The sequence below is a fragment of the Grus americana genome, chromosome 3 (assembly GCF_028858705.1).
Source record: "Grus americana isolate bGruAme1 chromosome 3, bGruAme1.mat, whole genome shotgun sequence".
NCBI lineage: Eukaryota > Metazoa > Chordata > Aves > Gruiformes > Gruidae > Grus > Grus americana.
This window is the reverse complement of record NC_072854.1, coordinates 116713472-117001829: the sequence shown is the minus strand read 5'-3', so window position 1 is coordinate 117001829 and position 288358 is coordinate 116713472. Positions and strand designations below refer to the sequence as shown.

Here is a 288358-nt window from a genome sequence, read left to right as displayed (position 1 = left end):
TGACCTTTGTAGTCTGTCTGACACCACCTAAATGCAGAAGCTTTCAGCCTTTTTTCAAGTCCTGCTTTTTCTTTGTAGCCCCATGTCTGAATAAATCAAATATTAAAAAACCAAGCTAACCACGGCCTGCTTATTTTCTCAAATAAATGCATCCAGATAAAGCTGACATCAGGGCATTTGTCTTCTATCAGGAAGGGATACAGAAGTACAGACACGAGTGTTTTGGCATGGCATAGCCACTTTCTCGCATGTTGTCACGTTAATTGGCTGTAGCCCAATTTCAGTAGCCTCCACTGCTTGCTCCGTACAAGGGTGGCAATACTGTGCCAGCAGCTAATGTCTTCTGGAGCAATATCTTTTTTTTTTTTTTTTAAAGAAAAAAGGGGTCTCATTTGGGAAGTTGAAGTATAGTTGTAGCCCTGAGATTGATTTCTGTTCCTCACCCCCAACTGCCCTGCAAAGGTGACTTTGAGGCAGATTCTTAAGTTCGGTGAATGCATCTATCTCCAGTTAACAATACCTTGGCTTTCAAGCCCTTATATTTTCCAGATACTGTGAAATATGTTTGCTTGTTGAAAAATTTCTGTGTGTTGTGGTTTTGAGCACTCTGTAATAGGCAAAACAACAACTCTCTGTTTTCCTAGAACTACTCAGCTGCATCCTTTTGACATTATTTATTGAAGGCAGATACATTAACAGTTAACACTGGGTTTAACTTTTCCTCCCCGCCCCCCCCCCCCAAATGTTGATTCCAGCTCTTCTGATTTTGATGAAAACTGGCTTTGCTGGCAGCCTGTGGCTGGCACAACTACAAAGCTGATTTTTGGGAACCTTAGAGGTTTATTTAGATTCCTTAAATGTTTTGGCTTGATGGTATCGTGGGTATTTTGAAACTTTTGAAGCCTTTTCAATTTCTAAAAGCACCGGGCAGGCAGACATAGAAACGCACAGAGACTAGGAAGAGAGTTCCATCTTTGCTTTGTTCTTCAGGCTTGTAAGTATCCCCAAGTGGGCAAATCAGACCAAGCACAAAAAGAAATAATAATAGCAACTGGTAGATGGGGACTGCATTCTTCCCCTCCCTTGGGAGGGGATGGAGAAAGAAAGATGGTGCTTTGTGTGCCTCCCTTAGTGCAGCTTGCATTGGTGGTAGTGCAGCTATGAAATCTGGAGCCTGTGCATAAATGCTGATTCTTGTGCTCCGACAGTCATGTTATGAGCACGAAAGCTGGCTCCTGAGGCTCAGCTTGCCTTTCACCCTCAGGTAGCTCAGTGCTTTTCCTCTGTCCCTGTGCTATGTGCTGTTTGGATTCATACACACAACAGTTCTGTCTGCTGCTGCTTTACCATTGATTATTTTTTTGTCTGTTTGTTTGGCTCTTCTGGTGATGTGTGTGGGGAAATGTATATGAAGGAATGCTGGGGACTGGAGTGAAAGAAGGGCATGTGGAGGTAGCACCCTTTGGCAAAATGTTTTCAGTGTGCTACACCTGCATGTTTGGTACTGGAAAATCACATGCAGCTGCTGCTTGAGCCAAGGAGAGGTAACAGTTTTGCGTAACAGGGACGTTTTTATACCTGATGTTATAAAAGTGACCTTCTGTGGAATGACTGAGCAGAATTAGCCACGATACTTCTGATCCATTTTAAGAATCTGATTTCTTGTTAATGCAGTGGGTTATATTAAATACCTAAGCTCCTGCAAGAGAAGTCAGGTAGAAGCAATGATGCTGTCTTGGGCTACGCAACCTGAGATAGAGCAGGCAAAACCCAGCCTGTCCTCACGTGCTCTCGTTCCTGCCCTCAGCCATTCCCCACATATCAAATGTGATATGCTCTCCTTGGGCTAAACCAGAGGTCTCACAAAAGCCACTCCTCCACATGACTGTGTGGAAAGGGACTAAATAAATGCAGTTAGCCTCCAAAACACAAGCATTCACCCAGCCAGTTGTAGAGCTGAAGTGTGTACTCCAACAGCAGTTGATGCACGTCCTCCTTCCTATGGCATCTTGCTTCTCCCTTCTTCTCTCTATCCTTCTACCATCTCTGGACTTCATAGCATTTCAGCAAAACTGTAGAAAGCTCTGCTGCTGTTGAAGCTCAAACAGTTAATTAACTGTCTTGCAGCCTTGAGGCCTGTTTGCCTTTCCTGGTGCATCAAAGCATGTAGGAGAAAAAGCTGTGTGCAAGAAAAGTGACAGAATACAGCTTTCTTCTTTTTCCCCTGGAAGGATGGTGGACAGTGTTTCATGCACAGCCATGAGACTTGCTCCATTCCTTATGAAAGTGTTTTGCGGTGTGCAAGGAAGATGAAACCTCCATACAACTTAAATTTAAATTAATTGAAATTAGAGTGGTCTAATGATCAGAGAGTATTCTTTTATTTTTTTTAACTCCTCTGCAGAATTCTGGAGGAAGAATGAATATGATTAACTAATTCTATAGAAAAGACCTTCTTTTCAATAAAATCCCGTTGGACTTTCCCACATGGGAGCTAACAGACATGAAAATAATCCCTATGCACAGTAGACTGCCTTGTCTACTTGAATTTCTAAGCACAAGTGTGTACTCCTGCTCTTGAAACACAGACATTGTGGTTCTCTGATGGGCACTGCAGGCTGAATCTAAGCAGCATCTATGTTTATCATGCTAGGTAATACTGTGAAATAGTGACTCTACATACCTCTCTCAACTTAGCAAGCTAAATATACAAAAGCAGCTGGGGGAAAGATAGGAGGATGTAACCACAGGCTGTTGGGATGCTGCAGGGCAGCTCAGCTGTGCCAAACCCAGGAACAGACTCTTGGCCTCGTGGTTGGATGGGAAAGTGGCATCTTGGGGAGATGCTGCATAGGCAGAGCAGGACACTATCTCTCACTTTTTACTGTAGCTAAATCCTGTTGCTACCTTGTCAATGGCTTTGCTGCTGCTCAGACAAGGCTGCCCTAAGGCACTCGCTCTTAGCTTTTGTGCATTGAGGTACATGGCTGTGCAGAAGTGACTCCCACTCCGACCTGCTGGTCTCAGCACAGGCGAGGCTGCCCCTGCTCTGCTGAAAGTAGTCTTTCTTGTTGTTTGAGGTATTGTGAGTGTTGGAAATGCTGCTTTTGGGAGGTATTTTGGTAGCAGAGCTGAATGGATGTAGCAAACTCCCCAGCAGAACAGGAAACTCTCAATAAGCAACAACTGGGCGTCTCTGAGCTGGTATGTGTAACACTGGCAAATAATTTATTTTAAGGCATGCTGAAAGGTTGTTAAAATCAGAATTTATTTTTTTCCCCTGCAAAAGAGTGATTAGAAACAGAATACGTTATTATCACAGTTCATAGTAGTTAGACCTGTCTTCTGTAGTTAAACCAGAACTGTATGGGGACAGGACAGGCCTGAGAATAGAAACAGTGGCTGTTGCATTAAAAACCAAAATGCTTCCCATTTTTGTCCTGCCCCCAAAACCCCAGGTCTTTTCAGATTTTAGCAAGGACCCTGTGTCAATTAGCTCCAGTGACCACTGGATGTAGCTATTGCTTCACACAAGTACGGCCAAGTAGACACCTTTCTGGCTCTTTTTTGAGATGACTTGACAGAGGTCACTTTTTACATGTAGTTTCGGCCACTGGTCTTGTCTTGTCTCTTCTTTCCTTTTTCCTTTCTACATATATTTTTCATCTCCCTCCTCCCAGTGCTCCTTAGAATATAAGCATGTTAGGTTGCCATTCCTTTTCTTCATGGATGTTCTCCTGCTTATCAGCAAGGAAGAGGATATGGGACTATAGTGAATACTCTAACAGTGCAATAGTTACCTGCTTGTAACTGCACTCACCTCTTGAGAGTTTGGGCCATCTTCATTCTTACTCCATCTATAAAGTTCTGGTGTAGTCGTTCATGAAATGCAGGCAGTGGCTGAAAGATCTGGAAATGAAAATATACTCGACCCTTTTTGTGTGACAAAAACATCAAGCCAGGTTAGAGATTAAACGGCTAAAAAAAGGCTGTATATTCAAAAGCTCTCTCTGTTCTCCAGGGTTGAACACGAGTACTATATTTCAGAGTTAAGGTGGGAGAATGTATGTATTCTGTGGAGAGGCAAGAAATCTAGGAGCACTGCAAATAGATGATTGTAAAGGAGAAAATCACCCACCACCCCACCCCCCTCAAGCAGACCATGTTTAAATAAAAGGTGAAAGCTAATGATACCTAAAGGGCACAATATGAAATTTTCTGTCTGTATTTAAAAATACAAAACTCAGGTATTTCTGAGCCAGCTAAAATTACCAAATGATTCTCTTGGCATTGTTGTCCAGAAAACCATGAGTCAAGTATCAAATGTAGGAGACTGGAAGTGTTCAGAGCTGTATACTTACCTGTACTACCAGTTTGCAAATACTTCAAAGCTTTCCACTTTTATTTGGCAGGAAGCAAGTGTGATTAAAAAATAATAAAAAACCACCACCAAAACCCTCTTGCTCAGCAAATAGGAACACTGACTCACTGTTACAGTGGATACATCTGATGTGTTTAGTTGCATGGGGTCACATCATCTTAATAGTAGTCTAAGGAACTTGTGCTGATTTGTGGGTTTGGTCAGAGTTGCTAGAATCTTTCTTTCCACACACTGATAAGTGCTACCAGGTAGGTTTGGGCTCTCCAGGTTTTATCATTTGTTCTTATGCCCTTTGTTACAGCTATGCTTGAATTTACAGGTAGTGACAAATACTCCTCTCTTTGTGAAGGAAACCTTCCAAGGGCAGCATCATTTTTCTTACTGTCTTAGTGCAGACTTGCTGGGGCCTGAAATCTGGAACTGGGGAGGGGTATCACCACCCAGAGCTGCTCACATCTAAGCAGCCCAGCGTGGTTCACAACCTGCTTGCCTCCCGCCTGCTGCAGGATCAAGGCTCATCTGGACTTCCAGGTCAGGATTTGTAGAATAAATTTCTCGCTTCTGTTCTGCTAAATTTTTCTACCTGTAAAGAATTTACAAGGCTGCCTGTGTAGACACTTAAGGTTTATTTTTTTAATTCTACCTAGCTTACTGGTATTAGTACAGCAAGACATATCATTGAACCCTAGCAAATGGGGCTGGAAAGGACAATAAGTTACTTAGCCTTGTCTCTTTCCCCAAGGCAGGATCAACTAGATCTAACCCTCCTTGACAGATATGCAGCAAACCTGTTCTTAAAAACCTCCCCTTACAGAAATTCAACACCCTTCCTCAGGCAATCTTTGCCAAAGCAGAACTCTTCTTAGTGCTAGAAAGCCTCTCCTAAGGACAAGCCCCGATCTCCCTTGCTGTAATTTAACCCCTTGATTTCTTGCCTTATCCTCAGAGGACATAGAAAAGAGTTCACTTCCTTCTTTGCAGTAGGCTTTGGCATATTTCAGGGCAGTCGTTGCCTCTCCCCACAGTCCCCTGTGGACTATGCATTCCAAGTCTTTGTGTCCTCCCCGCCCTGGTCCACTCCCCCCCAGCCCAAGACCACGTTTTCTGGATCTCTGATTGCTCTCTTGCTCTCGCTGCCCTCCTGTGGGCTCTCTCAGGCCGCTATATTGTGGAACAGCTTTTTTTTTTTTTTTTTTTTTTTTTTTTTTTTTTTGGTGCTGGAATGCCCATAGTTGTCTCTCAGCCAAGGCACACTCGACTTTCAGCAACTAAACCATAATTTTGGTTTAGAAGGCTTTAGGGAGACAATGCATAAATAGTGTCTTGCTACCACTGTATACTCACTGAAAGGGGAAAATGTTGGAGAGTTGCCTGGCTGGGTTTTAGACAAACAGGATTGCTTGGGTGTTTGCTTCCACAGCAGACAATAGAGAATAAAGCTCTGCAATAGGAGAAGAGGGGAACTATGAGTAGTGTATCATGCCCACATGCGAACTTAGGCCCTCTGGTGCTAAACATACAAGAGGCATCTCCAAACAGTGCAGTGTTTGAGCCAGAGCACAAGTATGAAATTCCTGGCATCCTGGCAGCCAAGCTTGTCCATTCAGATCACTTGCATTAGCAAAAGCAAACACCAAAAATGTTCAGGAAACAAGGCTAAAAACTCAAACACAGTGGCTCTCTAAGCTGCTGCTTTCTAATACAGCTTTATTTTTATACGACTATTACCTTGCTATGAGAAGGATCTTGCTTTCCCCCCACCGCCTTCCCTCCCCTTTACTGTGGTGCATTTTAAATCAAGCTGTCCTCTGTAGCTCTGCGGCAAATCTGCACATTTCTGGTTTTGCTCTTTCAGAGGATAATTTCTCCTGTTTAATGAGATCTGAGAATGAAGTCAGGCATGAGTTGGAGAAAGGTCACAGCATGTGCTCAGAGGTATATTAACTACTGTTGGAGCTGGCATCCGTCGACTTCCATGAGGACAAAATTAAGCAGCAAACAGTAAATACTTCCACTAGCACTTTATTACAAGCAGGACCATTTACAATGAATAAGAATTTGAGAAGCTTCAAGGATGAAATGGGGATGCTCACAAATAAAAAGAAAAATCTTACTACTTAGACTTTGAATGTGATTCCAGTCAAGGTTAATAGAGAAACAGTTAATGAGGGGTACAGAATCCAAAGGCTGCATTGATGCCATATTGTGTCTTACACAGGTAATTAATGCTACTGACTACTGCTAAATGGCTCTACCTGAGCACATTTTCTCTAGCAGGAACTTTAAATCCCCCACACTGTATACAGGAGCACTCTCCTGATGCTTTATGACTCCCACTAATGCTGAACAGGCTAAATCAGAACCAATTTCTTCCACTCGTTTCCAGGATGGTGATTTGCATCCATCACCACCACAATACATCCATCATTCAGGGCCCAGTGGCGCAATGGCAAGTTTGGCATCGGCTTCGCAGGGGGGCCGGATCAGCCCTGGAATGCATGTAGCGAGAGAAGAATGACATTTTGCTGCTTAAGCAGCATCTCCACAGCAGGAAGTGCTGTGGAAAAAAGACAGCTCCCTCTCGGCGAGGCTCTTCTCTATTGTCATCTTCCTCTCATAATTTTTTTTAATTTATTTTTTGGGAAAGTAACTTTTCTATGAGGTCCAGGCAAATATTGCCGCTCAGTGGCCAGCACAGTGAAAAATAAAAAGCAGCTGAAGGTAGAGGTGGCTCATGAGCCATCCTGTGCCCAGGGAGAGAATAAGGATGCAAACCCCACACGTTCAGCTAAAACCAGCTCCCTCATTCACATCTGCTTCTGGAAGCTGGACTGTGCTGACTGCCCAGCGTGGGAAAAGGAAGAAGAAAATAAGATTATTTTGAAGGGAGGTGGGGGACTGCATAGGGCTTACTATCTGGTTCTGTTGTTTAAAAATATTTAGTTTTCTCTTCCTCGCACAGAGGCTTTAAAGTAGGGCATTTGTATACACTGCTCTTTCCACCCAGTGCTCATCGTATTGACAGGAATTGCTTCAGCTGAACAGTTTCATCAATGTGCTTGAGCCTGTTTGTAGGTGGCATCCGGAGGGCAGATTCCACTCTTATCCAAGACCTAGGCCTATTCCATTACTGTCTTTAAAACATCTCCCAGGTGCAGTTAGGCATTGCTTTTCTTCCCAATCTTCCCCCCTCCTTTCTCCTTCTGTTGTTCTGAATAAAACTGAAAAGTCCAAGCCAAATCCTCAATTTCTTTTGGGTGAGGAGCAACAGCTTGACAGCATTAGCCTCCAGGTTCCACCTGCCCTCAATGTAAAAGGGGTATGAAAACTCACAGGAGGAACAGTCGCTCCAGTGCCACATAACAGCACTGACGGCTGCAAAATTGCACCTATTGATCGTGGTGTAAGAGAGAGCGTTTCATCAGCCTTTAATTGGGCCGATTCCTAAATAAAATGGGGTCAGAGCGGGTTGTGCTGCTGAGTCTAAACAGCCTCACCAAGTAGAGGTAAATGTCTCGTAAACAGGTCACAATTTATATCCTTTTTGAATTCCTCGGGATCTGGGATTTACAGCCTTCCTGGAAATCTTGTGCTCTGGCTTAGAGGACCAGAAAAATAATGCAAGGTTTGCGTGCAATTCCAGCACATGTGTGCCTTCCCCTGCCTTTAAGTGGTATTTCACTTGTTTTGACTTACGATCATGCACTTCAAAGAGTGCCTGTGCGTCCCTACAAAACCACACCAAGCCAGTAGCTTTCCATGTGCCATCCTAGCAAGCTTGACCCCAGACAAGCTCCCCGCTGGATTCTTCTGTTACGGCATCTTCCTCGGCACAATCTCTGCTCACTGCAAAGCAGCAGCACAACTGGAGTCAAACCAACCTGCTCAAGCTGAAGATTTGTCCTCCACTGTGATATGGGGAAAAACCCACTTTCTTTGAGCGTCCTGTTCTTGTCCAGCCTTCTAGCACTTGTGAAGATTGGAGTTCAGTTAGTAAACTCCTCTCATTGCATTCAGGAGAGGCTCATAGAGTGACTGAATGAATCCAAATTATGCTGATGATGGACTTTTTCTCTTCCTGCCCTTCTCTCATTTTTAAATGCTGAACTTTGAAAATCGTAGATTGAGTTTGTATTACTTAAGATACATCATTGTTTTCAGGGAGCATACTTAGATTTTGCAAGAAACTAAGTGGTTTTTTGACTTGGAGAAATAGGTGTGAATTAGAGGTTCACTTAATTCCCTTCCTAATGTGTGTTGGGTTTTTTGTTTGTTGTGGGTTTTTTTTAACATATCCTTTACTCATCTACTAGTTGTGTAGTACTGGTGGGAAAAGCAGCAAATAAGGTGATGATAATAAGCAGAATAAATTCAGGTATGTTGGAAATTTCACATGAAATATGGTTATGCTATGCTCTTGCCCAGCTTCTGACCATATAAGTTTATAAATAGAGGAGACCTGTGTGTTTCCTGCTGTAGCTTAGCCTTCCCTTGTGTTTTTTCCTGCCAGATTTTAATGCCTTTTTTTTTTTTTAAGATGCAACCTGTTTTCAATATTATTTAGAAGCTTTTTCAGCTGTATGAACTAAAGTCCTTGGAGGATTTAATCAATGGAGCGGAGGATTTGGCCCCCTCTATTTTAAATGCTGACAACAACAATCCTATTCTGGCTAAACTAGCATAAGGTTAAGGTTAATGCAAAGCTAAATAAATAAATAAAAAGCAACACCCCCTCGACTTGTCTAGTAAGTGTAGGAGAGTGGCTGGTTTGTGAGCAGGAATGCTTATGAACCTGTTTGTAGGCTGGCTAACGTGAAAACCTTTCTAATCCTGGTGATTTTAACTTGCTTACATTCCTTTGAAGGTCTCCTTCCTTGGTGGGTATAGAGGCTCTATTGCCATAATGCATTTTTATACTGCATTCCCCAGGAGTTAGCACTTGCCATGGAGACCTGCACTTTGTCTTTTAAGCAGATAAAAAGAGAGGTCAGTCAGATGTAATTCCCCAACTCCTCGTATAAACAATTTAACCGCTGCAGCAACATACTTGCTTGGAATTACTCCCTCAGATTCAATTCCCTTTTCCTGCTCCACTTGTAAAAATGGTTAGTGTCCTCTATAAACTGCTGCTCAGCCAGGTCCAAGGCTTGCTGTGGAGTTGTAGAATAAATGTTAATCTAATACAGGTTACTGGGTCAAATGCAATCACAGGCTTGTGGGAAAAGCTTAATACTGTTCTGCTTCTTCTAACACAGTAAACCTGGATATTATATGATAGGTTAAATACCACTGAACCATGGCAAGAATTTTCTTGAAAGTAGGATTTAGTACAAAGGAAACTACACTGGAAGACTGACCTAGGATTGACTTTGCTCTCTGAGAGCATTCTAAGAAGTTGAAGTATGCTGTGAAAATTATCTCCCCGAAAACATTAGGTACAAATATCCCTAGGTCAGGGGATGGCCAGCTACAGCAAGGATGATTCGGCTAATAAAAGGCTGCGTGTGTTTTTATACTGCCGCCTTCTCCCTGTAGGAAAGAGCATTTTGCTTTTTTTTTTTTTCCCCTTGCAGTGACTGTGAAGCCAGCATGATGTGGCTAGCTCCAGCTTCTGATATCTGAGATTATGTAAATACACACTTAAAAATATATATCTTTATCACTCATACATGAGTGCTGACAGTTGCTTATTTCCTACAGGCTGGCTTGTGTTATCCCTTGCTGTCATGTACCTCTCTGTCCTGCAGCGATGTCAGTTTGGCACAATATTTCACTGTCTTTAGTGCAGGTTTTGTTTGTGCTCAGTACTGCTGCGGTCAGAGACTGAGTGAAGTCATTAAGTGGAGGATTGAGGACCCGATCCTGCACACAGACCTGGCTCAGCATGTGCTAATCTCTCCCAGCTGACAGCCCAGGACAGTCTCTTTCCACAGTGTACGTTATCTGCTCCTCCTCATTTATGGCCCTGGTGTTTGATTACAGAATGGGCACAAAGATGAGGGGTGTTGAGGTCTTTATTTTATGTTTGTTCCTTTAACCAGTTGTAATGATAAATTGTGTTAGCAAGAGGACTCTGGATGATACACGAGGAGAGAGGACACTTCAGCATGCCAGGGCTGTGAGAGCAGTTGAGCGCAGACATTGCTTGGATCAGCCTCAACTGTTAACAGAAATGAAGCAGTTACACTGGGATGAAACATGGTATATGAACTTACAACTTTGCTAGTCAGTAAAGAAATAAAATAAAAACCCCATTGCATCATAGCACTGAAGTGTCAGAACACTGCTCCAGCAATGACGGTTATATTTACAGAGCAGCATTAAACCTCATTTTACATGTGGGTGGTGAGAGCCAGGGTCAAAACAGCCTGTGGCAGAGACAGGAATACAGCCAAGTTTTTTTGAGGTTTTTTGTTTGGTTTTAGTTTTGTTGTGATGGATATGCTGAAGACAAACTTCCTGCACAAGACTTTATATTGAGTGCCATGTACAGCAAGCAGTGCATACCTTGGCATGTCTCAGACTTTGCTTTTTAAATTTTAATTCAGAAATGTGACTTAAATCACTTCAGTCTCTGCATGTAAGGTGCATACAAGGTGTGAAAGGAGTCTCTGAAAACAGGTGGACTGTGGGGTCAAGAACTTATCTCCGTTTCAGAAAGAAATACAGGTCAACCCTAGTCACACACAGGGAGTTCCTAATTGGGGTGTATTGGCCACGTATGACAACCAGCTGGATGTTCCCAGTTCTGCTCCAGTCCGATTTTCCAGGGCCAGTACAGCTTGGGCTGCTGAAATGTCGTGGGTCAACTTTCACTGCCATCATCTGAGCAGGGGCTGAAAGATGGTCCCCACATGTTGGGGATGGGCAGGACTGTGCTCTGAGACCAGGAAAAGAGGGAGGGACTGCTCATATGGTTGATCTGCAGGGAAAAGGAGGGAAAGATCTTGAAGAGGCTGAGGTTCAGGAGACCTTTGGAGCATTTCAAGCAGAGGGTCTGAGCTTTCATCAAATGATACCAGAGCTTTTACACAATGTGCCTTTATAATGACCGCAGATTTTAGCTTGTCTGGGGAAGTGTAAGAGTCTGCTGATCACACCTGTGCTGAACAAGAGAAAATGCTTTGTCTGTGCTATTTGCTTTGTGTTAGCCATGAGACCCTGTTAACCTCTGGTCCCCAAGCTCCCTCCTTCATTTCATCTTCCGTAACCTCTTCTGCCAACATTTTGTTACATCAGACAATCTCCTTCTGAATAGCCAGGCCCTCTGCTTTCCCTCTCCTCTCCCAGGGTTAGCTTTTTTCTTTTTTCTCCCTGTTCCATTCTTCATTGAAGCATATACTTTTCCCTCCTGTGTATTCTTCATCTGACCATATTTGTCTTCTGCCTATTTCTCATGTCCCTTGTGCAGGTGTCAACACCTTTCTCGTTACTCTGAGTCTCCCCTGTCCTGACAGATCTGATGCATCTAGCAGATGTCCCTCCTTGGTGCTCCCAGGGACTGCCCAGGACATACCTACCTCCATGCAGCTGAAAAGCTGGGAGGAGGAGAATATTTTAAGTTGCTGGTCAGTCATCCCTTCTTCCCCCCTCTCCGTTAGAGCCAACTTTATAACCTGATTTTATTCATTGGCCAGTCAATGAAGAAATATCAGCTGGTTCACCAGGTTCAAAGAGGAAGTCCTGATTCTGCTGAAAGCTAAACTGTTGCTGAATTTCTCCTCTGTTCCCTCACTTCTGTCATACGGTGTGGTGCTGCTCTGCGCTTTTTTAAAAAAAAACAAACCATAGGCTTATGACCTGTTCCTCTTTGGAAGAAGAGAGGGAAAAATGTCTCAATAGTTACCAGATACTCACTCTGTAGGGCTTCTGGTTTGCATTTTAAAAAAATCCTATTTCCTTCCCCAACCTTCTTTTCCCAACTAGCTGCTCAATCGCCCAAATCTTGGTGCACTGAAAAGTATTGTAGTTTAAACTGGAAATTCTGACTGGTGTATAAATGAAAAGTAAGCATCTGGTTGGTTTTTTCTACCTCCTCCCCCCACCCCCACCCCCACCCCCCCAAAAAAAAAAAAATTGGGGTGTATGGTGGTTCTGATCAACATTTTATAGCTGGTGGATCGGTTCCATCCATTGAGATTTCTTCGTGTTTCACCACAGGAGATGCTCTTGGCACAGCAAGTGTCTTGGTGAAGGTTCATAGGGTCTCACCAGTAGCCAAGTGTGGTGTATGTGGCTAGTCAGGTCCTGAAACTGATACATGAAAGGCAGAAAGAAAGCTGCCCAAAGTGAGGACACTGATACAAATTTTCTAGATGCTTGCAGGGGTGTTTCTTTTTCCTTTAAGGAATAATTAAAAAAAAATTGTGACATTTTAGAAGGCCATTTGCTAAGCTCTGCATGTTCTGTGTATTTTAGTGTGTGAACAAATTAGATTATGAAAGGTAATGTATTAGTGATTTGACAGTAATGTGGAATCTTGGAAGCATTAATCGCTAATGCGTGTTTCATAATTTCAGCTAAATGATCTCAGTTGAAATGCAAGAGAGGCAATTGAAAAATTCCTTGAGATTGCAGTGAAACCTTGTACTGTAATGCAGATTACTTTGATTTACTGCAAAATACTGCAAGGCAGTAGGAAATGTTCACAGCAGCTGTGTTTAATAGTTACAATAGAGATGTGTGATGAAATGGTAAATTCATATATGTATTTGTCCTGTAAAATATAAGCCTCATTCTTCATCTTCATGTTACATATTTTAAAAAAACCCCAAAATTCTAGGTTACGACATACTACTCTTATTTGTATTACAAAAATATTTGTAACTGAGATCTGGGTCCCAGGAATCAAGTAGCTGTTCAGATATGTACAAAGAGACAGTGCTTGCCCTGAAGAGGAAAACTGGAGGACCTTAACCTCACCCATGGGGCTGGCCTCCACCCAGCTAGCCACAAGCCTATTTGTTAGTCCCATTGCCTCAGATAATCAGCAGTCCTGTAGTAATGAAAAGAAGGGTGACACCTGCATTTGACAGGATGGAAACCTTCCAAGTTCAAAACTGATGTCCTGAACACAACCTGTATATCAGTTGGCAGATAGCTCACAGTCTGCGGGAGAAATACCCCAAAATAAGTAGGTTGCTGCTTTTTGTTCTGGCTGCAGTTGGGTGGAACTGCAGGCTGATGTATTCAGCAGAGTAGCATGCTGACCTCTGTGTGGCAAGAACATGGATAACAGTAACGAGTAAGAAATACCTCTGCTCCTGGGTGATTTCTTCCAGTAGATGAGAGAAGGGGTGGTGGGGTGTTCAGGTTACGGCTCTCCGAGTAGGAGCAATGGATTCATTTTTATCAAGGGTGTTATTTGCTTTCATATTTTTATGTGAACACTAACCTGCTGAAAGGCAGGATGTCAGCTATATTTTGCAAAGTTGTGCTCTGTCTCAGTATCATAACAATATGCCTGCAATGGCAGGTTGTGCAAATCTGCATGTCTTTTCTTTCTTGCGGGACGTCACCAGCAATGAGTTGACTATGGTGGCATTTAAATGGGCGTAATTCGTTTCCAGAGCTAACAGGCCAGCCAAATGAATTCATGCCTCTCCTGCAACTCCCAGCAGACTCCACACCTCTCCTGTGTGTCCACCCTGGCAGTCAGGTTAGTTATAGGTGTTCTTAATCTACAAGTTTGTCTTTGCATTCATGGGGCCAAAAAAACTTTATTTTATTTGAAGCGGAAGCTAAGATTTTTAGGTCTCTCAGCTACTGTTTAGAAAGACACCTGCTTACTGAGCCATCACTAGGTTGTGGTGTTCACCTTTGACGTGAAACATTATCAGCTTTGAGCTGATGAATCCTGCATTGTGCATGGATTAAGTATCTCTTAAAGCCTGTTCTGTTGGTAACAGACTCCACTGTTAGTTAAGAATTGATGCTTCCACAGTGCAGCATTTCTTCAAGTAATCTTCTTTCTGCTGAGTAATCGTGGTGACCTCAAGGAGACTTTATTCCTGCCTCTTCTGCATAATGTCTATGTATGAAGTAAGGTTTATTTAGGAGAGTAAAGGTGAGAGGATTGGGCTCCGTTCCAATGGCAGCAATATTGGCTGTGAAGTGTTAAGATGATACCTGACTCCTCTTTCATCAGAAACCGTAGAGTACAGCTGTTTAAGTAGCGGAGAAGCATAAAAAAGGAATTTCCCCATTGAAATTACTCAGTGTGAGGAAAAACAAGGCTAGCCCTCTTAAAACCAGAATTCTCTTCAAATCAAGAAAATATTGCGCATCATGTTAAAACTACCGTGCTTACCGTGTGACGCTTCTACGTTGTTGTGAACCCTCTGGAGGGTCTGTATTTCCCAAGTCAATTACAAAAGCCCAATAAATAAATGGACAGCTACTATTTATAAAGAAATTTTAGCAGAAGCAATATGGACTCTAATTTCACTACAAGGCTGGAAAACTGATGAGTTTCTTTGTGTAAAACCTTTAAAAGGACTCAGTGGGCTCTTTACATCTGCCCAAAAAGAGCTTTTCGAGCCTGCCCGTGAAATTATGATTGTCCCAGCAACTTCCATAAATGTCTCTCTGTATCACTAACTCTTTTGACTAGTGCTGCTGAATCTTCAAGAAATGGCAGAATCTCTCATTTTGCTTTTTAAAGTGGATGGTGCTTAAAAGAAAAAGGATGTCTCTGCATTTGAGCTAAAATACAGAGACTTCTCTGAGTCTATGTGGGTGCAAAGAGAGTGCAGAGATTTGTCTTCCAGTGCAATGTTTTCAACACAAAAATGTGTGTATAAATGAAAAATGAATGTGACTATTATGTAGCCTAATGAGGGTGAGGACAGGGGGAGTAATGATAACAAAACCATCATATAGTTTTATTCAGATCTTAGATTTAATAATGGAAGGTGTTAGAAAGAAGAGACCATTTTCACCAGTACCTTAATAATCAGCAACTTCCCTGCATCTCAGAATGTGGTATGGATGTGGCATTGAGCCCTTCTCATAGAAGTCTTGGCCTTTGGCTGGAGGTATCAGGTCAGGACATGAAAGCCTATCTGAAAAGATCTTGGGAGCTGTGGAAAGAGCTTCAGAACAAATTAAAATATATCTTATTTAAATATGGACAGATTATGGCTAAGATTTCAAATGCCACTTGAGACTCAATTAAACCCAAAGTAAAGACCTCAAGTTTCTAACCTCTTATTTTGTCCTTTTATTTAAGGAGATACTCCGTAGCCTGTACCCTGCACTCCCTACTGCTAACCTCTGAGCTGCCTCCAAGAGCTTTCTTAAACTGGTTGGAGCAAGCCACTAGCTGACAAATTTTCTTCGGATGATTGGAAACCTCATAAGTGTTGTTCTGCCAGAAGGGTTTTCACATGTAACCCAATGCATCTGCCACCTGTCTGCCTCCACTAGTGGTGCGCAGATAGTGGCAGCCCCCTGTGAGAGAAACCCAATACACTAGCTGCTCCCAAGTGCCTAGGTACAGCAGCCAACATCTGGATTTTTATATCCAGACTGTGGGTAGAGGGGCAACCATTAAAGTTGTACTGTTCTTCATTTTTCTTGTATTCTGAAAAGTCTGGTATTTGATGCATTGTGCTAGCTTGCACAAATCAGTCGTGCAGTACCTGAAGTGTGCTCAGAAATGCAGAGGATCCTCAGCTGGAGTAAGCCCACATAGGCGGTCAGCTTCATCAGAATTGCGCTGAATTGCAACAGGAATTTTGCACGATGTTTTCAGAATGCCATGTCGGGGGGACAAGTCAAAGAGCACAAACAGTGAAGTGCCAAAGGATGAAGCACAAGGTTAGATTATCTTTACAGTTAAGAGATTTTTTTTTTTTAAGTCAAACCTGTAAAAGGTGTGGTGGGGGTAGGGAGGGTGGAGAGGCTATACGCTGTGGTGCTGTCCTGAGTTTTTTGGGTTCTGCCCATTATTTTTTCACATACCCTTTCATGAGATGACAGAAATGTTTCTATTTGTTCCCTGGAAAAGTAATTCAGCAGCTTTGTTTGTTGTGTTGTAATGTGTCAGGCAGAATGCAAGATCTAAACTATTTCAAGGGAGAGTTTAGGAGTTTACACACACCTATACATGGGAAAACTTTTAAGTCTTTTTGCTTTTGTTTGCCAAACTAAAAGTCATTGATTTAGGAGAAAACAGCATGGCAAGGTCCACTAGTTGGATGTGTAAAATGGATAAATTTAGGCTAAAGAAAAGATGCATATTTTTAGTAGCGAAGCTAAATCATCAGTGGGAGAATTTCCCAAGAGATGTGATGGATTGAATATTTAAATGAAGACTTTCTGAATGAAAGAAGTCCCTGAGGTGGATTCTTTGGTCTAGATTAGAGGGAAGGTCAAATGATTATCTACATGATAAACAGTCCTGCCTGGCCTTAAAATCCATGTATTTATTAAAAATAAACAAACACCAAACAGATTTACTGGTATTGGAGAATGTGGTAACACTTTTCACTGGTACTTTAGCAGAGAGAAAGCAAGCCAGCATCAGGGTACATATATTCTTTCTTGGTATGGGAAGGGAGCACGGCTGTCTGTGCCGCTCACACAGCAGGATTCTGTGTGCCCATATGTGCAAAGACCTGGCCAAAGGTAGACCCTTTTCTAGAATTCTACATAATAAATAAAAACCACTCAGAAATAATATTTTTTAGGGGATCAGTTTTTGAGGTGGAATGATCTGGGTTATTTTTACCAATGGCTTATTGGTGATGTAGATTATTAAAATTAAATAATGATAAAATAAGTTATATATAAAAATATGTTAATATATAATATACATATTTGTATATATAATAGATCTATAAAATAAAATCTTGTGCTAATTTTGGCCACTTTAAACTGTAGGTCGTTTAACGAGGGCTCCTTAAATGAGATTGGTGGTGTGATATGTGATGAAATTCAGATAGTTTTATAATATCTCAAGCTGAATAACCAGTAAACAAACACCTGAAATTACTAGCTGCACTTAAAATGTGGGCACCACCTTTAAGCAGAATCATAGCATCAAGCAGACGCTGTTATGTCATCCTCATGGGGATAGCATCCCAAGAATCCAGTCCGTGGTCTGTTTGATGTAGGGAGAATACAGTGCCCGCCAAGGCTGCTGAAAACCCTTAAATAGCACTGGGATCGGAAACATATTTCCAGACAAAACTTGTTCTGCCTCCCAGTAAGCAGTAATTTTCCACCACCAGATCTGTGTTAGAGCAAGCTGTATGAGATCCAGGTGTAGACAAATTCAAAGTTAAATGGCCATCTCACTATGGCTTGGTTTTAAATGAAGTAAAGAATAATGCATTAGTTCATCCAAATAATGTACCCTATAAATTGAAAACACTGCTGAGAGAATCTTTTAGGGCAAGTTTTTTAACTCTCTAGCACTTAATTCCATGAAAGTGTTGGGTAGCTGCAAACCATTCAGTTTTTGATGGTTTCAAAGTGGACACTAATTTTGGTTGCACAATGTGTTGCATTAAGATTTCTGTGCTCTATTCAGTCTTACCTTCATACAGTTTCAGTGAAGGCTGCTGCATTTAAAATAATGCACAAGGACAGGAATGAGAGCATTCCTGGATGACAATATAATGTGATACGATGATACTTTTTTTTATAATAAATTCTTTTTCCTTGGAGAGGAAAGGAATGGCGAAGGTGTTTGCCTCCTTTCTTGTATTCTGAAAATACCATTAAGCTGTGAGAGAATACATTATGTCTTCTATTTTAATTTGGGGGAATATATAAATATTTAGTATGCATTAATTATCTTTCTTGCCTGAGAACTGACTATTTGAAGACCTGATCCAAAATCAATTGTTGTAAATGGAAAGCCTCCTCTAACTATAAATACAGCTGGACTGCCGTTTGACTGTATTCAGAAAGATTTTCTAGTCAGTGGAGTGAATCCAGGGGTTGGCTCACAGTCATGGTCAGCATGGTAATTTTCTTCTTTTTTGTTCGTACTGTGTCAGTTTTGAGGATCTCCCTTCTTTTAAAAGGAAGTTTAAGAATTTAGTTTATTTATGGACCAAATGTCAGACTTGAATCAAATTCTTCTCTCAGATCCTCACTTCTCATAAGTCTATATCAGAAATAGTAACAAAACCACCTGAAGCATCCATTCATATACCTAGAAATAGTTTATGGGGACACTGAAAGACACTGATGTTATCTTTTTAATATTGTGAGGAATAATCCTATTAAAGAAGAAACAAGGAAAACTGTTATGCCCACAAGGCAGAATTATCCAAAGTTGATTGGAGCAGCTCGGGTTACTCTACAAAGCCCGGGCTGTGTGCTGGCCTATCTTTCCATCTGGGCTTGGTGAATGAGCAATCATTTGTGGATTCTGCTCATCTCTCTTTGCGAACTTTGTTCAGTGGAATTAGATACAACTTTGACAAATTAGAAGTGCCCCTTAGCCCCACTGTCCCAGCCACAGCACAGTCTTCCAATTGTGCCTGGTTTTCTGAAGTTTGGCCACGTCAGAGCTGTCAATGGCAAGCCTTCCACAAGGCTACGCTTTTTAATAAGGGAATCTGTCAGCACTGGCTTCGCCAGGTCTTGCAGCCTCCTCTTAATCCACAGTGCAAACTGCCCTTCCCTTTGCCTTCCCTCTGTTGCGACGTATTTGGACTCTGAAATAAATATCCCCTTTGTTTACAATGCGCATGCAACAAAATTAACCTTTGGGATTAATTGCAACACAGAATGGGCTATGTTTCATCTTTCCTTATGGCACCGGTTTGGGATTAAATAAAACTCAGCCACCTGCCTAACCAATGTCTGTTGCTTTTGTCACTGCATCCCTGGTTTAGCTCATAGTTTCTTAAAAGGTGATGCTGGTTACTGAGATCTTTTATTTTTCAGAAAAGTTAATGGAGATTTCAAGTAGTGGCCTTCAGGACCAGTACATCTGCAGATGTCTTGGGGTGGAGGGCAATGTGTCTCCCAGCTCTATGTAAAATCCGTAACCAGAACGTAACCAAGAGGTTTGTGGTTCAGCTCAGGAAATGCTGAAATGGGAATCAGTCTGGCCAAGGGTTTTCTAATCTGTACCTTGCCTTGTTTATTTCTTCTCCCCGCCCCCCGCCTTTTTTTGTAAAGAGTATTTGATAAACCTGTTATACTAGTGGGACTGGAAATTAGCATGTTGTCACAGTACTGAAAACCACAAGTTCTTTGCTTTGCCCTGCCATTTCTTGTGGTCCCCCCATCCTGATGTGGAGGAGCTTCTGGCCCTGCCTAGAGGGGTTGGGAAGTTCATTTATAGTCCTTGTCTGAATGCGTTTGCTAAGGTGGCTTGTTGCAACCAGGTGAAGTAATGAAACTCTAGCATCTGCTTACTGGCCCTGTAGAGACTGACCTGAGACAGGTCCTGCACTTCTGTATGGGCAGCTGGACCCCCTGCTTGGTTATCATAACAAATTTTTATGCGTTGCCTTTGGCTTATGTTATTTCCACAAACTGTCATCTGTGTTCAGGTCTGCTGTCCCTTGGTCACTCACTAGAGGTCAAAAGAAGAACTTGTTGCTCTCGTCAGAAGAGTCATCATTGGCTCCCCTCACTGCTACCGAGAATAAATCTTCCCCATATAACCAACTGTCATCTTAGTTTAGCTTCAATGGAAAATTAAGATTATCTGCATTCTGTATATATCTGTGCATGTGCCCCCCTTAATTTATAGAACAGTTAAATGTTGTTCATTCTTAAACCCATGTGAAAGAAGAGTTTCTAAGTTCAAAGGTAACTCAGTTCCCCCAGTGTTGGGGAAAATAAGAAGCTGGATAAGGAAGAAAGTCACTATCTGAGCCTTTATTGAAAGCATGGTTTCAGTGTGAGTTCACGTGTTATTTAACACCAGAGAATCCACACAGGAAGGAATCTCATAATGTTCCTGCTGCCAGAAAACCTTCAGACTTTTGTGCTTAGATGCAGAAGTCAATCAACCATGAGAACCAAATAAGAAAGAAACTGGACTTCATTAGTTCCAATCCTCACGGTACTATTTCTTTCATTTATGGTTGTTCTGGAAGCAGAGATGGCTTCCCAGTGATGCATGTGCTCCACGCCTTCATCACTTCGGGGTTAGCGCTCAGTGCTTGGGGCCGCTCTTGCAAAGGACTTCAGCAAGTACAGCCTGTATCAACCTTTCTCTTGAAGGTCACCTACTATTAGCCCATAAATCTTGAGCTTTGTGCTCTGTTCTGGCTACCTGTTTATTTCAGGATATAATTCAAGGTGTTGGTTATGATCTTATTAAGCCCTCAAAGGCCTGGGACAAGGTTAGCTGAGAAAATTGCTTCTCCCTCCCACCCCTACTTCATGTTCTATCATGGGAGTTATGATCTGTTGGGTTCCTGTGATTATTCTCCCTGCAGTCAACAACACAGCTCTGTCAGTGAAGCAGAGTGCATGCCTCTGAAACATGCGTCTCTAGCGGCCTGAAATAGTCCAGGTTTAGTGAATGCAATACGAGGCAAACAACTTCAGTTAACATTTTGAAATTTCCTTGGCTTTTTTTCTGCAGAAGGATCTGGGGGCTCTGTTTTCTGATGGCGTACATCGTCAACTTGTATTCGCTGCTTTTTGCCTTGTTGCTGTGGAGTGCCCTGCTGTTGCAGTGTATGTTTTTGCAAAAGCATAATGGATAAAAGCTCATGCAAGTGTTAATACTTGTTGTTTTGCAATGAAACATGGCAGATGAGATCATGCCCTATGACTGCGCATGCTGTAGCTTGGGAAACCTGGAGCAGTAAAGTCTGAGAACTGAGCTCCAGAGACAGCTGGGGCGATACTGGAAAGGTCAGTGGAGAGTGCCAGAGGATTGACGAGCTCCTCAGTGAGGTGGGAGAGGCTGACAAAGGCATGACAGGAAATTAAAGCAGTGAGGCAGTGAGAGGAGGTACGAAGTGGGTGCTGAGACTCCCTTGGAAGTTCTCTTGAGGACCTTGTTAAGAGAAAGTTCACTGCAAGTCTTCGTGGGGGGAATTATTATTTTATTTTTTTTTTAATTTTGGATGGTGCAAACATTTCTTCTATGTTAAACCTTCAAGGTCCTTTGTGCCACCTCTTGTACACTTCAAAAAAAGTGCATAAAGTACCAGTACAAAGTGAACTAAAAGATGCAATACTTGTTAGATCTTGCTTTTTGAGTTTTTTACGCATCTTTACCTCCTCCCAGCTGATCTTACTGCATCAGGAGAGCCGCCTTCTGCGGCCATTGCACCGTTAAGCTCTTTGTACCACACCTGTTCGATTTGCTTGTGTTGGGCTGCTATCAGAAAGGAAATTAATAACAATATTTTACACTTAAGAAAACGTTATATCCTTCCCAGTCCCTTTGTGCACAATCTGATCTTCAAAGTCTCACTGAAATATGTGTTCTAGATATATATTTCACATCATTGGGTGGTCTTGACTTACATGCCGCAAGTTTTGTAATACCTAGAGCTAGCAGTCAGAGTCAGCAGTATCTTTTCAGTGCGGGGCCAGCCAGAGAATGACAGTGTTTGCAACAACTTTTGAGATTTTAAAGTATTTGTTTTTCTTCATCATTAGAACAGAGGCAAGGGCTCCTGAGCATTTCACGGGAGGGGAATTTCGTGAACGAAGTAAGGTTTATGATTGCTTTCCTTCCCAGTGACAGAGCGGTCTAACCCAGGCCTCAGAGATCTTCCTTTTGAAAACCCCACTGAAATAGATATCTCTGTGAAATGTTCCCATTTTGACCAAACCAGCATATTTTGATCAAAAAAATATTTTGCTGAGAATTGTTCCAGGCAGCTCCCCTCTGAATGACTTTGATCACCCTAGTTAACTGTTTTAATTCAAGTCAGTTTTCCATGGCAGCAAGCTGTCTGTGGCGCAGATTTTGCTCCTGCTGGCAGCACAGCCTTTTCCTTCAGAGCGACGTCAAGAGCTGTCCCCATTTACCAGGGCAAGAATTTACTGTTCTGTTATTCCATCAAATTATATAAATGAAATAGTGCTGATAATTCTAGCTCATCAATAACAATATGTTTACTCATTATTTATGCCAGACTGAAGGTATATAATCAAACTATTTGAAGGACCTTGAAGTGATGTTAGCATTTTAATACAGACAAGTAGAAAAATTCATGGAAGGCTGAATCTCTATTTGTAATTTTACTGAGGTCACTGCAGAGCTTGTGACCATGTGTGATATTAGCTACACTTAAGTTCAGCTAAAACCATCATCTGAGATGTTGGCAATCAAACCTGCAAGCACTTGCAAAGAGGCTATTAACAACTCAAAAATGATCCAATGCTGAAGCAAAAACTGCGGCATTACTCCTGCTTTTCTAAATACTCCATGCTGAAGGAGCTTTGACCTGCTTTTGATGTAGAGGAGATCAGTTTCAAATAACCATGAGCATTGAAGTCACACCACATTAGAAGTTCTGTGTGATATTTTAATGAGAAACCGGTGTGAAACTTTGCTATGTTGACCAAGGATTGCTTGGAGAGTTGAGGCTTGTTCTGATGAGAAATGCAAAGTAGAAACTCAAAGACTGCAAATTCACGTGGATGGAGGAGGGCGTTCACACCAAGTTCAAATCAAGTTTCACGTGACTGTCATGTTGAGTCTGGAGTTTGGCTCTGCCACAGGCTTTCTGGCTCTGGGGTTTTTCAAATCCAGAACTTTAATGTCCCTTAATAATGAAACTGTCCCTTCAGTGCAGTGAGCTGAAACGTTGGGAGAAGGCTTGACTTGGAAACAACCTGCCAAGCAAATTTGTTCCAGCACTAGGTTAATGCACCACATAAGCTGATTTTGGGGGCTTACGCAGAAACTCTGCAATCAGCGGGCTTTGTGCTCAGTGCTAGTTGCGCATCGACTGGGTAATGTATTTGAAGAGGCCAACCCCAGCCATGTTCCCCTCTGAAATAAATGAGAATTATGTCACTGACAACATTTAAAAAAAAAATAAAAAAACAAAAAAACAAAACGAAAGTTGGGTGGTTCTGTGTATCATCTTGTATTGGCCTAAGTTTATATGCAGATTTAGTGCAGCAATAAGGATCAGTATTGTTTTATACTGTAGATGTACTCTGTGGGGATTAAGCCTTCTCAATTTGCATGATATGAAGGGAAGGCGATGTTTCTTCAGTGCCTTTCATGATGAGACCTTCAGATCATACTGCCTAGGAGCTCCAGAGGGATCTCGGCTCAGGTGCTGTCCCTGCGAGTAAGACTGTACACAGTATTTTCCTGATAGTGATAACAGTTTAGATTATATTTAACCCAAATACTGGGGCTGAGGTGTTACTGTTGTTTTTGTTTGCATAGTTATTTTTAACCTGCTGAATTCTCTAGCCAGCTCTGTAACAGCTGTGTGGAAACAAGTTATCTCAGACAAGTGCTGCTGCAAGAGATCACTGCTTTAACCGAAAGAAATGCAATGTGCGCCTAACCAAATGGAATCTGTGGTTCCACGTTCAGAGATAACCACTGTTTCAGGTAGCCGAGGCATTCCCAAACTTGCTAGCTTGTCTCTGCTCCATGCTGCCCCTTGCTTCCAGCCAGTGCTTTGTGCTGAGTTGTCTGAGAAAACCAATACAAGCCTTTAAAAATATTATTTTGTAAACTTGAGAATTTCTCATGAATCTGCAGCATAAGGGACTTATTATACCTGCAATAGCTTGGAGGTGGGGAGAGAGAGCAGTCTGGCTGTAGTTGTTGTGTCCTTTATACAGCTGTTCATGTGCCCTTCCTGGGATAAAAATCTCAACCTACAGTTGCTTTTCCTCTTATTTCCTTCCATCTTGTGCTTTTGCAATTCAGATAAACTACTGAAAACTATTCTTCTCTCCCCGAAACAAAAAGCAGTCCAGCAATAAGCAACATGCAGGGATGTGTAAAACTGAGAGCTTTGGCCCCACACAAGGAAGGAAATGAGCATTTCCTCCTGGAAGCAACATCTGTCTCGTGGTCAAGTCTCTGTGCTGCGACTGGCTTGTGTGTTCAATCTTTGTCTTGTTCAGACGGGTTTCTCTGGGTGGCAAAATGCCTCCCTGACCTCAAGGATCAGGTGATGAGGCAAGAGCAGGAGCAGTGAGCACTGCCCTGCAGAAAGGACTGATGGTTAGGGTGGTGTTTTGGGGAGAAGTCAGGAAAATTCTCAGTGCTGATCTCTCTGCCTTTTGAACTTTCAATTATTTTTCAGCTAGTATCCTACTGCTCCCTGTGGGTTTTCTTGTAGCTAGTGTTCACGATATACTGGATATGCTGAGCTGGACACTGAGACTTGTGACAGTATACTACCGGAGGATGTGGTCTGTTCTCCCGCTTTACGATCTGTGCTTCTGAGGTCTCTGATTCCCCAGTTTAGATGTACTACAAACAAAACGTAATGCCTACTCAGTCTCATCGGTACAATTTTTCTGTGCTGCTGAGCTTCTATCCCATCTGTAAATACAAGTTTAGAAGCCGGAAGAACTATGGTACTTGGAAAAAACACTAATGTCAGAACAGTGGAGTTCTTGATTTGGTTGCTTATTACTGATTGCTTTTGAATATCTTTGTGTGTTGAATTTTAAAAAATGGCTCACCATATGGAGGATATGAATTGAACCGCCATATTGCCAAAAACTCTGGTGAACATATTGGGGAAAATAGAAGCATTTAGTTTTTGAAGATTCTTTTTTGTGGGGACAAGTTTCATCTGAATCTATTGCACTTAAAATTCTCCTTCTTCACCCTCTATAGTTTTGCAGCCTGATAACAAATATGGGAGATTGCATTCCTGGCCAGGCACCACTGTTCAGATGTGATCTGAGATGGCATATCTGCAGATACCTGCACTTCTGACTTCCCTACAGCTGCTCGTCAGGTCAGGATACACCATATGTCAAGGCAGAATCATCTGATCTCTGTGCTGGAGATTCTAAGTCAATCACGTAGCTTTTGCTATGACTTTTGACTGATGACAGAGCTGTCTTGGACAGAACGTACCGTTCCTGGTACCTGAGTTGGCATATTTAGAGTATGTTCTGATACCTCTATGTAGCACCATGCTGTGCCACAAAAAAGAACTTAAAATATTAGTTTTGCAACATCTGGCTGTACAGTTGCCACTCTAAGTTATTTCCCCAGATGCAAAAAGTGGCAGCAGTCCAAGAAAGATCCAGTTTACTTTAACAGGCTCGTGAAATCCCTCTGTACTCTGCCTTTCAACAGTCTTAGTGCATCTTTCAGCCATTTGTGAATTTTAGCTTCAAAACACCCCTGTAAAGTACAAGCTCTACTTGCTAAATGGAGAATCAGGACATGTGGCAGAACAACATGAAGCCCGCAGGTAGGTGCAGACATGTCTGAACTCTTTGTTTGTGGTCCTGGTTAGCTGGCAGCTGCCTGCACCTTGCCATGTAACCAAGCCCTAAGAACACAAAGAATACAATAACATAACTCAAATCCCAGTGCCAAGGCAGGGCTTCTCTGCCAGACCATACTGCCTGGAGATCTTATGGCAAACATACCTTCCTTAAAATTTCACTAAGAAGCCAATGCTGCTTTGCTAGTAATTAAAGTCCTGGAACTTCAGCAGCTTTCCTTGCCGTCACGCTTGTTTTCTCAAACCCCTGCAGAACGTGGATCGGGATTTCCCACCTTCCGAGCACTCCTGGACAGAGCATTCCTTCCCAAATGGGTTACAAGTCATCTCGGGTGTAGTAACTTATCCTTCTGAACCGCGTCGGTGACAGCAAGAACTAGCGATGACAGCCTGATTTAAAGTTGTCTGTAATATAATGAGCATAACCATAAGTAGAGGGGAATTAGCCAGTTACTGTTGCTTAGGGATTGCTTTGTGAGGTTACTCCAAATTAATTGTTTAGGAGCTGAATTAGCATCAGATGCCACCAAGGGACAAGTGGTTAATTGTAACGAGTTTTTGTATTATGCCACTCCCCAACAATAAGGCCGTTCTTGAGAGCAGGGCACTTCATACATCACAAGAAGGTGTCTGTTATAAATAGAGGTTGGAATAAACTCAGGGTCCGATAGTTTATTATTAGAGGTAGCCTAGAGAGAGAACTGAAGAAATTTCAGTATATTTAACAGATGCTTATCCATTGCTGCAATGGAAAGTGTTGTGAAAACTTCTAAAGGAGGGAGAGTATCCTCCCTCCACCCCCATCCTTTGAAGGCTCTGTGTATGTGTGTACATAAACCCAAAACATACAGACGTCCCAGTTGATGTGTTGTGTTGTGACAAGTCATCTCAGATTGTGTCAATCATATTGCCTTATGCTACATTAAGTGACATACTGTAATGTGATTGATACAACATGAAATGACACATCATTGTGCAAAATATCATCTGGAAAATTTAGGAAACTCCTGAGGAGCGGAAGCTGATCTTCGACTGTGGCCTTTCAAGTTTTAAGGCAGGAAAACTAAAGTAGTAAAAGAAATTCCCTAGAATCAGACCTGCTGCTGCCATTGAGAATAAGGTCAAGTGTGCTCTACTACCTGAATCTTTTCATGGGTAATTAGTGGGTCAGTTTTAAAAACTGCTCTCAATTCCTTTGGGACTGACAAGTATCTGTGGGTCTGAATTGAATTTCTCTGAACCACTTGGCACATCATTAATCATTAGTGTATCTGTACCATACAAACAGGGCTGCAAGCTAAATGCAAACAGTTTCAGTTCAGGAAAAAAAGCTCTTTCAAAACAAAACCGAAACAGACTGTGCTCCTTTTTTCCATCTGGATTCTGCTTTCCTCCCCCCCCCCTTTTTTTTTCTTTTCCTTTTTTATATATTGACTGAAATCTCAAATACTGAGCTGACTCTAGACCCATTCACAAAGTCTAGTAGGGTCTGGAGTGTCCTATTACGACACTTCTGAAACACAGAGGCATCAGTGGGGTCACTGCTAAGCACTGCAGAGCAGCTTCTGCTCGACAGCATGGTGCAGAGCTTCCTAATCTGTGGGTACCTGGCTTGGAGCTGGTGGATGAACCTGGGCTGAGAGCTTTGTCCTCCATACCTCCACAGCATAGCACCTTGCTCTTACCACCTGCAGGTGCCTCAGCAAACTAACCTTGATAGTATTGTGTTATACCGACTGCTGTAGCAGTTAATGAAGCAAATATTTCCTGGAATTTCCTGAAATGAGAGTATAAAGTGAACAGGAATTTTGAGATTAGGATGGCTTCACCAGTGAACTCTTGCTGGTGGGGTCTGGGATTTGCTTTTTTACTCCTGCTGGGAAAAATGATCTAGAGACAAAAGTTTAAACCTAACTTGGTGCTGCCAGTGGCTAATAAAAGGTAGAATAAACCCAAGCATTTTGAACATGAAGACCATAGTCTACCATAGATTTCAACAAAAATTCATTAGCTATCTATCTTTTTATCATACTAGAAAATACAATAAATACAAGTGGACAATAGTTAAGCACTTATAAAGTCAGTTATGTAAGGGAAGAAAGAAGCTGAAGGAAGGCCAAGGCCATTCCAGGAGGTGCTTTCATTTAGCATTACAGGTGTCCAGGGTTTAGCCAGGGTTGAGGGAAGTGCTGAAACCATCTCTCTGGGACACAGAACAGGGAAATCCCCCAGTTCTCAATGCAGCCATTCGAAGAAATTATTAAAATACTAGTATTTGTTTTGTTTGTAGTTTGTATTAAATGGTAGAAGCAATTTAAGTAAACAGGTTGAAATAAGTCTTGTTAATTCAAGTAACACAGGACATATCTGACTGGCCACGGCCAAATTCATTTTGTGACCATGCCATCCAGGCATGAAACAAGACATACAGACTACGGAGAAGCAAAGCATTTAAGCTCAGCACTGCTTTAAATGGTCATCTGTACAGCTCCAGCATGTCTCTAGCCAACTCTGAGCAAACTCTAAGTAAATTGGGTCCTTCTGTTCCATCATTATAGGCTTGTTGCAAAGAGGTATGGTCTTTGGACATAAGCCTGTGGCCGAAATTAAATGTTAATTGAACCCATTTGTATGCTTGCAGGTTCTGAATCAAGTCACCAACATCACTTTTATGCGTCATGTGACTGTGCTTGGTCCAGGTCAGATGCGCCTGGAGGGTGCAGGCTAGAGGTGTGGGTGTTGCAGAGCCATATAACTACCAGAATAGCAGTGTGAGGGTCTGCAAGATGCTAGATGTTTCTCTGGAGCTTATAGAAAGCTTTTTTAGCTTGTAGTCAACTTGGAAACATTCATCAGGACCATTCTGATGCATCCTGGTTCAAACGGGGTCAGAACTATGGCCTTTCCTAAGGTATATCGCTACTGCAAGGCAGGAGATGTTTACAAGGTTAGTGCATAGTGCAAGAGTAACAAAAATCAGATTTGCAAGCAGGTTTGTAAATGGAAGACTTTGGTTCCTTGCTGATGTTTGAGAACCCCAGGTACCATGTAGCTAGATATTCTTAAAAATATTTGCAAGTCCAAACAGTTTCACAGTCTTTAATTGGAACTTCATTACTAATTCAATACCGAACATTATAATTCCCCTGTTAAAAGCAAAAAGAAAAAAAAAAAGAATCAGTCATCCAGTGAAAGAGTGGGAAATATGCTGTATAAGCAGTCCTATGGCTGGAATTGTTACCAGCAATTAGGCAAAACAGAGCCTGGGAAGACTATGTGGATAATTTGTGAACTTAGAGACTTAAATATACAGCCAGCTTAGTTAAATAAATCCAATTTCACCAGAAATAATAAAAACAAATAAAATCCCAAAGCAGGCTAATTTTTTCCTTAGCCCACACTTAAAAAAAGAGGAAGGGGAGAATAAAAAGGTGCCACATCTGTTTGAATTTGGAAGTAAGTGCAGTCTTTCTTATTTTATCCAAATCTCTTCTGAATTAACGGTTGCTATTCTGTAAATGCTAATACCCTCATGGTCAAAGCATAGCACAGTGTTTGCATTGATGTGTCGTGTGGTAACGCTGAATGTAGAAATTCATTAGTCGTTCATAAGAAAAGGCAAATGAGTGAGAGATGATACAGGGCACCTTACAGAGTTTGAAGTGCAGAATGCTACAGCAAATTTCTCAGCTGCTCTACACTGGCAAACCCCAACAAGCTATATTTCAGAAATGTGGCCTTAGTTTCTTTTTTGTTTGGCTCATGCAAGGTGTCTGGTGCTTTGTAGTAGCTATTCTTATTTGCTCAGTAATCAGATGCCCACATGAACTAATTTAATAAATGGATATAGTCCTTTTGTGATTTTTTTTTTCCTTCTCTGCATGTCAGTATTCTTTTTCTGAATGGAGTTAAATTATTATTATAGCATATATTACTTTGGATCATTTTACTGCACAATCAATACACATATCTGTATAATAAATATTGACGTTACTTTAATGTTCTACAATGTTCAATATGTCAAGACTATTTCAGTCAGAAGCCACCCATTACTGCTTGTTTCTAACATTTCCTGTCCATTCAATGTGAAAAAATTTGCTGCTCAAGCTTGTCTTCTGCCTCGGTTTCTAAAGATAAATGGAGGTAAGCACAGTGCCCTCGGATTAATGCGCTGGGCAGGATGAATTGGACTCCTTTCCTCTAACTCTTCTGTGTGTCATTTGGACTCGTCTGTACTTTTTTCCTTCCAACCATTTTTTTTTCTCAACTATTAGAATTGGTAGGTAATTGGAACCATCTTTTGAAGCGTATTTCTACAGAGCACAGCGCAACAGGGCTCAGATTTCATTTCTAATTCACCTAATGATGCTAATACATGGGCTGCTGTGGGAACAGTGATCAATGCGTGTTAGAGGAAGCACCACCACACACAGGCACGTGAAAGATGAGAGGTGAGAACAGTGCAGTTTTGTTACTTCTCTCCTGTAATGTTTTTGGCAGTAGAGGAACTAGGGCAGAAATGTACTATAAAACAGTGGTTATACTACCAGCAGCACAAACTATCAATCGTGAGAAAAATATACCATCTTTTTCGGTAATCAGAGGCAAATTTTCTCTTGCATTATTCTGATGCAACTGTATGGATTTCAGTGGGCGCTGGTGGTGATATCTGGCTCAGCATGTTCAGTGAAACACATATGGCTAATCATTCAAGTCTGAAAACACTGGATTGCAATTCTGTCTGTGTTGTGAAAGGCATGGCAAGAGTACTTGATGACTGCATTCAGGTTGAAAAAAATTGTCAGTTTTGGTGTTTCCATCTGGGAGAATGTTGCCTTATTTGCCATCAAGTCGTCATAATATCTGTCTGGCATATGTACCGTGTTAACACACGTACATGTATCTGCATATGTATAACAAAATATCTATATTCTACCTTCTCTATTGTACAGTATGGCAGCGTGGCAGTAACAAGTATGAAAAATCATAATGTGTTTATGTACAAACACACATATATTTATGTCCATGAAAGGAAAAAGCCATTCAGATTGCCTGATTTTCTAGGTTGCTGGTTCCTGCCTCCCTCCGCAGCCTGCAAATTGAAGTAATGATCGTGATGATGTAAGGGAGGTGTCTATACTACAGGACTAAACACAGCCCAGAGTCACTGAGTTGAAACTGGAGTTGAAAGATAAGCATATTTAAAATTGCTAGGACATGACTGGCACCTTGGAAGTAGTGTTCCCAGGTGGCTGCTGGAGGAGATGCTGCAGTAATGCATTGGCGCTGGAAGCCAAAGGCAGATTTCTTGCTGAGCTGAGGATTTTGGGGCTTGCAATCCTACTGGCACGGCTACTCAAGTCTTTCCTATACTGTACCAATACTTAAGGTACAACATATCCCAGACAGTTGTTGTTCCACCATTGCTTATAGTTGCTGGGTTTTCATTGCTCATAGCTTTGAATTGTCGTAATTTTTGTGTAGACCATATTTAACTGTGAAGCTAATGTCTGTATCCGATTGAACGCTACTTTGTACGATTATCATTCATTTTCCACATACTTCTCATGCGCAAAATACCGATAAACTACTAATTATTTGTTACTATTGATGAAAAAGATTGTTAATAAGTTTTTTAGGGGGAAAAAAAGGAGGAGTTAGTAATGTCTGTAATAAGGCACTTGGCACTGGAGACAAGAAACCAAATATTATGTCATTTTTTTCAGAGCTGAAATCTCTCATTTCATTGTATCCTCTTTATGATAACTTTAATTGAAAAATTGTACTGGGGAGAGGAGCTACCCAAAACAGTTCCAGTTAGATCTGATGAGTTCAAATGAATATGCATTTGCATCTCCGTGTCCCATATAAAACCCACGCTCTGTCCTTTTAATAAGGCTTGGATGGAAGACTACAAAGGTTGCTGGAGATTCCTGAGTTAACCAGGAAATGCCTCTTAAAGCACCTTGTTGATCTCATCCCTTGATCTGACATTCAGCTCACAGCATCTGTCTCTGGCCTCCACTCTTGTGCTTAGTTAACTTTATTTGGCATTTTGACTGCCCCCAGCTTTTGTGATATCTAGTTCAAAGGGTTTGAAACGTTATTACAGCATTTATTGCTAGGCCGGCATTACCTTTAGCCCAAGTGACAAGCTGATAGGGACCGTATCAAAGACAATGTCAGGAAGTGCATTTGTTCAGTGTGCCACAGAGAAGCCCCAGGTCCCTTTTTTCTCCATTTTAATTTTATGATACTCCACTCCAAGGATGATCGGGTTATTCTCTGCTCCCAGAGAGACATTTTGAACTCAGTCCTCTTGAGTTGCAGCATTACCTGTTTTTTTTGCTAGGCAATGCTGATCCACTACTTCCTTTTTACCAAACTTTGCTAACATTGGTGCTTAGAATCTGGGAAGGTATTTCTGTTTTTCCAAGGCAAATGAAATTCCATGGACTATTTCTTCCTTCCTAAAAGCAAAGGCCGGCAAAGTTAATGTCACTTCTCAGCACCAGAAAAAGTGCTGACCCAGCTAGGGGCACTGGGATTCAAAGCTGGGTCCTCAAGAGCAGATGGTTTAACAGGCTAGCCCATTAATCAACTCTGCTTCCCTAAGCAGTATGTTGTACTTTTTTTTTTTTTTCCCCTCTCCCTTTTTTTTGGCGATCAAGTGCTTGGTTAAGAGAAATGTAACTTTTTTTTTTTTTCTCCAAGAGGTGGCATCCAACATGCACATGCCATTGTATTTCTGTTATTTACGCTTACTGAGCTAAAATGCAACAGATGTTTATAAGCGATTACAACTAAATTCTTCGGTAAATATGCTGAATGAATCCCATACATCTTCAAATGTTTTGAATGCTTCTCAGTGTGAAAAGAGAATTTGTTTCAGGTGGACAGAATAATCCAGTCCTGGGATTTACTGGTAGTTACCAGAGGTAAAAAAAAGAGTCAGCTAACAAAATCTTTAGCACAGTCAGACAGGTAGAGGAGTCCCAGAGCCTCTTAATACACATAACCTAAAATGAATTTCTTTCATTTCTGGTTAAGCCCCTGAATACTTGTATAAATGCTTGAAAAGGAATGAAAAGATATTGAAGGAACAGAACATTTCTATTGCTCCCTGTGAAGGATCTTTAACTGAATGGGAATGCATTCCTGCCAGGCCGCCTGTAGAAGTAAGCTTGTGTGTGATAATTCCTTTACATTCACAGCCAATAGCTCGTGGACCCAAGGGATGAAATGATATTTTGATCTGACTTTGTTCTCTCTAACCCCTCCGCATACTAACACTGTGTTTGAATGCCTAGGAGCATGCTGTTCTAGGCCAAAGGAGGGTAGTGTGTGGAAACTTGTGCAAGGAGTCCCATGCGAAAGTGTTAAATGGTACTTTTATTATTGTTGTTGTTGTGTTTATGTTTTGTTTTTTGGTGTGGGTTTGTTTTGGGTTTGGTTTTTTTTTTTTTACATAAGGGTGTAGAGTTTGGGAAAGGCAGTGAATCAATGCTGGGATTTTTGGAGATGTTGACTCCATCAGCTTCTCAGCTTGTGCTGTCTGTCCAGCCCGCCCCAGTTTCTTGCAGCAGGCATACCTTTCCAGGAATGAGAAAATTCTCAAGGATGTCCACATTTTGCCCCCTCTGCATAGACAATATCACATGGAGAACGAAGTGAAGGCATTGCAGTTAGTGCTATATGCTTTACATTTAACTGCTCAGAAAGAGCTACTGAAGATTACCCAGCAAGTATTAGCATGTTTTTCAAGTCACTGGTAGTGTAGACTGGATTGATCTCGGTGGTTGCACAATCACCCTGTGCCATGTTTATACTTTTAATGCACCCCCAGTGAAGCTTTTTTTCATGCAGGATAGCATGCATTGTAGTGACATGCGTATCACTGCTCACGTACTCCATCAAGATGCAAGTCCCCTGTGTGTCAGATGACGCAAATAAACATTGTTGGCATCTCCCCATGCTCCAAAGAGCTGCGAAGTCAGCAGGAGAAGGAGCTGTGCTATGGCGGGGTTATATTTATCCCCCAATGTTAGGAACGAATAAAACCACCTCTGCGATGGAGGTTGAGAAGTAGCTTTTTGCTAAAGGGCCACGCTGACTACCTCAGGAGTCGTTTGTCTTCACTGAGCATGTGCAGATCCTCAGCTCCTGACTGATGTGCCTGAAGTTAGATAGTAACTCTTCTCAGTGTAAATTGCATACAAAGACCTTGTTAGAGCCAGGTACTGCACCCAGGTCTCCCAAGCCCTAGTGCATTAATATCTGGCTGCTTTTTTATAACTAACCTTAGACTGAAGTGAGTTGTCATCTGAATAAATAGCTGGAGTTCATTTTACAGAGTAACCCTGTGCTACTGGATCTAACTGCTGTACAATATGTTCAGTCTGTTAGACTAAAAATGCCCAAGGCTTCATATATTGCTGTTCATGACTGACTGACTACTTGGGTCACTTGAATATTCAAAGTAGATGAAAAGTAACTCTGAAGTTGTACGCAGTTTCCTCATCACTGCAAGGCTGAGCTAAGGTACTCTAGGCTTCAGGCAGTAAGTTATCTCAGGCCATATCATAAGCCAGATTCACCTGGAAGAGCACAGGCAGTGCAAACCTAACTGACTTCAATGAAGATGTAGCCCCTGTATCAGATGGTGGTTTGACCCAGAAGGTGTTTGGGGTTGTTTTGATCTCTCGTTTCATTTTGTTTCCATTTTTTCCAGTCTCTCTCCATGGTTTTACAGAGGAGAGATGAACTGTAAAAAGCTACTAAACCTGAGGCCTTCCCAGGCACTCAGCAAAAAAAAAAAAAGAGATTAAGCAGATGGGGATTTTGGAAAGGTGGTGTGGTTAGGATGGTGGAGAAGAAGTAGGAGAAAGTGTCTGGAATCTTAATGCTACTTTGCTGCTGCTGGAGTTCTATCCCCTCATTCATTGCTTAAGTGTTCCTTGACTTAACGTTTTATCTAAACATATGAATAAAATTAAGATATTTTTGTATGAGGGGCTTGGGATGGAGATTTGTTCCTTAGCATGTGAAGCACTCATGGTACACTGGGTAGTTTAGACTTGGAAGTTCAGCTTGCAGAAGAAACGCAAGCCTCTTGAGAGGAAGTACATGAAGTAAATTGTGACCCTACTGAAGAGGTGGTCTGTGCAATGAGTTGATTTGCATGGGACACCTCTTAGATCCTTGTAGGAAATGTCCTTTGTTGCTATGAAAATAAGTCCAAAGCTACGTAAAATAATCATCTCAACTAACCAGCTGACCACTAAGCATGGCTGGCACGTGTAAGCTCTTCCTTGGAGACTCCTTAGTAAGGGTTCTCATGTGAATGCCAAAACAGTAATCCAGCTGACTCCAGGTGAGAATCTTAACCGTACATCAGGGAAAAAAAAAAAAAAAAAGAGGTTCAAGAAGATTATTCTCCTAAAGCATTTTTTTAAAACAGTGTTTAGTCTTGAAAGGCAAAGGGGGCTTCTCCATTGACTCTGATGATAGCAGACTCTCGCTCTCAGTCTTCAGGTGGCTTGAAGCCTTTGCCAAGAATGTCCTGAAATGCCATTCCCACTTCATTATGGAGTGTGCTTTGCGGCACTGTGATGCCATGGTGGAGAATGCTTCCTCTCACAGTCCCCTGGAAGCCAAGATTGTGAAGAAACTAGGCAGAAATCTCAATTTGGGTCAAATGACCTGTGTAATTTTAATATTTACAATAGATTGTAGAAAACCATATACTAATGACTTTATATTTCCTTGACTCTGAGACGGCCAAAGAGTATTTGTATTTGAAATATGGCATGAAATATTCCCAATCGCTCTCCTAAATAAACATGAGAGTGTTTGCATTACCTTTTCACCTGTAGCAGATTAAAGTGCTCCTTAGCTATTGGCCGTGAGTGAAACCAAGATCAATCTCTATAATTCTACAAGCCATCGTATAAATATGTTCTGACTGTGTTTTTATACATTAATCACTGAAGATTGAGGCACATGCCATATTGTGCATATTTCTTGCAAAAATAGAACTGTCTGCAGTTCTCATTGCAAAATTATGGAATGGACTGAATCATAAAAAAAACATACAGGAAAATCTGCTATTTCAGGACAGCTGTTCAGTATTTTTGGACAGCTGACACTTCTTTTTACAAAAATAAAGCATGGTTATTTTGTGTGTGTGTGTGTGTCTAGAAATAGTGAGCCAAATTCATTAAGGGGATAATTTCAATTCGCAAAATAGATCATTTCCTTTCTTCCCAAATCTTGCTGAGCAAACAACATTCCTTATTGCTACTCCCCAGACTTTTTTTTTTTTTTGAGTTTCCACATCCAGGCCCAGCAATAACATCCCATTTTCAGACATAAATGGCAAGGAAGAAGAAAACAGCTTGCTACAGTTGTAACACCATGTGCTGTGACTCTCTGTGCTCTCTCAATCCATCACTTCAGACATCACCACAGTGGGTGGATGGTGACCAGTGTACTGAAGGAAACCTTGCTGGTAATACAAGCAAGTTGTGTGCTGTCATACAATGTGTGGAGAAGATCAGTAGTGGAGACCATGAGTATAAATCATTGTGTTCAGGTTAGAATCTAGCCTCTAAAGAGAGGATTTTTTAAAAAGAAATTAATCTGTAAGAATGCATGCTCATTAGAATAATTTATTGAAGGAGTTAATTTTTTGCTTAGATAACAGTCTTGAGGGACTTGTGTGTTTAGATCCACTTTGACAGTTTGTGTCACTGTTTTGATGAAGATACTGGGCATGTTGACTTACCTCTTTTCCTCACATCCTCTGTCATGTTTAGAGTTTCATCAGTTCCAACAAAGCAAGGGCTCCCCCTTACTCTGTGCGAAAGAGAGGAGGGATGGAAAATCATATTTCTGAAGATAGGTATGCTTAGAAAGGGATTTTAGCAGTCTGAGAAGGAACATCAGTTAGGAGGATCAAAACATGTGCTTGCAGAGATCTTGTCACCTTGGATCTATAAGAAAGTGGTATCAGCTTTCTGCCATGTAATAGTATCTAATGCCATGGGGGAATAAACTCTTAACTGAGATGCGAGGCCCTGTGGGGATGCAAGTCATGTTGTGGGAGCGAAGGCAAGGAAAGAGAAGGATGATATCTGAGAGGTAGGAGTGAAAGGCCTGAGAACAAAATCTCTGCCAGGAGAGCAATGAGGTATGGCAATATTCCTCCGCTGGCCAGTAGCTTGTTCTCCTCTCCCTCTTTCTGTCCCTGTCACATGCCACCTGATCGTTACTTTCACTGGCAGCCAGTTATGCTACATTGCACTCCTGTACTGTCAACAGTATCTGGGATATTAAGATTACCACAGAGCTTTTATGAACTAAATCTTGGAAACTGCAGTACATCTCTGTTACTGGAATGTGCCTCACACAGCTTCTAACAAAATGCTTTCAGAATCAGATAATTAAGCAATATGGAAATGCACGTTTAAAGAGAAAAGTATATGCAAGCTGGTTTGCTCGGTACCCGGTTCTGCAAGATAGTAAAGGTGTCTCAGTACCCCCTGCTCCTTTCTGGTCATGGGAAGTTGAGGGTACTCAGCACCTTTAAGCATCTGGCTTTAGCAGTCTGAATAGCACATTCCATGATTTCTTCACATAGTCATTCATAACATTACTGTGGGACTTAGACAGGGACATTTGTACAGAAGTTCTTGACGGTGATTTTTTGGGTTTTTTTGGGTTTGGGTTTGTTCCCCCCCCCCCCCCCCCCCTTAGAAAAGCACATTGAAGGTTCACAGTCCAGTTCCTTGCTTGCAGGCTGCCTCAATGCCAAAAGAGCTTCTCAAAGTAGTTGAAAGGTGACTCCTACAAAGGGCCTCTGATTAATGGTTTTGACATTCAATTTTATCACGAAAAAACGGGAAAACTTGGAAAACTGAGCCCTCTTTTGGTCAGTGCTCTTTTGCATCCCATCAAAGGCCTCCTTGTTCTTTGAAGGTTTGGGGTACAAAGCAGGAATACGGATAAGGGCTGAGGGAGAGATCTTGCTATTACTGTTGCTGAAGAGCTAGAGGCCAGAAGGTTTGAGTGATACTACCATAATAGAATAGAAGGTCTGTGACAAAGCCATTGTATTGACTTGTAATTTCATGAATTCCAGACCAATAATAGTCCTTTTGCATGATACAGTTTCCTCTGTTGGTTAAGGAATGGCAAATGTTGTGGACTACTAGAATCTAAGCACTGCAAGAAAATGGGTGGAAACAACTTAAGCACAATAGAAGAAAGCTGTGTCTGGTGTGATAAGGTTTGAGGAACAGAGGAGATAAAATTGCGGAGGACTCTGACTCTGTAAATCCTACATGAAATGGGGGTGAGGAGGAGAATGATAGAGGGATGACAATAACATAGAGCAGTCACAGTGCACTCTTCAGGGCCTGGAAGAAAAAAAAAAAATCCTTGCTGCAAAGCAGCCTTTCCTGGGTGCAGGAGCCTTTCTTCACCCACTTGTTCTACCATTTATTGCTGCCTCCAGAGCAAAGCCACAGTATGATGAAGTTGAATGTGGCTTTGCAGATGTCTTGGGACAACTTTCCTCGTTCATGAGACTGTATCAAGCTCAGATGCAAACTAGAGCTACAGGAGAAAAAAATTACATGAATAAAACTAAAGTCTGGTGAGAATAATGGGCTTGCCCAGAGGGGATTTTGTGGTGTTGGCATCGGTCCTGGCTGTACGATACAGTAGTTTCCTTGCCTTTGTACTAAGGTCCTATTTCTGTGTGGCTCAACAGATGTCATAGGCGTGTTGTAAATATGTTTGAAAGGTGTCCAAGCACATCTGCAGGAGGTGTTCAAGATAAGCTACAGTGATAAGCAATTCATCGACTACGTCTTAGAATGAATTTACCATCTATCACAGCACAGATGAATCATAGTCCAAAGCCCTTAGAAACTATTTAGATATGAATTCTTAATATTAACCATGAACAAAAAGTAGTCTCTGATTTGTCTTTTAAACCGTTGATTTTAAACTAACATTAGCTTCTTTTACAAACTGTAAACCCCAGTCACAGACAGCCGTTTGGTTTGGCCAAAGTACGTTGCTAGAGCATACCAAGATGCTTTGCCTTCAGGAGATTTTATTAGAGGATGATGTCTTTCTGTCCTCGGTTATGTTCAGCATCAATTTAATGTCTGCCATATTCCTATCAGAAGGGTGGGAGGAGTGGAAGGAGCCCGTTAATCCATCTAAACTAATAATGCCTTTTTGGCCTTAAAATCTAATGATCTAATTCAGTGCTTTGTCCTTGTGATCTGAGCACTTCAGCAAAGACATTTTTCTCTTGTAAAACCATTTTGCCCACCTGGATGTCCTTGGGAAAGGCTTTAAAGCCCAGGGCTGCCACGTCAGATGAGAGCTGTGTATTGCATCATTGGCCTGTCCCGGATGCTTTTTGTGTCCAACTCTGACTTGTCCTGAGCAAGACATCCATCATGTTGCAGAGGATTCCCGGCTTCAGCACGTCAGACAGTGCCAGTTATAATTATAGCCACTAAGGTCCACACCAAAGGGGTTAAAAGGAGATGCTGTAAACTTGGACAACCTTGCTACTGTTTCTGAGGGCTAGATTTATTCTCTGGACTACTTCAGTCTCCCTCCAGAGAGTTCATTGTGTAAGTCAGTATGACAGATTTATCCATGCTCACAGAGACGGTGGCTGTTTTCTCACTAGGCAGGTGGAAGGAGAAAGCAGCATAAAGACAGCTGCCAGCTGAGAGGTCACAGTTGAACTCATGCCATGGAACGGTCATAAATTATAAATCTTCCAAAGAGTTACAGCTTCTGCTCTTATTTCTGTCTTGTCCTAAATTTCTCAGCTGCACTTCTATTTATTTTAGGCATGTCATTATCGTCTGCAAAGGTCGCTGAGTGATTACCGGGCAGAGTTTCACCCAAAGAGTACAGACTGCAGCCACTGATCCCTGTGGTTTCACACGGTGTATCTGAATTCTCCCTGTTGTCCTCCCCACGCCCGCCATGTGTATACGTGGCGCATCCAATTGCGCTTGGTATCAACCTGTTTTACTTTCATGGCCTTAGTTCATGTGCTGATTGGGAGTGTTACCAAACTGTCCCCAGCAGACTAAAGCCAGTTACTCAGTGGTAACTGGGGGAAGTGCTGTAGATAATGGGACTAGATATGCTCATCGAAAGTCCATACCAACCCATGGAGCTGTTCAAAAGTCTGCCCTTGAAGTCACGGGGATTGGGCCCTGCACATATAATCCTGCATGATGAAAAATGCAGAGCTCTTAAATCTCATTGCTAACAGTGGAAGGAAGCATGTAGGGGCTGGATTTCAACCAGTGTAGATCAGTGTAGCTCCTTTGAGGAACTGGCACTCAGCACCTTGCCTGATCATGCTCTTCAATCAGCAATATTTTTTTTTCCTGGTAGCATCTGTGCATATCCTTCAGTATTTACCACCTTTGAATACTTGCGCACTAAGTTTAGAATAGCCATTCTAAACTTCTACGAATAGCAGCTGCCTCATTGCTGCTCCAAGTACCGTCTATTCTTAGTGTAGCCAAATTCCCCACAAATTCTTTTAAGGCCTGACTCTCTTTGCTTAAGTGCATGTCATTGACACCATCTCCCTCCAACATTAGTCCTTCTACTGCTCTGTTTGCTATTTCCACTTCTGTGATATACATGCTGTAGGCCCAGTTTAATTACTGCTTCTTCACTTGGAGCAGTAACACGTGTGCTCAGATGGATGCTGGTGAACAGTTCTACTGGCATCGATGGAATAGTCACATGCTTAAAGCCGAGCTGGTGCGTGTAGGGCCAAGTCCTTTAGGGTCTGTGGCTTTTATGGACTGAGGTCTTTGATTTTGCAATTTAATGTGGATTCCCTATGTCTTTGGTAAGGCTTCTGTTTTCTAGAACTGTTTAAAAACTTCAGTATAAAGGTAGAAACATATATTGGGAGTGGTACCAAGTACTGCAGCTGCAACAGGGGATTTGAGATACACTCTGGGGAAGCACGGTGGCTACACAGCTCCTTGGGAATATTCCCTCTCAGGCAGCCTTCCTGTCACAAGCTAACTTTGCAAAAAGCAGGTGGTGAAAAGGAAACTGGGCAAGCAAGCAGGAAGCAAAGACGACCGGCCTTTTTATTGCTAGTAAAATTTCCTTTACTGCCAAAAGGTCTTTGAAGCAAAAATACCAGCTTGTTGGGTGGCATCCACAACCTGAATTTAGCTTTAACCATATGGTAGCACAGTGTCAGATTTCTGCCGGCACATACGGCTTCCCGCCAAGTGCTTTGCAGGTTCTAAGTGTCTCTGCAATATTTCTTCCTCTCTCCTTAGATTTTTGGGATACATCATGTTCGTTTCTGCAGGTTTTTTTCAGTTTTCTGACATTCCACTTTCTTGATCACCAGCACTGGTATGATCTTGATTTCCTTAAGCATTTTTCTTTCTCCTCTGGGAAATTTATGTCTCTTTCTGGCATCTGTCCCCTCTCCTCTCTGCACACTCAGGCGAAGAATTCATTTCATTATTTTTTTTTCCCTTAAACAATGCCCTTACTACTTGTGTCAATAAATTACCCTTGCCATTTTTAAGAGGCCCTTCTGTCTCCTTCACTGCCCTCTCCTTCTGTATATACTTTAAAAATGTCTTATTTATCTTAACCCCTGCTGTGATCTTGCTCTGTTCAATTTGCCATCTTTGCCTTTCTTATCATATTTTACACCAACTTTGCCCTCTGATCTTTACACTCCATTGCTGGACCGCATATTTCATACAGAATTATGTTCTTTTCTTAATTATAATTAATCCCATTGATTCACTGTAAGCACCTTTTTCAGTACTACTGTACTTATTTGAGATTAACAGCGTATATTTATCTTTTTCTGTCTACCATTCTTCCTTTCTTTTATCTTATTTGGTAAAACAAAAGTTAAGGTCATCCATCTATTATTTTCTTAGAAGTTTGCAGGCTTAGTTTTTCTGCTTAGTCATTAATTGTAAATCTCATTACATTACAGATAATGTTACTTAGCAGCCTTTCCATTCAGACCTGAAGCTGCAAGTCATTTGAACAGTGCTTTAATGTGCAAACGAGGGTGTGTGATAATAGATTATCTTCTTCTGTGCCTCAGACACCGAGAAAGTCTTTTTAAGACTAGAAATGTCCCTTTTTTCTGTATATAGTACCTGGAAGAGTAGGACTCTGACCCCATAGAAAAGACTGAGGATACAACTGGAGTGCAAAGAGATATCAGGGATACTGTACTATAGTCTTATCCTCCATGTAAGACAGTCAATAGCTTTAAAATTGAGTGCGTATGGTAATTCACCCTTGTGAACTTATACTTTAAAAGGGCAGGGTTATCTGAGGGAGCAGAGACAGACAGGGAAAAAAGTCATCTGCCCAAGGTTGCTCAGATCTGGCACTATAATGTAAATCTGTGGAGTACCCGTTCAGTGACCCAGCCTTTCAACTGGAGCAGTAAAGGAGCAGCTTCTGCAGCCTGCTTTCCAATTGTCTCCTTGATTAAGCTTGCCATTTCTTCCTGTCTTGCTAAGCAAACATCAATGGCTATTTTGCACAAGTGTACCTAGATGGTTTGTGTTTGCACATGCCCCACATGTCATATTCCCCAAAGCCAATGTCACCTGCCTGCTGAACCTTTGTGGGAAGAGTATTGGGTTATCCCATGTGAAATCCTGGTGACACACCTCTGTAGGTGTCATTTGGATTTTGAGCATTGCCCCAGAAGGTCTTGCTGCAGGAGGTGAACCTGTTCACATCCTAGCTTCTACAACTTCAAATGGATCTTGTTCACAGACCAAGAAGATTACAGTAATAAAGCACTGTCTAAAGACCTAGATTTGATGATTATTTATCTTTTTGCCTTTCTTCACAGACTCATCATACCTTCTTCTCTCTGATTCACTTTTAAAACTGGGGTATATTTCTCTTCCTTAGAAGAGGACACAAGCTGCAAATGATTGAGAGGCTTAGATCCTGAGATAAGGCAAAATGGATTAAAATGCTTTTCCCAAGTTTTCTTAAATTTTACGAATCTTACGTGAAATACCATTGTGGTGTATAACAGATCCAGCGGTTAGCCCTGATGGCAGGGGAATCCATGGACATTTTATCAGGTTTTAAGTGTAATAGTCCTCTCACAAAGAGATTTATGTATGTTAAATCCCTTAATTTACAGTCAGAAAAGAAACAGCATCCAGAACGAGTACACATGGTTTTGCCCTTTACATTTGAAGAAAACATGACAGCAGATTCTCTAGTCTAATTTTAACTAGACACTTGGTTTCAACATGGGTCTCCCCTGATGTCTTCCAGCCGTGAGTCCTCCTGTGATGTAATATCTGTTACGCTGCAGCCATGGAGTCTAGACCCAAGGCTAGACATAGAGCGATCGCTACACCAGGCCACAACCAGCTGCTGTTGCTGTCAAAAGCTATACCAGGCAGTTGAAAGCACTGTGGAACGGGAGAGGGTAAGAACAGTTTTTTCTCTGCAAATTTTTCTTCAAACTCTGCCTCATGTCTAAGTGAGACTTCTCATATGTGTCTGATCAGGTGTAAACAATTTCAAAGTGTGATTGGGTCATTTTTGCTTTCTACTGAAGTCTAGGCATGCGTCCTGATCTTGACAGGTGTGCTGCTGTCTTGTATATAAAAAGCTTTTTTTTTTTTTTTCCTCTTGAAAGTAATAATGAGGGAACCTTCCCACCCTTGTCCTGTGCATCTTGTCTTAGAATTTTTTTTAACATCCCTTCAATTTCCATATGGTTGGAGAGATGCCAAAACTGAATTCAGTCTCTCAGAAGTCTTTTTATCCTCTTTTTTTCACAGGCTTTGTGTTTCTCCCCAGCCCCTTCCCCACTTCTCCACATTAGGTAATTCTAGAACAAACCGCATGTTAGGCATCCCAAGGACTATTTTAAATAAATAAATAATTTTACCCAGAAGAGAGTTTTAGAAATACCAGACAGATAACAATCTACAAAGGCCTTGCTTTTCTTCCCCAAAATATAATTATTTACCTCCTCAGTTCACAATCAACAGGCTGATGTGGCTTTGCAGCTAAGCTGGAAGTGGCTGTAGTTGCTATTTTGTTGGAATAATATCAAATTTCCTTCTATGCTTTGCATAGCTGTCACCCGGTGATATGATAGGTCCATGATTTATTGACCTACTAAAAGCACTTTCACTGACTTGTCGTAATAAACTTTACTTAAAACATTAAAACATAAAACATCAACCAGCAGCTCAAACAGAGATACCATACAAATACTTTCTAATTTAGTTAAGCTCTGGTGCAAATCCTGAAAACGAAGACCCCAGCATAACAGTTTTCTAGGATTTGTCATGCTAGGATCTGTTGTGTTAAGTAACAGGAATTATAAATACAAATGCCTTGAAGTATGAAGCGCTGACAAGAAGCTTGGCTCAATCTCAAACCCTCATCATTTTGAAGGTCTTGCTGAGACCATGAAGCTGAACCCAGCTGTAGCAATCACGATAGATTTGAATTGCCAAAAGTTGTTACTAGGACTTTTGCTTGTACAAGTTGGTCTTGGAAAACCTGGCTATTAGGTCTGTCCCTGTGACCGTTTGGTTTATGATCTGTTTTTGTAAAGCCAGGCAGGTTCAGAGGCAGGCTATGGCTCTGATGTAGACCATGGCCCAAATCTTACATCAATGTGAGTAATACCTGCTTGGAGACAAGTACTTTCAGCTTCTTTTGGGGTAGCTGAATTAATTTGTGGTCTAGGCAGCTGGGTTCTTCAGTAAGTAATAGTTCATTTAATCTTAAGTAGGCATCTGTGATGGCAAGGAAGAATTCTGTCTCTAATTGAATGCACATATTAGTGTTTTTCCAGGACCCCCTGAGTTCAGATGGGAAGATCCATACCAAATTCAGTTCTTTTCAGGATCAGAGTCCCGCACAGCAGTAAGAGGGACGATGCACTGCATCACCCTGTGGTAGCAGTGGTGGTACGCTAGAGCCGCTCAGTGTGTTAGCTGGTTTCCCGTCTTGTGGCATGGGCTACCTAGATAGTGCATTGCTGCTCGGCTTTCTCATTGGCTTCCCTGGAACTCTACCCAAGCATCGCTTGCCAAGCTGAAGAACTTCCACATCCTTATTTAGCAGTTCTCTTTTGTTCCTAATTGATGAGCAGTATTCCTCATTTTGAAAGCCATTAAACTGTGCCAAAGTTGAAGATAGGTTCTCTCTAAGAATGACTTTCTTTATAAATCCTCAGTAATGTTTTGTTAAATATTAAATAATGGGATGGCAAGGTGTACTCCAACTTTGTTTCCTTCTCTCATTTTTATAATTGCTTTCTTTCATTTCTTTCTCAATAAATTAAGTTAGATTATGCTGTAACTGTCTCCAAGATGGAGTAAGTATGCAGCTTTATGCATGATCCAGAAGATGCCTAGGGATTACTGTTCTGTGTGTAGTGGTCCACAATTCAACATATGTCAGGTTTACAGACCCTTTCATGTTATCTGATCTATGGAATCCCATGGAGATTTCCTAGAGACACTTTAAAACTGGTGAGAAAACGCTACAAGGAAAGTATGCAGGTAACAAATCAGGGCTCCACAAATACTTTTGTCATTGTGTGACTGCTTGAGGCTGGTCATACACATGTAAAACACTGGTGATGAAAAAACTACAGATGGGTAGTTGCTAAGCTGGAAATATCAGGAAATAATAACTGCAGCTTTCTCTTCCAAGAAAAAGGGGTGTTAAGGCTGGATGTGTTCCATAAGAGGAAAAAGAAAAAATGCAGCAAAACTATGTGCTCTTTCTCTCCTACATGCAAATGCATAATGTAACAGCAATAATTGTTTGTATCTGCAATTCTTTTGTACTAGTTAAATGGAAAATAGATGATGTGCTGGAAATATGTTTGCAGTGTTGTTGTTTAGGGTAATATGAAACAAAGTAATTGTTTCTGGTTTAGTTTTGTAAGACCGTAGATCTCTTTCATCATTTACAGACAATGATGATCAACCACCTCTTGCAGAGGGATGCTACGGCTAAACCCAATTTGCAACCCTGCATGAAATTAATGACATCTCCGTTTTGGACAGATGTCCAAACAGATGCTGGGGAGAAGGTGATAGGGGTAAGTGTGTGCAAAGCCTGATGGCAGGGAATACTACCCAGGACCTGCTAAAAAGGGGTTTTCTCCTTCAATCAGACACGCACACGCATTGCCAACATATCCTTGGAGGGCGAGTTGTGTGTGCTGACTCAGGTACCCTGTTTAGCAGCTGAAGTTCTTGTATTGTTTCTGGAGGAAGAAAGGCTCCCCTGGAGAGAGATTAAGGGCTTAACACCCCACAGTTAGATAACCACGGTTAGGTGGTGCAGGGCTCTAACCTCACCGTCTGTGGCAACTACTCCTCCCTTCTTGCAGTCCAGTTTCAAACATTAATCACAAGATCATCAGATACTCTTCAACCTAAAACTAGCTTCTTAATTAGGGAGGGCCATCAAAAAGCCTCCGTTGCCTGCTCTCAGCTCTGTCTCTCTTCATTCAGTCTCTTTCACAGGGCTGAGGTCAGCAGCAGTGTTTTGATAAGAAAGGCATCAGGGCAGGGAGCCTAATTAACATAAATCTAAAATTCCCACTTGGGAATTCACTGTATTGATAGCCTCATCCTTCAGGCTTTCCAAGGGCAGGATGTGTGGTAACTTCTGTAGGGGTTTCTCCTGGGGAAGGGGACAAGATGGGAGGTTGAACATGTTAAAGATTCTTAATACCAAACAACTGGAAGTATTAATGGATTTTTGCAAACCCCACTTTTGGCCAACTGAAGAGAATTTTCAAATAAGCAAGTGACATGGTCAGGTTTTCCATCCAGGCTTTTTTGTGCCCTAAATTGATACAGAAAGGTAAGAGATATCTCACAAGTTACATTACCTGGGCAGTCGTAATCATACAGCTTGATTTAATGTCATACGTCGCATTTGTAATTCTATTACAGAGGGAAGATAAAAAAAGGAGGTCCAGCAACTTAGATTCAGAAAAGTGTTATTGGAAGATTTACATTTTGATATCAGGGGGTGAAAATGCATTTAAGTGTAGAGGGTCAGAAGAGCAGCCAGGCAAAAGCTTGTCCTTTCGACCGAAGATTTTATATGGTGCTGGCTCCCTTGCCAAAGTTTCAGGATCTTACACTTGCTCTGCTCCTCATTTAACTGTGTTTGGTGAAACTGTAATTGTCACATGCTGATAGAGAGGGGGATGTTGGTTCATTTCCTTCCTTGCCTGGTTTTCGTAGTAGGAGGATGCATTGATTTTATAAAATGTAATTGCATTGACTGCTCTTGTTATCAGGATTGATTGTATTGACTGGAGTTGCATGTTGTTATGTTTTCACACTCTTGCTTTGAAATATAGTTTTGCTTTTGTGATTTTTTTTTTCTCTCCATTTTGAGATTATTTACAATACACTTTGAGTTAAGGTTCTTCTGTATGTGATTTATCAACTGCTAGGATTGCTCTGAAATGCTGTCAAAAGTATTCATAGTATCTACGTGACAGTAACCACTAGAACCGATTGCTGTTGACCCCAGCCATGTCAACCATCATAACCTTCCCTCAGGTTAGGAGGTTGAAGCCAGGAAATACATTTCAGCTTCTTATTCCTGTGTGTCACGTCCTTATTGCAATCCATTTCAATTGTTCATTAGGGAATTGGGATAGTTGAGAATACCACAGTGAATAAATAATAGCAACTAGATGTCTAGATGTAGAGAATGGCACTAGGAACAAAATGCAAGGGCTGTGCCACTGAGCCCTTGAGGTGAAAGAAATTATGAAGATTTCACTTTAGATGTGGTGGTGATGCATAAGTTATTTGTGGAGGTGTGTATTTACTTGGATATGCATGAGAAGTGTGGGGGGTGGTTAAGGCTGACATTCTTCAAACTTGGGCACTTAGAATTAGGTATTTAACTCTATGTATAGGTATGTCAAAGGAAGTAGTCTGGTTTTAAGAGCTAATGAATACTGAAATTAATGAAGTCTGGGAGTACTCTGTATCTCTGAAAATTAGGCCACTTCTATTTAGCTGCTCAACCATTGTTTTGGGATGTGATTTTCAAAGACATTTTAGAGAATGTGAGAAAATGCTATAACCTCTTTTGAAAACCTTTGCTTGAAGTGTCTTTTTTTAGCTACTTAGGTGGAATTTGAAAAATCATACACGCTGTAGTAACTTTTCTCCTATTCAAATCAGTGGGAGAATTACCACTGATTTCTGTGGGAGCTGGATTAAGCTGATACCTGCATAAAAACTTGACTTCTAAATTTGGCTTAAATCTTAAAAGCCATATCCTCTCTTTCTTTGTGAACCCAGCTGACGCTGGATTTAAGCAACATTTACCCAGATTCCTGGCAATGAGCATATATAAAAGCCATTTATGCAGTTCACCAGCAAATAATGCTTAGCAACAATAATTGAGAGCTTTGCTTTTGTATAGTTTCTGGTTTTCCTTTCTTTACGTTACTCTTTCCCACTTTGTGTTCTGTAACATTTTGAATTCCTTCTCTAAGTTGATGTATTTGCAAAGACTTTGAGAAGAGATCTGAAATGCCTTGGAAGGAGCTGCTAATAGCCTCAAAGACCAGATTAGAGGACGTATACATACTGTCTGTGTTGTATTAGGTCTCAAGTAAAGTCTTGTTTAAAGTAAAATACCAACTGTCTTTTGAAATGCCATCATTCCCCAAAGTCCTGTTACAGAGCCCTAAATCCCGAATACAGTATCTCTACATCTACAGGCAAAGGACAAAGGGTCAAAGACATAGTTTCTCCTTATTTAAGATTCCTCTTTCATTTTATTACAGGACCCTGGGGTAGACTCTCTCTTCAAGTCCAGTCTTCACCAATCACATGCTAATAACTTCAGCTGAAAGAGGGCTCTACCCTAATGTCATTATACTCCCAAGCAATGATTGATTGTGTTATAGTATGTTTTTGAAACCTAATTACTGTCTCAGTTTGTATTTGAGCTCATTAATCTTCTAGCCTGTAAATAAGTAAAATTGACTAAATAACTGAATTTCTTTAATGATGGGTTCAAGTTATCTTTATACCTACTGTTTTGTGTTAACCTTTTTATTGCCAGAAATGATTTTTTTGTTGTTAGTGGTGTTTTCTTCAGTTCTCATAAGCTTGCACGGCTGGCAATGCACCTGTTTCAAACACTTGTGTCGCCGAACACATCACTGGTAGTGAACAGACAGACGCAGCCCGGCTTGCCATCTCCCGGTCCCTGTCAAGCCAGAGGGCTGCTTTTAGGGTCCTGTAAGAAGCAGTCCTCCCTACACCTGTAGTCTTGCAAAAATTAGCTGGGAAAGCTGATAAGAAGGTACAGAGCCAGCTCTTTGTTTCCCTTGGATAAAAGAGGAGAGGAGTTCTTCAGAAGACTGTGTTTCTTCTGTATCCTGTGTATTGGAAGCTGGGCCTTTGGACTGATCAGCAATCTCCAGCTCTTCTGGGCACCCTTGTGGTGCCAGATGCCCATAGCTGTGACTGGCAGAGGGACAGCAGCAACACCACAGTCCACTGTTGAAGCAGTAGTGCCTAGTCTTTAAGCCTAGGATCTTAGCCCAAAGCATCACCAAGTCCTCGTAGCAGTGTGCCCTTATACAGCCTGCAGTGGCTCCTCAGCATGCAGATTTCAGGTGAACACCTCTCTTGTGGTGTTCAAGCCTTTGGTAGGTTTGACCATAGTTACTTGAGAGGTCAGCGCGCTCTGCAGTCCTTTTTTCTTACAAGAGCCTCATCTGCTGGATCCTTGCCACTGCTGACAAATAAATGAAGGCTCTGGCAATAGCCAGACTAAGCTGGTGGAACAAATTTCCAGGAAAAACAAGCATGACCACTAGCTTCAGCACAAGCAGAAACATATGGCAACTTCATCTCCTTGCTTTGGTTCCCTCCAGTAAACTGATTTAATCTACAGATACATGCGTCTATTTAAATCCTCTTCCTGTGTGCCAGTCCGGAAGCGAGGAAACTGTGATTGATTATTTTCATTTATTGGGAAACACTCAGATAGCCTGAACGACAGGGACTTTATAAGTGCCCAGGTGGACAGGACATCTCAAATGCTGTCGCGCTTGCCAGATGCGTTAGCTGTGACTCCGGGCCCTGATGAGAGACTTCAATTTGATCTGTGTCTTGCCGGAGCACTTAAGCATATGCTTATCTCTAGATATATGAATAGTCCCTTGAGAATGCCCATGTGCTTAAAGTTCGGCATGCATTTAAGTGCTTTGCTGGAGCAGGCTCCTAAGTCTTTCTGGGGATAATTAAGTCATGCCGAAAGCTATTTTACTGCCACATTTTCTTTCTGGTTCACAGGATGAGAAAATCCATTCTCATCAAAATACCGAGTGGATCATTTTTAACCTGATTATTTGTTAAAGGATTCATGTCATTAAAGTGAACTTCTTTGCTCCTTCCTTCCATTCAATGGGTGCCTATATTTTTTTAATACGTCCTCTTCTATTGCTCAGCAATGAGCTATGCTGTAACTGAGCCAAACTCTACTTATATACCTGGCAGTGCTAATGAAAGGTGGCGACCTTTGTCCACTCCTCCAGTAATGAACCGCTCTACAGTAGGACCAGATGGCGCTTTCACTTCCAAGGGTGCAACATTACTGAGGTTATGCAGGTGCAAGTGTATTTCTGGAAAGGTTTGCTGTCTGAGGGAGTGACGTAGTGGGATTGGTAGCCAGAGGCAGAAAATAGCCTTTGGGGGACAAATGTAAAAGAAACATGCTCAGAAAATGGAAAACAGCATTTATGCAGTTGGCATTGTGGAGCACGGACTAGATGGTTACAGACATAATATTTCACTATGTGCTGTAGGTGGGAATTTGTATACCTTTATGGTTCGCGGGCAAATGAATTTGCTCATTTGCTGCTTAGAAAGGTGATACTAAAAAACCTCCCCGAGCCCGTATAGCCACTCATGTAATGCTTCAGGATTTTCTATGCAACCCCAGTTAAGTGTAGGAATAGGGAAAACTCCGGCTTCAGAATCTGAAAAGGAGCATCGATCCAGTCTTGGACTGAACAGCATGTTTTCCACGGACGTTGCCAGAGACATTGGAGTCGATGCCCAAAGAGTGAAGTGGGGTGAAAGGAGGAGGGGTGCAGCACGTCTCGCTGAGTCCTCGGGCGCTCCTGGGTTGGGGTGGTTCAGCCTCCAGCCTTCTGATAAAAACAAGTATGTTCCGCTTCATTTCCTGTTTGGGAAAATGGGGGTTGAATGCTAAAAGGCTAATTGCACATTGTTTTTAAAAATTAGTTTGATAATTCATCATATTGTAATTAAACTAATTAGAACACTATTCATTTCCAACCACCTTAATTAGGCCTCAACTTGGCAGGGAGCCCGTGAGACCAAAATGTTGCAATATGTTAAACAATCGAAAGACTTTGATAACAAATGACTGTATTCAGCTACATTTTAGTTAATAAGATTTATATATTAATCTAGTTATACTTTGTTCCCTCAGAATTTGGCAGAGCTTGCAGGTCTTCTGATCCCCCTACGAAATTCTTGAAGTCTGAGTTAAAATAACTGGAAAATTTTCCCAAACTAATGGAGACTGTCCTGATTTTTGCACTGTAGCAGGCATTCATAAGGCTGTAATGCCTTTTTTATTATTATTTTTATTTTTCTCTTTCTTCTAATTGAGTAAACAGCTTTTAAAACAAAATAGCCAGTTTGTGGAGCGAACGCAAGCCATGGCTGAAGGCCGCGGTGTTGGGAGGGTGTCAGGGTGTCTGGCTGTCTGTGGGTTTACTTTTGGGGGCGCTGTTGGATCAGGCTGCGGTTGTTCGCCCGCACAGCGCAGGAGACGCCGCTTGTACCGTTTTGGACCCGCAGCCCTTGTCACATCACTGTGACAAATGCTTGGCGAGGGCATGAGCTGGCACCCCGATCTCACACGAGAGGTGGAGGACTTCAGTGGCGTTTGGTTCATCAGTGGTGAATTTCCCTGCATGCTCTCTTTGACAGCATAATGAAGTGATAATTACCTAAATGAATAAATGTTGATGGCTGAGATAAATATCCACATTCCCCTAATCTATTTTCCTCTGAAATTGCTAAAGGAAATTTGGCTTTAATGGGGGGTATATGTCAATTTTTACAAATGATTGTAAATCTGTTTAGAGAGAACTTAGATGAGTCAGTCTCTGTTTCAGCACTAAAAGTTACTGATGTATGAAGGCAAAAGATGGACAAAAAAAATGAACAAGATACTGTAATAATTATGTTTCTCAGTGTCACTACCTTTTGCAACATCTGGTTTGTTTCTGTTCTTTCCACATCCTGCAGATGTTGCTGAACACATGAAAAACACTGACAGGAGAATATTTTAGCCAAGAAGCAATTTCAGTGAATAATATAAAAGGGTATCCTCTTAACTCTCCAGAAGTCGAGTAAGCAAAGACTTCTAGTTTCATTGCTAGTAAAGATCAGACCAATAAGCAAATGGACCAGGGGCCCTCTAAAAGTGTCAGGAGTAATCTGTTGTGGATGAAATAGAAAAGTATCTGGAAACAGTATGAAATAATAAATCCAAATTGAGTCTTATTCTGACACCCTTCCTGAGCCTTACTCCTTAAATAGCCCTACTGATATCAGAGGATTTCCTTCCTTGTCTTATGTCTGGTTCATATGGCAGAGAAAAGGAAGATTAGGGAAATGTGAAAAGCCTACATACATACCATTTTTATACTGCCTTTCAAGGTTGTGTAGCATACTGATGGATTAGGTTTTGAATTCTCTCTGTCCATCTACATCACCAGTGTACGTGCCAATCTGCTGGACAGTGATTTGTCCAGAAAACAGGGCACAGGACAGTGTGCATGATGGCTGCGCGATACATGGGCTCCTGTTGCCGTAGGGGTAGAAAGAGGAGCTGGTTCTGTGTTTTGCCTTTACCGCAGCAAAGCTGGTTGCTGAAGCTGCCTTTAGCTCTAAAATAGTCCTAAAATAGTCAGTTTGGCTGAGGCTGCTGCTTAGTTTTCCATCCTGATAACCTGCTGAGTCACCTGGTTTCTCTGTTGATGATTTTCCCATGGGTCCAGACACCTTTCTGAGCCTTGAGCCATCTCCTGGCAAAGGCTGGTTCACCAGCTTTGCAGGTGGAAGGCAGGGAAGTTGCAAACCGTCATCCAGGAACAACGTGGTTTTCTGCCGTGGCCTTGGTTAGAGCAGCTCCCAGGGTTCAAGAGACAGCAGTGCAGCTGCTACTCCTTCCCCTTGTCATTTCGATGGGGTCTGAGTGTGCTCCTGCAATGCATTTGTGCTGCACAAACGGGTGTGCACAAAAGCCTAGCTTTCCTCCCAGAAGTAACTCCTCATCTTCTATGATTGATGTCAGAATTGGGACAGAATTTCCTCCTCTTGCTACCTTCTCAAAAATAGATGGCAAAGGAGAAATCTTAAAATCAATGGTAAATTCCCACTGTTTTCTTGGTGGCTTGGCTTTCACCTCACGCATTACATTCTGAAATGAGAGAGACTTAGAGTGATCAAATGGGTGACTGAAGCAGACCTCGTCTGAACAAGTGCAGAAGCAAAGACCTTATCTGAAACAAACGAGAGGAGTTGGGAATCTGAAAAAGACTGAGGAAGGAAAAGGCTACTATGTGTAATAACTCTGTGTCAGGGGAAAACAGGACATTATAAAGGAGATACAAGAAAAGCTGTGCTGGGACTTATCAAGCGATAGGACAGGAGTGAGCAGGCTGCAGCCGTTGGTGTAGTACCTCCAACTGGATGTCGAATAGTTCAGAGGTGAATTTAAAAGCGCATATCTGGGAGATAGACTGAGTGCCCAAAACAGACACCATCTACCCTTGCTGCCATAGAAAAATCTTCTTCAAAGTCTTTTCCTTTTATGCAGATGAGTATAAATCACTGGTTGTTTTTCAGTGAAGAAACAGCGGTAGATGGGAAGGTGCATAAACAGGTGCATCGTTTCTCTCCTCCCCTCTTGAGCAGCTCATTTTAATATACACCAGTTATTGCTGTGCATAATAATGCACATCTGTCAAACGCTTTCCACAGTGCACAAAAATACACCTACAGAGCTACAAAGCAGGCTAGCTGCATAGTAGCTGTGCTGCTCCTGTATTGCCAGTGAAGATTCGCCAAGTTGAAAACTCTCCTGTTCACACTCTACTTCAGACCCATGTTTTCTAGTGAAATACGTTATTGCTCTGCATAGAACGTAAGGAGACGCCAGTGACCACCAGTGTCCCTGATGGAATTCCACAGAAATCTTCCCCCCCCCGGCCCCCCCTCCCTGAGTCCAGGGCCCTGGAGAGCCCCAGTTCCTGAGGTGATGGGCTCCTGCCAGGAAAGGAGGAGGTCCCCTGGGTCAAATTCTACCCCCAAATAGAGCCATTGCAATGCTAATAAAGGAAATGAGGTTGCCAGGGTGTGGTTGGAGACAGAATTTGGCCGTATTTGAAGAGTGTGGAGTGACTCCAGGATGAGATCAAGAGTTGGCCTCTCCTCCCAGCCTCCCCTTTAATATTAGTTCTTTATAAAGCAGTATACATTGCCTCACGCTTGCATTCCTGTAGCAGAGGCTAGGTCCAAAGCCCTCTAAAGAAGTTAAGAGTTTTCCTTTTGGAGGCTAGATCAGGTTACTAGAGAAGACACACTATCCAACTGCAATAAACTGATTCCTTAGATGTATTTTTGTTCAGACAAATCTCAGACTTAATGTTCATAGCTGAATTTGAAAACTCCCTTTTGCTTTTACTTTGTTCCATTGAGAAGTAAAGAGGAGATGCAAAAAAATACCCCCAGAAGAAAACCCAACACTCAGCTCTGAGAGCCTGTATTTGGTTGGTGATGCTTTGCGGAGGTCACAGGGATTAATGAAAAACACAATTAGAACAACATCAAGCTGAGGGCCCCAGTTTGGCACTGAAGGATCCATTTGGGTATATCATATTGCATTATGTGATGTAAGAATGTGGGCTAGTGCAATCAAAATGTAACTGCAATCCTTACCAAAAACACCTGTTTAACCTCAGCTAACCCGGGAAAGAGAACTTTAGACTTTTTTTTTTTCCCCCCACTTCTGTGTCGGAGGCGTACTGGTGAACGCGCAATAATGAAGCTTCTGTTTGTAGGTCCTGGACATGGAAGTATTCAGAGCTTGTGCCTGGTCTGTCCCAAAATCTATTTTATGTTCTTTGGGTATGTGCTTGCTTAACTTAGTTGTGTGCTTGGGAAGACCGCTGAAGTGAGGGAAATGGAGGCTGAAGATCAAAATATTTCATCCGGCTAGTGGCAGCACGAGCATCTCCTGGCCCAAGAAGAGGCCTGTGAGGTACCGAATGCCCTGACTTGTGGAGGCAGTGAGGCCTTTTGGCAGTTTTTGAGGAAAAACTGGTTTGAAAATGGAAAGTGAGTGACGAATAACGAGCAGAGCTCAGAACCCAGATCTGAGTCGAAATTGCCAATTTCATCACTTTGCACATGCAGCCCTTGCAAACCTTCCCGTGGTGATAAATGCTGAATGGATGTGAAGGCAGAGTGGCTCAGCAGCAAGGAAGAAATGTCCTGATGGTTCAAGTATCAATGTGAGACTGGAGAAAAGAGATTCTTGTCTTCCATTCTGCTGCAAGCTTTTTACTTTTTATGAAATTAGGCAAATGACTTAGGGTGTGATTAACTTCACCTAATTTTAGCTGTCTAGAGTTTAGTTTTTAGTTTAAGTCAGTCACTGAAATTCCCTGTTTCTTCAGTGATTCATCCTGCTTCTGCAGTTACTTGAGGATGGGATGATTTCCCTTCTGAAGGCATTTCTCTCCAACAAAGGAGCACATCTAAATACCTGAGATGGGATGCTCAGCTTTTAGTTAAATAAGACGAGGTGAGAGGACTCACATCTTTATGTACAGCACCCCAGCCACCACAGGCCCTTCAGAGATTTTTTTTTTCTTTTCTTTTTTTTTTTTCCCCCACCTCCATGTAGATTAAAGCTTTCCTTCACTTGCAGTGAGAGCTTGGTGTTGAATTGTTGCTTGTACCTTGAGCATCCTTACACTTTTGCCATGTTGTGGTGATAAATTTAGGGTGCTTACTGCCTTATATAAGATCAGGAGTCCTCAGGAGATTTCAGGTATCGGGCTCTTGACCTAAGAGCTCCAGTGCAGGATGCAGGTGGCTCAGTGAAGAGACATGGACCTGTAACTGAGGCTACATCCTGAGCTGGTGATAAATCAGTAGAGCTATTGCTTTGATTACAGCCCAAAGTGCCTACTGGATATATGGCATTTTTACACTTCCAAACAAAATCCTGAGTCAAGTGTCAAAGCTTTTGCAAGGTAAAAGCGTAGTTTTGGAAAAGTGGTGAGTGACGGAAAGCAAAAAAGGGATTTCCGAGACAATGTCAGGCAAGTGAGAGACTTGGCCTGTGTGTGTTAAAAATTTGGGGACGCTGTTCTGGCGAAAGGGCTCAGAGCCGAAAGGCCGCACACAAATCTCTTGTGCGGGGCATCAAACTCTGTTGCACCAAACCTCTTGGTTATGATGGGTGATCTACTGAGGCATCTTCTGCTTAAATACATCACAAGACCTTGTACAGGGTAGGATAGGAAATAAAAGGAGCATCAGCATAAACTGACCGAACAAAATACCAATAGTCCCACGCCACCACCGGACCATACTATAGGATACTTTATAGTATGTTCTGGCTTTGGTATAGCAGTGGTTACAGGGCCCATAATCACTTCATGGAGTCTATGCATTGCGTATCTGTACTGTGACTGGTTCAACCAGCACTATGTAAATCATTCATTCCCATAGGCATTAAATTGCCAATATTTTTTTAGGCAGCTTACCAATTTTTTTTTTTATCAAAGCAAGGTGAAACAACTTCCCATGCTCCGCTGATAGCTTGTTCAGGAATGGTTTATCTCAGACAGACAAGAGTGTATCGAGTTCTCAATGGGCTTGTCAAGGCAAATACTTGTCAATGGCCTAAATACTTTTGCGAATATTAGGGAATAATCTTGCAAGAGGGATAAGAGCACAAGTTCCAGCTGACCCCTCCTGCCCCTTTCCTCAGCCCACAAAACCTGGAGCGATTAGTTACGTTTTGAAACAGATGCCCCTATAATTAGGGAGGAAGAAACATGACTGACTGACTGGAAAAGACACCTTTGGGTAACATATCAGCGGACCCACAGATCCATTACAAAAGTGCAATCTGACAAAACAGCTTAAGGTCTCAACTCGCTGCTCCTCTTTCATGGTGGCAGTTTATATCAATGAAGATGCCTCATAGTCCTTCAGCCTAGAAAGGTTCAGACATGGGAGGGCCTGTGGAAAAATTTACAGCAGCCAAAAAGCCCGGTACTGAAATTTCTTTAATCTGATCAGACTTGTTCTTAACCCTGAGACATAAATATCCAGCATATTACACCTTTGATTTACTATTATGCATGTATCGGAGCAACAGTGGTCCTTTTGAATTATGCATTCTCTTAACAGAACATTAAACCTTATGGGGAGATGGAGTGGCCCAACACATAACTATTATCCTGACAGAGGGGAGGGTGAGATCAAGAGTAATGCTCCCAAGCTACAGAAACTCCGAGTTTTTGTTGGACTGCTTGAATGAGCATTATAAATAGCACTTTGTTCCTTCTCGTTAATACATAGTGTTTAGATTGCTCACAAGAAACCTGATAGATGGCTCATCAAGAGAAAGAGGAGGGATTATTATTTGACATAAAAGAGTAACAACATCCCTAAGTCCTGAAACTGCGAAAAGCACGCAGCAGAGCTGTGCCTGGGCTTTTGAGGACAAAGCATACCTTTTAATAACTTGATAATCCATTTGTTATTTGTTCTTCATATCAAGTCATGACCAAAAGTTACTACAGTACTACAGGAAATCAAGTTTGATTTTGTAATATAGTCAAACGAGTACTTTGGAGTGCCATGTCTAAGATCAATAAGGAAGCAGTAACTACATTTGCTGTCATATGATGATATTGATGTAAAAACATAATGGTCAAAATTATAAAATCAATTTCATAATTTAATCAGAAATGTTTATTGATACTATTAAAGCTGAATTCAATAGCTCCTGGTATGCAGTTAATTTCTTACCTGTCAGAAAGACATATTGAAATGTTCTTTCTTTTAAATGCTTGGAGTTAATTCAGGGGAAAAACCAGCAGCGACCTGTGGCTGGAATGGCCAGAGAATGGTTGTTAGATGGGGAGATGGGTGGAACTTTTATAGCAGTTTATAGCAAAATGTTTTATGCTTTGCAGAGCACTTGTGTTTTATGTGTGCATATGCATACGTGTATAATGTAACTTTGGCAATAACAGTGCTAGTAACTGCAGCATCACAGCATGAATCCTGACTCTGGTGAAGGCAGTGGAAATTTTGCCTTCAGATTCAGCAGAGACAAGACCGGCTGACGGATAAAGGCTCCAAGATTTTCCTCCTACTCCGTGACTGCAGGCGGGTAGGAGCAGAGATCTGAAGCGGTGGGTCCAGGCTGCGTTGTCTTCTTGTACTGCGTAGCCCTAGGATTGTGTAGCTACTCCTTTGCAGTAGGAACTAAGGACTGAAGTAAAGGTAGATTGAAGGGAAAAAAAGAAATGGTTGCTTTTGCCTTTGCTCCTCTGGCCCAATCTAGCCTACGTTCGGGCTAAATCCTACTATGTGGCGTGTGCTGCAAAGGCAGCGGAGCAGGCAGAGGTGGTCACTGAGCTGGTGTGCGGGCTGTCAGGATTCAAGACAGTGGCCTGTGCAGGTGGAAGAAAGGAGGAGGCAGAGGAGAGCTCTCTAGGTGGAGGTGATATCCACATTTGTTCTGGGCCGTTCTCTTTGTGATGCTCCTGTGAAGGAATCTCTGAGTACACAGGGTAAAGATATCACCAGGGCTGAGAAAGACACAACCTCGCTGTAGAAAGTAGGGGGTCACCAGCGAGGCAGTTCTTTGGGAATAAGAGGAGAAAGGGAGGTTTTGGTTTTCTTTTTTTTTTTTTTTTTAAAGTATAAATAAATAAAAATTTGAGATTGTTGTGTGATTGTAATTGACTGACCTGGAGAAGAGTTGATGGACCACAACTGCTTAAGAAGTGGAGAAAGGATAGTTAAGACTGCCTAATTCCCTATAGATGGTATGTGTAATAGAATACATCCATTAATCTCAGGGAGCAATACTGAATACATACTTCATTATGGAATAAAAACTGAGCTGACCCCTGGATGGGTTATGTTAATGTATTTTTTTTCATATGGTACTTCTGGTATTTAAATACTTCTTTTTATAGGAGGGAGGCTGGTGAGAAACATTCTCTGTTACCAGTGCATTTTTTCACTCTAAATAAATCAGTTTCTTTTTTACTCTGTGTAATAGGTAAACTATACTATCTATTTGGGTCATATTTCTCTATTTAGGTAGATGAGCTTATGCATGTGAGCAAGTATTTGAAATTGATTGTTATAAATTATTGATACAGTTTGGGGTTTTTTTGTTTGGGTTTTTTGTTTGTTTTTTTTTTTTTACACAGGTAGTGTAATAGATTAGTACTTCTTTGAGGGCAGTGCAAAACAATTTTATGTTAAGATTTTCTTACTTTGATGGAAAGATATATTTCTGTTCCTTGAAGTGAATGTGAGTGGTATGTATTTGTTGCATACAGGAACAGATCTAGGTATGCACAGCTTCCTGACTTTAAATCCTGTGTGAAGCTACTTTTAATAGGCCAGAAACCAGCTCATGCCATGTCTCTGGGCTGCCTAAAACCAAAATGCGACTGTTAACCACACTTTACTGTGGCTTTGAAAGCACCCTGCAAAGATGGAGACCAGATTCTATACCTGGCACCACTAAGTGTTGACAACCGAAACTATTTGTAGGAAGTGATTTTTTTTTTTTTTTAAATGGATAAAATGTAGCTCTGGCTACTCCAGCTTAACACTTCACTCTGCTACAAGCTTTCTGAAGTTCCTAACCTTCAAACTGTAACTTAAACTGCCTATTCTTCAGGTAGGAATCTTACCACAGATACTCTGCCCAGTGGTCGTGAAATAGAGGGGCTTACCACACATACAAGTCTTTCTTTTTTTTCCTTTTGCAAAGTAGCAGAGACCATTTGGGAAGCCAACAATTAAATTCTCTGCTGTCATCTTTTCTTTCATTATATTTATTGGTACGGAATCAAATAATTTTTTCTCCTTCCTACCCGAGACAATGATAGGAGCAAGCCTAAGAAACCTACCTGTTTCAAGGCTTGTGGAGTAAGGTGTTTTTAATATGACAGGCAAGAAGATAGATGAGGCATTTTTCAAAGTGGAAGCAAATTTAAGTCGCTAATTCACACAGAGAGCAAGAGTTCCTTTCTCAAACGTTTCCAGAAATTCCTCAATGTCCTTGAAATTTGACCCTAAAATCTGAGATCATGAAGAATTTTTTTCTCTCTAGAATTACATGACGATTTATATTCAACTTGGCAAGTGAGACCATTTCTTGAGAACATGGGTTTATTCTCCTTGGTTTGCACAGGCTCATTTTACTGGAATTCAGCCTTTTTAAATTGTGTGCCTGAGTCTGCTCTGTGGAAGTGCCTGTTCACTCCTCAGCTGATGGAGAACAAGAACTGCCAGAAGGTGCAAGTCACCTCTGACACGTATCATAGGGTGGGGTGAGCCATCCTTGGAAAATTCTCTTTTTCTGTTAGGAGTGTAGAGGGTAAGATTAGACCCCATTCAGACTTTCATATGGTTATAGGAGAATCAGGTGACTGTAGGTTTTTGGAGGTATGCAGATCCAAAGATGTTGTAAGCTGGCAATAAATGAGCTACAAAGTTTAGAAGGTTTTGATACCTATTAAAATGGGATTGTCTGCCTCAAAGTTTAAGGCTTTTATATGAGATTTAGCTGAGGGAGTGCAGCCAATTAGTTAAAGATTAGACTATAGACTAAATGGGGCTAAGGTCTTTTCCTCGCTCAGACGTTGTTTTTCTGAGTGCTAATTGCTCGTCTATATTTTAATTTTTCTTCAGCATAAATAATGATGATAATACATGAATCATAATGGTCTTCTGTAACTGAATTCAGGAAGGATTATTAACTGCTATGCTCTTTTGGGTTGGACTGCGTATGAGAAATGGGAATGACAAGATTTGTTTTCATAAGACAAGTAGCTGAGCCTTTGACATCTGATTTGGAATATTTGTCTGTATAATACATATCAGTAAAGCAATTTGTATCCAGTTTGTATCTGAGAAACTGGTATATTTGACTGATGTAACTGATTTAGAAGCCGACTTACCAGATTGTCCTATCAACAGTAGAAGGGAATGGGGCTGCTGTACTGTGCCAAGGCGGGGGAAGAATGGAGGCTTTTTCTTGGAAATGTTCTGCCATTTTGGAGAAGCATTTAGAGAAGCCACAGGAATGCCAGAATTAAGAGCCTGAATGCAGAATATAAGCTTAAGGAGATGGTGATGGATTGCTTAATTCTTTTATTAAGACTCCATACTGTGCCGTATTCAGTATAGGTTACCATCATTTCCAAAAGATGCAGGCATATCTGAGAAGGGACTGAATGAAAAGGGCTGTGAGATGAAACTAGGTCTGAAAAGAATATGAAGATTGACTAAAAATTTTAGTCTTCTAAAGGAATATTTTATGTGACTCCACTAAGCTATATAAAATCTTAAATCATATAGTCAAATCTACACTTCTATTGTGGTGTCATAAAGCCCATAATGAATATTTGGTTCTTTGTCTACCATGAAAATGCAGTGCTGATGCATTTTGCTGTGAAATGTGGTAGACTGAGGTCATGGAGATATTATCAGATCTTTCATCACCATGCATCCAAGCAAATAAAATGTGAAAATCAGTTTTCAAAGCCCAAACCTCTAAAATGTCACAATGGTTTCTGAGTTTTAAAGCTTGAAATTGCAGCTCTTACTAAATGCCTTGTGCTGCACTGTTAACATTTCTTAGATAGCAGCAAAAAGGCCACCTAGAACAATCAGGGTGATTTTGTTTGTGTTTGTTTTCATCTTCCATTAGTCTATGACAAAGTATGAAATTTGCCATTTTAACCATAAATGCCCCATTAGATCTGTCATCTCTTCCTGCAGTTTCTGTGGAATTCTGAGCAGTGCCCATGTAGATGATGGTTCTTGGCCTAAACCAGATGATGTATATGTACCAAAGGAAAGCACGTATGTGCCTAGAAAGCACAAGCATAGTAAGTCTGGACAGTGAGAAATTCAGTGATGTCAGAACATCATACTGAATATGCTGTATGACCAAACAAGACAAATGGGGAAAAACCCACCCAAACCCTAAGCAGTTAATACCACCTTTGTCAAAAAAAAAAAAAAAAAAAAAAAAAAAAAGAGTCGCTATCATGGGGGAAAGCCAGGATATGTAAATAGACAAAAGAATGTTCAGTGTCACAATATGACTTGGGAGTGGTGCTAAAGCTTAATCGGCCATATAGTTTGCAAACTTTCCCACAGCTAAATTCATGGCCAAGCCTAAAATAACTTGGGAGTTGAGCTGAGATAAATTTGTGGGTACTTATGTGGCTCGTCTTTCTCTTCCTAAAAGTAAAAAAAAAAAAAAAGGAATCAAGATGACGATTTGTCAGGAATATCCTGCAACTTTTTTGGAAGAGCTGAAAAAAATTGCAAGAATGTTTTGATAGGGTGTTCAGTTTCTGGACCTGTAACAAAAGAAGGTCTAGCAGAAGAAATGTTAATGGAAGATTAGTCTGGCAGCTTTGATCTCAGAAGAAAAAAGAGGAGATCTGATTCAAAATATTGGCTTCAATTTGGGGTTGACTTTTGAGTTTCTGAGGAGATTTTTCACATCTAATATATATTAAGCACTTAGGAATTCATTGTCTTTACCTAATGGTATAGGCTCTGTCTGTAGTTAGTGGGAGAGAAATGATCACTTGCATGGAGTGATTCATCTGTATTGTCCTTGACAGTTATTTTAGGATGGGCTGAATCATACCCTGAAGATACCTATCCCTCTCTGCTGGCTGTAGTCCACCTGGATGACTAGCCTAGACTTAAAGGCAGAAGTTTTTGATGACTAATGTGGATGCAGTGTGTCCTCCCTCAGCAACTCTCTGAAGTCCATCTCTGATCCAACACGTCTGCTTTTAATAATCCAAAGTAAAAAAACCCCAACACTCCCCTTCCTAAATGTTCATATTAATTAGGTGTGAAAAATTACTTTTTGGATCAGTTCGCTAGCACTTCAAGATTAACTACTCTAAATGACCTAAGGCACAGCAACCAAGATAGAGCAAGTGGGAAGAGAGAAATAGAAGTACCACTTTTTGAAGTATGAAAGAACAGGATGAAAATAGTTCCTTCTCTTTTGGTTTTAATATTTGCTTTTGTTCATCTCTTGAACTTGAAAAATCTCATCAAACAATCTGTCAGCACCTGTATGGTGAATGGAGAGCCCTTTAGCAGGAACAGTAAAAGGAAGCCTTCAGTAGTTGGTCCTGCTTGTAATTTTAAGCATATCATTCAGTCCACTTACACCCATAGGACTTCTGTTAAGGAATTCTGTTAGTCATTGAATGTGTGCATGTCTGTGAAAGGGCTTTTTCCTCCTTATATGAGTGTGAGTAACTCAGTGGAAAGCAGCCATATGCAGGCGGCCTAAATTCCAGCTGTGTCGCCTCTACCTGGTCAGTGCAGAGAGCAAGCTACCCTCGAAAAACAACTCAGGTCTACATACGGTACTAAGCAGGGAGCTGCCTAGAGGTAATTCATAGGAAATGCTAGGTAAAATAGTGAATTAAAAGAGATTTCCAGCGTTAAGGAACAGTTCTGCCCAGGAACAGGTTGAGAATAGTGTTTCAGTAATCAATCAGGGAAAAAAATAAAAGGTACTGGAGTTGCTAACCTGCACTCAGTACACTCCTGTATCCCACCGAAGGATGAGTGTAGTCCTGATACTTGATTCAAAGGAGTGATATCAGCATCATGGTGTGGAGAATCAAACAAACAGCCCATATGTCTGCCAGTACTTCAGTTGCTGAAAATCTGTTTTGCAAATGCTTTGTAAACCTGTGATGGTGTGGAGCAGTTTTGGTGAAGTACTTCCAGGACATCATGCAGTAAATAATTGTAGTTTACAAACTAATTCACTGAGTGGCGGGGGTGGGGGGGAATAAAGGATTGTGTACTGCTGCTTTCCATGGTGTTTCCTGTGCCTGAATACTATAAATCAGAACACATTTTAGCAAGATGGTCAAATGATTTTTTGCTTATCTTGAAGTTTGCCGAGGTTTTCGAATTGGTGAGGGAGCCCTTAAGATGACATTCTGTTCTCTTACTTGGCAATTTTACAGTATTTTGTTGCTTAAAGGGTATTACAGTCTTCTGGTAATGCCGAACTCTTCTTGCTGTGAACCTAAAAGGTACTGATTTCTTGGAAAAGAGTTAACAATTATCACAGAACCAATTCCCAGGAGTTGCAGGCAGAGCAAGCACTTTGATTCAACATGGAGTTCAGGATCTTGGGGGTGAAAGTCACCCAAATGACTAGATCATCTAATCCAGTCCTATGCCCAGACCAGGACTGATTTCAAGTTTCTGGATAGATGCTTGTTGAACTTGTTCTTACAAATCCCTAGTGCTGAAGACTTCATCATGTGCCGTTCTTCCCAGATGATCTAATTCAAGTGTGCACTCTTATGATGACAAACTTGTTGCTAATGTCCAACCTGAATCTCTCAGATGGTGGTTTATGCCCCTAACTTCTAGTTTATCAAATCTGGACATAAAAAACAGATGATGTTTTTGTTGAGGTCATCAAACCTTGATCGTCCTTGGCTCTCATGAAATAAAAACCTGTTCCTGTCTCCTTATTTGTCTGTGCAAATTTAGTGTTCTCCAGGCACAGAGTGGTATCAAGAGCTGATTCTGCTTTTTGCTGGTAGGAAAATGCTGTACCTTTCGAGAGGTCCAAAGAGAGATCTGGCAAGGATTTTTTTTTCTGGTAAAAGCCTGCCTGCCTATGGGTGAATCAGATTGAAGCATGAGGCTTCTGCTCGTGAAAATGCAATCTTTTATGAGAAAGAGAAAACTGCGATCTAGTATTCTGGTTTTATGCTCTTTTTTCAGTTCCTTTTGATTGGCAAGAAACGAGTACACACTTTAATTACATCTGGCCTTTTTACAACATGACTAAGCTGTCCAACAGATGTCTGCTTTGGGTCCGAACAGCATGAACATATGACAGGGATGCAAACAATAATCTTGGGGAGTTTCATCCCTCTTGTTTTTCACACAGATTTGGTCACACTGTATCGAATGCCTTTGCAAGTTCTTTATTCTTTTGGAAAGTAACATTGCTAACAAGTAGCTTCTGAATCTGGTCTCCTCTTATTTCCAAAGAATAAAGCCCTCTCTGGGAAGATGTCCTCAGCTCGCATCTAATTGCCACTCATAACCTGATGATGCACACAGGGATCGAAGCTTTATAGGCCACGCTCCAGCAGAAATCCTTAAGGAGGACTAGGAAATGGATACCATCAGGCCAGATTTGGAGGACTGAAAATAATTTACCCATAACTCTTGATTTAATCTATCTGTCTGTTCAAATTCATCTCTCATCTAATCAATCTGAACAAGAGGACTGAAATTCTGGAAATAGTGTGTTTATTAGTTTAAAAAAAAAAAGTTCTGGAAATATGTGTTTTAACAAGTTGTTGAGTTAGCAATTCTTTCTTACTCTACAGCCCGGCTCTGCCACACATACTGTAACTTTCATCTCCAGCCAGAAAACTTCAAAGTCCTTCTGAGGTCAAGGGCAGTGTGGCAACATGTATTAAATCAAGAGTTCCCAGATCAGTGTACGTTCTTGGATGTGGACATGGACTGCAATGTACGATGACATTGTAGAAACTAGACTAAGCTGGCCACTTGGAGAGATTAATGATTCGGGGCTGTACCAGCCTGCAGAGCTGAGAGGGTTGGTGGGGGGAGGTTGTGCTTTGTTTTAACTACTGCGATTTAAAGGGCAGAAGGCACATACGTGACTTCAGTATATTGTTCTGCAGCTTGCTTTATTAGATCTACTCATTGGTGAAATTCACGTTGTGCTGCTGCACAACCCAACTGGTAAGCAGGGTGAGAAAACAGTCCTTTTCCAAACATAGCTTTATCAGAAACATAATGAAAACCTGGTTTATAAGGTGAAACACTCACCCGTAATAATAGTAGGCTTGCAGCAATGCTCTGAATTGGTTGGGTTTGCTCCCGCTTCTAGTTTTTGTTCTGTTCTGTATAATCTCATTTTCCATTCATAACCAGCATGTTCTTTCTGTCCTGAGAATGAAATGCAAGCTAGTCCTTGTCTGATGTATTTCTGCTCAGAGCAGTGTAACACGGGGGCTTAGCTTTATTAGGCAGCAATAAAAGTTGTCACTTTTCCTCCAAGCAGGTCGGAAAGAAATGTAATGAAAAATTTACCTATTTTGCTACAGAAACAAAAACAAAGCCTTAGAGTAACAGGCAAGCATTTATACATTATCAGATGAACTAATATTCTGAAATTGTCATCTTTAACCTTGGAATTACCAAAATTCATGGTGATAAGAAAGAGATTTTGCAAAAACGGAGCTGCCTTTGAATTAACAAAATAATACGCACATAAAGCCTGCTTTCATCCTTTGAAAATACAAGCACTTAAATAAGGTTTTAAATAAGATTTTCATTACAGTAGACTCCCTCTAGGCTCGGTAGAGATAAACAAAAGAGAGGGGAACTTGGCTTTTGGGTGCATTGAATTGTTCCTTGGAATTGCCTGTCTGATTTAGGCACTTCAGTGAAGTGTGTACAGTTCAGCATGGTGTGTTCAGCTAAAAAAGCACACGAGCACATGTGCAGGGTCTGTGGAGTACCTGACTATCTGCTTTGCTGTGCAACTACACAATTTTTTGATAAAACTGCAGAAAGGATAGGGAAGAAAAATCTTCACAATGTTTATGTGAACTTTGCATGCATTATGTTCCCAGTCTTCCTACAAATATTATAAGGTGGTATAGCCACATACTCTGCATATTTAATACTTGCTTTGAAAAGCTCTCTTTAAATCCCACTTCCAAATTCACTTAGAAACCTTGATTCTCAGGGTAAGCTTAGTTAACTAAAGAGAGAATAATAAAATTAATTCACGGGACCAGTAACTCGGCTGCAGTTTCAAATATCCAATCTAATTGCCCCAAACTACCAGGTAACAAAGTTGGAATGTTGATTCCTCAGAAACCCTCCTTCCAAATGAATCACCTTAGTTGCTTCAGGCAGAACTTTGCTGTTCTTCAAGTTTTCCATCTACCTCTTGGCCTCTCCTAATTTGGTATGGGTGCCAATCCATCATAATTAGAGTGGGAATACGAAAACACAATTCAAGTGAACTTAAATAATATTTCTGAACTTCAGCTGAAGCATGCTTTAGATTTTCAGCCGAGATTCAGGTAGTTTTTATTTTTGCCAAACAAACTACCTCACTGCTGAATAAAATGGCTATCTTGCTTCATCAGCATTGCTCTGCGAAAAAAAGAAATTAATCAGATTTTCTGCCGTTCCATTAGCTATTTTTTTTGTTTCATTTAATATTTCGGCTGCCTCCAGAATGATTTTTTTAATACCAAAAGGGCTTAGTCAATTTTCAGGACTAACTACTTGCAAAATGTCAGTTTAATAAAGCAGGTTTATTGCTGGAACTTGGCACAAAAAGAAAAGCTGAAGCAATGTAAAAATATATTTTGATGAACTTTAAAAAAAAAAAAAAAAAGGAGGGGAAGCAGTCCTGGTTGTTTCTGAATGCCCTTGATTTCTGTAAAAACTGAGTCAATTGAGGCTACTCAGCACTTTTGGTGTTTGCGTTCTTTGCGTACAGAAATGAAGAGAAGCACTGGCATACCTGAAATGATAGAGCAAGCAGTCAGTCCTCATCCAGCCCATCAAAATACTTTTGTCTCCAGAGCGGTTTCTGATCAGAGTGCGCTAAAAGGCCAGGACCACCACTGTCAGCAGAGGCATTTTTGGCTGGCATCTTTACAGTATTATTCAGCTCCACTTTAAGCTTGGTTTAAATCTATCTGTTGATTAAAGTTTGGAAATTAAGTTTGACACAGAGTTTTCTCACGTGTTTTGTATTGGTAGATAGGGAGCAGGCAACAGTTGTTCAATCGGTTTATTCGCAGGGATGCAAAAATGCAGTTTCAAAAGAACTAAAACTATTTAAACAAAAAATGACTGAAAAAGCCAAAATCTTTCAAGTTTCTCACTCTGAAATAAAGTTTCAGGTTCAAATTAATCTCAATTAAGTATATTAAATAATAAAAAGGTAAAAATAGAATCAAAACAAGAAAATCTCCCTGAAAATAGGACATGGAGAGAAATGCTAATATTTTAATTAGCCCTTTCAACTGATTTTGCTTTTTCATTTTATCGAGAAATCTCCTTTCATTCTGGGTCAGCTCCAAAAGAGATTTCTTTTCATCCTTTTGTGGACTATCACATTCAGGTACCCATCTGGCCTGTATTGGCCACTGGTGCCCTGCTAGAGCCCCTGGCACAGCAGGAGCGTATCGATGCCGAGCCGAAGGACAAGGCAGCTCCTTCTCAGAGCTTTTTCCCTCTTTGCTTTTGCCCTCCTGAAGCCGGCCTGCTTAGGTAAGGTGAACACTTAACTCTCCCGAACCTCCAAGTCTTGGGCTTCTTTAAAACAGCTAAACGAAGGAAATGAGGATGGAGAATTGAGTTTTGTGTGCGTGTTGGTTTGGCGTGAAAAACTCTCTCACCTGCCATTCATCAGAAATAGTCACCAGCTGCTCCCAGGCTAACGTTACAGTGTCAATGGGAGGTCTTTAGCATGAGAGGGAGAAAAAGGTCTTTGCCAAGATGTTAAAAAATGGAGTACAGTGAAACTGGAAACTTCCCTTGATAGTGAGCACATTATCTAAGCATCTTATTACAAATTACTGAGAGCCCTTTTAGCAATTTTTTTTTTTATGTCTTAAGGGGATTTAACTAATTAGGCACAAAGTCTTATGCTTGGGATTTATTCAATCATATTTTTTCACTTAAGGTATGTCAAGTCGTCTGTTTTTTTCACGTTCTGGTGGTCATTTGTGGACGAGGCAGATTGAGCTGGGAGGAACCCAGCTGCAGTTACTAATAATGTTCAGCGGTGCTGACTCCCCACGCTTGCTGTGCACGAACTCCCGTTGGAGTCAGCTGCAGGCCTACATTCTTGCTAGCGTGCAGTTCTGGCCTTGCTGCTCAGATTGACGCTGTCACATAGCATTGGTATAGCTACAGGATTAGGTTTTGAGTATACAAGGATGGCAAGGTTGGGTCATCAATGTTGATGTTGCTCCCCTTGTTTGGAGGACAGACCTGCCTGATAGCCCCGACTTTGTAGTCCTGAAAAGCTCCAGCTTGGAGTTGAGAAGAAGCAACAACTCAAGGACCTTGATAGGCAACAGGGAGATGCCTTTACAAAACAGCCTGGAGTATCTCAGTTAAGAATCTTCCCTCTGCCTCGTGCTTGGGTACTCAAAGTGGGCAGTGTGGGCTTGGATCACTCTGCCTTTGTGGAACATGTCGCCTCTCTTACTAGTATTAAAACACGTGCATAGAAACAATGACTGACCCTGGGCTTCTGCACAGAGTCCACAAGTATCCTTAGACCATGTAGCGACCTGTGAAAGGTCACTAAGAATAGGAGGCCTGTTGTCTGTGGCTTTTAATTACAGATTTTAAATGTATAGAGTTCTGTGGATAGAACTTTTAATCTGACAGTTCCTGCTGTTTTCTTTGAGACCTCTGTGATCTCACAAGCATTTCCACAGCAATCAGTACTAAAGCCACCAAGATCTTTGTATTTAAAGTAGGATCACACAGCAGGAGAGCATAAAGGATATACTGGAGAGTACTGTGTGCCTTCAGCCTCTTGGACCTGTGGTGGGGTGGGAGAAGCAGCTTCTCATATCCAAAGTCACAAAAACTGATCTATCCTTGCTCATGTATCTGTATGTAAAAATCAACACTGTGTTCTGGGTTGCAGAAATATATTTGATACATGAAATTTTCTCACTAGAATTTGTTGCCGTCAGGTGTTACTTAGCTTATAAAGGCTTTTTGAGAAGCCTTTGTTCTTAGAGTCAAAAATATGGTGCTGTACTTCCATTTTCGGGTTAGGTAATTTAAACAACTTTAAAAAATATTAATGGTCAAATCCCCAAGTTTTTCTAGACTCACCTCTAGTGAGGTGAAATTTGCAATTGCTTTTTGGTGAGGCACGGAGTCCTCCATTACATAGTGATCTTTGAAACCGAAGGAAGACTTTGCTGCTTTCTGAGTGGTTAACTCAGAAATCCAACCACGTTCATGCAAACATTGTCTGGCATCCATGCAGCAAAACTTCATCCTCTCACCTGCCGAACTTAGCGGTGTTGGGGGCCACGCATCGGTTTTTAGAGAACTTCACTTTGTGTAAGGTACAGGGAGACATTGCTGGCACATTAATTTAACCCACAGGTCTGGTTAATTTATTTCAGAAAACCAAGCTGCAAAAGTCCTAAAATCTCACTACTTTTGACTTTTACTGAACATGTTGCATGATATCTCAAACAACGAGAATCATCTGGCACCAACTATGTTTGACTTACTGTCGTACTAAAAGGTATATAGGAAAAATCAATATCTGTTTTGTTTCACAGTAGAAGATCTCAGCATTTTGCAGCCTAACATATATTTTAGTGGTTTCATTGCACCACTAAAGGTCAAGTACCATATCTGTGCCTGTGATTTCCTGTACTGCTTTAAAACACATCCAGGGCCTCTAACTCTTTAAGGGCACAATCCTGTTATACTGAAACGAATGGAGGTATTTTTTGATGGCCAAAAATGAAATGTAAAAAATAATTTGTGCCGTATTTTTGGAGCTTTTCTCCAATTTTTTCTCCTTTTCACAAATAATATGTGGCAGTGATTCTATAAACTATGTGCTTAATTGTAAGCCCATACTATAGGTTACAGGGTCAGGGGCTTGGATAGCAAGGATGAGATCTGAATGGCAGCAGATTGTGTTTGCATTAGATATTTCTTGATGTTATTTATGATGTTACAATGCTTTTTATCTAAACATTACAGTGCTTTTCAAGGAATTTTAGAACTTGCATGTTTTTTTAGTTTTGTTTCCTGGCTCAATTTATATTCCATTGTACAAGCCGCACTGTATCTCTGGTTTGTAGTATTTACATTTTCCACCTCTTCTATTTGTCTGTTACCTGATACGTTGTATTTTCTTATTAGGAACTTATCTGGTGAAATATTTGACACCACAATATCCCATACAGCTAATTCCAGACAAATTTATAAAAATCAGATAAACCCCACACTTGTTCACTAACCACTTTTGCATTTTATTGGCATTTCTGGTTCTGCCTGCTTTCATTCTTTATTTTCTGTGATGAAGGTTTTATGCTCCCCGATTTATTTGGTGTAGAGTACCATTATCCATAGAAAAGGTACAATATAAATCAATCAATAATAATAATAAATAAAGCAAAGTTAACATTTCACTTTATGATTTTCTAAGCATCAAAACACAAAGTCTCTGTTGACTGTCAGACGTTAAATAAAGCACTACACAAACACACCATCACACACCTCTTGTTACTTGATGCAATTAAACTCCAGGCTTAAGGGTGGCCTCACAAGAGTTTATGACATGTCTTTTGTTGTCCTATCTTTTACTTTTAAACTGTATCTTGTAAATCAATTTCTATTATAATTCTCATAAAAGCATATTTTGTTCAATAAAGTTTATGCTATGGCGATATCGGATAACAGTAGTTGGTTCCCCTTAGCTTGTTTGAGCCGTGTAGGACATGCGTATCTCATAAATTGCTCTGCCTGTTTGATGATGCATCTACAGCTGCTTGCAGGAAACTATATTTTTGTTAAGTTGAGAAGCCTGTAATTCTTAAAGTGATCCCTGAACCTTATTTAATGCTGCAAAACACTACAGGAAAGGGGGTTGAACTTTAATGTCTGCAAGGGGGAAAGTAATAACTTTCCCCATCTCTTCTGTAAGTGACTTGGGCTATGTGATGAATGCAGAACCTTCACTCACAAGGTTTTCCTGATATTATACACTTGTAGCAAATAAGGTTAGAACCTTTAAAATATAGCATTTAGTAATGTACTGGAAATAGCTTCTTCTCGATTCCTTTAAAGGTCACTGCATTTGCTTTTCAGTCGTAATTTTAGTTCAGGCCTCTACAGAGTAGAACTGAGAACAAGCTTTGCAATGTTCTCTCAATTTCCCCAAGACTGAAAATAAAATGGCGTGGGACATTCGTATATAGTGAACAAGCATGTATTTCGTGTGTGTGTTTGTATGTATGCATACAGGAAAATCTGCGAGTTTGGGAGTAGGTTACTAGACCAAATAATCAGGTCTAGACACAAAACACAGAGAAATAATCAGTTTAATATCCAGTGTGTCCCCCGAATCTGTCTTAGCACGCCCTCACTCCCTTCCACCACCCAGAGCTCGCAGATCACAGCCTCCCCAGCCAAAGAACAGGCGTGTTACTGACCTTGTAATCACGTTTTGCTTAATAATATGGCTTTGCTATGAAAAAAAGATGTGCATTTCTGTAATGATTTGGTTAGGGCATTGAAAATGAGGAAAGACATTGAAGAGTAATGCGTGGCTGTAAGATATATTTTTCCTCTCACACCTAGGAAATAATCTATGGCTGGGAGAGCAGTTTGTTTTGTAGTTGGCCTAAATTTGCCAGTAATGTTAATGTTTATTAAGAGTTGAAGTTTACTCATTAAGGACAAGTGTGGAATATTTGGGTAAGGTATTACGTGTTAGAGTAAGGTTAGAAAATGGATGTTAGGATCATCTATGAAGTATGGGCTGGCGGAAGTAGCATTTCACCTGAAGTGACACAGATGAGAAGCGGTGAAGACAGGGTCGTGTGGGAAGGCTTTTGATTCTTTTTTTTTTTTCTTTTTTCTTTTTCTGGCTGTGGAAAAGTCGCATAGGCTCAGATCCAATGAATACCGAGGCTCCAGACTTCTAATTTCAGTGCAAAGGTTAGGAGCTGTAGTAGCTGTCTGGAAAGGGGCCGTGGTGCTAGAGGTCGTTGTTTCAATACCTAAGTTTAACAGATTCCTCCAAGCAGATGCCGTGACCCTGAGTTCACGTGCCTTTGCTCCCGGCATGGGGAATGGTTGGCAGCTGAGAAGAGGATGTAATTTTTTTTGCTAAAATAGGTCCTGAGCCACAATACTTTTTACACATGAACTTGTATTTTAAGGCTCACCCTAGGCTTATAAAACAAACGCTTTTTTTAAGGCACATAAATCAAGTTGGATGCCAGCTGGATTTTCCCAGGAGAATATTCATATTCAGTGACTGAAAGGATTTATTCTCTGTTTACATTTATGAGATTTGGCAACAGTTAATGGAAGTAGAAAAGTCAGCTATCTTCCTTTATAGCAGGTAACTATATCTCTTTGGCTGATCAAGATTTACAAACATCTTCCCAGTTGATTTATTCATGTTAACATTACTACTGGTCTATTTTGAAACTCAGAAGAATGATGCCAATTTTCATTTTTTGTAAATGAAGGGGGAGAATTGGTTTTGTCAGCTACCAGCTAATAACTTTCCAAATAGTGTGTTTGGGGGGGTTTTCACTGGACCGTTTGGAAGATGTTTGGCCTGTTTTGTATTAACTGAAGGACTCAGAGCTGCATTTTCTAAAGTGACTGCTGCGAATCCCTGATAGTTTAGGTGTCTAGCTAAGACATCTGGTTTTCAGCTCTCAGGTTCTCCGTATGTGGAAATCTAACCTCCTTTGGGTATCTCTGCTTGAGCTCCAGACTGAAATAGTCTGATCATTACTTATCCTTTCTACCAAAGCCTTTCTCTCCTCAGATGTTCTCTTTGCTCTGAGAGCATCTCCGCTTGAAAGCTGTGCTGGACCCCCTGCAACAGGGTGCTTAGTGTAGCTGAGGTCTTGGATGCAGTCCTTTAGCTAATGTGGGTGGTAATAGACTGGATCAGGTTGCATGTTTCAAACCCACTTGATCCTAGCAGTGTGGCAGATGACTGTCCACATGAGCTGATGAACAAACCGTACCTGAATGTCGCGGAGAGGAAATCTCGTTCCGAAACTAGTGGCAGCCCATAAAAGGCTTATTTTTCTTGTGCTTGTGGTGGTCCAGGAAGATGGTGGTTTCCAACTACTTTAGATCAATGTCAGATCCTCAAAGATCTTGTGGAATGACACGCACCCACCTTTATGTGAAAACACTGTACGTTTCACTGTCTGATAAGTTTTTATGGCCCAGCTGCAGAGTATTGAAGGAGGCCTTGTAGACCACAAGTGTTCCAGGACCACACTGTAAGAGATCACAGATTAGGGCTATTATGTTTTCCCGACTGGTTTACTCTTTTAAGCTCTGTCTTGGTTTACGTGCTCTGCATTCAAACCTAACTTCTGAATATACCTGATTAATTACCTCAGTGCATTTGCTGGGTGAGGCATTTCACAAATATGCTAAAGCTACAATTACTGCTTTAAAAAGGCCCTAAACTATTGATCCTGTCCTTCTGAAAAACACTCTGTGCCACAGCCGGAGCGCAAGCCACTTTGGAGATTGAAATACCATCATATATTCTCTCCTTTGCATCTATAAGGGCCTCGCAACCTGAAGACAAATTTCTTTGCCAGCTTCTCGACTGGAGGAGCTAACCCTGCTTGCCATCCCTCACTGTGCAGAGTGCTGTCGGCCTCCCAGCACAGAGGGGCCATAGAATATATTATTCCATTAACACTTGTCTGTGTTCTGTACTCTGCATATTAAAGCAACTGAGGAGATCAATTATCTTCAGCTGGGGATACTAAGCCTTATTATGTCTTTTTTTAATGTTTATCCAGAGCGCTATGAACTTTCATTCTCCAAAGGTAGCAATCAACAAAGATAAATTGAGTGGCAGAAAGCAGCTACTTAACTAACTGCTTTCTCTACTCGGCGCAGGGGGCTGAATTCGACAGAGGTGAGGCTCTAAAATGAAAGCTAAAGGAGGGGTTGGGAGGCAAAACCCAGCCAGTTGAGATCACAGAGAGAGAGATGTTAATGGCAAAGATCACACGCAGCAAAACCAAACAAAATGAAGCAGCTAAAGACAGTGATTATATAGATCTGAGCAGACTGTTGACTATGTGGAATTGCAATTATCTCCCGGGCTCCTGGGACCTTGCTCAGGGAATCATTACTACAAAACTAAGAAGATTGTTCTCAGGTGCAGAACATATTGATTTTGCTGTTCTCCAGCATCCTGCAAAGCAACTGACCATGTCATTTAAGCATTCGTTAACCAAACACATCAATAAACATAAAACTTTCAAAAAAGTAAAAATCACCTCATAAATAATTATAAAGGAGTGAATTATTACCTAGGAGCAAGTGTAATTGATGTCATTATAAATAAACCACAAAATATATCCTGTCCCAAGCTTAAAAATGTATGAAGGCATCCATCTCCCTTGTTAAAAAATGATAGTTTATCTTGCCAGGAGGACAGCTTTCATAGCTGCCTGATTGGAAGAGGTGTGTGCAGAGAAGAGATTACGTTGTAAATATTTTTTATTTGCTTTATTTTTCCTTGGGTTTTTTTTATTTATTTTATTTTTATGTGAATTCAAAGCTTATAAAGAGAGAAGGACAGATAACATTTGTTACAGCCAAGCTGCGGGGAGGGCAAGAAGAGTTTCTCTGTGCGGTTCACATCAGCCCTGACCTGCACTGCTCCAACTATTGTAATCCTTGACCTTCAAAGAGCAGCTGTCAGTAACAACAGGCTTTTTTCGCCCTAGTTTTTTTTTCTCTGACCCAAGGACTGCAGGGATAAGCAAATTCGTTTTGAATGTGTGATGTGAGGTAATCAGTAATGGCAAAGCACTCACATCCTCTGTTCTCCAATATTGCCTATTCACCCATAACTGCAATTAACACTAGCAAGATATTAATGCAGGAGGAAATGAGACCCTTGGCTCTCTGTTGACCAATGTCCCAACATACTTCTTAATCAGGGGTCCCTTCTTCTCCGAATAGTGAGACAGAGAGAAACCCACAGGGTAGGTCAAAGGGGTGAAGATGAAGGCTTTAGATTTGCACTGACTAGTAAGTGAAAGGGACAGATGAATCCGTTTGGTAATGGTGGTCTTTTACTGCATATTATTTCATACATGAAAGAAAACAGTTGAATACTTTCTTTGTGTGTACGCTGATTTAAATAAGCACAAATCTGGGGCTGCCCAACTCCCAGAGAAGTCAGTCAAAGACTGTCACTTGGATGTGAGATAGGGCTCACGTGCTCCTTTGAAGAAGAGCTTTTAATAAACTTGGAAACTTCCACAACTTGTCTTCTGAAGTGGATGGGAGAGTCTCTCCATCCCCCTTCCCCTGGATCCTGCATGGATCTGGTCAGCAGCATGCCCCCCGCCAGGGCCATTGGATTTGGGGATGCAGTATTTGAATTGCACATAAACTGGAGATGGGACTTCACACTGTGGGATTTTATGAAATGTGTAATTTATTTATCTATCAGAGTGGGCTGATGTTTCAGAAAACAGTGCTTTCTGGTTTAAAAGTCTCAGTGAAGAATCTGAAGGAAAACTGATTTTGTTTTAATTTTGTATACGTCCAGTGATATGTTTCTTTTCAGGTCAGATTAGTGCTAGCTTGTGGCTCTACTTGAACCCTCGCACTTCCTGAGATATTTTGGACTCAAAGGGGGCTGTTGGCTGTTTTGACTTCCCAGCACTTGTTCACATTTCTCTTCTCTTCTGCATCGCACCCCCCGGCTTCTGTGGGGGGCTCTTTTTGCAGCTGTATTTTCACAGAGAGGCTTGAGACTCCTGTTCACATAATAAAATCTGAGTTTTCTCTGAGAAGATATTCTGATTTTTTTCACCCTGGTTCAGGAGTAAAGCCAATGTCAAAACATCAGAATTTCTCATGGGGATTTCAGCTGTCTTTGCTTCCAAAGGCCTTCCATAAATTCAGAGTTCCATTTTGCTGTCAGTTTTGAGCAAGCTTAGGAGCACATGGGCACTGCCTTGGAGAGATGAGAGTATGAAAAAACAGAAGTGGAGGCAGGGTGAGGGACTGATACAGAAAGTCCCATGAAAATGTTCCCCTGGTAATTCTGTGGGACTTCTTATAGATCAGTCTGGGCAAAGGAGTGTACTTGGAGAGTCAAGGCAATGTTTGTCGTGCAGCTTATTAGTTTTATTTTCTTTTCCTACTCAGACTCTGTTTATTCATTTACTTTATTCATATAAGAACTTCTTCAAACATTTTTCAGAGCATCTGGATTGTTTTGGTTTTGACAAAATAAATTCAGAGATATTTGTGCAGAGATAGTTATTGGCAAAGGAAGAGTGGATATTGTGACCAAAGGAGGAATGAAGAAGGTGGAGGAATGTAGAAAGGGAATAGGGAAAGAGAAATAAATACAAAGTGGACAGAGAGCAAGACTAGGGGAAGTTAGTGAGCTGCTTATTAAAACGAGACTCTATGAAAAAAGGAAAATTACAGGTTGGCATCACCGAGTTTATTCTGCGTATGGACTTGTGCCTTGATTGCTTTCATGTCTGACACTGGCTTCCCAGCTAATGCTGACCACTCAGTCTAGTGACACTTCTGGAGGAGCTACTGAGTTAAAAAAAGTAAATAACAATAATAGCAATAATAATATTAATCTCCTTGGAGATATATCAGACCTGGTGGGTCATCTGCTTATCTTAGACACATATGTTTTTCTTTGCAAGGGCCTTTTCTGTCTGCATAGACTGTTCTGGGTGTGCAGATTACCAGATCAGCTTGCCTTATTTTTAGACAGCTAATTTTTAGTGTCTAAAGTCAAACCTACTCTAAAAGTCATATTCTTTTCATAGAGGTCACAGCCATGACAAGCTTTAAGTTTTCACTGCATGGCACCATATAGCTTAATTAATAGAGTTGGCTGATGCAAGGTCTCAAGGGTCTCACTCCTACTGGATTTGCATTATTGTAACAGTAATAATTTAGGTGTATTTGCAATCTACAAAAGAGGAGGAGGGGAATGGAGCACAGCTGTCAAAAAGTAAATTCAGTTCATTAAAAAAAAAGGGATCTGATCACTTGACTGATTTATCAGTTGACGTGAAAGAAGAGACAGTGCAAGATTGCAGCTAACTTAAAGCAGGAAAAAAGGTGAGTTCTGACATCAGCGCTACAGAGGAGAGAATAGACAACTGAATACTTTCATATTGCAAGCCTGAAGTTAAGCAGTAGATTATGCCATTGAAAAAATAGGGAGTTGACTTGGAACTGCAAAGCTTCAGTTTGGAATTTGAAGCTTTTTCCTTTGCTTTTCTAGACTGTCCAGCACTCCCTCCAGCTCCCACAACATTTCCTGGCACCGTCTCCATAACCCTGGTTGGAGGAGCTTATCTAAAGCTCTCCATTGGGGAATGGAAATAGAACATATAGTGCAAGTTCCTTGGCTCATCATTCACTCTGACAACAACCACAGCAACAACAAGAAGCTGGACTTATTTTTACTACTTGGCAGGGGAACAACTTTTGGAAGAAAACATTTCTGAAATTACATTTTCATTAAAATTTGAGAAAACATTCGATGGGGGAGCACAAGGAGGTATATTTAATGGTACATTAAGAGACCTATTTTCAGTTAAGCAGAGGCATACTTGGGAATAACATTTGCCCCTGGGCAAATCTACAATGCAACAAACTAAAACTAAACCTGCAATTGAATTCCATATCCACAAAAGTTGTTAGCAAGTCAGGCCAACAAAGAAGGGGGGGCCACCTTTGAAACATGAATCAGAATAAATCTCCATTTCAGCTATCACATCTCAGTAAATAAGTAATTGGTTTTTACCTTCTAGTCATGCAGAAATCTTTATATCAATTTGTATGTTTTATATAATAACGGGAGGTTCTGTATTAAGGAGTGATACTGTACTGACTTGCAAGTTAGATATTTTTGACGGACTAATTATCTGGATGATAAGAATAGTTCCCACACTTTGGAATAATAATAAGAAAAAGGAGCAAATTAACATTTATTAAGTGCGTTTGAAAAATAATTGTTATTCATCACTTCTTGCAGTTAGCACTGTATTAATTATCTCTGCCTAGTTCATTTGCTCAGTCGCACCTAATGAAGACAGCAGCTCCTGGAAACAAAAACTATGTCTATTGAGAAGATTAAAATTATCAGAGGGAGCCTGAAATTCATTCATTTAATTCTGCTGCCTGAACTTGTTCTAAAATGACTTTGTTAAGCTACAGGCTGAAATCCTTCTTTTACTCCAGATTTACAGGGCTTTAAGTGAGAGCAGACTCTGATATGTAGGTTTTTGAGATTTCTTTTATGTGGTAGACCATCTTGGTTCTGCATAACTCAAAAGTTGGCTGGTTCCCACATTCCTAACGATGACGTGCAGGAAGGAGTTCAGCGCGTTGGCTGTTGATTTGTCAATAGTTTAATTCTCCATGACAACCTCCCCAGAGGAGTGAGAAAAGTCAATAGCACAAAGTTCACATCACCTTGGATAGCTGATGGGAGGCAAAACACAATAAAGAAGATAGAGGCCATAAACTGTGATAGGCAATGATTAACCCATCAAACTGGAGAAATATAAAGAATCATTAAAATGACAAAATACGATGAGTCATTTGGTGCTGATCTAATTAAATAATATTCCAATGTAAATCAGTGAGTTATAATCTGAGAGCTGGGGGAAAAAGGCTTTTGGCCTATCTAGTGATTTCTGAAAAGTCCCTATAATTATATTCCTCTGCTTGACATCTTTGTCGTCTACCTGTAGCTCATTTCTGTGAATTTGGGTTTGGTCAGGACAAGCTTGATCCAAAGCCAGGCAGAGGCAGTGGAAAGGCTCTGACTAATCTTGGTATGCTTTTTGGCATAGCCAAAAATTGATTCGTGATCAAGTTGGCAGAATGGAGGTTTTTTCCCAGTTGGGGAGGAAGATTATTTTTTAGCCTGAGTGTGTGGCTAAGTCTCATTATCGTTTCAGAGTCAGCATGTTCTTTATTTCTAATGGCATTGGTGGCGGCTGTTGTAAGAATATGGATGTTCAGGTTTGGCTTTGGAAGAAGTTGAGATGAGAAGAGCGATATGGATTTCAGATCTATTTTACCCAGGCCCTGGGGCTCTGAAATGCCTTTCTTTAATAGGAAAATCAGATATGATTTGGTTTTTCCAGGACTTCCTTAGTAGTAATTTGGTTTCATAACATCAAAATGGACTGTGTTGATTCAGATTTAAGTTCCATTTTATTTGCATGCTCCAAGTCTGAGGATGAAAGTTCTTGGGCATTTTTAAATTCTTTTGTTGATTTTTAGTAAAAATTAATATTTGTGAGCTCACTTCTTTGGAAGAAGTAGAAAGGACAAGGACTTTTTTTCTGCTTTGTATTTGAACATTGTTATGCTTGCTGGTTTGTATCTTCCCACCACTGTTATTCCCTTACCTGTATTGACTCTAGTGCACGGGGCTGCCATATTTGCTCCCTGCAAGTTTAGCAGCTGATGAATGACAGTACAGAAGCAGATTCTTCTAGTTTTACTTCATGCAGAGAGCCGACGTTTCTGATATTCCTGGTTTCATTGTTCGTATCTAGGCTAGATATTAGGTAGCTGTGAAATGGGATCATAAAGACTGATGACCAGCTCTTAAGGATGTTTTTTAAAATGTCCTGTTTTAATACAGTTGGCCATATTGTTCACAGTGTGTGGTATAGTTTCACATGAGTTCATGTCACTATGTTGTTCTCACCAATTTATTATTCATCTGCCATGGCTAAAATATTTATAGGCTGTAAGGTCTGTTTCTTCCCAAGCACCTGTAGTGCTTATGCACAACAGTAACTTGGGCATCTGTCACAGCAGGCATATTTGGTGGTTTTGGCTGCTGTTCCACCATCAGTGACCCAAAAGTCTCCCTAAGTGACCTAATTATGAAATGATGCTGACCAATAGCACATTTACATCACTCCGTTAACACCATTATTTTTAGCGTAACTCTTTCACTTACTGTCCTTCTGATCAATTAACCATGCCAGCGTCTGCTGTAATGAATATCAGGTCCCCATCAAATAAACCTCTCTTATCCATTAGTAATTATTGGCCATGGCCTTCATCAAAAAGAGTGAGCTGAAAGTAGATGTTCAGATGGTATTATTTGACTAATGTACAACTTGAATCTGACCTCTTCTTCATTGTGCAGGATAGGCTGATAAGGAGTCTTTCAGAGACTTTGCTCCTTTCTAGTGAAACATAATCTCTTTCATTAAAGTCTGAGTTATTTAATCACATCCTTTTCAATGAAGCCAGCTTTCCTGCAGTCCAGGAAAAGTCTGCCATTGTCAGGGGCTGCTTCAATCCCTCCAAACCCTTATCTTTTCTTCTTGGTTCAGTTTCCATACAAAGTCCTTGTGGTTTTATTTTGGCTAGTTGCAAGCTAGTTTTTTATTCAGTAAAGCTTTCCCTCATTGCACCTTCCTTACATCTGTTGGCTATTGTCACTCTTCCTTCTGCCTTTCTGGCAATGCTGTTTCAGTCTTGATAAGGCAGGTGGGTGCTTGGTGGGCAGCTGAGGGAAATCACAAAAGTTCTGTTGTTCCACAGATGAACGTGGCTCTCTTCACAGGCATGAAGTCTCTTGCTGCACTTCCCTCTCAGTGTAATAATTTTTATTTTAGAGTTAGGACTGTAAGTAAGTGCTTGCTGGGAGATAAGGCTTTTGCTTTTACATTGTGTGTAATGGAACAAGTTTGCAATTAAAAAACTGAGAAGGTTCAAATAGCTGCAAGCGGACCCAAGCTTTACCTCCTATTACCTGTATTTTTAATGTCTAAATTGCTCCTTTTCTTCAAAGCCATCTGTTTTCACTGAAAGCATCTCACTTTCAGCTGCAAAGTTCTTGATTTCTCCACTCCATTTTTCTGGGGTTTTCCTGTAGATATGGCTGGCAGTATCACTTTTCAGTAATACTGGAAAACATCTGGAATGTTTTCAGGACTATGACTATTTTACAGTACCTCTTGTCTCTCCATCCCTGCTGCTATTTCCAGGTAGAGAAGATTTTTCTATATCCAGTTGTGCATTAGAAATAAAAACATCTTTCACTTGAGATAATGAAGTTAAATATGTTACAGTTCAGCGCTCTTATTTTTAAGTGCATCATCTGAGCATGAGTAAGTGTTTCTACAAACCTGACATGGCCGGTTAGCATTCAGACAAACATGGTCTTCTCAGTAAGCAGGTAATTCAAAAGCTGTATCTTCTAAAACACACTTCCCAAAGCATACAAGCTTGATCAGCTTAGAAATTAGCTGAACTTCTGGCAAGTTGATTTTGCTATTTGATATCGGGAGGCAGAACTTACTGTTCATGAGTTTATCTCCACTGACTGTTATTCCTGTAGAGAACCCTGCAGATCTCTCATGGTACTTTTTGCCCTATGGATTACACCCACAGAAAGACTTCAACATCTCTGTTGAGTCTCCCTTCCTTGAGAACATTGCTGCTAGTTGCTTATTTTGAGATCTTTCCCCTTTTGCTGGAAGCAAAACGGGATATGAAAAACTGGAGTGTGATCACGGGCTCAAGCTCGTGCAAGCGCTTAGGCTGTGGTTCAGCAAAGCTCTTAAAGATGGGCTGAACTTTAAAATTAACCACAAGTAGGACAGTTTCCCATGCATCAAATCAGACGTGTGTTTTCGGGGCTTTGCTAAATGAAGACCTAAAACCTTATGACTTTGCTTAGTGAGGGGTGAATGACTGTATGCGCAGCGTACCTCTGCCTCTGGTGCCAATCAATTTGTACTGGAAAAGAGCTCCACAAAAGAGGGCCTTATTGTGAGCCTGAAATTGATTCCCAACCTGAAAATTGCAATGACCAGCATCAAAACGTTCCATTTTTCTCCTTTTTCCCCACTGGCTGGTCAATGGTAAGACCAAAGGCTGGTTACAGACCTGAAATTGGTAAAAATTTGTAGCAGCCGTTTCGTGCAGCAGGGCTGCTTGTGCTGTTGTGGTATCTAATTCCAACCCAGACGATTTTCTTCTCAGTAATGGAGAGGAGTTGAGAAGCAGTGATTTAGGGCTAGTGGGAGGGACAGATGCAGCAGAGTAGCAGTTTTGGCTCTAACACTGTGCAGCCTGTTGTGTAAGATTAATGACTGTGGACTACTCTCTATTTTTCTCTCTCCACAACTGTGAGCAATCGCCTCCAAAATCAGCCTGCTGCTGGCTAGCCAGCAAATAGATAATAAGATCCCTGTGTGTTAAATATGCACAGCTGCATGTCTGACATTGCTGATCCATCTGCACTCCCAGATACCACGTGCCAGCTGCCTTGCTCGGGGTGAATGAGGAAGGGACCCATTAAAGAAAGAAAGTTCACAGCATAATCTCAGCAGTCGCCCCCTCACCGTTGCTGTGCTCTGTTGCTCCAGGTTCCTGGAGTCTCTCTCCCCTCCCCATCCTTCTTTTGGCCATGCAGGTTTGAGAGCACCGGACACATTTACCATTTAAAAAGTGAGCTGGGTTGCCAGGTGGGTTTCCCCTGAGCTCCTGCAGTGCTAATTTTCACCTCCCCAAGGTGGTGATTCGGAGGAGCTTGGCCAGTCAAGTGAGTCACTGTGTTTTCCTACATCCCTCTTTTATTGCCTGACACTTCCATTCAGTAAGAAAACTGAACTTCCATTTACTAAGAAAACTGACTTCTTTCTCTCTGTATCTCCCGCTCTCCATCCTCTGCCCTTGCGAGTAGCTTTGTTTCTGGCACTCTCTTCGGCAGCTGGGAAAGAAGAAAACCAGCGTATTCCTGACACTCTGTGCGCTGATGCCGTAGGGGTCTGATAGCAGCTCGATGAAGGAAGGCATCGGGTCTAGCCAAGAGTTTCAAAACCAGGAGCCTTCAGCATTGCTCTTGGGTCTGTGTTCAGGCACTGGAGTCTGGGCTATTCTTGCTCTATGCTTATTTGAACATCAGGCCTCCTTGATGTTGGTGCCAAGGTAGAGATAAGTTGTGCCTTCCTGTGGCTCCATGGTCTTCCTCTTCCTCCCCAGAGCTGGCTGCGAATCTTTGCCATCAAGGGAGGGAGAGAGCGAAAGGGGGAAGGAGAAGGCCAAAATCTGTATAGAAGTCACTGATTGCACTAAGGAGTGTTTTGCAGCACTTATGGGCCCGGCACCACGTAAATGCCGCTCTGCGGCTGCTGTTTCTGTGTGAACTACCTCACATCTGGCCACGCTGGATCACAAGAAGAGCATGTTCATGTCTCCATCCAGAAAACCACGTAGAAAACACCTTCCCAGCAAAGTGCCCTTCTGGATCCTTGTTGGAGGAGGGAGCAGGGCATGGAATAAACCAGACTGTTATCTGTCTACAGGGGCTCTTATTTGCCCTTATCTTTATCTTTTACTCACAGCCGAAGCTGTGTACCGTGCTTGTAAATGAGGAATGTCATCACTGGTCTACTGACAGATGTATAAGTCCTTTAAACCATGATTTTATTATGTAAACTTTCTTGCCACTGGCATCCTGTCAGTACTCCAGTGGGAGGGCTTTCTTCCCCAGGTGTAACTGTGCAAACATTATGGTTATGGCACAAAGTCCAACTTAGATTCTGTCACATAAATATACATCGAGTTAAATAAAACACAGCTTGCGTCCTGTTGGAAAAGCCCATTCATAAGCAGTTGTTTGAGATCCATAAGATAACCCAGTGTGTAAAGATAGCCAGTTCCTCTAAAGTGTTGTTCCTGGGAAAATATACAAATGAAGATCAGTAATTAAGCTAAAGCTAATAGGTGACCAATGCCCTTGGATTTTATATGCCTGGATTTCCAAGACTCACTCCCTCCCCCTTTTTTTTTTTTTCCCTTCTTTATTTTTGTGGTGAGAAACAGTTCTGTAAATGAAGGACTACCCAGAATCACGGAGGGAGCCCTTCCAAAACAGCGTGTTACAGACAGTCACTGTCTGGGAAAAAAGGAAATGGTAATACTTTGGAACATAATGACATTTTGTATATAAAATAATGGAATTGGCAAAAGTATCATACAAGTGCACATGCTTTGGTTTATTGCTAAGTGAATGTGGGAATGAATTCCCTCCTCCCGGTCACTCCTATGTTTTAAAGTGCAAAAGCATTAGCAATATCTAATCCTCAACCAGTACAGAACAGTTTAGCAGAATAAGCTAAAATAGATGTAAACAATTGCTGGGGAAATTAAGTTTCTCCCAGTCTTTTGGAGAATTGGGTTTGCTATGACTACATACAGGATACTGCCCAAAAATACAAAAAACAAACACAATACCTCATTTGTGCTTGAAATATTATGGAATCTGTGGTGAGCAAGACATTTGTGTTCCCCTGATAATAAAGACAGCCAAATAATATATCAAATATACTTGCAAGGATGTATCATCATTGTTAACATTTTTCTTCATGCTTTTCAATTTGTTTCGTTAGGTAAGTGTACCAAGCCTGTTCCTGATCTCAGCCAGATTTTAAATGGGCATGAGTATATCGGCTCCTGATTATCATCTCTGTAAGTGAGAATGGAGCCAAGGCAGTACCTAGAAGCGAGTTTGAGCCAAACTTTGGCATCCATGTGATTATTATTTTTTTTTTAAAGACCCTTTGGAAAAGCAGCACCCTCTTTCTAAGCAGAACAAGACCCTGGATGCAAACAGACTTAAACGTACTTACGGCTACATGTCTAAAAGAGACATGATGAAGCAATAGGTGTCTCAAATCCTTACACGTATTTAGGCATCAATATCCCAAGAAATTACATTTGACAATCGCGTACGTGTAAACTCATCTTATCTCACTTCTTGCAGTTACCAGGTGTGCCTAAATCCCAGGTAACTTTATAATGGGAATACAAAGGGGATCTCAACTAGAATAAATCACTGTCACAGAAAAAGCCGTGACTCTTCATTGATCGTAGAGGCAGTTTAAGATGATTTAGGCTTCTGAAGTGGGCGCCGTGGTTAACTGTCCAAAGTCAGGCAGACCTGTGACCTTTTCTGAGGCATTTTGAACCCCTGGTCTGTCTGGTTCCCACCATATCTTCACAGTGCCCAGCAACTCAATCAGATCTAAGAGCCCACCTTAGATAGGAATGTTTGGCCTCTGCTTGCACATGACAGCAGGAGACGCAGTTTAGAGTAAAAACCGTGATTATTATAATTTTATGTATCAAGTTTTGTCATCTATCTATATACACAAGGTACTGAAGAGTGTGTACATAAATTAGGTTGTTGAACGCAAAAGGGGCTAAGGAGATATCTAGCGGGTTATCTGACAGGCATAACTCAGGGCTGATTTATGCCTGCAGTCATTATAATGGAATGTACAGTTGTTTGGAGGCCAGAAAAGTTGGAGAGTTTCTTTTTGACTTCAGTCTAATTTAGGCTAAGCCCCCTGTAAGTAGTGTGTTTCTTCTGCATTCCTAATGGAAAAGGCTTGACCTTCCCTCTTCTTTACCAGAATTTCCATTAAGATAAGGATGAAGAGGATATAAGGTATCTCAGCCTTCAGTGCTAAGGAAAATGGAAGCACTGGAAACAGAAAAATACCTTTCAGAGTTATGAAACCATAAAACGTTTGCAAAAAGCCAGAGAACGTATGAAAGTAGTCTGGTCTGGGGGTTTTGTTAAAAAAATTGAGACTTGGCCAAGATTCATTCAAACATTTACAGGGTGAACAAGGCAACTTGCAAAAGCAAAAGTGCAATTATCCACCAGGAATTTTTGCTTGTCTGTGGTACTTGTTCTCCTAAGACTTTCAGATGTGTTCTGAAATCCAAATAGTAAATGTATCTACGTCCCTCACAAACCCAGAAGCCAGATCACAATCCAGATTTCACTACAGCTCTAAATATCTGCCCTTTTGGCAGATCTGCTCTTCTTTTCTCGGCCCATTACTAGCTGAAACCAAGGACCAGGCTGTGTTCTTGCTTCAGTCTATGTAGATCTCAAGTAATATCTTTTGACACAGTGAAATTATACTGGGATAAATGAAATTTGAATCTGGCTTTAGAAGCGGCGCGTTCTGGAAAGCCATGAGAAAGGTTAAATCGACATGTTGATGTGCCAATATACCACAGGAAAAACTGTTATTCTCAATATATTTCTATGCAGCCTGAAATTCTCATCAGAGTTTTTGTCCGGTTTTATTGGCTTGTGAAGGCAGATCATAAAAGTTTCAAATTAGTGGGACACCTCAGAGGTAGTTGGCTGCGTATTTGAAACATATTTTAAGAGGTGTGTCCCATCATTGGTAATGACAAAATCAGCTCTGTGTGTCTTGGTACATAAAGGAAAATACGCATCCCTTTGAAAACTGCTTCAGGCTTTTTTCACCTTTGTGTTTATGCATTTGTAAAAATCTTTCACACGTACCAAGATCATTCCTCCTGTATTTGAGGAACCTGGTCTAGTGGAGGGTGTCCCTGCCCATGGCAGGAGGGTTGGAACTAGATGAGCTTTAAGGTCCCTTCCAACTCAAATCATTCCATGATTCTATATGTATGCAGGATTAAAAAAAAAAAAAAGGGGGGGCAAAAAAGGCAGCCCCTAAAATGAGCAAGTTGGTGAAATAGTGTAAATCTTGCCTGCTGTCTGCTTTTGGGAGAAGCTCTACTTCCAAGTCTTCTCTAATGAATGATGACATTTTGCATTCAAGGAACAAATGTGACTTTTCCTGCTGGCCAGCACTCTCTTGCTTTCTCTTTCTTCTCTTTGGGTACACATAACAGAAGCTCGCTAAGGGGGAAAACAGTCTTAAATGAATTGCAAAGCCCTAGGTCTTTTTTTAGAAATGTTGTAACTGCATAATGTTGTGGTCATGAATTGAAAGGCAAAATAATGTACAGAGCTGAACAGCAGAGTCAGCTCCCTCTGTGCAAAGGGTCTTCTGCTCCATTTGCTGAGTCAGGGTAGAGAGCAGAAGTGGCGTCTTCCTGCCATTCCCTCCTTCCATCCTGCTTTCTGCCCGGGATCCGTGCAGACTTGAAACAGCGTCTTCACATACTGCTGGGAAATGCTTTTGTGTATTTGGTTTTAATGGGAGACAGAGGCCCTGGGACTCCACACCTTCTCTAAAATGCCAAAGTTCTCACTGCTTCTAAAGTGGGAATGCAAAAATAAAAAGTGACATATTTTAATTATGGAGTGGGAAGGAAGAAATAAAAAGCAATCCAACAAAGCCAAGATTTAGGGTGACATCACTTTCTATATAATTGCAATGCCAGCAGACACTCAATAAACATATCAGCATTGTTAAAATGATTTATGACCTGAATAGTTGAATATAAAATATTATCAATAGATATGTCATCATTGATCTTTCCTGGGGCTAGCAGCTGAAGGATGGAAGAGGGAGATGATTTTAACAAACAATCCTTGACAGGAATCCAAAGGAAACAATGTGCAGGGACAGACAGCTGACAAATTCAGTATGGGGCCATTAAAACATGTGATGAATTTGCTGGGAAAGTATATATTTGTGGAAGAGGTGAGCTCATATCTACCATAAATTTGTCAGCCGTGACACAGTGTTCTCAGGCCTGGCATGAATAATGCCTAGCTATTTACAGGCTTTGTCTGGCAAAAGCTCTATCAGTCACTCCAGGGTTATTTACAAAGAAAAGTGTCTATCAGTTACAAGGACATGACTTTGCCACTAAAAGATAACAAAAGAGGAAGTCAGCCAGTGGCCTCTCCGTGCAAGATGCGTCTTCTCCAGAGAAGCTCTGGGCTGGAATGAATCAGATGGACTGCAGTAGGACCTCCTGGCAGAGTGCCTGGCATAGGCTGCAACAGTACATTTATCCACACTGATTAGATTAGAATTATTAATAGGGGTCTATGGAGTGGAGCAAAGGGTCATTTAGAGTTTAATTCTGTTCTCAGATAACTTCATTTCAGCTGATGGGATTGTTATTGTAGGGGTTTTATATGTTTATAGGAAACAATATACTCAATAATGAAGTCATGCATCCTTCTGCAAGATTAGGAGAGCTATTGTGTAGCTGGAGTGAAGTCTTCACAATTGTGTTAATTAAGTAATAGTGATTTGACTTTGTCTCCTCATAAAATGCATTTAAGAAGTGACTAAAAGCTGCTGAGAAAGTGTTCCCTCAATAGAAATATATAGCAAAACAAGCAAGAAATGAAAGCAGCCTTGGATTGAGTAAACAGAATTGCTGATGCGATGCTTTTACTTAAGAAAGACAACGACTTGGCCTGGAGTTTCAGCTTCCTGCTATGTTAATATAAATGTGTATCAATTTAGTATTGAGTATACCGGGGTCTTTTTTCCTTGTTCTCAGTCCCGATAAAAGTGGAAGGCAAGATTATAGGCTGTGGTATTTACAGCGTGTTTACATTTGTCAGTTGTTTGTTTCAAGCTTCAGATGAAGTTTCTTCAAAGTGGGCACCCAAAGCTTGACATTGAAATCTGTATTTAAGATGATAGATTGAAATGGCCTGATACGGAAAGATAACAGGTAGGGCTGGTGGAAATTTGCAGGGCAGGATTTGCAAGTGTTCACAACCGGTGCCAATTAAGCTGCTTCTGAAGGAAATCCAGGAGTTGGTCTCATATCAAATGTTACGCACCAAAAATGTTGACCCATGTTCTTTTCTGAAATGGTGTTGTCCAGATTTCACACAGTGTGTCATGCTGTTCCAATAACACAGTTACGGTTTTGTCACTAGGTATGTTATCTTCAAGGGCTTAGAGTGCGGTGATAATTTTTTTTCTGAGAAGTTTAATTTTGCCTGTTTTTCAGTGGCGGGGAGCCAACTTCTTACATGGTGTAAATTGGACTCTTTCCATTCACTTCAGTGGAACCGTAGTAACATACACCATTTGAATTCACATTAAGCAGTAAGCATGGAATGTGAAAAAACAGCATATTAATGCTTCAGGATAGGATTTCAACTGCAAGTGAAGGAAGTGTCTCGTTCATGACCCCACGATGTGACCACAGAATAAATAATAAATCCTGACAACGGAAAACACTTCCTTATCCCTCTAAAGGTAGTATTCTCTGTTAAAATGAATGGTAATCCCATCTTAGTTTCTCAGGCAGTATGGTGCAGCTAGAAGTTCATCAAGCAGCTACTCAACAGGATGGTAATTAATGAGGATAAAGTAAGTTACAGCATTTCCAAAATGGCCACGAGCTTGTGCAGTAAAGGATTTGTAAAACACAGGTGTTTATCTGGTAGGCTTTGCAAGCGTGTGTGACAACCCCATTGGTGTGATAAACTGTAAGTGCTCCAAAGGAGCTATCATGGTCAATCGTGTCATTGATATGTTGGCTCCGAGTGATTTACTGTGCGTGGTATATATAATAACTCAAAGGAGTTGCTATGGCCTGTTGATCAAATCTAAACTGAAAGAACCCCAGGAAAGCCACCAGACCTATTGCTCTAAAGCCAATCTAGATACGGCAGGTTTGGTTACTGCCGTGGTTAAACCAGCTTTCTGTGACTTGAAGCAATATGGTTTCATATTTTTAAGTAGACGTGAAATGTATTTGGGGATCGCTTGAATACTTTTATCCATTTTCTCTTTAAGTTTATTGTGTCATTGAGAAAGCAAAAACAAATGTTAAAAGATATGTAATTCATAATCTGCCAACCGAGAAAAGGGGATAGAAAATGAAGCAGATACACCTGCCACCATGTTTCTCCTCCTCCTTTCCTTGGTCCACAGAAAAGTGTGCTGGTTCAGGAAAGAAAGATGCAGTTCCTAAAGACTAACCATACTTGAAGGAAATCTTGTTCTCCCTAGGTCTGGTGTTTGTTTTCACTGGGAGATGACTGCTCTGAGAGTTTGGGAACTTTTGTTGTGAGGATTTGTGCCATCCACTCGCTCTGGGAGTGAAAAGGCTGGAGATCTGGTTTGGCTCCGTCCCAAGTCTGCTGGGAGTGTTTTGACAACTCTGGTATCCATTTGAATTTTGGCCACTCTATCTATGTGTCCGAGGATTTATGCCTTTTCCTGGCTGTGTGTTCCATGACTTCAGGAATTTGCCGGCCAGCATGAAGATTATTTTAATGGGTTCCACTACAGGGGCCCTACCTCCTGCCCTGTTGATTCCCATTGACTCTAGCAGAAGTCAGAGGGAACAGTACTTTGAAGAGACAGCTTTAGCAAACAATTCAAAGTCCATAAAGACAAACAATAAATAATCTTCCTTCAATGCACTTTACCTCACATTTTCAGAAAGGTGTAATCCTGCATATTGTCTTGGTAGGAAAATCTTCCTGTGCTGGCCTGGAAACTTTGCATATGCCTCGTTTTTATTGGACTTACATCCAGCCAGCTGTTCCATTGAGTTTCTTATTTTCTTCCGAGGACCTCATTGGCTGTGTTTCATTAGATTTTATCTAGGCTTTTGTATTTATGAAGGTAATGGTAATACAGCGACAGACTTGAGAGCCTTGAGGTGGAATTTCAAGGCACTTCATCCCCTTTGGAAATGTCAGTGCCAGGCTGCAGGTCTCAAGGCACTTGTATGCAGCCCGGTGTCTTCATTCCTGCGTTACAGGTAGGAAACTAAACTGCACAAGGCAAAACGTTTTGCGGGGGAAGCGGGACAAAATCTCACCCACCCAGCCTAGTGCTGTATCCGTGGGTGCTGTGTGGGCTGTGGGGAGGCTTGCAAGCACCTGATAGGCACTTTGAGAGATATTGGCAGGGAAGAAGTGAATGTGGGCTGGCGAAGTTTGCTCTAACCCATGCCAGTCATTGCCATAGGGAGCTCATGGATGTGTTTATGCAGCTCAGCTGGCAGAAGAGGGAGACAAGCAGACAGCACTGGGTGGTGTGGGTGACAGGTCGGCACAGCCCCCCAACCCTGGGGAGGGAGGCATGGGCCTCGCTGTCCTGCTGGTAGCTCCCATGGCAGGCTTGCTTTTTGAAACCTGCTTGGTGTTGCGGTTTTTTGGGCGGGGTTTTGACTAAATATAATTTGACTATAAAAAAGCAAACCCTTAAAAGCTCCAAAGTGGTCAGAAGGATTCATTCCTCTGACAAGTAACTTTAAAAACGTGTGTTCAATTGAGTCCATGTGTCCGCTTTCAGACAATTTCTACTGGAAATGCCTTCACAAGTAGTGACATTGCTGTAAATAATCAGATTTCAAACACTACAACTCCTAGTCATTTTGAATATAGTCCTGGAGTTGGAATAACAAACAAAACTGGCTGCCCTAATACAGAAAAAGGAACTGTAAAGCCATCAGCAAAATCCAAACCAGGAAATGCTGCCAACTTAAGGCAAAGTAAACTGAGAGTAATAAATCAAACTGAAACACATATTTTATTGTGGACTGAACAATACAGGGCCTGACGTTTCCACAGGCAAGGCACAAATATCCTTTTACTATCAAAAACAAAAGCTTTTAAAGCTTCAAAAGGAGCTGCAGGCAAAGGAGCAAATAATAAATGACAGGCAGAGCTGGTCTGACAGGGCTTTGCAGGTTGTGTTATGGAGGTCTTAGAAGACTCACAGATGACAACCTGCCCTCCAAGCATCACCGCTGACCATGTCATCCCCAGCTGCTAACACTTGCAGCAATTTTGGACAGGTGAGCTAAAACAGCTTAACAAGTTACCTCCCTTCAGCTGAGCTGCTGTGAGCGTCTGTGTGCGCACTGGTAGCCCATCTCCATTGCGAGGCAAAATGTATCGGCTTCTATTTCATTTGCTGAAGATGCTAAAATCAACCTTCTGATAAAGATTTAAGCCAACGTTTTGAGCTTGAAATGGGGACTGCTGGCAGGGACAGCTCAGCTGAGAGGAGGTACCTGCGTGAGCTCTTCTGGCTTGGTTGTGGTTAATCGTGAGCTTGTGCCCAGGCTGTCGCTGTGAGCCCTAATTCTGCAGCCACTGTACAAGTAAGCATGTGACTGAACCCAGCAGATGATGCTGGATTTTGCTTTGTAGCTTAATTTTACTTTACAGTTCAGTGTGTCAATTCCTCTGAAACCTTATACATGGAACAAATATCCTTTGAATGCTGCAGAGCCTGAGTTTTCCCCAACTTTTCAGAAATGGGAAAAAAGATCCTAGCTGCTGTTTCTTCTCTGTGGAGGAAAAGCAGAGAGGGTATTACAGTGTGTTACGTTCACATCTGAGCAGCCCAGGCACTTTGTCATCCTTTTGAAACGTGCTTTAGAGAGCTTCCTGACAGTACTCAAGTCTTACCAGTTCCCTTTGCGCCCCAGTTTGCAAAGCAACCGTGTGCTTGAGCTGGGAAGGCGACTGCAGGCGGCAGAGGCCTGGGGCTGCCTTTCCTGTGCCTTGTCTCTGTAGGGCTCGTCCACAGACTGCTGTGGGTGACATTTGGCCCACACAGGAAGATAAGAATTAAGACTGAAAGGAACTTCCTAAGTCATCAAGTCCTGTCCCCTGCTGTTGAAGGCAACCACATCATATGATGTCTTTCAAACACTTATCTAGTTCCATCTTGAAACCATTTAGGTTTCTTGCCCTCACTACTCCTACTGAGAGGCTGTCTTTCTTCTCGTGGTTATAAACCTTCTTCTAATTTCCAGCCTAAATATGTCCAGGGCAGTTTAAGCTGTGTTTAATAGATACTGAGAAAATAAATTAGTCACCAACTTGCTTTTATTTATGTGCATCAAGCTTTGCTACACATGTATAAGGCTCCTCTGCTGTATTTTGCGCTCATGGGAAGATGTCTGGGTGAGGGGGAAGGGGGCCAGCCCTGCTGGGTGCCTGCTGTGTGCCCCGATTCGGGGAGGAGAGGGTGACCTGGGCACTCAAGGGGAAACGGGGGGCAAAAGGGAACGAGTGGAGAAGGAAAGTGAGGAATGGGAAAGGAGAAGACAGCTGAGCCGGGGCAAGGGTCAGGAACAAGGTGTTAGAGGCAATGAGGCCTGATAATGAGCAGCGGAGAAATTTTGAAACAGAATGTGGGGGAAAAGGCACTTTTAAGAAAAATAAATAATGGTGCAGCTAAAACATAAGCAAATAAAAAAATAATATTTAGGCGACAGGCAAGCAGGTGAGGAGTGTAAGGTAAAAGGGGAGGATATGCAAAGAGTTTAGAGCAGGGAAAAAAGAAACCAATTCAGAGATGAAAACCAAAACTGTGTCAAGTGTGGGAGTGTCCCACTTGTGGGGGCTGACTCCAGTTCTGCTGCACAAGCTGGCTGTAGCTAAGCTCTTCTCTCGGCTGCAGGTCCCAAGAAAGGGAAGTACAGGCTTAATCTTAAAGAAAAAAAAATAAATGTGGAGAGGCAAACTGTTTTCTGAGAGTATTTTAATATTATTTCGGTGGAGGGTGGGAATTTGAAGAGGGAATGAAGGGTATGAAGTTGTTAGTTTGTGTTTGCTCGTACTCCACAAAGCTCCTCACTCTGCTGGTCTGTAGGAAGTTGTCATCATTAATATAGCAAATACGAATGCTAAAAGAGAAGCCATCCCTTTTTGTCAAAACACACTTTAAATAGTGAAAGACAATTCCTAATGAAGTGGATAATTTTAAAAAAGGATGGGACTTTTCCCCCTCCCCAACGCTAGCACCCTATGCCACCATTATGTGTTAAAAGATGCATGGAGGAAGTGAGAAAAATGTGAGTCGATAGGCTTATGCATAGACAATAACATAGACCTTTGTACTGAGCTAGCTTTAAAAATCCCGCAAAGAGCAGCATTTACTCATAATTCATGCCAAACTTTATATTCCAAGTTAGTAGAAAGCTGTATCTGGTGGATGGGGGGGAGGTAGCTGTAAGATGACATGATTCTGCTTTGTAACGCTGTGTTAATAGCCATTACGGATCCTGTCGTGTTGCAATTACCTTACGCAGAACGAACGCTTGTACGAGGGCCTGCACGCTCCTGCAGCCTGCACTGCGTAGGGATAGAGGCAGCACGGGAGGTACAGACATCAGCCACAGCTGAGCCTCTAAACATTTAAATATGTGCTTTGCTTTGAGAAGTCGTGGGGACAAGACAGGTGCTTGTGCACAGCGTCTGCGCGGATGGCTTTGCAGAGTCAAGACCGCTGTGCGTATTCTGCGTGTGGTGCTGATGTGATGTTAAGTCATGGGAATGCAGCCAGTGACCAGAGCGAGGATGGCTCTGGCTTTGGACTTGCTGATATTTATTATAAACAATAAATGGAAAAGAAATTTCAGTCATCAGTGGGAGATCAAGTGGTGATAACATTGGCTCTCCTGTCAGTTCTCCTCCTTTCCTTAAAGCACAGTTTAGAAGCTTGTTTTTTCTTGCCTTATGCTGGAACTCAGCGAGAAGGGACCTCTTCTGATAGCAATTCCTGTATTTCAAAATCAAAACTTGAAATGCATTCCTCTCAAGCTAAAGAGAAGCAAAGCCTTTATGTCTTTCAGATAAGACTGGTGTTTGTGAGTCCAGTCCAGTCCCAATCTGCAAATTAGCCAGAATTCATTCAAGAGCATTAATCTGGCATTACTGTGGGTTTTTTAGAGGACTGTAAGTTGTTCCTTCTTTTTTTTTTTTTCCCTCCCCAGACACACACAGATAAAATCAATGTTTTCTGTCCTTATAGCAAGAGAGCTAGTTTCCATCAAGCCAATTAATGAATGGGAGGTGATGTTCAGTGTGTATACCAGAGGCTGCTGTCTGATCGGTGAGCTGGGGGCATTGCCTGCATCTTAGTACAAGTCATCAGGTGGCAAATTCACCAAGGAGTCTGCCAGCTGTTTAACTTCATTACAGTTTATCATTATGTCTGCCTCCTTTTTTTATTTCTACATTTAATCACCTAATATAATTTTTATCGGCTTGTCAGGGCGTGGGAGAGAGCTGTGGGGAATTCGTTTCTTTTCCTCATAGTACATGTCTATTTTGGTAAAATATTATGGCAAGTTTATGTCTGTCCTACTTTGAAAAATAAGATTCAAGTGAACTAATTAAGCCTGTGAGTACCAAAACATCTAATTAGTATTAACTCTTACCTGTTAAACCATGATAGGTGTCTTCACTGCAAGAGACATTTCTGTATTGTTTAAAATGCATAATGAACCAATAACTGGTAGCCAGGCAGTTGCTTAAAGATGGCACCTTCCCAGCTCAAAACAGTCACTTGCTTTTGATTGAGGCACGTTATTGTCGAGATGACAAGACCTATCACGTACTATCAGAGAGCTGATCATCACTTCCAAAGGTATCTTGATCTGCAGTTTGATGAGGCATCAAGCCAAACCGCTCTTCATGCCTTATAGCTTGGCCACCAAAACGGGAGATGACTTTCCTGTGTGCTATATGTGTATTCGGGATGTGGAAATGTGTTGTGATTTTGGTGGAGAGCTAACAGTTGGCTAACTCGTACAAGATTTTAAGAGAGCAATTAATAGCGAGGTTGGAAATTGCAATTCTAGCTATTTAACATTTGCCGTGTATGCCATGCCTGGTTTTAGATGCTGTACTTGCAGTGGAAGTACATTCTTGCACGGACATCAATCTAGAAATAGTCGTTGTTAAAAAAAAAAAATTTAAAAAAAATCCTGTAGGCTTCCAAGATATCCTTGCATCCAGATATACTGTAACATTATGAATTTAGACTGATGCCATACATGCAGTGTTGTTCATCTTTTGATTCAGAAAACGGCTAGTACGGCACATACCAAGGTGATAGTAAACAGTCATCACATCTTGTTCAAGAAACTACTTTGCAAGAGTGATCCAAGTTTCACTGGAGATTACCGTTTGTGAATAGACCATATAAATCACACTTTCCCCACCTCCTCTTCTGCCAGCTTTTCCGTCTAGTGGCTGCATTCAGAAAATTACCTCTATCCCAGAAGGTCAGGACAAGTGCTACCAGTGGTGAGATCCCCTTCTATGGCATCTCCAGTCCGAGTCCCCGGGGGACTGGAGCTCTGCTGATTGTGCTCCAAATTACTGCATTTCTCTAACAGGCTTTAGCGTCTCAAAAATTCGCTCCGTTCCTGACCTTCTCAGATCTCTCGGCTGGCAATTTTCCACAATGCCATCAAAATGGATGCTGTAACCTTTTAAAAAATGTTGTTAACTTAGGTTAAAATCACAGATGCATTTTAGGTTTGATTTCTCTTTTAGAAATTCCAAATTACGCCGCATATTGGAAAAGCCTGGTTTGGCTTGGAGCCATTCTGATAGATGTCATATTGCTAAACAAGATGGGCTTAGAAATATGCCTAGATGTTTCCTTTTTTATTTCAAACAAATACAAGCAGTAGATTAACATTTGGCTGACCCTGGCGGCAATTGCTAAATGTAATGTTTAGAGCAATCTAACACTCTGATACTCTGCGGTCCTCCACAGTGCAACGTTGTTTTCAAACATCTTTCCAAGTTGTACAAACCGTGGGCATTTCTACAGCAGGAGCCTTACCTACTGACCAGCAGATCGATGGCATCCAAACCACGTGGCCAGCCAACGTTACGGGGGTTTTTCTTGACCCAGTTGTGCGGGCCGTGGCAATATGTTCCTGTAGCTGGTTGTTTGCTTGCAAATAGTCGATCAAAAATCATACTTTTGTATCATTTGTAAAGTTTGTGTGATATACCGCCCAGAAAAGCTTTCAATGAACAGGGAAGCCCACACCAAAAAGTGTGTAAGCAGGCAATAGAGTCAAATCACGTGAGAGAAAATTAAATTTTCATGTCTCGTAAATGAAATATACATTAGGGACCCTCTCCAGCGACCTCCAAATTCTGTAATTTCTGGATCAGAGCTAAAGACCTAAATCATGTAGCCACGATGGCCTGTAGCGCGTATATGGCGGGTACTGCCTTGCTACGGGCCTGCGACGGTAAACAAATGGAACTAGTTTTGGAGAACTGCTATTGACAGTAAAATTCTAATTTTGCGCCAGCTCCCAGAACAGATGTACCTCAGAGTCCATAGACTGCAATACTTAACTGCAGCTACTCAGCTGTGACCTTCAGCCTCAGGCTCACTGCAATAAAATTTTCATGCAACCATATGGAAGAATATTTTAATAGAGATTTACTGTCAGTAACTGTCCCAAAGGAGCAAATAAGGAAGCTGTAACATATTGCGTACAGTAAATCAAGGGGACTTCAATGGAAAAACGAAACCTCCCTGAGGCAAGCATCTTTAAAATTACAGGCAACACTTTGTACAAATATGTGTACAAAGGACTAGATATGCACTCAGTTAAGCAACTCAAAATGGTTTTGATTTGAAGATATATTTATTAGAATTTATTTATTGTATTTTGTAAGCACTAATGGGAGAGGGGGTCATCTTGCTGGGCTCACCAGCAACTGCTGTGCAAGTTTGGCTTCATCAGACGTGATGCAAAACAGGCAAAAGTGGAGAGAGGGAAGGAGCGGGAGCGCCGAGTCGATGAGTTCACGTGGCAAATTGCATCCCCCAACAAACACAACTGCAACGGTGCTCTCTTAGCCTCTCTGATTGTATTGGAAGATTTTAGTTAAGAGCAATTAACCTTTGCAATTGTTGACCGCTTCCTGAAGCCTGGTGGAACCGGCAGGGAATGAAGGGGGAATTCCTGCCGGAGTGCTCAGTAGGAAGCAGGACACGCAAATGCCATAGCTTTGGAAGCATGTCAGAGCTGTTCCCTGTTGGTGGTCCTCTGGGGTCGCTTGTGTGGGTAAACTAAATCTGAGAAGCACAAATGGGCAGAGATCTGTCCATTTGGAGGTGTTTAGATACTTAAAAATTCACTCTTTAAGGCTTCGTTCTCTTAGCTTTTCCATTGACGGTCCTTTTGGGGGAATTTCTGCCGCTGGATAAAAGCAAACAGGAATCTGAATTTCCCCTCTACTCTCACACTGCACACACACTCATTTCGTTCCTCTAATGAAGCTAATAACATGACAAGGCAATAAATCAGGAACAAGTAGATTAAATGCTCATGGAGGTAAGACAGAGTTATCCTTTATAATATTCAGTACTAAGTGTCATGTAAAGAACAGCCTACCTGAAAACATACGGGTTTATATCAAACACATTGAATCATGAAGTATGTGATGAAAGAGAATCATAGCAAAGCTCAGGAAAAAAAAAAAAAGGTAGCCAAGTAGTGGGATACAAATCTGCCATTCTGAAAGAAAAGTGAAGTATTGCATACGAGGGACACCAGCAAGCCACGACGACGAGAGAATTGTCGAATATGATTAATGCAGCACAAGGTTTTCCCTGGGTAGGTGCAGCAGTGGGGGTTGCCATGAAAACCAGGTAACGCACACATACACGTGCAAATTCACATGGGCTTACGTTACAAGCGATCAAAAAGCATCCTTTATGTGGTTCCTTGGCTCCAACTCTGTGGTGAACTCTGGTTACGAGGAAACGATCACAGCTGTCAAAGGCGAAAGTAGTGCAGGGTCCCCAGCTTCTACTTGTCATTTCCTACAGCTCCTAGTTCCCTCTCTGTCACTTCTGGATGCACATGGATGGATGAGATCGCAACAGTGATCTGGAGCTAGAATTTAGGCAAAAATCTAGCTCCAAAACCTCATACCCCAAACTCTTCCTTTTCACACACATATTTTGGAGAGACAGGGGTGCAAATCTATTTGAATTGGCATTTCTTTGCTCTAAAGAAAAAAAACAAGACACGTTATTCCTCACTTGGGTAAATCTGTGAGGGCAGAGAGCTTAAGGAATGTCCTTTGCTCACAATGGTGGTGGGGACATGCAGCTCTTGATGCAGTAGTGGTCTCCAAGCATGCAGTGCTGGGAAGCATTGATGTCTGCTGCTTTGGGTGGGTGAGCAGGAGAGGGTAGCAGGGGCGTATCTCAATGTGAAATCATGAAGAAAGGAGTTCTAGACATGCAGTAAATCTGTGCAGTTTTGGTGGCTAGGCAAACATTATGAGAATGAGGAAAAGCAAAACAAACCAAGATGTTCTCCATTTTTGCAAGTAAACGAGCTGTGTAAAAGAAACTGCTTCATCCCCATGATTTCTTAAACAGAATGCTCTACAAGACTTTGCATTTTGACTAATAGCATGGTCCAAAGTGGCCACTGGAAAGTAAAAAGCACTTTAAAACAGACATTTAAGTCTGGACTCTGAAAACATTGCTCCTCCAAGCCTTGTGTGATGAACTTCATGATTTCAACAGCTATTTCAAAGGCAGGACAGGTTTTAACTTTAGAACATCTCAAGCCTGCTCTGGATAGCAATTAGAGATGTTAAAAAAGTCACCTTTACAAGAAATATTTTTGAATTATGGGTTTCAGCCATTTCTTTCTTGGTACTTTGCAAATTGTTCGTATCTGTGCTCTAAAATGGGATAGGAAGTCATGGGAAGGGGTTCTGTGAGCCCTCCTTTGCTCCTCGCACATGTTGTCTTATCTGAAGGAAGTCCTCACTTTTTCCGAGAGAGAGTACGGCCATTTCACTGAACCCTTGCTCTCTGTGCTGTGAAACACCCGCTCCCACAGCTACATGTGTGTTTGAGAAAGCAGGCAGAAAGCGGCTTTTAATGACTGAAAGTTATGTCTCCCCCAGACAAAGATCTCCCAGTATTTATTTGTTTTGTTTTGATTTTTGTGTGCGTGTTTGGTTGGTTTTTGGTGCTAGCCCTTGTCTCAGCTTCAGACTAACCTGAGGAATCTCTATAGGGTTTTTTTTTTTCCCCTTTTGCTTCTCTGTTCCTGTTTCCATCCTGAAATGCTCTATTCAAACAGTGCCCAAACGAGAGGATTATAGAAGTTTTGTTTTGCTGATCCACTGTTGACAGAGGCTTTTGAGGAGAGACAAATCACTGACAGTCTCTGAGCATCACAGAGATTGTCTCTCCTTAGCTCAGTACCATTTAATCACCTGCAGGCATCCCAATTACCATAAGCAGAATTACTATCCCAATTAAGCAGCAGTCCTTGCCACTTGGTGTCATTAGGCTTAATTTGGTTCCTTGGGAAGTGTCCTGATTAAGTTGATTACCTGATTAAGTGGGTGTACTCTATATGATGGGCCTGATGCATCAGTGCTTTATGCCAGTTCTGCTTGTTGATTAAAGTGCTATTATGGCAGCGTAGGAATAGAGCAACGCCAAGGTGAATCTGGCCTGTTGCTTTTGGCAATCACTGTCCAAGCTTGCAAAACACTTTGCATTTTTAGCAGGACGTCACCGGACACAAATCACCCCTGGGATTAATTCTTCAGTTTCAGAAGAAATGAAATTGGGGTGAAATTGGACAGTTGTTTTTCTTCTAAGAATAAAAAAGTGAAATCAGCTGTCATCAAGGGGAGTGGCTGATGTGGTGAAAATGGACTTGAGAAATGCAAGATAGGAACATCTAGAATTTAAAGAGGGCAGCGGAATGGGGGGAAATCTGGCAGCTCAGGTTGCTACTATTTTGCCCTGGTTTTCCACACTGGAAAATACTGGTGTGGCATATCAGCCCATTTCAGCCATGAGCTAGAAAACTGCTGAGAATACAGTCACAATTATGTTTTTAAACTCTTTTTATATCTGCCTGTGTTTCTTGGCTACCTCTGGTCTAACACGGAATGTCAGAATATTAGGAACCGTATTCATTCACTGGCTGACATCATCAAAAGCAGTTATATCATAAGAGAGGTTAATTAGGCACCATGAGAAAAAAAAGATTATTTCTGGTCCAGTCAGAAGTAAGAGGGAACAGAAGCAGATCTAGTAAAGAAAAGTCTGGGAAGACTTACTTTTTTATTCCTATTTTAGGAATAAAAAATTTGGGATACTTCTTAGGTGTTCCGTCTTTTGATATAATTGTGACAAATAACAATCCTTAAAATTCGTAGGTTGATCTTTGAGCATTAACTCCTTACCTAACTAATACCTGTAATAGCATTCATCTCTCCTACCTATGGGTTTGTTTGTTGGAGAAGTCTGTATAGGGATGTCGTGTCTAGACTTCTGGTATAGCCAAGGAAGCAATACAGAAACTTCTCGGGGTCAATCCAACCTGATACAGATGTCTGCTTTAGGATAAGGTGACCTATGAATATAAAGCTCGCTCAGAGGTTAATATCTATGTTGTAGGCACCCAGACTTGGGAAGGTGAGTCACACCCCTGCTCTTTGCTGAGGTTGTGCTACTGGGCTGCAGACGTGCCCACTTTCAGCAGAACCCATTGAGAAAAGAATCTGCCCATCTGGCGTGAGATGGAGGGGTAATACATCCGCTTACTTTTATCTCTTGTCCCTTTCATCCAGAACATATTGCTGCAACTGAAGTTAATACAGCTATTGGCAATGATATGAACATATTCGATTTTTTTCCTCCCATTAGGTTTTCTTGGAGGACAGGAAGCAATTTTGCCTTCTGTCATGCCATTTATCTAAGGATAAAGGAGGAGGGATGCAAACCTGCATTAAACTAGCTTTGCTAACAGAAATCAGTTGTCCAGCAATATCTGTTTGATCTGTCCAGCTGATGGAAGAGATACAGCACTAACTAAGCTGATGCTATATTTTCCAGGCTGCTAGCCAGCTTTTATCCATTTTATGGTGCAAAAGGGGGTCTGTGCAGTCAAAGGGCAGAAAGAGGAGGGCTTGCCCAAAGGGCTAATCAGAGCGGCAGCCTAGTTTAGGCGCTTTGAAAGCGTAAATATGATGGATGTGGTAGCAGTGGATGCTCTCCATTTAAAAGATTCTTAAAATAGCACACAGCTGTCGTAATACCTGTGTCTTTCCTTCTTACCCATCCCTCTCTAAAATCATTCATCCCTAAATAGTCTTCATGCGGAACTACTTAGATAACGGAGAGGTTTCTGAGTTCATTTATCTGACGATTTCCAGGGAGGCTCCTTGTAGCCAGCATAGTCTAGCTGACTTCTCAGGTTGATCTAATCTGTGCTTGGAAGTGGCAGGATCCCACCACAACAACCTTGTTCCTAGACGTTTTCTTTGGGATTTATGGTACCTTCTTCAAAGCAGATATTCTAGCTCAGACCACAGGAAGCAAAAATACTGGTTTGGACAGCAGTATCCAAAAATGCCTTTTGAGGAGGTACATGAACCTGCGAGATAGAGGTGTATCTCATTAACCGAATAACATTTGAATCTCCTTTTCTATCAGGAGGGTAAACAGTCTGAGCTGAGGAAATGATTTTGAACCTTGTTTGCAAGCACTCATGGGCCAGGTTGAAAACTAGGGAACCCCATTATGGCGTTGGGCTGATACACAACAGCTGGAGAATCTGGCCCTTTGTATGGACGTCCCCTATGCGTGTACATTCAGCCTTTGTGAGCTGAGCATGCGCAGTACGTTATTTCCTCTATCTTCACAATCTGGCAAGAAACTGGAGTGCCCTGGAAGGTTACAAATGTGACTATAACGTCTGTGTGGATACTTTCTCAGCTGCGTGCATCACAGCTACATGAGCCTGACTCCTCCTTGGCGTCACGTAAAGGAGGGGCAGGGCTTTCTATAAGTGTATGCACCTTTAAAATAAGAACATAACCACCCACCTCAGCGTAGGAATCCCCAGGCTAGCTATAATCTGGGCTAGTGGGCCGTGTTCTGTAGCCAGAGATGCATATGGGAGTGTTTCCTGCTTGCATATCCAGCTGCCTTTGGCTGCTCAGCCTGAATGAGCAGACTTTTGATTTTCAATGGCATCAGCATTCAGCGGAAGTCTGCAAGGAGGCTCAGCCTCCTGTGGGTTTTTGCCACACATGCCTCGGCTTGGCTTTTGCTAAGTATTAGGCATAAACCATTTATTTATTCTGCCTGTTTGTTTTATTGCTCCTGAAGGTATAATGCGTTTCCACAGACGTCAGCAATGATATTCCCATTTGCGTCAGTGTGGCATGGCAGGGACAGGCAAAAGTTGCCCCTGTAACTCTTCCGAGTGCGTCCGTTCCCTGAGCAGTGAGTGATCTGTTCCTTGTTCCCTGCACGTGCCACGCATTCAAGGTCTGTTGTTTAGTTTTGACTGGCCAAACAGGCTATGAAGCGTCACTTCTCTTTGGATAAACATAGCATTTAGGAGCAAGTGTCTAGTTTGAATATTCATTGCAAATGTACTTAAAATGCTTTCTAAGACAGTTCTTCAGTACTTCCTTAGGAATCACTCCCTCTGAAAACACCGTTGTCAGCAAACTTGTTCACTAGAACACTGTCAGGAAGAAAACTTGGAAAAGGTGAAAACATAATTGAGTCCAATTCCTTTAAAACTGGAATGAATGCATATTGCTGTAAAGTATTTGCAGTAACCTCCCAGATGTCTCAGACTTCAGATGAACTTGGCTCAGAAGTACTTTTTTTTTTTTTTAGATTTTGCTTTTTATTAAGTTTTTGAACAATATTTTACAACCAATAATAAAAAGGAATATTAAATCTCATACAATCTTTCATAGCCGATGAAGAAAAAAGTGTGCCATATCCTACTAATATATCATGCTCACCAGGAAAGTGTTGGTACCTTAGAACTGGGAATGGGCTTGAGCCCCCAAATCCAGTACTTCCCTGCATTTTGTGGGGTAAAAGTTTTAGGTTTGTAGATTTGTATTCCTACAGCTTTCAGTGAGACAACCAGAATCCTCTGTGCTTTGTCATGTATTTATAAGATGGAATAAATCATCAGGATATGTCTTAGGACACGTCTACCATTACAGATCTCAGAAGCCTCATGAGAGGAGCTCATCTCCCAGAGTTCTTGTCTTACTGAGGTCAAAATCTTGTAAGAACACAGCTATTCTAAAGAATTAAATGTGAACCTGATGTTAGCACTGATTTAATCTTGCTCATAAACTTCAAACTCGAGCCAAAATCTTTCTACATGCGGATAGGAGGAATGACAGCTTGATGGATCTGAAACTTTAAGCATTGTGTACAACTGGGATCGCTAAGCAGGATGAGAGATATGTAGAACCTTGGATAGTCCTGTAAGGATATATAAGCCCTTCACAGGCTTGTCAGATGAAGAGCAAATATGGATTTATGTGTTAGGATGAAGGAAACGGGAACCTTCCTACCAATGAAGGCTAGGAAACCTCTTACGTTTTCTCCAATGAATTGTGTGCCTGCGTAAGCCAAGGGGACTCAAAATTGATGTTCTGCATGCCAGGAGCCGTAGCCTTCAGAGAGCAAAAGAGATTCTGGGAGATCCCTGAAAAAGAACGAGACCTTTGGGCAATAAAGGGTGGGTTTAGGCATTTTTTTGTTTATTTGTTTTTACAGTTAAAGAAAATTGAACCAAAGCCCTAGCATGATTTCTCCTCATGGATTAGTCTGTGCTAATTATTGCTATTAATAGAACTGTGAGCACTCAAGGTCCCAAACATGCAAAGACTTGTACAGATATTTTGCATGCCTATTGAATCCAGAACTGACAAACAACTGCCTACAAAGTTAAAGGTACGTGTCTTTGCTGGATTTGGGCATGAGAAGGGGTTTGGAATGATGGTTGTTTTAAGAGCCCAAACAAAACAAGGGCTGGTGGAAAACGTAAAAGTAATTTTCTTCATTCAAATGTTATTCCTAATCAATTGCCATCATTGAGGCTCTCTAGCTAAGTCTTTTACAGGAGAAAGTAGTAAGGAATCACAAGTGAATGACAAAATCAATCAAAGGCCGGAAAGAAAAACAACAGCCTTGTTTATGATAAGTATCAGTTCTGTTTCCTCTGTGTTGGCTTCATCCAAAGCCCGCTGTAGTCAATAATATCTTTCTCTTGACTTCAGAGCACTTTGGGTGAAAGCCTGTTGCTGCACATGGTTGTTTTCAGCTGTGAGTCTCTGAGCATGGCTGTACTATACACCAGGCTGTAGTACAGCGGTCCTGGACCTCGTGCTGTGCACAGTGTCCTGCAATAATCCCAGCCCAGGTCCGTAACCAGTGTAGCTGCATGGTCACTGTGTGCTGCCGAAGCTGCACTGTTCTGCAGAAACATCTTCTCATGCTGTTCCCCTCAGTACCACTTCTGGTGGAAAGGGAAAATGTACAGTGAAAGGCATTTCGGGAAGCATCAACACCACCAGCCTCTTCATAAGCTACACCTTTGGGGAAGTTACCGTAAAGAAGCGAGCGCACCGGCATTACGGCGTGGTTTTGGCTAAACAGTCTAGCCAAGTGGGTCGGGAAGTGATTTGTTTTCTTTCTCCTCTTTTCAAAACCCCCCCATCAACACCCCACCATGCACAAGCGCACACAATTGGTCACGATGGTGTTTTGACCCTACTGTCGAAAAGGCAAGGAAAAACTTGGTTGCTTTTGGTAGATACTTGGTTTTCGGTTTCATGTGGAAACGCTGCAGTTTTAAATTACTGCAAAAAAGAGTCTCTTTAAAATGGACAGTGAGGTCAAAATGTGAATAAAAAGAGAAGCATTTCACAAAAGGAAATGTAAACCTTTTTGGGAAAAAAATTCAACTGCATTTCCTTGCTGTATTTTGCTGTCATTCTAACTATTGGAAGGGGAGGCAGGCAACTCTGCGCAGTGGTTCATCCGGCTGGTTATGTCCACGTGGAACAAATCTCTTTCAAGCCACTGGATGGGCTTGGAGAGAACACATGATTTTTAGGGAGCAAAAACTAGTGGGACAGACATTATGCCTATGCAGAGAATAAAACAGTTGTCAAGGCTTCTAAAGAATCAAAATTTTGGACTTTCCCCTAAACGTTCAGGTGAAATACGAAACTGGGAGGTTTAGGCTCTTACACTGTAGATAATAATCTTGTGTGTTTAATAACAAATAACTAGGCTGGGATTTCCAGTGAAATCCAGGTTTGCTAGGTGCCCAACCTTAATAAAAATTCCCTTTGAAATGTAGGGGGGAGGTGGGCGGTAGTGAGGGTCAAAGCAGCGCTGTATCTGTGGCCCTAATGACACCGCACTATGAAAGGTCGCTGTGATTGAAGTATTACGCAAAAGGAAAACAGCAGCAGCCAGTGCCTCTGATGGAAGGATGCATTATGAGGTTTGTCCTAAAGCTTCGTAGGGAACCCCCAAAGCATGAAGATGGTGTCTCATGCTTCATGCTATTTTGGGGTCTAATATTTGAGAGATTGGCTTTAAGCACAGAGGCCCCAGTTGCAGTCCTATCCTGTTTGTCATCTGCTGGGACCAGGTAGAAAGCAAATAAGGGGATTTTCGAAAGGGGTAGAGGACCTAACTCAGAGATTTTTTTAATTCTTTCTCTAGAATTCTCTCAGCACTTCCCAGAAAACTTTAAAAAATATTTTATGATAAATTCAAATGCTGCTCGGGCATGGTTAGCCTTTAAATACAGCCCTCACACCACGTTGTTATTTATGTAGGACTGGGCCATCCTGATTAAGAGAGTGATAGTATTAAGAATAAGAACAGTGACTTGTAAAGAATATTGAGGCTGCATCACAGAGCTGTTCTTCTGAAACATAAATTTTCATTAAAAAAATACAGTGCTTTCTTTGCAAGGATTCATAGAGCGCTTTAAAAGGCTAATGACGTTATTGGTAGGTGATACATTTTGCAAATGGAAGACAAGGAAGAGAAAATATAATTTCCTCTAAATTTAGCATAAATTCTATTACCTCTGTTATTGTCCCATAGGCCAATGGCACAGCTTTCCTAAAGCATCTGCTTCCTAGATTATATGGTACGGTTTGTTCTTTCAGAGCCCTGTATTGTTTCTATGGAGATCAGTGGAAACGCTTAGCTCTTCACGCCTATAGAGGGATCATGAGTTAAAAAATAAGAGAGGGATGCGAAAGTTAGGCATGTACATACATACTTAGGTACCAGTAACTTGAAATTCACTGCTGGATCAGCAACTGTGAAAATGTGCTCCGTGTTTAGAGTCAGGGAGGTGAGTGCCAGGATCCTCTGTTTAGAAAATCTTGACCAGGGTCTGCAAGTTATTTACTGATTAGTTGTATTTTATCTTGATTCCTGCATGCTATCTCCTTCTAGTTAAGAGAACTGTTGCAATTAATCACAGCAACATTTTTAGAAATCAATGGAGGATTTAGTGGTGCTGGGCCCTTACTGTAAAAAAGTTTTCCCGTGTTACTACACAGATACCATAAAAAGCAGGTCAGTAATAGGAAGCAGTGGTATTCTCACATTGCAGAGAGGAGGCAGAGGTACAAATAGGTTACGTGGCATTTCGTCCGGAGCCTCTGGCAGAACTGGAAAGTGAAGCCAGACCCTATTTTCTTGTTTGAATGTCTGTAACCCCAGAACAGGTCTTCTACCTTCGTCTCCCTCGCAGATTTTATTAGCACGCGACTGGACCTTGGTGTCCCAGTCACTCATGGTAATTATTCAGCAGTGTCTTGAAGGACTTGGGTGCTGGAAGTATTAGATCTATTCTACATAATTTATATAATTTACCCTTGAAAGTCAGAAGGGAAAAGGAACCCCTAAGTTTTGATTAGGCACTAAATTCATTATTTCACATTAGAATTGCCTTCACCAGAGGACCAAGGATACTTATTTGATTCAGTAACGAGAGCTCCAAAGGGTACTAATTTAGTAAGACTATTGACTGTTCATTACTCTGATGTTGCTCAAATAGCTGAGAGCATGTGTGATGTTTAATGTGATCTTAAACATTACTATCTACGGTAAATCAGAAACAGGGCACAAGTGCTATAGCTGCTGTTTAATGATGTATGAAAAAGCTGCCTGGTAAAGTGCACCATTAAGAAAAGCTAAAACCAGTGCTGAACAAAGACCTGATGAAATATTGATACCTTTGCAGCCAGTACGATTTCTTCTTACTTGGAAAGTGACTGAAGTCTGGTTTTCTGAAAAAAACCCACACTTAACTTGAGCAAAGCAATGCAACCAGATGGATGGGGCAAATTATCTATTGCAGGGAAAAAACAACCCAAGAGAACGAATACAGTTAGTCTTTAATGCATCAGTGTTTAGTTTATAATCAGGAAGACTTCCAGTTCTGCCATTATTCCCCTTCCATTGAAATACTGAACCTCCCCCACCCCATCCCCAACTCTTTACTCTTTCTTGGAGAAAGAATCCAATTAAAAAAAAAAAATTAGTAAGACAGTCCTTTCTGAAAGATTAAATAAAGGATGTAAACTTCATCCTACCTTTAAAAGTGTAAAAAGACTGATGTTCAGGGAAGCTCTCCCAGGTCAGATGCCATCACTGCCAGACCTCTCAGAGATTCTTGGGAAAAGCATCACTCCCTCTGCAGCGGGACCTACACGTGCTCAGCAGGGAGGATGCTTCTCTTCTCTGCACGTGTATATCTGAGAGAAAGGCTTTGTTCAGCACTGTCGTGAGCACTGTTACTTAACTCCAAACCAGTAATGTGCATCCACAATTGCCAGTATTTTGACATAAAGTGTTTGTGCTTGTGGACTTGACCCCAGAAACGGTGGCTTCATTTCTTTTAAGCTAGGGAAGCACCTCTTCAACACTTTGTGAACCAGGGCTCAAACATCTGTGCAAATTAGACTATTTTTATCGTACTTTCCACTTCTCTGTTTCATCCCCCTCCCCCCCATACACACACACACACACAAAGTTCATGCTTTTGTGTAACTGGGGCTGTGGTAGGTCAGCGTTGTTGCCCTCTTTAGCTGCTGCGAGGGTCTTGTGCACGGGGATATGAAGGAAGATTTTACAAATCAGGGTCCTATTGTAATTGTGGAAGCTGGCAAGGATCGCAGTAGCTGTGCTTAGTGGTTAGAGCATCTCTCTCACACCAACACCTGTAGTTTGTCTTGGGGAAGACTTGAAGTTTCTCTTGTCTGACTGCTGCATGTGGGCTTTGCAGGTCCCTGTGGCTCATTCAGCCCAGAAACAAAGAAATACAAAACCGAGTAGGCAGCCAGAAATGGTCAAAGTATGGAGTTTAAAAAAAAGACAAGACCAAAAGGAAGTGCTTTTTCACACAGCACATAATGAAATTGTGCTACTCATCGACACAGGATGCTGAGGAGACCTGAAGAATAAATTGATTCAAAATAAATAAAATAATAGAATTAGGCAACTTTATTAGAAGAGGTCCATTGGTGGTTATTAATGAAGTAGGTGGAACCTCCAGGTCAGGAAATCTTGGAGCCATTGATTTTAGGAAGCAGGACACTGTAACCAGGAAAGGATTGTGCTTCCCTGGCCCCATTTTTACCTTGGGTTTCTATTACTGAGGCATGCCAGAGGCAGCTACCAGGCAGAAGGGACCTCAGGCTGAAGCAGAGCAGCCCTTCTGCTGGAAATGCCCTGAAACGATGAGTGTGATTCAGTCTAGCTGCAACCCAGAGGTCTCTGTTCTGAGAGGGAGATTGCTGTCTGCACAGAGGACAAAACAAGAGGTCGTATTTCAGGATTTGGCATATGTCTGCAGAGAGCCTTTGCTCTCAGCAAAGTCTCAACGGTCACTCCAAACTTCTTATATTGGGGGAATAAAGACCGGGCACGCGGTCATTAACGTGCAGCGTGGGCTCCCTCCACTCTGTTGCTGCAAGAGGCCTTGTATAGATCTGCCTACTCCACCATGCACAATAAATGTACACAATACATACACTTGCACGTATATATGCTGACTCTGGGACATGAGCAAGAAGAAAGAAGAATCATGTGCTCAATCTGTGCTCTAGCAGCTTTTCAAGTTATTTGGGGCTGCGGCATAACTTTTTTACTAGTGGGTATTTTAAAACTAAGTAATAAAAGAGATTTTGGAGATAATTGATGTAGATCTGTGGTATGGTGCAAGAAAGTGCCCTGAAGAAAGACCCTGAGACAGACGGTTCATTCAGATTGTAATTAACTCACAAAGAGCAGGTGAGGGGAGGGACAAGCCTCCAGCCTTTTCACTCTTCTTAAACAAAGGCGACCTTTACAAATATGTGTGTATTAGAGCCTTTGGTCTGCAAATTTCTCTCTGCTCACACCATCATAAAAGATTCAGAGGGCTGTATCTTTTTGATTACTAATTTATGCTGTTTACAGACTGGGTCAGGGGAAAAGAAGAAAAGCTTTGAAAAACTATAGGAGCTGTGCTTTGCTATTAGGAGAAACCAGCATTTATCAGACAATGTTGTTCAGCCTGGTATGGGTTTTTGTTTAGCTGGAGCAGAAGGACCAGCCTGAAAGCAGGATGTTCTCTGTTGAGGTAGGTCCCCAGTTCAGCAAAGCAGGTTCTCGGGAAAGAAACAGGGGGCAGGAGCAGTAACGATGCCAGGTTTGGGGAATATGTGCTGAACAAGACCTGATGTGAGGATGAGTCTGTGGCCAGGGCTCATGGAGATGCTGCTTTCACTCCAAATTTGGGGAAGTCTTGTGTTCTTAGCTTCGGCCGCCTTCTTCCCCTGTCCTTCCTTGGACCAACCTGAGGTTGGCCTGGCGCAAAACTCACCCCTGTTCCCAAAATACACTAGAGCCGTGATGTCCCACTTGTATTTTGTAGATGTCAGGAAGTGTTTTGTCTACTTCAGGTGTGTGCCCACCAGCACCTGGGAGCAGGGGAGTGTTTCGCTCTTGCCCTGCTGTGAGGCTGCAGGTACAGTACCAGTGTTATCATCTGCTCTGCACTGCTCTAATCCCTGATTTTCATTTTTCAGTACCAAGCCCTGATTTTCATCAGTGGGAGTCAAGGTGGGCAAGGAATGTAGGTCCAAGCCCTGCATGAGACCCATCTGGGACCTCTGCAGCTTCATTTTTTTCCTTATTGCTCCTTTTCCTTTCTATTAGCCAAGTAGAAACCTGCCTTTCCTCCTCCACAGTAGTGCAGTCAGCACATTGAAGGTCTACACATTATAACCCCTTTACGTCTTTTTCCTGGGTTTCTTAAGCTCATTTGTTCATCTAAATATGTGAGCAAAGCTTTTCCTCCCTTGCCTTGAATGAATCCACACACCCTTAAATTAAAATAAAAAATGGCATTGGGGTGCTGTCACTACTTGAGAAAAGCCAGAGGAATCAAATTAAGGCCATCACCATCTCTAATTCACACATTTGTGGGAAGGAAAATTGAAAGTTCACCACCATGACTGAAAGATGGAGTCCCAGTTTATCATCTTCTCTTCTTAAAATATACATCTGAGTGATTTGATAACTCACAGGGATCCTTGGCTCTGAAACAAAGAAATGGGAGATGCTCTTTTGCTGGTGATGTAAAATAGAAGCCACAGCAAGCCACTCGAGGATGCACCCTCCATTAGGCACGTAAATAGTTGCACTGAGATCGCTTGCTTAAGGTTAAGCATGAATGCTGGCTAAACTGGGGCTCAGACAAAACATTACGGGGAGGTATTTCCATGAGAACATGAAATGCTGAATAAAATCAGGGTCAGACTTTAAAATATTGGTGCCCATGTGACAAACGTAATTTAGGCTGCAGAATAAAGGTTTCTGTTAGCATGTAAGCTGGCTCAGCTATTCTTTGTGTCTGTAGTTTTGTTCACTAGTACAGACACAGTCTGCAGATGCTTTACTTTTAAAATGTATCCCTGGATCTGTTCTCTTTAACCTGCAAAGAGTTTCATCTCATGGCTACTGGACTCAATCAGCTTCATCAACAACTCACTTTTTTTTTGAAAAATCAAAAGAGCTTAGAGAAACATTGTATTAAAAGGAAAGGCTGGCTTTGACATCTGTAGAAGGAGAGGGAGAATAGCTGTCGTAAGTAGATCTTTTATTTGCTTTTCTAAAAGTTGAACGGGACTCAGTGGTCAGGCCTGAAAATTTGCAGCGCGCCTCCAAAACGTGCGAACGCCCAGACACCTGCACGCACGCATGCACGCACAAAAATTCACCCATAATGCCAACGCATGCTTCTCTAGTTCAGAATAACCTCCTTCCCTGAAGGGCCACGTGTATAAAGTGCCAGTACATAACGGCTCATGTAACTGAATTTTAAACTCCTGAAAATAGCAGCTTAGATTGGAAGTGCTGACATAGGCTTAGTGACAGCAGTGCCAATTTAACAGTTGTATGCACTATGGAGTGTTCTTGCAACATTCCTCATTTGAAAGACAATCTGTGCGTGGTATAGACTAGTATGGTTAAAAAAAAAAAAAAAAGAAAGAGGGAGGGGGAAGAAAAACCCCAACTGTGGTCTTGGCTGACAAACTCTGTCAACCAATGCAATCTGTGCTCCTGATGTTTACTGCTTGAAGCTAAATAGGATATTTAGCCAAATTTCAATTTCTGCTACAAATAAAGCTCAATTTGTGTGTGTGTATGTGTGTGTATGTGTGTGAGAGAGAGATGATTGCTCATTTAAATGACAACTTTATATATGATAATTACAGTCATTAATGAAGACACACTTACTTTACCATAGATTATGAGGATAAAAGAAGATCGCCCAAGAATCACGTTCTGGTATAGACTAGCGTCAATAAGAAAATTAGTCCAAATACTATCCGGAAAATTGTTAAATAATGCCCTAAAGGTTAAAGGAACAATGGGTGTAAATGCAATGGAAGAAATTTAAAAAACACACTAGAGGTCACTGTTGCTACTTCAGCAAAAGCTTTTTCTGCTTCCTTTTAGTTTGAGACACTAAAGATCAAACATTTCAGCAGAAAAAAAAGTACTTCTGTTTCTATATATTTCAAAGCATGTACAGTTTGATATCCTGAAAAAATAAACAATATATTGATATGGAACGGATGGTCGTGCTACGATTGTGGAAATGGTGTGTACTGTACATATGAAGAACTTGGAGTCATAGGACAATACAGTTCTATTTCCTGCAGCATCTTTCATACAAATGGCATCCCCAAACACTTTATAGCTTGTAGCATTAAATAATATAGCTTTAAATTACAGAGATAAATAATCAGTGGGAGAGGAATTAAATGTTATGGGCAAGGGACAAAAGAAATGTTAGATATTTGAAAGCTCTGCGAAGGCATAAATTGCAAATCAGAGCCAAAGATAAATGAGGAAGCCAAACAGTTAAGTCTTATAATGCAGGAGAAAATACCTCAGTCTTCCGAAATTATTCATGAGCTGGGTATTAAAAGGGAAGCAATTGTTTTATATCATAAATACAGTCCTATGCCTAAATGTATTTATAAATATAAGTGTGTGTGTGTAATGTGTGTGTATGTGTGTATATATATATTTATATCTGAAGAAGAAATCCCTCTGAATGCCCAAGGGTATGGACACTCACTGTAAATGTAGGACTAGACGATGATAAGTTGTGTTTGTTACTACCTTCAGCAATTAAAAAGGGCTGGATTGAGAGGAACATTTTTACTCATTGATATGGAGAATTAAATCATACACATCATAGAATGGGACTATTATCACCATGGACTTCAAAAGCAGAAGGTGAAACATGCCTGCAGAATGCAGTTCTCTTCTCTGAGATCTTGGTTGCTTCTTGAATGCCATTAAATTTCATCAGACAACCAGTTTCTCTAACAGCTCAAGGAATTACACTACCAATGTAAATAATAATAATTAGTGCAAGTGGGGAATATTTTTGTTCTGTGTTTGGTCTTCAAGCTCTAATTATCACCTCATCTTTCAGAGCTGCCACTGAATTGGATATGGGTTTAGGGGGTTGCGCAGGGAGGGTTGCTGTATCTGATGAGTCCCTTACCTGCCAATGTCATTGGGATCAGAATTTCCAGCTCCACGGGAGGAGTGTAAGAGCTTGAGGTGCTTTTCTAGCTTTCCCTCAGGTAGTCTTTTCGAAACCCTGTGGATTTTACCTCCACAGATCTGTTGCCCCTGCAAGCAAGGAACTCAAGGATTATTATCTCATACCTGCAAATTCTATCATTTTTAGTGATAAGGCATATCTTTTGCAAGTTATCTGTCATCTTATTGTCCCTTTTGTCTGTATGCCTGGGATTTTCAGTTATCTGGCAGCCCACTCAGCTACGACACTGGCTGGCTACAGGATGTCTGGACAGTTGGCCACTGCCACAGGCACACAGATCAGCTCCGGATCTCCTGTCTGCTGGTGGCCTGGTTCTAGGGTCTTCAAATGTTGGCAGCTCAGGATTATCCCCAAAATGCAACACTGAATTATGGAACTGAGAAAGTATCAGCAAGAATTTATATACATGTATTCTGTTTGTATACAATATAAATTTATAGATTTAATACAAGTCAGGGCCATGTTAAAACCTCAGGCTGTTCCATCTTTTTTTTTTGTTCCCAGAGTTGTAATACTTTTTTTTTTTTTCTGCCGAGCCAGTTTCTCACAGCATTAGGCATGGCTCTATCTTTTCATGTGACTCCACCCAGACCTGCAGTGTGTTATATTTAGACATCTAAAGCATTCCCTGGTACCAAAGCAGCTTTATTATTACGAAGTGGAAGTTTCTCTGGGTGAGGATACATGAACAGCTGCTGAGGGACATTGGGCCAACACGGTCGGATTTCTGTGATGGTATTTGTGTATCTGTAATTTTCCCTTTGGCCATCTTTGGATTGAGAAATGCTCTTCATTCTAAACAAAGCAATGCTAATGAGTGAAGCTGGGGTAGAAAACTGGGTAAGTCACCCAAAACAGTATGTACGAGCTGGGACATTCAATCTTAGATGCCCAGTCCAAGGCATCTTAGAGAGTTCTCACTTTGAGAGTGCTGTCCAAGCATTTTGATTTACCTGTTTGTATTGGGTTTGCATTGGTCTTTGACCGTGTAACACGTGGTCTTCAGTCCTTTTATTTGGTCTTGAACAAACCTCTTCTCATCAAAGCCAGTAAAGAAGAGAGGATCACTAAGGATGACAAAACGTGTTGCAAGAGGAGTACTTCCTAGTTTAGGGTAAGAGCGAGTGATTCTGCGGAGTAAGAAAGGCTCAGTGGAAGGTCCTGCCCTTTCTCTCTAAGAGAAAACACAGGGCAAAGGATTAGATGTTTTGCCATGAGCTCTCATGCCTAGTTTATCTTCTCCAAGTTTAGCAGCAAAGCCCTGTCCCTCCTTCCTTTCAAGCCCCCTTCAAATTCCATTCCTACCATGCAGCCTTTTTGTAAATCGTAGAACCAGAGACAGAAAATCCTATATGCTCTTTCCCTTCTGTCATTCATCTTACATCTCTGTATATTGGCTGTAGACATTTGCTGTGCAGGCACCTTCTCCTCTTATATGTCAAAAACACAACCAAGATATTGTGGTTGCCAGTGAATTACACTGCATGGCCCAGCAGCTTGGCTTGGCAATCAGCTTGTGAGCGAGCTGGTGAATTCCCAGCACTGCCACCAAGCTGGGCAGGTAATTTCCTTTTTCTGTTTCCTCTCCCATCTTATTTTTGTACCATAAATTCTTTAGAACAGGGAATATCTGTTACTCTGTGAATATGCAGCACCTAGCATAATAGCTGCTAGACATTACTGCAATGCATATTATAAATAACTGGAAGATGATTTAGCATTTTTAAGGACTACAGTATTTATTTCCTTGCCAGCCTTTTTTTCCCCTGACTTTTTTTCCTTTTGTCTATTCAGTGATCGCTTTCTCTGAATAAGAGCAGAATCCTACTTTCTTTATGAAGCACACAATGAAAATGTGAAAACTCTAGGTACTACCTCAATATTATTGAGAAACAATAAAAACATGTCTTAGTATCTAGCAATCACTGCATGTGAGAGAGAGAGGCAGGAAATAAAAGAATCATGTTGCATGCCCGTACTGAACAAATATTAGCTCTTCAGGGTACTGTATTATCACAAAGCACTTAAGAAATCCAAATTATTATAACAGTCTGAACCAAACTCGCTCAGTTCCTTCCCTGTCACACAGGCTCAGCTGCTAACGTTATTTTAATCAAAGATTTGATCAACAATATTAGGCAGATAGTTAGCAGTGAAAATTAACACATACGCTTCTCGCTAGGGAGGAGATTATTATTTTTAAATCTGCATTTAGTTTCCCACTACCCAGAGTGATTTCTTTGGAGATAAGCACAGCAGCCAAAATGTAACGTGTGGTATCTCGGAGTCAGTAGAAATAGTCCCAGTACCAACAAACGTGCCTCAGAGTAGAGATTTGAGGTTTTTGAAAGAAAACAATTCGCGTCAGATTTAGTGTAAGGAGGCGAAGGAGCTTTCCCCTTCACAGCTCCAGGTCTTGCGTGAATGCTGCTGGATGAAGGCTATTTCTCTTACAGTTGGATTCACAGGGTAAATCATATTATTAACCTTTTAATTAAACCTAGGTAATGGAAAGTTAGAACAGTCACTTTAGGGATAAGAAACATTTGCTCCATTGGCCCTGTTTTCCTCTCACAGCAGGGTAACTCAAACAAATATTCCTGTTTCCCAAGAGCATCAGGGAGACCAGAAGTCCAGCCAGGCCCAGGGTCTGCTGCGCAGAAGCTAGCCCAGGTACCAGAGGCAGCCATTTTCCTTTCCCGCCTGTTATTCCACCTTTCCCAGCTGACTTGGGTTGACAGCGTAGCCAAAGTGTGAAGAGCGGCTTCCTGTCCCTCTTGGGAAGAGCTTCCACACCCTGTGCCACCGCCTTGGCCAGGCAAGCAGGCTCGGGGGCAGGATATGGGATTTCAGTTCCTCTGAATAGCCAAGGGAGAAGCCTTAAATCAGTGCGGTACATTCACGTCCAAGTAGGTAGCGTGGTCCAGAATCCACATAACAGAGCTGAAACATGATGGCACAAGACATTTAACTGATGTCAAATTCAAATCCCTATTAAAAAGAAGTGTTCTCTAGTCTGCACCAGGCCATCCATTCTGGTAATCTCATTCCATATTTCTTTTATTGTTGAAAGAAGACGTAGATTAATGACAGAATGAATCCCAGTAGAAGGAACGCGCTCCTTATAAGGCAGGCTTGGGGGAGAGATGGTGGAAATTGTAACATAGGACGACTTTGTTGCCAGAGAAAGTTGCATTTGTACCATTTATATTTGAAAATCCTTCACCCAGGTCAGCATAGTTCAGCCAAATTAACTCCATCTGGATAGATGGAGCTGAGGATTACCTGTCAGAAAAAGACCTAGAATGGCATATTTAACTTAGTGCCACGTTTTAAAAACCTCTCAGTGACTGTGGCGGATCCGTTCAGGCAAGGGGGGGTGGATGGGAGACGTACAGTGAGGACTTCTCGCACTGAAGCACACCAGCATGGAGATGAAAAGGTCTGAACACGCCTGTTTGTTCAGCCCTCTCTCCCAGCTAGTCCGCCCCGACTTGTTGCCTTTTAGAGAAATATGGTCGTGGTTCTTGATGGTCTTGAATTAATATACAATCTCGCTAGACAAGTGAATGTTCGCTATTTGCACCGCTGTCAACACATGATGTTTAGTGAGATTCCTGTGATGATTTCTGAAGCCTCAGGCTCTGGAGTCACATGAACATAGGCTCATCCCTAGTTTCTTGTTAAAAAAAAAAAACAACTCAAACCCCAACCATAAACAAAAACTTTGATCTTCATGAGTGTAGAAGAAAAGGATGAAAGTGCAGTGCCAATTTGCCTGTTAACAATGCATGGCAAATGAAAACAAACAATGTATTTATAACAGCCCCACAATCTTGAAAACTTGTCTCATGATGGAAAGAAGAGGCTGGTATGGTCATTTGAGGGGTTCCAAGCACCGTAAAGCCACATTGTGCTGTAGAGAGGCTTGTGGTATCTAAGTATCTACTGGTCCAGTCATCTGTGTGTGCATGTTTAAGCTCTGGTTAATGTGTAGGACCGTGGATGTCCACACAACCTGGCAGATCTCACAAAACAGGCATTCCCCCGCCACTCTTCGCAAAGCCTGCGCTTGTTCAAGGCCACCCAAAACATCAGCAGAGAAAGGAGGTAGCACTTCCCGCTTCCTGTTTCCCCACTGTTAGAACAGTTACCTGGGCAGTGAGAGACCTCCTCCCTCTACCTGGGGATCTCTGTGCTCCCATCTCCTTTCTGTCCTTTAACTGCTCTCACGGGCAGGTAACCACCTACTCTTAGGTACAAGTCTGCATTGTCAAAGCTGGTGGAGATGCAAGGTTTGGTTAAATATTCATTGGCCTGCAGAGAGAGTCAATATGACCATAATCCAGAGTGGAGGAAACACATGTACATCTTCAGATCTTGGGAGCAACCTCTAAAGTCTACTTTTTAAGTGAAGACTTCTTTAGCTGATGGACTCCTGCTGGCCATAAGAAACCAATGAGAGTGGCTGTGAATAGACCACATCCTCCTAAGGTACCTGCTAGCCCAACATCAAAGGCATTCCCAAGTTGATGTAAGTTTAAGGTTTCTAAAGGAAGAGGGGCTTAAATTGCAGGGTATATGTCCTCAGAGTGTGACATGGGGGTGGACAGGAAGGAGAAGGACCTGATCGTGTCCTTGTCTTTTTTTGTACAGGCTGTTTAATGTAGCTCTTTTTTTTAATGTATTTTTTCTGTTACTCTTTTTTTTTTTTTTGACCCCCAAATGGAGATGTTCTATTATGTTTTGGGTCAGAAGGAACCTTCTATTACCCCTGTAGGAAAATATTTTGGATTTTGATGGAGAAAGAGGAGGAAGGAACAATGTTCAGTGATCAATCCAAACAGATTTTATTTTTCCATTTCAGCCACTGAAGTGAAAAAAAAAAATAAATCAGTGATTAGTACAGCCCTAATCTGGAGACGTATATTTTAGGGATTGCATTATGCTGAATATGTGCATTACATACGCAAAGTAAAAATCCATGCTATTATTGTGCCTGTTCAGTAGCCACTTTTCAAATTGAAATATCTCAGCCATTTTAAATGACGTTTTTATTTTTGCAAAGACGCTAAAAGCAATTAGAGGGCAATATTGACTGTTCACTTGCCAAATTCCACTGTTCCAATGAAAGCTGCTTTTGAGTTACTGTACACAAGTGCAAAAAGCATCCCAAATCATTTTACATACATTACAAGCAAAACCAAAAAGAAATCACCATTTAAAAGAAAAGAAAAAGCCGTTTATAAAAGAAATGTTTGCTCCCAAGTTGAAACCATGTGTCAGCCTAGAGCAATCTGTTAAACTTGAGTTATGAACCCCTGGAAAAAAATAGTTGTTTGCAGTGCAGATGCTGAGACTCACAATTAAAGCAGAAGCATGGTGAGGGGAGGTCTCGTGCTGATGTTCTGCATAGGCAAAGTTCTCTAAATGCTTTTGGTGGGAGAGATGATGAATTTTGTGTCTCCTCTGTCAGTAACATTTGTTAGTTACCTGCTTTACCTGTCTCTTTCTTAATAAAAAAGTAAAAAATATGAAACTCTTGTATATGACCGTATACAAATGAGCAGGATGGATTGTCTGTAATTTTAAAACATCACGATCAACCCACCTTTCCAGAATTCAAGGCTACCTCTAGTTCACCTGAAGGGCTATTAATTTCTCCTCAGTGTGAATTTATGCAGCAGGGTCATTCTTAGAGAGTAGAGTAAGGGCATAGATAAGTCATCTCAAAACTTTTCTGAGGAGGTGAAACACAAGATGTTGTTCGTATCCAGAGAAAACTATCAGGATCCTATTGCGAGGATGCTTTCCACTTGAGTGGCTGGTAGGTTATCCAGGCTGACCTGGCAGGAGATTGCAGCAGACACTGTCGTCCCTTGGGAATTTGTTCTCCACCCACACTTTGTCTGTGCGGTGTAAAGGGCTGGTGCCTTTGGGATCAAATTCTCGGGGTATATGGCTGTGTTAAAATCAGTTGAGTTACGCTGTTGGGGTGAATCGTAGGCTTTATTCCGCTATCTGCCATTAATTTATCTGTGGGCTATGAGCCAACATCTGTCTTCTCTGCCTCAGGGCTTGATTCTCATTAATACTGAGGCCTCTTTACACCTTCTTGGCAGTGAAAAATGACCTTGCAGCAGAATTTTATTTACACCCATTTGGTGGCCCCTTTTTCACTTCTGACAAACTTTTCCACCTTTTCAACGTGTTGCCCTGAAGAACTCGTGAGTGTTTTGCTCTTGGACCTGTGTTTTCATTACTGCGTTGTCTGCCCTCATGTATGGAAAACAGAGATTTTATCTGCCAGAAATGAATGAGGTTTTATCATAATGGTCCAAGCAAATGTCATGATTCAGAGTGTAAGAGGATCAACAGCATGGATGAGTTGCACAATAAGTCTGTGTAAACAGAAGCCGGGACATGAGGAGGCGGAATGACTTCCTTTCCTTTCAAGAAAAATGTTATCCTAGAAACAAACTGGGGTTGAATTCTCTGAATTGGGGAAGATTCCCCTTATTTTACAAGGCTGAGTAGTGTAAATCCAAATTTCTCCGGTCTTCTCTGTCCTTTTTTCCCTCTTAGGGGAGCTGGGTTTAGTCCTGGGACATCCCAAACAGAGTTGATATATCCCTGATATTTTCCGATGTCTGTGAAAACAATTTTCTCCTTCATTTCAAAATAACAATTGAGTGCCACACCATGTGCCTTTGAGATATGAGACAGGGTAACTCTGTTAAGAATTCAACCACAGCCATGCAGAAAGGGAAAGGGGGTTATTTGAGTGGAGTGACACAAGGGCGATGGTTAGCGGGCTGCACTGAGCCATTGTTCATGGGAACATAGTCTTTATTTATAAATTATAAGTAAAGATCTGCTAACTGCCCAACTGAGGACACTTACTTGTCTGCGCACTTCAGTCCAAGTGCAATAAATACAGATCAAATGTTCACCATCCATATAATAACAAGGATCTGATCCAAAGCACATTTTTATTTCTACAGGGTTACCTTGGATCTGATTGTGTTATGTTGTGTATGGATGCATCGTTATTTAAAGGAAAATAAGGGACAGAGCTGAAAACAAATGTAATTGCCAGTTGGAACTGTTGAGGCAACTGGAGACACTGTCTGAAAAGTAGCACCTTAGCCAATATCTATTAATACATTTTTTTGCACAATTTACAGTGCCATTTATTTTACATGGTTTTACACTGTTTTCAGTTAGCTCTTAAAGTTTTGAAACAATTAAACCGGAAAATTTTTAAAAATCCTACCGTTGAGGATTCAAAGTAATACCCAAAGCTTCTACTGACTTCAGTGGAAATTATAGGTGCTCTTTGGCTCTGGGAACGCAGCATTTATATTTTGCTAGGTAATCATAAAGGCACGTATTGTGTAGAGCTTCGTGCCAGATTCCCCATTATGCTGCAGGAATGTACTGATTGCAAAATGAAGAGCTCAGAAACCAAGAAGTGACGCGGTGAGTGTGGCAGGCCTGACCTTTACACCTCTCCCTTCCACATACGTGTTTTGATTTGATCTTTTATTGCCTAACCGTATACTGCTTTTACACAGAATCCCCGCCTAATTGAGAGCACCAGATGGAGGATGTATAGCCAAAAAAGCAGTTTGTTTCACAGGCTTGTCGTTGAGTACAGCTTTAATTTATTACATATCATTCATCTCGGCGTAAAATAAGGTTTGGCTTTTTTTTTTTTTAAATAGACTTCCCCACGGTGCCCATTTTTGCAGGATCTGAGTGTATCAAAATCATTGAAGGTTTTACCTTCAGAAGTAGCCCTGGGAGTATGTTTGTCCCAAATTCACATGCGTGGATTTAGGCACTTAATTTTAAGCACAAAAATCTCCTCTGGCTAGCATATATTCAGTACAGGAAAGTTGATGCCGCTGGAGAGCAAGTCAAAGCAGGCAATAATTAAGGGTGTAAGTGGCGTCCTTGGCATGTGCTGGTGGAGGCATCTGTCTCTCCCCCGTTATCCTAGGCTTGTAAGGGACATTTGGGGACAAGAATACACCAGAGTCACAAAGAACCGAAATACGTAAGAGTCCGCTAAGACATTTTCTCAGGGAACTAGCTAGGCTAGTAGCAAATATTACTATCCCAAGCTGTTCTTCATCACTCATGTCCTGGAGATTATTGTACTCAGGAGCTCTAGCAGCAGCAGCGTGTGCTCCCTGCTCTGCCTCGGTGCCAAGCCAGCAGGTTAGCTCTAACTGCCTTCATTGCTGGTCTGCCTCAAAGCTTCGAACCACATTGAAGGCATTGTTGAATGGCACCCACAAATTGAGCTTTTTCTTGCTGGACATACCTGTCTATGTCTTTACAAGCCACACTGCGGCATCCCCAGGCTACACGTAACTACAAGGCAGAAGCAGAGATCCTCCCGATACTATTTAATGTATTGACTCTCGTTTCATCTTTTTCCTGCCTGAAAACTGACGAAACAGGATCATTCAAGAGTTAAAAACCAAAAACAGATCTGTAGACTTGTATCTTCTCCACTCCTGGGGCACAAGTAAGGTTTCTCTAGAGATTTTGTTTTATTATGGATGGGATGCGTCTCATGTCATTTTAGACAGCAGTGAAGTAGATGCCTATGTCTAAGCCAGTCGTTTGAATGTTTCATCTAGTCAGTGGTAGGAAACAGGCACTTGGAGCTCACGCCTGATTTGACCTGGTTTAGAAGCCTACCATAGCAGGAGATGATTCACGACCTGGGAGTACTTATTTCTGCCCACTTGCTATAGAGAGCGCCCCGATGACTAGCTCAGAGCTGGATGCTTGCACTTGAACATCTAAAATTGGGGGGGACTCCTATTCTTTGTGACTTTGGGGTGCATCTGTCATATTTTGGGGCCCCTGCTCAACAGAGCACCAGAGCACATGCTTTAAAGTGCTGCTTCCAGGCTTTGCTGCGGGGAGGTGGTATTGATCTGAGTGCCAGGCTGATGTAGCTCCTTAGTGTGCTTTTTATGGGATATTTACAAAGAATAGCGAAAAATATTCCACTACCTCCAGCTGTGTGCTAGACAGCAGAAAATTCAGTGCAGATCCATTCGGCTGGATTAAAATTACAGAAGCAGGAATGAAAAAAGGGTGCCTAAAGTTAGCTTTTTAAAGGGCTGTTTAAACCCGTGCTTAAACCCGTGCACACAGGTCCTCTTTTCCAAAGCAGGGAGTAGCTGTTTCTGTTGCAGTTGCTGCATTTTTCATGTATCTTTGACAAGTTTTAAAAATCCTTTTTGCATCATTGAATTTACCCATATTACAGAAAGGTACTTTTTGTAACTTTAGGGGAATTTCCTGGAAAACCTCTGTACTGTCATCTGTTACCATCAGTGATGGCACACATAAGAGAAGGTACAGAGAGAAGAAGGGTGTTTTCTTTACAGAGAGCATCACAGGTTTTTTAAATGAGGTAGAAAGGAAGACTTTTCATGCTGTCTTTAGTTAAAGTGGACAATGTATTTGTTTTTTCTGGAACGAATCTTCCCACTTTTACCTAGAAAGGGGAAAAAGTCTTAGCTTTAGCTTCTGTATAAATATTTGCACAATGTTAATTCTAGAGTTTGTGTGTGATCATCCTTAATTGCTTTAAATAATCATAATAAAGAAAAGAACCACTGAATTTTTTACAAGAAAGACTGCATACAATTATGGACGGAGATTGAAGTAGTGGTTTAAGTGTACAAAGTTGGTTGAAATACGGAAGGAATGGATTTGGCTTAGCAAGTTTGAGATGAAACAGAGCTGTTTCTGGAAAGCCATTAACAAGTGTCTGTCTGGAAACTGGCTATCTCTGCACCTGCTAAAGAACCACATTAACACCAGTTTCCACTGCACGATCTTTTGGCTGTAAGAACAGAAGTAACAAATCTGGGTTTCAGAAGACCCTACTGACAGCAAAGTAGGGGAGGGTGAAGCTGCACAGACTTCAAGAAGGGAAAAAAAGGGGTAGAGCAGCTGTGAAAGGGCCCACTGCATGGTTTTGAAAGCTTGCTACAGGTTGCGGGCTGATGTGAAAATTAAGACAGTCTACCTGAAGCTTCAGGTTGCCCACCTGCCTCCAGACTTTGCTCCAGCACCTACGCGAAAGAGGTGCATTCCCAGAGAGGGCTCTGTGAGAAGGCCTGAAAACTTCACAAGCTGAACTAGAAAAGCAAAAGCAAGATCTAATAATGGTGGGAAAAATCCTGTTGCACATCGTGCACTTTTTCAGCAGCTGAGCTGTACAGAGCAGTTGCATTGACCCATTTAGTGTCCCCCTTACTCACTTGGATGAGATGTTACGCCTAGTTTTTACCCTGCTTATTTCTCCTTTCCTCCTTTCACGCCGTTATCGTTTTTTGCATGGAATAGGTGGTTATGAGTGTTTATGTTGTGATTGTTTACTTTTACTGAATAGTAGTTTAGTTCAGGAGTGGCCCTTCAGATTTCTTGGTAGTCTTTAAAGAGTCAAGAGCTGCTTAGGGTGACTATTACCATTTTCTGCTGCTCCTGTACTGACGTCCACTGACATCCCAAAGGAAAGGTGTCCAAGCTGAAGCCCTCGATTCTGAAGCTGATTCTGAATTTTAGAAGCGTCCCCCACCCTAACCATGAGCCAACTTGAAATCCTTTGTCTGAGCAGCTCCAGACTTTCTGGGGTTTGAAAACTAACTTCAGATCTGATATTTGGCCCAGCTTCTTAATGAAAATGGAAAATTGCATTTTGAGCCTCAGCCTTCCTGCAGAAGGGCCTGTGCCAAACCCGATGAGCTCGAGATAAAAACAAGGATTTGCAGGACACAGTGTCCCCTCTCAGGCAGAGGTCAGCGGGAGTTTTGAGTGAAGTGAGACTGGCCCCTCTAGCTGGAAACTTCTTTATTTGCCTCTGAGCTCCACGGCCACTGGGGTTTGAGACCTACGCAGGTGTGCGGTGGGGAGTGAGCCATTTGTTTTGCACAGAAGAGGATATTTGTGATGAGGGAAATCACGGATTTTATGTGCTCACATTTTTTGTTTCCTTCTTAAGCAAAAAGGGAACCTTTAGAATGCCAAAATCTTGTCTTAATATTTCACGGAAGTAAGTATTTTATAAACGCACGTTGCAAATGGCACTATAAATTCTCCACTATGGAAAATTGCTATCTGGTTTGAAACTAGGCAGGATAAATAGAACTATAAAAGGTTACCTGGAGTAAACAGATAGGGTTTCCAAAATGTACCACATGAGATAGATTGGAGCTCATAGTAATCTGTTTTCCATGCTTAACATACGCTCAGCATCAGCTGAACTCTGTAACTGAGCTGCCATCTGTATCAATCCCGTTCCTAGATGTCACGGCCCTGTTAATGAAATCTGGAAGTGAAATTGTAAATGGATTCAGTGAATGGTAGATGTCAGCCATTGCGTGATGGGCAATCATCAATCATCCACTGTCAGTTATTTCTGTCTCAGTGAGTAAGCCTTTATTTAAAGCATAAAGTAAGAATGTTGCCAGACCACAGGAACAAGCCCTGAGCTGTTTGCAGGTGCTGCTATTCACAGCTGCCAATTAAACCCCTGACATTTCCATAATGGCCAAGAGGCAAAGCATATGCACTTGATATAAACATTTTTGTAAAAATTAATCTCAGTTTATCAATACTTCACTTCTTTTTTTTTTCCAGGGCGACATACAACATCCTACTTGGCCTATTGTTTGTTTGCTGTAGAAAGAGAGAAATACGAGTTGGAAAGCAGCCAGGGCATTCATTTCCCCAGGATATACAGTAGATTCCAGTGGCTCGTTTCAACCCTTAATTGGGGAGGGAAAGCACAGTAGTGAGGAATCCCACCTTTGGAAAATGTTGTGTGTGCCCCTTGCCCCCCAGCCACGCACACGTGGTCAACTCCATCGCTTCACATCGCGCGCTGGCCCTTAGCTCGATAAAAATGTAGTGCTTGGTCTGGCAAATGCAATTCCTGAAGTTACCCAACCCATTGTGGTTCTTTGCTGCTGTACCAAAATTTTGCCTTATCTGGATTTTTATACAGATCTCTAGCCGCATTACTTCTGGCCGGTCCTTTTCATTACCTCTCCACTATCTGAAAAAAATCCAAAACACCAAAAACTAAAAATGCAAGCACTTTTTAATATACGCATTATTTTCTTTTGGGCAGGAGAAAAAAAAAAATTGTCAGCTCAACTTATTAAAGGCATTCATCAGTAGCGCTGCAAATTTATATATGTATTTCATAAAATTGCCAGTGACGAGCTAGGGTTTTGGGTTTTTTTCAGAGAAAATATTTTTGTGGAAAAAAATTTTATATATTTCTACAGAAAAATAAACTGCCTAGTATTGCCACCTGACATTTATAGTTTGGAGGACATAAAACTTTTCAGAGGTCCCTTTATTTTTTGCTCTCAGCTGTTTATAGTTCTTCAGGGGTACGCTGATCTATAAGTAAATACAGAAAAAGAAAGGGCTGCATTCACATTTTCGAGGAGATTTCATCACATATTGCTGCAAAGTCTAGACAAAGCAGAACACTGAGTGGGAAACTGGATAGCACTGGGGCATTTTAAAGTTGTCTTCTTCACTCTGCATGGTACCAAGGAAGATCACATAAGTCAGCCAGCACTTTGAAGTGTATTTTCATGTGTCGTACTATCTGGTTGTAAAATTATGGACTATTGGATGAAATTAATTTGTGAAACCTACAGAATTCTGTTAACATGATATATTTGGAGTTGGTGTTGGAGGTCTTGCTGGCATGTGTGCATTATATTGGATGTGATTTTTTGCCAGATAGCTGTGCCGGTATAAGTGCTAATTGTCAGATGCAGATATACTGGTGCAGCTTTTATTAGTATAGCTTATTTTGCTTCACTTAACTGAAATAAGCCATCCTGCCTTAAGCACTTCCCTGGCAGCGGAAGTGTATCTATGCTGAGCAGTTTCCTACCTATTAATGTATCTGGAAGTTTTAAAGTATAGATTGATCTTTGCTCAATTTTCCATATCTTTTGTCTGTGTAGGTGCCTCGTGAAGTTCCACTTCGCTTCAGATTTCAGGGATAGATGTTGCTTCAGATTCCCAGGACCATTTTGAATTCAGCTAATTCAGGTAATTTTCTAACATGTTTCTTAAGTTTTTAATGCATTTTTTTAATTATTCAAAACTATTCAGAGTGTTTGAGATCCATAAAAACGTAAAAAGAATGTTAAAACCTAAGTAATGCTGCTGATTCGGTCTCTTTAGAATTTGAAGGACCAAACTGGGTGAGTCACCCAAGGTATGTCAACTCACCCCATGTATATCACCTCTTTATTTTAAATAGAAAGTGTTACAAAGGGCTTGCTTTAGAAAGTTAAAAAGCAAAAATCTCACAAAATTCTCAACATCGGATGCTTCTTTGTAGGATATCTTTGTGGCCATAAAGTAATCTGTTGGGTTCCAGATGAGCCAGTATTCATTATCACCCAAGATGACCATCTAATTTGTGTACCTTCATGTAAGCAGAAATAACTGCTGAGTTCAGTGAGGTCATGCTGCAGTGCTAGCACCTCTGACTCGGCCCCTCTGCACTGAGCTAAAAGGCAAAGGTAAAAGGTAACTAACCCCCATTACGCTCAGTTCCTCTGCTCTTGTAGATGTTATGGCAATAATAACAATATTGCTCTGAGTATGTCCACATGACAATGTAGAAATGCCCAAGCTGGCTGTAAACAAACCATTGTGGATACTGGACGCAGTCAAGATGAGACAGCAGAGAACACTGAGAGGACTAATTTACCCTGCTTTTTGGCAGTGTTAGCTCCATATGGGCTAATTTATCCTGCCAGAAAGCAGACTCATTTATGGCTAGCTCATTTACAGCTAGACTGAGTACCTCTTCGCTATACTGGAATTTGCAATGTAGACGTACTTTCTATTAAGGTGACAAGTGTGTGATTGTATTAAGTAAAAATATGGAGGTTGGGATTTTGAAGGCACCTAAGGGCTTCTTTCAAAGGTGGTTTAAGAGGTTACCACCTCCAGCGATCTGCTTCGCAACTTTTGCTGAAGATAACTTTCCCCATGAATCAGCATGTGGGATCACATGCCCACCTAAGAGCCTCTTGAGTTTACAGCACAATATTCTGGCTTAAATCACTGAAGAGGATGTGCTTGCATTAAGACACTAAATGATGGACTGAATCAGAGCAGATGTATCTATTGGTATGGCAGAAGCAGGCAGACAGCTTGGGTGATAATGCTCCATATTGCTCATTTTACAGAGCCCAAAGAGAACTGGGTGCCAGGTCCCCTGGGAATGTCTTTCTGCCTTAGAGTGCGATAGGGGTTGGGTACTTTGTTCTCCTCATGTCCTTTAAAAAAAAAGCTGTCAGCAGTATTTGTCTCTTCAGGGTTGCGCAGATCCAAACGTCGCTATCTGGTCACCTACTGTCAAGTCTGATCCAGCTAAAGAAGCTAGAGCACAAATGTAGCTTTCTAGCAAGACACCAGGGAGATTTCTCAGGTGCTTAAGGCTAAACATCTTTTAAAATTAAGATTTGTTTGTTCAAGCTTTACCTCCATTTATGTCAGGGTAGTTAATACATGTTAACACTTTTGGTGCAAAGGGAGAGTTGCATGTAGAGAAGCATTTGGCATTCAAGAAAGCAAATGAGTACCGGTAGCCGTTCTTACTTCTACTGCCGCAGTCACGTACGATGAGCTCCAGGCTCTTCTCTTGCTCCCCTGCTTCTGGGGCTGCCCAGTTATGATCTAGTGTGCTGACCTTACTAGCCAAGTAATGACTTTCATGCTGCTGAATCCCATCAGGAACTTCATGTCTCTTGTGGTCGTCTTCATCCATGGCTAACTTGTATTATCATTGGCACTCTTAAAATTGTGATGTTATGTTTCAAATGTTTTTAAAGCTGAAACACACAAGCTCTTTTTATTTCTCTTCTGCCTAGTAGGATTATTCCAGCTCCACACATGCAAAACCTCATATTATGCAAGAAATTAATCATATCAGGGTAAAGTAGCTACTGAAAAATTGCCAAGCACCATAAACATTGGTCAAAATGTAGGCCAACCATTTGCACAGCAAGTAATTGAAGCTAGAGATTCATTGGAGCGACGCGTAACTTTTCATTATGAATTAGAAAGCTTTTCAAACATAAAATGATATCTGAGAAGGCTGCACTACCTAAAAGGTTTCAGTAAACACTGGAAAAAAAAGTGTTAAAATATGCTGGAGAGATCAATCATGCTTTATGGTTACTTGCTCCACGTAGTTTCACACACATTCTCTGATAAACAATGTCCCACACACTCTGCCCAGACCCATTATTTTCTTCAGCACCAAAGCGTCGAGGGCCAGATCCTCATTTGGTTTAAGTCAGCAGAGCTCTGCTGAGGTTGACTGCTTGCCATTGATTTATGCCAGCTGAAGATCTGGCCTGAAGAGTGACAAAAATGTAATTTTATGTTTTATTTATGGGTGTAAAACAATAGTCCTAAAGGGAGCAGATGTTCCGTGTCGAGGGAGGAGGTTTATGAAATGCAATTCCAGACACAAAAGCTAATCTCTGTGGTCAGGGAAGGCATGAGGCCTGTTTTACATGATGAACTTTAATTGAAATCTTGCTCTTTTGTGTTCATTTATTTCTTCTATTTGGGAGCCGACAAGCATCCTTTAAATTACTTAGCAGCTGCCAGACACCTTAAAAAGCAATAGATAGTTGTCTTAGACACTTGGAGAAGGTTGGACAATCTTCACTTGTCCTCCCAGTACCTGCTGAAATGGTATTAATTTGATATCACATAGTTTTAATTGTGGTCACTTCACTAAAGAAATTTCCATCTGTTTCAGATGGAGCTGTGAGGAGAAAGATCATTCAGTTTTATGGAGGGTTTTGCAATTGTAAAATGTCTGGGTTTTTCCAATTTGGAATGAAAACCAAAGCATTTTGAAATTCTCTGAAAAAGAGAAGGGAGCGTCTGCCTCTAAGTCTCAGGCCCCAGACCTCTTATTGTCCCCAGTGCTGAAACTATTCCCTTTGTGGACCATCTTCCCTCTGTAGATCCTAGAGCAGGAGTTCCTTGGCTGCTCTAAAGCAGTTGCCAAAAATGGAAGTTAGGGAGCTGAAAGAAATTGAGTGGTAACAGCCTGCTTGCAGGAACATCATGGATTTTGAAGCACCTCTCCTTCATGTTTTCTTTGAACAAGCTGACTCCCACGCCACCGCACCCACCCTTAAAAAGGAGAGAGCGTTCAGTGATGTGCCTCCACATTGGCTTCATATGGCACAGGCACATCCCATGGTGAGATCCGAGCTCTTCAGAGACACAAAGCAATTGTCAGCTGAGCTGTGCTGATTCACACCGGATGAATTTTGGACTGAAAAGTGTAAGGATGAGATTTTCTCCTTGACCCTTCTGTGTTCCTCCCCACACCCATGCGGTCAAGTACAGAGAGCTGGAGAACAAGCTGTGCTTATCAGAAGCCAACAGTGACATCTAAATTGCAGCTTCAAAAAAAGAGGACAAGTGGAGCAAAATTGGAAGTGAATATTCCCATATTCTATTAAAAGAGAGAAACAAAAACACAGATTGAGGAAAGCTGTGAATGAACAACAGAATGGAGCAGGAGGTAACTCTCATCTCAATTTGGTTGTAAATCCCAAATTTAAAGCATGATTTTGTTCTGAAGCGGGCTGAGCATAAGAAGTTTGAAGTTGTCGATGAACTAAAATTAGAAAAAGAAACCTAAGGCAAAACTGAAAATGGGATGCAAGTAACGCTGAATCATTTCATTCATGCTTCAGCATAATTTTGTGTTAATTCAGTTTAGAAATCTGGTGCATCTTCATTGTAACAGTTTTCAACACAACAGCGGCAACAACCACAACTTTCCATTCTAAAAACTTCAAAGCAGGAGCTTCCAAGGTTATAAAAATGCTTAATTTTTGTTCGCCTCCCTGAATAAGAAGTTAGCAGAACAAGTTTTTCAGAACAGCTTAATTTCGTTAGACATGGCATTTGTTCCCTCTCAAAGGCACTCTGAGCAACATTTCCAGTTGCACATTTCCAAGGGTGAGACTGACATCAGCTGATGGGAGATGTCTATGGGAGATGTCTTCACAGCCACACTGGTCATTCTAGACTCCCTTATAAGTCTCCTAGTAGAGAAACAGGCATCTCTAGGACACAGTCTGACCTCTGCTTTAAACCTCTGCTTTAGGATGACATACATTAGGCCCTGGAACTGCCTTTTTTTTTGTCTTTTTTTTTTTTTTCTCCCTATCAACTGAAAAGTAGTCTAGGGTGATTAACACCAAGGATCAAAAGAATCCCACCCAAATATTCTTGTCCGTGGGGATAGCTGCTGTATTATGCTGTGGTAAAGCAGTTCACATCTCTAGACACCATACGCAGGCAAGTGAGAGAAAGGTTTATGAAGTGGAGTGAAGTCACAGAAGAGTAATAAAATCCTCAAAAAATTGGAAGGGCTTAGTTAGAAGGAAGTCTGAAAGCACCTAAATATGTACAAAGGCAAAGTGCGGGAGGATTATCTTAGATGTTTCATTATCTGTGAATATGTGAAATTAATGTGAAAACACAAGTAGGGAGAATAAAAATTCAGACTTTCCAAGAGAACAAAGTAAACAGGATGGGTTGTGATAAAGGGGGGAATAATTTTCTTATCAGATCGTCGTTTAGTCTGGGGAGTAGTTTTCAGGAGAAGCAGTAGCCTCAGAGTTTGAGTCATTTCATACCAGAGCTTGGAAATGCACAATAGAGATCACTCCTGTCTAGGCAGGGAATGAAAAAAATAGGGTCTACTGATCTTATCCAGCCCTCACTTCATTCAGCAGGAATCTTTTCCACTGACTCAAGCAGGATTTGGATCAGACCCTTTTTTACCTCCTATGTTGATGGCTGTCTGAAAAGACTTAGGAAAAGAGACAAACTAGAGCCCAAGTATGACACCAAGAATGGCTTTTTTGGGCTGCTATAAGGAAAAATGCAAGTGTCAGAAAATCACGAAGCAGGCAGCTGGCAAATCGGAGGGACTGTTTTACAGCTGGGAGCCGAATCAAGCTCTAAAACGTCTTTACGGAATTAAATGACATTGAGCTTGGGTGTCACTAATTCCCTTAAAACCGTAAGGAAACACTTCTTGAACAGCAGCTCTAAGGGCAGCGTCATCGCTTGGCAAGTTTTGCTTTTGCCACAGCAGGGGGATAGCTCTGCATATCCAGCTTATTTTATTTATATGCCCAGTATTTGCGAGAAGTTTTGTTGTGGGTAACAATATGTAGCTACATTTTATATCTGATTCAAAAGAAAGCAATAATAATAGAAGTGGGGTAACATTTTTGTATATGCCTGAGCGATTCCCTTTGCCTGTTTTCATCCTACCTAACGGCAAACCTCACTTCATTCTACACTGCTCTAATTAATTTGACAGGACTGGAAACTTGCTCTTCCTGTTCACACTTATTATTCATCTCTTCAGAATGCCCTGTAGGGAGTACGAGGCACAATAAAGCAGTATTTACCAAATCCCTCAATGCTAAATACACCTTTTAAGCTGACTCTGCACAATGCCAGCAGTGAGATCTGACTAAAGGGCAGCCAAAGAAAAACAACATTTTCCAGAGCATCGTCTCTTTACACATGGCCAGTGAGTCTTAGGCAAAGAAACTATGTCTTTTTGCCCCCCTTCAAATTCTACAGTAGGCTCTGGGGATCCCAACTTATTCCTACTGTATCTGAAAGCTTTGCTGTAGCCAAAGCAAATGACAGAGTGATCATACTCAATAAGATATGATGTTAGTTCACAACAGCCACTGGGTAATTTCATACAGGCGTATCTTTTAACCTTTCATCACCCAAATTAGAAACATCATAACACAACATAAAACACATCTGAAAAATCCATTGGAGACAGGAACTCAGAAACATGCAAGTAGAAATAAGCGTTGTGAGAATTAGAAAGTGTTTTGAGAAAACACTGAAATTGAATGTTAGGTTTCCTTTTTTAAAATTCTCATTGCAGAAAGGGACCTTTTACAAACACACAAGGTGATTAAGGAATTTAAAAAGTGAAACACGCTTATTTGCACACACTAGGGAAGTAACTCAGACATTTCATATTTTAAAAATGAAGGATCAACGAAAGAGATTTTCAGCAGCAAGTAACCAGTTGGGTCCTCGACTCTAATCACCAGTTCCCTTTGCACCTTTATGCCTCTGTAAATCTCACCTTACATGAAGCTAAAGGTTAAGTTTTCAAAGTACCCGAGAAAATTTCTACGCAGCGTAGGGCAGCACTGTGCAAATATACCCACATCAGCCCTAAATGAACTAACTCAAATACCGAAAGGGATAGAATCACAGTAGTAGGACAGCTTTTCCAGCTTTTTGCTCTTAACCTCCAAATGTTGCTTTGTGTGGCATTCAGCCAGAGTTAGATGCCACAGTATGCGAGTCACTTTTGAAAATGGAGACTTAGAGCCAGTTTTCAAAGGCGTGTAAAGAAACGGAGAGGCATTCAGTGGGATTTTTCAAGGCACCTGTGAAAATGGGAACTAAGTAAGTGCGCTTTTGGAAATTCACTACTTTAAACTTGAAAAATCTGAGAATTAGATTCCTGACCTGCTTCTGAAAAATTGATGTTGAGTCATTTTTCCTAGATCTTGAACCTCCTTATTCATGTTGGAGAGTAGCAAATCCCAACATATTTCATGGACAAGCATGCACGCATACACACACAGGCTCCCTTAGTCTCTTTAGCCTTAGCTTTTCTCTGTTTATCCACTTGTTCACCTATGGAAAATTTAATCCTGCTTCCTGTCGCAGTCACAGAGATCTTGCGCTGATGTGACGTTATTCATCTCCATAGAGGTATTTGGGATTTGTGGTAGTGCACGTTTCTGGCCTTGATGCAAAGCCTAATGAAGACAAACAGGAGACTCCCGCCAGTTCAGCTTCGTTTTGGATCAGACCCTAATAGAGGAATCGGGCTCATTGAATTGTAGCTCAAGTCCTTTAGGCATAGCTCCTCTCTGAATTGCCATAGAGGAAAATCCCCTCTAAACTGACTGAATCTGGAATAAAACCTTGGATAATTGGGAGCAGAATGGGTCCATTGACTTCAAGGGGAACTACTGCATGAGAAAAGGTGTGCTGGCATTGGCCTTTGCTGTGTTACATAAGAAAGATGGTTCTTGAAACTAATTAATCCTTGAAAAGATCAGGTGACCCATCTCATTGTTAGCAATACATTTTTAATTATTCATTTTAGTCAAGCATCATTTGAACACAAGTCAATTTGCAATTTCATTAGAGTACAGAAAAGGCCTGGGGTCTATTCCTGGTAAAAAGGAAAAAATCTCTGGCAAAATTTCATAAAGGATGTTAATCCTCTAATTAATTTTATGTATCAAGCAAGAATTAATGTGTCCTGCTATTTAAGCAGAAGTCATCTTGCCAAGAAGTGCATTTTGTCATACCTTCCCCTCCAGGAAAACCTCTTTACAAGCTTTGTGGCAAAATACCCTGGCAACTAATGACTAGCTTTGAAGCAACATTCACAGACCATTTGCTTTGATGACATTTGGAGCTTTTTTCTCCCCCCTCTCACTCATTCCAAAGTCTATTGTAAGTGTAGTGCTCTCACTGCACTGCCTTTGAAAACTAATCAATAAAGTAAGATTTGTCAGGTTGCATCTGAGGAGTATCACATCTTTTAACTCCTTTCTTGGTTGAGTTGCTGTACACATTTTTAAACTAAACCTTATGAACAGATTTGAGTATGTTATACTTACCATATTCACAGGCACACAAGTGTGACGCCTTTCTTTTTCTCCCTTACATTAACTTCAAAAGCTCAAAACCTCTGCCAGTTAACCTTCCATAAAACTGTCATTATATGGTCATCATACATAATCAAATGATGGACTGCATGTCAAAAAGTCACAAATAGCGAATGTTTACCCCAGTTACATCCATGAGAATTACGGTATTGCAAAAATGGAAAAAAGCGACTTCACCCCACGCCAAAGAACTCCAAAGAAAACACATCCGTGTTGGTAAATGCTGAAACAAATTTTGTATAGCTCACTAGCATCAGTATAAATCCTAGAGCGACGCAATCCATACTCATAGCGATGGATGGAGATCAGAATATGGGCCACAGAGTTTCATCTTTATTGTAACTTTTGACTTTCCTTAATCAATGCTAAAATCTTTAGGTCTGATTTCTCATTTCAATGGCTTTGTGTAATGTGTCTCAACCGTACCTCATCTAATTTAATAAGATGCAAGCTAAGGAAGTACTTAAGTTACTTATCAAGGGTTTCAGATGACACATTATTATTGTACTCAAAAGTCAATATTTGCTAATCATGTTAGTACAGGAACTGATCCAGGGCTACAATTCTTGAATTGCAAAGGCATTTAAGATTAATTAAACCTATCTCCTCCTCACTTGACACATACACACATAGCACCCCCCCTCCACCCCTCTTCTGGAATGGACAAGTCGGTGTCTCCATAAGAAAAACCTGGCTAGTCCACAGCTTTTAAGATGAAAAACTATGCAGTTTCTCAGCTTTCTGCCTCCACCGTTGGTCTGGTCATTCAGAGCCTGACTTGAGGTACTGGGGTAGCTCATGTTCAGCATGTTGGGATCATGCCCATTGCCTTTGACACCAGTATGATATCAAACCAATCATCAGTTGTATTCTTCCTGTGATCTTTGCACAGGACTGCAGTGGAAATCAGGGGAGAGCTGGGTGCTGAGCAGAAGCAGAGCCAATCTGGGCAGTGGGGTGCAGGTTGAGAAAGCCCGATTGCTCCTTTCGTCTCAGTTGAGATTGCTCATCTAACAGGCTCACGCTTTAAAGGTACTAAGGTGTTGAGCAACCCTTATTCCACACAGTGGCAGAAGAGCAGTGAGTTTACACTGTATTATTCATTCTAATTTTTCTTGTATCATACATAATGGGAACAGTTAAAAAATGATCTATGTCTTTCTTTCTCTCTTTTAAAGCTGTTGATGCATTTGGCATGTATAACATGAAAAGATTTAGTGCATTTCCTAGGGCTAGGTACAATGTGAGCAGGTGATGTGCAAGCTTCCACATGCAGGGCTGCCAGTGCACTTTCAGGCTGGATTTGCAACCCTTCTGCTATGCCAGGCTCGGTCTCCTCTGAGCATACTGTCAGCTGCTCAGAGGCGATGTCTGCGTCTGTATGTGCGCATATGATAAGTGCTGTGGTGACTTCCTGATATGATCATCTATTTATTCAGAACCTGGCTTAGAATGAGGTACGGATTTGCCTTGAAGCTGGAATCTCTTAGGGGTTGAAATGCAATTTACCTGCTACCCAGCATTTATTATTGTAGTTTGTCTATTATTGTGGTTTTCCCTTACTCCTTTAAGCCATTATTATACTGGACTAAACAGTGTAGATTAAATGTTTATAGGAAAATAATAGAGCAGAATGGAGAACTGGAATCCGTCACATTAGGAGAGATTCTGATCTACATAAAACTCGGGCAAAACACATCAGCGAGGCTATATGCACTGGATTAGCGCAGAGTTACACTCATAAACGGGATAGTAGTATTGGAAAGCATGGGTCTGATTCACCGTAGAGTTACTTGTAAAGTATTGGTGTATTGCAGAGGCTTATAAAATGGGAGTGGTTCACTGTTATCAGGAGATTGAATTGATATTGTGTATTAAATCATACCGTGACTGCATGGGTTTTGATCTAGGCATGTAGAACATCAACATGCAATGTTTTTTAAAAAAGTAACTGTTTTGAGTACTGTGGTATCCAGTCTGCTTACATCTCAGATCAACCCAGTATTAAGTAAAATGCTCAGATGCATATTTTACGAAATCAAAATGACACGTTCTGTTTAATATTCCAATTACTGTTGAACTATTAATCTGAATGTGCTAATAGTGGCTCTCGCACAAGTCTAACATCTGAAAGCCTCTAAGCAGTAATCCACTATCCTCAGGTCATTTTTTTTGTATTCATTTAATTTAAAATATGAGATGATTTACCCTTTTTTTTTTTAATTAAACATTATTTTATGCATGTCTTTTAACATACTAATTGATTCATTTAGACCTGTCACACACAGGCTGAGTTACTAATCCCTTTTATTTATTTTTCTTTAAATCAGTAACGACGCCATTTTTGCGTGCTTTGGAAGTATTCAAAATCTCAGCTATTTCTGTGCATGTGTATCTATTTGCCTCAGTCGATTGTTAGGACAGGGAATGTCACACTTACCCTTACTGGTCTATGCAAACTCAATTTGATAATCTTAGCTCATCTCCCAGTGGAGCACATATCCGTGTCACAAATGTCACCTTTGAAACCGGCACTAATTGGCATTCATGTTGGAAGTCTCCGTGGAATGGCCATAGACACAAGGTGAAATTTTGGCTCTGTTGAAGGCAACAGGAGTTTTGTCATTGACTTTAATAGGGTCAGGACTTCTTCCAGAGACTGAACTGCCTCTCATACAGATGTTCATACTGGGCTGGGAGCTTCAAACCCTCTGTGTTTGCTCATGACTAATAAAATGTGTTTTTCTGCTAACCTTCGTCCTTCCCCTGCCAGGATCTAGTCCTCTTCTTAAAGGACAGAGTGAATAAGCCCAGGTAAGACCTCCAGCTTCCTCTCGTACTGTCCTCCCCAAACCCCAGCTCCCTCACTCCCTCTTTATACTTGATCATAATGTCTTACCAGGCCCAGTGCAACTTCTGTTATCTCTCGATTCTTCTTCCATTCTCATGTATTTTTAACCACTGTCTGTTTTATAGACCTTCTGCCTTCAAGCATGCTCTTGCTACTTTGTCTTGAAAAAACGAAATTCCTTTAATTCAATCTGCCTTTCTAACAACCTACTGATTTCCTCATGTCTCTTGTCTCCACATTCCGGAAGCTGCTGCTTGTTCCCACTTCTGAGTAGCTCCTCCGTCTCTGATTTTAATAGACAAGCTTCTCCTGTACTTGGCTCCGAGGACAACTTTGCCTTCTCTTTCTTGATCTGTCTCTCCCAACACTTGACTTCTGTAATTCTCTCTTTTTCTCATTCCCGATTTGCTTTGGAGATGCACCCTCACTGACACCCCCTTTATTTTTTTGTGCCTGCCTTTGCCACTTGGTCTCCCCATTGTCTCGCAGAGGTATCCATGTGAGAATCCTCAATGCACTTGCCCTTCTCTGCCAGTCACTTTCCTTTTCTCCCAATAATGCTCTTGTCTGGTCTTTCATAACCATCTGCTTCTGCACATCCAGCTGCCACTTCAGTATTGGCTTGACTTCTGAAGGTTAGTTATTTACCGCTTCTTCCTGATTTTCAGATCCTCATCTCTATCAGTTTTGTTACATGGACTGTCTCTTGGCTGTCTCCTAGACCATCTTTTCTCCCATCCTTCTGCCCCTTCTCCTGCCATTTTCTTCCCTGTCATGGTGGTGATCATGATTTTTCTTACAAACACAAGGTAAAAACGTTACGATCATTTCTATTCTTGATGGACAATGTCAGCAAGATCTCCTCGCTTCCTTCCATCTAAAATGCTGCTTGCCAGTGTCGCCTTGTCCCCACCAGCCAGCAGCTTCCTTGATTTTCTACTGCCTGCTACAAGAAATTCAATCCATTAAAAAACCCTGTGAAATCTATTGCTTGAAGTTCTGCTGCCATTTATCTTCCACTCCATTTAGCTGACTGCTTCTCCCATTCTTCTCTTTTACAGGTTTCCTCTGTCCCTTTTCCTCTCTTTGCACTTTCTGCAGTGCCGCTCCACGGACAAGGAAACATTTTTTTGTTGTCATCCATGAGCAATTTTTTCTTTTGCTTCCTGAAATTTTTCATTAAAACTCACCTCTAAACCTTCAACTGTGCCTTTTTCTCAGTCAAGCAAAGGCTTTAATGCAGTAGAAGACAAAAACTGTGACACTGGGCAGAGCCCCATTAATGCAGCCTCTTCTCTCATGCCCAGGGTGAAGTCAGTAAATGTCCACCATGTTACCTGGAGCCTGTGGAGATGGTAGAGAGCAGTGATTAGTACCTGTGTTTGTAATGCATAGAAGGTGCTCAGTCTGCTACAGTACACTGTTGTTAAGAATGTAGAATAATAACTATACTGAGAAATGAAATAATTGCATTTAGGGGAAAAAAATGAAGAAGCCTGGAGCAAAGCTGAAAGCAGGATTTGCGAGTTGTACAACTCCTTTTATCTTGCATTGAATCACACTGGCCACTGTTTTGAAAGATTTCCTTTAAAAGTTAGCTAGGGAGTTCTTGGAACACACAGTTTGTTGTGACTCAGAATGCATTGCTACATAGAACTTCAAGTTCTACTGGCTAAGGCTCTGTAAGGGTTAGAGTGAGGTTATCTCAGTGAGTTTTACAGAGCAGGGTGAATTTTTTACATAGGTTTTTTATTTTATTCTGCAAAGCTCCCCCAGCTAACCTAAAAGGAGTGCTGGAGGAGTGTGACAACTAGACTCCCTAGGACAGAAATAACAAAATACTTCTGTGTGTGGACCATTAAGTGAGATTATTAGAAATATTCCCTCTCATGTATAAGTATATAATGCCACACAGTGCTACAGAATGTCGCATTCTTTAGTATCATGATCTAAAGACTGTGCAGGCCTTGACTCAAGAATCCAGATGTGCTGCAGACAAGTGAGTCATTTTCTGGTTCATTTTATGAACTTCGGGTCAGACCAATATATCTTGTGTTCTGCGAATGACTCCCTTTTTGTGTCAGGACTGTGGTATCATTTGGACAAGGTCTAGAGCTGAAGGTTTTAAGTGGTGAGAGCTACAGAAAAATGAATGGAAGGATCCAGATCTAGATCTCCAGCCTGCTTTGAGATGTATCCACAAGCCACAACCTTTACGGTGACCACAACTCCCCCACTACAGGAAACGATATTAAATTAAATGCTTGGGGTCACTGCACGACCTCCCCATCTCACCTTTCTTGTCCTGTAACGCATGTATTGTGCTGATCCATCTTTCTTTCAGAGTGCGATAAGAAAGGTTTTCCTTTGGAAACCCTTCAGTTCTGAGCCAGCTTTGACCTTGGAGTCAGTTCAAGGCTCCACAGTCTAGAAAATCTGAAGGTGACCATCATCCCTCCACTGTGGCTCCGTGTCTTCTCCTTCCCACAGCTGTCTGTGTGCTGACAGCAGGCCCAGCTGGCTGTCACTTGGCAGCCAGGGCCTAGTCCTGCCCTCTCCATCACAAAATTGATTTGGATATGTTTATATGATTCTGTTTAAGTGCGAGTTAATTACTGCAAATTCCTGGCCTCTGAGTCCATCAGGGCTAATCAAGCCTCACGACCCCTTCAGCGCAGCAGTGGCTGGCCGTGCAGTGCTGTATTTATCTAAGAGCACTGAAAATCTGTGTGCCTTACCCAGGGCAATTCCAGCTGCAAGTAAATTTTTCCAGACACGTTTAGAATATACCTTAGAAAGGAACTTAAAAAGGCATCTCACTGCTACCCAGTGGACCATTGCAAATAACCCATCTTGACCAATAAAAGGTGAAGCACACCTATGGGGCCTGAGTGAGAAATCACAAGTTTCCCACTGAGCTCAAAAGAAAGTTTGTGCGTTCCTGCTGCGCAAGGACATTTTATGTATTGGAGGTCGACTTTCTGTGCATTCAGAGGAACAAATCCTCCGGTTGTGTAAAGGGTACCCAGCTCCACAGAGGAGCTGTGACAATTTACACCAGCTGAGGTGCTGCTCAGCGTTTTTGGTTATGGGCCTTATTTACTCATGGCTAGTTAGAGTTCCTGTGGAGCTGTTATGGCACTGTGTGGGTGTAAATCTTTCTTTAGATGCCTTTGGAGCAGTTAGGAGATAGCATGCCCGCCTATAAAGTAGAAACATCCTTGAGCATATGCCTGGTATAATCTTACAATAGAATGGTGCCATAGCGATCTGCAATATAGCTGATTTTACCCAAATGAAGATCTACAAATAACGTCCACTAAAAAATTGCCACACAAGATAATTAGGTAGTGAAAAAATTCCTTTGTGTTTTGGCATAGCCCATTTCATTCGTGTCTGCGTCTTTAAGCAGTTACGTCCTGGAATAAACCTAGCTCCTCATCTACCCAAGAGTGTTGTGCTGACTTACCTACTTTTTCTTCTACAAATTGTTTAGTCAGGGAACGGTGTCGGCCACTCTTTTATTGAAATAAGTTTGTTAAACAGTTGAACAGCAGCCTTATGTAGGCAAGGCCTAAGGTACTGTCACAGAGCAACAGTTCTTACTCATTGCAGTAAAATAAGGTCAGTGTAAATAAGAATTTAGTTGTATGGCTAGACTGTTAAACGCAGCTAGTTTCTGTGTATTCACAGAGGTAATTCACATCTCCCTGCGGTGGGATGCAGCTGTGCCGCAAAGCTTGTGTGGCATTTTCACGACAAGACCCTGAAATACAGACATTTCAGAACACCTCCCTCTCCCCACAACACCATGAGTTGTGCCAGCAAAAAATAGGGTAATGGTGAACAAGGAAACCGTTACTGGCCTTTGTAAACCTCCATGAGACCAGCATGCGCAAAGCCAGCAGTGAGTAGGAGAGAGGAAAAGCTTGGTCTCCTCAGTCCTCGTCTGTTGTCCACTCCTCAGGGGGGGCTGGTTCTGCAAAGCACAGCATGACATTTCAATGTATTTTCTGGATGCGGTATGTGAATTGCAAGGGATACAAAACTGTCCTACAGAAAGATGTATTTCTAGGTAACGCTATGGGGGAAAAGTAGGTCCCCATGAAAAAATATTTCCCTAGCAGTTTTTAGCTTTAAAGATATTAAATTACAGTACAACTTCCCAAGAGTGTTCTTGCAAGTCATTTATACCATAACACATAAAATTACAGTAAGCCTCCATTAGTACTGTGGCTACTTTTGTAATCAGTTTTGAAGAATGTGCTCCATCAGTGGAAATATTTTAAGTTCATATTGAGGAGCAATCTAAAAGTTATACTCTAAATTACACTTTAAACTAAGTCCCATGGTACATCCCTACAATATATATGGTATGCTGACTCTGTGTAATTAAATTCTTGTCTAAAGTTGTCATTAAGTTGCAGTAAATATTGAAGCTAGCTTAATTTTAAAATAGATTTACTTCTTGATTTTAGCTGATAAATATTCTTGTATAGAAAATTAATTAAAATATTCATACATATATATATATATATATAAAAGAAACGGGGCAGGACCGGTGGTTTTAGCTGTTAGGAGCAAGCAGACTGGCAGTGGCTTCTGTCAGCAGCGAGGTAGCTGACTGACAACAAGGTGAGGAAAAGCACAGGGTCCCACACAAGGCCTGTCAAAGAATGAAAGTCCCAGGCCCTCTCCAATCTTCTCTCATCTCTATGTCAGAAATAACATCAAAGTACTTACTAATTAGTGAACCGCAAGACTTCCTGTGAATAACAAAAGTTAGGCAGGTTTGGAAAGTGGAAGTAATTTTTTCTCGTATGTGCTTCCAGCCATCATGGCTACGCCACTACCTTTAAATGAAAAGGATGGGGAAATTTCACTGAGTAGACTTGGGGAGAGAATGATCAGCTCTTTAGAGAGTCTAAAAAATAATTATATTTTTCAGAAGCTTGATGAAACTGAGTGGCATGATGGAGGAGAATGTCTCAAAGAATCCCTGTATCTGCAGAAGAGCTCAGGTGTGCATTCATTCTTATTAGTCCCTAGAGTTATGGGACTCCCATGCTATGGGACTCAACCAAAAAAGCTTCAACTGGAACTTGCATCGTTTAGAAGCTCCATTAATTAGTCTGTAGGAAATCAGGCTTGATTACTTTCAGTGCTCACAAAACTACTCGTGTTTTTTCTGGAACACGGACAGGCAAATAGCTGAGATGACAAAGATATCCGACATGTCTTCCAAGAATCTCTCTCGCCCTTTCTTGAATGTTTGAGTCTCTCCATTTCCCAAATGTATGCTTGTTTGACATTTTTATAACTAACAGGTGTTTTATGTAGTTTCGTTGGTGCCTCAAACTTTCTCAAGAAAATGAAAAAGGTTCTGCCTTTATCTGGTCTACACTGATTGACGTTATCTTAAACCATCTTCAAATTTCTTTCCATTCACCTCCATAACTCTTTCTACAGGCTGTCCTCCAACTTTTCTTCGTATCTCTATGGTTATCTATTAGAAAACTGTCACTTGGGCAGACTCTTTTTAATGTGTTATATTGTCAAGACTTGACACTCTAATGCAGTGTACTCAAACTTTTCTGATCTCTAGAAATTTTTCATTGGTGATGTGGAGCCTTTCAGAAATTTCACATACCTAGATTGTTATATAGCATATATGAACTTGCTGTTCTCGCTCACCCTGCAGGCCTCCTTTAGAAGCAGTCCAACTATTCCCCTCCACATCCACAGATTACAGATTGTACAGCTTTAACACATCAAACTTGGGATCTGTAAATGTCAGGAGTGGATGACTTATGCCTTCTTAGAAAATATCTGAGTTAAAGATCTAACTAAAAGTAAATTTGAAATGTGGTAGATAGCTCCAATCTCCCATAAAGGAGCAGGAGTCTGGTTGTTGTGGAAGCCTTAATAGGACATGATTCCTAGTTTGATCTACAGAACATGCTTAATGACCACATCAGACATTGAGGGATTACAGTAACCAATGGATGGAGAGGAAAAAAGCCCTGAGGAGTTTCAAAACAGCCCATGTGAGATTTGGATGGCAGTCTTCTGTGAAGGGCCCAGGTCAGCCTTTATGACCTGGGGGAAAATCGTAGAGAAAGTGAATCTGGGAGATTTCACCCCCAGCCCATAAATGAGCATAGCTTTCTTTTCCTTTCTTACTGTTGGTTGGAAATCTGGCATTAGAAACAAACGGAAAATCTTCTGGGATCTTCTGATGTTTTATGTTGGAAATTGAGGTCTTTGCTGGTTTGATTGCCACTTCTGATGAGTGGCTTACATTGAAGTCACACAAGTTGGCATGCTGAAAGATGAGAAAGTGATATGGAAAACATAGTCATTCTATAAAATGCAGGTTCATTTGTTCATTGCTAACACCTATTCAAGTTCAATAACAAAATAGTTATTTAGGTTAATGTCTTCATTTACAGCGTTAGAGTTTACAAAAATATCTGGCCCTATTCAGGTACAGTGTAGCCTGTAAGAAGCAATCAGGAAGACAGGAATTCAAATTTGTGATATTTCTAAGCATATATTTCAGGTTTTTGCTGTAGAACATGAGAGCTAATTTAAAAAAAAACCCGACCTTTGCAAGTTATTGTTGGTGAAGGAAGTGTTAACATTTCATCTACTAAAATGTTTCCCAACTGTTATGCAAACCTTGGAGAACACATTTTTCTTTCTCTCATTATGTCCATTTTTTTTTGTCATTGAGGTTCAGCTTTCCAGAGGTCTCTAACACCCAAAGGTGCAGCCAGGTACCCAATGGGATATTAAAAACCAACTATTCATCAGGCTCTTTTTCATATCACTGTGAAACACCAATGTGACTCCCCATGAGTAATTTCCCCAGGTGCTTAAATAGCCTTAGACACTTGGCCCCACAGCCATGATTCTCCAAAACAAGCCCAACATATGCTCAGCTTTGGCCATGTAAGAAACCCCATCCTGCTCAGCAAAAAAATATAATTAAAAACACCCCAAACCTAAATTGCTATGCTTAGTTAGAATATATTTTATTTGGACATCTGCTGTTCATGGAGAGTGTGGCAGTGCATGTAAAGCTTCATTCCCATGTCTACGTGGATCCTAATTTTCCAGGGTTAAAACCTGAATTGAGTTTTTCCTTTAGCGAGGACAAGCTGCAAAGAGCAGACAACCTCATTAAAAAGGAAATCTATAAATCCTGTACTCCTCTCCTCACCTCTGTTAACTACATTGTTTGAGGTGAAAGCTGTTAACTGTGGCTTTTAAAAGGTACGTGTAAATGCAACCTTTTTCCCCAAAAAACTTTGAAAATAAACAATAACAATTTCTGATAAATGCAATGCTGTTTTACTAGATTTATGTGCTAAAGACAAGAACTACTTACAATAATGAAATGCATGGGCTTGATTCTTTATTCGCCTGAGTCACTCCATTACCTCCAGTGCTTTAAGGAAATTGCTGCAAGAGTAGAATCAGGCCCTGAATGGTTTGCCAGCTACCATACTGACATTACACCCCGACAACAGTCACAGAAATTTATATTTAGTTCCACAAGAACAGTAGGTTAGATATCCTTAAGTGTTTTATGAGGCAGGACTTTTCTGACTATTCTGACAAAAACACCAGTATGCGGAGTAACCGGAGCTTTGGACAAATATTGCAGTTATGATTTACAGCACAATTGCCAGAGTCTTCCTAGCTTCATCTTTGATGGCCACTTACTCAGGCTGTCATTTTTAGCTCACAGATTATATCTGCCTTGGCCTCTTCCACTAACACTGGATTCACTGGAGTGTGTTGCAGACAATACAGCTTTCAAACAATGAAGCATTTGTGCTCATTTTCTTCTATTTTATCTTTGGAATTCTACTATTTAGGTCGCTATCTGTTGCTTCCAGCCATTCTTTCCTGACAAATTGTAGCTCTTTTTAGGCTTAAAAAGATATAATCAATGAATTCATCTATGTTATTCCTCTGGGTATAAAGGTCTAGATGTAATAAGTGGTACACATAGTATAAGATTACATTGTCATTCCTGAACTGCAGCCCCAAGATTAATTGTGCCTTATAGGCCAAAATTTGAAGAGCTGCTGGATGCTGGTGCCTCTGAAAATCTCATACAACTAACACAATAAAACCCCAATATTACTAAATTTCTCAAATGCTTTAAACATGTTCCCTCACCAGCATGAACTGGAAGGATTTGAATATATGTATGTATAATCCACAACACACAATTTTAGATACAGATAAGGAGAATGATGATGAACGGATCCTTTGCCTGATCGTATCCGCCTTTCCTAAAAGAAAAAAAAAACAAAACACACCACAGGTTTTACTTGAAAAAGATAATCCATGGATTTTAGCGAGTAACATCACTCAGCATGAAATGTGTCGATATCTGTGGAATAAAAATTATACTCAGGTATGGGGACATACAGGAATTCCATTTACATTTAAACTTAAGCTCACTGATTGCTTTGCTCGTGTAAAAAATTACTATGCTGTGAATGAAACGAAGATGAGTGCTTAAGCAAACAGTCATAAATTAATTTATAATGAAACATGACAGTCATAATTTAATTTAGAATGTATTTAAGATTGTTGTTACTATTTGTATAGGTCTTTTTTGCCTAGAGGAAGATGTGGCTTCATAGTGAAATGTCAGCTATTGAAATACCAAACTTCTTATGCATACATGTGTATTAATTAATTAAAATGATGTAGATACTTTCCTAATGAAGATCTGTTGTCTACTGAAAGCAGTCAGACAAAAGGCTGCATGATTGAGGCACGTGCAGTATTAGTGGGTCACCAAGAACTTACCGGGAAGCATGAGGGATACCGAGCACAATCTGTAAAATCTGTGGGGTCGCGAGGCTGCCGCTCAACTTCCGTCCTCAGTGGTGAGGAGCAGGATCGTACCATGAGAGCAAGGAGTGGGGCTGCAGCTTTTGCGCTTCTCATCTGCTCTCCGAAGCCGTTGGCCGCCCACGTGCAGCAGAGCGGCTGTCTAGGCCCAATACCGCATCCCTGAAATATCTGCTAGGCAGATGGCTGCTTCTGTTGACGTAGAGCTAAGCACGTCTGCAGCGTAGTTCAGGCACCTAGCATCGGAATTGCCCTCTCTGCGTCACTGGCTGCCGTAAGAGTACCTGAAATGACTCTACGCCTAGCCTACGCCCCTCATGTTAGGAGGCACCAAGCCTTCTCTAGCTACACCCCTGCTGCGTTGCTGGCTTTAATATCCAGATGTTAGAGAATTAGGCACAAGATAAACTCCTCCTGCCTGCGGCTCTGTCGTCAGTATGCTGCCCTGTCTGTGGGGCTGGCTCCACGTCCAGCATCCTGCTGACGCCAGCATAGTGGGAAGAGGCGAAGGGCAAGACTGGCACTTAGAGCATAGGCACTAGCAAGAAACAAGCTCTGCGCTGTGTACTCTTTTATGATGCATATATATCTATATAGCTAGACAGTTTATTTTTCACTACATTTTTTCTAAATCTTTTAGATGTTTCTGACCAACCAATATGAATATATATATTTAAAGACCAAAATTCCAACCTTGTGGAATTTTATTTTTGATATTGTAGAGGTTGTTCTTTGTAATTATTTCTAAGCCTTCATAAGTCTTCTGCCTGCATTGACTCCACTAATGAAACTGTAGGGGGTTAAAGTATTTCCTCTAAGGTTTTCACTTTTATCAAATTTGCCTAATACAAATTGTATAGGAGTGGTTTAATTTTAACACAAGAAATTATTTCTGTAATAGCGTCAAGTCACAAAAAGAAGTAACTTGATTCAGTTTGTTAACTGAGAGATGGTACGGTAGGGCATTTGAGGGTAGTCAGGGTGTGATGAAAAAAGTCTTAGTAGTTTGTCTTGACATCAGTTAAGAAACTGTGATCCCAAGAACTTGTGATTTCTATTTGGAAAGTAATGTTTAAGAAAAACCAAATTACTGGCCTTGAAGTGTAATATCTATGCTAAAAGTAGGTATTTATGAAAAGTAAAATAAAAAATAAAGCCCCTCTGTTATGATTAGTTTAATAGGGGACAGCAATGGATGAATTTGCTGTAAACTGTCACAATTAATGTGTTTCACACTGATCAGCAAACAAATTCTTTAAATATGGTTAAGCAGCACATAGGGAGTACTCGGGTAAGTAAGCAAGTGACAGTAATTGGTCAAATAGTAGTTTGTGTCTTCCTCCAACTGGAAAGTTTGTGAAGGGTCCTTTCCACACCCCTCACAGCAACAGTTCCCCTTGGCATACATGGAGCTCTCTTTTACAGCTCTGGAGACGAGGTTGGTTAGACGCTCATGTTAACGGATGAGCCAATGCAGCCTTACACTGCTCTCAGGGGGAGACCAGCGGTGGCATTTTTAGGTGGGCAGCTCCAGGGCCTTCCTATCCTGGGTACTGAGAAAATCAGCATCACCTGGAAGGGCAGGAAGCTGGTTTTAAACTTTAAGTGTGCTCAAGAACACACAGCAGCCAGCATTCAGGATGTATTATTTTGTATGCTGAGCTTGGGTAGCCGTAATGTGCTAGCCAGTATTTTGTGTTCTGTATCTACTGATTAAAAGTTAGTTCTTTCACACCAGAGAATGAAACCATCCTTAAAAAATACTCTCCAGCACCCACAACAGTTCCTTCCTTTCGAGTCAGCTCATCTTCTCAAATCATAATTAACCATATTATCCTTGAACACAAAAATTATCCTGGTTCCTTTACAGAATCATTGCTAGAGAAGTATCCTGGGGAGGGAAGGGTTGATAAGCTGAACACTGTCCTAGCAAAAGCCTAATTTTTATCTTTCTCTATAAGATTTGACATTCTTGTCTATCAGTACCTTAAAAGCCAGTTTTATAACTCTCATATTCAATACTTATAGTAGAAGCCCTTTTTCATTGCCAATTTCTTGGCTAATAGTGCATCTGGCAAATTACCCCATAGTTAAGATTTTCCTAGAACACCACAAAGACAAGCGTATCCCTCAGATACACAGATCAAACTACATTCTCACAACAGCCCCTATCTGGGCTTTACATTTAATTTGTCATACGGACATGCAAATCTTCTGTCTTACAAACTGTGTGAACACTGCCAGCAGAGGCTTGACAACACAACAAAGAGTCTTGCTATTTCATGTTATATTATCTGTTAAGGATATTATGGTGATGGTGTTTTTTTGGTTAATTTTCAGTCAGATCAGTAAGAGGATCCAACTCATCATACATTGCACAACGGCTGAAGGACAGGGAGCTGCAGCCACAGACTGTAAGTAACACTTACTGGGCACCAGCACGGTCTTTGGTGGACATGGGGATTTGATTTCATAATCAACTAACTAGCACCAAGAATAGTGGTTAATACAAAAGCAAATTCTCTAGTTCGAAAATCAGGATAGTTAAGTATTTCAGGACTCCACTGCAGATGGCTGTGTGTAGAACCAGTTACTCCACCAAGGATTTCTAGTTTAAATGGATCAAAGGAAGCACTTTGTCACCACTACAGGTAGAAAATTCAGGCATGGAATAACTGGGTAAATTACCAAGGAAGAACATTCAAGTAAAGCCCATATGGAATTCCCATTTCTGTCCCAGTTTCTGTAGTACAGTATTTTCCAGAACAGACTAGAAAAATGTAAAAAAAGTTTAATGATGATTTACAAATATACAATACTTACATTTTTAGGAGTTACAAAAATGGCACATACTACAGAAACCAAAAGCCTCCTCTAACCTTTGGTACATCTCAAAGTTATTTATTTACAAAGAAAAATTACAGTCACTTTGCATAGTGTCACATGTTTACATATATGTATTTCTCAGTTGAAAAATATCTTGCAGCTTACCCACAGGCAGTTTTTGCAGTTTGAGCTCTGCACCCATCTATCACATCAAAAAATCTATCAATCAGGCCCTGTTAAGCTGACGTGACATTGCATTTTTATGTTTTAACAGCCTTTAGTTTGAAAAATATGTACAACCCGTAAGGCTAACCTGATTCATAGTTGTTGAGATTTCACCTGGCGTGTTTTATATTGCTCATAGTTTGGTAAAATGACATAGGCTACCTTTTTTAATTAGCTCAGTAATCATGTTTAGAAAAAGGTGGTCCCCTTTTGTTAGCTAGGGTGTTTCAAACTCTTCATGAAGGGAATTAAAAAAAAAAAAAAAGATAAAATGTCCTTTCCAGGATGTTTTTTCACCTTATGAAACTTTTGTATTAAATTCTTCCTTCACTATGTACAATTCTTACCTAAGGTAACGGAGACAAACTGAGCGTGCTTTCCAAATCCTGTTCATTTCCATTAGTTTTCCAATGTTAGATGTTTTCTAGATTATACTTTCTTTAAACCAAAACTTAAAAACCTTCTTCTACCTGAGAGCAAACATTACTATTTCTTAATCTATGTGTACTTGAGAGTTCTCTTATAGATTAAAATTCTTGCAATAGAAGAAGTATAGCCAAAACACATACAGTCTGGTTTTGACATCTTCTGCTTACATGTGTATACAAATGCTTTCATGCTCTGATGATTTTCAGGCTATACAATTTCAACACGTAACAGTACGTGAACTCAATACAATCTTCATTGTGCTGAAGGTAGTTTGGGACTACACATTTACAACTGGTAGGTTTTAATTAAGACAGAATACCACCAGAGTATTAGTTGTGGTTCAGGTCAGGATTTTTTTAAATGGAGAAATACAAAAAGCTTGCTGTCAGTAGCTGTGAACAGTTTAGAAAGTGTCTTCCAGCATTACAATATTGCCCTCCCAAAAACTTACTCCACAGACAAAATAAACTCCAAATTCAAGCATCTTTAGAGAATGCCTGCATTCTGGATTTTCTTCGTGCAAGAGCTTCTTGTTTTTTTCTTTCAATCTCTTCTTGAGAACATTTTCTGTTTTTTTGTTCCACCACAGACACTGTAAATAAAAAAACCATGTTATTAGGAGCTTTCAAGTTTGTTCAATATGTATTTTAACTTATCTGCTTTCAATGTTTGAAGATCTATGGCAAGAGCACACTATTTTGACATACTGGGCACCCAAGTTAAAAATGGCTCATCTATCCTGTCCCCAAGGCAGGAAGGGGGGAAAAGATGCATGACCTTTGTAGTGCTACTTTTTACTACCTCCCAATGAAAATACTGGGATGCAGACATTTGCTTCAAGGAAATTTTACTTTGCTGCCCTTCAAGTGAACCTTGTGACATCAGGAGTCAACATAGGAGATGGCGATGGGTTAAGAAAATTAAGGCTATCAGAGTGAAAAGGGCTCTACAATTTAGTGAGTTAGGCAGAGATATGGGCATGGAGATGGTATAGACACAGGGGTCAGATATAGTACAGGTGTCACACAAATAAAACCAGAAAGGTTGAAAAAAGGTCAAAAGCAGCAATAAAAATTGGCAAAGGAGACAAGAACATGATAGCTAAGCGTAATATTTTATATGTTGTGTTACAGAACTATAAATTCCCATACAATAAAATCCTGACCTCAGTGGAACCAACAGGAACATTCCCTGAACATGTCAAGAATTTTACCAGGTTTATACACTGATTTCCAATTAATGTGGTTTTAATAAGTAGTCTTTCAAACCGGATAAATAAAACAAAGGGTCTTTTTGCTTCTTAAAAAGACCAGGTGTCCATGAAAAATTACATATCAGTTTTTGAAAGGATCACTTAATGTCCATCTTTTTGTTACAGCAATGTCCTTTCACAAAAAAATTTAAGATGACAGTTGTTGTTTATCTATCTGTAAAGAAAATCTATGCTATTCTTTTTCATTCCTTTATTCTCTAGAAAATTCCACAGAATGACTAGTCATCTCTCCCCTCCCTTCCCTCTTAACATCCGAAATTGCTGCTTTCCACTTATCTGCTTCTTTGCTGGGGAAGAAACATAGGTAAAATACTGATTCTGTAAATAATGCTGCTGATAGCTTGCAGGATATTTTTTTCTGTTTATTTTTGTAACAGTGCTTCCTGAAAATTGTGTTTGGTACAGTATACTCTAAAGACATGTTTTATCAAAATTAACATTGATTAAAACTTCACCAAGCCATGAGATCAAGTGAAAACAAGACTGACTGGCACTTGACTGGTTCCACATTTCCCTAGGAAACACCACCAGTCCATGGAATATTTCAGACTGTTACCTGACAATGGAAAAGTGACTGACCTCCCCTCTAGATGAAAGGAAACGTCAGGGTTTAGAGTGACAACACAAGAATATTTCACTGGCAGTTTTAGCCACAGAGCAAACAACAATACAGGCCGAGTTTTCCGAAGCATCAAATGATCTGAGGTTCCAATTTCCAGGTGTACAATAATAAAAAGAAATTGGCATTCCATATCACCCGCTGCCTTCTTTCTCTGCTCCGCCATTAACTGGGGTTTTACAAATCATGGCTAAGTAATTTTTTTCAAAATGAACTGTAAATTAAAGCACAGATTCACACTACAACATTTACTACGTATCAAAATACTAGTATTTTTAAGTAACGATTTAAGAATATGGTATGCCGAGTGCTGCCATCAGCACCACTTGATCCTAGTGATACTGTGTAGAGAGAGAGAATGTGAAATATTCAGAGAAGTGCAATGAAAATGGGTAACAGAAGTCCTTAACTACAGGAATTCAAGAGATGTGTCAGGACAATTTTATTTTGGAGAAAATTACCTCTAATTCTCATTAGAACGTTTACTAACACCTAAACTGAATGGATGAATATTGAAGCCTATTGTAAGTTGCAATACAGTATAAATTTCTGACATTCTGATTACAGTATAAAACCAAACAAAAACAGTTCCAAGACGGATACAATACAGACAAATACCTGATGTAGACAGTGCAAAAGACTCTGAAAGGTGCCTCTTGAAAGGTGGTTTCTTATTGTCAAGCTTGCTGTGCAAATTCATGTTCACCTGATTCTTGCTTCCTTCCAAACCCTGCAGAGTAATTCCAATGCCAGAATGACTCCCTGGATTTTCAGACCCTACATGAAGAGCACCCTGAGAACTGTTAGTCTTTCGGAACTTAAACTTTGACGGCATAAGCGATGTTTTGTTACCAGAACTGTTATTTGGCACCTTTCCCATATTATACAAAAGATCTGGGCTGTCTAATGTTTTGCTACTAAAACTGTTCACTGCATTAACAGGACTTCCTTCAGAACCAGTCTCTGCTACCGGCACAGAATTTGACCTGTACCATTTTCCCAAAATCGTCTTTGTAGTATCTTCAGAAGCAGCTTGATGACAGTTTTTAGATAGTGTGTATTTACACTCCACAGAAGTACCCGAGATCACAGTTAGAGGACTTGAGATGTTTTTACAGTTCACTACGTGACCGTTTGTGACCAGCTCACGTGTCACGTTTGATGAATTCCTACAGGAATCGTTTAGTGAGAGTGTGTCCTGTTTTGCATTTGTTTTTTGTGCCAAGAGGCGATCAGGTAGTCCTTGTTTAGATGATGGGAAGCTGTTATCAGCATTTGATCTGAAATTAATACTGGCTCCTTGTATGGTTTTAGCTCTTTCATTTCCTTGTTTAACATCCTGGCTCTGAGTCTGCTTTTCTACATCATCACACACCTGATACAACAATTCATCATCCTCACAGTTTGCATCCCAAAGACTATCAGATTCACAAAACATATCTAGTATCTCATCAGAGAATTTTGGTTCATTCCAGTCGTCAAATGACAGAGGACATTTCTTTGGTATTTCTACTTGATTTAAGTGACCTGTATTAGCTTGGTTAACCACTTTTGTTAGATCCTTAGGTTTTGTATTGGTAGGAACACTGGATGATTGACAGAAAATACTGTGAGTGTTATTCCCAGGTTTTTCAGTCCGTTGTCTATGAAGATTAGATCTTGAAGGAAAAAGAGGAAGAGGATCGCTTTTAGGCTGAGTAGTTTCATTTCCATTCTTAACTTGAAATTGCTTTGAAACAGGAATATATTTCAAATCACTGGTTTGGGCACTTTTCCAAATAGACTTTATTTTATCTGGCTTAACATCACATTTGCCATGAAAGGCTGTGGTCTCTGTCTTTGAGTTTTCTGTCATCTTATATGACTTTTGTAAAGAAAGAGATTTTGCAACATTTTGTGTGTTTTTACTAGAATGTTTCAAAGGTGAAAATTGCAAACTATTAGGTTTGTGTACACTCCCCAACCAAGTTACTGAATTGCAACTACTTCTCTCCTTTGTTCTGCTAGCATCACTGAAACCATGCACAGATGGATTTGTAGGAATTGGTGGTGCTTCTTCAGTACTTATCAATTCAGGATTTTGGGTTATTTGCATCACAAAAGAGTCATCTGCCAAAAAATCTGTATCCCAGTCATCAAAATCATCATTAACTACTCCACCAAGCTTACTGGAGACCACCAATTGTGTCTTCAAAGGACAAGGATTTTTTTTGGTCAACATGTGAGTATCAGGTTTTGGAAAACTCTGGTTCACGCTTCCTAGTGCGCACGGAGTATCTTTTTGATATGCCTCTGAATTACCATGTTGCATGTCTTTGATTTGCTCAGTAAGATGTTCCTCTTCCAAGGTGCTTTTATTTTCACGGAAACTATTATTTAAAGAAATACCTGATAGTCCTTGGCTCAACTGTCCACTACACTTCTGGGTAGAGCTGTCAAAAAGAGCATGAAGGGCTATTTCAGCCTCAAGGTCTATAGACTTTTGACTGCTAGATTGACAGGGCTCTGCAGCAGGGATGCCAGTGCTCTGTCCAACTGGTTTCAGGGACAGAACAGTATCTGTTTCGGAAACTTCACCAAGGAGCGATTTCGGGTTCTTCATATTTACTTCATCATTAGAATTATTTAAAGACTCTGAGGCAATCTGGATGGAGTCATGACCAAGCTTCTCTTGTTCCTGAACAGCATCTAGCTCTACTAGATTTTTATCAAATTCCTTAGCCAATTTCATGAGTTCCTCTTCAGGATTTTTTATTTTAAGTTCTCTACATTAAAAAAAAATACAGAAGAGAAAGTCAGACCTACTGAGAAAGTTTAGCCAAGCTCAATAACACGACCACATGAGATGTTCATTCTCTAGTTTAACAACTGCAGAGAATATGACTGAATCCCACTGCCTTCAACGCGCAGTCAGCATGCAATCTTTTTGATAAATCCCAATAAACACCCCATTAAGAAGAGATAACATGCCCAAAGTTAAAAGCATTCTGTATGCTAATGTACAGTTACATGGCTCACTGTACATAAAGGAACACCACATACCCTCTTCCACGAAAGCCCAGCTGTTATGAGCAAGACGAAACTGTAACTTACCTTGTACAACTTAACTTTGTCCTAGCTCGCACTTTTACTACTCCAGGTGTACAGGGAATAGCATCTTTACCAATCCACGTCCCTAAAAGGGAGCCTTCGTTACAGGCTGCTTTTTCATCCTGAATGATTAGATTTATAATGTTTAGCAATTTGATTTCAGATAAAGATTGGACTAGACACACACCTTGCATTAGTTAAAAGTTGCTAAACCAATTAAACTGGATCAAATCTGCTGAAAGCCACAGATAGGATCTAAATGAATATAAGCTAAGCGAGATTACCACGACATTGTCTACTGATAGTTGTATCAATTATATTAGTTTAAAACAGGAACTTCAATTAAAATAACTGAATTTTACTTTGGCGCTCAACTCTAATACTTTCTTTAATTCAGGTTTACACGTAATCTGCAATATTCACATTACAAGCTGTGATCTAGTTTACTTTAGTGTACTGCTGAGGAGCTGGTTGAGATGCACTGTCTTCATCCAGTTAAAGCAGCATTAACAGATCAGAGAACTTGAAAGAATGTATGCATTTTGTATGCGTCCAGGAAAAAATTCTGACTTCTTCCATTACAACTCATTTACACAAGGAGCCTTCAAACAGAAGTAAGTGAAGTCGAGAAACTAAATGAACTTCTTTCAGAGCTTCAAAGTTTAGGCTTGGATTTAAATTCTGAAATCTAAGAGATACAATACTGCAGTGGTACAATGTGTAGAGGGCCAGAGCCAAATGTTGGATATGAGAAATTACTGCATGTAAGCCAGCAAAAGTAATTTGAACTTCGCTAAAAGGGTAGGGAGTTTTGGGAGGTTTTTTGGTTTTTTTCAGAAAAAAGAACACAAGCAACAGAAAGTTGCAAATCTAGTCTGATATTCTTTCCATTTATGACAGAGCTGTAATCATTTAAAAGGTAGAAAGTGGCATCCCTTATCAATGGCTTTCCAGTTCTCAAGTATAATTTTGTGCAGATATGCCAAACAGTGAATACATTTTACATGGCCCTGTCAAATAAGCAAGCATAATTTGCAAGGTAAATACTACAGAACTGTTTTAGGAATAATAGGTCCTCTTCTTGCACTTAATAAAAGACGAACAATAAGCCAACACTATATTATTCTCACTTTCCAGGCTGTGGACACAAGGTTTACAGCAAGAGAAAGAGAAACCAAGAGCATGGATCTTACGATAAAAAGGCAAATTATTTAGAATCAGGAAGCAATGTTACTATGTTTATATTATTGTGGGGTCTCTCTCTCTCATCTGAGTCCTGTTCTTTTACTTCAACAGTCATTCAAGATAATGCTTAAAAACAACTGCCAAGTAAGTCCAGTATGTGAAGAAACTCTTACCTTTTAGCAAATAAGTGGTTAAGGATAAATAAACACAACAGTATTCCTAAGACCGGAGGCAATAACTTGTATTGTGAAAGTAAAACTTTGTAAAATGGAGCTGCTGCAAGTCCACTTTCTTAATACATCTTTTTTTACAGCATCTGTGACTCATAAGAGCAACCAGTCAAAATGCTATGCTTAGGATTTTAATTCAATCCAGTTTTATGAACATTTTACTAGTTTTATGCACTCCTAATTCTTACCATGTTAACGAGACTACTGTAACTAACATTGAGCCTTCACTAAACTAAATATTCTAGCACTATTCTGTTTGATTACTGCATATATAGAGCGTGGAAAATAACAATTACCTGAGGAGCAATACGATTAACAATTTCTGAAATTTCTACTGCGCATCTACTGGTAGACTGTTTGGTTTTTCCATTGCCTATAAAAACAAACAAAGAACCTTCTTAAAAACTGCAAAACGGTTCCATTTATAAAGTGCAGTATATCTCAAATAATCCAAATATATGTGCTAAAATCAAAACTTGATTCACCACTGTATTGAAGAATTTATGCGTTTTTAAGAAAAATAAAACCAAACAACCTAACCATGATAACAGAAGGGGACTTTTTTCCAAGACATTTGATAATGTTTAGTACACTCCCCACTACACACCTCAAATAGGTGCCCTGAAATCTGGATTTCATTAGTATTACCTAGTCTGTATGCAATTGGTGAGTGAGGATCCCAAAAGATTTCTTGCTGTATCTCGGTGTCATTAACAGGAGAGCTGAAAGTAGGTAGTCGGGATTTCCTACTCAGTGATCTCTTTGGTGTTTTATGTAAGCATGACTCTGTGTAAACACAAAGATGATCCTTAATAAAAAATAACAAATAAAAGGACAAAATAACTTAGAACATACAACAGGACAGGGCGTAAAGAAGATGCTTTAGGAACTTTTAAGAATAAAAATCAAGTTCACACTTATCAGCTTACTTACAACAGGAATATTGTTCACAACTATACATTTAAGGCAGAATGCAACTCTAGCTTGTTCAGTTACATCACCACAGAGATAACAGAGCATTACATAATACTGACAGTTATATGCTCAGCATCTGATGGTAAGGATGAGAATTGTCAATCCTCCTGCTTGAGGGAATACTGACTTCGGCTTACATTAAGAGAAAAAAATATGTATACCTATATGGGAGAATATTTTTTATTGTGGCTTGCTCTGTGTCTTTCACTCAGACTCTGATTTAAGTCACAACTTTAATGGGCCCCCAAACTGTTCTGGGTCACAACCTACCTCGGTCTGTACTTCCCTCCACTGGGCCTTGTCAGCTAGGACTGTTAAAAGCAGGAATATAGCTATTCACAACCAGCTTGCAGCTGTCTCGCATCAGTAAGTGAACCAAACATGCTACGTGAAGCTCAACTAGTCACCCCCTGCCCTTTAGAAATGACGTTGCAGATGTGGAAGCCTACAGAAGCACTTTTAAAAGATGCAATCACTATGTGAGAAGCATCTTAGGACATGCTTTGCACTGAAGCACTTAGCACGGCCAGGCGTTATCCTCTCCTCCGCTGGATTAGCGTCCACAGCGAGTTCTAAGCATCCGCCGCGGGAAGATGCTCTTCATCACTCCTTGACAGGAGGAGCTCCTTCCCAACGCGCACGGACGGGGCAGAGCGGGGGAGGGCTGCGCCACACCGGCCCTCTCCTCAGGGGCAGGCCGCGTCTCCCCCGCGGCTCCAGGGGTGGCGGGCAGGGCAGGGCCGGACCGGACCGGACCCCCGCCAGCGCGGGGCCCCCAAGGGCCGCTCCCGCCGTACCTGCAGGGCCGCGCACCGCCGCCTCCCGCGACGGCGACGGCCGGGGCGCGCGCGGCGCCTCCCCAGCGGGCAGGCCGCGGCCTGCGCCACCTTCCGCGCCGTCGCCTGCCGCCGCCTCCTCCTCCTCCTCCGCGGGGAGCTCCACCGGCGGCCGCTGCCGCCGGGTGAGGAGCTGCTGCTGCTGCTGCTGCTGCTGCTGCTGCTCCTCGCCGCCGCCGCTCCGGCTCCTCAGGGCGGCAGGCCTGAGGCAGGGCCCTTTCCGCCGGCTACCGGGCATGGTGCGCGCTGCGGCACCGCCGCATCCACCCCGCCGCCGGCGCCGCCATTTTGCCGGGGAGCCCGCCGCGCCACCGCCGATTGGCCGCCGCCGCGCCGCCTCGAGCGGCCATTGGTCCTGCGCGGCGGGGGCGGGTCGGCGGACGCGGCAGGGAACTGCATCTGGCGGGGAGCTCGCGCCGCTCGGGCGGCGCGCCCCTGGCCCCGCCCCCTATGGCCGTGAGGTATCTTCTCTTTCTCGCCCACCCTCCCGTCCGCGACGGTGGTTTTCCCTCCGCGGGCTGTCCTCGTAGTTACGCTTTCAAAAACCTTTAGTCCGGTAGTTCAGTGAAAGAAAAGCGAAGTCCGCCGCTGCCAGAGGGGCTACATGTTCCGTCCGGCGGGCCCCGGCCATTGCCTGGCCTGAGGTGGCCTCGTGTCCTTGAGGCGCTTCGTGTTCCTCTGAGGCGGCCTCGTCTGTGAGGCGGGTTTGCGCTCTGGATTTGCCTGTGTCTCTTACCCCTCGCTGGCCGCCCCTGTCCTGCCAGCCCTGTGGTGGTCCAGGTCTCTGCTGAGGTCCTCGGGGCCCAGAGGAGGGGTGTGTGGTGAGTGTCGCTAAAGAGAAAATAAACCCAGATTAGGATGAACTGTTTCAGCTCAGCATGGGAGTTGAGGCTGGCAAAGAGAGACTTACAGAAGCCAAATTTGGTAGGTAAGAAATTAACATGAGGTTCCTGAGGGACTGTGATATTACATCATTATTTAAAACAATATAAATGCAAACACATGTATGTATTACATCATAAGGCGGATATTTCCTCCCTGAGCCACTAAATGTAAATGTATAAACATAATCTACCAAGCATATAGGGACAATGAGTGAACTACTTATATAGGTCAAGGAGTGAACTACTTGTATATTGGTTGCCTGCCTGGTTTTCATTTAATCGATTTGGAGTACTTTAGGATCACACTTCATTTGTAAGACGTGAGCAGTGGATTTCAGTGTAGGATCGGGAGGTTGAGAAGTTTTAAAGTCACAAAAGAGTGATTCCTTGAGCCGTGAAACCTTTTCTTTCCACCCAAGGCCTCAGGCAAACAATATGTTTTTTCACTTCTCCATTCTCATGAGTGTAATTAAAGCCAGTAGAAGACTTTTTAACAAGGAAAAAATTAAATACTATGTATTAAACAGAGAAACTTTGTTATATACATGGCTAAAATATCACAGTTAATCACAGAAAGTTGTGATATTTAAATAATCAATTTGTTTTATGTCATCCTATCAAATATAAATCAGAGACAAGACTGAAAAAATGGGTCAAGAACTTGGCTCCAAAATCTATCATAGACGTCTGAGCATAGCTACTATCTTGTAATCATACTAACATGGGCAGATCTTTGCATTAGTACAAAATGTGGTGAAGGTATGCATGACATTTTTGACCGCTGGTTTGCAGTATAGTAATTAAAAGCTGTAATGCATCATGCCGGTACAGAAATGGCTTACTTGGACTCTTTATGCCATAGGCACAATGTAGATTACTTGCTCATTGTTTCCAGTTAAAATGGATACTGAGAAGAAACTGTCTTTTTACAGTAGTGGTAGATACAACTTGAGGGATAACAAAACATTGACATTAACACACTTACTAGAAAGTGCTACTAAAATCTTGATGCCTCCTACAACTTCCTAGTGACCTCTTAGAAGCTGGATACTGTAAAGTGGTCTGTTTTCATACTCCTCTATGTTAACAAGCATGGTCTGAAATACTGTCATCAATTAAGTGACAAAATTAAGTGACATCTGTCATATTCACTGAATGCTATGGATTTTGCAATGCCTTCTTTGATTTCTTCCTTTCTCTGAGCTCATTGTTCACTAACCTCATTCATAAAATGTGAATATTTGCCACAGGTCTTTCACACACTAGTGAGGTTTTACTCATACAGTAAAATCTTTTAGGAGGGGAAAAAAGAAAAAAGCAAGCAAGCACATTTAACTTGTATCTAGTTCTGCATGAGAGATCTTGTTACATCAATTTAAGCGTATGCAAAGTTGCATTACCAAAAGTTGGCAAAATAATAATCTGCAGGTACAGAAAAGCTGAACAAGTTCATGATGGAAAAAGCCCAACACTTTTCTAAGGAATAAAAGTGTACGTATCTCATTGCAGCGTAAGAACTTAGCTCTGAGCCGATGCTGTTTATTAAGTTAAGAAATGTAGTGGTAGAAGTCTGTGATGTTGAAGGGTTTCTCTGTGGAGCTGTAGCCTCAAGGAGGAGGGAGTTTGCATTCCCTTGTCATGGTACGAGCAGCTGGATCAATGGCTAATTGTGGTGAGGCTGCGTTCCAGGGACTCGCAAAGAAACTCCTAGTGCTGCAGTTGTGAGTCCTACTTTCAAATCAAGAGGGATAAATAATGGAGGAGATTGAATGAATAATAAAGTTAGTTTAGTTTTTAATAGTACTACAAACTGCCCAGGAACTTTTCACTGCATTTTATGAGACAAGGTTCTAAAATGAAATTAAATAAGTGTGGAAGATCTGAGAAGTTTCCTAAGAATTTCCCGTTGGTGTAATGAGAGCATTGAAAATAAGAGAGAAAAAAGGCTCCTTTTTAAAGGAGCACAGAGCTTTAAAGTGAGCATTTTTATCTCAGGAAGAGTATGTATCATTAGTAAGGTTTTTCAAAATATGTAACATATTGCATCAGTGTAACTAACAAAGAGAAGTGGCTTTATGTTACAGTTCATCTTTCATTCTTGTTAGGGCTGGAAAAAAGGGAAAATCAATAATAGTGATTTCAATGAAAATACCAAGATTTGTGAGAGGATGGAAGTTATTATAAATAATTAAATTAATTTGACAAATACTGCCTTTTTCCAGAATGTTTTTAAATGCTCTGTGACATTTTCTAAGTGAGCCGTCTTGGTTTTTTTTTGTTCCCAAACTACATTTTCATTTCAAAATTGATTTCTTTTTAGGCACTGAAAAAGACGTCAACAAAACACACACGCACGCTTATAATTTGTCTCCAATGAAAACACGCATGTGTGCATTTTGATCACCTGAGACCAGGTGAAAAGACAATAGGTTCCTTGGATAATTTGTTTTAAAAAATAGTGTGGGTACAAACTCTACCACTCAGTACAATTATATGGTACTTTAAATATAAACATGTTTTCTCCTAGGGAAGGGAGAGTTAAATAAAGAGTATATGGAGCTGGGTAGCCACCTAAGGAAAGACAATAAACAGGTCACAGTCTCTCTGTTTCTGCAGTTAGGCTTCTGGCAAGACAGGTATCGAGAAAAGCCACAGGCTTTCTAAACCTGTGAGAACCTGTTTCTTTGGTTGTGTATAAAAGCAAAGCACAAAAGCAAATGTTAACAAAAGCAAAATATATCTAAGGTTATAGCACTACTGCTACACAGTCTACAGTTCTGCAGAAGTCCTCAGGAAATGTCAGCAGTCCTGGGAGACTCTCTGGCCATGCTTCTTGCATGGTGCAGGCTGCCCTCAGCCTTGTGTATTTCTGCAGAGGGTGGCTCAGCAATGCTCAGGGATGGGCAAAGGGGCACTGAGTGAGGTAACTTAATGTGCCTGCTATCTTCTAGCCAGCTTTGCCCATTCAGGGCCAGCTTCAATGTTTCTCTGCAGCACTGCTGCGTGCTGTGTAGGGCATACCCTGGTATGTCTGGCTTCACGTCTGTCAGAAGGAGATAATAGTCCTTACTGCAGCATGGGTTGCTCTGGGGATAGCCACAGAGCCATTGGATGCCCCATTGAGGGGAACTGTATAAACAGAAGAGTGAATTTAGATGCTTAATGCCAGATGCATTTATAAATACAACCCTGTGGACCCACACAAAAATAAACTAAGACACTGGTATAAAACTTAGCTATGAAAGTAGAATGTTCTAGCCACAGACTTCCACCTTCCCCCCCCCGCCCCCAAAATCCTACACATCCATATATTCTCTTAAGAAGCCTCGGAGTGTTTACTAAAACAGAACATTGCATAATAGCAGACAGTTCATACAAGTTAACTGCAAGAGATATGTGTTTTGTTGCCTTCTTTGGGACCTTAAGAAAAACTGAGAGGGTATCTGAAATGTTAACTTAATGGACAATAATTTTTTCCATCCATAGGGGAACACAGGCATCGTGTGTGTATTTTTGCTTTTATTAATAGCATTTTGATAGCACAGTTATAAAGCTTGTCCTTGGCTTGCCTTGAAATATCATACTGACTTCACTTATTACAGAATGTTACTTTAATTTTCCAAGGTGAAATGTTCACAGAGCAGAAACTGGTGAGGAAAATATGGCCAAAACAGTTACATATACCTTTATTTTTAAAGTGCTGTCCAGAAAGCTTTGCAGCAATTTTTGCTGATGCATAAATTGACCTAGACAGTAAATGATACATGACCTTAAAAATATCTGAAGTAGCCTTGCTTGAGAATTTTTAGTAGAGAGTTATTAAATGTCAGAGTAATTTACACAAGCATAGCCTAGTTTATGCCTTTGCATTCTCTTTCTCTCTTTCTCTCCATCATGCCAACTGAGAACCATAGAAGCTTTAAAATATTTTACATATATCTCTTCTTTTTTTCTTATCATAGGGGTTCATCTTATTTTATTTATCACACTCAGAAAAATCTCATCAAATGTGAGACTATAATGTAGCTCACAAAGGCCTGATCCAGCAGAGCACTTAAGTACCTGCATAACTTCATCGTGATGATATTTTCCATTGCTCATTAACTGGCATTTAAAGGAAAATTTCCATTGCTTGGTGTCTGGGCATTTTGAGGAAATTGTCAGCCAAAATGGGTGAGCCATTTAGCAGAATGAGGTCAGGCAATGAACAGGCTACAAGTCACGGAGGTCTGTAGGGAGCCTTAAGAGGTTTAGGCCCCTTGCAGAAAGCTGGAGATAGCCACTGGGAGGGCCTTCTATTAGGTATTTATTATAATGTAGGCTTAATTCCACAGCTGTTCTCCAACGCTCAGGGTGAACTGCATTGAGGAGATGAATCATGGCTGTGCAAGACTGCAGAGACCACTGTTTGTAGAACATCTGCCTTAAATCTTAGCTGGGCCAGTTAGCTTCAGCACACTGCTGCCTGGAGGCAGCTCAACAGCTTCTTCTTCTGGCACAGGTACGCAGGTAAATCCAGGCATCTCTCTGTTGTGCTGCCTCACACTGGGTAGGCTTGCACTGAGGAATGACCAGGAGGAGACTTGAGGCAGCCATCCCCCATCCACTCACTTATTTGCTGCATCTGGCCCTGCTCCCAAGGAACTTTCACAGCTTTTCACTATTTTTCACTCATGTCCATGCTTTCATTGTTTGCTGTACCAAGGAGGACATGCATCTTGGGTGATCCTCCCATCTGAGATGCACCCTCTGCTACCTTATTGTTTATACATGAAGAAAAGATATAAATAAGGGCAGGGTCAAAAACTGTTCATAGAAATTACAGCAGCAACGTTTTCTTCCCTTTACCCCCCCCTTCCCCTCCTACTTTTTGCCCCCTTTTCCCTTTTTTCCCTTTTCCTTTTTTTTAATCTGTTGATCCTGCTGTATTACAGCTCCAGGCAATCCAGGAGTGAGAAATAGGTTTTCCGTTCTTCTCTCTTAGTTTCTGGAATTTTTTTTTTATCCCTTATAAGAAAACAAGTTAGAGGGTTCTTTAAAGAACAGGAAAGACTAGGCTTCCGGCTTGTTTGGAAAGCCCAACAAATATTAATCTACTATATATCCTGTAGATGATTTCTTCCATCAGTGACAAAAACTGACCTGTATCTGAGACCTCAACTTGCTAAAACTCTCACATGCTACAGTGTAAATCTGAAGTATTTTGTCAGCTACCAAACACAAAGCAGCGGATGGCCAGAGAAGACAGCTTTTTGACTAAGCTTTCTGGAGAAGAAAATAGGTACTGCTTATTTATTTAAAGTAGGCTTAGCTTTTGATTGATACATCTGTTTAGCCTGCGGTCCTAAATCGCTTACCGAAGAATCAGTGATCAAACTAGTATGAAATTCTCCAAGTGCAGTCATTCTCCGTTTTTCTCCAACATACTCAGCGATTTCTGGATAGACTATTTTTATGTCAAGTATTCATCGTTTGCCCTTGAAAAAACAATTTCTGTTACCAAAGTGCTTTTTTTTTGAGGCTTTAGTTTTATAAATTCTATACATTATCCTTTGAGCCTGTATCCCATTAACTATAAGCCACAGTTTACATGGAAATGCATAACAATGGAGTCTCTCTGTTCCATGTGCGTGCGTGACTCTCATTATGCAGCATATACTGCTGCTGGTTTTAATGTTGGGTGATTGGAAGTTACTCTCTCCTAACAGCAGTTCTGTCATTTCTGCACAATGATTTGAAATCTCTGACCAGTACCAGGACCACTCCCTGTGTGACCTAACTGCCATTATTGGTTGTGTCAGTGACAAGACCAAGCTTGGAGTGGATACGGAGGTTTGGCCCCTAATTTTGGGAATGAAGCAAGAGAAAAAAATCTGTTTACAGTGCCTCATTTGTTTTCTGGTGGCACCATTTCTTTCCCTAGAACACTTGGTTCTGGCAGCTTCTTCAAGCAGGACTGAATTCTGGGCCCAGGGTCCCATCCAGCTTTATACACCATGGCCTGATGGTCCTAATTCACAGAGTGAGCAAACAAGTGCCCAGATAAGAATTAGACACCCTTTTGATTATTAATTTTTTCATTTATTTTCAGATGGCTTTTTCTTTTGTCGTATTGTTCACACATAATGCGTCTGACTCTTCCTATGTCACACTACATCTTCGCAGTAATTTTCTGCGCTGTTCTGTCCCTCTGGATTTTACAGCAGTGGATCAGAAAGGAAGTGCAAGCCCTAGCAGAAATAATAAATCCACTGCAGGTCTTGAAGGTACTAATTTCTGCAAAACAAAATACTGCCTCAATTCTGTTATGGGCTAGAAGGGGTGATCAAAGTGAAATACATTCATTGTGGAATTGGTTTGCAAAGCCTGCTTCTAAACCATTACACACTCTTTCTAGATTTCTTTTTTCCCCCCAAAAGTAAATAATGCACTCGTGTCCAGCCTGGCGTGTAGCCCTGAGTCTCATGCAGCTCTCAGGAAGTTCAAGGATTGCTCCCAAACCAGGTCTGTGTCACGAGATGGGCAGGGAAGCTGTGTTGGCCTGGCAAAGGGGTCACTGGATAATATGAACCTGGATAACACATAGAAGATCTGTGAGGGGCTGCAAAATACGATACTTGTGGGTTGTGCTGGGAACTATCCACAGAATTGCTGCACTGGAGCGCACGTGGTCGTCTCCCAGCTGCCAAATCACTTGGATGGAGCACTCCAAAGTCTGCAGCATATGTCCTGTGACTCCAGCCAGAAGGTCAGAGTGGTTGGTCATCGCTGGAGTAATCTGACATTTGAAAAAATATTTTAGGAACGGTCCTATAATTACAGATATTTCTAATCTATGCAATCTATCTAATTAGCTTCAACCATGCCCAATTCCTTGTCTGATTGCCTGAGCCTTTCCGCTTAACCAGTCAGGTTTATTCAATAAGGTGTCCTATAATGTTATTTCCTTCCTTGAGAGTGTATGTTATCATCCCTGACACAGACTTAAGAATCCCTCCACTTTTTTCTTACTTTAACATCCTCTGTCTCCACACTAAAGCCCTGTGCTTTAGTTAGGAATCACCTAGCTGAGGAGAAACTTAGGTGAGACTTTGGATCTCATTAGTTTTATTTTTAAGTTCCTAGAAGATTCTTAAGAGACACGGCAAGTATAGAGTAGACACAATATACATGGAATCCCCATAAATTTAATACAAGCTAGTTTAAATTGTGGATTCAAATAGTTAACAAGATTAGAAATAATAAGAGATGAATACAGTTGCACAGGCGGTTGACTCACTATTACTGTCATTTCCTTTTGGCTTTGGTCATGGGGATAACAAGGTAAGAAATAACTGTTTGTTTCCTTTTATTGATTGGTTTGATATTTGAAATAAAGATGATTTTTTTTGTCTGAACAAGTCTTTTGTAAGTTAATATTATGTTAATTAGAATGGATGTCTTCCTGAGCCTTATTTTCTCATTCATTTGATCTAATTAGCTGATTAATTTTTAATTGCCTACTGAGAGATCTTTACCATATTGTGATTTGTGTTTTACCTTTACATTTGGAAAACAATGGTACGCCTAAAATGACTCTAAAGTATTGTATTGAGGTATTTCTGTGAGGGATAATTGCAAATTATGATTTCTTCCTGCTTCCTAATTTTAGTGCAATCTTCTTTGAGTTAGTGCTCATTAATCAAAAAGGTTTGCGTAGTGTGGAGTAGTAAGAAGGTGTTTTAGTTAGGCAAGCTTCACAGTAGAGGGTCTATGACTTGGTGATCAAATGGAAATCAGATCTCTTGGCTGTGTATGAATACTGCAGAGAACGCTTCCCAACTTAGAACTTTTATTCTTTTTCTCCACAATAACGTTCTGAGATTCTCAGAATGAATGTATTAATAAGCTTAGAAATAGAAGTATAAAGTTCTAACAAGGCCAAGTGTTGATTAAAACTTATTTTCCAGTGGTGGAAAATAAATCACAGTTCTTGGCAAGTTAATTCAAGTTATTCCCTGAGTGTTTAAAATTTGCACCTTATTTTTAGACTGAATTAGTCTTGCTGTAACTTCCAGCCCGTGGATCTTGCTCTGCCTTTGCCTGCTAGATTGAAGAGCCCTCTATTATCAAATTTTTGTTCCCTATGGTAAGCACTTGTAGACTGTGATCAAATAATTCTTTAACTTTCTCTTTGATAAGTTAATTGATTGAGCGCCTTGAGTCTCTCACAGTAAGACATGTTTCCTAATACCATAATTGTTCCCCTGGCTTCCTCATAATCCATAGAATTTTTCATAGTCTTTCTTAAAACAATATCATGAACCCAGTGAAACTAGTAACCATTTCACTGATGCCAAATAAGATAACATAACCTCCCTACTCCTATTTGTTATTGTTTGTACATCTGGCAAGCATAGTAGCTTTGTGTTAATGCACTGCTCTAGAAATTCATAGTAATCTGGTTATTTGTTATGGCGTCTGTTCCCAAATCATTGCCTCCTCTTTAGGATCTCTTTTTCCCAGAGCAGGGTCCTCCCTCATTAAGTCTGTCTCGTTATACTTGTTCATTGATCCATGGCCTTCCTGTTGACTATACTGAAGTACATAATGTCCGGTTACACTCACCTAACCCAACTGTTGTCTTCATTATTTTCCATTTTCTAGTCATCTTGCAATATTGTGAAAATGGTATGTTTATAGCAAAAATGAAAGATAGTCTAGGAGGCAATAGCCAATTCCAGAACCAGTGTCTTGTTCCCCAGTCACATAATGATGGCTTAGATGTATCTACTACATAGTTTTTAAGTAGTTTAAGATGCCATTCTGATTCATCGCATCTAATTCTAGCCATTCAAAAATTAGCTTCTAATGGTGGGTAGTTTTCTAAGCTCTTAATAGACAATGGAGAGAGATGGAGACTTTCACAGAAAGATGTAGTGGACTTATCTGAAAAGTCATAAATCACTTTTCGATGGTACCTTTTTGTTTTCATTGACTATAATGCGAACATGGAGAAGTTAAGACAAGATGCCAAACTTTTAGACAGCTATAATTACTGTGGATGAATCCCATCTCTTACGATTTTTAGCTTTTCGGTCAAACTATGGTGTGGTACAAAGCCAGTTCTCTTACAGGCATCCATCAAGATGGTTGCCTTTAGCAATCCCATTTGTAATCACATCAGAAAATGATATCAAGTTAGCTTGACAAGATCTGTTTTCCAGAAACCCATGTGGATCAGCTTTAATTAGATTATCCCTTTTAGTTCTTTATCAAGTTAGTTATCATTTATATGCCTCTCTTGCTTTTCTATCAGATCTTTTTATCAAATTCCTACTTTTTGCACTTTAATATTGACACACATCCGATTTGTGAAAAATCTGAGGCTCTGATGTCTTAGATTTTTCTGTTTGTTTCCACCCCACCTATATCGGGTAGACTTTTCTCTGAGGTGCTCCTGCACTCCTTCATCAGTTAGTGGTAGGTCTCAGGATGACTTAGAGTCATCTCTTATAAGAAGATCTTCAGAAGTCTTTACCATGCAGCCTGCCCATATGGTTAAGTCCTGCAGTCTCCACGGTGGAAGGTGAGGTAGTAGGGGTTTTTTGTTTAGGTTTTTTTTTAGGACTTAAAGTGGAAAGTTTCATAAATATATTTGTGCATTTCTCTTTTCCAAACTGGAATGTTTTAAAATATTTTTTTAATCTCTGAGGCGAAGTTACCACATTTTTGGTTGTCTTCCTCATTCCTTTTTCTGTGTAAAAGAGACATCCAGAAGTAAACAGAGAGACCATAGTGTCCCATTGCCATCTGACTGCAGAGAGGCTTCCAGAGCTGAAGGGAAAGCTATGACCTTGTACTGCCTATGTAGTAAGAAATGAAAGACAACTTTTTTTTTTTTATGTAGTATTATTGCATGAGGAGAATGCTCTGAAATAAGGATTTCTGCCTCCAATTTACAAAGATGCTTGCAGAACAAAAGCGATAGGAGAAAATATACACAATGGTGTTTTCCTGAACAGGGAGACTCCCCAAAAGCTTGAAACTGTACCTGACAGACAAGAGATACTCTTGCAAGAGAGTTCATTCAAGTCCACGTTTAACTTGAAAACTACTGGTGGTATTTTAAGTATCAATATGCTAAGCTACCTGGTACCAAAGTGGTGAACTGTAAAGGCAAGTCATTGCCATCCTGTCCAGTTTGATCCTTCTGCTAGATTTGGAGTAGCACTCCGAAGGACAGAAGATCTCATATTTCATTCCAGCCACCCCTGTTCATCTGTTGGAGGGATGTGTTGCAGTTGTAGAAGTGGATCCTTTCACAAGATGCGTAAGGATTTCTTGTACCTAACTGATGGGGGACTGCAATGTTGCTAATTATAGGAATCTTTCATTTTCTGTATAGACGGATTAGAGAAATAATTCAATGACATGTCCTTCTTCCTGGGTAATCCAAGGACAGATTTTGCTGGGAAGGCAAGATGGTGTTACTTGACAATGATATTTTCCACTGACTAATTCTGAGTGTCCTAATAAATATCAGGGAAGCAATTAATATCTAGTGTGATCACCCACTGTTGGAGGTTAGTTTGCCTCAGTTGAAGATGTGTGGAATTTTCTTCTCTTTTCTTAGCCTTACGACTTCCTTCATGTTTTGCTATTATCTGCTATTTCTGCCTCTGCATCAGAAGTAAAGGTAACAGTTTTGCAGTGGCCAGATCAACAGATGGGCCAGTTGGACAGTTCATTAACGGACTGGGAATGTCAGGTTTTTGAAGTTCTTCCTTTGCTAGACTAGTGTCATATGGGATGTTTTGAGAGAATATTTTCCAAAATGCAGTTTTATAGTCAGAACTAATATCTTGTAACACAGCAAGTGCTTCACAGGCACACTAGATAGTTACCACTCCAGCATCATCTGCATCAGCTTAACAGAATATTTGCACTGAAGCAATTTCAGATCTTTGGGACAGATCACACTTAGGCTCATTATAGGAGTTACCTAACCAGCAATGAGTTGCATCTCAACGTGAAGGTATTCGTGTGATTACTTCTTGGGAGGTGTTCATCCAAGTGTAAATTACTCTGCCTCAGAACAGATTTTAGCTGGTGCCAACAGCTTGGATGACTGGCACATTGTCATTTTCACAACACACCTAAAAGGAAAGTGCCAAAAGAATCTAAGTGGCATTGGTGCAGTGAAAAATTTCTAGTAAAAATTTGTCTCAAGGTATATCGATAGAAATAGGTTGGCTTCAGTTAATAACTGGGATAAAACAGGATTAAAAAATACTATTTTCTTTCACACTGTTTTCGGGAGGGTGGGGTGGGGAGCAGATCTCCATTCATGTGAAAGCAGTGCGTGGTGATAATGCCATGGTAACACAGGTTTGAGTGGTTTACGGTCCTTCTAGTGCATACTCATCCTCTTTTCAGATGTCCCTGAACTACTCTTCCCCAGCTGTGCTGATGTCATGAAGCCAGCTTATTTTCTGGCCTTACCATTCTGTCAGAGGTTGCGTGGGGCAAAACTTCGGTGCTGTTGTGAATATTTTGCCCTGGTTTCCCCAAGAATACAAGGGATATGCTGTCACTCTGTGTGCCAGCTAGTCATTTATGTTCCTCTCTTTCTGTTGTCCAGTTACAACAACATTTGATGAAGGAAAGTCTTTCTGAGATTAAATTCCTACTAGTATTATGGAAAGTGGTGGTTAAGAAGAGCAGACAGGCCCAATTTATCACCTCCATTCCTCTGGAAAAGAGAATCGCCGCACTAGAGTGATGCTACATATGCTCCAGAGTTCACACATTACTCAACACATCTCACATGCACTTTATTAGGCAGAGTATAATCCAGCCATGGGATGCAAAATCAAAGCGAACCACACTTTGTAAGTTTACAGCTCAGGAAATGGAGAGAAGCTGCTTTCCTTCTGCTCACTAGAACAGAAATCCTTTTGAAAAAAAGGTTCGTTCCAACCTCTGTTTTGGAAGCGTGCTGCATGTGATTTCATCCTATTAGCTGTGATGGTCACCATTCCGACCTCTAAGTGATGACGTGATGTACTGGGGGAAAGGGTTGTTTCCAGTGTTATCAGGATAAATCTTCCTATGAACACTTGACCAAGAACACATATGTTTTGCAATTATGTCTGTTTAAAGAAACCAGCCATTTCCCCACAGTACTGTAGAATCTTTTTTTCTGGCAAGAGATGTGAAGAATTTGCAATTTCTAAATATTATAATAGGTTTTAATACAGAAATGGTTCATGTCCAGGTTTGTAAAACAGAAGGTGTGTAGCCCACAGTTTTGGTTGTTTCATTTATTTAGCATGGCATGACTAGGTCCGGGAACTAGCTTATATGAGGTCATTACCCTATTGATTAAATAGTGTGATGAAAAGGGCATGATAATACACTGCTGGGAGATTATTGCCAGACACTTTGCAAACAAAGCTGCTGAAAGGAGAGCAGTTGTGAGACCTTCAGTGTGGTGGGTAATTAGCAAGCAAGTAGGAATTAAAATAAAGGATACATGGTGTGATATAGTGATTATGTGCAGATAAGTAATGTTTTGAATACTCCCTTTTGGTAACTCTAATGAGAATACATCTTAGTACAGGAAATGTCTGCTGGGACTACACTATCCAGAATCCTTAAACAAGCTGTGCAGTATGTTGTCCCTGACAGTGAAGAGAAAGCATGGAAGCAGTGCTGCAGATCTGCCTCTTCAAACCTTTCTCTCTGGGTCTTTCTTTTCTTCCAAAAATCTCATACTGGTATAACTAGCCTTAGAGAAAAACTGTAAATCGGTGCTATTTCTTTCAGTGGAGCACCATTTCTTTAAAAAAAGCAAAACAATCTTTTTGGGGCCAACAAATGGATCTGAACAAACCACCTTTTGAGCAGGCAGCATCAGTTCCTACCACAAGAAAGAGAGATCTAAACCTGGCATGTACAAGCAGTAGCAAATGTTTCATTCTTGCATTCAGACCAGCCTCCCCTCCACCCTCCTGAGGAGCACAAATACTTACATGTTTCTGAAATGAATCGGGGCATCTGATTTATTCTCTGGCATACATTTCACCTCAGCAACCTTTTCAGGCCTGCAAAAACCAACAGATTAGAGGCCTTTCAGGCAACACCTCAGGGAAATTAAATAAAAAAATTCAGAATGTGGCACAGACCAACTGTTGAGAGATAGATGGGTAGACATTGAAAGACATGGTACCAGCCATGCATTGTTTCTTTGCCCCGTTTCAAGCTCCTTTCAGTCATGAGAACCATGACAAGATGCTGAAAATTTCATACATTTTATTGTTAGTATAATTCTTCAGGGCACTTATCCATGATGCTATAGACCAGAGAGGGAGAGCTCCTGTCTTAGTGTCTTCTTTCAGAAATCTCAAGCTGCATGTTGAATAGGCAAAGTTAAACAGCCACAACAGAGTAACAATGGGAAGGAAGAGGGCACCAGGGAAAGAAAAATAGGAGGGAAGGGAGAAGAGAGGAAAAGAGAAAAACAGTGCTGTTGTGAGGAAAAGCATCTACTCAAGGCAGAAGGGGGAAGCAGCTATGGTGAGGGCAAGGTAAATGGGGAATACTCTGTCTGGCTCTATTAACCTTAATTTTAGTTCCTCTTTTCCATTTTTCAGCTTAAGTAAGCAAGCATATAGCCATGTTTATATAATAGCTGGAGTAATGAAGATGGAATATACCAATTTGGGGCTAATTCTTGCCCTCAGGAGAACACAGGGACTGCAGCTGTGGCCAGCCCCTACCAAAAAGGAGTGGTGAGGAGAACAGCTCCTTGTATCCGACTTCCCATTACATCCTCACCAGGGACCACCATAGTCTAGCCCTTAAAATAAATAGATGAGGTTAATTTTTCCAGCAGTAGAGTTGGTTTAGCAGCTCTTAGCAGTGGTTCCATTGTGCTCCCACTCAAGCTAATGAAGTGGTTTCCTTGAGAACAGTTGGACCCACTGCAAACTTTTTGAAAAGCCCATTTATAGCCATTTTCAGTCACTGGGTTTTGAGTCTTGGGAGCATCTTTTGTTCTCTTCCTATTTGATATCTTCACCTTCCAGATCATAACAGGCAGAGTTTTCCTTAACCTTTACCACAATGCTGTTAAATACTTACGGCCATAACGTCCTTTGATTAGAGAGCGTGGGAGAAGCGTGCACCATGGCACATTTGACCACATCCTCTGAAACTGAAGTTGTGGCTGAGCTAATTATTTTCATGGCTGGAAGAGAACAGGCAATGCTGCCTAAAGAGTGGGAAGATATGTGTATGTGTGAGTGTGTGTTTGTGTGGTTGTACCATCTGGGAAGAGCAGAGTCAGATACACTTCCCCTTGGCATTTTTTACGTGCAAATCTTCGGTAAAGATGTAACCGGAGAAGTCTCGTTTCTCCGCCTGAAGTCCTGCATTTGCCTGAGGTTTGGCGTGCTGGGGACTGCACTTCACTGCAGAAACCCTGCCCTCTTGAATTCCTGTTCTGCCATTCCCCAGCTGACGCCCTTTGCTTCTGTGGGCAGGGGGGAAGTTGCCCTTCCTCCGCATTGCTTGTTTTTGTTATGCTAGCAGTATGAGGTACCCTTTATTTATAATCTGAACGTTAGGGATGTTGGGCCAATCTGGTGCTTCCAGCTGGCTGAACACTTCCTAGCGCTTTGGATGCCAGATACAACATAATTTATTGTGGAAAACAGTAGGGGTAATACACTTCTTGCTATCAAAGGTTAATGTAGAATATCAGCAGCTCTTCGGCAAGGATACACGTATTGTTGGATGGTCTGTGATTATGTGTCTCTTTTTAAAATAGAAAAACAAACTGCTTTCCTTTTTAATGCTGCTGTTCTCCCCCCCTTCTCTTTTCCCCTCCTTCATCTTGGTTATTTTAACTCCTTCATTGCATTATGCAGTTTTCACACATTTCCTCAGGGAGAAAAAAGCAATTGTACTTTGTTTCTTTGGCATGAAACTGAGCAAACTAAGGAGGATTTTTTTTTTGCTTTGTTTTAACTAAAACATTCATTTCTGTGCCAAGACAGACCAGAACTGCTGAGTTAGCCAAGGCTGTAAAATTGAACAGGTCCTTTTACCTCTAGAAAATATTAAAGCATCCTTCTGCCACTGAGCTGGCACCCGTTGCTGGATCAAGTGCTACTATTAACGGGAAATCGGGAAAGTACATTATCACTCCAGTGCTGTCATTACCAGAGGGTTTCACTGAACTATAGCGTTCAGGAAAGTGCGACTGCAAAGACCAGAGAAAAATGGCACACTTAGGGCAGAGGAAAGAAAGCTTCAGACAAAAAACCTGGAGATATATTAAGAGTTTGTGAAGGTACCCAGCATGGGAAGCAAATGGCTGCTTTGTTAAAAAGGGGTATGATAGGTAAAGCATCCCATTATTCTTCAAGTTTAGAAAGAAACTGGTGTAGACTTTTCTCATGGGCTTGTCTAATCAGTTCTAGAAGATCTGAAAACTGTCAAGACAAGATTGTGTCTGCCTGAAATCTAATGAGGTTCATTCTGCATCAAGGAAAACCCCAAAGAGAGGTTTTTATTGGGAACATTTTTTTCTTCCCAGTAGAGTAAGCTCCCACTCAGGGGCTCTTCTGTTAGAGGGATTTTTTAATCACCAGAAATGTAACAGTAAACTGCATTGATAGTTCAGTTAAATAATAAAGTGGACATGTATAGAATAATCAGTTAGTAAAGGCTGGGGTTATTTAAGATGTTAACTTACCACTTATCCTGGATGTTGCCAGGTCAGTAGGTGGGGAAGTTGCCTTCTTCCTGCAAACCCATGCTGAATTCACCAGCTCTTTTGGCATCAGAGCTGTAGGGAAGGCTTAGGTGAACATTTTGTTATAGTTCACAGTCTGGGCTGCATCTGACTTCCATTTTATGGGATAAAAAATGACAAATAAGACGTAAATTCAGTTCGTTTTGCTTCTCCTTTTCAAAGTTCTTCAGAGACTTGAAATAATCTTCCTGACACCCATGCAAGGTAAGCATAGCTATCGAGGTTTACAGATATGGAAACTGAGGCACAGAGGGGTTAAATAGTAACATTTGAAAATATGGGTGCCTAAAATGAGGCAACTCAAGCCCATAGTCCAAACAGCAGAAATCCTGAGCTCCTGATTTCACCAGAAAACAAGGAAGCTCAGTATATCCATGGGGCAGGCCCTGAATTGACATGCTGAAATCTGAGGGCTGCAGAGCAAGCGTGTCACATGTATGGTTCCCCAGCTTGTGGTCAGACCACTTGACTAGAGCACTCCTGAATGATTGCCAGGACCAGCATGTTCCTAGCCCTGTTTAGGATTTGGGAATCTCACGTTTTTACTAATTTTTGCACACAATGTACCTGCTCTTAGTCAGGTCCCTTAATTCTACACCTGCTGTTCTTGTGAAAGGTCTCCTTAAAGACATGATCAAGTTCGTAAGAGAAGCTCTATAGGAACATAAAATATATTTTTGTTTTTGTTTCCTGGACTAGGATTCCCTCCGAGAATTACTCATCAAGCCACATTTGCTTTGCTCAGCTCAGCACTATTCTAGTAGAAATATTTCTTGTTTATTTAGTCTTACACAGGGGTCTGACATTCCCTTGTTACCACAACAAAAAGTCGACTGAGAGCTTGGGGTGCCCAGGGAATTGAAGATTATGGCCCAGAAGTTAAAAAATGAGCACTGATCTCAACTGTGTATCTTTTGGGGCTTCAGTCAGGTCATCAGCCCATTTGATTTTTCAGCATGTCCTGAGCTCTGATGCTGTGTAGAGCTGTGGATATTCTGGGTGTCTGAAAGGTAGCAGCCCCTGCTATTCATAACAAACATCCCGAACCTGGGTCTGCCAAGGAGCAGATGTACCTTTGAAATGCTGGTTATTTTGGCCTAGCACTTATTAGTTTGACTAACACAATTTCTGTCAATTCATAGTATCAGTAAGTTAAACAATACTGAGCTACTATTTCACAATTCTTAGAAAATCATCTATTTCCCAGGTTACAGCAGAAAGGAATATTGCCCACCCCCATTCCCCAAGTTGTTTTCAAAGAGGTTTCAAAAATCATTCAGATAATCAGACTTTAGTGCCATGAAATTTTATCAAAGGGCACTCTTTCCCTGGACTCAGATATGAACTTACTTTGCCAATCAGATAAAACTTCCCAAGCTTTTTCCTAGCAGCATCAGTGGTTAACTTGATCTTATTGCACTGTAAAGGATTTTGTGCTACAAATCATTTTTCATAGAATCTCTTTGTTATGTTGGGTGAACTCTAGACAGATTATTTGTAAGAACATTTCCAGGAACATTAACAGCATTAACAGAGTGTAGTCTCCAATGAAATGAAAATGACTTAAAAAAGGTTTATTTTAGATTAATAAAAGAGAGAATATATAATGAAAAGGGCTGATAGGGAAGTGTTTAAGTGTATTAATAGGCAGAAGAAATACCTATTAAGCAGAATAATGTCTGTATACCAGCCCCTTGTCCATTTTAAATTGTATATATTATTTTAGCTGTTGGGACTCCTTCCTTCCACCTTGTGAAAGCTGACAATTTTTACTTACAGCCTGGAGCTAAATACTGCAGTGCCTCAAAATGGAAGATGAAACAGGCCAACAGGTTTTCTTTGTCTTTTGAAAAAAATGGAGTGTCATTTCTTCTCCCTCCCCCTCGTGTGTTCCTCCCCCCAATACACTCCTAGTAGTATTAGCAGCTTTTCCTCCAAAAAAGCACTAGATGGTGCCCCTTTTCTTTGAGTGTGACAGAGCTGGATTTCCCAAGAGAGGAGCTACTGCCCTGCCGTGAAGATCATCAGGCACAAAAACTTGTAGGGTCTCCTTGTCCCTTAATATAATTAAGAGCCCAAGATAAGTCTCTTTTACTTCTTTCAAGTCTTCAAACCTAACTAGATCCATCTTTAGGAGACCGTCTTGTTAAGGTTGGAGAATGAGTCATGACTTCAGTCATTCATGAGCAGTAAAATAATTTTTAAAAAAGTGATTTCAAACCAAAAAGGAGAAAAAGCAGGGTATGTATCTCCCTCCCTGTTTTCAGTAGCCTAACATGGCAGCATCAAAGAACATTTGCAGTATTCTTCGCTGAAAAGAAAACTCTTCAAGTCAAGGTTCTTTAGTTAGATGTTAGCTGGGCAATCTGATGGATATTAATTTGTTAATTTTATTGTGACTCTTGTTAATTTTTTAATTTTATTATGACCCTTGGGCTTTAACTGACCAAGCAGCCTTTTGTAAACAGAATTCATGTTACATATTTATCTTTTAAAATAAAATGTCAAACAGGGAATATGGCCTAGCCTTGTATTCTGCATGTTCTGTCAACTTACACTGTATCTTTATTAAAAAAAAAAATCTTATTAGTCATGGTTAGCAGATTGTTACCTAGCCTTTGAAACTGGAATGAATAATTGGTTAAAAGGATATTACCTATCTGCACCTATATTTCTTTTGACATTGGAATAACTGTTTACCTGGTACATGTCATTTTTGTATTTAGACAGTTGATATATTTTAGTCCCTTAACAGAAGAAACAGATAACATGACATGGAAACAAATTCAAAATCTACAACAAATAAAATGTCTGCTTGTTGGGAATGAAAGTTGAGGCAGATGTGAACCCCCTCGTTGTGAAACCCCTAAAATTTAACTGAAGAAACCCACTTCCTTTAATCTGTTTGTTTATGCATTTGAAATGGCATAAAAATAAACATTCTTTGAAGTGACCCAAGATAAATTAGTCCAGGTTTGTCATTTCTTACTATTTTTGTAAATGGTCCTTAGAAAATTAGGTCTGTTGGCATCTGGGAACAAAAATTCAACTGGGAAAAGAAGCTTTAATATGAAACAGAAAGAATTATTCCCATGCTCTGGCTGCCCTGTCATATGTCATGACATGTGGCAGGTTGACTGCTCATTAATTCTATTTATATCAGTATGATAATACACCCCACTGAGTACACATGTGTTAAAATATTCATAAATTATGTTTAGTGCAAGCAGATATACATTACATGCCAAAAGAAGACTATTATTTAAAGACAAAACTGGTAAACAGTCAAACGAGGAAAAGTCTTTTTAATGTTGGTCCAGTACATTGTGTATCATCAAACTCACATTTAATTGCCTTTACTTGCAGAGTCTGTCTCCAGCAATGCAATATCCAATGTACCTTTATAATTTTAACAACTTGCAAAAGAAGCAGCTTTTACTGAAAGTAATTGGAATTTCAGCAATTACTGTAAATGTCATATTATCTCAAAGCAATAACTATAACAATTTGAAATATTTAAAATGAAGGTTTACTTTGACCTTCACATATGTTAAGGTACTTTTTACACAGCTGAAAGCTCTACTTTAAATATTAAAAAAATTCAAATGCAAACTATTTTTGGAGGGAAATGCAGTCTAGCCCTCCAAATAGTTAATCTTAGTTAATAGTAAATTTAAAGCAAAAAATAGCCAAAAATAGTTAATCATACACTGCTCAGGATATTTTATGTTATGTATATATATTTCTTAAACTTTAAAAATACCTTTTAAAACAGAAAAATTAAACATAATTTCTGAAAGCGGTTAATTTTGTATAGAATGTGAAAGTAATCTCAGAATATTAAAATGGATACATCTGCGTCTTAAAATCTGTTTGTTCAGAATCAAAATTCTCTTCTACGTGCAATCAATTTTGAATTGCTCCTAGCGTTGTGTTAGAATTAAGAAAAATATTTAGACACGTACTTTTTGTCTAACAGGAAGTCACTATGAATGGTGTTGAATTCCTTAATTTAAAAATACCTTAAAAATGACGTTTTAAATTTAAAAATGCATTTCAAAACTTCAGAAATTATCACAAATTATCATGGACTAATGGCACAGGTGTTAAAATCACTGCAAGTTTCAAAATTATTAACAGAAGGTATGATATGGTACACATTTATTGGCAGTTATTGTGATAGCAGTTATCCTCCTGAGTAAGTACAAACAAAGCTGGTTTTGATATCCTGCTAGTGCTTCACGTTTGGAAAATGGTTTCAAAACTTTTAAAAACATCAAATGTAATGGGGGCAGTGAGAAGGGAGGAGGGGGTTGCTTCATGATGAAATTTTAAAGAGATATATGATGAGAGTTGGAGTTTGTGTACGTCGCAAAGGGCAAATAGTTACCCTGTTTCTACTCAGTTTTAAGGAATCTGAACAGGGGCAGGATGAAGTGACTGACTGTAAAGCATATATAACCTTTCTAATCACAAAACCATACTAATGCTTCTAGCAGCAGTGAAGCACGTTGACTTCTGATAAAGGACGAAGAGGGGGCACAGGAACGCGGTGTTGCAAAGCCGTCTCAGCACATTTTGTAGGAATGATGGCTTGCCCAGGTGTTTGTGGGCAAAAATGTTGCCCCCTGATTTCGGCTGTACTGGCAAATGTGCCAGCCGAGTTGACTGTTGCCCAGTCATACAAGTAGCTCAATTTTACCCATCAGTGAAATGGTTAGAAGGGGTTGGGAATTTTCTCTTTCTTTGATTGAAAAGGCTGGTTTGAGGAAGCTGAAACTTTTTTGCAGGCAGGTATCAATTTCAAAGAAACTTTCATCAGAAGAGATTTGTCAGCCGTCGGATGGAATTTCTGGTTGAGACCAGAAGGAGATGGCAAGGTTGGAGTATCAGGTAGCGCCACGGTCGGGGCACTCACCTGGAATGTGGAAAATCAAGGTTTGGGCCTAGGGACTTGAACGTGAGATTTACAAAGCGAGTGCCCTGAACACTAGGCTTTTGAGTTGTTTGCTTGCTGTGCATTTAACTGTTTATGCAAAGTGGAACCATGCTAGCAGGAGATCTTGAGACCTGATGTGTCAAACTAGCTTGGGACCCGATGGCTAAGGCACTCGTGTAAAATGGGAGAGAGCGGCAAAGCAGGCAGCAGAGTGCTTTACCTACCCAGCTTTTAAAGGCTGTCTGTCTCTTGCGTATAAAATTCAAAAAGTCTCAGTCCCAGGGAAGAATGGGAACACTTCTGAAATCTCATAAAAGCTTTGCAAAATGTGAAAACTGCTTCTCCCATCCCACTGCTATCCTCTTTGCCATAGAAACAAATTGCAAAAATCCACTGAATTCCTGGGAGCAAACTGTGACTCATGTAATACAATTTGTCAATTGCTAGAGAATTTACTGGATGCAAGGTTCATTGTAAGTATAAAAAATGCAGTCTCTTAATAAGACAGCTTTTAAAAATAAAACGCTTTCTGAATTTTAAGAAACTTTGTAATAATATAAACAAGGCTTTTAATCTTGGTAATGGTAGCAGCAAATTATATACACCATCTAATTTTATCAGACGATAACAGTTGTAGTTTTTATCTTCAAAAACAGGTTGTGAGTGCTAGAGGGGAATAACTCTTCATAGCAAAAGCTAAGTTAATTTTGTGTTGTCTTATGTTGCTGGCAAAGAAGCCTCTTTTTTTTTTAGTTCATCTGTTTTTTTCTGGGTTTTTTTTTCTAAAAAAAGGAGTCATTTCACACAGCATTTTATTTAAATACAAAAAAATAACGTTAAAAAGATCTCTCATTATAAGCTTTCCGAAAGTTTGCTATGCACTTTCATGTAAAACTTGGCCTCAGTACAGAACTGCTGTACAATCATTTTCATCTGAGATTTGAACATATTGGAAGAACTAGAGCAGTTCTTTCTTCTATCCTGTCATTTTTTTCCCTTGGAAATGATGAGCATATGGCAACCACCCTCACTGGATTCTCAAACAACAGGAGGGACCTTATTTCGATTCCTACATCCTGTCATCAGTGAATCCCATGATATTTTGTTCTTGCAAGGCTAAAGATGTGATTCGCATTTGCCATAAGGACAGAGCTTAATGTGATGCCATTTTACCACAGGAGCCCTCAATCAGTTAATTAAACATGATATAAATCACTGCATGTATTTGTAAAGTAAGATTAATATGGCAAAGTCAGAGTAATGAGGAATCCTCACCATTGTCTGAGTGTGAATCACTGATACGAAGATTACCCTTTTTGAAACTGGATATCTTTGACTGGGTTTTGTTGGCTTAATCCCTCAGACTGCTTTGTGCAACTTGAAACCTAGAGCTGTCATCTTTAGCCAAAATTTCAGCCATAACTTCCTCAGCTTTCACCCAATCATTTAAATCAGCATTCATAATACTCAGGAAGATCAAGCCTTTCAGCATACCACAAGGCTTCTTCATACCACCTGGGACATTGGCAACATGTTTAATAAATATTTCATTTCATTTCATCGTGTAGATTCTTCTTTTTTTTTTTTTTTTTTTTTTTTTTTCCGGGGGATTTACAGGGTACCCACAGCAGCACATTCCGTCACTGCGGTCACTTAGGTTTACAGCCTTAATGAAGGTTTGGGTTTGGTTTGGTGTTTTTTTTGGTTTTTTTTTTCTTTCTTGAAGTGCTATGGAGCCTTGTTAAACTAGAGCAATTACAGACACACCAGATAGGTGCTCTGGAAAGATCAAAGCCTCCCTAAAGACAGCTCTGTAGGATTCTGGAGCTCTCTTTGAAAAGTGCTCAGTTTACAAAGTAGAGATGTATAAAACCACTCATTAAACCCCCCATGTTCAAATAATGCTAAAGGCCTGACATTAGTTAACATGGAATCCACTTCAGCCACTCTCTTTTTCATCAAACTTTGAACTGCTCCAGCGGAAGTTTCCTGATATATCAGCATGCTGCGTCACTGCGTGCACCCTGTGACATGATGTCCTGCATGGGAAACTATCCTTTTGTCACAGAGCACAAGTCCTGTACTTCGCTGTTCTAAAACACCAGACATAGACTACACATGGAAAGCAATTTTTCAGTATTTCAGTTGGAAGAGGGATGTGTATAAGAGGAAAGAAAAAGGGAAGAAATGATGCTATGCTTGTTCTTGAACTGAATTCTGTGCTTATCAGGGTAGAGGCAGATCCAATGAAAGGAAAAGATGCTGCAGCACCTTCCTCCTCACACAGGACCCTATGCTGGAGACCTATGCAGTGGCTGAAGAGTCTCTCGGAAGCATTATGCCATCAAAGGAGCTAGCAAGAGGATAAGATACAGTCAGAAGTCTTAAACACTTTCCAGAATCCATAGACTTTACTCAGGAGATGCCTCTGTTGGCTTGAGCTAGATATTGATAGTTATGCTATGAATGAACTGCACAAGGGGTGCTGTTTTAAAGTGTTGGGGAGTGCTGCAGCTGGGGCTGGGATGCCTGGGGAGTAATTCAGTGTCAAAAGATTAAACTTGCATCTCCCAGCTCACAGGAGAATACCCTGCCATCATGCTGCCTTCTCCTTCATCAGAAAAAGGAGGAAAGGAAGAAAAGACAGCAATGCTTTCTGCTCCTTCCAGAGCAGTTGTGCTTCTGGACGTCAGAGAAAACAAGCAAAGAGTGCAGTACTGACTCCAAAGGCCAAAGGGGAAAGGGATGTACTGGAGGCCGGTCCTTTTCCTGCATGTTACCTGCAGACAGTTGTTCGAGCAGACTAAGCAGTGAGTGCCACATGCTCAACGGTAGTCTGATGTGCACCGATGGAGTTTGTGTACCTCCAGAAGTGGATTATTTGTGTGTAGGGGCCTTTCAAATTGCTATTCTCTGTTCTGGTGCCTCTGCTTACTCTTAGTTGATACAGCATTTAAGGGCTTGACTCTGTGATCCCTAACTCAGCAGCTTAAGAGCGTGCAGGGCCAAGCCCTAAGGTCTGGGGCTGTTAAAGGAGACCTCCCTGCCGATCTTTTTGTCTGTCCTGATGGCCTTCAGAAAACCAGTAGATCCTGTGCAGCTGGAAGCACTGTCATTGCTGTTGGAGTTTTGAAAGGTCTGTGTTTGCAAATGTGTGAATGATGAAAGTAAAAAGGGTAACAGGAGAATCCCTGTTGTATTCATAACTTTTCTAAGCTGCAGGTGCATAAACATAAACATTTGAGATGTGCTGATCTCCTTTCTGTGCTCTGCAGTAAGTTAAAACAGTAAAAATTGAAACTGACGTGAAAAGCTCTATTACAGAATTGAGACTGTTTCATCCGTGCTAGTGTTTTTCCCTCATTCATGTTCTTTTTAAGTTCACAAATTCAGATTTGCTTTTGATGCAGCAGTTAATAAACATCATTGTGATACTGATTTGTGGATAGCTATTTGAGTTTTAGCCTAAAACTATGCATAAAATACCTTACAATACCTTGAAAAATGGCCTGTTTAAAGAACTTCACTTTTCTATGATCACTGTCAATAAAATTTCATGATAAAGATTGTCATTATACCAAAATAGTATAGTACTGAAAGGCTATCAGATAAAAGGCATGTTTTCCTTTGAAGTCTTACAAGTATTCCTAAGTCTGTTATGATGCAGGATTTTTATCATAAATGGGTTGGTAGGAAAGAATGACTAAAAAGAAAATAAATATGATAAGCTAACCTTAGGAAGGAAGCTGTATAATGTCTAAGAAAAGTCTCTGGAGCTGGGTTATACCTGTAGGTAGATGTGCTAAACGTTTGCTATGACCATTTGTGAGTGTTGCCACTGTTCTCGGAGGCTACAGGATTTTACCAATTTTTCTCTCTCTGTCTCTCTCCCTGAACTCTAATCAGCAGGAAGTGGAAAGCAGTTGCCATTTCCATCCACTCAAATGTCCTACAGCAGGACTGAACCATCCTGTGTTTTTACAGTTTTCTGTTTAGAGTTGCTTCTTTTTCTACTCTGGGAATCCATCACTCATAAAACTCCAGTTACAGCTGCATTTACTTACTGTGTGGCTTGCTTTTACGGCTCTTCCAAACCTATATTACCTTTTACAAAACCTGCAACATATATCCCCGTGTTCATTCTTGTTCTTATTTTTGCCCTATGGGTCATATTGCTTACTTATCCAGTGCTGTCAGACCCTGAATAGCTTTTCTTTATTTATTCCTTTCTTACATTGTTGTGTTTTGTGTTATCTCTAACCTAAAATTCCTTGTCATTTACGATGAAGACTTGCAAAATGCAAACAGTTTACTTAGAGGATTAGAGTTGATGTGAAGGATTAATGCCGAGCTAAGGAATCTCCCTGCAAGATATTTGGATCAAATCCAGCCTGCACAAGTTACCACAAGTTGTAGTGAGCAGACAGAATGTACATTTTCATTCAAATCTTGAAATGGTTTTGGTTTAGTCAGGTTTATAAGTTTTGGGGGCTGAAGCACTACAGTCATTTGATTTCAGCATGTGTATTCAAGTGAATTTCACAATTGGTGCCTGAGCATTCAGGGAACAGCCGATCAGAAGTTAACGTATGAAGTAGGAATGTCTGTGTGCATGTCCAGCCAGGAAGGGGAAACAATGCCACAGGACTTTTGTCCTCACAATCGGCACAGCTCAGCACACAAATAGAAAATTCGTATCTGATCCATTTGTGGAATTGAACTACTTCATTCCCAACCTTTTTGAATATTCTTGAAAAGGTGGTAGTTGAGGCATCACATCCTGCTCATAGGTTCTCCATAGAAAACTTAACCAGAGTGAAAATCCTCAAAGGCACGTGTTAAGATTATTGCCTGTGTACCATCCTTTTATATCCAGCAGTGCTGGCTGGCAAGGTGAAAAATTCTGTGTGTAGCTGGGAATGGACTAGCTCAGAATGCCTGAGAAACCTTCTCTCTGGGAGTGGGAAGGCTGGATGATGTGGGAAGAGTGGGTGGGTTCCGTAAAGCCAATTTGCAGGTGAAAAAGTAGTCTCAAGTTCCTCATGTTAAACAGTCATTTCCACCAGACACTAGTATTAAATAGTACATTTAATACTGAGTAGCAAATGTTGGGGTGGTTTCAGATGGAATATTCCAAGGATTAAAGCTCAAGGATTAAACCTGCTTGCTGGGCTAGTTGCAGAGCAGCCTGTGGTGCTCATGTCTTTGTCTGTTGATCCAGATCTTTGATATAAAAGTAAAAAAAAAAAGGATGAGCTTGAAAGCAATCAAGATCTCTGTTCATATGCTTTACATTAAATGTGTTCTAATTTCCTGTCATGTTTTTTGTAGCTTTGTAATCCTCCTTATTGTAAGATTAAGGTAGGCTTATGGGGCTGTGCTACAGGGACATGTACCTGAATTTGCCCTGAAAAAAAGAGTTGGTGAATGCAGTCAAGACTGTTACATTACACTGGCTGGAGTGTGTTGAGGATCTGACCCAACTTTGGTATTTGGTGGTAATGCTCAAGTAGGCTTTAGTGGCTTTCGCTCTGCCTTGTAATTTCTTTGCAGTATAATAAAAAGCTCTTTAGAACATTGCTACATAGATTAATATAGAAAGTGCTTGTGATACTTTTATACACAGGGAGTTTAATACTTGGATGCAAGAGCAAATTGATTGCAGGCAATCCTGTGCTTGAGTACCCAGGAGTGAAAGGAATGATTACAATAACCTCTGGGATTTCTTCTCAGAAGTGGTTCCTGAAAACACCCACACCCATGAAGTATTGGGCACAACAGAGTATTGTTTCCTTCTGATGTGGAATCACAGAAACATATTTTACTTTGGGAGGTGGGAGGGACTGAGGGGGAGATGAAACTCAAGGGACATTAATGTTTAATGTTTTTAATTTTGTAAAATGAACAACAAAAAAGGATATGGTTTGTGAGTGCCTCTGAGATTGTTTAAACTCTGGCAGCTTGCTGTCAGATGAGATGCTAGAAGCCAGGAAGGAAGAAACTGAGGGGCAGACTGGGTAGACTGCTGCTATCTCACCTTTGGCACTCCGATCTGATGGAAGAGTGAAATAATAGTGAAACAAATTTGGCATGCATTGCCGTGGTCTCCATGAAATGACTTGCGCCACCTTGAATTGTATCAGATGGGACCTTGAATTGCAGCCAGGCAGGTATATTTCTCTTATTTGTGGAGGGCTGTAGCTGTTATAGAGCTCATTTTCCTGGCCAGCCCCTGGGATAAGGACTACATTAATTGTGCCTTTGCTTCACTTACCCTTTCCAGATTGCCCTCTTCTGCCCTGACAGAGAACATGTCCGTGGCTGAGGGCTTCCAGGCAGACAATTCAGCATCTCTCAGGGACGGGGAGTAATTCCCGGAGGACCTTAACACCTGCTCAGCTTACCAAGGGTGCATTAACCCCTGGTAAATGCTGAAGACAGTGATTCAAGTTTTACAGGTTAGAGCAGTGTCTGTATATACGCTGCACAGAGGTGCTCAGGAAACACCACTGCTTTTCTGTGGCAGAGTCTGAAACTTTGGGGTGGGAGAGAGTGGCAGATAATTTCAAGGAGAATTAGTTCATTTCAATAAAATATTTAAAGATAGGCCTCTAGTATTTTAAAATAGTAAATAGAAAATATCAATGTTGGTAGTTTAGAATGCCATAAAATAAAAGCAAAGCAAGAAAATAGAAATGAGTCTTACTGATTTTAACAGAATTAAACAATTTTGTCTTTTGAAAGTGTGGCATTGAAGCTTTTATTGTGAAGCTGAATTTTTGGCAGAAAAAAAATCTGCTGATATTTCTCACTCCTCTTTGAGGCTGACTGATTGCTTTAATTTGTAGGGTGTGTGTGCTTAAAGTGCTCAGGTTGGTAGTATCCATCTGGTGTATACAACTCTCAGTGGTCAGGGCATTATAATACTGTGCCTCACTGGAGATTTTCCTGGAAGGGGATATAGGAGTTGCTCCAGCACAGCTCTGACACCGGTGAGACTGTGGCAAAGGAACAGATGTTACTGTAGGTGAATAATAATCTGCTGTTACGGGGGGTGGGGGGGTGAGCATACTACAAATGAACAACACTGAGCTCATTTAGGTGTGTGCCGGTTTATACTGTGCCTTCATTTGTGCCATCTCTTCTAGGAGCTGCCTTTGTTCTTTCTGTTGTGGTGGAGCCCGGAACCAAGATCAGGGCTCCCTGCAAGTCATTAAAACATGCCAGAGAAGAAAGGAGCCTGTCTATTTATGGCTGTCTGTGGTATGGAGGGGACCAGGTTTCCCAATGAAGAGCTTTCTGTGGGGTGGGAGTCCATAGCTTGGTGAGCCCCTGACCCATTTACACCCAGAAACTCTGTGGGAATGTGAAAGATTTAAAATAGTACAGCTCAGACCATACTCACTTTTCCGTATCCCTCCCCTTTTGCTCTGGGCCCCATGTTTGGGTCCAGGAGTTGCTGGGACAGCCATTCCTGGGGGACAGTGGGGTGCAGCAAATATTTGTCATCCAGGACAGATTAATACAGGAATTCGTGTTATTCCTCTGGCAAGTGCCTGGGAACATACGGAGGATAAAGCAATGCTGGTATTTGTTTTACAGTGGGCTAAGGATGGAGAGACTCCAAAATGTTGCCTAGAATAATATGAGGAATATTCAGTGTAAAGAACTTACTTTATCTCTCTTTTCAAGGTTACTGACTACTGGTTTTTTTCTCCCATGAGTAAGTGGAAAAGCACCAGGTTCATTATCTGCAGTCTGCTGCCTAACCCAGGAAAAGCACTGTCCCCAGATGGGCCAAAACCAGCTTGCAGGAATGAAGACATTTCATTGGTTTTCTCATGAAAGATCTGCTACATCAGTATCTCCGGTCTCTGTATTTGACGACTGTTGAAGATGTTTTCATTTTATTTGGATGATTTAGGTACCCTATATTGACAGCTGCTCACTGCAGCATTACTGAAGAGCTACTGTGCGTTAGGACAGGCCTTAATCGATAGGTGTATGTTTTTCAAGCAATGGTGGAATAGCTTAGATCCATAGAAGTGGAGTTTTAAAAAATGCACCATGCTTAATTCTAACTAGTTTAATTTAGTAAAAAGCCTCTTCAGCAAATGAAATTTTATGGTACCGTTCCCGGTTGGTCTCACTTGCCATGCAGATTCTGAACGGCAGTGCAGGTCAGAAGTAGACCTGAACTTCTCAATATGAGGGTGGCTGGTATTCAGCTGCTTCAGTGACAGGCAACTTAGGAGGAAATGATAGAATAGATTAGAAATCCGGACCTGTTTTTTGGTTTGAAACTGTATGTCAAGTACCTTTCAAACTATATTTTAAAGTGAAGCAAAAGATGGGATCAAAAGGAACTCATTGTCAGCAACCATTAGATCTAAAATTAAACCTGCTGCTCTGTTCAGTTTACAGGCATGTACTAGCGTGTTAGACTGCTGCTCGGCACTGTACCAAGAAGCAGGCTGAATACCAAAATGCTGTAATACTGTTTCTACTTCTTAGGCCACTTTGCCACTGCAGTTCTTAACACCTTTACATTCCTAGTCCCATCAGCCATGTCACCATTCCTGTAGCATAAACTCCAGGTACTGAGCACTGCAAAACTTCCCATATGGGTTCAGCTGCCTCTTCTCAATAAGCAGTGACTGTTTAAAGACGATTCAGAGCATGACCAAAAATAGATAGAGGAAGAACTTTGAAAAGTCCAGCTTATTGCCAGCCTCTTTTCCTTTTGAACTGACAGCTCTGAAGGGAAGAAGAAACTGGTGTAGACAGTGAAAGCCTATAGCAGTGGCTCTGTTCAAAGTGTATTATGGATTGAAGAACTCAGGAGCTGAGTGACAGCAGAGCTCTCCAGGAGATAGGAAATCTTTCCCAGGCTGAAGAAGCTGGTTCCATCTCTCCTGCACTTGCCAGGAGACATTATGAAGCTTGTCAGTCCAGGTAGCTCCCATTTAGGTAAACACTTTTGTTTCCTTGCTTTGGGTGGGCCATTGCCTTTCCTGAGTGAAAATCCACCCATGAAATGCTTTCAGACCTATGGATCTTCCCCAAAGGACCCTGCTAGTGCTCCTAATTTGTCTGCCCTGGTTTCCCTTCCTGCAATAACCTATGCAGATCTCCGGAATGAATCTCATAAATACAGAGCTGGGTTAAGGCACAAATACTCTCTGTTGATTTAACAAGCCTCTTGTTGTTGTTTTAGACTAATCATGCTGTTTCGATGGGTTTACCTTGCAAGGGGCCCTATGCTGTGTTTCCATTGCAGCCAGCTAAGCTTGCTTTGCTTTCCACTGATGTTGTCCTATATTTAGTGTTTTGACTTTACGTGACCCTGACACTGTGTAGGGGGAGGAGGAAAAAATGTATTGCTGATGGCTAATCCTATGCATTGCTCAGAGACTGTGTCCACTCTAGCGACCTTTTTTCATGGTAATATTTTTTCTTAGCAATAAAAGGATTAATTCTAGAAATCAAGCTCTTTGATTATGATAAGCATAATAAATATCTTAGACAAATTGCTATCCTTTTAAGAATATTAGTAAACTAAGACCTTTGCTCTCCTTGGCTAGGCTTGAGTCTGCTGGTACACGCATTCATACCATCTGCACTGTGTGCTAATACAACTCCTTGTTGTCTGGTCCTGGGAATGCATTATATAGATTGCAGCTGGTTCAGAATGCAGCTGCCAGGGTCACGACTCACACTAAGATTAATCATTACGCCTGGGTTAGCTTCATTACTTCGACTACCCATTACATTTAGCAGAGATTATGAGATGTTGCTTTTAACTTACAAGGCTTGGACTAACACCTACTCACCTCAGCAACATGCTTTTATGGTATGTTTCTCTTGGTAAGTCTCCTAGAGCAGCAGAGAGTCTCTCTTAGATGCTGTGCTTTCAGCTTGAGGAGAAAACCTTCCAGCGTTATGTATATGAAGTGGTGTAGCGTGGGATTCTCACGGCTCTGGGTTCACTCCTCTGATGTGCGTACTGTCAATGCAGAACATCTTGCCAGAGAAAACAGTATGAGGAAGAGGAGGATGAAAACATCATCACCACCCCATTCATAATTAACCTTGCACTTTACCTAGTTCTCTGAATTTACTGCCAGGTATTTTGGGTGATAGCCATCCAAAGAAATGCAGTTTCCTCGGAAGGAAAGAGAGCTAGTGCAAGTGCTTCCACTGCACGTGAAACTTAAGATCATGAAACAATATGACATTTCCCAACAGAAGCCTACAACATAAATTCAGCTAACGGAAATGAACAGGAGCCTGACTCTACTACATTCCCCGAAGCTGAGCCTCTGAGGTCTTCTCAAGCATAAAGGGGAAAAAAGCCAAATGTGCAGAAGACGTTTGAAGGACAATTGACTAAACATGCCTGTGGTATTCCACATCAGAGCTATGAAGAGGAAACTTGAGGTTACCTTTTTTATGTACATATGGTTTAGGTTCCTGCCCCTGGGGTTATGGCAAAAACTATTGCTAAAGAAAACCTGATTGCTCATGTAGAAAGAAAGAAATTATTTAAATTATTTTACGTGCAATAATTCCTTTATAATGTTGTACAGGCTTCTACCTCACCAAACTGCTCAGTCCAGAATACAGTGAGTAAAAAATATCACTGTATCAGAGAGCCAGAGGGTCTGACAGCTACTGGGTGAAAAAACACCCTTGTTTAAGGGGAGAAACAAATTTTCAGAGGTTTCATTTGGCAGAGCATGGAGGGGTAGGGCTTGTTTCTCTGCTGAAAAAAAGTTCTGCTTTCTAATGTGCATCACAGCCAGAGGTTAGTTGCTTGCCAATTTTGGGGAGAAGGTCAAACTTCCTAAAAGTGCCTTGTATAGCAATGGGCTGGCTTTCTCTCACATCAAAATTAAGCACTTCGCTGAGGTGCTTCAGCCAGGAGTCTGCTTGCTCTTGGCAGCCTCTTTTGTCAGTAAGAGAGACCCTCCCTCCTGAGGGCAGCTGTGCAGCAGGGATGTTCAACCATGCTCTGCAGGTGTCCGTTCCTCATCACCAACTTTGAGGTTTAGAAAAGAAGCACCTCAGGTTGGCAGCTAAGGCTGAGCAAGATATCCAGCTTGCAATATAAATATAGTTTAGACCTATGAAAATCATGCACAGCAAAATCAGACCTGGGTTGAGTTCTCCTAATTAAGCACTTGAAAACTACCAGGTCTAATCTACTGGTCAGAAGGCAGTTGGTACAGAGAGCGTAGAACAAGTAGAAGAGCAGTAAGAGTGTGTAAGTGGACACATCATGCGCTCTGTGCAAAAAGAGGAAACTTGGGGAGCCCTGTTTGAGGGGTCCTCATGCTAAAGCCAAGAAAAGTCCTTTCAGCTGGCCAGGAGAGCTCTCAGGGCTCACCTGTAGGGCTACTTCATCCAAGGGTGGAGCTGCAGGAGCCAATCAGGCTAAGCTACAAAACCTGGGGAAGGACTACCAGGTGTCTGAGATCTTGTCTGGTCAGGGACTGATCTATATACCTTACCTCAAGGTCAACTCAAATCCTAAGTGCAGGAAAGGAAAGAGCACCTTTAGGAGGTGAGTGTGTAATGGAGTTCTTCTCCTTCATGATTTCTTAAATATTTGTTGGTAATCAAGGGATAGCCCTTGAGAGAAAAGGGTCAAAAATAGTGCTGCTAGCCTGCTTGTTGAAGATGGATGTTGTCTTCCCTGAGTTTTGCAACTCAAGGTGTGGTAGTTGGGGAGTAGACTCAGTGACTCAGGGGTCCTTTCTACATCCTGTATCCTATTACCTTAAATTAAGTTTTTGTGGGTTTTTTTTTTTTGAGGTCTCACAATGATTTTTGTTGTGCATGACTAGCACCCAGTCATACACTTTTGGATCAGACTTGTGTAGTAAGTGGCTCCAGTAAGAACTGCAGGGCTCTTTGATGTAACAACTTTAGAAATGCTAAAGATGCTTACATGCAATGTATCTGACTTATTTTTTGCAAATTCAGTACTCCATTTCAGTCCTTCTAATGTTTCCTGTGTTTTTGAGTGCCCAGTAATTCCCTGTTCTTGCTGTATTGACCACTGTATTTTATGCAGTGATGTAAAAAAATCTTTTGCATCCAGAGCAAAACTATGCTCCTCCTTCAAGAGCTGCACGTAAGGATACTGAAAACGTAGCTCCCATTACAGTCACATGTATATGGCTTTATTTCCCGCTGTCTCACTTCAGCTCTAACCTGCTGAAGCCTGGGTTTCTTTCCTCATGTTTAGTGGGAGATGCTTCAGCTGAACCTCTTCTTACTGAAGAAATGGTAGTGTGCAGGGCTCATACCAGTTTTAGAAGCCCATATATATGTATGTATAGGAGGCTTAAAGGTGGGATTATGTGCAGTTGTTAATCTCCACAAAAATATCCATTAAGTGTTGAGTCTAAGCACAGAGGTGAGGAGCAATGATCAGTAACTTAGCCTGGTGCCTAAGGGATGTGTGGCAGGAGGCCGGGCTGCAACTCCACCGTCTGTCAGCAGATTTCCATGGGATGAATGTTGCTCTGCTTCAGGTTCTTCTGAGATCTGCCTGTAAACCTGAAACTTAAAGTTGAGTGGTTTTGGGGTGAATTATAAGCCTCTGCACCTGAAAAATACGTTGGTGATAACCCAGGCTCCTTCTGTACATTTGAACCTCATTGTTGCCTTTTTATAGCTGAGGAAGATTCTTTTCTCTTTGACTGCATGCTAGTTTTGCAGATTATTTACTATCCTGCTATTGTGCAGTCATAAATTAATAAAGCAATGGCTTAGCATGCAGCCGAGAAGCTGTGCGCTTTGGCTTCTTTTAATGTGATCATTTTAGAGTTGGAAGAAAGGATGATGTTTCTTTAAATCCCTTAAGGTTCAGCTTTTCAGCTCTGTCCCCACCAGACCTCTTTGTAGGTCACTTATGTGCGATACCCTGGTTGCACCCATGATTTGGAGATGTCTGTATTCAAGTGACCTAAATTGCATTGAGGGAGGGAGGGGGGGGAGGGAAAGATTGGGGGATGGTGGGAACCAATCTGTCTGAAAACTCAGCAAAATCTAGTTCTGTTTCCTAGAGAAATTAATTCAGAATCAGTCTGGCTTAAGAAATTCCCACAATATAAGGAATAGATCAATTTAGGCAGGAAATACTGTTCATGTAGCAGTTAAGATTGTGGACAGAAGTAAAAATGCAATTAGGGGTATGGTTGCAAAATATGGAGGCGAAAGAGGCTTTGCAGTGAGATGTCTGGCACTGTATGATTCAGTAAATGAACTTAAATTGGCTGCATTGATATAAAGTTTATATGAGAGTGAGGGAATCTTCTGGAAGTGATGGTCCCATTAGCAAAGTGATATGCCTTTATTAACATTATGCAGCTGCAATAATCTTAATGGAGCAATCTAGTGTTCTTCCCAAAGGAAGATCTTATCTCATTTATTAATTGTCTTTCTAGTAGTTATGAGTTCATCTGATCTTGGATAAGTGTGCAGGCTGGAAAACTTTGACGCTGCAGATAGAGAGTGGGTTTAATATAGGATGTTGGTAGCTGTGTTCTCAACAAAGGTTTGTACTTACTGACTTGCGTCTTGCTATATATTTCCATCTGGCTTGGCTACTGGCTGTGTAAATACTCAGTTTGCATTGTAGCCTGAATTAGTCACCTGTTACTAGTGTGCAAAGCAAATGTTGTTTTCTTTCAGATGCTGACAAGTGGCATTTAAATGTACCGCTGTCCGGATACGTGAGAGAGATTAGGCTGCTGCGCACATCTCTGATGCTTCTTCTGGCTAGGAAGTGAGGTAATGATTAACAGAGAAAGCAAAGTGGGTACAGTTGTGGAAAGCTCCCTCTTTGAACTTTGGGAAGGTGCTAATACTGACTGCAGTAATCAGATGTTTTTCTCTGACCTGTACAATCTTGCTTTGCTTTTTTTTTAGAGCAGAAAAGAGTGTAGTGGGAATAGGACTTCTCATTTGCCTCATGACACCTGGTTAGAAAACAAACCAACGCCTGCCACCCCTGATTATATGGGAAACACAGGCTGTTCCATATGTTAGAGAGTAATTTTAAGTGAAGCTTGCTGGGGGAAAAAAAAACCCCAAACTAACAGCTCTGTTGGTGCGAGGTGGCATTTAGTAAAACTATAGCAGTTTGTTTCTAGTGTGGAGATATTCTGGTAGGGATAGGCTGTGTTGCCTGGGGAGTTTTTGAGGAGAGTCCTCCTATTCCTGTGCAAGTCATTTGGGGCCAAGACACCCTGGAGGTGTCAATGGAGGATGTTCACATCTTGTGCATTGATAGATGAGCAGTCTCTCCTTGGTGTGATTTCCCCCCCCCCCCCCCCCCCCCTTACCATAGTAAAGGGAGGTACCTTAGGGATGAAATGACTTGAGAGGCATAGAACTGCAGGCTCTGAATCCCTCCCTGTCAGTTAGGGAGGTATTTTGGCTTTGAATCTTGATTTCCTCCTCCCTGTCCCCCTAGCCTCTCCCCCCTCCAACACAGGATTTGAATACCCATAGCAGAGGGCAGAATACTACCCAACTAATTCTCGGGAGTATAGCTACTGCACAGCCTCCTGCTGGGGAGCTGAATGTATGGCTTATGCCCTAAAGCAAAGTGTATAATGCTTAGAGAACAGAGTGCAATTTTTTCTTTTTTCTTTGCTGCTGGAATAAATTATCATGTTGGAACACTGTGGTTTGGACTTATCCTTAGATGGGCATCACCAGTAATGTGCATTTAGTAAATAATATTATTAAGTTGAAAAGATGCCTCTTGCAAATTTTATGGGTTTGCAACAGATGGAAAATAACAGCATTTGAGGACTTCTAATATATTGTTTTTTACAAGATTAGAGCAAATGATGCTTGCCTCTCTGCATGCTTCAATGTGGTTTTTGTAGGTTGTACAAGGCTGCAATTTAGCCGTATGGGCTCGTTAAATTTTTTACTAGGGTGCAGCAGATATGGGCTGAAAAAATCCAAGAGAAAAATAAAATGTCTCTGTCCCTAATATTCATTTATGTCTTTGTCAGAAAAGAATGCTAGTCTTTGCATTTATTTATGTGCCTGACACAATACCCGTCGATCCATGTACAACGTTCAATGCAACTGTAAGATGTTCTCGACTTGTATTTATGACCTCCTGTGTCCAGTTGTTAACTTCCTCAAGAAATTTCTGCTGGGGCAAAATGTGATGCAAGATCCAAGGAGGACAGACCCAAACCTAGAGGAATTGTAGGTCATAAGTAAAAGCATCTTCTTTTCTCCATAGACTTAGACTGTAGTACTTGTGCTGCATAGCTAAAGAACAAGTGAAGCTAGGAAGTTAAACTTGAGGGACTTTTCCAGAGTGAAGGCTGGCTAGTGTTTACAGCTCTGTAATGCTGTTGATGCTGTGACAATGTTAATTTTGGAGGAAAGTATTTGTGGGCTCAGGACTTTTAGTTGGGCAAAAGAATAAAGAAAAAAATCAGTCTGCAAAATAATAGTTTATTTCTTTTCTTGGACATATACAGAATGTTAAAGTTTCTGTAAAATGTTTATGGTGTTCCTCTGTGCTGTGAGGGCAGATTATATAATCATCAGTGTATAAAGAAAACAATCTGAAACATTTTTAATTATTAGGAGAAATGATGAGAAAGAAGTTTGTGCTGTCGATCCCCATCCATTTAGTTACCACAAGTAGAATTTGGACAGAAGTTGGCTTAGGTCCAGGTTGCAGCAGAATTAAGCACCTATCCCTCCACAGATGGCTGCTTGTTAAAGAAGCAATGTTGTTGACTTTAATAGTTGATCAGAAGTTTGACACTGCATGCAAATATTCCCCTGCCCACCCTCCCCAAATTGGGCACCCATGACAGAACAGGTGATACAGCTTACTTCACTTGGCAGAAAAATTGCTTCAGCTTCCAAACTTTGTATTTTTGTTCTGGAAATTCATATTGGGTTTTTTCCTCCTAGTTTTATTTATTTTAATGAGCCTGTCTTTATCCAGATCTTAAGTATTTACAACAACAAATCAGAGCAACTCATGCAAAAAAGTGAAAAGGGAAAAAGTAGTAGTAGAAAATCTTAAACTATCACATTTCTGCAAAGTGGCCTTTTGTGGAACTTGCACTACCATTCTCAAAAAGTAGTTAAGTTGCTTAAGAGGTTTCAGATTGGCTAGCTGATCGATATCAAGTATTAGTAATGCTGTATTAGCAAAGACGCTACACTCAGGCCTTATTACCGTGATGTCCATTTATTGATACTAACACTTGATCGTATACAACAAATTATTTTGAAGCTATGTTTGATGAATGTTGTTCATATGTGTTATATGGCTTGATCTTGCAAACCTTTACTCGTGAGGGTAGTCAATTGTCTTCAAAGATTTGCAAGAATGGCCCATATGCAATACAACATCGATTATCCAAATGTCAGGGGAGACATTGAATAAGTTCATATAATTGACGTTTTGAATAATGAGGAAATTTTCCATGCAATTAATAGATGTCAGGGGACATGACCATCTTTCAGATGACAGGGAAGTTTTCAGAAAATTTAGATTTTGATAGCTGAGTTCCTAATGTATGTGTTACTGACAGACTGAAATTGCAGGACATCTGAAATGTGCCTATATATTCCTTAATAGCCCTTCCTGTGGAATCAGCTGGAGTTCTATTTACTGTGGTATTGGCATTGTGGGTCAAATTGTCACAAGCATTTAGTTTAACTCCGCTATTAAGAGTTAGATTCCAGGAATGCAGTGCTAAATCAATATTGGAATTGTCTGAAGTAAAATATTTAGAAATACATCAGTGTCAACTTTGGAATATGGTTTTAAGAAAAAAATAGTCCTATAAAAGCATGAAAGTAAATAAAGTTTAAGGGAGGAAACTGCTGGAGGTAATGAAAGAGGAAGAGAGAAATCCAGACTCTTTTGTACAAATGTGGAAATACCTGAGGGAGCATCAGTTTGTGTCAGAATGACTCTCTTTAAACTTGGAGTTGGTCAGTCAGAGATAATCCAAAGCCAAAATTCCTGTTTTCTGACTCCTGTTCATCTCTGCGCAGCCAACAGAAGGTGCTGCGGTGGGAGGCACTGATTTCCTTCCTCCCCAGATGGCTGCACATGAGCACCCAGGGATGCATATGGCTCTGCTGGCTCCCTGGGCAGAGAGCACTGATGGTGTCTCTGATTGCCTGTCCTCAGGTCCGCACCGCCACTGTGTAATCAGAGTTTATCTTTAACAGCTCTAATGAGAAATACAGTCTTGCTAGCTTCTCGAACGCTGATAAGCAGCAGAAGCAGAATTATTATGATCACAACTGATGGTATGCTGGGAGTGTTTGGGATTCTGTCCTGAATCAAAATACTAATGTTTGTAGGAAGCCGAAACTGATGCATCAATTTATTTCGGCACCGAGATGAGCAATCGCTTGTTTCCTAGGAAACATGGGGCTGCGCATATGCAGCTCCGAATGTGTGCCCTAATGTTTTCCTTCATGTTGATAGAGTAGAAAGTTTGTCCGATGAGATCCATTATGCTTAAAACAGAAGGGAAAATAAATTTGGAAAGTTGCACTATTTAAAAAGAAGATAGCAGCAATATTGCCAAAGTCATAAGGAAAAGGCAGAAATAATTCAAGAAAATAAAGGAAGTGTCCTTTCTGTCTATAATCTAGGAATATGGAGATTTTTATAGTTGCAGAGCCATCTGCTAAGTTTCATTTATTGTGCAACTTTACTACCTCACCATCATTTGCTCGTTAATCTGCCTTTTTTAGGTCTACTTCTGAAATTCTGAACCTCTGAGCATCTGTCAAATAGCTGCCACTGTTTTTGAAGCAGTAGTATGGTGTAGTGTAAAGGTTTTTATAGTAAGTCATTTTGTGTGGTGTCAATATTACTTGGCAAAAGCTTAGCCATTCATAAGATGCTCACCTCAAGCTTATCAGTAAATCACTTCCACTACACCCTAGCTCTTTGTGTTTCTTCCTAGAAGAGTAAATAAAACATAATTTGAGATGCAGTACGCATCACCACAAAATGTGGCTTGGACTGCATGGCAGCATTTGGTCCTCTTCTGTTGTGAGCAGTGCACTTGGGTGGCAATTGCCAAAAAAGGACTGAGGATTATTAGCACAGATCACTGACCCCAGCAGGAGTCTTACCATTGACTCAAGTGGCTGAGACTTGGACTAAGGTCAAGGACTTTGGATGTTGGATTTAGCTTTAATATGGTGTTTTCAGACTTGGCTATTCTGTTGTGATCTGCACACACGTTGCTGAGATGAACACGGTGGGGGGGGGTGGGGTGCATTAATATCTACCTCCTTGATGAATGTGTGGAATTCCTCAGATCCAGTACCACATCCTTCAGAGGTGGTGAAATGACTCCTTCATGTTCATTGTTAACAGCAACAAAAAAAGAAGTAATCTAGCTGAACTGCAGAGGCCTGGCAGCTGTGTCTGGGTGCATCTCAGACTAATCCATACCTTTCCCTTTTGTGCGTTATTCTAACAGCAGGCGATCTGATGTGTAACCTGAAAATGCGCTTTGAATTCAAATTCTTGCTTCCTGGCCCCATTGGAGGTGAGGCAATCCATGAATCCCTAGGAGCCGAATGAGCAGTGGCTGCTTCTGTGAGTAAGTGCTGCTGGAAATAGGTATTAGCAGGTATGAGAGACTCAAGTCCTCTCCTGCCAGATGGCTGCCAGGATGTCACTACTCTGTGTGAAGCTTATGGATGCCTTTGTCGTTCCTGCCCTGAGGTTCCTTGATGTGGGATTTTTTTAGGCATTGATTTCATTTTGCCTCCTTTAGGTAAATCTTTTCGCTGTGGATGATTCAGCTCAAGAATTGTTTTCTTTAAGGACTAATCATTCTGTCTTGAGCTACGCTCCTTAATTTAGAGGTTAATCTCTGCAGGCTGCTTCTGGAGGAGGCTGAAGCTTCAACTCTGAAACCTCCTGTGAAAGGACTAACCCTAGGCGTTTTGAATTGCACTGAGTCTTTCGCTCTTGATTATGTATGGTACTAAAGAGACTGTATTTCTAATTTAGACAGTTACAGATGAGGTACCACAAGATGGATGAGCTGATCTAATAGCCTGCTGATACTTCCTGGCCATGTGTTCCTGCTGTTTCTCTTGCTTCAGCTTGGGTGCTTGTGCTAAAATGGCAGGAAACTACCCCAGCAAAACAAATGGAGCCAAGTCAACCTGAGCCTTCCAGCTGTGATAAAGGTGGGGACCAGAAATGATGGTGGAAAGAGGGTTGCTCTGTAGGGTAGGAACACTTAGCTGTGATCTTGGTATCCTTCTTCTATCCTTTAACCGAGGGTCAAAATTGTCAAATCCTGTTACTGCGATGACTTTCCTCAGCCCTTTTAACAGCGGTGGCACTGAGATGTGGTACTGTGCTCCCGACACTGCAGAGGCCTCTAATGATGATGGCCGATTAGGGGCCAAAAGGATTAGCTAGCAATGCTACTGAGATAGGAACGAGGATGCATCCCTCTTGCAGGAATGCACTTGAGTTACTGAGGGAAATGGCCAAAAATGTTTAATGGCCCTTTTCTGGGAGGAGACTCTTGGCCTCTGAGATGTCTTTCAGTATGGGAGGTGCAATTAGATGTGCTGTTTGTCTGAGAGGAAGGGAGTCTCATCTATCAATAGATAACCTCTTACAATCATCTTGACAGTAGTTATTGTCAGTTAAAATCCAATAGTTCATCTTTAAAGTTAATAAAGCAAAGCCTCTCAGTAAACTGAACTCTGAGATGTACTTCTTGTCTAAAATTTAGAAAGAAAACCTCTGCAGCAGGAAGAATAGAGCTGCTGTTCTTACTGTCATCTCCCTCCATTAACAATAATTAATAGTAGAACAGGTGGAAAGTTAGCAAATTTTCCTGAGAAGAAAATAGCTTATGTTGGATAGAAACCTGCCTTTTTTTCACAGCAGTGCTTTGACTCAGTAACTTCCACATCTTGAACCTAAAGTGGCTGGCATGATGAGGGAGTTGAGACCTGAGCTATTGTCCAAGTGCCTGGAGTGAAGCCTCCAAGCAGTTGTGGAAGTTCTTTTTCTCGTAAGAAGTGCCTTAATCTTTTCTGTTTGCGATGGAAGAATTGGAGGAACAAACTGTGAGGGGAAATGCCTTTGAAACCGGACAGTGAGTAATGAAGTGATGGCCTCAGCCTTGAAGTCTGAAATAAAATTTTTATGTTGGGCCAGAAAGTGAAAGTCTGAAGTCTGCAATTAACATTTCAGACTCTATTTGAAGTTGGGGATTTTTAGAGGTTATCTTCTTGTGTGACCAAACTAGCTCGCTTGCATACGGCTCGGCAGGGAGTGAATCATGCTACGGATTTCTTCTGGGCTGTGCAGTTGAGTTTTGACAAATCCATCCAGTCTCATGCTGTGGAATGTGTGGACAAGGTTCAAGTTTGCATTGATGGAAATGGAAACCTCTTGCTATACTGAGTTCAATTTGTTTTCACATGTGGTGTGTTGTCTATCTGGTATGTCTGTTTTATTTATAGCTATATAAATATATTTTTAAAAAACAGCTAGTTGGTGATTTTCACATCAATATTGTGTTTTCAACAGAAAATGGCTTATTAGTCAGCAGAGGCTGCTGGCAAAGTTTTATCATTTGGATCTAAAAATATTTGCTTTTAATGAAACATTGGGAAATGAAGACTTGGAATTGTGTTTGGGTTTTTTTCCTCTGTAAAATCATGAAGAACTCAATGCATCTGTTAACAAATCAGGTTTTGTTAAAAACATTTTGAGTGAAAGTAGATCACAGCTGGCTCAGACATTATGTATGCATTATATATGTTATATTTTCTCTGCTGAGACCATGGAAAAGAACTTTGTGCATAGTAGGAAAAACTAGATTTGCAAAGGCTGGGGTTTGTTGTTGTGTCTTCATTTGGGGGTTTGGTGGTTGGGTTTTTGTTGTCTAGGGGTTAAAAAACCCCACCCTGGTAAATTTGCCAATATTTTCGTTAGATCTGGCAGCTCTTCTTTGAAACTCTGAATTCCAAACGGTGTTCCCTGTTTGCTTAGAGAAAGCAGGGGCCCCACTTCACAATGTTTGCTGTGAGGTTGATGCACTGACAGGCAGGCATTTGTCCACATTTTTTTATTATTAACTAGAATAAGCAGTTTAATAACTAGGATTAAACCATCAGATCATGACAGTAGCATTAGCTGCAGGAACCAAGTTGGAAAGAATTCCAAATGTGATTAGATGAATACCTGCCCTTTAGGGGAAATAGTTAAGTGGGCCTCCATTTTTATTGGTAAGGTAAATGTAAATGTTTCTTGGCCCATTCTAGGCAGGTGTGCTAGGCTTGCATTTTCACAAAGATGTTGCAAATCCCTAGTGACAAAGAATAGACTGTATTCTAGACTTGAGCCAAAACTGTCTCCCTCATGAAAATCAATGGTTTTGCCAGAACACACAAGATTCTGCTATTGCTTTGAATTATTTACATTTTTGTTAGAAATGCAAAGGTGTGTTTACAGTATACTAGTAGATGAATATTTCCTTTGGGGGGGAGGTAGAAAGGGGAGAGTGGGGAAAAGTAGTGATCAGAGACCTCTGCTGAAGGGGAGAATTCCCCTTCCCACTGAAACAAATAGCAGAACCTTACTGGTTTCAGTGGGATTAAAAATGATCATGAAGTTATGTTCCCTCATTCAATGTAAGTAAAGAGATGTATAAGTGTGTTTTTACATGATTGAGTTTCTACTGTGTTCACATGCAGTTATGTGCTTGGGGTATGAGACTATTAAAAATCAGAAAGCAGAGAAATTATTTTTGGATAACTTTATCTTCTCTCTAAATCTGTTTAGAGATCAAAATAGTGTAAAAACCTTCTTGTTAGACTATAGAAGTTCATTCTGTTAGGAGCTGGCAAATTCTGTCTTGCTGCTTCAGGACGAATGCTGAGAATGAATTTTTCTCCATTATTAACCACTTTGGGCCATCTTTGCAAGGCATCTAGGTGCCAAAATAACTGTGTAAATCTGGCCCTGGAGCACTACAGTACGCTTCCCCCAAACACCACATTGCAATGCTGTTCCAGTCTGTGTGATGGGAGATGTATAGCACAAAAAGACCTCACAAATCTAGCTGTAAACAGCTCTACTCTCTGCTTAGTCACTGTATAAGAAAAATGAAATGGACTTAGGGCACCAAGTTAATATTGGTGAAGAAATAAAATGTCAAGTTAGAGTATATGATTGTCTTAAAACCTTTTTTCCCTGATCAGTCTTGAGCAGTCAGGCTAATAGTGCAAATGTGCTTAAACATCATCTAAAGCAGAACACAAACATAAGGCTTTGAGGGAATAATTGTAAAGGTGACTCTTGTGTCCAGATAATTTCTGGAAAACTTGTTTAAACTTATCAAAACTGACAACTTGCACCTTTTCATTGTATTATATATTTGCTTGACCCCATTAATTGAAAGGTTATTTTGGTGTAACAGGGACCTGGAGGATCATGTAGAGGAGGACAAAGAAGGGTGAAAGTTGCAATAGTTTCAGTCTAACCTTGTTTCTGTGAATGCCTTTTTCTGCTTGCTTTTCTGGCAGCTTGCTGTGTGAAAGACAACCTTCATTTCCTTTTCCCTGTAGTGTAGAGGAGTGTTTCAGGTGACTGTAGGACCACTTGGTGAAACTCACAGGCTCAACAGTACAGTACTATATGAAGATGTGCTTCCCCAAGAGAATTGCGTAGTCCTGAAAGAGTCAAAGGAAGCAATCCTGCAAAATATTGGGCTTTGCAAGTTTCTCTCAATAGGTCTGGCCTGCACTAAAGCTTGTCTACATTTTTTTTTTTTTTGCAACTTCTGCATTTATCTGTGGCCTGGTCCAAAGCTTACTGAAGTCAGTCATTGTATGAACCTTGATGGACTTTAGATTAGTGCTCTTAGAAAATTTATTTTGGCTTCTGTTATTGAGAGATTTGCATGGCTGACATGAAATTAAACCAGGCCACAGAAAGCACTTTATTTCCATCACCTGCAAGGAAAGAATGTCAACATTTTTTTTGAACTCAACCCTCATTTCTGAAATCCTTCACTCTTACACAGCAGAGTGTCTGGCTGTTGTTCCTAACTAAGAGTAATGCTCCTCTGCTGTAACGCACAACATCATTTTAGTCAAGAGGGTGGAGGAGGAGGAGGAGGTTTGCTCACTGTTACTAAAAATGAGTGTGGGTCAGGAGAGGGCTGCTTCGGCAGACAATAGGCGTTCACTAAAATACAAAGAAAGCGGAGTGTGACAATAGTCAGCTTGACTGACATCCAAAACATCCGTGACCCTTTTGGCAGTGGGGCTTTCCCTGAGAAATCCCCTCTGTGGTTTTAGAAAAATGTACCCTTGCTGCCACAAGTTCTCTGAGAGCGTTTCAGCAAAGCGCTGGGTATTTCAGAGCTTGACTGGATTCGGGTAAAAACTGAGGGGTCACCACAGGTTGCAAGAAAGTATTTTTACAGGGGGAGAGGTTGGTGACTTAAGGTTGAAAGAACTGCTGCGGAGCAAACCAAAATCTCTCAAAGCTGAGTCTGACAGACTTCTGTTTTGACTTCATACAGTAGTTTCTGTTGCAAATGAAGGGCAGCTTCATTTGAAGGCCCAAACATGAAATGAGCTTTGGAAGAAGTGGTGCAAGCTACAAATAATTCATTTGTAGTTTGCTTTTTTTACCTACTTATTCTTCACTGAAGTATTTCAATTTTCTCCTGAGTGCCCCTAGGCCTTGCAGAAGACTAAGTGGCTCTGACAAAAAGTGAGATCATGACAGTAATGAGGTAATCCTTCTTTTCCTGTCTTTCTCTGTATTTCTATTGCTTCCAAAACAAATATTTAGGTTAAAAAAGCAAACAAAAAACCCCATCCCAGGCCCATAGGTGAAAGTCTTTCATATTTTTATTACTGCTTTAGTAACAGTTTTCCCCACACCTGTGGCTTTAATGAGGCTTGAAAAAAATGTAGGAAAACATCAATATGCTTCTCAGTCTGAATAAAAGCATTTTGTTTTTTCAGGTTGGTCTGGAGACTGTTGCAGTTGATGAGCCCTTCCAGTGGGCTTTGAATCAGGCCCCAAGCTTCTTAATTCTGGGGGTGCAGGGAAAGAGAGTGCAAATGCATGTGGGTGCTTCAGGGTTGACTTGTAGAGGAGCTTTTGCAAGAGCAAGTTGCATTAGACCTTTTCCACAGAGGATGTATTTTTGCTCCTCGCTTGCACATTGGTGGTAGGAACAGCTGTGAAGGAATCACAGCAGGGAAAACCCAAGTGCAGGAGTGTCTTTGACCTCTGCTGCTGCTTCGTAACCCCCCTCCCTTTGCCCCCTGAGACAAGCACGCTTCCTGGGGTGATGGATGGCTGAGAGCAAGAGGGCCTTTAGTGTGGCTGATATGATACTCTTATTTGGGAAGTCACTTGAAACCAGGAGGAATCAAACTGATGATGATTTTAAAAACCCTAAAACCTCCAAATGTGAAAATTTCAGATTTTTTAATTCATTGAAGTTATTTCACCTGTTCTTTTTATTTTTGACTGTACCTTGTTTGGACGCTTGGAAAAAATGGACAGTCTTTTTCTTCTTGTATATGTCCTGAATTTACATTATATAAGCAGCTGGTTACAATGACTAATAAAAATAAATCAGTCAACCTGTGGTAAATTAAAAACAAAAGTAAAAAGGCATTCCTTTTTTTAATGGCTTTGTCCTTAAAGCCTTAGGTATGACTTTTTTTCCCCCTCTAACTGAGATCGCTATGGATGCTTTTGTCTCAAAACAGAGACCCAAGTACCAAATTGTTGAACAGATTTCTCCTTTGAAAATGCCACTGTCACTTGAAAATGCCATGTGTACAATGCAGCTGCCTGACTTCTCAGGATTACAAAGAAACAAGACCACGTGAAGCCTGTAAACAAGCTTGTAACTCAATGTGTAAAATTTCAATGTTTATTTCAAATGTTTTGAGACTCTCCTTTACAGCAAAGTGGTGTGTTTGCTTGCAAAAACTCCCACCCTTCAAGCGATCATATTGAATTTTGTAGCTTTTGTCATCACTTCTGTTCACACACTCTTCCACAAGTCTGAATAATGCAGTATGTTTTTAGTGTCAAACTTGTTCCTGCTTTTTAGTCTTTAATCTACTTCCCCCCGCCACCACACAGTTATATTTTGGGGTTTTTTACCTCTTTTATGCCTTCCTAGCAAGTTTCTTTTTTTTTTTTTTAATACACCATTGCCTGCTCGGATGTGGGCTTCTGAGTTTCCCATTCTGAATTGCCACTGAGATGCATGCTTTTAACACATTCTTGTTATCATTAAAACAATCCTTCATGGCTAATTCAGCAAAGGGGAGGAAGTGACTGGCTGCTGTTGGTGTTGATGAATATGATGACTATATCAGTTTGTCATCTGGCATTACCATTGTCCTCTTCTTCAGCTGGTGTTCATTTGAGTTTATGATCTTACAGAAATATCAATATGTGATGCTTTTATTCAAGTTTGGCCAAAGGAGATCTTTCAATAGAATAATAAATCTTTGTTTCAGCTCTGTGTATATTGCAACACCAGTGTGTGATATTGTGATGAAAATTCTGTACTCTAAACAGATTTGGTTCAGATCAGTGGTTGCATAGCAAGTCTCCAAGGAATATTTATGAACAGATGACACCCTTACCAGACCAGATCGGCACAAGAGAAGGCCTTTTGCTCCTGGAGGTGCTGTTTTTATAGAGCGAGATGTAGATGCATTTAATGCGTGTATCCTCTAGTCTGGAGGAGTTAGGATTTCAGAGGATCTGAGCCTTGGTTGCTGCATTTCCCAAAAAACATAGCACAGTACCTGCATTCTCTTTTTAAACTGGAGTTGACATTCCAGCTTCAGCTGGAGTGGTGTTGAGAGGAGTGACTCTCAGCAGAGACAGCTGCTATGTTGCAAACCAGAGCTGGCTGCCCTTTTCAATAATCTTGGCAATTTAGCCCAGCGCTTTCAGAGAGAAAGTGCAAAGGATGGTTCTTAGTGTAGCACAAGAAATGATCAGCATGGATCTTGTTATCATTAATACATTTTTCTTTTCTCCCTCGCTCTCTTTTAGGTCTTCAGTGCCCTTGCTGGATGATGGAAGTTTGAAAACTATAATCTTCCTGGCTTTACTTCTTGAATTTTCCAATTGTTGCTGCTGGCAAGACAGACTAGGACCCTGCTCCAAGATGACCAGTGCTAACTCTGGAAAGGTATGTTTGCCATTTTTTGTATGTTCAGCATATCCTTGGCCTGGCAATGGCCATGCGGATGCAACGGAGAAGCAAAGAATAAGTGCTGCTGTGCAAGATGATGACATGCTGCAGGGGATCTTCATGGGCCTTATGGCAGGCATTTGAATGTATGTAAGTACATTGCTGGGTTCTGGGTGGCCAAAGGAGTTTAGGAGAGGTTCATGTGTGTGGCAGTTGAGAGTGTCATTATATACTTAGCTGCCAAGCTTGGTACCTGTTGGTGTATAAAACCAGGTCGTCTGCATAATCCATGAAGTCCTAAATTGTCCAGGATACAAGACCTCAAGGATGTAGAACACACAGCTTTTCAGTGTGTTTGGCTCAGCCACACCTACCTCTGGAGATTCTCTGGAAAGATACTCAGTCATCAGCGACTGTAACTGCTGTGCTTGTCTGTCCCCTTTCTGTTGCTGCCTACAAGTGAGAAAGGCTGTAGGATGCTCGCTGCTATTCACCTGGCTTTGCAGCACTGATGAAATCCAGAAAGGGCACTCTGAGCATGCTGCAGCTGGGTATTGCTTCATTTTCTTCTTGCAGGAGTTGAAAACCGACCTTTGCTTTCCTGAGAATTTCAGGGAGGGGACAAAATAAACAATGTTGGACTTGTGTGGGGCTTTCTTTTTAAGTCTGTGTAGGTGCAGCGAACATTAATTGCTCATAAAAGTGTTTTCCCTTGCAGTGGGGAAACAATTTTTTTTTAGTAATGGCTTTCTGCTTTCAAATGGAGAGTAAAAAAAGGACTTGGAGAAGGACAGAGATATAGCATCACTGAGAGATCTGTAATATGCAAGCAGGGCGCATCACTGGTAACTGTTTTTTCTCAGTTGAGAATGTGATGAGATAAGCCAAATACAATGGAGATTCTTTCTGGGCCATGCTTTTCTGGGGTGGAAGAGGAGAAAGGCTGATGGTTTGAGGCTAGTCCTTGTCCAGGTACAGCCCTGGGAGAAGTGGGATGATGAGGCTGAGACTGTAATATGTGTTTTCTGGCTACCTTCAAAGGGTCTCTGCTTGTGTCAGGGCCTGTCCAGTCTTGCGAAGGTGGAAAAAAAAGTTATTCAACCATTTCTTCATGAAACTAAGGAGAAGCAGCAGGCTGCTAGGCTGTGCAACATATCTCCAGAAGGAGGAAAGTAAAAAGTATATAGCTAAGGCATCGCAGAACCTACTTAGTTCCTACTTATATTTCACTGAGCAATGGCAGCTCTTCTCTGACCTTGTACATATCTATGATCTTCCAAGACAACTAAAACTTGAAGGGTGACACAAGATTGAGAGTTTACATGGTCAAAAGCTTTTCATGAGTATATTAGAATGTGAATTTATAAGCCTGTCAAGTATTTTGATGCCTAGCTATATAGACAATTTACTTTTGTGTGCTGCCAATTGTCTTTTGTTTTGTAAATGTGAGGAAACCTATGGCAAATATCCATGAGGTCAGAGCATACATATAGGCAGGTTTGCAGCTTACCTCATCTGGTGGTAACTCATACACTTTTATACTGAAATATGAAATAGATTCATTCCATCTAAAAAGTGTAGATAGAAATGAAAAACTTCTAATTCATCAGCTTTCAGCAAAGTTGAGTAATTACAGTGTAAACAGGTGAAATACCGAACATGACTTCACTTCTTGTTTATAATTCTAAAGAGTTTATGCACTTTCAAGAAAGATTTACATGAAGAACATAGATAAGTAAATAAATGGGGTGAGTATATGATTAATGTTTTTAAAATAGTAAATGCTTCCCATTTGTAACATTCTTGAAATAGGTTGGTTATGTAGGCCTTGTTTTTCTTCCTGTTTTATAAGGCTGTCTGTGTTTTGTTTATTTACTGTACAAATTTATGTTCAATGCCTCCTTTTCTGTTTAATCCACAGGAGAATTTTGGTCACTGGCAAGATCATTAAACTGTATTAATATATGTTTAATTAAATGTTTATAACAAAATATATATGATAGATGACTGTATGTGTAATTAAGATGAATGAACAAGGTGAATAATGACAAAGCAGGAGAATGAAATTACGTGTGTGAGGGAGATCAAACATAATGTTAAGAAAAGGACCTGCATAGGCACACAGTTTCACTCTTTTCAAGATACTGCGGGCTACAATTAATACTGCAATAGATCCATCCTATGAGGATGCATGTTTACTACTGCTTAATATTGTCTGCTTACTACTGTCCTCATGTGTTGCTGCTCATCTTGTACTATGTCCAGAGCAGTGGAAAAAATGTTATTTCTACCTGTCAGTGTTTCTGCAAGTTATAATCCTGACAGAGATGTAGCGGCTGTAAAGAGCTGGCAGCAGGGCAGCCGCAGTGATAGGGCCTGGGAGAAGTTGCTTTCTGAGAAATAAGGAGTCTGCAGAAGAGAAGTAGTTGTTCTCAGTTCACTTGCTAGTGACCACACCATAAAAATCTTCATGCTTTGCGCAAAGTGGTGGTTTCGGCAGTGTAACTAAATCCTGGTTCTGCAGAGGACAAAAGCCCCACCTTTGTATTAAGCAAGTGCTTCAGTGCTTTCCCACAGACAGGAATGTAGAATAGCCTGTCCAGTTTGAACAAGCAACAAGAGCTTGTCTTGTGGCCGCTTCAAGCAGGGCAGTGGAAATTGGTCAGCTCTGTGACCATATTGGAAGCGGGTAAATGTGGTGGCTGAAGAAAACTTTAAATGTACAGTAAGGAGATAAATCAAGTTTGGAGGAAGAGATCCTTTCTAGTGAAGTTCAGAAACACCAATACAGTGGTTACCATTTCAAGTTAGATGGGGCTTGCTCAGAATAGCTATATCTGGATAAAACTTTTAATGTGAAACTTTTGGGCGATCTAAAATATGTAAATCCAAGCTTGGTTACAGACTGGCTGACAGATCAATATTCCACTGTTCTCACTGCAAAATGAAGAGTCCTAAGACTTTGAGTACCAGTTTGATATCCTTGATGAAGTGCTTCTGACTTTGAAACTATATTTTGTTTCAAAATCTTCAATTAAAGAGAGTATGTTAGGAAGAAGCAGTTCAGTTTATTAGGAATCCTAGTTTTTATTAAACCCAAAATAACAACAGTGGCTTGATTGATCTTGACAAACAAGACTAGGAATTTCTTCAACTAGAAACTAAGTGCATGTTTGAAATGCGTGAATATTTACTTTACATACCTCATTAGGAGCATCCTGCACTAAGTGTAGGTCAAGACAGGCTTTTAGTCACTTAGTTCCACCGTACCATTCTTAATTTTAAAGTGCTAAAGAATAAAAAGTCATAATTGCTGCTGGCACTACAGTGGGATCTCTCTCCTGTTCCCTGCCTCTGCCAAGAGGGAAGTTCATGTTTGGGAAGTTCATGTTGTTATTACTATATGCCTCAGTGTCTCACTTGTAAAGGAAACAATGATATTGAAATATGTTGGAAGCAAGGGAGAGGGAAGCTCAGCATATAAGATAGCTATTGTAATTACACAATAGTCAGCTTTGGTACCAGTTCAAATACTGCATCTGAATGACTTAATATTGCAGAGATTGTTAGAGATTGTCATTCATATAGTGAAATTATGTGGGTTTGATTCTATGACTCAATTGCAACAAGTCTGCGTGGGGAAAAAGAAAGTGTCTTAAGACAGCGATGATTCAAAGCTCTGAATCCTTGTTGAGGTGAGACTCTTTCGATCTGGCATGAAAAGAGGCATCTACTCCAATCTTCCTGTGACTGCTCTTGCCCAAATCCTTCACCATTCAGATGCAAAACCTTAGCAGTAAACCCTCCTGGATCTAGGTGGTGGTATTTCATTCTCATACGTTCCCCCCACCCCGCAATCCCACAAAGTTCATGGTGTTCAGATTGAGTCTTGAATTCATCTTACTATGGAGAGGTGCAAGCCATAAAGCCCAGATTAAAGGGCTTGAAATGTCTTTTAGAGCTGTGCTGTGTTTGGCAATTTCTGTTCCTTTGGGGTCAACAGAATTTTTTTGGCAGTTAAGTTTTCACTCCCTGAGTTTTGCTCTGAGATTCAGGTTCAAATAAATCTGAAATGTGGAGCAGAATTCAGTCCAAGTGAGTGAGTTTCCCATGGTTTCTGTCTGAAACAATAAATCCTTCCTTGGAGAGAGAAGGGCAAACCCCCACCTTGGTTCATCCAGAAGATTTGCAGATGCTTTTATGAACCTGTGTTTAATATGGGGTTTGCAAGAAAACCCTTCCCTACTTCTTCAACTCCAGGATATAGCCCTGTCTGTGTCAGAATTAACATTTTTTCCACTCCTGTTTGCAGCAAAGGCAGGATTTCCCACCCTGAAGTTTTGCTTGTTTCTGTTTATTGCCACTACAGGCCAAATACTGAGGTAGTAAGTAGTGAAACACCTATTGATTTCAAAGCTGAACTTCAAAACCTCAGGATTTCATGCTATTCCCTTTAACTCTATTAAAATTGGAAGTGTATTAGCTATCAAATGTACTAATGACCCAGCAGATGACAAAATTCAGTTAAGGAAGTGTAGCGCACTGAAGGCATATACATTCTTGGATCTTTTGTCTGCATTTTTAACTAAGACTCTCTGGCTGCCTTGAAAAATTCACATGCCCACTTCCCCGGCACTCATGGTACCATCTGTACACACAGCACATAGACTACCTCCTGATTCTTTTTTTTTTTTTTTTTTTTTTTGAAAAAGAAAAAGTATTGCTCTGCTCTCCAACCTGCAGCCTGCTGTACCACATAAACTGGAGCAAAGAAGTCTGTCTAATCGATCCTTATTTAATAAACAGTGTTATCAATGCCTTTGAGACAGCTGTACAGTGTATGACACAGGGACATCAGGACATTTGCTGGCTTGCGTTAATTGGCATGGCAATGTTGTTTTTTTGGCCTGGCACACCAGATCGAAAATTGAATTTACAAAATCAAACTGTAGTTATCTACATTCCTTGATGTCCTCCCAGGTGAGCTACTGGGCTTCATGCTAATAACTTCTAAAGCAAGCAAACTTTAGCTAATTATGTGCTAGTTTATTCTCCCTTGCTAAATTTTGGCAGGTTGCTTCTGTAAATTATGAAAAATAAATGTGAAATATGCAGATGTCTTTTGTTTGAAGCAGATGTTTGGTCCGTCTTGCCAGAATCTAATCAGCTGTTTCCCTGGAGTTCCCCCACCTTCTCCCCCCTAATATTGTCCAAGAGCTTTATGAAAAAATGATGGGTTAAGGAAGTGTAGAACAATAGGACATTACTTTATTTTCCAGCTACCAGACTTCAAGGTAACTCAAGGTAGATTTTTTTTTTTTTTTTAGCCTGTTGTCTTCTCTGGCTAAAGCCACAGCAGATGCTGGCAGAGGGCCCATAAGGCACAACATTGTCTGAGGACAGGCAGAATGCAAATGCAGCCTTGCCTGTAGTGGGGGAGGTGGTGGCAAGTTGGGAGGGAGCCAGTGAAAGCTGGCTTTGAAGTCTTGATGGTACCGCATGGCCGAGACCCACAACTTGTGTGCTTGCCCCACGGGGAGCCTCACAGATGGGAGAGCTATGGATCTCCAGGAGTGTAGTGCAGCTGTGCTAAAGGCAAGGCAGGTGGCAGGATCTCTTTCCTTCACTGTTGCACCAAATCATCACCCTTTGTGCCCTGTTGCCTACAGCATGGCATGGAAGGAGGTTGAATTAGCCGGTGTTGCACCCTGTGCTGCCTGGCTGGGCTAGGTGGAGCCTAGCAGGGATGTTGCAGTACTCTGTTGCCATCTCATCCAGTGCTACCCTGCAGTACGGGGTCTGAATCTGCCCTTAGGGGTACTGTTTGCTGTAGCCTCCTGGTTATAAGAGCTTCTGAAAATGAAGCCCTCTCCAGAAGAGTCCATGTTGTACCTCATATTTTGCCTCTGTGTAGCATGACTTCTAATCCACAGCTGTGGTGACGTAGCAGCTGTGCCTCCCTTGCTGTGGCACTCAATACTCCCAAGAAGCATTTCTGTCTCAACAGTAGCAGTTACTACAGTTAGAAACCAACATAAAGTGCAGAAAAGGGTCTAGATGAAGATCCCTCAAACCTCAAGGACCATCCTCCCTGCCATTACAGTTCCAGAAGGCTCATTGGAAGTTCAGTAATAAAAATAGAAATTATTCTTTTAGTACAGTGCTCACCACCTGCTTTGCACTTTCCGTTCAAGGTTTTCACAGCACTTGATTGTGCGTGGATTTAAACTTCCAGCACTCCTACAGGGTAAGTGTCATTATCCCCACTTTACTTGCAGGGAAACAGACACAGAAATAGGCTAAGTAATTTTTCTCGAAAGGAGAAGAGATGAGTTTTGTGTTTTAAAAGTCTTTACTGGGGGTTGGCATCCTAGTTTTGTTAGCCCATGTCACAGCCTCCTACTGGAAGCATTTTTCCAGCTACTGTCAGGGCTCCTCTTGTGGGTCAGCAGAGAGGGAGGTATTCCTGCTACACAGTGTTGGGATTTGGCTCTGCGTGTTCTGAGCACTTCATTTTTGGGTGGATTTGCTGATGGCTTCCAGAACCTGTGCTCTTATATTAAGTGCTTGAAGCTGAATGGCAAACGGCTGATGGAATTGATAACAACTGAGCATCTCTAGGAACTAAGAGGTACAGAGCAGCGGGCAACTTCTGAGCCATAAGTACTTCAGTACTCTGGTACTACTTATTTTTTATCATGGCTGAAGCGCAAATCAAGAGCCTGTTGTGATAGGTGCATTGGAAGCAATTAAAATGAATAAGTCCTTGCCCGAGGGACACAGGTCTTGAGGTTGTGGCAAGATGCTCTTTACTTGTAAATAGATTGCTGGAGGGAAGGATAATTCAGCAGTGTAAGACTGCAAGGGAATTTTTTCTTTTACAGTAGAACCGAAGGGGGAGAAAGAACCACTGCCAATTTTTTTTAGCTGTTTTACAAGTAGGGTTTAAAGAATCCATTTTTGGTCCTTATGAAAGCATTTGTTTAATCTGACTGTATCATCAAGGAGTATTATTTTTTTTTTTTAAAATGAAGCCTTGTAAGGCAGTATGAATATATAGCCCTTTGATTATTCAAAAAATTGTACAAATCAAAATAAATTTGCCTGAGCAATTTAAAATAATTAACCTTTGACAAACCTCCCTCTCTGGTAATGGAATAGTAACTATATGAATAAAAGATAAGTCGTGACATTCAATGAATTACAATATTCATCCCATAAATTACAGGATAAGATAGCAATATAATCTACATTTTATAAGTATAAAATGTCCTGAACGGTAGCCCCCTGTACTCTTCAGGTTATTTTTTTCTATTTCTTCGAGGTAGGGAGTGCCATTTGTATGGAAAGCTTCCCAAGTGATGTTAAGTTTCCACAGTGTCCACAAAGGCTGTGACCCAGGCCTGCCTTCCCTGTTCCGAAAGGGAATCTTTGCCTTAACGGGTAAACCCAGGCTACAAAGGGATTCTCCTGAATGGTAACAATAAGTGCAAATTATGATCCTGGGAGTCTCCTGCTATATAACCAAGTACAATGCCAATAAACCAGGGGTGTAAACCACATGAGCATATGGACAAAATATGGTCTGAATGGCATGATTATGTTTCTCAGGCCATAATGAATTCATCCCAAGGTGCAACTGTACATCTGTTGTTATAGTGTTCATGATAGCAAACACTATGGTTAAGGTTGCAGTTTAACTCAAATTATAGCCACCTGTTTCCGTTCACTAACAACTTTCTTAAAAATGATTCCTTCTGGACTGATTCACATCACTCCTAAAATGGTTATTTACTTATATATTTATTTGGGGGAAAATCTGTATGATTTATAGAATAGGCAGACTGAAAGATTCCCCCCACCCCGGTGATTCTCACCAATGTATTTGCTTAAAAAAATGTATCAAACCCTCTGGCTTTTGGGGGGACTGATCCAAATCATATTTATTTATTGGTGAATACTGGATTGGGCTTTCTCTGACTCACTTTGTGGCTGCCAGCATGGTGTAATGCTGTGCAGAAGCACATCAGAACATTGCACGTTGGAGCCTTAGCTGCTTGAAAGTCAGAAGTCTTCTTAAGACTAGTTTTCTAATACCTGTTCTCATTGTGTACTCAATAAGTGTTGCTTATGTGACGTCCCATCTTTCTTTAGCTGTGATAAATTCAAACTACTGTCTTTACAGACCAGAGAGGAAGAGTAGGATGCTTGAATCTTGACAATTGATACCAAGAAAGATAAATTTCTTTCTGGAAAGGTTTGCTACCCCTCTGGGATGGATGAGGTACCAAAAAGACTATCAGCTATTATCAAAACTTTAAAAATGGTGAAAGAGGAAAATCTGGTTTCAAGACTTCAAACATCATGTTTTCTTTCAGTGACAGTCTTAAGCAATTTTAATGGAAAAATCAACTTTGCAAATGTAAATTCTGAGTTAAGGTATACATATGTTAAAGGAGAGTCTGCTACTGATCCTTAAACAGTGATGCATGTTAGTGATACGTAAAACATTTTGAAGTGCAAATGAATCTGAATGTGGTAGATTATCAATAAGCAATGCTTCTGGAGCCAACTTCATTTCTTAGCAAATGTCCATAGTTTATCTGTTATTGAACGCCCTCTGTTGTGCTTTCACCTGTGGGGCGTAAACATGGGACCTTGATTTCAGGTTTGGTTTTGAAATGGCAGCACAGAGAGTGTTGGGCTGTTTGGTATGCTGCTGTATTGGGTTTCATTGCAGCCCCCATCCTGACATTTGGCCAAGTGCAGGAGGGAGATTACATGGTAGTTCTTGAAAAGCTAACTCACTGTGTCGTGGTCAGGTCCCTCTGAGGGGCAAACGCTGCTCCCAGCATGGAGCCTGAAGAGCCAAGTTAGATTCCAGCTAAATCCTCAAGAGTCGGTAAGAAAAAAAAATCCTTGAGACTTCAGGGCATTATTGCTTTGTTTCTCTGGCTGTGTGTTGCATTCATTTCCGGAGTACCAGTAGGCAGAGTACAGCGGGGGATAACAGAAGAGTCACCGAAGAGAGTTCCTCTGTCCCCTTCACTTCTGCTACTTAAGTGGTCCCACTCACTGAGGACAGGGAAGCTCTCTAGTGCGTGCAGAGTGCCTCTTCCTTTAAGTAATAGCATTGTTTAGCTTTTATAGACAGATAATCCAAAATATAGCTTGCAAAGGATACTCAGTGCCCTTATCCTTTCTCAATAAGGGGGAAGCTGAGAAGAAAGGACTTCTCTGCAGCCTTGCAGCAAGGCAGTGGTAGGCTCCGGATTGGAATGAAGATCCCAACCCTGTCCTAGCCTCTGGGGCTCTGCTGCCTTCAAGGCTCTCCCTGCCTGCGAAGGTGAGAGCATTAATGGGCTGTAGCACTGCGACAGCTCTGCAAAACCTCTGCTGAGAGCACAAAACCCATTCCGTTTGGCAAAGTGACTGTGCTGTCATGTGTTCATTGTTACAAGCAGGAACAGCCGTTGTGTTAGGAATTGTTGGAAACCATAACAAAAGACTGTGTTTTGTGCGGTTTTAAAAAAAATTCTGTAAGTTGCTGCTTGAAATTAGGACTTGCACAGCCTTTTTGTTCATTTGCTATCCTGTCAGCATATTTTCTACCAAGCTCCTGTTCTCTTGGGTGGGACAGAGGAAGATGCTGGCAAGATGGGCAGATGGATGGCAAGCTGCCACTCAGCCTGAAGCTTGCAGTCCACATCTACCTAAACCCAGAGGGCTACACGTGGCATGATTTGGAGCCTAAAAGAGGAAGTGAACTTTCAGTGACTCATTTGTAATAACTCTTTTCCTTACCTTTGTTAAAAGGTGCCTTAGTTAAAGCTTGTGTTATCACAGTTATAAAGATGCATTGATATAATTATGTAGTAATTGCAGTAAATTATCAAGATGAAATCATTAAGGCAGCTTTTTGTGTTATTGCTGCTTAAGTTAGATGTCTTTTTTTTTTGATATATTTGGGAGAGAAGAAAAGAGGAATTCTCTTGCAGGTTCAGTATTACTAAAAATAAAGGAAAATTGTGCTCTGCTGCTGCTTACTGACACTGTCAAGAATAATGTGAGTGAAATGGAACCAAAGCAGAGAAAAGTGTTCTTCCCTGAGCTCTAACTGGGTAGCATTATAGCTCATTTTATCAGGCTCTCAATCGTGAAGTGGCGTTTTTTTCTTGAACTTGCAGGCAGAGGAAATGGCTTACTTCACAGAATAAGGGTATTTTTATGCTCGCTATTTAGCCATTTGCAGGAAAAATGTTATTTACATAGATGAATTTATGGGGGGGGGGGGAGATGAAATGGACCATTTTCTTTTCTTTCCTTATGGCAATCTTGTTTGGATATTCTTGTTTTCTATTAGTGATGTAAGAGGAAAGAAAGGGGAATATTGCTTTAGCCTGTCCCTCTTAATAGACTTTTTTTTCATAGGCACAGAGTTCAGATAGTCTGCTGGTGGCAATGATATATTTGATTTCCAAGATTTGATGTATAGCAAAATATTAACAATGATGCAACTTTTGTGTTACTTCATTCTTGTTTATTCTTTTATGCATATTTATCTATGTTTTCAAGGCAAAACTTAGTAGTGGCTCACTCAGGGGATTGGTAATTGGATATAGAGCCTTTCACCTCTAGGTCAGTGGTTCAGATTTGTTAAAGGTCAGTACTGCCTGGGAGTTGCTACCATGTGACAGCTGCTCGGTGGCCCTTTATGAAATGAGTTGGTGGTCCCAGCTCGTTTCCTTGAGAGCAGGTGTCTTCAGCACAGAGCAAACTTGAGGGCAGCAGTGTAAAACCCATTGTTGGTAGAAAAGAGGAATCGCACTTGGGTGTAATGCTCATAGTTGTATGAACTTAAAAAAAAAGAAAGCAAGAGAGCAAATATACATGTCTAGATCCTCAGCTGGCGTAGATTTGGCATAGATCCATTAAGTGTAGCTGCAGCAATTATCACCAGCTGAGGATCCCCAGACAAATGTAAATCTCCAAACAAAAAACGTTTCCAACATTAAAATACAGTTCACTGTGGATGTACTGTATTAGTAATCTAAAGGTTACTGATGTTACAGTAATATTTTAATTAACTGAAGACCAAAATTATAAATCCAAGTACCTTAGAATTAAAATCACATTTAAAACAAATCCAGGCTTGCTGAAATTTGGAATAACACTAATTCTTCCATCTAGTGATGCCTTGAGATAACCATACAATTATGGTTAATGCATTTTACTGTTTGTTGTCCCGAAGGAGATGAAATTGGATTTCAAAGATACATTAGTCTCCAACTTTTAATGACTCTCTGCTTTTAACGGCTTTGCCTGTGCTTCTGCCTAAACTTCCAGGGCAACAAAGCCAAGGAAGCAATTCTGAACCGTTGAGGTGTGGTGATGGTAGAAGTGAAGTCTTCCGCCGAGGGAGCTCCTAACACTAGGGGAGCATAAATGTCTTGTAACACTTACTTAGGAAAAACTTTTTACAGTTGAAGAGTAGTTTAGTTATCTCTGATATCACTGAAGTCTTCTTAAGAGGAGTCTCAGTCTTGTCTGACGCTATCCAAGAGGAAATCATTTGCTCTGGAAAAATAACTTCTGTTACGCTGAGATTTTGCTGCAGTATTTCAAATCTGAGCTGTTCTAGTACTAATTTCAACTGGGACGATAAAAAGGCACAGGGTGTCTAATTTTGCCATAAAAATGAGCTTGAAGTAAAATATTTATAAATTCTCAAAAGTCATTCTGTGGTCTGAAGAGCAAATGCTGTTTGGAGAGGGTGCATCACAGAAAGAAGTTGAACTTCTTTGAAATGCAGGCTTCAGCCTTAATTACAGAGCAGTGACTAGCACTTCCATTGCTTTAGGCTTAAAAATGATGGAGACAGACGAGTAGCCTCTTCTCAGTAATTGCTTTTCTTCATAATGTATAACTTATGCTTTCTTTCTTTAAACTCACTATTCCCATGTCTCATATAATTTAAGGAGCAGACTAGCTGACTGGATGTTGCTATTCCTTACCTCAAACCTGCCAGGTGAGGGGATGAAAAGGCAAGCAAGGAAAAGGTAGAGAGGGTTGGTATTACAGAATGGGTGGTGAAATGGCATTTTAGGTGATCAAGTAATTTTCTGTGGTCTCTTGGTTGGTTGTTGATTATTGACAAGGACTAGAAGACTTGCGTGGTATCTTAAAAAAAAAAAGTTGATTATCAAAGTGTTCTAATCCTAGCCTGAGTGTCAGATTCCTTCATGAATGTGTACCTTGTGTCATTCATAACTTAGTAAATTTGTATGTTACTTGTTTCTCTAAGTCTGACCTTATCTACTGTCTCAGAATAATTAGTGACATGATGATGCAAATACAGCATCCAAAGACATTTGCTTCAAGAGGATCAATTTCAGTATTTACAAATCTGAAGGAGGTGGGGTTCAGCTACTGCATCTGAACTGAATGGACTAAGGCTCTGGAAGAAGGAAGGGTAAGAATTCCAGCTGCCTCCTTTCTCTCTAGCTGAAACTTGGAGGTACGAGGGCATAGCTAAGTGTACCTTACTCATTCACCCAGAAAAAGACACCATTTGAATGCACTCTCTGAATAGAAGGCACAATGATAATAGCAACGTCACACAACAGAATGGCTACTGCCAAATCGCTTTAGCCTTTCTGCGTGATCATCAGGACCAGCAATCTGTTAACCAGCCCATTCCCTCGTTTTTGCTGCAGCAGCAGCATGCTTTAATATGAGATTACTATTGCACCTAACAAGAAACAAACAGTTCTTGAGAGGTGGTTTGAAGAAAAAAAAAATCAACAAAAGAAATCTCACAGTCCAGAAGAGCCAAATATTGGAAGGTGAAGGGAAGATTAAGAAGAAATTGCCTGTTACAGAACTTCATTAAAGTCATTTATTAGCTTTGTAATGCCTAACAGTCTGCTGGCTCCAGAATTTTTTCATACAGGGGGGTGGATAAGGGAACGTTTCACTTTCATTTGCATTCTTGATCCCTGCTGCTCTGTTTATAGCGTTGATGCTATTCATACAGTCGTTGCAATATTAATTTTTAATTTATGATGCTCATTAGGAGACACTTAAAACAGAACAATTATCATTTATCTTGATATATTATTTACTAAGACTTGCTGTCATGGTTAGGGACTTGTGATTAGTGGGAGGGGAACAGAAAACAGCTCCAAAAGGTGCTTGGCTGAAGGGACTGGGGCTTAGGAAGTGGCTGTCACCACCAAAGGCCTGAAGTTCTGATGTCTAAGCAAAAGACTTGCAGTACCTAATCAAAACTCGGGAGGAACCTTCGAAGATGAGCCTGGGACAGTGCTTAATGAACCTGCAGGATAATATTAATGAAACTCACTCGTATACCACCAGCTCATCAATTATTCATCCTGCTATCGTCCTGGTACTTTACTGTCTTCCCTTTTCGTCTCAACATGATTACCTTTTTTTATTCCCTCTACCCTCATTTTCCTTTTGTGGATTTGCTGACATGTACCCCTAGTAGCACTTTCTCCCTGGGAAATTGTGTTTCTCAAGGCAACCACACAGTATCCGCAGGAATAAGAAGGGTAAATTATGCTCTTTGAGGCATTTGAATAAATGTGCCGGGTTTATTAAGACTTAATAAACCAGATCACTGATACGACAGCCCCAGATAACCTGATTTGTTAAAGCCTACCATATTGGAAACTCAGGATCACCTATGCGTTTCTTAATTAATTTGTAGTGTTTAGTAAGTTATTGTGACACATTATCTATACAGAAGTCTATATGGCAAAACAGAACTTCAAACAGTAGTGACCTACTAGAACACATAGAAGTGCTCTTCCCTTCTTCCCTGCCCCCCCCCCCCCCCCCCCCCAAATTTTTCCTCATACAAAACTTCTCAGAATCCCTGCATTAGTCTCTGAGTTCCCGGGGCTGTTTATAATGTATGCTTGTGCAGGAGGGAAGGCAAATTGGATGTTTTGGAGCCTGATAATTGCGGCTCTGCATCTGAAAGCAATTGTTGTATTTTTAGCTCTGTTTGTTTTATTTAGTTATTTTTAGACTTCCTGAAAGGGGTATTATTTCTGTTTGACATCAAAGCAGGAACAACAAATTACTAATTTTGTAACGTATTCCCTGGATACCTGGCTTTCAATTTTTTGAACCATTGCACAGCAGCAGTGGAACTGCATGCACAAGGCATCAAGGACTGATACCATCCAACACCTTTGAGTTGCACGCACCATTCCCTGCTTCTGTTCTGTTGAAAACCTTGACGCTGCAACTGATCTCAAAGGCAACCACTGTATTGATAAGCTATATTTTCTAGGGGAAAGGTTTATGTTTAGAATGTATTTATACCAAAAGGGGAAACCAAAAAAATCCCTTGCCTGGTGGTATGGGAAAGCTGATACAATAGTCTATGATGACTTTTTCAAAGTAGTGTAATGAAGACAATGCACAATGCTATCGCTAGTATTTACGCCGTGTAGCACTTTTCATCTCCAAGCCAGTTTAAAAACCTTAACAGATTGATCTCCACAGCACCCCCTGTGAGCAAGGTATGTAGGCATCGTTGGCGTCTTTGTTATGTTGTATCAGAACTTCATTAGGACCTGGGATGCAAATGCAAAAGGCCTGGGAGGAAGTATTCAGCACACAAAGCAATTGCTTATGTTATTTTGCACCCTGTTGTAGATTTAGATCCTCTTGTAAAGGAAACACTGCATAATGATGATTCCCTCCCCCTCCCCAGCAAGACCAGCTCTGACTACTGCTGTAAATAATTGCTGGTGCTTGGAGTTAGTCATATGCTAAACCCCAGCAAATTTATCTGACAATATTTCTTCCTCATTAATTGACAAAATATTCCCAAAGAGTTCCCTAATTGTTATACTATGTGAACTCACTTAGGCAGGGTTTTGCAAACCATTAGCATGATTTGGGGGTGTAAATCCTATGCTCCGATGTGATATGAGCACTTGGAACTGTAGCCTGACCCACGTCTGCGTGAGGTGACGTGTCTACATGTCAAACTGCAACCCCACACAGGAACCTTCTTGTCTCCTGGAAACCTTATAGCTGTGTTAGTGTGGCAGGCTCCTGGGCTTACTGTGACGGAGCAGGGGGATGAGTAGACATGCCGTGCTACTCTCGTACAGTGATAAATGGAGGTTTCCTCGTGACCCTGTGTAAGCAGGCACCAGGAGTCAGACAGCCCTTCTGAAAATGAACGTTGGATTCAAATCCTCAAGGCACTCTAGACTTTTCTACCTATTCTAACTAGTTATACAGGGTTTCATTCATCACCTCTAAAGAATGTTTTTGGATTAGTCTTGCATCTTTCCAACCAAATCCTACCTTTGCTGCTCTGGTAATTTAATGTTGGAGTCACAATTTACTATAAACCTTCTTAGCAGGCAGGTAATCAACTTAACGGAGTTTATTGCACAAGCAGCTGTTCAGCAATCTAATATTATTATTTTTTTACCTGTTATTTGCAGCTGCAGACCAGGATAAATGCACATTAGTTCTAGTCTCCTCCTGACAAACAATTTCATCTCTCCTATGTTCTAATTTTTTATAACTTTCAAGATCCGGGTTCTGCAAACTCTGAAGCACAGAAATTGAACCCAATAACTTTGAATGAAGCATGCCTGCTTAGTTTCTCTGCTGTCTTAGAGATTATATGGCATGGTAGCGATTTTTTTTTTTTCTTTTTGTTTTAAAGGGTTCACCTACTTTTGTTCATGGTTAACAGAATTGCTAATGTTTCTAACATGATAGGAAGAATCACCCCAGGTGTTTATAGCATTTCAAACAAGGCACAGCAACAAGCTGAGATGAATAGGTGTGTTCCTTGTAAAGATGGTGTGCGTTGTATGCTCTTGCAGTAGCAATATCAGGGCTTTTAAACCACAATCCTATTTCCCTAAAGCTTTCTTCGTGATAATGTTCAGCTTTTTCAGCTTTCATTGAAGCTTGCAGGGGGGAAATTTGGTAGTCTGCATGTCACAGAGTAGCGTGGCACAGCTCTTTTAATGCTGGCCTTTTATAATCTTTGTAAGGTCATGTAACTTTTCTGATTTTTGCCTAGGGATAACTTTTCCCTTATTTTAACATATTTCCTTTTGTCTGGTTTGGCCAGTAATTGACTTTGTCCTTTTTTCATTTATTTCTCTGCCTCCTGGTTGTAGCATCTTCTCCCTGGAGTCTCAGGTTAGAAGTTTTCCCTTTTGTGAAACCATGACAGGTGCCTAATTGAATGATGAATGTCCCTTTATTACTCTGTAATTGAACTGCCAGCTTTTTGATTGGTTTGTAGAGATGCTCCACTCCTCATCAAGCACTGCGGGGGGCTCCGGGGCTGGCAGGCTGGGCCTACCCTCCATCTGTCTAATCGCATCTCTCCCCTACTTGGGTTTTGGGTGGGGAGGGGGCTCGGGGGGAGGAAAGTCATAATAAATTATGCTAATTCGGCATCCCTGTGACAATAAGAATATCGCACTGTTACGTGCATGGCGGCGGCAAATGCGAGAAGACGTTTTGTCGTCGTGGCTGCCTGGCCTGACAGGCCCTCGATGAAGATTAATGGCCCTCACCTGAGTGACAGAGCGGGGGATTGTGGGGCAGAGAGGGTCATTCATCATACTCTGACAGGTGTCATTCACTCCGACAGCCGCACCACTATCGCCTGGCTAGCGGTTCCATTTTTCTGCCAGTTAAGCAAGGAGTTTAATAACATCCCCAGAATTAAAACTCATTCTTTGTAGCAGGTCTGACAGCTGAAAATAAGAAAATCAATTCTTCACATGTTATAGCCCAGTTAACTGACTAGGGCTTTGACTTTAATTTAGTCTTTGGGCTGAATTTCAAGTAGGGCGCTTTTGTAAGACATCATCTATTAAAATTTACCAATAGCCCTAACTTCACTGTTATTATTGTGGCTGAATTAAAATGCAGCCTTTAATAGTGGATGTCATCTTCATTTGGTGCAAGCTCAAGTGCGTACGGCTCTGGTGGGGGATATTCCACTTCATCCTCATTAGTGATGTTTATAGCTTCTCTCTTCATTAATATTGATCCTTTAAACTACAGAGAAAAACAAGACAGACACTAATTTGAACCATTTTGTATCATTAAACTGTTTGGATTCTTGGTTTCAGCCATTCTGGTGAGCTGAATAAAATATTTCAGAAATAAAAGAAAAAGGAAGGGGCAGCACAAACTTCTGGCAGCCTCTTACTACTCCTGGTGGAAAGAGCCAGGTTAGCGTTACGGCCCTGTGCTGCTGAGGGTTACGTGCATCTGAATAGGGTTGGCTAATCCTGGGGAAGGCTTGGAAATAGCCCCTGAGAAAACAGCTCTAAAATAACGACCTTAATATGTGTTTAATATCTCAGCTAGTGAAGCCAGGATACAAATGTTTGTTGCCTGTTTAATTTAACGCATTAAAACTGTTGTAGCCCAGGGGCAGGCACGACTAGCTGGAAGCTCTTCCGTGGAAACACAAATGAAGAAGACAGATTGATGTCTGTTTGTCTAACTTAGGAGGTTTGTGAATCATCAATGCGATACCACTATGAAAAATGCAAGCAGCATCCAAAGAAGTGTGAGACCAAGTAGTTCCAGACCTGGAGGCATCATTGCTGTTGTATAAGGCTGGAATGAGGCCGTATCTGCAGTAATGTGTGCATTTCAGGTCAACGTAATCAAGAAAGATGAATTCAATCCGGAATAAGTGCCAAGAAAGGGCTACTAGGGTGATCAGGAGAATGCAGAGCTGTCTTACAAGGAGAGAACAAAGGACCCCAGCTTGTTTGGACTAGCAGAATGAGGGCTGAGAAGGACTGTGACTGCTCTCTACAAATACTTCAGGGGAGGTAAACACAGGGAGTTGAGGAGAACAGAGTCTTGATGTGATAGCCCAGGGCATTGCTTCCAGTCCTGTGTTCTTATAAAGCAACCATCATTTGTCTCCATGTAGATAATAAATCAAGAACTGTGAGAGAGGAATTGCATGCGTACCTCTCAATCTCACTGAAGCCGTTCAGATTGAGGGGAAGGAAAGGTTTGTTTAGGGATGGTGGGGGAGGACAGGAATTATCACACTTCAGGAAATTTATTTCTGTGTCTGTTGCAAGTGGAGAGGGAGTGTAGGACAGCTAGGTTCCTCCGCAGGCACCTCATTTAAGTGTCTGGAATTACATGGGAGAAGTTTGTACACCTCAGTTAAATGTGAATAAGGAGTTCAGCCCTAGTTTTGTTTTCTAGAGAGCACATTATAGTATACTTTAAGATCTTGTAAGTTTTTCTCTCTGCTCAATATGAAAGGTTAAATTTTATCCTGTGGAGACTACACTGCTTTGAAAGGAAAAAAGTGCCTCTCTGGGTTCAGCGTTAGTGATCTGCTTTACGTTAGCATTATGAATGAATTGCATTTAAACAGCGTAGAGGCAAACTGGGGACATTAAGTGTAGAAAAGCAATTTGACTATAGAAAACAATAGACAAGAACATTTCGCAAGTCTCTGTTTAGTCTTAGATAGCTGTGTATATGTGGTGTTTCTTTCCAGCACAAAGGAGAGGCAAGAAGGGAACACCGTCCTGGTTTGTGTTTGACTGTCAGGTCACAATGCCAGCGTTGTACCGCCTAAGAGGCTGCACAGGGTGTACGGGTGCTCGTTGCATACCAAACAGCCAGTGCTTGCTTAAAGGAGAAAAATGCTTCCAAACTTTATTTCTAAATTAGTTAATTGTTTCTTGAAATCATTAACAAATGAAATCCTTTCTTGTTCCCGCGGGTTATTGCAGTTGTTTGCATGTGAGGTATTAAATAATAAAATATCATTGGACAGCCTCTGTCTTTGCAAGAAAAATATTGTATGGATAATGCTGTATGTGCATATTGGGGGTGAAGAAATGTCGCTGACCAAGAATCAGATATAGTGGCATGTTGGAGACCTGTCTGATGCGTGAAAATGAAATAGCCCCTTGGGCTTTGTTTGGTTCCAGCTTCAAACTGGATTGGAAGAGAAGGGTCAGCAATGTAGTTGTACTGACATGATAAATTGGTCATAAGTTTGCCCTTTTTTTTTGGTTAATTGTGTGCATCCAAAGTTGTGTTTATTCTGAATATTTTTATGTGTAGCTGCATGCTGTATGAGTAAAGAGAAAATAGAGAAAAGGAATAAGTGTTTTCTAGTAGATTCTGTGATCATTCTAGTCTTCAGTATTGCTCATGGAAATGAGAACTATTTTAAAAGCATGTGAGTCACTGACTATTTGGAAAGCAAGTCTTTTCATTAAATGCAGGTTTATCATAACGCATCACTAAATAAAGCAATACTTATGAACCTAAAGAAAAATACTCTATATTAATTTTAATAAGAGAAACATGAATAAAACACTCCTGTTACCTTGCTAATGCAAATGCCTCAATGTTAAATTATTTTGATTTTTCCCTTCTCAATCTCACTGGGTGGGTCTGCACTCATGCAAAAAAATAGGAACTTAGCAGTCAGAAATACCTGCTTTTAGAAATAAATTAACACGTTTGTTGTTCTTTGGGGTTTTTTTTTTTTTCCTAAACTGCAACTATACATTTATCACCTATCTTTCTTCATCTTTATTTTAAGCCATCAACATTCTAATCCAATGACAAACAGTTGCTCTGGAATTTCCATACACTAATATGTTAGTGCAATTTATATGCCAATGACTTGTCAGGAAGATACTGCAGAATCTTTAAGAAGTTTCACCCCGAACTGAAAGTGACCATTTTGGTTTTGTGCTTTCCGAGGTAACTTTCCATAGAAGAAATTCTTAAAACGCAGATTGTGCTTGCCAGGCATAGTCAATCACAAGCAAGATATTTTTCTATTATCATCTGTATGTAATTAAGTCTATATACTGAGCAGTTACTCCAAGAATTGGAGCACTGGAAAGTTTTGGATATTTAATACAAGTGGCTGTTGAAGACAGGATGTGATGTTAAGAAGGGAGAGGTGGGAAAAGCAATACTGAAGGCCACTGAGTGAGTGGGTGACTACTATTAGTCCAACAGGTTTTGTCGAAATCTGACTGTTCTGCTTAATTTAACAGCAAAAAGTAACAACGTATAGAACTTGCTATGCAACATCATCAAATAGGACAGGATGCCTAATTCCGGTTTAGTAAGTGCTGACACTGGTGAATTGTGAGGCAGAGATTAAATTAGCACCCTGTTCTGTGTTCCCTCAGACAAGCTGGCCTAGTTATCTTAAGATGCAAGAATGTATTAACCAGTGCAAATAAAAATAGCAAAAGGAGTGCTAAAGTAGCTTCTACTTAGCTGACTGTGTTTCCTGTTCTAATTATTTTCACTAAGCCACTTCTTAAAGCACCACCGATAGTTCATTCTCTTGTTTTTTCTCCACCATGAAACCTGGTACCTGTACATCATGGGCTTTGTTCAGGGTAACAACATCCATATGGAAATCTTCAACAATGTTTTGGTTTTTGAGCAGATTCTTAGTATGTTACTTAAACCAAATGAAATGGGTTTCTAGAGCATGGCCAGGTGCCTGGCTTAGGATGGGGGTTTCACTGACTTGGTAGAGAGCCTTGATGACTACAGTAAATGAAAAGTCTTACGCATTTAAAGTGAATTTCATTTTTCTTCCCAGTCTTCCACGAGGCCACTAACTCTTACTACCCATATCTAGAGGGCACAATGAAAAATCTTGACTATTTTAGATTCTTTCACTATATCTCGTACTATATCCACTCACTACTATGCTATGCAAGAAGAATCCCCTGATCCTTCTAAAATCAACAAAGTCACCTAATGTAGCTGAATGGACTGATTTTTTAATTTATTTTACCATTAGATATTGACTGTCGTGTCGACTGTTTTGTGGTTATAAAAAGGCATTCAGTTTTTATGTAAGAGATGCTTTTGTCCAAGATAGCTTTGGATGCGTAGTCACTGATGAAAGTGTAAAGGAAAGTATTGCAAGTTTGATGTCAAGTGTAGATCTTACAGCAGTGAGAGCATGACTTAAAGAGGAGGTTATGCAGGCAATATGATTGTAGCAGGCTCAATTACAGTAGGAGTTAATTTGATAGGGATCATAGACCTACACTGTAGCCAATTAGTAGGATGGAACTGGAGTACACACAACAAAAGGGCTTGATAATAAGCAAAGTGCTTAGGAACAGAAGCCAAATGAAAATGAAATAAAAGGCTGTGATCCAAAAAATCTATGGTCTTGAGAACATGGGACAGCCTCCAAATGGATGATTATGGCATTTATCACAAGGTACATTGGGTCAAAATACCCATTAAGGTTGCTACAGAAATTTCATAAACAGGAAACTGCCTAAAGAAAAAGGTGATTTGGAAAAGGAGGAAAATGCTAATTTAATTTGGTATCAGTTCTCTTGTATCTACAAAGGTAACATACAAGCTTATATTCATTCTGCGTAACTTTCAGACCATAACTTCCCATTTGAGTTAGGTTCCTATCTGCGTTAGGTTTGGTGGCAGTGGTGTAGCAGAGAGGTGTTGCCAGAGACTGGCCCAACCTGGAGCCGTGGGGAAGCCACTGTACTTTGGAGGTGACACTTTCCCCTGGCAGACAAGGAGCTCAAGGTGGGTTTCAGCTGAAGTGCATCAGATTAAATCTTAAATTTGGGCACCTAGGCAATACAGCATAGTATGATGGGGATCTGTTCTGGCTATAAGAGAATAAATGGAGGAATGTGTACTTGACATCAAACACAGGCACTGCGTGGCGGTGTCGCCTTACAGGTAGATGCACCTTCAAGGTGTAATGGTGCAAAATAAGGTGTATCTTTTAAGGTATAATGCTATAGCACGACTTCAGCAAGCTGCCCAAAATGTTACCATAATCTTAAAAGAGTTATGATAATAATGAAGAGTTAAAATAAATAATGTAAACCAGATCGGTAATACGGGCAAGTCGGTTGATCCATGTGGAAACTGGCCTAACGGCACAGAGGCACAGTTAGATGATGCACCAGGGAGGCCTCTAGGAAAAAAAAGCTAATACTGTGCTAAAGAGTGACGCTCCAGAAGTCTTGCTGCAGAGGGAATGAAAATGACATTACAAGAGGAATTAGCAAGAGACAGACCCCACCATGTTGGGATTAATGATTCTGAGGGTGTCCAAGAGAGCTGGATCAAAGAAAGTGCCTTTGAGATCATGCTGAGGAACCCCATGTGCTGCACATTGGAACCATGCTAATAGATTCATTTTAAGGCCTGAAAAGACCATTATGATTATCGCTTTTGTAATATAAAGCAGAGAGCCTTATCTTTTAATTTTGCATTAAGCTGCTAATGTCTATTATGTAAGCATACCAGATGCTTACACTAAGAAGGTTTCTTTCTGAAAGATTTCAAATTGTGAAGAATCTACCACCTTTTCCTTGCTTAAAACGTTCCCTTTGTTAGTTATTAAATTTGTTTTTGTGGCTACCAACTATTTCATCAAGTTACACATATTTCCTGCTGATTTAGAGATTAATACACTGATATTTTTCTTTCATATTCAGAAGTGGATAACTCTTCCTCATGTGATATAATAATCAGACTTCTAACCACCTTCTGGGTAATTCAGACACCTTACAGAAGTGTGTCAGGTCAATGTAATTGCCTTTAACTAAACCAGTGATTTTATTAGTGATTCTTTGATAAAACCTGTCTTTTTTCACCCCATTGTAAACTAATGAAGTAATTAGTATTAATTAGCATTAATTATAATCTTCCTTATTTTTATACTTATCTCATCCAATATCAGCTTTTTCCTGACTTTTCATAAGGCTGATGTCAGGCTGTTCATCCTAGCATTATCTGAATCATCCTATCTGCGCTTTTTAAAATACTTTCCAGTCATTAGCTTTGTTCCAGACAGTGGAGGAGGCAAATCAAAGAGATGGATGGAAAATCTGTGGTAAGCATGCCACAGTTCTTAGAGCGTTTAAGGAGTTTAGCTAAAGAGCTCCTGTACAGTGGCTGGGAAAAAAGCCCATGGTTAATCTGGATGTCTCTCCTATTACACAGGTAAAGAGTGACCTATTCTTCACAGAGCAAGAGTGGGGAATCACTGAATCTGTCACGAGAAGCTGAAAATACACCCACTGTGTTGTATTGTGGCTGTGGATGTGCAGAGCCCTGTGGTTTCCCTTTAGTTTTGATGGGGGCTGTCTTTGGGCTTTGGAAGGTCTTTAAAACTGAAGAAGCCTAGCCTAGAGAGAAATTCTTGCAAGTTAAATCCATCTTCGGTGGGAGTTTGTTTGGTTTTGTTATTAAACAAGCACAATTTGCTAGAAAATTGTCCGGTTTGCTGTTGAAAGCCTCCTGGGTACTGAACTTGAGTTCATGCCCGCTGTGGGTAGGGATCTCCTGGTAAAGCTGCAGAGGTCAGTCCAGTTGAAAGGGAAACGTAAGTTTTTTAGTACATCCTCCTCTTCCTCCTTAAGATAAACAAAATCTGTACCTGGCAGGCACAGGGTCAGTTGATACTGTTTTATGGCCATACATCAAGTGCTTGATACAAATCAGTTCAGAAAAATTTGCCTGGTATTACTCAAGATAAAAACCCTTATAACCTGTGTTAGTGGCTGGGCACAATGTTCAGTATACACCCTCCTGTTAGATTTCCCAGAAAGAGAGTGGATGTTACAGTCCATTTATCTTTGTTTATTACAGGGAGGGGAAATGATTTACCAATTTTTTCAGATTAATTTTGAGAATCTGCTTAAAAGGAAATGGTAGCAATACCATTCTCCCCAGTTCTTGAGGGTCACAGCAGATGTCAGGTTATGTTGTTACTCTTCCCTGAACTTTGAAATGTAAGTTCATCTATTGAAGGATTTGACAGCTGAGAAATATTCAGAATCAGATATACAATATTTGTCTAGCAGGTTGCAGTTTTCCACAAGGAAAAAAAAATACTATGCTGTTTAAAATATTCCCCTGAGTTTATGGACATCAGTAACAATCTAGAAATGTACTCACTCAGTTTCTAATACTACAGGAACTGCTTCAAATACCATTGCCACTTTAATTCTTGAGGCATTAATGTTGCTAATGAACATAAAAAAAAAAAGTGTTCAGTTTGTCAAAAGAAACAAGTATGCTGTAGTGGCAGAAATGCAGAAAATGCTAGTAACTCTTCCTTATAGACTCTCCATGGCGAGCTACTGGATTCCAGGTCCATCCCACTTGCTTTAAGCACTCAGCTGAGTTATATGATAATTATCCCTCTCTCCCTGTTGACTAGGTTTGGGGTGTACATGAGTCATGGTGTCATCCTGTCTTTTCAGACTGGGAATGACGTGTAGAACAACTAGGTTCTTAATTTAGCTATCTCAGTTAAGTGTCTGAAGTTAATCGAGATGAATCTCTGGGCTTAAAACTTCCCGACTCGGTGTCTTTGTTGGCAAAATGAAAGTGGTTGGGAAGAATGCCCTGATTCAACAAAGATCAAATGAGATTTTTCATCAGGTTAATAGAAACACAGAATAATTTAGGTTGGAAAGGGACTCTGGATGTCATCTGATCGGCTCCCCTCTGCTCAAAGCATGGCCAGCTGGGATCAGGCTGCTCTGGGTCTTGTACAAGAAAGGTCTGAGTATCTCCAGGGCTGGAGATTGCACAGTAGATATGCTTTACCACCCTGCCCTGTGGCATAAGTGAAAGCATCAGCCTGTGGCTGTGCGTGTGCCTCAGCATTAGGTTGTTATATTGCTTTATCCTCAGCGTCTGCATGAAAGTCAATGAAAGCAATAGCTTACAGAGAAAGAATCAGATACAGCGTTTGAAAAATGTATCGGAGGCAAAGAGCTGCCTGTAAGTTCCAAGTATTTTTCAGTGAGAAGAGATCCATGATGAAATTTTAAAATGCATCCTTACAGGCAACAGCTGACGGTGGCTCCTAGTGCACAGTTTGGCCTTTAGTTACTATGGTCCTTGTACAAGTGAGGGGGGAAGCCAAAATCCCATTGAATCGGTGTGACTATGGTGGGTCATCCACAGAACTTGATAAATAGCATCGTGGTATGATTAAGAAATAAAAGCAAGTATTTTTCCTTAAAATTCCTCTACATTCAGATAATTTATATAAGAAAAAACAGCTGAGTTGATGTAATAGGTATACTTCTGGAGGTGAGAAATGTGGGACATAGTTAAAACTAATTAAATGGATCAAAATTGGCACAGAGACAGAGTGTAAAAATAAATGTAATCACGAGGGAAAGGTAATTCTAATTAAATTGTAAAAAAAAAAAAGTCAATTAAAAAACTTTGTATTTAAAAACAGAAAAAAAATCTATGTAAAAGGCCTTGGGGAGAGTCATTAAAAAGTAACTAGATAAACTGAGGAAGAACTTAAGCAGCAAAGGTGGGTATCTGCAGTCCCAGCTGAAGTCTTTGGGATCATGCTGCTATTCAATTGAGTGAAAATTTGTGCAACCACAACACAGTGGTTCCTTACACACACACACACATGCATTCCTCAGATGAGCTAGCATTTACTTTCACTGTACATGAATATTTTGGTATAGGAAACTAAACAATTAGTGATTTTTAACTTAGTGCTTTAAAGCACCAACACTAGACCCAAATAGTCCCCACTGGCTGCAGCAGATTACTAACAAAGCTGTCCAGATACATGTTGATAATAATAAATTGGGTAAAATTGTACAATGCATAGAGTTCAATTGCAATAAACGATGCTGCTTCCAAACTAAGGTACATCATCAGTAAATTTAATGCTATCTTAACCCATCAGGAGCGACAAACATAAAGCTGGTGAGAGACTGAAGAAATCAAGGGAGTTTATATGTAAGACTTAACAAAACCTGATCACCTGATGACACCAATATTCTGTTGTCTTATGACACTCTCTTCCTTGTCTTCTTTTACGTTTATGACACAATACACATTGTGCCTTATATTAACTGTTGTCTGGTGATGCTGCACTTCCATTACCTGTCGTGTCTGTCCCTTTTTTTTTATAATCATTCTTATGAGCTACTTGTTGTTGCATTTCTTTTTTATATTATAACACAGAATTTCTTGGCTCCCATCCTGGACTGGCTCCAAGATGTTTTAGGTAAAAGCTGATGTACTTTTAAATGTTCTGTGCAGTCCCGGTGTTAAAAAGTCAGCCTAATCCCTGGAAACATTAACTACCTGTTTAAGGCTTTAAATCAGCAGATCAACTGGCAGAAACTTTGAAAAAAATTATGTTTCTTTTTCTTCTTATTTTTAAAACCTGGCAGGCCTGGAGTTGTGGAGCACTGTTGCTAGAGGCTGGCCACAAGGGAAGCTACAAATGCTCTCCTGTTCTGGTTGTGCGTACAGCTGCTAGCATGTGGTAGCCCCTCTCTCAGGGGTAGAGGTGCTTCTGCCATCCCAACAAATAGTTATAAAATGGGGAAAAGAATACAACAGCCTGGGGCTCAGACAGTTTGCTTATCTAAAAGTGCCTCGCAGTTTGCAGAGCACCTCTTAAAAATAAGGCTGAGACACCCTGATTTCTTCAGCGGTTGGCATCACATCCATATTTAGAGCTCTTCCTTGTTCTCACTTTCTGCTTTGCTTTAGCTTGCTGTCAGAAGTCTCCTCTGCCTGATTTTCTTCCTTCACGCACTGCAGTGTCCATGTTTGCTACAGATGTGGGAAGCAGTGGTTAAACCCTTTCATCCCCCCACCCCCCTTTTTGGTCTATCTTCAAATAACGATGCCATTATCTTTCGGCAGCAGGATTGGATGCATTAGGTATCTCCATTCATTCAGTACATCAGTCAAACCAGCCAAAGAATATATTAGATAGGATCACAACTTTATCTGTCCAATACATAATATACCAACGTAGCACAAGAAGGGCTGCTCAAGTTGATTGAATTGGGTTTTCCTACAGTGCTGCTTTGTGTATAGTGGGAAATATACTGTATCAAACAATCTACAGGAACAGCAGCCACGGTGTGACTAATCACAGCAATACTAATACTGAATAATCTCAGGAAACTTGAACAGGAGGATCAATGTTCCACTTACTTCATATAAATGGCCTATATTATAAAAGCCGGCAGATGAAGGTTAGATACTGCTACGTTTAAAGCCCAGCATATATGATACGAGTGGGGTGTTTCAAACATAAACCTCGATCTTACAAGTGCTTGCAAGCGTCCTTAGATCTAAGTGACTAAAGCCGTGGATACAGGTGTCAGCCACCTTAAAATAAATAGATAAAAAGCTTCTGACTGTTTCACAGTGTTTCTTAAACAGCAATCTCTGCATAAATTTTTCCATTCTGAAGTTCTTGCATCTTTAAAACAGTATGTTAGTCACCTGGGCCAGCTGCAGAGGACAGTGTTGGAAGACTCCATGGTGATGGGAGATTGTCAACATGATCCTTCAGAGAGGAAAAAAAAAAAAATCATAGAAATGTTGCCCAGGGGAGCATGAAATGGGAGCTTGTGCTTGGAAAAACTTTCAGTTGGGAGAGCTCATTTGAGCTTCCTCTTATGGTATGGAATAAAGGATTTTCACAATTTCCTTTTCCAGGTCCTGCAAGGCCAGAACTGGTGGCTATGATGCACCTTAGCTCAGGCAGGAGGGAAGATGAGCTCCCAGGGATTCGCTTCCCTGAGGGAGGTGGTGTTTGGCACAGTGAGAAAAGAGGGCCAGGAGCAGTGACCTGAGGAACATTAGTTCAGCTCCCAGCCACGACTGCATTTTTGGTATGCTGTTCTCACTTGTGCTTCTGCTACAGTTTGAGAGGCTGGTGATAGGTCATTTGCTATTCAGGGATACCAGCTGTTTAAAAGGTTGGTTCTTTGGGGGTTTTTTGTTTGTTGTTTTTGTTTTTTCCTTTAAGTTCCAAATAAAGCTAACTCCCAAATACTGCTAATTTCTCCTCTGTTTTAATTCCGAGGCTGTTTCAGTCTTTGTGTACTGGTTTCTCCCAGCAGCTGTGTGAAGGTAGTACTGCAGTGGGGCCTGTCTTTTACTCTGCTTTTTCCTCCTTTCCATCATGCTAAAAATCACACAGATACAACTTTTTGATTTAGAACCTTGTTGTGTCAAAGAAAGAGGGAATTATTTATAATCAGAGGGGACTGGGTTTTCATCACTATAGATTGATGCATGTTTTAGAGCATTCACCTTTAAGGTATCCAGAATACAATCTGCTTGATCCTCTGTGGATTGTAAATTTCTAGAGTTGGGCTTCTTTGTTCTTCTTGTCTGCTGAGGAAAGCTTTATGATCGCTATTACATTATCTTGTCTGTGGTACTGTGGAATGGGGACCCTTCTTCCTATCAGGAAGCCTTGCCTTTACTTTCGTACCAATAAAGTGATTCTTAGACCAGGGTTCATCCCTAATAAGCGACTTGAGAATTGCACCTGAACTAAGAAATATTTTTCCCCTCTGTGTGCCCTAAGCTTCAGAATATCAAGGAGCCTACATGCTTTGAATCTAAGACAGAGCTTACAGTCTAACAGCTTTTTTATCACCTTCCATCAAGCAAAAAAGCCTCCAGGTGGATTAAGCTGTGTGTGTAAGAAGCTTACAAGGTAGCAGGTGTCAAGTCCCAGTAAAGGTCATTCCATTAGGGCTATTCTCTTCTCAGGCACAGCTTTCCTTGTGGACTTCTGTAAAACTGCCACTGAGACGTTGGTACACTGCTTTACAGAGCAGGGACGTTCAGCAAAACGCTGAAGCCTGCGCAGCATGTTTGCCCAGGGATTTTAGGCTGAAGTCTAGCTTTTAGAGTGTGGCCCAGATAAAATACACTGGCACAGCTAGAGACTGGTAGCAGGGTAGGAAAAATGCCTTCCCGTGTTTGCAGTACAGCCATGCAAAAAGGTCCGGATTACATGGACAGGGTGCCGACAGTATACCACAGAAGAAGTAAGTTATTAAAAGGAATTAAAAATCAAAATCCTTATTGCATTATGATTGAGAGCCTGGAATGAACTTGAAACACACTTGATGCATCTCAGTGTCTATTGTTACTAGATCAAAGGAGAAAGACTTGCTATAAAAATGAGTAAAAATCATGTGACAAGTAATTCTGCCAGACATTTCAAGGCTTGAGTAGACAGCGTTCAGTCAGCACTCTTGGATCGTATTTCTGATTGTATCTTCACAAAAACAAGGATCAGAAACAGAATTTCCTTTTTTTTTTCCCCAATGGAAATGATGTAACTTGAGGAGCTCTAGCCATACACACATGCCTTTCTTGCCCAGACTGTGCCGCGTAGCTTTGCCCCTAGCTCTAGGCTTCTGGGGGTGAGCAGGAGGTGAGGGGTGGAAGAGGCCAGCAAGGCATGATAATGCTTTCAACTTTTGATAAAGCTGCTGTAACTGACATCTTGGGGAGGAACAGTTTGGAAAGCTTAGTCAAACTTTTGCTATTTCAAAGCATGCCATATCAAATCTTGCATGCCTGCTGAAAAATTAAGGCGGAAGTGACTTGAAGCAGACAACCGTCCTTCAGAAAACGGAACTAGCCTTATAGAAACCAGACTATACTGCAGGGAAGCAATGGTGAGAAATTGGATCAGATGACCACAAACAACAACGAATTCAAAGTTTCAAAGTATCTGTGAAGGAGAAAGCCTGCCAGATAATTATGAAGGTTAAGGACATTGCAGAGAAGTCAAATGATTTTGCAGCTTCTGTCTTTGCTTCAAATATCTTGAGCAAATACCTACTTTTCAACCAGCAAAGATGAGCCATTCATTGATTGACATGTCAATAGAAGAAATGTTACAATCAGCTGATAAATCAAAGGGCAGAAAATCATCAGAAAATATATACCTAAGAGTTGTAAAGGATCTTAAAACAGAGTAACTGAACCGCTGGGGGAAAAGTGCAGTCTTTGCTAAAGTAATCTATTATACCAGAAGACAAAGAATAGTGCAGCTTTATCTATAATTTAAGTAGGCTTCAGTAGAGATTCAGGGAATTCATGATAGTAAGCATTGTTTTGGTACCTGAGAAATTAGTTGAACTAACATTAAAGAGCATGTTATAAAAAATACAGATGGTCACGATGTTAGCTCCAGTTGGCATAGTTTCTGCAGATTCAATATGGTTGGAAAAGATCCACTTGACAAGTTATTTGGATTTCAGAAAATCTTTGACCAGCAAGAAGCTTTACTGCAAGTTTTGTAATGGGCTTTTCTGAAAGTGAGAAGCTCAGTGGTGTGAGTGATAACAAGCTATTGAACATCAGCTGATCCAACAGCAATTGCCTGCGTACATGCCCTTAGCCTGCAGCAACGGTGAGGAACTTTGAATTACCTATATCCTCTTTCACAGAAATAGTGCAACTCTTCTTGTTTTTGTAGAACGGTGTACAAAAGGTGAGTTACACATTCTTGTTTACCGTTCCACAAAAACAGGAACCAAGAGTTATTTCAGAAAAGTAAAGGAGAGCAGATTGAAAGGGGTTAAAAGAGATACTTTGTAGGCAATGCATAGGTAACCTGGTGGAAACTGGTGGTATGAATCCACACAGGCTTCATTTCTAGGTCAAGTTTAGACATCTCTGTGTAGAATGAAGGCTTGCGCATTCACTTTATATGGAGATAAAAACAACTCTGAGGGCAAACAGACCTTCAGGCTTTGGAACATAAACCATGCTCTGAATAGTGGGATAAGGAAGAAACTTCCTGAGTAAGGTGGCTGGACGTTAGCTGATTGCTGGAGGATTTCCTTTGCTTAACCACTGATTGGCTATTGTAGGGGGATCCCTACTAGATGAGTCTGATCCAATATGACAGTTCCTGTGTTTTTTCCTCGTGTGATATAATGACTATTAGTTGAATCATACATAAGATCATGGCACCATGGTGGACTTCTGCTTGCGGTTACTGAACTTGGCATTTCAGCAGCTCCACAGGCTCCTATACTTGCTAAATTCTGAAGTCCCTGTTGATTTGATAGTGCAATTTTTCATGTTTCTTATAATTACGCTCTTCATGTTGATCCTACTTGGCAAACGATAGTGAGCTTGTGAGCTTTGAAGGCTGGCTTGAAAACTGTGAACTCTGAAGATCTTGTGCCTTTTTTTCGCTTTAAATATTTTATCTCTCAGCCTGGAATTATTCATTGGATTAATGTGTGAGCTGTTCCCTTTGGAAAGAGACTGGCTGTGAGGACTTTCCCTGTATTTCTTCTTGAAAGGAGACCATTTATGTTAGGAGCCACTGTTCTTGCAGCATGGCTGGCTTTGAGAGAGCGTTTTCTCTGGAGAGAGACTCTTTGGTCGGGAGCAGCTGCCGCTGGCAAGCCCGACTGGAAGAGATCTTGTACCCAGTGGTTTGGGGTGAGTGGAGACCCTGTTGCAGGGAAGTGCTGCTGCTGGAGCAGGGCCAGAGTGGAGCGAGCACGAGAGACTCTTAGCAAGAGCTTCTCTCGGCTCCCGCTGCGGGCTGACACAGAGCCTGCCCGTCTCCGGTGTCCTTAACCAAGGACTCCATGACCGGGGGCTGTGGGCTCCTGGGGCCAGTGACATCTCTCTGGGGACGGATCTAATTGCTGGGATTCGCAATAAAGGCTTTGTGTGGCTTTCTGTGTGTTGAGTGTTTGTTTACGTTGTCTAACGACGATTTGTATTGCACTTAGAGTATGTTTGATTTAGTTTAGCCACTGTTACCGTGTTTAATATTTTAGTGTGTATTTAATAAACACAATGAAACCTGTACAACTCTCCACCTCCATTAGGCATCCCCTGTCTTAGGGAACCACTTTAAGAGATCCCTGAGGTTTCTCCTGCAGTTTTGTCTGACCTTTAGTAAAAGATGCCCTCAGCCAGGCTACTGATTTTTGCCGCTCCCCTGAGTGGACTGCCTAAGACAGGTTTCAGTCTGTTTCACTAATAATAATTTGTTTTTCCTCTGTGTACGTGCTTGTTGGTGGGCATGGTCTGGCTGGTTTTCTCTTTTTTCGCTTCTGCTCTGGACTTGATTTTTACTGTTATATTCTGCTTTGGGTCACTCATCAGTAACAATATATTTAAATTATTTCCTTTTGCTGGTTCCTTTTAAGAGAGAGGATATATCTTATAATGCATAATATGGTGTTAGCTAATAGACATCTTCTTTAGCATTCTTGGTGCCATTGTTAATTATTTCACTTCGCCTCTCCATTTTTTCCCATTTTAGCTTTCAGTCAATGTTTTGTGTTATTGTGGGTGGTACACGACTGGGACTTAAAAATTATTTTACTTGTAGCACAATAAACTTATTTTGTGTTTGGTAAGTACAAAAGCAGTGTCTAGAAATTCAAACTTAGATTTTATTGTGCTAGCCACTGTATCTACGAATAGTAAAAGAAAATACCTTCCTGGTATGTCTTACAAGTTATCTGTGCAGAAAGATAACGTAATTAGATAGGAAAGGAAACCAAGGAACACATAGGTACCTATTCACAGCTGATTTCAAGCTTTCGTTTAGCAGTGCGGAAATGGAGAGACTGATGTACCTGTGTAGGGCCCTGGAGGGTGCGTCAGCTTAAGTAAGATGCTGAGCCCTGTGGCAGAGAGCTCTAGGCAGCAGCTGAAGTGAAATTCAGACTCCCAGTCACCTTCCTGAAGCACTGCTGAGATCCTGGGGTTGCAGCAGAGTATTTCAGGGTACTACATTAAAGATCTGGCTCTTAACCCTCAGGCTGTGCTCACTTTTTTTCCTGTAGGGTTGACCAGCATCCTCATTACATTTAATTTAGTTTTTAATTTACTCCTGGTATCTGTTCTAGCCAGTTGAGCCTTTGTTGGTTAGAAGGCATCAGTCTTGTTCTGTCAATGCAAACTAAATAGTATTCTTACTTTTGTTTTTTCTCCACACATTGGATATATTTGGAGGTGTTGGAAAAGGTGCAGCAGAAAACAAACTGCCAGCTATTTCACAATCTCTTTTGGTTGGGTTTAGTTAAAGGGATTATTCTAGAGGCAGGAAAAAATATATCATGGTGATGGCTTTAATTCTAAGTAATCTATGATGTGTATGGATATTTATTTCAGCTTCTCTACAGCCACATGTTGGAGCTTGCTGATTTGGAGGAACACCAGCACCCATGCTCTGGCTGAAGTAACCAGAAATTGGGGATTTTGGTAACTCCAGAAATACAAGCATTGATGTAGGAGACTGCAAATGCTCTTGAGCATCTAATGCTAGCTATGCTGCTTTTTTTTTTTTTGTTATTTTAAAAAAGAAAGGGAAAAAAATCCCCCAAACTTTGGCAACAGCTGCTGTGAGTCACGTTATAGCTGTGAATGTGTTTTGTGCCAGCAAAGAAGGAAGCCAGGAGAGAGTCTGAACAGTGAAACAGCCTTGCTGGTTCTGCACTGTCTGTAGAGGCTCTGCATAACCACTTACCTGGTCCCCCCAATGGCAGGAAAAAATGGGGCACAGGAAGGGGGAATTGGTCGTGATATGCATATATACATATGAACATGCAGGTATTTCCACATGAATGAAGCCTTGGTGCTTACTAGAGCTGCATGCACTGTCCCAGGCTAGATTAAAAATGAGTTTGCATGTATTTTCTGTCAGGATCATTTCATTTGGAAAAATAGGGCTTGAGCATAGGAACAATACACAAAATCCATTCCCTAAGCTTCACTCCCTCCCTTGTTTCTGCCACTGAAACCCAGTGAATCTCACCTGTAAATATATAATCAACAGCAGCTGTTGTTAACTCACTGGAGCTAGAGGTATAGAACCATTATAATCATTATTATTATTATTATTTGACTTCAGTGTGTCATCTTGTGGTATCCAAATAAAAGGGTGAGCTTGAAGTGCATCTTTGAAGATCTTGCTATTTGCTACATAAAATGTTAAAATTGACTTGAAGAGTTTTAATCTATTAAAGCAGAAACGGGCAAACAAATACCTGTTTAACAAACAACCACTGGCCAGACTTGAGAGTAAGGCTACTCTTGAGTGCATTCAAGGTTCAGGTTAGACCTTCTGCACATCTGTAATCCCAGTGCACAGCACACTGCATAAATTATTTCTGTTTAGCAAGAATAATATGTGTGAAGAGGCTGTGTCTCGGGTAGGAGGTAGGTGCATCAGTTTGCATCTTCCTCAGTGCCAGCTCAGGTATTGATTATTTGTATATCATTTGAATCCAAATTCTTATATATGTTTTCACACGCAAACACCCATATACCCATAAGGCGCTTGGCTCAAGATTTTCAAAAGCCAACCATGAGTTTGGAGCCTTACTGAAGCATCTTTTGAAAGACCTGATTTTTCAGGACACGCTGTATATCTGATGCCCCTCGTTCTAGACAGCTGAAGTTCATCTGCTCGATGCTATTGTTTTCTTTCAACAGGACGACTCTGAATCCCACAGAAAACTGTATTTTCCTTGTAGAAATGAGGACCCAGCTAAGTATTTTGTCATGGTTGGTGACACTGATAAGAAAAAACCCCGCAAAGCATAAGACGCTATCAGAAATTACGTCCTTTTTTTCCCCCTCTAACACATGTTAAATTAGCCAATAAGCCTTGAAGCTGTGCATACCTGATGATTAATTTATGTTATTTTGTGTTTAAAAAAAAAAAAAAGGTTCTATCATGCTAGATTTACAGCATTGCAGAGTTTCACAATGTTGCAATGCTGTCTTCAATTCAGCCGCTTCATATTGAAATTTCACACACAATAATTGGCTGACCTTCACAGCTATGGCAGAAACTAATTAAAGCTGTAAGGCTTTGCTAGCTATGCTTTTGTGTGAAATGTGAAGTTTGGTGATAATGAAATATGGGGTGCAGATGTTATTGTCTCAGATAGTCTGTGCCCTTGGTTCACACTAATGAAGAACAGCAATTATTAAACAAAAAGTATTTTCAACCATTAATTATTTGTGTTTTGATAGACTAAATGTCCCAGCAGCAGCTCCTTCTTCTTCTTCACTTCTTCAAAAAGTCATTTAATGTCATTTTACAAGCTAATGGGAGAGTGCCTAGGATGCTGCATGAGACTTTTACTGTGTTTGTAGGACTGGTTTTAGACTTGTTCTGTGGTGCATTGCACAAGATGCTGTCCCGCAGATAAAGAAGTGTTTTAGATGGGATGATGGTAAAGTTTGGGGATTTCACTCCTCTGGACGGAATCTGTGAATAACACAAGTGTTATTCTTCTTGTTACCTTCATAAAGCAGGCAGAGGGGGTACAGGCAGTGGGATTTTATGGGTGGATAGAACAGGGATATATGCTGTGGTCTGTCTTTTTTACCCCTTTAGGGAGATCCTCTGTGATCTGACTTACTTCAGCAGCCGTGAAAGTCCATTTTTAGTTATGGTCAATTGGTAAAGCTGTTCAGTTGTCCTCTCATTCCCAAGCATGACTGTTGAGAGAAGGTTGGGAGAAAAATCTTGGTTTTTTCCCACTCACATGAAATGCAGATTGTGCATATGTACCCATCTCTGTGTTATGCTTGTGTTTAGTACTGTAGTTCCGTGAATTTGAGTGTAATGGTTAAGGACTGCTGCGATTTGTGTCCTCTAGTCCCCTGTTTTCTTCCTCCGTGCCTCTTGTCAGTCTTTCGCTGTGTCATTCCCCTCATCCCATGTGAGTTTCATGAATACCCAGTCCTCCTTGTATCTGCTAAGGTGATCTGTTTAATGTCAACATGATGTGACCCTGTTCCACTCGAAGGTTACTATCTGCTCAGATTAGCTGGAGGGAGGACCTCACACTTCTCAGAGACACCCAGCTGCAGATGTGAGAAAATAAGGCACCTTCAGTTTACACGTGATTCACATTTGCAGTGGTGAGAGTTGTTGAGTTTGGGCTTGTTTTCTTTCTTAAGCAGGAGACTGCTTGGGATTTTCAAAAACAATTAAAAGGACTTCAGTGATGATTCCTATGGTATTTCTTAGAAACTGGACAACTCATGTGAAAATCCCAAACTGGTCATTGAGCAGCAGAGGTCTTCAATTAGTGTTTTGCAGGGAGAAATGATATAAATATTTTCTGGATTACCTTGATATTGTCGCTGTTCCTGTGTTCTTGGCATCCGAAACATCAACTCTTAAGTGTTGAAATATATGCAGTGATATTAAAAGATTAAACTGTTGTTAGGGAGATACCATTACATTTTTGTCCATGCTTGGAAATACATGAATATTTTTCTGCCTGGCAGCCATGATTGTACAGAAGGATATTTCTTTACAGAAACAATTATTTCAGAGGACTCTTTTGGATAAACATGCCATTGTGATTTTGTAGATGATTATATAAGAAGATTCTTGAATAGATACTGTTACCTGTACCTCAAAAAGAGAGAAAGAAAACTAAAACAGAATTAGAGACTTCTTAGCCCTCCTCACTTGACTGATTTCCAAGAGTTGCTCCGTTTGATATTTTCTGAGTAAGGCTCTCTGTAAGTCTTAGCACTTCAAATACCTAAATATCTTCAGATCTCTAACACACTTCCTCAACTGGGAATTTTGCATTCCCCAAACTAACCAAACAGCAACTTGCTCAGGATTGTCGCTAATGGTGTTGACTAGATTTCCCTGCCCCTGGAGTCCTCTTGGAGTTAGTGCCAGAGAGAGTCCAGAAATGGTGTCAGGTCAATTCAGATCCCGGTGGATGTGGCCAACGTGGCTCCCCAAGATAAATCCTGGTCATGAGTGTGGGTGTGGGCTGCCCTGTAAATCAAGCAGGGCTTTCAGCATCCAAGCATACAGGATGGGTCTGTGCATTGTCCAAAGGCTCCCTGCAGAGCAGCGCTGGGTGCAGAGGGTGCATGTCCCACCCACCCAGCTGTGGTGACAGCGGCCCCTGTGGCTGCCCTTCCAGCATCACTGTTGACTGCAGAGGGCTTCAGATATCTGTCTGGTGTCCTGTATATGCATTTAATATTTTATATAGACCTTGAAATACATACATGAAAAACAAAGGTAGTATCAGCAGCGAGTGGCCATAATTAAGAGTGCAAGACAGAGGAACAATATATATGTAGATATTTTAAAAAAAAATAATATATGTATATAAAAAACTGAAGTTTTCTGGGCTTTTTCACTCATGTCTGTTCCAGATTTACCATTATCTTTGGTGGTATCTTGGCTGTTTCAATTTGCTTTCTGAATATATAGCACATACATTGAAAAGTACAGTGCTAAAGATGGTGGGGGTGTGTGCACGTGCTTGTGTGTCTGTGCACACATCCATGCAAATTACACAAAAAGACAGTTTCCTATTAGCTTCACTTTACAGTTTCTGATGTTTACTGTGACAAATTTCTGTAAGAGGGGATTTTATATGCTTATTTATTTGTGAGGCCAACTGTATGACATTAATATATTGCATATTTTCGAGTGGCCTCCTTTTTGTGACTTTTTAAAGAGATCCTGACCTAGAAGGGTGAAATTAAATGAGTTATCTCTTGCAGTTAAAGTATATTTGAAATTACCAAAAGCTTTAGTTTTATCTGAACAGTATTAAAACTATAGCAGGAAGATGAAATTCAGTACTCCTGATGCAATCTGACAAACACATGGAACACAATTGCTTGTAGTAGCGGTGTTTACAAGGTGCAAAGATGTCAGTGTACGGAGTAGAGAGGCAAGGGCTTACAGCTCAGTGGAAAGAATATTCCCTGTGATGCAAATATGTTAGCAAGCAGTACTTTATTAAAACTAATGAAAGACCAGCAAAACATTAATCTTCTAATCCTGGTAAATAAATAACTGAGCTTTAAAAAAAACCCCAAAACCTAAACCCGAGAACTATAAAGAAGTTATTTCCAATTGTTTGGCAAGCATGGTACTTTACTGTGTTACTGGTGTCTTTCTGTCAGTATATATAAATTTATGTGTGCAAAGATACTATATGCATGCTTTGTCTTTCTCATGCACAAAGAGAAATAATAAGCAGCGTATAAGTAGTTGCTTCTGACGATGCAGATTTCAGCTCCTTTAAATAATTCCCTGGATTCCTTCTCCATTTGATGACGTGTTAGACCATATCACAGCTCTGGCAGAGCCTGAACATGGGGCCGAAATCTACTGATTGCCTCTGTTAGTCAAACTATTTTGAGCACTTGATCTCTAAGACTCACAGCTTCTCTTTCTTGGAGTGTTTCGACAATTCCAAAGTTAAGTAGTAGTATCTTCAGAAAGCTCTACTGTGAGGCTGAAGTTTAGTAATTGACACCAATAACATAACAACATTAAATCATCCACCTTTTTTTATAGTGGATAAGCCAGTCTGCTTGTAAATATGTTAAAGGATAGCGTGTAGGTGGCAGAAGAATTATGCTACAATTTTAACAGCTAATAAATCTTTATTTAAGCAAGGGACCGCTAAAATTTAATTAGGCATATAAAAGCGGAGATCATTCTAAGGGTAAAAATATGCCAATTCTCACAAGAAAAGACATCTGCTTCATGGAAAAAGTATAAGTTAAAGTGTACTCTTCTGTAACTATGTCAATAAAAAAGCTTTCATTAGGCGTTACAGGGGTGTAAGTTTAAAAAAGAAGAAAAAAGAGAAGAAGCAGAAAAGATTTTTTCAGGCTGTGCACACGAGTGTAAAAGAAGTGCTATCTAGTTAGTAATCTTGCCTGCTGCTTGCTAGAGTTATTGCCAACAAAACATCTCTGCTTCCTGAAGGACAGCCCTTTGGAAATACCATCTCACAACACGGTTACGTGTGCTCTGCAGCCAGGCCTCCGTACTTCGATGAGTTGAAGCCTTTTTTAGTGCCTCAGAGAGGGGTGCTGCTCATGTAAACCTTTGTGCACATCATGAAATAAATTGTGACTGGCATGAAAAGTCAAACTAAGTCATTTTGGAAGATGGAAATCACATTGGACAACACATTGCTCTTGGCGGGTTTGCTCATGTGCTGGCCAGTGTGCTAGTAGGTAGTAGGGAAAAAAGAGGAATTCCTGATTTTAACATGTGACATAAGTTGTTCCTCTGGTGAGCGCGATGTCACCATGGCTGTGAAAATAAAGCGCCTCTTTCTGGCTCAGCGTTACCAACATCTCTGAAGAAAAATCCTTGAGATCTTATACCTTCTTAATCATTTTGTGGAAAAAAATGCTAAAACTACATGGCCTATTAAAGGATCTCTTAAATTTACAAATCTGTATGAAGTTAAAACCAAAATCCCTCTGCACTTTGCATTTTTCACTGACTTCTGTCACTCTTGTGGAAGTTGCCTTGAGTTTTACTGCTGTCCAAACTAAAAACCAAGGCAGGGCAGGGTTCTGCTCCTCTCCTCAGGTGCTGACAGCGTGCGTAGCTACCTCTGCTTTCGGCACAGAAGCACTATCAGTTGGTCAGAGAACCACAGATGTAGATTATTATTCTATAGATTGTTCGTATGCTTTGCTGTAAGCGTTGAAGAGTCTGTGGAGAGACGATAGAGGCTGCTTCTGTATCACCTCAGACAAACGTCTCCTCACTTGGGTGTGCTGATTACCTGAAATGCTGTCACTGGGCAGAGCTTTGTACAGTGGAGCACAGAGCTAACCCCAGGGGCTTCGCTTGCTTTCATAACATAATTATTAAATAACAAACACTCTTTCATTTTTCCCAACTAGGGCACAGTCTTTATTTGACCTTTCCTACTCTTCCTGTTACACTAGCCCCTAAGCCTTTTTGAATCTTTTCATAGCCAACACGAGATGCTCCACAGAGTGCAGACACAGCTACGTGGTGTAACAAATTGGGTAAACTGCCGAATCTATACTGGAGATTTTGAAGAGCAGCTTATACAAGTATCTGTCAGAAATAACATGGTGCAGCTAGTTCTGCTTTAAGGGCAGGAGATATCATGTAAATGACCTTTTAATTAAGGTCACCTTGTTTTCTGCGTTTATTTGATTTATGCTAAAACCATCTGAGGACAAACTCTTATCTTAACAGAATATATTTTAAGCCTGTGTTTTGCCAAATGAGGGGTACTAGAATGACATAGTGCATGTTATCTAAAAGGCTGCCTTCTCAGCAAGGGCTATGTTTGTCTTGCTGCCCATTCATCTTTTTGTTTTCTCCGGGAACACGACACAACCCAGCAAAGCTGACTCTGTGGGGCAGACCCTTTTAAATGCCTCGGACTGTGTGCTCTAGGCAAGGGTAGTCACAGCTTGGCTAAGGAAGGTGTCTCTTATGTCTCAGCTTTCAACATTAATTTGCTCTGGCAAGAATGCCGTACGTACGCCGAGTTACGTTCATATAGAGAACTGAACTTGTGATAGGATCTAAACGGTTTTGATTTGACTTGAGCATACGTATTCTGGGATTTGCCTTCTCTGTGGCTAAAAGAAACAGTCATTTCATATATCCAACACTTCCAGTTTTCTGAGAAATGAAGGAATGTTATTAGTAACACTTGTGCATTCAGCATGCGGGTTTACACGTAAAATACCAATTCTTCTGTTCAGCTGTCATAATTGTCTTTGTTTTGTACAGTAGACAGAGCTTCAACAGCTAAGCTATTTTACTTAAAATTTTGACTGTTAAGGTACGGATGTAAATCAGTTGGCAGCAGCAGAACTTTTGTTTCTAATGAACTTATAATCTAATGTGAATAGACTCCTGTTACCAATGATACAAGGCCAAAGCAGATATCCTGAACCAAACATACTGGACAAAATAGGCCATCTTCTGCCTTCTGTTCCATCCACATGATCCCATAGTGGCCTGCTGGACAGATGGTTTGGTTATGACATGGTGAATTGCAAAGATTTTTGTTCCTCTAAAGTAATTGTTTGTACAAATCACAGGCTTTGTATGCGTAAAATTCCAGCCAGATGTTAGAACCAGAAATGAATCATGTCACCATGAGTCATTGATTTCGCTGGGAACTGTGGCGATACCTATCACAATTCGCAGTGCGACATATTATTGGGAATAGAGAAATAGCAGTGGCTTCTCTTGGAGCATATTCTTTGTGTTTAGAGATCTGTTCTGCTGTTGTTGCTAATTTACTGATATTCCGGCCTGCATGGTTCACAGTGTTTGAACTGAAGTATTTTGGATCTAAAATACTTGAGACTACTGCCTTGTCCAAAGTAGCCAGGTTTTGCGTTAGCTTCTCTCTCTTTCCTTGTATCCAGTGTATTCCACACATTTCTTATTCTTCCTCTGCTCATATCCATAGCAGAAATTACTCCTGTGTGCAGGAGTAATAATTCTCAATAGTGGGAATTTTCCTGTTTCTCCCAAACTGCCTAGTCCTTGCATTCTTCACTTATCACAAGGAGGGCAAGGAGAAAATGCATCTCAGGTTTTAACACAGACATACCCTACAAAGCAGTGATGAGATTTCATCGGAGAATCTAGGTAGCTATGCATGTGAGTGGGGTGGCTATGCAATTCCTGACAGATCGCAGAAGATTTTAGCACCTTCCAGAAAAAGATGTCTGCAAGAGAGCTAGGACAGAAGCTGAGGAGAAACTCTACTAGCAGACTAGCAGAGGGGTAACTGAGGTTAGAGATGACGTTAGTTAGAGTTTATGTAGCTCCGGAAAAGATCTGTGCAATTTGAGCCTGTAAGAAAATGGTAAGTTATCTGCATGTGGAGTCTTGGAAACCCAGGAGTGGGCCATTAAAAGGCATGACAGAAAGCTGGGAAGAGCTGACAGGGAAGAAGGCTGGAGTAGGAAAGGTGGCTTGTGAGAGAGCTGGAGGAGGAATGCAGAGGTGAAGATGAGCTGTCATGAAGAAGACCAGGGCATACAGTCAAACCTAAGGCTGGATGCAGTCCTAAGGACTGTATAAGATAAACTGTGAGAGCTGCAAGTGTTTCTTAGCTTTGAGCTCTGGATGTGCATCCCAGTCTACTCCTGGCTTTCTGCTGGGATGAGATCCAGGAAAAGCCCAGTGATGAAGTATGGTGGCATCCCTGGGCACACAGGATGTTTCCTCCAGGTCTGCCCACTTCAGAGCCAGGACTGCAGGATGCGATGGAGTGGGGATGTCCATCCCTTCCTTCCCTGGTCCCCATCTGGGGAGGAACAGTCATATTCTTCACCCATCCACACTAGACACCAGTGTTATTTACTTGCTGAATGATTCCCAGGTCCTGTTCATTTTCCAGCAGCGTACAGCCAGTGCTAAACAACGGAGCCAAAGTTTGGGTTGGAGCTGTGTGGAAACCTTGTCAGATAAAGGATAAATTCTGGCCATGTTTTTAAATAAGTGCCTCCTGCTTTCAGATAAATTGTGAGCAGATCCACAGCAGAGGCGAAGCCATTTTGAGAAAAGTAAAGGCCTTCCATCAATTGTGCAGTCAAAGGATCAGATCCCTCTATTCCTTGTCGGCCTGTAGCTTTGAAATGCTATTTTTTGCACTTCAGTCCTTTCAGGAGTGAAACTTTGAAAAGGTTATGCATCCTGAGAGCAAACCAGAATCTAAATATAGGAGAAAAAAAAAATAGATTAGTTGTCTAGATTTTGAGAACCACAGATTATAACCCGTCCCCTTTAGCTGATGGCCCCTGCTGACTAACAGACAGTCGCAGTATCCTCTCTTCCCCCTCCCTCCCCAAAGTCTGCCGCTGCCACTTCTCCTCTTGCAGAGGACAGCCAGCATAAAGGACAAAAGTTGAGAGATGTGACTCTAGTCCAGTAATACAATCCCTTTACAACTCTCTTTAATGAAAACTTCTTCCCTTTTCCTGCGCCAACACAAGGGAAATGTTTGTTTGCTACACATGCTGTATTTAGATAAAGGGACAAGGGGTGACAATGTCTTACCAGCATTTAAAAATCAAAGAGGTTAGAGACTAATTCAGCTTTTTATTAATCTGTCGGTAAATAGAATTTTACTATTTATGTGATGCTAATAAATATTTGAAGGGATATTTGACTTTTTTTTTTTACTCTTGTGCTACATAGCAGCAGTAACTGGCTGAGCAAGAGCCCTAAGCCGGCATATGCAGCCCCTGTTTATATAGTTCAAATGTCAATTTCTTTTCTGCCTTGTCTGCAAAAACAAACAGAATGAAAAAAATGTGTCAGTAACAACATTTTGCAACTTGGAAAAAAAAGATTTGAATTACTAGTAAACTTAACCCCATCGCACACTCCCTCCCACCCCAAAATCCAATTTAATTTTACATGTTCCTGGCTTTTGTTGCATACAGCTGTGTTATAGCTTAAAACAACTAATCTTTCCACTTATGTTTTTTTTAATATATTTTTGGTTTACAGGAACTATTAGTTGTTTGAACACATCTTGCAGCACATTTTCCTGTTTTAATTTATCCACCGAATACATAAATAAGGGTTTCATACCAGGAATTTCTTCTCTGAATTGTATTTGAGGAATGCTTTTTAAAGCAAACTCAAAGCTCCCCGCAATCTATATAGAATTAGAAGCGAAAATTGCTGCCTCAGAGTTTAATACTTACTAGGAAAACGTTTGGTTTTCTGGATGTTCATGTGTTGGGGGCTTGTTTGCTTCTTGAGTGTAGCTGTTGGCATCTCAGTATATCACTGTTTCTTCAAATTGTTTGTGCTGATTTAGAATTTGGGGAAAATCTATGAGAAATCCACATATAATATAAAAAATAGAGACTTGCGGTGCGATAACCAGCCATCCCTTTAATCTCAACTGACCAGGCTGTGTCATTTTTCAATACAACGCAGGAGTAAAGACTCGGGAGCCTGGTTTAATCGAGGAAGCTTATCGCAGTGATTAAGTCGCTGTGTTTGGGGTGCTTTGCCGTGGCTGCCTGATGGTACAGAAAGGTCTGAGACGTCGGAGCCCAGCAGGGGGTAGCCAAGCACTGGTAACCAAGAAGGCGTCCAACTTTGAAGTATCCTTCATTGTAAGGACGGCAATAGAGAGCATGCACTCTCTAAACAGATTTTGCTTCCTCAAGGCTTGGGTTATTTACCCTGTTGGAGAGAGATGGTGCTCTGTTTGCTAGGAGAAGCCACGGCGTGGGAATTCACTGGGCAGAATAATGTGCTTTTTGGGGGCTTTTTTTTTTTTTTTTTGGCTATAGGTTGAGATTTTAGATTGCTCAGGTGAACATTCCCCAGCTAAATGCTTGAAGGCAAACAGGAGGGGAAATTGTTGTTTTCTGATAAACTACTGTATTTTTGGAAGTATTCACATTTCTTGGCATGGAATACATCTCTTTTTTTTTTTCTTTTTTTTTTTTTTCCAAAGCTGCTTGCCAAACGTGTACATAATTTGCTATGCCTATGGAGTTGCATCGCTAAGTGAGGAAGCTATGCTTTCCAAACAGAGACTGGCAGCTGGCAAACATAAAATATCTCAATGGTGGCAAAGTCCCACAAAAAAATTAGACACCTGGTTTTGAAAAATCCAAGGCTTGGTCTTCATTTAATGTAAAGCAACTGATCGTGAGCCTATGCTCACTTGTCACTGCTGCGAACCTGGTCACACTGTTCTGCAGCTGAATCTGTCTGGGGATGGAAACCGAACGTGTGTATTCTGCTACCTTTCCTTGCCTGGAAAAATGCTGGAGAATATTTCTCCCTTTATCCCCCCTCCCCAACAAAATAATGGGACTTGGCTGCTGAGTTGACATACTGCAGATTGCAGGGATGTAGCTGCTTATATTTAAAAAAACGGCTGCCCTTCACTTGCATTTCACCCAGGCATGCCGGCTTAGATCAAGAGTCTGTCTTCCTAGGCAGTGTATCAACCAGGCTTTCTTCTCATAGACGGCATGGAGGCAGACAGTAGTCCTAGAAAGGATTATTAGTGTGAGACTTTATTTTTTTCACAGGGTTCACAGAGCTTGAATGGCTTCTTAACGTTCCTAAAGAGGTCTGAGAAGACACCAGTTTTTGATCTGTCTGGGTGCCACAACTGGTGGGCCTCTCCTTGTGCTGGCATTGCAGCAATGTCACAGAATGCGCCTCGTAATGAATTATTAGACGTCGTGGCTGCGCCACAGATCCTCGACGCTTGTCTCAGCCTCTGCTCTGCGTGGCTCGGATGGCCCAGCCTTTGTTTCTGGCCTCTGCTCCTTGTCTCCCTCCTTGCTGCTGGCAAAGAGCTGCCTGCGTTACTTGTGTGCTCCAGCCACAGGCAGAGCTACGTAGGCTCTGGAGATTGGGTCGGTTCAAGTTTTGACTTGACAGCTGGAGGTGGGGGAAGAGTTTCAGCCTTCAGAGGAGGTGGAGGAAGCAGCAGCAGAGCTGGCGGGAGCTGCAGGGTCTGCTGGGAGCGTGAGGCCCCCAGGGAGCGGACTCTGTCTCCTGCTGAGTCTCCGTTTGCTCGAGGGAGAATTAGTAGGCAAAGGCACCCCCACTCCCCAGACCTACTATGCCCTGAAATTTCATTGATTCCTTGTGCAAGAGTTTCACGCTATGTCCATGCTTGGTGGCATTACAGTATTATTTTTTTTTGGCCATTATTATTGAGGAAGATGAAAATGCTTATTGTTGTTCCTCTGCTAAAACCAAGACATTCCTGGCTGCACAGTTTAGGAAGTAGCATCCCTACCCTTTTATTTAGATGTATATGTGTATATATCTAATACAAGATCTCTATACATTACATAATTCATTTTCTTTGAAGAAGTCACTCTTGAAGGGAAGGAATGCTGCTTGATACCAGTTTAAGTGGTCGTTAATGGAAAAGCCCCTCAGTTTCCCGTAGCCCATGCTCACCTTGTTGCCACCTACACCAGGCTGCTCTTGCGTTGCTTTCCTTTGTTCTGTTTTCCTCAGTGCAATGAACCCTTACGTTATGAGTTTCTGCTGTAGTTTTAACCTCTAATATGCAACCATTACAGCTTATCTCGTCTCCTAAATTACTCTAAAATCCAATTATAAAATCCTCTTTCCCTCAATAGCACACAACTTGCCACATTACTGAAATGCTGGGTAGCTCTTTTGTTTTTCTAAATTAATAATAACTACCATTTTCCGTCTGCTCTTAGTATGGAAGTCTTTTATATCACTGTGCTGCTTTCCCATAATACATATTATGGTTCTTTTTATATGCTAGTTATGTTTGGAAAAAACGAGAAAGGTTTTGAAAAGATGTGCCAGTCAACTTTTGTGCGTCAAAATATGACAATGAAAATCCTCAGTGGAAACTTAGGGAGAAGATTCCTGATAGTGATGTACCCTGCCAGAGGAAAATGGCAACTCATCATTTGCTGGAACCTTTATTTTGGGCAGGAAGGGTTGTTGTTTCAAACCACTTTCTAATGATTTCAAAATAAGGGTCCTGAGGTAACACGTCAAAAGAAATGCAACAGGACAAATGCTAAGCTCTATATTCAAAAGTATTCAAAAATATTTGTCTCTTACCAGTATGGTTTCCAAATTTCTAGTAGGCTTTGTTCTTGCTTTTTTAAAATCAAATGATAAAAATAGACATGATTTACTTTGGAAGTTTATTACATACATATCCTGAGTTCCCAGGTTTTCCTTTTTCAAAATGCCACAGTCTCCATATTAACAGTCCAAACACTGATTGTGTCCTGACACTAAATCTTTTGCTCTTAGAATATTAACTATGTTGATAAAACCACTGGCCTGTTTTTAATAAACTGTCTAGTACTGTAAGCATTTTCTGAAACCCAGTGTGAAGATCTAGCGATAAAAGGGATGCAGTGGAAATAAAGATGCGCTATGCAAGCGTGCGACTGAAGTGAGATTTACCAGAAGGGCGTACTAATCAGTAAATAACATAATCACATGTTCACATACAAATGCAGACACATATGTTTATTTACACACACAATACGGTGCTATCGAATAATTAATCAAGTGCAATAAATTAACCAAGGAAGGAGTGCACACAAATGTAAGAAGGCATACCAAGGGAAGAGCTGTTTTTCCTTACATTGGCCGCCAAAATGATGATAATCAATCCTCCACCCTACGACAAATTAAAGAGAAGTATCTGATAATAGTATTCTGTCTTACAACCAAGTGCGACTGTGCTAAAGAGCACATTGGAGCTGTTGGGCTTTACTAGATCACACGTTGGAAAAAAGTCACCTGGAATTAAATGGATTTTTGCAAGTTTACAACAGAAGCTGTAAGACCCCAACCAGACATAATTGTGTGTGCTGTGGGATCCTAGTCCGTCATCCTCACGTGAACTTCTTTTTGCCTCTTTGTAGGAATTATATATGTAAGGATCAGAGTGTTGACTCTACTCTGGTGTTTCTCCCATCCTATTTAATTGGACCTTAGCACTAAAAAAAGGCCTCAAAGTCTGATTTCTAAAGGGGAATGCTTGGGTTGTCCACCAAGGACTCCTTTCCTAGGAGCTGAATGAAGCCCGTTAAAACGTTTTGGTGTTCAGCTTTCTGGGCTACTAAATTCTTGGTTGGCGTGCTACCGCTCTCATAGACTCATGCTTTGAGGTTATACTATTTGGGGTTTTTAAATTGTACTTGCTTCTTAAGTGATTGCTTCTTTGAGCTTGGGAAATATTTCACTTTATTTATCATGACCTAAAGTAAATTAACCTGTATCAGCACAGAGGTAGAAAACATTGAAAATATATTTATATTTTAAATTGAAGTTCAAGGTAACATTTAAATGAATAATTATTTACTATTTTGTTAAATGCTGACATATGTGACAGCAATCATACATTAGTACAAATGCTTTTCTGTTTTGAATGGCTCATTAGTTGCTTTGTAAGGCTGTACTGGTTTTTTAAGATTCAGATTCAAAATCTCTTCTGATTTCTGCTGTTTGGTTTTTGGCAGTGGGCCAGCTGCAGATATGCATAATATTTCACTGTTAGACCTTGCAAACAGAATATCCTGCTGTGCTAAAGAAAACATTGTGTTTCCTACCACATGAAAATAATCCATCACTTTTCAATCAGCACACATGCATACGCTGGCGTGCACGCACACACACACACACAACCCTCTACCTGTTTTTTCCATCAGACTCTAGAAAAAATTAATGGCTATGATGTGAAGGGTGGACTCTTTGTACATGATCCATTAAAGTACAAACTAATCAAAATATATCTAGCATCTGATTTGCAAAGCAATGTGGAGCCAGAGGCAAGCTGAGGAAATAGACCATCTGAAGACCTCTCTGACCTTGTTCAAGTAGCAGTATCTTTTTGTTTGTTTTAAATGTTACATGGAAAGTGAGAGCACAAGTATAAGACAACCTAGAGCATCCCTTTGCACAGCTCAGCACTGCTATGTAGAATGCATTATATGTAAAAAGGAAAAAAAGCATACATATTGTACAACCTGCAAAATACAGGTTGCCTTAACGTGTGCAGCTGATCAATAGTGAAGCCTTGGGAACAGACACATTGCACGGGAGGAAGCTCAGTCGTGGGGGAGCACAGAGAATCTGTGGGTGCCTGTGCACAGGCTGTGGGAAGAAAAAAGTGAGATCTTGTTTGGGGTTTGGTTTTTTTTTTTTTTAATGCTCTGCCAGATATTAGTGTGCATTTATGACTTTTCTCCTGTGCACTGGATGTCATTGAAATCTGGATGTTTTGTTTACCAAGGGCAGTGATATTTCAGTAATTTCCCATTCCAAGAACAGGGGGGAAAAAAGAAGAAAAAGAATACTTTAGTTATCATACCACACTCTACTGGGTCTCCTTGGGTTTTTTTTTCTAGAATTCATCCTTTGTCTACCGGCAGACAACATATTACATACCAATACACTAAGAGTAGCAAATTTTTTACTTTCCAGTGCTGAAACAGTGGTCAATGAAACTACAGTTATTTGGCGTAATAGGTGTGGGAGAGTAAATGTGTTGTAGCTCAACTAAGTATTTAGGCACCTAACTCTAAAGTGAAGTTAGAACTCCATGAAGGAGTTAAGTCCAGATTTCTTCTGCTTAAATATTGCTCTTCTGTTCTGAATGTAGTCAGTGTAGGATGTCTCTGCAGTGAACTGAGAGCAACAACTAGGAAGTGCTTTGCATCACCTGTCATGACTAAATTAAGAGCCTGGAGTTGGGTGGGAAGAATCATGATGTCTGACCAAGATTACTTTGTTGAAACTACTTTTCTTCCCTCTTCAATCCTCAATATTTTGCTGAGTGGGAGTGAATAAGGAAATATAAGAGATATAGCGCATAGTCTTTATGCCTATTGGTAGTACGTCAACCAAATGCACACGGACCATTCAGGTAGGTAAGGTCATGGGATCTTGGGAGGATTTTTTTTTTTCCCCATCTTTGCAAGGTCTTAATATTTTTTATCTGCATGTGGCTTAGACCTAAATTCAAGGCAATAGGGCGTAACAGCTGAAAGAGCAAGTCTACAAGTGCGTGGTGTGCAAGGTTAAGCAGAGGCACTGGGAACCAGGGAGTCATCAAGTTTGGAGGAACCTGGCTTTTAATTTCTGAACATTCTTCACTGCTGCCCTTTGAAGCATTTTTAGTCATGCATTTTTAGACCATTGAATTTTGAACTTCTGGTCACCCCTTTCTTCCAGTTGTGAAAACAAGAGCTTGTCAGTGGAAAAAGGAGTTCTCAACAAAACTGTCAGAGTGCAGTTTGTGACATGAGTCAAAAATCAGAGGTCTGCTCTGTTGCCACGATAACAGTTGATTAAGATGACTTGCCAGGCTGTCGGTTCAGCTGTTTTGTTGCCACCCACTTATTTTTTACTTTCTCAATTATTTTTTATGCTTTATCTAGGTTTGGGAGATTGAAAATGGATGCAACACATTCTGGTATCTAAATAAAGCGTGAGAACATTTGGCCAGCCTTTTCGGGATTGTTTTGTAAAATAAATGACTTTCCTTTAGAGTCCCACATCTTTCAGCTCCTTTTACAGTTTCTGTTTTAAACATGGAGCTGTAAGAAAGAGAACATGGAGAGGGTAAATAATGAGAAAAGACTAGTCTAGTGGTTGGAGCAAGAGATGATCTATTTTCAGCTGTGCTAACTCATGTCTGACCTTAACAAGGCAGTTACCCACTTTGTAGTGATCAGTTTACTCATATATGAGATAGATAAAATAAATTATGATATAGTGATTTTCGTTGAAATAAACAGAAAAAATGTATTTGTAGAAAAGCCAAGAAGTCCTTGACAACATTTTTCCTTCTGGATTGACAAATATTTTTCACTAAAATAGCAAGACAGTTTGTCTGACTTTTCAGAGGTCCTTACAAATCTGATTGGAGTCAACTGAAGCTGTGGTAGCTCCAAAAGTTGGGGAATACCTTTTGTGTTGGTTCTCTGGTCTTAAATGTGAATGAAGTTTGTGCGGTCTTCAAGAGATTCACCTTACTTTCCATGAGTGAAGAGGACAGTTTGATTTCCTCACATATACTGTACTTAAACTGTGGGCACAGAATGACTCACTGAGGTGCATTTAAGTTGATCACTTCTCAGAACGTTAGCTCTTTATGTGCCCACCTCTTCACTGTCTTGTCATCCCAAATACAGAAGCCTCTGAGCAATTGTCACACACAGGAAATGCCAGAAAATTTCATTTAGTCAACCACTTTTGCACATGGAGTTATTTACACTGTTATTTTTCACAGCTGAATATTTCCCCTTCAGCAGGACCTGAAGAATGATGTCAGACAATCCCATGAAGTCCTCTTTCAGAACGGCTTGCCAATTTTACCTCAAAATTTCTGACAGTACAATGTTTTATCCTGTTAACTCAAAGGCTCAATAAAGAAAAATGTAAGGGAGGATAATGCATCTGGCAAGTAAAATACTAGTCAGCCACATTGTGTTAATTCCATGTACTATGAGGTAGAAAGTCATGTCTGCTTTACTATTATCCCCTGCTGCTGTGAGAAAAGCTGGCTTTGTCCTTAGGGATGAGTGCGGACCCTTTCTTTGACTCACAGGCTCTTCAGCGACTCAGCATTGCTACCGGTTGTTTACAGAGAGGAGGTCTCCAAGTTTTTTCCCTGTCCAGAAGGCCTGCTGGCATGACAGGAGGGCCTTTGAGGGCAGTGGGATGGAAAAGAAAGAATGAGAGGAGAGGGGAGGGGAAAGGATCTCTTCTTACTTTCTCTGGGGAGGGATGGAAGAAAGAATCTGAGGCTCCTGGCAGAAAGAGGCGGGAGGTCTATGGTGACAAACAGGTAAAGAAGATCATGCTGATAAAGTGTAATGAAGTAAAGAAAAAAGCAGTACATGTGGAGCCCGGTTGATACCACCATGGACCACCAAGAAACAGCTGATACAAAAAGTGAAATACCAGCAGTTCCCAAGTGATAGGCAGCGGAATGAGCCAAAAATAACCAACATTAAAGCAAAATTCAGGCTTGTCAAAGCACTACCAAGAGTAAGAGAAAAAGAGCCAAGTGCAGTCAGCTGGTTGTTCCAAACACCTAGAAGTGCCAGCTGGCATCTTCTGGAGGAAGCATCCATCAGCAAAATGGTAGCTTTTTTCCTTCTTCTTCATTGACCATAGCAATATTTCTCCAGGTATTTGCTATGTCTCTTATATGAATATTAGTCAAGAAGAGGAAAGCACTCCTAAATCGCCCCATACAGAAACACTTATAGCAGTAGCTCTCTTTCCTTTTTCATAAGGAGACATTGAGACCAGAGAAGGATTTGCAATTGGAAGAGGTGGTGTGACCAAAGAAGCTGTAGATAATGAGGAAGGTGTTGAGAAAGAAGAGTAATTGAAAGGGGTGCCTCCAGCACAATTCAAGATTAATGGTCCTCCTAGTTTATCTCGTATTTCTTCCACGGATAATTTTCCAGCTTATTTGTATGGTTAACACTGGGAGTAAAGAGCTTGTGAAGCATAGAACTCCACACAGTCTGCTGAATTCTTGCCATCGCTATTTCAGCAGAGGGGGAAAAGATGACCTACCTGATTCTCCACATGTTTGCACCAGGGTAAATGAGAGGTTCGATAGATTGCCTGGAAGGAGATGTTACCGCTGCTGATTAGCATTGGCCAAGCCAGGTCACACTTGTGCAGCCATAAACTGGGGGGCTGCTTCACTCCTTGTGGAAGAGTAGATCCTGAGTGAGGTGGGAGGAAGAGTTGGTGCTGGGGGCTGGAAGGGTGACCCTCTTATTGCAACGATTTCTACACTGAAGGGAGTCTGCTGTGGTGAAGGTCTGATAAATCACAAATGCTATAACTACGAGCTCAGCTTCTTGATGTACTTAGGGATATTCAAAATTATCTGTCGTGCTGGTAATTGCTATTAACTTCCTATGTTTTAGATGTTCGTGTTGACATTGTTATTTGCAACCTTCAGTCCTTTAAGAAAAATGGTTCTAATTAACCGATGATAATGTGCAACCGTTGTTATTTTATTTTCAAAAGTTGAGCACCTGACTTTGAGAAGTTGCACAGGCAGGTGTTGGCTTCAGCCGGAGGTCCCACTAGAGGTGATTGCCTGGCAGGGGACTGTTGTCCAAAGGGTGAGAGGGAGTACATGATTCACTTTAAAGATACTTTTTTTTTATTTTTGTGTCCCATGTTGTGTTAAGAGAAGCACTTTTTGGGGAATGAGCTCATACAAATACATTTTGAAATACCATAATATTCAGTACATCGAGTATTACCTGCAGAGCACTATACTCCTCTGGAAAGAGAATCAATGTAACAGGTGACCAAAAGACTGGATATCTCTTTTCATGTTGTGATTCACCTGAATTCAGATGGTGTTCTGAAGCTCTGTAATGGCAGACTATGTCCTCCTGCCTGTCCCTTCTGATACGTTTCATGGCATTTTGTCCAGTTGTAAATGAAGCAGTCAAAGAGAACATCATCATCTTTCTTGCTAGCAAACCTCCTGTTCCAATGTATTTCACTCTTAGGACTCTTCACGCTCTACTTTCCCCCATTTAATTTCATCCCATTACTGCTGTTTACATTTTAGTTTAGCTTAGCAGTCCTCTGCTCACATTTTTTTCCTCCATCCATCTTCATCTCTCATTGTGACATCAGTCGTTTCTGAAGGAACCAAACTACAGCTATGTGGGATATATAATGAAATTCAGGGTTTGAACACTCCTCAGTCCCACAGGTGAAGGGAACATACCTGGCTGTTTAGATCTAAAAAAAATGTTTGAGTATTAAGGGGTTACATTATGCTTGCTAGAGCTTCACCCAGAAAGATACCTTACAGACATTTCCTTTTCTGCATCAGAGGTCCAAGACTTCCCTCTTTCCATGTTTTCTTTGTTCGCAGTGCCAGAGATGATGTTTTGTACCACAGATGTTATTTTCTCTCTGCCACACAGCGTTTAGCCATCTATCTCCTCTTCTGTATGAGATTCTAAAAGGTACCTTTTCCTTTTCAGCTTTCACTGATGTCTCCTCAGGTAGAATTCGATACAAGTCTATACCAATGCTTACATTTTTTTGTTTTTCAATCAACTTTGAATTTTTGCACTTCTGAATTTGTGCTTGGAGGCTGTTAAAACCTTGCCCATTTAAAACAAAGCCTAATACATTATTTTACTTATTTAACTGAAATCATAGAGACTTCGAATGTGATATTTACTTACACGTAGCACATTAGCACGAGGCTGAACGTTCACCAGAAATCTTACATATGTCCTCTGATTTACCGCGAATCATTTCTCATTTACACTGGAAGTACAGATAAAATCAGATCCATAACACTGTAAGTGGTCTGTTTAGCTGCTTTGTAACAGACAGTTGAATCAAATCATTTTAGAAATCCTGTACCAAAAAATTGCATGCACTTTCCCTCTTCCACTCTCTCTCCACTACTGTGCATTCTCTGCTGGAGAGAGCAAACTCAGTGTGCTCAATTTGGCCTGTTGTTGTGTCATTGACATTGATGTTTTATTTACTGAACTAAATGTGTGTTTCAGGCCTCCTTCATTTCCAAAATGTTTTCTTACAGTCTTGCCTACATTAAGCATTCTCCTTTCTTTTTCTATAAAGCATTTCATGATGTGCTGATCCGGTAGGAAATTTATTTGTAAAGTCTGGCAGGAGCTGCCAATACTCAGGGCTTTTGGGGCAGCGGTGCAAACTTTATTGTCAGAGTTATCACATCCCCTTTCTATTCACCTGCTGTGTTTTTATGACTTAGAAATCACAATGCCTTGTTTATGATGGCAGTTTATTATAGGGTAGAAATATACCAAAAATATTTTTTCAATTACTGAAATAAAATACTTAAGATTCTGCCATGATACAGGTTAAAGAGAAATGGAGAGAATGTAATTCCCCTTGAGGAAGCAATGCAATTAGTTTAATAAATAAAGGGAGTGCATTAATTAGATTAATAAATTAAGAGAGCCGCTATTTGTCAGTGGTTGATTATAGCCAGCTTTTTGTTTGAGTATTATTTGGTCAGGAAGGGCAGGTTTTTCTGCAATATGAATTACTGTTATTCTTGATTTAAAGAAATTTTATTTCAGACTTCAGTATCTTTCCACTTTGAACACAAATGGTCATCTGAGTTTTACATATTTTAACTGAATCATTTCCTGGGTTCCCAAAACCCAGTATCTGAATACCGCGTACAATGATATTGCACAAATATTCATACTGATTGTATTACTTTCTTTTAGTAGACATAATGGCCCACTGTTAAGAAATAAAATACCCACAATCGCTTTGTCTAATACATTGTGCACAATAGGGCAAATTCAGTGCAAGCCAGGCCATTTGGTATTTCCAACTCACCAAAATACGGTGCTTTTTATGTATGCGCAGTGCCCGGTAAAACAAACGATTTGGTACATGTCAGTGAGCGTTGTTGGTGCAGCCCCATAGAGAGGCTGCAGGCATACACTGCTCAGATGAGTGGGTGTACTACTGACAGTTTGGACTTAATTAACATTGAGCTGAACCTCTCAGCTACTTTCATGTATCAGTAAGTAAATTACCAGGGAAATGCCCTTACGACGTAAGGTTAGTTAATACACATACCTGCTTAGATGTATATTTGAATACACGTTAAATTAAATACTATCATATAGCTACTGAAAAATCCATTCATTTTACACCAATGAAATGGGAGTGATTGCAAACATTGGTATTTAAAATACTTTTTTTAGGTTGGGGGGGGGGGGGGAAGATTGTTTTCAGAACTGTTCCGTCTCATGTTTGTGTTGTGCAGCTGAAACGTGTCCAAGAAATAAATACTTAATTTTCCCATAGATGTTTATTTCTGAAATTCTTCAGCTGTGATCTGTGGTCAAAATATCAGCTGTCTGTTGAGCACTTGCTGGGGTCCTGGGGAAAGCAGTGAGCCTTTGTTAGGTTTGCCCGGGAAGGCTCCGTCCGAAGGAGATGAACAAGAAAGAATGAGATGTAATAAAGTTTGAGTGTAAATCACATCAGTGTGATCAGCACTCAGTACGCTCATCTCCTTGCCCTTGCCTCTTTACCCTTTGCAAAAAGGCTCCGAAAAATTGAAGTGAAAAAGACCAAGACCCACCAAGTCGCAGCATGGGACTTTGTTAACCTGGGAAGCATCAGCTCAAGACTGTGGCCCGTTTACACTCTCCGGGAATTTTTCTGTTAGTGGTGTAAATTAACCCATTCCTCTGGTTGGTATTGCCTTTTTATTACACATATTGCTCACCATCAGTTGGTGGCATTACTAGTCTTGTTTTGCATTGCTACTGCTACTCGAGCAGTAGGAGTTAAAAGCCATTGAGATATGCCATTTTCCTGCCCAGTTTGCCATCTGTAGTAAATAGGGAGTTGGGGTGCTGATTCAGGGATGGGCTTGGTGTTTCATTTTTACCAAGAAAATACAAAAATATAAAGAAAATCCTATACAAAGAGGTAAACATAGCACTTAATTTGGACAGCATGGGCACATAAAGATGTGGTAGCTGTAAAAACCATTATCTTTTTGCAAACAACAGTCGCTCATCAAATAAGACAACGATTTTAATGAAGAATCGTTGATAAGGATACAGCGGCACATTGATTAATGCACACGGCAACTTCTCCTGAAACATGACTGCATTAGGTCTTTACTCTTTTGCAATGATATGCAAGTGCTAATAAAGCTTTTACAGTTATTCAATATCATGAATAGTGTTAGCAGAGTGATCAGAGTTTCTAGCTGAAATGGATGACTATAGATGTTGGACTTCTTAAAGTTGTCACTTTTTTATATATACGTTATTATCAGACAGAGATAAACAAAGGAAAGAAACGTCCGGGAAAGAACTGAGAGGAAAAAAGTGAACAACCTATTATTTTTGGTTATGGTGCAACATAACTTGAATATATTGTAAGGTAATTAAGAATTGCCTGATCTAATCCACAGCGATATGCAAAAACACATCACCGTGTCATGTGGCTCTGTTTGGCTTTTGTAAATGTGCTTTGGGGGAAGGGTGTTTGTCACCAGTAAAAAATTGTCTAGTCTTTATAGCTGTACTGATTTATTTTTGAATGCAGGGCTATTGTTAAATGTAAAATGATTTTTTTTTTCCTTTCTTTGGATCTAGACCATACATCACACTTTTGTCATGAAAAAACCTATATGTAATTCCTGGGGCAACACGTCCCCATTTCCCCTGTAGATTTTTCTGATCATTGAACCCTGCAATAAAATGGTCCTGTGAACACCTGTTTGACACATGGATGGTGCAGTGCACGTACCGCGGTTTGAAGCACTGAAGTAGAGTTGCTGTGATCTCACCAGAATTTGGTAGGCCAACACTTGTTTTAAAAGGAAGTTGTTAAGATTTAGGTGGGATCCTAGAGCTGGAGAATGATCTTAATTTAAAATCATCTTCCTGAAATCAATTATTCTTTAAAACTACTCCTGCAAGTTACCAAGCACACAAGCTGTTTTATCTTACTGCACATGCAGTTACATTTAAGAAAGTTTGTATTTGCTTGCATGAGTAAAAATGTGCAGTACGAGCCTTCTTGTTTTGATTATTTTTTGACCTGCTGGCTTACCTGAGATGAGAGAGAGAGAGAAATAATGCAAATGGCTGTGAGCTGAAGCGTGCTGTGTGATGTGTGAAGGAAGCACAGAGCACATGTGCTTTGTTAATGTGAGTTTCTCAGTCAGTAAGCCATCGCATATTAGTAATATCATCATTCAGGACTAATTAATGCATCATTATGGTCTTCTAAAAGGCTTTTGCCAGCATGATACTGAGTGCATGGGTTAGTATTTGTTCTGGAAATGTTTTATTATTATTGCTTTGAAAGCTGATTTGGTGTCTTGAATTGCACTCGCGCCCCCAGAAGCATTGTTTTAATTGGAAATATTTGCCACTAAAAATACCAGACATAAAACATAGATGAATAATGTGTAGTGGGCCATTCTCTAATTCTATAAAAGGATAGTTTTACTGGGAGTAGAGAGATTCAGATATGGCAGCTTGGTTGTTCTGATCAAGAGTTTGTCCCCAACTCTCAGGGGCTGATCTACCCATTCCACTTTCCCAGGCCTGCTTCAGGCCTTGTGGGGCATGCACAACTTTTGAGGATCAGATCTGAAACTCTTCCCAAGGAACATGCTTTTGGAGAACATCTGTTTTGAAAACACAATGCATGTGCAAACCAGAGTAAGACCAAGGTCATCTGAAGTTTAGCTTTCCTCTACCCAAGAGCTGCCTGTAGTCATTTTGCTAGCTTTATTTTCATCTGATCCATGCATAGTAAAAATTCTGCTCATAAAGCAATCACAAAAATTGTTATGGCCCTAAAGAATGCTGCTTAAAGCAAATAAGTGCTGTAGTTTCCAGATTCCATCCCTAATTAGTAAGAGGGGTCAAATGTCAGGTCCATCAGAGAGCTGTAGTATTTCAGTTTGCCATCAGTGAGGGTCATTCATTTTAGAAGACAAAGAGGCTGAGAATTTTCTTTGTGACATTGTTCCGGTTGCCTTTCCTTCTCATGTTGTTCCTAGCTTTTTCCTGATAGTTTAGGTTGTTTTTTTAAAACTAGTCTCTGGATAATACTTTAGTGGACTCTTAAATCATCATTTTTTTCTGCTGCTTAGCAATATAGTGACTTCCTTTCCATTAACCTACTGCCTGATTACACCAACTGTCTGAAATGCAGTTAGAATGACTCTTTGCCTACGATCTTATCTGACACTAACATCTCCTTCCATTTTTTAATCTCATTTTAAGCACGTGGAACTATTTGAAGTTCCTTTGGCCCCTTTTATCTAGATTCCATTTTCTTAAATGAAATCATCCAGCTTCTCCAAGGGGAATAGTTTAATTGTTCAAGGTGCATGATTTGTGGTGACCTTACAATTGTGCAGGACCACAGTCCGTGGTGTTCCATGCAAGTGATCAGAAGGGGCCATGCTCACCTTTGAAGTGGGGTAGCTTATTAGAAAAGTAGTAAGTTGTATCAAACTTTCTTTGCAATTAACTGTGTCCTTTCCACAATAAGCATGTTCTTTGTGTTGTGGTTTGGGGGTTTTTTGAGTGACATTTACTGCCAAATCTATGTTTTAACCAACTAGTATAAAGTATTTTCATTCTAACCACCTATTGATTCATCCAAGTTCATAGCTGAATAGTCATAACTTAGAAGATTTATAGAGTTCTAGGTGTCCAATTTATATAGCTTATTTGTTTTACAATAAGGCTGCTTTTCTCCCTCTTTTGTTCTTTCTGTTCAGCTTTACTTACCAAAACTGTGGCTCGTATTCTCTACTACTTCCCTGGGACCCATCGTGTGATTTGGCTTTGTATGGTTTTGATTTAATCAAGAGGAAGATGAAAGTGGGTGTGTGTTACTTTCAACTCCTTAGCCATTTTGCCATCCATCTTAGTCAATGTGTGGCTGCCCAGGACACAGCATTAATGATAGCTGTCAAAATAATAGTCAGAAGGTTAAAGGTCAAGAAAAATATGTAAAAGACTTCAGGGTGAAGCAGATGATAAAGTAACTCATTTAGGCCATTAAATGCTAGCATAGTATGGACTTGATGGGTTCATGGGTTACTAGAAGCAAGAAGAGTAAATGGGGACATCTTCAAGTAGTTTACTCTTGTTAAAAGATGAAAAAAGATGATAATAGCATTACCAAACAAGCGCACTAAAGGCAATTTTCTTAATTACCGTGCTGACCCAGCAGTGCACAGAGAGAGGTCTTGTTATTAGAATGAGAGCTTTTACTTTCAAACAATATTAACCCTTCTCGGTACCGTGTGTCTTAATTAAGAGTATTCCTGGAAGTTCTGCAGCTGTCAACATTTTTACATTTCTCTTTGGGTTTGCAAACCAGTGGGTCAAGAAGCAAGCTGTTGCAACTGTCTGCATTGTTTCAGTGGTCTTTGTTTCATTTTAGGTCTTTTTCCAATAAAGCTGTGACTCTTATGTTTATGAAAGGGGCAAGCCTGAACAGCTAACTTGCCTCTTAGTAGAGGTACTCATACATTGTATTTGTATTTTAGCAGTCCGATATGTTAATTGATTGAGGAAGAGCTTATGGGATCTTATGCGACCTAGAAGAATGCTATCAAAACAGCAGTGTGAAGTTGTCTCCCTTTCCCTTATTTTTTCAGCAGTGTATTTTATTTAGAGTTCTTCAGAAAACTGTATGGACTTATTTTCCAGAATAATCTAGGTAGGTAAGAATATAAAATTCTGGAAACTATTCTACTTTTCTTAAGCAGTGAAATTCCATATAAAACTAGAAAGTTTTATATGTATAAATAAAGTTTTTGAATTTCACTATCTGCAACAGAGGGACGTGAATTAATAATTTCCTGAAGCACTTAAAAAATTCTAGCAAGGTTGATGTGTTTTGTACATGTTGCCTGTCTTCTGTTACCTAGCTGGCCACAGATACTGAAGGCTTCATCCAGGCTTTAAGACTTTCTAGTACGTTGACAGCGTTTCATGCCGGAGAGGCTGCTGTTTTGGCTGGTTTCATAATGTGTCTTCTCAGTAGCATTACTTTAGTTTGAAGTGGTTACGTGTCAAGCTCAGGTATTTTCTTCTTACAGTCATTATGTTGTAGTTACATTTGGTGGAGAGGAAATATAAATCTTAGCATTGACAGATGTCATAGGTAGAGGAGTCTTCTGCTCTTACAACATCAAAATAAAGATATGCAGATACAGAAGGCTTTAATGAGAACAATGGGATGTTACTGAGAAGATCATTAAAGAGAAAAGAGGCAGTAATTTGCAGTTGTCTGAAGTTATGTCATCGCGTTACCATGATGAAATCACAGTACAATGTAGTAAAATCAGTTGTACTGAAAGCTTTGGGAAAGTCAATACTGCTGTGACCATCATCCGTTGCTTTGAGAAGGCACTTCATTAGTATTGATAACTTGGTGGACACACACACACAGAATAAATCTGAAGGCAATGATTGGGGCATCTCGAGTGTCTTGCTCTAAAGCATCTTTCTATTGACATCTTCCCTTTTGCCTTCCCATCTGCCATTCAGGGGACTTTTCAGTGACTGTCCTTCAAAGTAGCATGTGAAGCAACCTGTTCCCAGTCTTGGAAGCTAGGAGATATATCAATAGCGTGATATCAAGGAGACAAAAAGCTATCGAGGGATCAGATTGATCTCCCTGTACTTTCTCATCTGTGACTGTCTTTGGATTGGAGTTTTGGTCTAGAGCAGAAGCAAATGCTCTGATTTTCCCCACTTATCACATATTGGTTCAGTTCATGGTGATTTTGGTGGGGAAAAAAACGCCTAGATTCCTTCTGAAGGAAAATGAACCAGCAGCTGAGTTCCAGGTACTCGCCAAACATGTACCAGTGCCCTATAGGGAAGGAAGGGTCCAAAATAATGACTGTTCTTCAGTCAACTTAAAACTCCGGAAGTGGTAAAGGAATTTGCTCCAAATCTAGTTCAAAGCAATGCCCCAAAGGCGCATATTCTGTAGATGTAGAGCCCTCAGCACCAACTGCAGTAATCTGTTGATCTGTTCTTTTCACACCAAACTTCTCAGTAATGTGGGCCAAGCCTAGACTTAAGGCATCTAATCTGATTGTCTAAACTGTAATATTGTCTGTGGCACTTGGTAATTGTTTTTTATTATATTATTATGAATCAGCAGTATATCATAATAATATACCAAATTCTGTTTATGTTAGTACTGTAATATCCCTAACAATCCTTACTAACGTCACAAAACTGCTGGGGTGGGACCGTAAAGGCATGGAGTAATTTTGGCAAGTGTTACTTGAAAGAGCTTACAATCTACCTCTGCAATAGAGTGAAAAGTATGAAAGGGAGGGGGTTTTATCCTCACTACCCTGGAAGGCAGTTAAAGTGATTTGTCCAAAATGAAACAGAAGGTATAAGGTAGAACTAACATTTGAACCCAGGTACCTTGAAAATCATTCCAGTGCCTGGACCAAAAGACACTGGGAAGGCTTTTTTTTTTGGAGTTGTAACTGTGCTGCGGTGATTGGAAAAAACCCCTTTGATTAACGTAAAGCAACGAATTGTGGTCACGTTTATACTATTTGTAGGTTTATAGGAGAGCATTGTACTCCAGCATTATAGTGAGTTTAAAATCATGTATCTTCTGCTGTCTGGTTTGCAAAAATTGTTAGCCGACCAGGCAAAGAACATCTGAATGGCTAATGGAAACTTTCTCTTCCCCCTAAATGGGGCAGTTGTCTAATTTGTTTAGCTAAACTACATTAGCCATACTGAAAGTTTTATTATCACAGTCAAAAGCAGGAAGCAGGGAACGGACATACTGTATTTTTAAAATTAAAGCAATTTTGAAAAACAAACTCAGTTTCTTATTGATTAGTTCAGTTGTTAGGTTAGAGGCTCATTACTTTTAATAATAGGATAATAGTAGCTAGAAATGGAAAAGATCTATTAGATCATTGAGTCCATCCCCATTACAAGGGCAGGATATAGTCAGGTATATGTGGATGGATGTATCAAATATTAAATTCATACAACACAGTAAATCCTCTGTTTCCTTCACAGAGTGCTGATGCTAAGAGCTTTGACACTGAGTTGTTTACTCTTAAAAGCAGCTTCTGAGCTACCTTCTGGCCAGCTCTTAGGCAGATGTTTAGTTGGGAGAGAAGGATCCCAGGAGCCCAGTGAGGAATAAGGGCATGGCTTGTCCTTCTTTTCCCCCCCAAAGCTGGCTGCCTGCAGCCACTGGGAAGCACGTTTCAACATGCACTCAAACACAGCCAAGAGATGCCTCTGCAAGACTGAAGTCCTGCTCCAAAGGTGTTCTTTTTTGAGCAATAAATTGGTTACCTGTAGAGCTTTGTGATAAAGGCCCTCCCTGAACACTTCATTTCTAGTGAGTATTCCAAGTACCTCACCTCGGTGAGTTGCATAGCCGCTGCCTTTTTCTGTCCCCGCTGATACTGAATTGCTTTTTCAAAGTGTATAGTTACAGTGAGAGGAGCGGAGAGACTGAGGGGTAGTTCCTCCTCACTCCGTAGTGGCAGCGATGTAATGGGGTGACACGGGACACCAAGGTGCCAAATCCAGTGGCATGTTAGTTTTTTGTGCACAGTGCAGCAGCTGCCACGGAGACATTGCGAGTCAGGTGAGATGTGCAAGAAGGGAGTGCATACCAGATGAATCGTTTTTCCCATCTGCTCAGCACCTGGTTTCAGGTAATTGATCTTAAACCACTTCATCTCTCCACGCATAAGTTTTGTAGCAAACAGGCCTATTTGGAATTGCAGTCCCCTTCCCCACAGAGCCAATCCCCTTCCCCACAAACTCGGTTTGCATTTTATGCTCCGTGATGTTTATGGGGAACGTATGAAGTTTGTGGGGGTTTTTTGTGAACATTATGCAAAAGGGAGTGGGGGTGGAGGTCTTATTTCACGTGTCCATGATTTAGCTCCTGTGAAGCTTCATAGATGAGGAAACCGGAAGGTTTTCCCAGATGTATAAAAATACCCACTCTTAAGAGACTGCCTTCAAGGCAATCAAATAAATTTATTGGGCATATGGGGGTCATATTGACTCCTCATGGTTTTTTTCATTTATTCCTCACTCTACAATTATGATGGTGGAGAATGGGAAGACCTTGAGCTTAATGGATTACTTCTTTCACTGCTGTATCTCAGAAAAAGGGAGGCTGAGGGCATGAAACAGTTGTGTTAGAATGGACTGTTGAGAAGCAGTAGTGTGGTTAGTTTTTTTCAAATATTAGATAAGCTCAGTACCAAATCCTACAGTTCACTTGCACTGTTAATACTTAAGTCTGTAAGCAGTCCCTTTATCTTCTCTAGGACTCCAGTAAATCTACCCATGTGAGTAAGGGAGTACTGAGACTACTCAAACAGGTGAGGAGGCGTATTAGGTTCAATAAGACTAGTCTTGTGCATAAAGATTAATCACGGCACTAAGCATCTGAAAGATTTAAGGAGAAAGTCAGCCCTTTTTGATTCTGTCCTCATATTGATTTTGGGGAAATTGCTAAATTTAGAGCAATTAGATACATTGGAAGTAATTAAATGCAAAAGTGCTGTAGCAATTAAAATGGGAGTCCAAGCTGCATGTAGAACAGTTTGAACATTTTATGATGTTTCTTGATTTCTTTATAACTGCAAGAGTTTTGCCAGATTGATGCCTTCTGCAATTATGCAACCCGCATTTTTTTTTTAAATTGTTTCATGGTACCCCTCAGCAGTTTCTGCTGTAAAGTGAAATCTATTTTTTAAAAAAAAAATGTAAGTATGGACGTAATAATTTTAAGTCACAGTGCACTGCACATGCCCAGAAGAACCTCGATCACTTCCAAATTCAAGGACTAATAAAAATTGGAAGCACTCCAGTAATTTTAAATTACTTTGCACATTGAAGAGTGATTTAAAATCATTGAACTGATTCAATTTTTTTTATATATGCACTTCAATTTGGAAGTGAGTCAGATGGACAGCAGCATGCTGAAGAGGTTTAACACATATTGAACTAATTTAAACATTTTTAATTCAAGAAAGAGAGAAAGGAGGAGTAATGAGGTTCCTAATAGGAACCCAGAGAACACCCCCCATTTACTGCCACTGCGTGATTAGGAGTAGGATGATAAAACAGGTAAGGAGTGACCAACATAATCAAGGGGTCAGCTTTTTCAGTATTAGTGTGGTAGTGAAACAAAGGACCATCAGAGCTGGTGGGATCTGGATGAAGCCCTGTGGTTATGCCTAATTTGTTACTACAATTGTTTTCAAAGAGATTTACACAACTGTGGATTTTGTTTTTCCTTTTGCAGATCTAGCTGACAAACAGAGATGACTGACTGTCTTGGGGAAAAATACACATGTGCATACATGTATGCAAATGTAGGCAATGTGTAATTTGGCTTCACAACATTTGCTACCTGAGACTGGTAAATATGCAGGAGAAAAAAGTTGGCATATGGAACTGCCTGGCAGCATGTGAACATTACTTCAGCATTCATGCACTTATGCATAAAATTAAAATAGGAAAAGGCTTCTTTTTTCCCAAGACAAAGACACAGGGACCATTCCGAGGTTAATGCTCTTAAAGTTCCACAATCAACATTTTACATGTTCTTCTGCAGAAATAACAAAAAAAACCCAAACCCAAACAAACAAAAAAAAGGGTAGAACTTTCCCATCAATAAGTTGCTGTGGTCCTGCATAGCATATCCAGTGGGAATGTGTGATTTTAGTATCATAGTTGGGGTTTTTTGAACAGATGAAAAACTAAAGCCTTCACATAGAGGGTGCAGGTAGAAGGGGAGAAAAACAAAGAAAAATTAAAAAAAAAAAATCCAAAGACTGGCTTTGTGAAGAGGCCAGTACTTTTAACTTGACTCTTCATGCAGAAACAAACATATTTGCTGTTGCAGAGGGAGCAAAGGAAAGTGTTAAAAGAGATGTTTGAACTCATGCCTTTCCTTTGAACACTCAATCACCCCTTGAGTAGGATTTTGATTCGGGGGTTCTGTTTCAATCTAAATTTGACATGGTCAGCAACAGTCTGATTTTAGTCATAGTAAAAAAAAATGAGCTGAGATACTGTGCTCAGAAGTCCAATAGGAACAGAAAGATGGGATCTCCTCTTTGCCCTCTTATCCTGTCTTTTTCCTTGCATCAAGGGAATTTCACTGTGGATATTAGTAGGTTCCATTAAGTCAAAATCCCACTTCAACAATACAAATCATACCGTGTATCTCCATGTTTCCATAGAGCTTCTTGCTGTGGCTTATACTTGGTGTAAACTCCTAGTGTCTGTCTTCACTAGAAAGACAGGATACCTTCACACACAGTCTGATACATTTGGATGAACTGACTGACTACTAAAATTGACTTAGCAGTCGGAGCTATTTAACTTCATGTCAGCTAGGCTAGGATAAGCTTTCTTCTAACCATATATTTAACCATGGCCAGCTGACAAGATGTGAAAGGCAGTTTTTCTTTGCAAAGCCATGTTTCGCTTCTGTGTTACCTTACTCAGCTCCTTTAAGGTGTGCTCTAACACGACCTTACTTTTAGTGGTAAACCACTCGACCACTGAGTGTAACTACAGAAATAGAAGACAGGATTGCCGCGTTCATATAAAATATTCTGTTTTGCATCTTCCATCAAGAAGATGTTTTGCATTCTTACTGTGGAAATTAGAGGCCCAAGCTTTTATCACATTAACTTGTCTCCATGCTCTTCCAACACTGTGGAGATAATAATCCCTTTACCTCCAGCTATAAAAGGGTCTTTCAGGAAGGTCTGAAGCCTGCCATAGTTCTCCAGACTACCACCAACCTCAGATTTCTGACCATCCTTCTTTTTGTTTCTCACTTTGTGAATTTCAGTTCACTTTTGTGCTTTTCACTGGTTGATCAAATCTTAACAGCATCCACCTACCTTTAACTCTGTTGAGCAGTATCCATCAGTTCCTGGTTAGGAACAGGTTGTTCCCCACAGTACTTGTGACAAACCACAATCTTAAGACTTCAAGTAAGAGGAGAGTTTCCGTAGGCTGAAGACCTATCTATGTATGCCATCTTGAGCTCATCCATGCCTACCGAGGAAGAGATCACTGACGTTCAGGCAGTAGTTAGCTTTTCTTCTTCTGCTTGGGTCTGGATGCGAGCAGGAAACCTGGTACAGCTGGCCGGCACATGGGGACTTGAGATCCCTTAGTAGTACCCAGATGCTCCCAGATGATGAGTAAAAACTGAAGATCAGCATTAGGCAGCCATAGACCGCCCTTTCTGGTCTGTGTTGCAACAACTTATGTTTGGCAAATGACAGCTTCAGAAGGCCATGCTGCTGTTTATTGTTCGTTCATCATGTGCAGTTTTTGATCCTGAGTATGTCTTTCATAGGGTGATTTCTAGTTCTCTCACCATCTTTTGTTGAGCTCCCACAGTTTTGACGATACGTTGTTTTAATTTATATCAAATTAGATAGCCTCTCAGACGCTGCCATAATTATTGACCTATAATGGCCACTTCACTTGAAGTCACTAGGGAATTTTGCAGTCCAACAAAATACAGGCCCCGAATGCTAAAGATTTAGCGAGAGGAATCCCCCACCCTGGCTTATGCATCATTTCTTGCTTTTACACTTTTCTCAGAAAGAGTATTAATGTTTTCACTTAAACAAACAAATACCCACACTAGAAAAATATCCTAAACGTGCAGAAAGCCTGCTTCTGCCTCTGACAGCATTTGTTCAAAAGTAATACAAATATCTGGCCCTTAAAGTGGATTTTTCCCACTCAAAGATAGCAAAGATAGCATTGTCAACTCACCTTTTAAAACTACTTAGGATTTCTTTAAGAAGGTGCTCTGTCTTGCAGAGGCAGCAAAACAATGCAGTAGATATGGTGGCTATTCATTTTCATTTAGCAGATAAATCAATACTCACATAAAGCCTGAGTAACTTGTTGGCACTAAACTATGCAGCCCCATTTTCACTGAAATTTGTCAAGCTTCAAGCACGTGGGCTTTTTATTTTTTTAAAAAGGGACACATGTTTTCATGTTGCATTACATGAAATTGATACCAATAATCAATAATAATCAAGTTATTAATCCTCTCCATATATTCCAAGGGAAAAGGGTTTTCTCAACATAGAGCAAGTAGAAGTCAGAACAAAAAGCCCCACTAAACCTCTGTGTGTGATTGAGAGAGGGATGCTTCATTCTCTGCAGTTTACAGGCGTATGTTATACTGTACACACCGTCTGCAAGCACTTTAGAAAATCCTGGATGCTTAGCATAGCCTTAAATCAGGCATATTGCCAATTGTGGATTAAGTAGAGGATAGCTGGGTCATTTTCCTAGGAGTTCCTTTACAGTTCAGTCTCTTTTCTTGGTGTTAATGCTTTTACCGCCGTTGGGTGAAGGGAGGAGAGGCTTGGAATACCCTGCCCTAGGGCCTCCTAAACTGTGCATCTGTCATGGATCATGTCATGGAACAGAAATGTTTGTTTTTGCTCCCATTCATTTCAACTGGCAGCCAGTTATTATTAGAATGAAAAATTAAGCTATTATGCAGTGGAAGCCTTGCTGGCTCTATCAAATTTATGGAGTTAATACAGCAAAATTATCCTTTATAGTGGGTATAAGCAGCTGTATGTATAATGCAGACCCTTTCTTGATCAGTCCAAATACAAAATGGCAGCCTTGTTTTCAGTATGATTGTTATAGCTCGGTAACAATGTCACCATATTTCAGAAATTTCAAGGGAGCAGTTACTGAGTTAAGAGTAGCATAGGTGACTTGGTTAGAGATGTAAGTCCATCCTCAGATCTTCAGGAACCGCAGACGTGCTGAGTTGTTTTCAGAAAGTGACAAATCATAGAATTTCTCAGGACTTTCCAGAACATTTATTTTCAAGTGGCCCTGACTTTTTATTTTCTGGAGGGGGTTTTGGGTGGATTTTTTTTTTCTTAATAATGAGGGAATTGGCTGTATCTTTTACTAAGAAAAGAGAGGAGTGAATTGTTTTATCAAGCTTCTTATCCTCTTGAGAATCTGAGTTCTCTAAGTCTAATGACTCATACACCCTTAAACATGAAGCATTCACTAGGAACAAGGTGCCTGGTGAAAACAGAAGGGTAAGAACTATGCAAAAGAGGAAAGGCAAATGAACAAACAGAAGACATATCCAAGAGGAAGATAATTTTAATAGTACTTGTGTACTTGAAGCTGTATCCCCCCAAACATACTGTTAATGGGAATGCTGTACATGGAGGGCAGTCTATTGCGCTAAATTCAGATTTTGCTCTAGCTAAAGAAATTCCAGATCCACCTGAGTATTGAAGAGACTTTTACTTGAGTGTGCCACTGCAGTAGAAGAGATGTTTATGGTGCCAAAAGTTCGCCCCCACTTTCTCCTCTCACTCGGAAAATAATTGTAGTGAAGGTGTCAAGATGGGGTTAAATGGACTATCTGCACTGCTATGGAATTGTTTTTATAGGAGATATCATCTTCATAGCACGTCCTCCAGATGTACTGTTTCTGTGTCTTATTGGCACATTCGGGATGGACTTGAAAATAAATAGAAGCAAGTTTCTAGTATTTTGTATTGTGAGTAGACCCATCTTTGGAACTAAGCAGTTATTTTACAAAAGTTATATCACAGGAAGAGAGAATAGGGCAAGAAACAGCATCTGAGTGAGAGAGAAGAAAGAAGATTTCCAAAATTAGAAGTGCTTTGTGGGAAAACCTAAAGACATGTAAAGTACTTGAAATACTGAGCCATTCAGTCATTCCTGCTGAAATTATCCTCATGGAGTTTTTCAATCTGTGTGTACAGTATCATAGGGGACCAATTAATTGCACTCATAGTTGCCTTTGAGCTATTTTGAAAGTAGGAAGAACTCATTTTGTAAATGGTTTAAACAGCACTACAGTCATTACATACAGTTTCTGGCAGATACTGTCTTTATAGTAGATGGAAGGACAGAAATATTGTTACATTTCATGATTGCTAATGAATTTTGAAGAGAAACCTAATAAAAAGAAATTACAAACTGGTAATTAAATACAATATATAGTTATTAAAAATAAAAATTTGTTGTGCCTCAATCCTTGTCTGGAACATGGACAATCAGAGTTCCTTCCTAGTGTTTAAAGAAATTGCTGTGAGGGGCAATCTTGAGGAAAGTAAGTAAAAAATCCTTGGCTGTAACAAGTAAAAGTTACTTGAAAAAAGAAGCAACAACCTCATAAAAAGTGGAGCTGGCATTCAGAATTCACTGGGAGCCAGGTGTGGTTCATCTTCTAATGAAACCCCTGGTTAGCTCAAGCCTGGAGATGTTAATAGAAGACAGCTGGGTATCTGCCACAATTTTCTGCACCCACCTCCTTTGCCCTTGTTTGAAGCCCTCTCTGACCAGCTTCCTCAGGAGCCAGGTATGCCTAAACTTTGCTTTACTGTTCCCTGGTGCCTCGCTGGGTTACAGGGAAGGTGCCTGATGCCTGGTGTCCTGGGGGGCTGCTGACTGTGTCTTTGGTATGTGGAAGTCTTCTGGACAGGACAGGTTTGCATCTAGCTTGGGAGAGTGTTAATTGTTTTGCTGCTGGTTTTTCCTTGGTAGGTGCTTCTTGGGGTAGCACCAAGTGTAGGAGAAGACTCTCCTACTCCTGTTGAGCAGCAAAGAGGAGGCGGTGAATGTTTCCTGGGCTCCTCTGTAGAAATTTGGAGGAATGATGCACAAATCTGGCAATCACTTTCAACAGAGATTACTGACTGGCTACCAGCTTTGGTATTTGGAGAGCAATCATCATATTGTTGCCTTGCGTTTATATGGGAAGATCCATCTGAAAGGAACATGGAGATACTGATTCTGGCTTATATTTTGCACAGATGTGGTCTAAAGTGTATGTAAATTTGGCCCTAAAGTATTTTTTATGGCTCCCTTACAGATCCTGCTACCCTATCAGAGTTATATGAACAGGCTGAAGTGCCGAAGACTATCAGGCCCTGAGTAGTGATAAAGTGAAATAACTGGTTATGCAGAGAATTTATTTATTGGTGACAGGCAACAGCTATGATACTCTGTTTGGTGATGCTGCCAACCAGGAAACACAGAATACCTTATTCTTCTTCAAAAATGGTCGGAACATGGGGAGACATTTGCTAGTTTTGTCAGAGGAGCTAATTTATGCTAATACCCTAAGTCTTTTAAAAGATAGGAGGGTTTGGATCAAGTTGGAAAGGTGGACCTACTGAATTACTAATACTGCTCTCTTCCTAAATTATCTAGGGAGAGCATAGAGATTTTGCATTTAAACACTGACATAGCCAGTTCTTGCGGAGGTCATGAGTGCCAAGAAAAGCAAACAGCACGTTGATTTTTGTTAATTTCCCATAATCCAGAATTTGCAATGAAATGGAAGTTAAAGTACCGTTCACCTTTAGATAAATCTAAAGGTCAGAAATTGATGAAATGCATAGAGGAATGATGGTCTTGTGAGTTTTGGAAGGGCATAAATCCTGGGGATTGTGTTACTTCTGGCTAAACATTTTTCTGTTCATCTTGAAGGGATATGTTTTCATTTTAGCCTATTAATCTCAGTATATCTTTTTTTGACACAGATCTATTAGGAATTTTAGAGACTACAATATAGACTCCAGATGCTAGGTGTTCCTTCATCTTTTTGGTACACACTTTAATCCATAACAACCAACACATTTATTTTATGAGCCTTCACAATCAAGAGAGTCTTAATATCCTTTCTGGCAGGTTTTCACTCTTTGATTTCACATTATATGGGGGACTGGTTACTTTGAACATACTTTGAAAGCCTCAAAAGTAACTCCTTTATGGTAACTTCTTTACATCTCTATGGTAAATCCTGTTTTGCTTTTAAAATGTGCTCACAAGCACATGTATAGAAGTGTAGCTGCATTATAAGCTGAATGATAACACATGAGATTGTGCGCTGGCAGCGCGTTGTAGGTTGACAAGGTTGACTATTTCACACAGAGTGACCAAGCCTCATTAGAGATGTCCATCATCCAGGCAGAGCTTCCCTCCCCTGGTTTCGTGACAGTCCTGGTCCTCAGCAGTGAAATAAAACACATGCTGATCAAATGGCTGTGTTGTCCTGCGTTATCAGTTGGTGCTCGCAATACATCTCTCCTACAAAACAGCTCCATCACTGAGATCTGCTGTTACGGGTGAATGTAACCATAGGTTTTCTTCTAGTCCTGGAATTTCATGCTAGAGATTTTTTGTTTATTTTATTTCTCTGAATGAAATTGAATTCTGTGTTGATTTTCACTAGTGTGCCTCAATTGATGGTGTGTTGGGGTTACTGCAGGCTTACGTGAGTGCAACTCTGAACAAATTTTGGCTCCTGGCAGGTAGAAAACTTTCCTCCTTTTTTTTTTTTTTTTTTTTTGTCTCTGCATCTGCGTGTGCCTCTGTATCTCCTTCAGAAATGCAACTGTTAGAATTTGTAAATCCTACCAGTGAAAAAATGACATGCAGGGGAAAGCAAGGATGTTTACCCATCGCTGAGCTAGACAAACATCTTCATTTCAGTGAATCAGAAAACAAATCAAATAAAGAAAGAAACCCTCTGATGAACTCCTCCCTTGCTTCCCTTCACCCAGCTCATCTGATGCTGAAGTGAAATACATTTCTACAAGTACAGTCAAGCCATAAATTGAACAATGAATATCTTGTCCAGTAAAGCTCATATCCCAGCTGGGGTTTTCAGCAGCAGCTTGAGCAACATTTCTGAGGGGAAGACCTTTATGAAGGAGATTAAGGAGTGCCCGCGTTCAGCAGGCACTGCTCTTTTCCCATATGACTGGAGGAGTAATGGCTGTGTGCGAGATCCAGGCTGCTCTCCTGCAGGCAGAGAAAAAGGGGCACTTAGATTCCCACTATTTATGCTCGGGAACATTTGGGAGTGAGTGGGGCTGTAGGTTCACCTTCCTCTGCAGTGACTGGTCTGGGTCGACTGAAACATACCGGGACAAGTTTTTGAAGGTGTTTTTTGTGCCTTGTTCTCCTAGTGCTTGTATCTTTAAAAATCTGGTCCTTTCCGCTGGAAAGTACACGTGTGCTGCTCGTGGTCCCTTTAAGGGTCAGCACAAGAGGGATTTTGTGCTAAATTCTGGTCCAGGCTGTAACTCATCCTCTTATGCAGTCTCTAATAGTGCTAGGGGAGCAGAAGTTACCCCTGCAGATCTGCTTTTGAAAGCCCCCTCCTCATGATTTGATTTATACATGCACTGATGTGAGTCTTTTGACTCTGCTGTACAATGGAAATGATGTACTAGGCGTTTCTAATATGCCACTCAAGGTGCCATCTTACTCATTTTCTTACTTGTTTGTCCCTCTTTGTTGCTAAATAACTGGCATCTGCATCCATATTGGTGGTCCTGAGAGGGCCCCAGGAAAAGAGATAAATCCAGCTGAATGTTGCATACTAAAAAGAGCCCACACATTGCTGCCCACATTTTTTTTTTTTTTTTAAAACTGCTTGGATTCTTGCCAGCGGCTTGGAAGGAGGCTGGATATGGACTATTGCATTTTCTCTCTCAGTCAAGAGAATGTGTCTGAAATTTATTAAGGTTTTTTAGTGATAATGAAAATTAGAAAAGGAGGGGTGCACAGTAACAGGTTCAGTGCTAGTTTGAGGCTGTGATGGTTTAAACATTTTTTTTTTTTATTCTTCAGGTAGTTGTCATACTCCATTCAGTAGCTGCGAATCCATAACAGCAAACACCTTGGAAATGTAGTGGATTAAGGCTTTGCATGCTATGCAAATGATGATACAGGAGGTGAGGGCTGCTGTACCTGTACGAGGGAGGGCCTGAGCACCAAATTTTAACGTACATTGTAACTCTGTTGATGTTGGTGACTGTGGTGCCTGAGAAAGAAGCTGAAGACCCAGAGGACCATTGCAGTCTTAAAAGCCTGACATTAAAGCAAGCTACAGATAGACAAAGCTGCAACAGAACTAAGAGGCAGAGGATCTACATCAGATTTTTTCCCCCATGCTAAGATACTGAAGATTATTCATGTTAACGCTGCTGCCCCGTAAATACGGATGGGGATTGCTCTTAAACTTCTTTTTTCGTTCTGTGAGTGGCTTTTAGGGTTGGGGGTTGGAAAAGAAGATAACCCATGTTTCACTGCAGCCATCCCAATATTTTAGCAGGGGGAAGCTTACACTCACATTTTAACTGTGTATTCTCTACGCAGTCATACAGAAGCACAGACGTGCAGATAATGTCGCCCACATCTTGCCCTGACTTCAGGACCATAAGCTAATTTTATAACAATTGACGGTGACTTAAACTAATGTTGCTAGGGTGCTGTCAGTGATGCTGAATAAATAGGGAAGGACTTGAGGAGAGCAGCAAACAGCAGCTGTGACGACTTTTGTTCTGAAGCTACCTCTGCATGCCAGATTTTACCCTCCAGGCACAGCAGCAGAGCACGACTCCCACCTGTTATCTCTCACCATTGAGGCTTGCTTCTTTCTGTTTAAGTTAGGTTAAATATTTCCCCTTTTCCCAGGATTCAGAGCTCATCAACCCAGCTGTGGCACACAGTTTTGAAACACAAAACAGCTGGAGACATAATGTGAACAAAGTTCACCTTTTCTTGTTTATGTTTGAAAGCTGCTGCACTGTTTATGGGATGATGCATTTGTTTAAATGAATGTCCAGCTATTATTGATTTTTCCTCTCCCCTTTTTTTTAATTTTTTTTTTTATGGTTGTGTCACTGGTGTCGTGCAGCAGAAATCTCTCGCTTTAGCACACCTGCACACATATTGACTGTGGAAAGAATTAGGCCATGCTCTCCCTACAGTTGCTGTGGTGAAACTCAGGCATGGATTTACCCAAGAGACCTTGTGGAGTCTCTCTCCTTCTTTTTGGCATCCCCGCAGTTCTCTGAGTGTGCATCTACCCATTGCATAGCACATCAAAGGGTCATCTGGGTATGTGGCCCCCTTTTCTTACCCTCTTTCTCCTCTCCCTTTTGCCCCCATCCTCTGCTCATACTTACATCCTTCTGGGGTAAACTTCTGTAAGAGGGAGCAAGAAGCAGGGATAGCAATTGAGAATTTTGACCTCTTTGTGCATTTGGAAAACTGGTAGCTTGGAGATTGTCAGTCCTGAAGGTACCATTATCATCATCTAGTTAGCCCTGCTGCCTAACACAGGGTATCAGAGACTCAGCCAATAATTTATTTGACATGCCCAACAACTTGCATTGAACTGAGGTTTCAGTCTTAAGAACGGCAGCTAGCAGCATTGGGAATGCAAGTTTTGAGGACCTGCTACACCTTTCAAAAGTTTTTATTTATCCTGATCATTTACAATTAATGTCTTGTTTGGTTTTGAATTTGACAGCTTCAAACTTTTATATGTTTGCAGTATTAACACTGATCCAAATTATTGCTGTGATCACTTATTTTTACTGAAAAGAGAGCTGTTTGAATCCCTGAAGTTGCGTAGGTCCGGTTGAGATAAGAGAGAGATTGTCCTAATGCGCAGGTACAGTGGTTGAGGCAGCAGCGTTAAATATCAGATCCTTCAGGGTTAGGAAGCCAAAAAGTACGCAGTGGTGGGATTTAGCGTGCCTGCTTCCAGGTGAGGTAAAACCCCATTGTCTCGAGTCCGTCCTGTAGCAGTAAGAGAAAGAAGTACCTCTGCTGGGGAATTCAGCCCAGCATGGAGAATGTATTGCTGTTTGGAGATGTCCTTTTCTCTTTAGAGCCTGCAGAGATGGCCTGTAAGATCACAGTTGGTTAGATGAGGCACTCTTCCATGGTAAGAGATGGCGAAGAACCTTTTTTCCCCACTACCATTGCAGAATAACCTACTTGGAAGGAAACTTTCTTCCCAACTTCTCAGAGAAAAGTTGGCTTATGCCTTAAAACCTGGAGATTTATGTTCTTTAAAATGTGTGTGGGTTTTTTAATCCTGTCTAATGTAACTATAGATGGTCTCTGTAACCGTATAAATCCCCTGTTATTCTTTGATTCCAGCCAAGACCTTGGCCTCAGTGATATCTGGTCGTAATGAGTTCCACTGAGTTACAGTGAAGCTAATTGTATTTGATATGGCTCCAGTACTCAATACAGGGAATAAACTTGCTAGGGATGGAATTCATCTCCATCCAAAGGACTTTAGTATGTTGTGTGGGTCTCCTCAACAAGCCAACATTTATTCTTAGCAAACTAATTGTAAGCATGACCTGTCTCATAGTCTGTTTTTTCTTGTAGGGATAGACCCTGCTCTCCCAAATGGCAAGCAAGGCAAATGAAAGTTGAAAATACTTCTGGTTAAGATACAGGCTGAAACTTCTCCAAATGTTGAATTTAATCTACAGGCAATGTTTCCCTTGAGAAACTTTTCTTCTAAAAGATTGTGCGTGTGAGTGTTTTCATTTCTGCTTTGTCACTTGCCTGGGTTCCAGTCTAATTACAAGCAGGGGCTACCAGATGCATAATTTTTGGAGATATCACTCTTGGGGAAAAATTGGTTTTCTTCCTCTTCTTTTCAAGAGTCACAGAGGTTATGGAGTTGTAGTGTGTGACACTAAATCACTCATCCTGAAGTGTCCCTCAGACCTTTAGAAGTTTGCTTTCTAGTAGATGTTAAAATCTGAAGTTATTTTTTCTTGAAGAAACTTTAAAGTTAACTTTAAACTTGAAGTTTCTTTAAGGAGAAAATGAGATCACTTTTATCAACCCTGATCTTTTGCAATCTCTAACTAATGAAAATATGTTTATATGCCCAGGACCTATTACTATTGTCTTCCTGAGAGTCATTTAAATTGACAGCATGCATCTGTGTCCTATGTCTTGTGCGTTTCACATCTTGGAGAATTTTAGGGGATTTTTCAAGGCATATTTTGACTTTTCACCATTTTCCTCCTGCCCCAGAACTTGCATACCATGAGTATAATGAGGCTTGTGTTGTTTTACTTCTCTGTGTAGTATGAGGTTAAGGATTAAAAAAATAAAAAGACAATCCCCAAAATATTTGAGGCATAAATATGACTGTGACTACCTATATATACCTTTTGTTCCTCATTATTCCTATTCTTTAGCCATGAAAACATCAGATTCCTGTAAACATGACAAATCCACGTTCCAATGAAGCCTGTAAAAGTCGTTGAAAGGCCATCTTCTCCTTTTAGTTATAGTAATGTAAATCTGGAATAACTCAATTCGCTTAATTTGAATTGCATGAGTTGACATAGGTGTGGCTGACACTGGAGGCTGGCTAGCAGTTCCCAACACCAGGAAATCATGAGGTCACACTTGCATCTTGGTCCAAAGACAGCTTTGTCTTCATTCCAGGTGAAGCCACACTAAAAAAGTTATTCATAAATATTTTTTTTCTGCACCTGTAATTTAGTCACAATTAACATGTGGGATATAGAGGCGTCAAAATACTTAAAGCAACAACAGCAGGTTTAATCATTATCGCCTAATAATGTATTACTAGAAAAAATACATAGAAAATCTCCTTTCCCTTTTCTTTGAGTAAGAATAATAATGTTAGATATGTAAAAAGTTAGACTGAAACCCTTACGAAAATTGCTGAGAGTATTTTTTTCAAGTCTATTTGACAACAATTTTCTGTATTAGTTCCCAAGCACTTTGATTTCACATCTTCTCTCCCTCTCTCCTGCAGGCAGCTCTGTGAACAACTAACTTGAACTTCTATAGGAAGAATCGTATTAATGAACTAAGCTTCACAGAAATGTAATAAAACAAACCAGACTCAAAAAACTAACTCCAGCCTTCCTGTACATCCTCTCCTTGTAGGCTTAAAAAAATCCCAAATCGTCAGCAATAGTCAGTCATCCTTATATTTTCAGTATGGTTCAAAAAGGTCAGGGAGCGCACAGGGGAGGGGATGAGGGCAGCAGGTTTTATGCATCGGGCTGACTTTCCAGTACGACTAAACCTGCAGGTGACCGCACACGTAGACGAGTCGTCGTGCAGTACTGTAAAAGTAGGAGGTAAAACAGCCCAATACTCATCCTAATTATTTTTTTGGAAATATTACCTTTATAGAAAAGGGAGGAAAAAATCTCACCACTTAAAGACAGAGAATGAGAACAGTAAGGGTCATATAATTGGGGAAGTGTGTTGTTCTCTTTCATTTTTATGAAGGCCATTCATGAAATTCTTTCCTGAAGTACTTACTAATATCTCCAAATACTCTTTCTGTAAAAGGACTTGGAATCGTTAGATGAGATTTTTCTGAAATGTGGTGAACTCATTGACAAGATTTTTATTTTCTTTTAATAGATTTTGGGTTTTGCTTTGCAAAAGAACTAGAGCCTTGTCTCTTAAGTTTTTAGGAACGTGAATAAATCTGCAAGCATTTATACCTTAACACTTTCTGATCCATGTTAATCCATGCAACCATTGATATATAAATTGTGTTACATCTATTATGAAAAGTTTTTTATCTGTACAATTTCTCAGACATTGATGAATATAAATTGGAGATGTATGGCTATCTTTGGACTTTTCAGAGTGAAAAGCCTTTTCTAAATGAAATAGAAAATGTTAGCATTTTAGCAGTCAATATTAAATGTATGTAAAATACTTTAAAATATTTTCATTTATTTTAATGAAGATGAAAATTATTTATTTCAAATATTTAATTTGAGGACTTGTACATTCAGAAATATTTGTAGTACCAGATTTTCATAGATTTTTTTTTTTTTAAATTAGCATAGTGATTCATGAAGCACTAAGCTGGGCTGAGCATCCCCTTGTTTACTTTGGGCAAACCGAGTGACAAAAATAGACTATTTAATGGCATTTTCCTATACTGGGCAGTTTTCATTATCCCACAATATGTTTATGGCATGGCAACATAAGCTGAAGTAGATTGTATTGGCACTACCAACGTTAGTAAAATATTCCATTTGTAATATTTCTAGCACTTCAGCCCTTCATTGTATTGCCAGTGGGATTCTCAGAATATGCATCATTGACATAAGTCCTCTCCCCCCAAAGTCAGTGGAAATTTTAAATGCTGAAATAAGAGCAGAGTTAAGCTAGTGAGAACTTTTGAAATGGAAAGTCGAATACAGGGCAATGATTTTTTTTTTTTTTTTGAAAACAAAAAAGAAAAAATAGATTGTGCTGTCTAATGAAGTTCAATGAATATTCTTAAAGATGTGGAATTACACAGTTACCTAGCCATTTTACACTGCCTTAAAGTATTTCAGAAGCTAGATGCCAAAACCTATATCAAATGTGGTACCTTTGCCAATATGGCGAAGTTAATTTAGCCTTTCTAGCATGTCTGCTATGTGATCCTCTCTTAGAGTCATAATATTTCTTCCATACTGGCTGGATTCAGGGTAGAACATAGACTCTCTGGGAATAAATCAGGATTATGTAGAGAAAGTGACTGTTATTTATGGGACTCTTGCTCACTGGCGAAGAAGTTGAAGTGTATGTAGCTGGTACGATGGGAACGGTGAGGAGGAGACCCTCGAGATCGCGGGAGACGTTTTCCTTTTTCTTACTTCCTTGCCTGGCACCTGAAGAAGAAATTTTAAGGAAAGCCCTGCTTTGTCTCTGCAGCTTCAGACGGAAGCCGACCCACTGGAGATGCAGGCAGGAGAGAATTTAGCTGCTGAAGTCAAAGAAATATTTTCTGATTAGGTGTGAACTGATTTTATTATTTTTCCCTAAAGGCTTATAAGTTGACCAACTTTAGGTAACTTTTTATGAAGTACCAAAAGGCATTTATCTAATGCCAGAGCAGCTGCTGACAAATTTCAAGCTTTTATTTCAAAGCATGAAACAGTTAAGTGGTTGGAAGAATATTTTTAAGCATGAGAAAAGCAAAGCAATGTGGAGAGCTGCACATTTATTTTGAGATGTCTGTAACCCCAGTTCTCATGAATTTTTACTTGGAGTGGTGATCCAGCCAGTTCACGTGGTACTTCCCAGCTTCTACCTCAATATTTTTCTGAACACAAATAAAACCAACAAACCCCAAAATCAAAATACCAGTTCTTCCAAATCTGAATTTAAAACAAAACCCCCAGTTTGAAGAATTTCTTTTCAAGTGATGTTAATTGTCTGAAAACAGTGTTTTAAAATGGAAAATGTTGGTTGATCTGCTTTATAGATGGTGTGTGTGTATTTCCTGTGCTTGCAGAAACAGCAGACAGCTAAAATTCTGGCTTTGATGTGTCTGTAAGACCACACCAAAAAGGATCACTGCGTACATACAGAATCAAACTGATTTCATTTGGGACAACTTGAAGAGATGAAGTTCCTCACTAGCAAGTCCTATGCAAGGCCAACATCCTAGCAGTTACGTATTTTGAGGCTTGGGTATTTATAAAATGCAGTCAGTTTTGAGGCTAAGTCCAGATCTTACCAACACTTACCCAGCACCATTTGTGGTAAAATTAAGCAAGTTTGCAGGATGCCCCCCTGTAATTTTCACTTGTGACTAGTTATTTTTGCTGCTCTGAGTTTTAGGAGTTTAGATGAAAACATCTTAAGGGAGCTGGTTTTCACAAGCTTACTGGAGTGACTGCTTACTGGCCTTCTGAGATGTCTTCCAGCTGAGCACTGGAAAATCAAGGCTACTAAAATCACTAGGAACATGACTTGGAGCAGGTTAGCCTTCCAGACCTGGCTTTCCTTTTCACTGAGAAGAATTTCACTGGGAACTGATTTGCACTTAACTCTTCAGGCAAATTTCATTTCTTTAAGTGACATGTATTTTCTTTCAGGGAAAAAAACCAAAATATGAATATTCAAGACATCCTTGACCAGGGGCTGTGAAGTTGCTGATGGTGGGTCTTCCTGAAACAGTCTGTGTTACAGAAATTTAAACAAACCAAACACATTCCCTTGATAAATAATCAGGATAATAGAATATTTTTAGGAACATTTAGAAAATGTAACTCAATCTGATGTGTTTACTCATGCTCACTTTAAAAAAAAAAAACAAGCAACCTGTCAATCAATACCAGTTATCAGATTTTTCCACAAACAGCAGTGGAGAAAGGGAGAGGCATGTAAAACATAGCTTTGGTGCAGTCTAATAGTTGCTCAGAAGTTTGTGCTGGTTTTGGCTGGGATGGAGTTAATTTTCTTCATAGTAGCTAGTATGGGGCTGCATGTTTTGGATTTGTGCTGAAAACAGCGTTGATAACACAGGGGTGTTTTAGTTACTGCTGAGCAGTGCTTACACAGAGCCAAGGCCTCTTCTGCTTCTCACACCACCCCACCAGTGAGTAGGTTGGGGGTGCACAAGGAGTTGAGAGGGGACACAGCTGACCCCAGCTGACCAAGGGGATATTCCATACCTTATGACATCATACTCAGCATATAAAGCTGGGGGAAGAAGAAGGAAGGGGGAGTATGTTTAGAGTGATGGCGTTTGTCTTCCCAAGTAACCTTTATGCATGATGGAGCCCTGCTTTCCTGGGGATGGCTGAACACCTGCCTGCCATGGGAAGTGGGGAATGAATTCCTTCCTTTGCTTTGCTTGTGTGCACGGCTTTTGCTTTACCTATTAAACTGTCTTTATCTCAACCCACGAGTTTTCTCAGTTTTACTCTTCTGATTCTCCTCCCCATCCCACTGTGAGGGGGAGGAGTGAGCGAGTGGCTGGGTGGTGCTTAGCTGCCAGCTGGGGTTAAACCACAACAAAGATAAAACACAGAATTCACTATCAAACTTAAATATATCTATTGACTCAATGCACTATCAAGGCTGTCTATCAGGAAGCATGCACAATACAGCAGTTAAGTCCTGAACATGGTGGTGTAATTTGGATATTCTCTTGATAACTGATCAAAGCATGATGGATTCGTAAGATAGGAACTAAAAATACTTCTATGTAGATATGAATCCTGGTCATACTAGATGGAAAAGGAAAATGATGATTGAGTTATGCTGATTCTGCTAAACAGCTCCAGTTATATATTAAGGCAGTAAAACTCTCTATGAAACATGGGAGGAATGTATTACTAGTTAATTACAACAGCAAGATATGCCATTGAAGGGATTATTACCATATTTTATGATGACCATTTTATCATCTCCTTGTTTATCCTTTCCTTTGGTAATGAACTTTTCTTCTGAACTTTGAAATATTTAATATTTGAACATTAAATATTGTACCCCTTGTATTTGCTAGGAATAGTTCTTAATATAGAGAGTAAGAATATAACTGCAGAGGAATAGAAAACCCAGATGGGAAAAATGGCATTTTCTGTAATTATATGTTGTGTCCACGCATCAGCAGTGGTGTGGTTGGTTCAGTTTAGTTTTTCTGGTGGTGATGAGGTATGGAAAGCAATAGCTTGTTTTATAGTGGAAAGCAAATTCTGCTCTGGCCAATATGCCCTGTAAAGCTGTTGGATTCCCAGGCCAGTTTCAGCAGCACCTCTTCAAATGTGGATGGCTGAAAGATGAACATCTCTTGTTTTAAGTAGTTGGACAACTGTTTGATTGCTCCTTTCTATAGGAAAATAATCTCTTCATGGACGGCTATAAGTGGCATCATTTTTCCTTTGGGTTCCCCATTGCGCTCTCTGTATATATTACACATCTGGACTGTAAGTGAAACTTGCTCATTCCTCTGAAACATCTGTTGCGTCCTGCTGCAGAGAAGGCCTACTTGTCTGCTACTTTTACTATGTACTGTGTAATTTTATTAAATCTTT

The 288358-nt window shown here is 40.7% G+C and overlaps 1 protein-coding gene across 1 annotated transcript; it reads right to left on the bottom strand.

Annotated features, from left to right (window-relative positions):
* Window positions 1-150049: 150049 nt before the first annotated feature.
* Window positions 150050-159234, bottom strand: ETAA1 (ETAA1 activator of ATR kinase). Its single transcript, XM_054822196.1, has 6 exons — window positions 158895-159234; window positions 157771-157908; window positions 157419-157495; window positions 155711-155829; window positions 153236-155382; window positions 150050-151317 (listed from the first exon to the last, which is right to left on the bottom strand). The coding sequence occupies exons 1-6, from the start codon at window positions 159169-159171 to the stop codon at window positions 151202-151204; spliced, it is 2874 nt and encodes a 957-aa protein (XP_054678171.1). The 5' UTR covers window positions 159172-159234; the 3' UTR covers window positions 150050-151201.
* Between the last annotated feature and the right edge of the window lie 129124 nt (window positions 159235-288358).

Coding starts and splice junctions, on each gene's coding strand:
- ETAA1 (XM_054822196.1), bottom strand. CDS start 159,171: ATGCCCGGTAGCCGGCGGAAAGGGCCCTGCCTCAGGCCTGCCGCCCTG. Junction 157,909..158,894: donor GGCGGTGCGCGGCCCTGCAG/GTACGGCGGGAG, acceptor GTGTTTACACAG/AGTCATGCTTACATAAAACA. Junction 155,830..157,418: donor TTAATCGTATTGCTCCTCAG/GTAATTGTTATT, acceptor CTAATCATTCAG/GATGAAAAAGCAGCCTGTAA.